This window comes from Rhinolophus sinicus, chromosome 15, assembly GCF_057876585.1.
Source record: "Rhinolophus sinicus isolate RSI-liver-muscle chromosome 15, RSI-T2T, whole genome shotgun sequence".
Classification (NCBI taxonomy): Eukaryota; Metazoa; Chordata; class Mammalia; order Chiroptera; family Rhinolophidae; genus Rhinolophus; species Rhinolophus sinicus.
This window is the reverse complement of record NC_142515.1, coordinates 48406554-48642850: the sequence shown is the minus strand read 5'-3', so window position 1 is coordinate 48642850 and position 236297 is coordinate 48406554. Positions and strand designations below refer to the sequence as shown.

The following is a 236297-nucleotide window of genomic DNA, read 5'->3' as shown; positions in this document are numbered from 1 at the left end:
CCATAGATTTAATTACCATTCTTGGTTTTGACACCTATCATCTTTCATCTGTGTCATTTAATTATTTTATTAATATAATGGACACCAAACCAAGAATTAGGATAACACCACTAACATATCTTAAGCGCTCCTCTCCCACCCTCTAGCCCCCCACCTCCCAGGGATTCTCACCTGCCCTCAGAAATACCCACTGGCTGAATTTTGTGTATAGATGTCCTTGCTTCTTTTTTTCATTTCATCACATTTATGATAATTTTACTTGCTTTTGAACTTTATTTTTAAAAAGGATCTCAGGCAATGTGGTCTTCTGCAACTTGCTTTCCTTGACTTAGCGTTATATTTATAAAATGTATCTATGTTGCTACATGTAGCTGTGGTTCATTGATTTTCATTGCAATCCAATGTTCAATTGTCTGAATGTGCTAGAACTTATTTATCCATTCTTCTGCCATTGGACATTTGGGTTGTCCCCAGGTTTTTGCTCATTTGAACCATGTCAATTTGAATATTCTTACAGATAGCCCAGCTGCACATCTGTAAGAGATGCTCTTGGGTATATATACCTGGGAGAGGAACTGCTGGGTGATAATGGCAGGCAAATGTTCAATTTTACAAAATATTTCCAATCTTTTCCTCCCAAAATGTCTGTTCCAGTTTATATTCCCACCACCAGTCTATGAAAAGGTCCTGATATCCAATTTCAACACCAGTATTAAGCACACTGGTATTTATTCTGTTAGAAACCCTACAATGGCTGCAGAGGTGAGGACCCAATTGGCTAAACATCCACGGATGAGGTGAGGCCCCAAATGCCTACCCTGCTGATGGAGGAGGTGGGGGCGGGGGCAGGGTAAAAGGCAAAGATGGTTTCAGGGAAACTCAACAGAATGGAGGTCCAATAAAAGCCGTCCTTCCTCAACTTGCACCGCCATCAGTCAGGCCCCCAATAGGTTCTCAGGCCTGAGGTAGCAGAGGTCACAGGCTGGTCCCCTCCCTGGGTGGGAAGAAGGTACAGGGGCAAGGGCCAGGAGCATGAACACAGAAGTTCCAGGGGTTTTCAGGGGGTGACTTCCTCTGTTAGTTGGGTCAGAGGAAGCCAGCTAACGTTGACTTTCAGAGAAAGTTTGCTTTATTTCTTTAAGTCCCAGATCCCTTAGAGACGAATCGAGGATGGAACAGGAAACTCGGGGGCCTGATCAGCGGAATCTTCAGAGGGTCCTGGGGCCGAACACCTTGCTTAGCATATCCAGAGCCCAACTATATTCCTCCAGAGGGACTCCCTCCAGCCAGGGCCACCAGGAGACGGGAAAGCAGACAGCGAGCAGGCACGTGGTCCCGCCAGGCACCAGGCAGAGAGCAGCCCATCTTTGGATCCTTGCTGGACCCACCTCGACATTTTCCTTCAAGGGCAGAGGCGCATCATCCTCACAGGAGGGCAAGGGTGCAGGGTAGAGGACATAGAACCTGAGACAGCTTGCTGCCAGTGAAGCGAAGCAAGAGCTTGAAGCTTTCCCGCAGCGTCCCAGCCCTGAGAGCTGCCCTATCAGCTCTGCATCTCCTGGGAGGGGGGCCCACAGGGAAAGGACTTGCTGATGTGTTCTGGCCTGGGAAGCCGGCTTCAGCCCCGACGCTTAGTCTAAGCCAAACCTGCCCTTGAAGGCATGGGGGGAGGATGACAGCCTATAGATGGCTTCTTCTGGGCTGCCAACTGTTTAGCTTAGGGAGAGGCCCATGCTGGGGTCAGCCCTCTGGCCCTGGAGGTGTATATAACGTGCATTTGCTCCGACTCAGGTATTTGGATGAGTAGGTGGGTCTATGGCTTCTTTCTCTGGCTTTTAGAGACAGTTTCTGGGAGAAAACTGAGGTCCTGGGAGATTCCATCTGAGTCCTCTCAAATGGATCCTAGCTCCCTGCTAGGGCATTTTAGGAAGATAGAAGGCTCACTGAGCCTGAATTGTCCCCACTGGGCAAGGACCCTGGGGGAGGCCCAGCACTGGGGGCAGGGGTGGTGGAGAAATCCTGGAAACCCCATTTCAGAATATCTCAGGAATGGACTCTGTAATCAGCACTGACTCAGGTGGGCATGGTTGCTAGGAGGCTCCATCAGCTTCCCCTTGATCCTCTCCTTCAGTCCAAGGGCTGAGCTGAAGCCTGAGAAGAAGTCAGGGCACAGGCCAAGAGGCCACGAGGACAACAGGCCACAGAAAGAACTGATGGTCCCAGGGATCGTGGATTTCGAGGTGATCAGAGAGGCACTGAGGACCCCCAAGGCCCCAGACCCTGGCACCTACCGCTTTGGCCGCCTCAGCCACCATTCCTTCTTCTCCCGGCACCACCCCCACCCCCAGCACGTGGCCCACATCCAAGGTAGGACTGGGGTCGGCCAGGACCTGGCTGGAGGTGTGGGGAGGTCTTGAACACCGGAAAGGGAGGATCCAGCCTTTGTTTGCAGTCTGAGGCCCAGAGAGGTTGGGGATTTGGCCAAGGTCACAGAACTGCTTGGCCACTTGCAAGCACTTCGCCCCAAGACGTGAGGGGCAGGCTACAAGAGCAGATTGCATATCCCTACAGGGTTTCCCTCATTGACAATTCTCCCATATTCTCAATCAGAGAAAGGGATAAATGTTCTGCCTCAGAGATGCGCTGTGTTCTCTAACTCAGATCATTTCATCCATCAGATAGTTACTAACTATGAACTATTTATGGGTTAGACACTTTTTCAGACCCTGAGAAGAGGAGAATGAACAAGACAGTCCCTGCCCTCATGGAGCTGACTCTCTGGTGGGGAAGGCTAGGAAATAGATAAGGTGTCAGAGTGCAGTAACTCCCAAGGTTATAAAGGGGAAACCTGGCCAAGAGCATGACATTTGAGCAAAGACATTAAGGAAGAGAGGGCATGAACCAACCAGGGGGGCAGGGGGGATGTCCCAGCAGAGGGAACAGCAAATACAAAGGCTCTGAGGCAAACATCCTAGCTCTGCTGGAGAAACAGCAAGCCGGCCAATGTGGCTGGAGCAGAGTAAGAAAGGAGATGCGGCAGAGAGGCAATGGGGGCCCTGGTCATGGGGACCTTGGAGGTCACTGCAGTCGCCAGCAAGCCACCTCACTGAGTCAGCTGGGAACCATCGGAGAGTTGAGAGCAAAGAAATGATAGAAGTGATCTATTGGCCTCTGTCTAGATGGTGGCTTGTACCAGGGAGGTAGCAGTGGAAGAGTGAGTGGCCCTGCTCTAGAGAGATACAGAAGGTAAAGCCAACAGGATTTGGGATTAAAAATGGAGTACGAGAGGAAGACGGGAATCGAGGCTGACTCCCAGGTTTTGGGCCTGAGTAACTGGGAAGCTGGAGTTGCATTGGCTGAGACAGAGAAGCATGCAAAAGGGGCCAGTGCAGGGTAGGGGAGGAGTCAGGAGTTTGGTCTGTGACCCAGTAGATAAAAATAAAAATGTAAGATGTCTTGTAGATATCCAGGCGGAGGTGCAGAGGAGGCAGGTGGGTGTGGAGTTCAGGGGAGAGAGGCAAACATGAGCACGAATCAAGTAGGGATGGTGTTTGAAGTGCTGTGTCTGAATGGGATCCCCCCGGAGACTGTGTAGATACAGGAGACAAGAACCTGGGGACTGAGTCCCAAGGACCCCAAGGCTAAGAGGTTGAGATGAGGAGAAAGCAGCAGAGGAAATGAGGAGTGGTTGGCAAGCGAGGAGGAATCAGGAGAAGGAGGGGTCCTGGCACCCAAGGAAAGTATTTTAGGAAGAGTGAGCAACCACGCTAAGTCCTTAAAGCCTAACTATCTAATGATATCACCTAGGCCAGAAGCATCGTCATGTGTAAAATGGCTGCCACCACCTGCAGGCTGCCCTGCCCTCAGCCCTGCACAGGCTGACAGACGGCAAGAAGTTTCATCCAGGAGGTCTAGCTAAATCTCACTCCCTGTGGTTTGAGCCCAGGTCCCTCTTGTCACTATGGCTTATTGCCAGCACCCCAGGTTCCCCTCTGAATGCTCACACCTGCAATCATTGCTCTGTCACAGAAAGCCAGAACACCTCAGGATTAGGGTCTTAGGAAGCCTGCCTGTCTGCGTGAGCCTGAGCGTGTCTTTCTGCTGCCCATTGTAAATGCCCACAGGGTAAAGACTGGGCGGTGGCAGAGGCCCTCCGGGAGGTAAGGATCGATAGACTGTGGGTACCAGAGGTGGGGCCAGCGCCCTCCCTGCCCACCAGCCTCCTCCTGGCCTCCTGGAGCTCTTGCTGTCCACCCAGACCCCCCTTCCCACAGCCTCTACCCCTTCACAGATCTCACTGGGAAGCCAGTCTGTGTTGTCAAGGACGAGTTCTCTCTGGCCGCCTTGCCTCAAGCCTCACTCTTATCTGGCTGTCTGAGGGGGATGCCCACCATCTCTATCCCCATCGGAGACCCGCAGTCCAATCGGGACCCCCGGCTTTCTTCTGGTGGGTATTTGGGCCACAGACCTTCTACCATGGGGTGACATCTCTCTCCAAAGGCTTCCCCGCTCGGGCAGGAAGGCCGATTGAGAAGGAATAGGCCTTTGGTCTTACTGTGTTTCCCCGAAAATAAGCCCTAACTGGAAAATAAGCCCTAGCATGATTTTTCAGGAGGACATCCCCTGAATATAAAAGCCCAAATGTGTCTTTTGGAGCAAAAATTAATAAAATACCCGGTCTCATTTTCGGGGAAACATGGTAGGTTGGTGGAATCCGGTGGGGTAACTAACTTTTTCCCTCTGGGCGTCTGCACGATTCCCTACCCCCCAGGTCCTCAGAAATGTACTCCTGCTTGGATTTGAGGTGTTTAAGGAGTAATAACAAGCAGAGGACATGCAGATTTGGGGAACAGTCACGTGACTCACAGCTATAGACAGGAATGATATTGGAAATATTTAGTACTTGTATGTTCAGGCACCAGCCATCAGAACCACTAGACATAGACAGCACTGCAGCCATGTTCTGGACACCTCTACTCTGCCAGGCCTTACCCTTTTCTTGGGGGGTCTCGGGGGTGGGGCTGGGACAGCCTGCAGGGCAGAGAGGTTTGGAAGGCTTGTTCAGTGCTCTTTACCAACCTCTCCAGGAGTAGTTCAATAGTTTAGTAACTGGTACCACATATCCATGGAATCGCAGTCCTGGCTTCAGTTTCTTAGAAGAGGCAAAGGTATGAGCACACATAGCCAAAGTCTCCCCAGCATCTCTCAGTAAAGCCACAGGCTAGGACATCAGCATTAGCCCCTCCACACCCACCAATGGTGTGATTCTTAATCCGCCCCCAAGGGGGCCGCCGCCTCCTTTCCTTTTAAGATGCCAGTGAAGGGCTGGGAGGAGAGGAGGCCCTTCTACCTACCACTCTCCCAACACCTAGTGCTACAGGGAGGGCCAGGAGGAGGGGCCCGGACGTCAGTCAGCGGGATCCGCTGCTCTCCTCCCAGAGGCCTGGAAGAAGGAGTTGAAGGACCTGGCTGCGCAGGTGGCCGTCTGCACCCAGGAGAATGAGCTGACGAACAAGGAGGTGGGTGCAGAACAAAGGAGGTGTGTGAGAGGAGCTGAAGTGGACCCATCCCTCTGTAAGGACATCCCGCCTCAGTCAGGTCAACCTGAGCAGCCGAAGAGCAAGCCTTCCTGGCGGCGCTGCTGTTGGCACTGGGGAGGAGGGGCCCACGGATACCAACCGAAGGGACAGGGCCACAGGGAGGGTTCAGAGGAGCAGAGAACCCATCCAGGGGGAGAAATCCAAGAAGCGTTCCTAGTTTACAAGTTGACTGGGGAGGCATCTAGTGGAGACCGGCAGCTCAAAAGCGCAGAGGCTGTGAGACGCAGGATATCTTCAGAGAGCAGAGGACTGAAGTTCAGGGCATAGTGGGCAGCCGAGAGGGAGAAGGCGGGAAGGGGCCGACTTAGAACGTGGGCAAGACCAGCTTGTTCTCATTTCTGAACTGAGAGTAGTGTCATCTCATAAGGAGTGGAGAATAACTGATGGTGTTTGAACACAAGAAGCGTGGCCTCACGGGTATTATTTGCTGGCAAACCAGCAAAGAAGGGTGGGAGGCAGCTTCTAGGTAGTTGGAAGTGGTCCCAGGACAGGCCTGGCTCTTCTTGGCCGAGTCTTGTCCTGCCCTTTTATTGGGCAGCAGAGTTCTCATCCCTGCTTTGCAGCTAACTCTCTGCGGTACTAAGGCAACTCAGCTAAAGTGTCTGGGGCTGTTTTCTTATCTTTGAAATGGGAAGAAAGACACTACCAGTCTTAACGGGAGTTGCAGGGGCTTGTGCCCACAGGCCTGGATTAGGAAGGTTTCCTAGGGTTAAGAAAGGATGCCACGCGTGGGGGACAGACGTGAGGGCAGCTGCCCTAGGAATGAAGGTAAGCTGTGGGGCCTTGGCACAGGGTACTGTTTTCAAATCTCTGATGGGCTGGGGGGAGGGGCAGCAGGGAGGGCCTGTCCAGGAGGAAGTACGGACCATCTGAGGACCATCAAGGGTGGCCAGCATTCAACAAAGTTCCAGGAGGAAGAGCTTTGGCTGTAATGGAAGGGCCCACACTGGGGAGAGGGGAGAGGGGTCTAGAAAAGGGTGGGGCTCGCCTGGTCAACATCCCAGCTCCCTGCCATGCTGTGATGCTAGTATTTCAGGAGAGGAAATCAAGAGGCAGGAGATGTGACCCAGCCTTCCTCTCCCCTCCCCTCCCCTCCCCTCCTCTCCTCTCCTTTCCCCTCCCCTCTTCTCCCTCCCTTTCTCATCCCCTCTGCCTTCTCCCTCCTCTCTCTCTCTCTCTCTCTCTCTCTCTCTCTCTCTCTCTCTCTCTCTCTCTCTCTCTCTCATCTCTCCCCTTCTCTCTCCCTTCCTGGCATCTCTGGCCACTTTTCTCTCAGCAGAAGGAGGAGCCTCAGCGGGAGCAGGGGGCAAAGTACTCGGCGGAGACTGGGAGGCTCATCCCTGCTTCCACCCGAGCGCTCGGCCGTCACCACTCCCGCCAGGGCCGATGGAACGACCCTTCAGGCAGAGATAGAGGAATCCAGACCTTCATTCTGCAGGACCAGGAGCTGCTGGTGAGACCCCGGGAAGGCTGGTGGCTGCAGCCCTGCAGAGGTGGGGGCAGACACAGGGAGGTACTGCTCCCAGGCTCGCAGCAATCCCAACCTTGACTCTTACAAACTGCTGTACAGTGCGGCCTCTCCCACAGATACTGGCATCTAAGACTGTAAGACTTGCAAACCCCAGACCTGGGAGTCAGGAGCCTGAATTCTAACCCCCTGCTTCCTCCAGGTTTGTGTGTAAGCCTTTCCCTCTCTGTTAAGTCCTTTCCCTTCTTGGGGCTTTAGTTCCATCATCTAGCCAAACTGGGAACATGAACGTGTAGTCACGAAGGTCTGTTCCAGCTGTGGCCCTTGGTGAGTTAATGAAGGGAGCTCCAGTGGTGGAATGAAAAGCAGGGAGACGAAGGTCTGCCTAGCGTGTCCTCAGACCACACACCAATATGCTGCACCTTGCAGCCTACAAGGCTGGTCCCAGCCTGGTCTCCCCACACTCTGAGAGGGGTCTGGTCTGTGCTACAAAAAAGCACAAAGCCCACCTCCTCTATGTTCAAGTTTCCTCAAGGCCTGAGATGGGTCCATGACTCATTCCAGTGGGTTAAGGCATTGCAAGTCCCTGTTAAAATGCACATATGTTCTCCAGGAAAGGCCAGACAACGAGCCAGCATCTTGACACTTTCCCTGTGACCAGTGCTTTCAAGCATGCAGTCCCTTTGGAGCCTTACAACAGTCCAGTCAAGTGAATAGAGCAGACAGAGCCCAGGATCCCCATTCCACAGATGGGCTAGGCTGACGCCCTGCCAGGTGCCATTCTGTGGCCCAGGTCCCGAGAGGGAGCAGCACAGCTGGGACTAGACCACAGTACTTTCTTCACCATAGGGCGGCCTCGCCTTGCCTGGAAGTAGGTTCTCGGGTTCCGTGGGGAGGGGGCACAGGGCAGGTAAGTTGGATTCAGGGAATGGAGAAGGACGCCGGGGCATAGCGGGTGGGATCACCACAGTGAGTGGGTACCTGGGGGCAATGCTGAGCGCCCTAGCAGGCAAAGGCCTGGGGAGAGGCTGGGCCCAGGTCCCCTCTGATCTCCACAGATTCCAGTGGAGTCTCCTGAAAGAGGCCTCCCCCTTTCCCAGGACGCCAGGTGCTCCACCTCCCATCAAGGGCTCCAGCTCCAGCCAACCATAGCCACCGCCACCATCGGCACCCCGGCCTAGGGAGCCCCCATAGCCCATCCAAGACAGAGCTGGATCTTTTCCCAACAATCCTTGACTGGAGAGCGCGGGGGGGAAAGGGCCTTGAAGCAGCAATGGCAGAGGCTGAGGATGCAGCTGGAAGCACAGCAGTCAGGCTGCTCGGTGGGAAGGAGCCCCACGCTGAGCGGTTTGCAGACACTGCCAGCCCCAGCCCTCAGGCGGCCCACTGGGATCATTCCACTGCTTTGCCTAATGTCTCCAGACTCTGAACTTGGGGACTTTAGGGTGGGGAGGCCCACGGGGTCCCTGAAATCCCCACACCAAGGACTTGGGCATTCGGGACTGGCCAGCTTTGACTTTCCTTCCCCGTGGGGGACTTTGGGGTACAACAAGCCCAGGCAGAGCTCGGGGATGAGGGGTCCACATATCGATTCTGAGGGTTAGTTCTGCTGCAATCTCCCTGCCAGGTGTCCTGCTCTCTCCAGGCCTCCTATTCCTCCGCTGTCCAGCGAGGAGGTTAAGAATCTTCTTGCAAGGCCACTGGGAGAGAAAGCCCTCTACACGTACTATGCCAAGTCCCACACAGAGAGAAGCCAGGGACCATTGTGGGGACCAGTTGAGCCAAGCATGTGGCACTGGGAGTCCCCTTTGGGGGGCAGGCACCTGTGCTGCTGGCTGGAACGTGCCGTCCAGCACACTGACCCAGGCCGGTCCTCCTGCCCACAGGTCTTGGAGCTCCTTTGTCAGATCCTGCAAACAGACTCCTTGAGCACCATCCAGTTCTGGCTACTCTACGCTTCCCCAAAGGGTGAGACACAGCCCCTGCTCGGATCGTCCTCTGAGTGGAGGCCGCTGAGGGCCCTGTCCTCTGGTTGTGCAGTACGCAGATGCCACTTGGCTCCCACCCCAGGGCCTTCTCCCTGGGCCTCTTCTCCTTTTGGAGCCCCCAAACTAACCTTTTCCAGCTGGATGACGTCACTACTCCCTCCTCCTAGTCCTTAGCCGGATTCCACGACCCCGTTCCTCAGAGGGGACCCCTCTTCCGGGCTAACCGCAGGTCTCAGCACCTGGGAGGGAGAAGCCCAAAGAGCAGCCTCAGCAGACACAGCCCCTCACTCACTACTGTGGGAAACGCAAACACACAGTCACACACAGATGTGAATATGCGCACATAGCACACAGGTCCATGAACACATGAATGGACATACATGTACACACTGGGACAGTGGGTAGAGGGGATGTCTAAGAGGGAGGGTGAGGAGTGATGAGAGCTGAGTGGAGAAGGTTTCCTGATGGAGAGGATGAAGGGGGAGAAAAAAGGGGTGGGTGTCCTCCAGGTTTCCCACAGAGCGCCTCGGGGTATGGTTGGCAGGTGGGCCAAGAACAAGGTCCACACGTGGGAGGTATGGAAGGGCTGGGCTCCCTGCACACACAGAGGCCAGGGGAGAAGTGGGATCTCCCCATGGGGCCCTGTGGGCAGAATGTGAGATGGTTAGAGAAAGCTGCCCTGGGCCAGCGTTTGGCCAAACAGCTGGAGGTCCTGCTTTCTGACTGTCCCATCTAAGGGGCTGGGGTCATGTCCCTGAGGGCCTTGCCCCCTGGCTATGCTTACAGAGAAAGACTTGGCACTGAGGCTCCTGCAGACAGCAGTGGATCAGCTCCTACCCCAGGCTCTAGTCTCCATCCCGACAGAACAACTGTTGAACCAGCTCCAGGAAATCCAAGAACCACCTCAAGAAAGGGAACAACCACCCTACAGGTAAGCATCGCACCCCTCCCTGCCCCTCTGTTCCCAGAACTGTTCCCTTGTGTTCAGCACCTGGCCTCCCAGATGAGACTCCTGGGGTCCAGAGAAGGGAGCCCGTTGTTGGCCAGAGCCTGAGCTGACTAAGCCTGTCCTGGACGCAGAGGTCGGCCCCTCCCCTGGGACCTTCCAGTGCTATTCATGCTGCTCGAAGGTCCACTCTGCCTGAGGGGGTGGCCTGTGTCAGCTGTAGCAAGACAGGGCTGGAGAAGCCACAGCTCGCCCTCCAGAAGCTCTTGGTGTCTGGGGAGACACAAATACCATAGAGAAGTGGTGCTAACACAAGGCAGGCAGCCGTACCTTATGCCAATATCAAGGGCCCTGGTGTCTAGAGAGAAAGAAATTCTTTTCAAATTGGGGAAAGGAAAGGTGAGGTGACGCCTCCTGAAGCAGGTGAGTAGGGCCTTACAGCCAACACTGGACCCTGCAGTAATGAGCGCCCACTATGTCTGCTTGATACTTCAGGGTGCTTTACGTAGTTCAAGTCCATTCAACCATCCACAGATTACCTCCATCTTACAGATGAGAAAACTGAGGCTCAGAAACAGTGGAATGACCCAAAGTCACCTGGCTGGTCAGCAGAAGAGCTGGGATCAGACTTGGGCCTGATTCATAAGCCCAGTGGTGCTCAGATTCACAGGGAGCTTGTTAAAAGTGCCAATTCCATGAGAGTCTATCACAGCAAGTGGGGTGGGTGGGGGCAGGCACAGAGGAGATACGTGTTTAACAATCACACAAGTATTTCTGATAGAGCTTGGGGAGCACTGCTGGGGAGGATAGGATTTGAATGAGCAAAGGAGAGCGTTGGGGAGTGTGATGAATGGAAGTCAGGAATGTGCACACTTTAGGGGATGTTAAGTTTTGGGGTGGTTGGAGCCTGGTGGGCTCGGTGGGAAGGGGGCAGAGTGCTTGTGCTTGCTTTGATTTGTTTCAGGCATGGGTGCGTGCTCTGGCCTTGTATTTGTTTTTTGTTTGTTTTTCCACTTCTGACGGCCAGAGGGGGCACAGGAGGGGGGCACGCTTCACTGCGACCTTGGTCAAGCCACCTCCATTTGTGAGCCTCAGTGTTACCTCTCAAAAGCTCCCCTCCCAGAGCTGTACGCAGGAAAAATTTACCTCTGGAGCATAAAAAGGCTTGCTGAAGCGTAAAGCCAATACAAAATCATGTAGGAGCATTACTCATGCCCGTAATTCATTAGGGAAGTAGGGTTCTTGTCTTCCCAGATCACAGGGGAAGGTTTCCGGTCTGAGAGGAAGCAGGAGGCCAAGAGAATGGCTGGGGGTAGGCCGGTGTAGTCACCTTCCTTACAGCGCCCGGGATAGGAGGGCCTTGGTTCCCTGTGGCCACAGCAGGCAATGGAGTCACAGTTGTTGAGGTCTTGCTGGGCGTGGTGCCAGCTGTGGACAGACGCTCGACCTTCTCTCCTCTGTGTTGGTTACAGCCGATCCCTGAAGAAAACAAAGACACCACCTCTACCGAAAAGCGAAAAACCAGGTAAGATTCCATTGAGCAGGTCACTGAGGGCTGGATTCCTCGGGGGATCCAAGGCTCCTTGGAGATGGGTTTCTGCCCAAGGAAGTTGCTCATGTCGTCCACTCATCCATTCACTCATTCAGTCGTTCAGCAGAAATTTATTTAGCACCTATGTGCCAGGCTGTGGGGAATCACTGTGGAACAATTCCAGCACGTTCTTGCTGTCATGGAGCTTGTGTGCTAGGAAGGAGGAGTGCAGACAACAGATAAAAACATCTGAGGAGGATGGATGCTGTAAGGAAAATAAAGCAGAGTGATGTCATAGACAGAAGAACTGGCAAGGAGGGGAGAGGACTCCTTGAGCTGAATGACAGGGAGCATGCAGCACTACGCAGGCTCCCACCGGCCTGTGGGCGAAAGAGCAAGCAGGCCAGGATGACCTGGGCCTGTGGGTTGGGACAGTGTTAAAAAATAAGATGAGACAGGTGGACAGGGCTGGCCTGTCAGGAAGGCCAGGTGTGTGGTTTCATGCAGAGTGCATGGGGGTGCCCTGGAGGGTTACAAGCAGGGTGTGGCAGGACCCCTCTGGCTGTTGTGTGGAGAATGGACTCTTGGGGGAGAGAGGGGATGAGGGAGATGAGGGAGGATGCTGCTGCAGTCATCCCGGTGCCTTAGACCAGGGCAAGGGGAAGAGGGGAGGTTGGAGGGGAGAGGAAGACGGGAATCCACCATGTACACTATTCTCCCCCCGCTGGACTGTAAAGGGTCCTGAGGGGCTGGCGGAGTGTTTCCATAGAGTAGGCACTTCATAGGTATTTGTTACCTGGATGTAGAAAGAGGGTGGTGGTGAGGCTCAGAGAAGGGAGTCAGCCCCTGCCAGTCACCAGAACCCAGAGCAGAAGCTGGGTTGACTCAGGCTCTCACACATCTCCCTCCGCTCTTGCACGTACACCTGGGGCCTTTCAGGGAGAGGGGTTCACCCAGGTCTCCTGGGCAGCTCCCAGGTAGCGGCCCGGCCCCTCCTCACCCTCTCCTGCCTGCTATGTGTCCCCTCCTCTCAGAGCACATTGGAAAGGCACAAGTCCTCCGGATGCATTCAAGCCAGAACACAGAAGAGAAAGTGCCAGAGCCAAAGGCAGAGTGCTGAGGCGTCAGCACCGCTCTGCCCACCTTGCTCAAGAGCCTGCCCGGAGCTCAGGCTTGTTTCCACCCCTACCACCTCAACAGCAATACGTACTTTCCTATCACAGAGAATCTATTAAAATACCGACTTCCCGTTAAGAGGACAGTTCCACTCTCCTGTCAACAGCAGTCTGTGCCTGGGTTGTTTATTGCTGGACGGGATGAGCTGCACCAAACCATCCACACTCCCTTGCAGCACACCTAAGTGTCACCACCCACTTGGGGCTTACCTGGTTCTTTTATGACCCAGGGAACTGAAGAGCAGATGGTGGTTGGGGTGGCCTGAGAAAGGGCTCTGCCCCTCCTTGAGCCAAGACACGCGGGGCTCTGGGTAGGTTAGGGCAGAGGTCAGGAACTCACAGGTCTCCTTAAAATCATCATGCATACCAATTATTGAGTTCTTACCAGGCACTGAGGCAGGGTTACAGCTAATGATGAACATTATTAATTGGCTCAAGAGAGTCAGGAAGCTTTGGCTAGAAATAAATGACAAGGATTTACTCAAGGGTCTTATGGTTTGCGAAGTGGAAACACAACTAAGCAATGCCCAGAATATTCCCAAGGAGAAAGAAAAGCTGAAGGTTCTTCTTATAGTGAGAAGCACTTTCATTTCTTCATTCTTAGTCCCTGGATTGGTCCAAGATGGTATTCTCCAGATGTCTGGTGGTCTAGACAATGGAACATTTTCTTTTGAGGTCACTCAGATGGTTAACTAAAGGCTTGATGTATGTTCAGGCATTAACACACAATGCATTGATGTGTATCCAAGTGTTGACACAGGACTAGAAAGTTCAAGTTCTCAGAGTCAATTAAACCAAGAATAATCATTTCCTCATGCCTCAGACTACTTAATTTTAATAATTTAGCAGCTTGACTATAATGTCTCCATTTTATTTCTTCTCTCTATTCTTCAAACATTGTGAATTTTTCTACATGTTTTTTATGTGGTACTATATTTGAGTCTCCCAAAAGCTCTATGAAGTAAAGTATTAATATTATAACTCCCATTTTATAAATCAATAAACAGGCTCAGAAAGGTGAAATAACTTGTCCAAAGCCACATAACAAGTGGCAGAGCCTGGATCCAAACCCCACATGTCTGGTTCTAGAATCCCCACTGTACTCTATTGTCCGTGGGCAGGGGGAGAAGTGCGTATTAGCAGTTCTTCCATCTCCATCTGAGATGCTCTTTGTCCCTAATGGGAGATAAATACCAGATGTTATAGTGCCCATTTGGGTACCTCCAAACCCACAATCCCTTTCCCAATAGATTGTGGGGAACCTGTGAGGTTTTTAGACTTCTCTTTGCCCAACTTCTGTCATTGTACCACTTTCAGGGAACAAAGCCCATGTTCATCCCTGGAGCCTTCATTCAGTTTGGCCTAAATTGTTGCATCTCTAGGTGAATGTTCCCGAGCCTTCCCAGGTTTCTATATTAGTGACCCATTCCTTGCTCTTTTTATTTCCTTTGGGCCATTGCGATATGCAAAAGGAAATAAAAATAACAACAAAGATGCTGTGGTAATAATTGTGTTTTAATTTTTGTTGACTTGGTTGTGAAGGAGTAAAGACCTGAACAGGATAAAAGCATGAAAATCAACCCAGATTTAAAAACTCATATGCAGCCCTGCCATTCATCTGCCTGGGGGACAGACACAGGCAAAGACAGCTGCAAAGTTAGCAGGACATGCTCTTTATCCCCAGGTCATCCAACAGTTATAAAATGCCATAATCACCCCCTCTTTGAGTGACAGTTGCTTTCTTACCAATGAGACCCCCACAGCCATGTTGCTTTTGATTTATTCCTCAGGATATCCAATAGCTAAGCCATCCTCGCCTCCTGACAGCACCTGATCTCTTCTTTATCCCCACTTCCCCTAATCCTGTCTCAGAAACAGTTGCCAATCCAGACTGACCCCTGCTTCCCTTGGGCCCTTCCAGAACCCTTCATTAGGAACCCAGACCTTAGAAAAGACACCCCCTTTTCCCCCCATCCACCAGCATTCTATGCCTCTGCACTACACCAAGTCAATAAATTTGATTTTGTTAGAAATCAAGGCTTATTCTCTGTGATCTTTGGCTGTTTAGCCTTTAAGAGCTGGTATGAAATTAATGCAGCCCTGCTCTATTTTTCCCATTCAGCTCAGCTTTTGTTTGCCATCAGAGATAGTTAATCCAGGGCAGTTATTCCTTGGGTGCTTTCTTCCAGCCAGCAGGAAAGGTGAAAAAATAGTGCCTGTTAGCAGCTCTCCCGGGTCTGCCCACCTCTTCTAAGATAGGGGTGGGCCCCCAAACATGGCTGCTCGTGCAGGAAGGTGGGCGATCGTCCAGTCCCAACCATGGACAGCACTTGGGTGAAGGGCCACTCATCAGTGTGCACATCCCACGGTCTCTCCCCAATCCCTGCCAGGGAACAGCCATGGTGGCATTTGGCCCTGCCCCCAGTGAGCTATCTGTCCCTGGGCAAGTGCCTGCTCTCTTCAGGTGTAGGGTCAGCTCTCAGCTCACTCAGACCCCTTCTCCCTACTTGGATAGTCTGCAAGTCTACGTTCAAACTATAGAACAGGTGGGCTTCCCAAAACAAAAATCACTATTGGTTAAATTGACATCGTAGGCATTATGCTTAGCACATCACACATATTCCATTTAGGTGAAGAAACTGAGGCGGAAAGAGGTTACCTTGTTACAGCTAGTAAGGGGCAACCCATGCATTTAATCAGCATCGCATACTTTCCCTAAGTATCGTGTAGAAGTCAGAAAGAGATTGAGACACCCAGAGAGAGGTGACTCCCCTCAGTCACACAGCCAGAACTCAGTTCCCCTGACTCCCAGGCCAGTACCCTCTCCTGGCCTCTCTTTCTGGAGCTCCTGACAGTGCCCCCTCAAAACTTGTCTAGCCAGGGCAAATGGAGGGCTCTCCTTGCAGGGCCCTAGCCTTTTAAAGTAACCTGACCTGGAACCGCACAGCCCAGACTTGAAGAGAAAGGGGAAGGAGGAGGAGAGAAAGAGCTCCAAGAAAGATGCTCGTGCTGGCGGCTCTGGGAGGGTCCAGAGCATCCCACTCTGGTCCAGCTCAGCAGACTAGCCATGGCATGCGGCCAGAGGACAAAACCCAGACCCTTGATAAATTTTATTTGAGCTTTGCCGTATTTATTTTTGTTAACATATAAAATTCAGGATTTCAGGTTTCTTTTGAAATATCAGAAGCTATGGAAACCCTGGATCCTGTTCTGCCTGGCGTAAGCTCACGTTCACCATAGTCTCCACCTTCATTTACAAGATTTGCTCGGAGTCTAGGAGCCCGACTCTGGACACACACGCTGTCCATTTGTGGCATGCCTCGCTTGCCCGTGTCCACTCCCTCAGCTCTCTAGCTCCCAAGCCCCTTAAGCTCTGCATCCACGTAACAAGGGCCTCAAGGCCCGGAGACAATCTGACTGGGCTCTTGGGTGGAACAATTGCCCAATGAGCAGTTCGCTCAGTTGCCTATTTAACAGAAGCTGAGCCCTGGAGAGGGGAAGGTTTTGTTCACAGTCACGGATCAGAGACAGTTCTGTGTGAAGTATATTTTATTGCATTCCAAATGACAGAAAGTTAGCAGTAGGTGATCCAATTCCATTCACTGTAAAAGGTGTTGATTGACAGTTTTATCTAGTAGCCAGGACTATTGTGTCCTGACCACAGTCTAATCTGAAGTTACTTGGCGGAGTAAATGGATAGACTTGTGGCTTTAGAACCAGGCTTGGCCACTCCCTGTGTGACCTTCTGTGGTGACTTCATTACTCTGAGCCTTGGCTTCTGCTTTTGTATGATAACTGTTCCCAGCTAGAGATTAGATTTAATCAGTCAGAGGATTACCTGGGCTGTTACTTCAATATTAGAACTTCAAGCACTTTTCTTTTTACAAACACTGTCACTTACTAGATAACAGAGGCTGTCCTATATACAGAATTCTAGGCACCGTGTTTCCCCGAAAATAAGACCTAGCCGGACAATCAGCTCTAATGCATCTTTTGGAGCAAAAATTAATATAAGACCCCGTCTTATTTAATATAATATAATACCGAGTCTTTTATTAATTTTTGCTCCAAAAGATGCATTAGTGCTGATTGTCCGGCTAGGTCTTATTTTGGGGGAAATGCGGTATGTGTTTTGTCAACTGCATAATCTCCTCTTAGCTGCCTAGAGATTGTCTCTGCCCTTTGCTAGCTGTGTGACCTCAGGCAAGTGACTCAATCTCTCTGAGCCTCCGTTTATCTGTGATTTGGGGATAATAATAGCACCAACTCCATGGGGTGGTTGTAAGGATTTAGTGAGATATTAGGTGAAGGGCATAACACAGTGCCTGACACATAGTATGTGATCAATAAAGGTCAGCAATATATTCTCTTACACTCAAGCACCCATTTCCAGAAATTAATCTGGAATGAAAGCCACATTACTATTACCACACCTACTTTCTTAACCCCTTTTTTACAAGGGACAGGCTAATACAAAGGGGTCTCATGACCTCTCTCCCTTACTATCTTCACAACTGCCTGCGCTGCCTCCCGGCCCCCGCCTCCCGCCACAAAAGGATCAGGCCAGAGGTGGTCTTCCCTATCTTGCAGGTGACAGGTAAGGTGAGGCACTAATAGTCAGACACGAAGACAGACGGGCAAAGTTGGGCCAGAAACTGGGTCTCCCACCTCCCAGACCGGTGCTCTATCCCCCAACACCCTGCTGACCACGTTAGAAGGGTGACCAACTGAGATGATGATTTAGAAGGCCCCTGGAATGTCCGAGGCTTTGGGGGACATCATTAAGAAGGCCAATTCTTGCCACACAGACAGCAAATTCAAAAAGTTCTGGTAATGTCTGTTTGGATGCCCAAGACTTCTTCTGTAAGTGTTTTGAGAGAAGATGAAAACCCAAGTTTTTAATATTTGACCTGTAATATTATCACACCACTGCAGAGACTAAAGTCTGAACAACTTTTCTGAAAGGCCATTGGGGAATATATATCAAGTGCCTTCAAAATGTGGTTTTGGTACATTTTTCACTCTGACTTCTGAAAAGGTCTCCTAAGAAAAATCAGGTAAGCATGAAAAGATTTACCTCACGTCATTGTTTATGATGTCAAATTTTAGAAACATGCTGAATTTATAGTGCAAGAGGATTTGGTAAAATAAATGACCATCTAGCCATATAATGTATACTACGTGCCATTAGAAATGAAGATGTAGCTGACAGGTTTCAGGGTGGAAAGATATCCTTATATTGTTGCCCCAGCAGTGGGGGATGGGAGCCATGGCATGTGTTTTCATGTGTTATCCCTGCCCCAAGCAATGTGCCAGGACTGCCGTTATAGCCGGTGTGCTGGGGCTCTTAGAGGTCGCATTCTGCCCATATGACCCACCCTGGCAAGGACTGCACTGCATTAAGGGCATGTGTCCACCTGTGGCCCACAATACCCGTCTTTCCAGACCACCCTCCGAGCACAGGGGTCCACAGAATTTCCTGCCTGCGCACTCCTGAGGGCTAGCATCTCCCTCGGTTAGTCCCCCTAAGGTGTGACTGGATTACTGTGTGTGCACCTGTAGGCCTAAGTGGTAGGTGTTTAAAAGGGGTAGTTCCCAAGGAGAAGCTCTTTGTAGAGGAATATAAATGGAGCTTGGATTCGAGGGCTAGATTGCCCTCACATCCATGTGAGGTCCCTGGAAGGGCTCTCTGTGCCCTTGTCCTGAGCCCCACAAATGTTAGACGGGGGCCTGTGATACACTAACTCATACGCTCGGTAGTAGATTAGTGATGGCTGACAGAGCAAGGGGTGAGGTGTGGATGCATGTTTTTAAATTACACAGCACATGTCAGCCCTCCCTCAGTAAGAAGCATCACATTCCTTCCACTGCCTGTCCCGCATCCACATTCCATTCAGACATTTCCAGGGAAGGAGTGCTCACCACCTTCCAAGGAAGTTACCCCTTGCATGTTCAAACAGCTTTGCTAATAAGAAAGGTTCTTTGCTATGCAGACCCCAAAACTATATCCCAGGCACTTCCAACCTTTGCACCAAATTCCGGATGGTGACTTGCCCAAGGCCCCAAAGCCACACAGCTACTTGGTGGTGAAGGCTGAGTGAGAGCCCCTAACCCTCCCAGCCCTGTCCTTACCTCTCCACCCTGAGATGCTGCTCAGAGGAGCCCTAGAACCAGTGCAGCGAAGGCAGGGAGACTGAGGGTCAAGTCCTCTTGTGGTTCCAGCCTCTCCCCGTCCACTCCCCACCCCCAATCATCTTGTGACAGCCCAGCCCAGCACCTTAGAGTTCGGCCTTCATTGTCCCTGTCCTCTAAAATAGAAAAGAAAAACACAACACAACATTTGGGGGTCCCAAACAAAGCACCAAGGACAATGTTAATAAATACATAAACATTTAAAGATCTGGATCTCAAAGGCACAGAGTTTACACCCCTTAACACAGGCAGTCTGGGTGTCAGGGGTGATTCAGTGTGTGCCCCAGCATCCGGGGAGGGGTGGGCAGCAGGTGGAGAGGGCACCTGGGAGCTCCCTCTAGGGCTCTCTTCTCCAGGTGCGTGCAGGCTGGCCCACTGCTCCTGCTCCTCTAGCCTGGCTCAGAACAGCCCCTGGCCCCTGGGAAGGAAGAACTGGCAAGCACCTATGTCACCTGCTGAGGACTCTGGGAGACCCTCCGCACGACTTGGAGCGAGGAGCCCTGGGAGGGATCTTGGGAACTCAGACGGCTTCCAGAGAGCCAGAGGGTCTAAGGAAATTCCCGGGCCTTGGAGCTAACGAGGAGGAAACCCACAGCGCTCTGAGTCCGTGTCTCCTCCCCACCCCAGAACGGGGCAGAGGCTCACATCCTGTCCTGGGGGGCCATTGTCATCTCCAGGGCCTGATTATACATGGACTCTGGTCCTCAGCCCTCGGGCCCGAACACCCCCACCCCCCCCCACCACCATCAGCACCACAGACCTCTGGCCCAACTCAAGTCACGTGTGGAAAGAAGACCCCTGACTCCAGCAGGAATGGTCTTTGATGGAGGGCAATGACTGACAGGGTACAACCTGAGAACTCACGTCTCCTGTGGCTCCCAAAGCCCCCTTCCAGTCTGTCTCCTTCCCTGCCCCCGAGTGGTGACAAAGTTGCCATGTCTGGTCCAGCGAGGGCTCTAGCACCAGTTGGGAAACCCCTGGATGAGGAGGATACATGTCCTAGAGTGTCCAGAGCTCCCTTCTTGGATGGGCTGGGGTGAAGCTGGGAGGCCCATATGTAATCTGGAGGCCCCAGAAGTAACAGCAAGTGCTGTCTGCAGGGGCCGAGGTGGCTACCAACACGGCCCTCCAGCCAGTGAAAGCGAGCTGGACTCTGCTCCTTGGCCTTGGCTGGCAGAGCTGCATGGAACTCTCGCTACGAAGAGCTGGGCCTGAGGTGAACTTGCCTCCTACTCACCTCTGCCCTGCAGCTGAAGCCTCAGGCCCACACTTCCCCCCAGCTCCCTTCCTCTTGGCCACTCTGTAGGCACCCCCCTCACCGTTCCTGGCTCTGCTTTACCTCTCTGGGCAGAGGAGCCAGGTAGACAAGGCCTCCACAGGGATCCCACAAGTTCTGGTGAAGGCAGACAGCCAGACAGATCTAGTGTGGGACTCAGTGGCTGTGAGCAGGGGTTGTTAGACAGACAGGAGCCCTGAGAGGTTCAGCTCGGTCTCCTTGCTGAGGTATCTTGGGTTAAGGCTTTCCCTGATCATTTTCTTCCTCGTACACCCACTTCACGGGTGAAAAGTATCACAGCCCCAAACTAGAACAACAAGAAGGCAAGTAATTTAGAAGGAAGTCTGTGCTTGCCCCTGCCCCACAGTGTGTCCTCTGAGCTGGGGGTCTTGAGGTGCACAGAGTGTAAACTTGACTGGCAGGATTGGCAAGGTGGGGCTCATGTCACCGGGGAGGTGGCAGGAAGGCTGGTGCCTGAATGTTGCAGGTCTTCCCTGAGCTGCCCTTTATCCTCTGAGGCTGGCATAGGTGCACCAGTGGTCCAGCCCCAAGGCAGCCACTGGGTGGTGCCAGCAGACGTGCTCTGGACAGCTCCAGGGCTGAGTTTCTGGGGAGCAAAACGGCGCTGGGTCACCGGGGGGCGGGAGCCCAGAGGTCCTGGGAGCTGTATGGGTCGGCCATGTGGATGGTTGGTTGAGCCCATTGGCCCTACAGTAGGTTCAACAGCACCTTTGGGGGCCTTGGAGCCTGGTAAGGGGCTCCCAGGAGTAGAGAAGGGTGATGGTGAGGCCAGACGGGGGTCCGGGCTGGCGTCGGGGCCTGAGGACTTCTTGGTGCAGGACTCACAGCACAGCCGGTGGTAGCCGGGGATGGAGCAGTAGCGGTCAAGCACTTCCATCTGGCAGAAGATGGACCTGTCCCCCACGCAGGGCTCGGCTGCACACACAGCACAAGGGCCAATGCTGGGAGGGTGGCACCAGGACACAGCCCCCACCTCCCACTCAGCCCACCAGTGGCAGGCCCTTCATCTCCTGCCCTGGCTGAACTCCCTATAAAGCTTTTTCCCAGAGGGAGCCACAGGGTTGCCTGACAGGAGAGACAGGACGAAGTAACAGCTGTTTTTATGTGGAAGAGGGATGAAAATCCCCCAGAGCAGTGATTCATGAGGCAGCGTCCTCACAGAGCAGCAGGGGCACCACCTGAAGCTTCTTGGCAATGCCAATTCTCAGGCCCCATGAGGCCTCCTGGATCAGAAACTCTGGGGTGGGCCCCAGCCCTGTGTTCTAACAAGACCTTCGAGGTGATGCCACTGCCGGGGAAACCCTGAGAACCATGGCTCTCCATCATTAGCCTTCAGACTGGGCTGCCAACTGGAATCACCTAGGGAGCGTTACGTAGTCACCTAGTAGCAGCTGCCTAGCTCCTATACCCAGGGAGACTGAGTGTGGCCTGGGTACGGGGTGATTCTGAGCTGCAGCAGAGTTTAAGAACCCTCGCCTGCTCCCAAGCAACCCAAAGCAGTCACTACACTCAGGGCCAGGCAAATGTCCAGGTAAGTCACACTTGTGACAAGCAGATCAAATATCCTGCCACAGGCTGCACACATTTGGAACACTAAGCCGTCCACCAATAAATTTGGAATCAATCAGATCTAGGTTACAATCAAGGCTCTACCACTTAAACATGAGGCATGTCAATCTCTCCAACCCTCCGTCAGTTTCTTCACCTGTAAAATGGGGATAATGCTGACATTTACCAATGAATAATAACATTATAAATAACATTGATAAAGTTCCTGGCATAGAGGGGTGCTCACTATACTAGTTTTGTTTGCTTTGGTTAAACTATCATCTAAAAATGTTTTTCTGTTTCTGGGCTAACTCCACGTAGGTCTCTCCAGACAGAACATGAAGGTAGGAGCTTTGTGGCCTCTAGATGGTGCCAGAATTCTAGGACCAGAATCAGAATGCCACTCTGCTCCTGGGAGGAAAAGGGAAGGGTTACTTGTATAGCCTGAGCCTCAGCACTAGAGCAGAGAAGCAGCAGAGTTAGAGCCAGAAAATGCTCTGAGGACATCTAGTTAGATCCCTTTATTTTACAGATGACGTTCCTGAGCTCAGAGGTTCAAGGATTTGCACAAGTTCACAAAGCCAATTCATTGGTCCTCTAACTAGAAATCAGAGCCTGCGATCTTTCTGCTCCTCATTTTGTCAGACCCTGGTCCTTGGGAAGGTGAGCAAGGGAACGAAAGAAGGAATCTAGAAAGGGCACATAGAACAGTGAGCCTGGTACATAGCAGGTGCTCAGTCAATATTGATGGGTAGGTGGATGGGCAGGTGGATGGATGGATGGGTGAGTGAGCGAGTGAATGGATGGGTAGATGGGTGGGTGGATGGATGGATGGATGGATGGATGGATGGATGGATGGGTGGATGGATGGGTTGGAGAGTGAACTGATGGGCTCCTAATCATGAGGCAGAGAGAAATAACTATTTTGGTTGTTGTTAGCTGACAGCTGGACAGAAGTGCATGCATTATCTCATTTAATTCTCTCAACAGCTCTATGAAGGCAGCTCAGATCTACAATTGCTTATCCAAAAATCTTGGAACCAGATATGATACATAATTCAGAATTTTTGAGGTTAAAAAAGTAATATTTGGTATATTCATATTATATAACATCCCCAGTAAGTGCTCATAACCAAATATAGCAATGTTTCTGCAGCGGACTGGCAGGATTGATCTCTAACTGATCTCTTATTAGTTCAGGTCAGATTTTTGCTGCCAAATGAGTCTGCACCAAATTTAGGGAAACACAGCTTTCAGCATTTTGGAATTGTCGACAAGGGGTCATGGACCAGTACAAGCATTATTCCCACCTCACAGCTGAGGAATCGGAGGCTCTGGGAGGCTAAGGTCACGTGGACAGACTAGACGCTGGATCTGCTTCACTGCATGGCCTGTGCTTCTTACAGCGTAAAGGTTTGGGGAGGGGGTGAGGGCCAGAGATACACTTACTTGATATTTTGTTAATAGGCTGTAGGGGCCCAGATTGTGGCATCCACGGCCCCTCTGAAGTCACGAGTTCCCGAACATCAGCCCTCACTGTAGAGTTCTGGAGACTTCCTGTGAACAGGGAGAAGCAGCTCCAGTACTTGGGGTTTCTAGGGGGCCAGGATGCGAGCCTGGCTGGGTCTCAGATCTAGGCCAGAGGACCTGGGCCTGACTGTTCTCCCTCCCCCTCATCCCATCCGGCTCACCTCCGCAGGCAGGCAGGCTGCAGACCTGGATGGTGTCTGGCTTGTCCCCCTCGCACTGCCGGAGACTGTTGGCATTGGTCCGGCACACCACCTGTCGCTGCTGGATGCCCTCTCCGCAGGTGGCAGAGCACTGCCATGGGAGGGTCAGGACCAGGTCAGGCCACAGCAGCCAGGGAGGGACAGGTAGAGAGAGGCAGGGGGCAGTGAGCTCTAACCCAGCCAATGCCCAGGACGGAAAGGGTACAGAAGAGAGTGCCAGGTCTCCACTTGACCAGAGGGAAGGGCAAGGCCTACTTCTAAATAGCTTCACTAGGACAGCACATCAGTTGTCAAAATACTCCCATCCTGGGTGGTAAATAGCCGCTGCCCTGAGCTTACAACCCCATGAACCCTTCCACCATCTACTACTGGCTCAGGACGCCACTCTGCACTACTTTCTATGTCCACTCTGGTCTGTGCCTGGGTCCTTAAATATTTTGTGTATCTCCCTAGCCAACTCCCCTGTTACGATCCACCAGCCCTTGGGACCTGGGGCAGGTCTGTTTACTTGCTGATGTCTCGGTAATGAGATGTAGGGAGCTGGATTGTGGCATCTGCTAAACAGAGAGCTGGGTGACACAGTCACCGTGCTCCCTTCTAGCTCTGACATTCAGTGATTTTGTGACTACATTGACCAAAACTCAGCTTGCAGAGACATGTTCAAAGTGCCTTCTTTCCCGAGAAGAAAAGGTGTACAAGGAGCAGAGGACAAATAGATGACAACTGTTTGCAAGGGCTGCCACACACAGCATCCCGGAACCTCACACACTTCTTCCCCTGATAAATGGGTGGTGGTGGGTGGGGGCTCCTGGAAAAGCAAGGCTGCCTAATGTGACCAGGTCCCTGGATTCTAGGCACTGACCACAGCCCTGCCAAGTGGAACAGGGAAGAACTTGCAGAGGTCCACTGCTCGGGCTGGCCATGCAATGACCCGCAGGAGACAGAGGGTCAAGGGTCACACAGAACCATGGGACAAAAAGGGCTCATCCTCTTGGGATGAGTAATTACAAACAATAGCTCTCGAGTGGTTGTCAGTCTTATAAGGGGCAACCGTCTCCCACCATCTGTCATTTCTCTGTTAGATTTATCTATGGGTCCTTTGTGGGACCAGCAATCTGTTTTATATTAAAAAAAATAAATCTTTATATTATGGAGAAGAACATAATATCCACATGAACTGTATGGGGATTTTGCTTATTTAAAAATACTCTTTATGATGCAATACTTCAAGCATACAGAAAAGTAGGAGGAAGTTGCTCAGGAAAACCTGTTTGAATGCCACCAGCAGCTTTAATAAACTCAGCATTCTGGCACATTTCCAAATATTATGTTGTGCCTTTTTAGGCTTTAAGTAAATGGTGTCTCATTGGAAGCGCTTTTCTCTTCATACTTCAGGGCTTTTTCTACCTGAATTTATTTTTCTGAGGTTTATCTATGCTGATGAGTACAGTTCGAGCTTGTTTGGTTTTCTTGTTATATAGTATTTTATTGTATGAACAGACCATGATTTTTTGCCCAATCTCTGATAGATGCACATTTTAAGATATTTCCTAATATTTTGCTTTTAATATTACGATAAGCATCACTGTGCTTATCTCCTTGATCAAATGAGGTTTTTAAAATTGTGGTAAAATATACATAACATAAAATTTACCATTTTAGTCATTTTTAAGTGTACAGTTCAGCGGCGTCAAGTTCATTCCCATTGTTGTGCAACCATCACCACCATCCATCTCCGCCCTGTCTCCATGAAACACTAACTCCCTATTCCTCCCTCCCCGAGCCCCTGGAAACCACCCTCCTACCTTCTTTATGAATTTAACTACTCCAGCACCTCATATACGTGGAATCACACAGTATTTGTCATGTTGTGTCTGGCTTATTTCACTGAGTATAATGTCCTCAAGGTTCATATCAAATGAATTTTTAAAAGAAAACCCAAGACATCGAAAACTGTCCCTGTGGCCACTTCCAGGGCTAAGCCACAGCCCCACAGGCTTCTGACTATGTTTCTTTTTCTACGCTGGCCTCCCAACAATGAACTTCCTACAGAGCTGCCAGATGACCCTTTAATCCTGAAATCAGAGCTTCTAACACCCATGTTAAAACCCTTCAGTATTTTCCCATTGTTCTGACATGTTCTAACTCCTTATAAAGCCCTGTCATCCTCTCCAATGCCCTGCCACAGCCTCTGCCCTTTCATTAAGCTCCAGTCTCATTGTCCTTTTGGCTTCTGGAACAAGGCAAGGTTGTTCCTGCCTCATCCCTCAGGTCTCAACTCAAAGGTCACCTCCTCAGAGAGGCCCTCCCTGATTCATTAAATCATTCACTTCCCACACAGCTCCAACTGCAACCTGTAAGTGCTTTTGTTACTGGTTTACTTTTCCCTTATGTCTTTCTCACTGGACGGTAAGCTCTACAAGCACAAGAATCAGCTCTGTCTGTGGCTGATGCTGGGTTCCTGACATTCCTCGTTCAGTGTGCCTGGCATGTAGTTGGCAGTCAGTAACTATATCGTGACTGGAAGAATGTGCTTCAATTTGCTCATCTGTAACATGGAGCTATCACCCACATCTCCTAGCACTGCGTGAAGGTCAACGCAAACGGTGAATGAATGTAAAGGCCCAGCCCAGAGCCATGGCCCAGTGTACATGGGACTTGTTCCACTTAGTTTTGAGAAAAACCAGATCCGATAAGGGGAGAAAAAGTCAGCCAGTAACTGTCTGCAGGGAGCACCAGAAGATCTCTCTACGGTTTCCCCATCCAAACCCACCTTCTACCTGACTCCCCAGAGTAGGTGCCCCATTGGCCCAGCCCCTCCCACCCTCTAAGGACAGCTCACCTGGGACCAGGCTCCCGTCCGCCACTGTGCTGGGCAGGGCACTCGGAGGCAGGGCCGCCGGGCCTCGGGCCGATCCCCAGGGCAGGCTTTGGCTGGCATGGTCTTGTGGGTACCATTGGAGAGAGGCAGCAGGCATTGTACCCCCCGAGTCTGCACCCCCAGTTTCCCGCAGCTCCGGCTGCAGGTACCCCACTCCTCCAACACCCACCTAAAGAAAGATAAGGCAGAAGGTGGAGGGGAGGTGGGACCATAGGGACACTTTCTCCCAGGGTCACTCACACCCACTGAACCACTGCAGGCAGGAGCCAGAGAATAGATTTGGGCTTCAGAATGCTTGGGGGCCAAGACAACCGTCTACCTGGCTCTGCAGCTAGCTGCCAGGCTGTGTGGCCTCAGGAAAGTCACTTAATGTCTCCTCTGTCTCTTCATCTGAAAAATGGGTCTAATGCATTTTTAAATCCTAGCACCCTGCATATCCTTGGGCTGGCTCTTAAACCCTGGAAGCCTCAGTGACCTCGACCTTACATCAGGAGTCTCTCTACACCTCATAGATATATATTTGAATGTCTACTGTGCGCAGGCACTGTCCTAGGTGCTGAGATATGGCAATGCACAAAAAGATGAGAGCCACAGCTTGTATAACAGAACCCCCTGCCATGGAGATCTGGGGGCAATTAAAGGACTTCATATACATAAAGCAATTGGCAGAGTGCATAGCATGAAGTAGGCATGTAATAAATGAAGGCACCCTTACGATCCCTGTCAGTACCTACATAGCATTGGGGCTGGTCAGCTAAGTAGGTGGTAAACCAGGGCTCTTTCAGCCGACCTCTTCCTTTAAAACACAAAACCAAACCACCCCCAAACTTCACTGGGCCATTTTACAGACAAGCCAGGGTGAGTGACCTCTTAGCCTTGCATGCTCTTTGATCATAGACATTTGCAGGGGACGTGGTCCGAATAACAGCGTAAGTAAGACATAAAAGGGAAGCATGGAGGGCCAAGGGGCTGGGGATTACGGCCTGCGCTGGGCACCGGGTGGCTGTGGTGGGCTCTAGAGCTGGTCATCAGTTCCTGTCCTGGCCCTGGAGCTACCCCAGCATGAGGGAGTAGGAGCTGCTGTGGGTCATCGAGGCCAGTCAACACCCGCCTCCCCCTCTGCCCCCACCCCGGGAGGACTCCTAGACAGACAGGAGGGTGGATCTGGCTCTCTGAGGTTTCCTACTGGCCAGTTACCCTGCCTGGGGGCTCAGGGACGAGCTCAGAGGCCTCCTGTTGAATCCTCCACAAGTCACAGCTTTTTCCTCTTCCCAAAGCCCCCTGTAAACAACCCCAAGAACATGACCCTGGGCTCAAAAGAGCCTGTATCCTCAGGCCAGGGAACTCCAATCAGGGGCTAGACCACCGCTGGGGGGGCCAGTAGGCCAGGCTGAGTCTGTAGCCCAGACGATCAGGCTGGAAAGAGCTGGTGGACAGCGCTCTGCCCTGGGGCCTGGAGCTTGGAAGCACTGAAATCTGCTTCACCTCCACGGACCCCACAAATCACTGAGGGAAAGCTGTGTCCCCAGATAGTTTCCCCATCTGTAAAAGAATGCTGGGAGTGACAGAACAAAGGAAGCATCTTCCTTCTGGGAGAAGAAGTTCATCCAGAAACCCAGAGGAACTGAATGGACAGGAGGGCAGCCCTGGCTGTGGGCAGAGCCTGGCATGGGCTACCCTCTGCTCAGGAAGCCCTGCCTGCAGGGGCTGTGTCTCTAGACTGCAGGCGGGAGGAAGCAGGCTCTGCAGGCCCTCCTCTGGGGCCAGGGCTGACAGAAGGTCTGCAACACCCAGTCTGCAACCCCCCGGGCATGGGATCAGGCTCCTTCTTCCTCCCCCAGGCACTCACTCTGGCTGGGGGCACTGGTGCTGGTTGCAGCGCCGGCGGATGGGCTTGGGCCTCTTCTTGTGATCACAGAGGTGCCGCTGTACCATGTGGTGGTCTCGTCGGCGCCGACAGCCATATTTTGTGAACTGGATACCTGTGGAGAAGGCAGGCTGCTGTGGCCTGGTCCTGCCAGACGCCCACTGCCCTGCCCAGGGCCTGGGGGGCACTAAGCTCTGGAGAGCCTGGAGGGCCAATGCCACCCCGTGTGCCTTTGCACTCCCTCCTGCCCAAGTCACTTCCTGAGGAAGCCTTCCTTGATCAGCCTATTTCATATGTCCCAGGTGTAGTGGCTGGGGATAGGCTCTGGATGGCTGATGAGCTTTTGTAGTGAATAGGCCCTGCCCTGGATATTGCTCTAGCACTTCAGCTCCACCCCAAAGGCCCTACCCGGACAGGCTTCCACACCCCAGAGTTCTTCCAGGAGAAACTGAGGCATGAGCTGGGGACACGTCCAATGGAGTCAATGTCAGCCCTCTGGCCACTCCTTCTGAGAGGCCCTGGGCGGCCCCCACAAGGCAGCTGCATGTTGGGGCAGCTCGTACCTCCTCCGCAGGCCTTGGTGCAGGGGGCCCAGCTCTTGAGCGCCCACTCGTAGGTGTCCGTCTCCTCCAGGAGCACGTTGTTGCTCCCGATAAGGGGCAGCAGGTCCTCATGGATGACGTACTTGTAGGCCAGACTGCCACGGGGGCCTCCCTCAGCGGACGGGAGCATCTGGGGGGAGATGGAGGAGATGGCACAGGACTGGGGAGCAGAGAAGCAAGGCCAGCTTCGGGGAGCCGGGGTGGCGGGTCAAAGGGAAGGATGTGGGGTCAGAAGCAGAACCAGTGAACACCAGGAGAAGGACAGCACCAAGTGTGACCTAGGGAGGTCTTTCAGACCAGCAGCCACAAGGCAAACTCAGGCGAAGCACCTACTGTGTGCCAGGCCCGAGCACAGCCTGTGTGCTCTCCCGTCCCACAGACCGAAGCTCTAACATGGGCAGGAACCACGTCTGTTGGTCTGTCCAGCTCACCAGAGTATCCACACTGCCTGACTCTAGAAGAGCAGACTGGATACTAGACTCTTACCAGATATGATTACAAATCTTTTCTCCCATTCTGTAGGGTGTCTTCTCACTCTTGATAATGTCCTTTGATGTATAAAAGTTTTCAATTTCCCTGAAGACCAATTTATCTATTTTTTCTTTTGTTGCTCATGCTTTTGGTGTCATATCTAAGAATTCCATGTCATGAGATTTATCCCTGTTTTCTCTCAGAGTTCTATGGTTTAAGCTCTTGTACTTAGGTCTTTGATCTATTTTGAGCTAATTTTTGTGTATGATGTCAGGTAAGGGTCCAACTCCACTCTTTTACATGTGGAGATCCCTTTGTCCCAGTACCACTAGTTTAAGAGATTAAATTTTTCCCATTGAATGGTCTTGGTAGCCTTGTTGAAAATCAATTGGCCATCGATGTATGGTGGTCAGTAACCATAGGTGCATAGAAAATACAGGTTGGATTGAAGAAATATGCTGGCACCAACAGGTCTTAGACCCTGCCCTCCAGAATCTCCCTAATTAGAGAGGGTAGCCTCAGGAACAAACTCTGTCCAAGGTCTCCTGCCACCAACCAGCACCAAGGGCACTAAAGACAGAGCCTCTTCTGGTCTGCTTTCCTGGGTTAACAATCCCTACTCCAGAAGCCTTGGCCTACGGTCTACAAAGAGGAGCTGGGCAGCAGTGGACCCCAGCCAGGACAGTGGCCCTGTACCCCTCTCAGGAAGCCAGCAGTGCCAGACAACACCCCGGCTTCCATTGCCGACTGACTTTTGGCAATGCTGATTCTGGATGATGCCAGGACAACACAGGGAACGAATGCCAGTCCCTCCCGCTCCTTCCAGGCCCCCTTCCTGAACCTACATTAAGGAGAACAGACTCCCTGTGTGTGGCATCTCTAGCCTGACAGCAAGACAACTTCCTTTTTCCTTCCTCACGTGCCATCCTGCCAGCCTGTAAAGCACAGATGAGGAGCTAGCCTGGGACGAGGACACCTTGGCTTTGCCCAGGCTTCTGAAGACAGTGGAACAGGAGAATTTCCATCAGGCTTGTGCTGGCTTGGCAGCAGAGTCGGTGAGCTAGGGTGACCAGGCTGGGCAGCAGGGGCATGAGCAGGAGACACGGTGCAGGCTGGGGACTCACCAGGACGGCAATGGCTTCGGGCAGGGGCCCACTGGTCTTGAGGCTTTCCTTGGCATCCTCTACTGCGAACTCCCACTCCAGGCCCATCGCCGTGAAGGTCCGGCTTGTAGCTTCCTTGCCCTTGGGGTTGAGGATGAAGCTGTCTGTGACCTGGTTCTTCACAGCTGGCCAGGGAGAGAGGGGCACACAGATTTCTGGTCCGCTCCACAGGAGCACGAGCCAGACTTCCTCGAGGATTTCAAGGCCTTCCCAGCGGGCGCCATGGGGCCCCCTATCTACCTGTCACTCCTTCCCACCTAAACGTCTCTCCAGTCAGACGGGCCACCACATGCCCCATACAGCATCCCTGCCTCTGGACCCTGGCTCATACCATTCCTCCTACCCTCACTGTTTTCCCTTCTTCCTGCCTGCCTAATATCCACCCATATTTAAGGCTCAGCATAATTCTCCCCTCCTCTAGGAAGCCCTTTTTGATTGCCCAGTCTTCAGGGATTTACTCTCCCTAAAACTTCTACAGCAGAGCATAGAAGTTAAGTGCACAGGTGCTGAAGTCAGATCTTGATCATGGGGAAGATCCTTAGCCTCCCTGTGCTGCCTCAGTTTCACCATCTGTAAAATGGGAATAATTGTACCTAGATAAGGATAATTGCAGTACTCCCCCCTAGGTGCTCTTGGGACATTTAAAGGAGTTCATATGTGTAAAAAACTAGGCAGAGAGCATAGTATGTAGTAGGTACTTAACAAATGGTAGGCACTATTACCATCATCAGAAGTGTCTGACTCTTAGCACTGTACCAATTATACAAGTCTCGTCTCTCCCACAGCCTGTCAACTCATCATCTTCTCAGCGTCCTTGGCCCAGCACAGAGCCTGGCATGAAGTGGGAGTTTGTTCAACATCTGTAAATTTCTACCCCCTAAAAGTCCCAGTTAGTGAGTAGCTAAAAGATGTCAGGTGGGAGTTTTGTAGGTGCAGACACCTGGCAAAGTCCTGAGTTGCAACCTTGGCTGCCCTGGAAGCAGCAGGGGTTGGGGAAGGGTTGCAGCCTGGGACCTGAGCCCCTCAGCCAGGTGGGGTGGGCAAGACTCCAAAGCCCTGGGGAGGCCCTTCCTGGTGCAGATAAAACCATCAGTGTAACTGTAATACAGGAGCCAATATCCAGAGCACTAACCATGGATTGGTCCCTTTGCTAACTGCCTCAGTGGAATCCTGACACACATCCTGAAGTTGGTGCTATTATTAATTCAGATGGGGAATGAGAGGCTCTAAGAGGGGCAGGGGTTTGTCCTGGACACACAGTGGGCTGGTGGCCCAGTTCTCTGGAGAACCAACGTCTCTGCTGAGTGGGAAGAGGAGAGCGGACCCCTCATCTCTGATGTCTCTCAACCCTCAAAGTTGCCAGACCCTCTAGGCTGCAGCTGGGCAGCTCCTCAGGCTGGGCCCAGCCTCAAATCTTCCCATCACCCTTGTCTGCTCCCATACCTCACAGGGAGCCATCATCCCCACCCCCTGCTGTACACCCCTCATTCCAAGGGGTGGCGGGCTGGACACAACATGGACTCTACCATCCAGGCCTAGCTCTGAGTCCTGGCACTACCACTGACCCACTCTGTACCGTAGGCAACTATCTTAACCTCCCAGCGCTTCTTTCCCCAACTACATAATGGGATATAACAAGAGCCTTCATGGATCGTCGTGAAGCTTCAATGAGATAATGTACAAAAAGTGCCAGCTCAAGGCCCAACACGTGGGAGACATGAACTGTGTGACTTCTCTTCCTTTTAAAGAGCCGATGTCCCCAAACGAGTTTGGATATGGCTTTGGCCTTCGTTGCCAAGACTGCCACCTGTCCTGGGCTTGCCCAGAACGTGTGTACGCGTGCATGCACACACACACACGGGTACATGTGCATACACGCACACACTCATACATACATAGTTCGCACGTTTTTACTGAGGTCCTGTATGTACCTGACATACAACCTGTGCAAATGTCGGGTTCCACTCCCTTCCCTGTCCCAGTTCCTGCAGAGCTCCAACCCTTTTAGGGAACTCACCCAGGAAACACACGGGCGAGTGTGCCCACACTGAGTCTACCCCAAGTGCTAGGAGCCAATGCCCGACCTCCACAGAAGCTACGTGAATCACTCCCTACCTGCTGAAGATCCAGGCCTAGACTTCTGGTGACAGGGAAATGGCAGGGGCTAGCCGAGGCCCACGGGCTGCTGATATTATGAAATCACCCACGGGGGTGCAGTAATAGCCTGTGAGCTCCATCCTCTTCTGGAATAAATGACGCTTCTCTCCTTGACCCCACCTCTCCCCGGCCCCTGTTCTGGTACAATCCCCAGAGCCAGATTGACTAGTGGGCAGGGAGTTGCCCAAGCCAAAGCCCTCCAAACTCATCCTCCTCATGCAGAAAGGCGTGGCGGAGAGGGCAAGAGACAGAAAACCGGGGCCCAGACTGGCTCACCTCATAGATGAATCGGGGCACACAGAGGGCCCCCATCTACTTTGGGCCTCAGTTTCCCCTTGTGCCCCATGCCTGCTTAGACTACACGCTCTCAGGTGCCTACCATATCAACAACAGCTGTGCTAAGATAGATCTATTTTCCAAGGCAGGACAAGTTCTCCAGGAGACTTCAAAAAAATGTTTGTATTATTTTGAGGATAATCTAACAATATAAATATCAGCATTCTTGTAATATATGAACCCTCCCAGAGATGATATATTTTGTGTTCATGTTTATGCCAAGCAGTGTGACTCAGTGGGCATAACAGGTAGGAGGGGCCTCTGTGACATGCCAAGGCTGGGTGACATTGTAGCCCCTGTGTACTCTGCAAGGGGTCTGAACACAGACAAGTATGAGAGAACGCAGCCATTGCCCAAAGTGCAGGCTCCAACCTGCTGCACTCCTGTCTGCCAGGATTCTGCTCCAAACCATGTTTATGTGCTTTAAATTCAGATACAATTCACACACCATACAATCCACCCTTTTAAAGTGTGCGCTTCAGTGATTTTTAGTGTATTCACAAAGTTGTGCAATCATCTCCACTATCTAATTCCATAACACTTTCATCATCCCCCAAAGAAATCTGAGACCCATTAGCAGTCACTCCCCCCTCTCCCCAGCCCCTGACAACAACTAATCTATTTTCTGTCTCTATGGATTTGCCTGTTCTGGACATGCTCATTTTTTGACTGTCAATTTAGTTTCAGCAAAAACAAAACAAAGCAAACGAACCAACAAAACACATCTCTCCCATTACATTAATGTTCTTCATTTGAATTTTATTGATTTACTTGGGGGTCCTAATTTTTCATCTGTCTGGGCTATACAGTAGTATATCTGTTGTAAGTATTAAGGGTGGGCATCTAGTTTGGTGCCTGTGTGTCTGTCTTTATAATGAGAATAATTTAAGCACCCACGTGGTAGGATGCAAAAATGGCTACCAATTCCTCCTATTCCTGTACCCACGCCCCACTGCACTGTGACTCTACCACGTTTCCCATCAAGACATGGTCTGTTTTTACCCCCATGCGTCTGGGTTTGGCCACAAGACGTGCTAGGGCCAGTTGGACCTTAAAAAGCTCGATGCAAGCACAGACTTGAAAAGTACTTGAACGCTGGGCTTGCCCGCTCTCACCACTCCTGAGGACCATGTGACAGACGTCACATATATAACCCTGGGCTAGCCGGCTGGGGACTGGCACTGTCACCCCCGTAACCCCAACAGACAGCCAGTACCAACCAGGTCACTACAGACCCATCAGCCGACTGCCCTTGCATGAGTGAGTCCAGGCCATCAGGGGGAAACAGCACCCACCTAAGCCCAGTCCAAACTGCTGAACCACAGAAAAATAAAAGAAAAAGGGCTTCTCTGCCATGATTCAAATTTATGCAATCCCCCTTGCATTAGAACCCTCTCCCCTGCTCTCCCAGCTCACTCAAACCTGGAGGCAGGTCCTGGGGCCTGACTGCCCCTCCCCCAGCAGCACCCTGGCACTCACCAATGTGGTGGGAGGCCTTCTCCAGCTCCTCAATCTGGATGTGCCTGGCACCCGCTGGGATCTGTACCAGCTTGAGAGCTCCTGCCACAGAGGATCCAGAAAAGCCGTGAGCACTGTGAACTGGCGATCCCACTGCCCAGCATCCCCCATTCCCCTCTAGCCCTGCAGGTACCCAGGAACCTCAGTTTCCTGATCTGTAAAAACGGTGTGGGCCCTTCCCCACAAAGTGCTAAAAGGATCAAATGAGCTGCTGTAACTGAAAATGCTCTGTGAATTCTAAGGGGCTCTCTGTGTGTGTGAGTTGCTATTATTTCCCACTTGCTTAACTCTCCTCTTCTCTACTGATTTTTCCCTCCCCACTTTCTTCTCACACCTTAAGCCATTGCAGGGATTTAGGTGAAACAGGCCATGAATATCTAACATGGCTGCCCTGGGCCGCCATGGCCCTGCCAACCCAAGACATGGAAACAAACCTCTCTCAGAGCCACCAATCCCCTACAACAAGGAGAGGTGAGGCAAAGCTGTAACATCCCCAGAGGAGAAACGAATCTAGTGTATACTAAAGTGTAAAGGACCGATATCTGGCCTTTTCAACAGCAACTTTGGCCAGATTGAAGGTGGGAAGGGAAGGGAAGGAACTCAAAGGTACCAGGAGTTTCAAAGCAGGAGGTACCACAGGTTTTGTTTTGTTTTGTTAAATGTGAGAGGAGAAAAGAAAAGCACATTGCCAGTTCAGACTGGGCCATACTTTTAAACGTGTATGAACCCTCACTCCCACCAATAGCCCCAGAGCCCAAGAGATGGCTGAGCTCCTGACACAACACATCGCCTCGTAGGAAAATGCTTCTGACCTGCTGACCCCAAAGACTGGCAGCACATCACCTAGAAAATGAGGTGACCAGGTGTAGCTTCCTGACTCACCAGCCCTGGGAAGCCAGGGAAGGTTTGGAGACAGGCTCTAAGGCCCCTCCTCCCCACTGTGCACTGTGGCCCAGCTCAAGGAGCGGGTGCCCACCTGAGGGATGGCTCCAGCTCTAGGAACCCTGGCTGGGCCACAACCCCAGTCAGTCCCCATCACCCCCTCCGCCCCAGCCTGCTCACCTGCTTGCTTAGAGGCCTTGCCCAGCGTCCCCTTCACAGTCCTGCAGTGGGAGTTGTCGCCGCCACAGACCCCGCACTTGTCATCTGCCTTCATGGAACCCACCTCCTTGTCACAGCCAACGGGCTGAGGCCAAAGGTGGGGTCAGTGGGAGGAGGCTCCCATGCCCCTATCGCCACCCTGGGGTCAGCAGCCTGTGGCTCCCTCCCTGGTCCCCAGGCCCAAGAACCAGAGGACCCTGTACCAAGCGGTCTTCCCAGATGGGCTCTGCCACAAACACGCATGCGACATGGGAAAGGTCTTAACACTGGCCCACTCCTCCCCTCGTGCATGGGGCTGAGCGCTACTTTCCAGCATCCCAGGGCTATGCTGAGGACCAAGGAGTGTCACGGGTGGGGACAGTGAGGCAATGCTTGTCTTCATAAGGGGCAGGCAGTGTAGCCCTCCAGGTTCCCGGGGATGGCAGAGGGTGGGTGGTCTGGAGGGGGGCACCTACCACACACTCGCCACGGGCACAGACGCTGTAGGGGTCCCGGTAACTGCATCGTGTCCCATCGTGTACCACCTGGTTCATGAAGACCACGTCCCCTGTGTCCTCCGACTGGCAAATCAGCTCACACTTCTGGGCGTCTGTAGGGAGAGGCACCATATGAGCCCCCAGCTGGGCTAGGAGAAAGTGAGCTGGCCCAGGACATCAGCACATGGCCCAAGCAGGAAGCTTCGGGGGCCAGCTCGGTGCAGTGCAGGGGGCACTGGGGCTGGGGCTTCAAATTCCTGTTTTGTCATTTATTAGCCATGTGACCTTGGGCACATTATCTGACCTTTCCAGGCCTCAGTTCCCTTTTTATTATCCTTGCTCAGTGAAGTGCCACATCAGGTTGTTGAGGAAAAAATCAAGTGATAAAATAATAATAGTAACAATAATCGCAAGCCAACATTCAGTGAATGTTCCCTATGTGCCAGATGCTCCCAAAACCTTTACACACTCTGCATGTATAACTTTAAGTGCTTTTCGTGAATTAACTCATTTAAAACTCTCAATAGCCCCAAGGGAGTTGTTCCTAACACTACAGAGGAGAGAACTGAGAACCAGAGAGGTTAAGGAATTTGCTCAAGGCCACACAGCGACATAAGCTGTGAGTGGAAGAGGCAGGATTCTAACCCAGGCAGTCTGCCTTGAGTCCTGCTCTCTATGTACATGTCACCAGTCACATGTATGAGGGTGTATCTTAACATGCGTATAAACATTAGAAGGCTGCTTGAAAGGCAGGCAGAACAGTGGTCTGTGTTTGGGTCTGTAAAATAGAGCAGCAGTCAGGGAGGAAAGGGGGTCCTTTCTAGGACTAACAATTAAATGTTCTCTTCTTTATCTTGGTTATTGATGTCCTCAAAAGGAGGTGTCAGAGAACGTATATTAACCCTCGCTGAGTTTCTTAGAAAAAGAAAGGTTGGGGCTTAGCTAACTTCCTGGAATTTGTCTAAAAGTCCTGGGAAAACTCAACGTCCAGCCACCCCATCAGCCTCACCACCCCTCACAGTCCCCCCCCATCCCACCCTCATCCCATGCTGCGGTGGCTTGTCTGGGTTCTGAATGGATCTGCGAGCCACTCCCTCAGCCACATTTCTAAGGAACCTGTCCTGGTCTGGCTCCTGTCCCGGGCTCCCCTCAATACCTAGTGACATCCTTCCCCAGCACTCAGGACTTGAGTCCGGAGCCACAACATCCCATACCTCTGTGGATTTCACACATGGGAGCCAGATTCCTGGTGGGACCTGGGCCTGGGCCGAGGGGTTGGGCTCCAACCACCCAAAGACAGGAAGGACCCTGACCACCAGGCCCCGGGGCAGGCGGGTCTTGGGGCAGCCACGGAAGCCAGCCCGCAGTGGCGAGGGGGTGGTAAGCTCCCCAGAGCAAAACGAATCCAAGCAGAGGGAAGAGGCTCCCTGTAAGCATGTTCCAGAGGGGTCTGTGCATTGGCCGGCAATGGACAGGCCTCCGAGGTCCCTTCTAACTCAAAGACTAACATTCTAAACATGAGCTGAAGAGCTGAGGGTACTACAATTGATCCTCTGCAACCAGGGCTAAAAAGAGGTGACCAGGGCTTAGGAGAGGAAAAGTGGTTCTAATTGGCCCTGGCTGTGTGGTAGGGTGAGCATCCATCTGTAGAAGGACCATGAAGAGACCAGCAGGGGGAGGTGGGCTCAGAGGGCTGTCAAGGCCCTTTCAGCCTGAGGGTTCGAAGGCACTGTGAATCCCTGCCCTTCGCTGGCTTCTCTCTACCACTACAAGAGCCGTCACTGGAAATGTGCCACAACAGACAGGCACTGGCACTGGCTTGGTCCCCTGTGTGGCTTGGTCCCAAGACCTGCGTCTTTCCCAGAGAAGCCTGGAGGGAGTCCCGTAGGCTCCCATCTGCTCACCTTTCATATTACTTTCATTAATTGCTAAAATGGTAGCACAATCATAAAATCTAAAACCATGGCATGTGACAGGACTGAGCTTTTCAGGACACTGGTTTTGCAAAGCGAGGGGAGACTACACCTGTACAGTGCCTTCCTCGACAGGTAAGAACATGTGTGAAAGGCACCAACCCCAATACCATATTTCCGCGAAAATAAGACCGTGTCTTATATTAATTTTTGCTCCAAAAGACGCATTAGGGTTTATGTTCAGGGGATGTCATCCTGAAAAATCATGCTAGGGCTTGTTTTCCAGTTAGGTCTTATTTTCGGCGAAACACAGTAGCCAGCACGGCCGCTGGTATCACAGCACCTCTGGGTGAAATGCCCTTGCTCCAGACGTGTCCTTGCATCTCCAGAAACAGTCGTTGTAAGTATAGAAACCAGGGCTGGCTTTGATGAGGACACCTCAGGCACACAATGGAAAGGCTTGCACAGACGACTGCAATGTCCCTTGGGTACCCTCACTGTCCCTCCACCCACACTGGTGGGCCCAGGCATGGGACGCCCTGCCTAGCAGATGCCCAAGGACACGTGGGGTCAGAGGAAGAGCAGGGCCTGCTCACCGTCATCAGGCTCGTAGGGCAGCCAGCTGTGCTTGGTGTTCTGATGGATGTAGTAGGAGTTGCGCTTGGCACACTGCTGGGCCCGGAAGTCCTCGTAGGGCCCCGGACACTCCTCGCTGTTGCAGACCTGGTACTGGAACATGGGTCCTGAGCACAGGCGGCCTCCGTAGGCTGGGCTGGGGCAGGCAAAGGGCAACTCAGTGACTTTGCTGGCTAGGAAGGCTGGGGAGGGCCAGGCCTCCCACACGGCCAGCAGGGGCAGCTCCGCTGTTTAGGATACCACTAACTTATAAACTAGAGAGGGACCCCAACTATGGGGCTGCTGAGCTCAGAGCCTGCTGAATCCCTCCGGTCCACCCTTCAGACATATGTCACCTATTCCACTGTGTGTGTGTGTGTGTGTGTGTGTGTGTGTGTGTGTGTGTGTGTGGTGTAGGAAGAGGAGGAGAAAGGGGTAAAAAGGGCTGGGCAAGAGACGGGGAAGATGGGAATGACTAACCATCCCAAGTGGGCTGAAGAGAAATCAGCCTTATTCATCTTCATTCTATATTCTTTCAATTGTTACACAGGGCCTGACAGACCACAGGCATTTAATAAATGACTCAACTATTCCTATTTGCATCCACTTCCATTTAATATCGTAACAGACAAAGGGGTGGTAGAGGAGACTTGGATTTGAAATCAGAAGGTCTGGTGAAATCTAACCCCAAGTCCTGACTGCAGTCTTGGGTAAGTCACTTAGTCTTGCTGTGCTTTAATTTCCCCTTTAAAGGAAGGAACATAATACCTCTTATTTTACCTACTTCCTGGTGCGTCTGTGAACAATAAGTAAACGGTATTTTAAAGCAACCTGTAGTCTCTTCTCCATGAAATTCAGAGGATAGGGAAGATTGTTGATACTACGTATCCAAGTGCAGGAGGTACTCTGCTCAGAGGTACTGCGAGAAGTAATGGGTTTGTGCAGGAAAGTGTTTAGTGCTCACTTGGCACAAAGAAAGTGCTTGATACACCATAACAAATGTAACAGCAGCTGTCATTTATTAGTGCTTCACCTGGGCCGGGCATAGTGCTGAGAGTACACATATTATTTCATTTAAGTCTCACAAAATAAAAACTTATTATTGCAGAGAAATTCAATAAGTGGTAACTTTGACCAAGGGGATAATCATCTGTCACGAGTGGAAGGTGGTTTGTTCAGAGTGGGTGTTAATGAGTTTCTCTAACCCCACCTTTCATACCCCTAACTGGTGGAAGTTACAAGGCAGTTCATTTTGGCTCAGATGTGTGAAAGGCCTGTATAGTCATCCAACATAGGAGCATAAGGTAGTGAGCTTCCCATCCCTGGAGGTAAACAACAGAGTATGAAGGACTTGTCCTGAGAATGCTAGAAGGGGGAAGACCACTACTGAGCCACTGCGATGCTAGGACTCTTGTCCTGCAGTCCTCCCCCCATCTGAGTGCATACGGGTGGGCCAGCCCCTGCCCCTCGGAGGTTCAGAGCCCCTGGTTCCTGGAGCCAGCAGGCCTACATGCTGGCCCTGGCCAGGCCCCATCTCTCATGAGCCTGCTCTAAGCATGCTGCTTCAGCTTGGGAGATAGAGTCAATGCAGAGCGACACTCAGAAGCTCCAAAACCATGGGAGGGGCCCCTACAGGCGGGATTAAAAAGGGGAAAATAGAATGCTCCCCCAGAATACTGAAAGTTGGGTGGGAGGGTGAAAGGGGGGATTTGATATTAGAAAGAGATAAGTTAAGAAAAATTAAAAAAAGGTTTGCTTCACGTGGTAGAAAACAAACTTGGGGAATTTATTCTCTCAAGACATGGCTGCGAAGCAATTTAGATCAGTGTTTCCTCAAAGGTGAGCAAGAGGATCGGGGTCACAAAAGGGCCTGTTAAACTGGCAGAGTCTTGAGCCCCCCAGACTCTCTGGGAAAACTTTGGCACACAAGTTTGAAAACCACTGGTTCAAACCCATTTGCCGATGTCAGACCCAATGGGAGATGTCAGACCCAGGTGGGAAAGATCTGCGTCCCACCCCTCACAATTTTGGGTACTCAGGCATTAGAATATGCAGCCACCTGCAAAGGTCCCTCGCTCTTGTGCCCTGCCCCCCAGGGCCTTCCCATTCAAGCCCTTGAGGCCTAAGGAGGGGGGCCCCCTGCCCTGCCGCCCCAGCCAAGCATACTCACAAGGGATTGTCACAGTTTCTGCTACGGGATCGCACTCCACCCCCGCACGACCGTGAACATGACCCGAAGTTGGTCCACGAACTCCAGCCTCCGTCCTGACCGTAAGTCTGCTCCGGTGACTTCCAGATGCAGTGACCTTTGAAGCACCACTGGGATGGAACAGAGGATGTGAGGTCACCCTGGGGCCACTGCTGCCTAGCACACAGGGTGCCTAACGAGGCAATGACACAGCTGGTAGGCACCACAGATGAACCCAAAGAAAGGGTCACAAGCCTCGGGTTACACATAAGCCCACTGTTGCCATGAATTGAGTGACCTTCAGCAAAGAGCTCCCCTCGGTGAGCCTATTCCTCAACTGTGCAACATGGATAATAGCAGAGGGCTAATAGCAATGAGCATTCAATGAGATAAGGCCTGGCCCGCGCAGCCCTCCGGAAATGCCAGATAGTATTACCAATGGTGGTGATAACTATGTAATTATTTGTTCCCCACCCTGGGAGAAATAAAGCGCTGATAAGGAAGAGAAGAACAATCTTCCCACGCTATCTAGAGTCAATCTTGGCTCCGTACCTTGAAATTACCATCTAGGGGCCACAAGCAGATGTGTTCATGGAAGGCAAGCCAGCCCCACGGGGAGGCCTATCCAGACACTCCAGGCACGGAGTCCGAGAGGCTTGGGTTTGAATCCCAGCTCAGTCATTACTAGCTGTGTGTGGCTTAGGCATAACTTAACTTTGCTGAGCCTCAGTTTACTCACCTGCTAAATGGGACTCTTCTAAGAACTGAAGGCAGTAACGCTTACAAAAGCCTTAGCACAGGGCCAGGGACAAAGGAGAGTTCAGCTAAAGTTAACTCCCTTTCTTTTTCCTATAGGGCAACAGGAAAGAAACACAGCATAGCTCTTCGGGTCTTTTTAGAGAGATAATGCAATGGTTGTCAGCCGTGGTGTCACCTGGGGAACTTCTAGAACTCCAGATGCCTTGGCTCCATCCCAGACCAACTGACTCAGCATCTCTAGGGGAAGGGATTTTTTTTAAAGAAGCTATAATGAGAGATATATTTTACATACCATAAAATTCACTCATTTCAAGTATATAATTCAATGCTGTTGTTTTTTTTCATAAGTTTATAGCGTTGTGCAACCATCACCACAATTCAATTTTAGAACATTTCTATCATCCCAAAGAGAGAGCTCATCTCTCTATGCAGTCACTCCCTGTTCTGGGGGTGGGGACTTTTGAAGCTCCCCAGATGGTTCCAATATGCAGCCCAAATTGAGAGCCACTTCTGAACTGTTATGTGAACTTGTGACAGGAGAGGGCCTGGAACTTTGATATATATGGAGTCGGCATATTCAGTCTCCACAATAGTAGCCTGCCAAGGTTGGAGCCCAGTCGGCCTATATAGGCCATGGGCAGCCCCATCTCTGTGAAGGACAGATGGTTCACCACTGCGAGTGGGAGGAGCCTAGGGAGGGCAGAGGACAGGCTGTGGGGGCAGGTCCCCTGCGGCTGGGCTCACAGCGGAGACTGAGTAATCATCAGCCTCTCTGAACACCCCGCCTCTTCCGAGCGCTCTCATTTGCTTTGACGTGACTCAGTGACTTCAGAACCACATGGGATGGGAAGGACACTTGGTCAGGGTCAGCAGGGCTAGAGAAGTTCAATGAATGGCCCAAGGTCACCACACAGTGATCGGAGCCGGGCCAGCAACAGAACAGAGGTAGGTTTCAGACCCCAGCGCAGGGCTCTCACACCTGACCACGAGTTCCCCCTGACAAAGGAACCCCTGCCCCCACACATGCACGAGGGAGCAAACACACACCAGGAAGATATGTGAAAAGTCAAGTTTGGGGGTGGTGGTGTGAGGGGTGAACATGTGTGTGGGAAAAACAGCATATGGGGGGCAGGCAGCAGGCAGGACACATGGAGTCCTCTCTTTATCCCTTCTCTGCTACTCACTGTCTGTGTGACCTCCACAAGTTCCTTAGCCTGACTAGGCCTCATTCTCCTCATCTGTGAAATGGGAGTAAGCATATGAGGTGATGCCAAACTCTGAAAACTACAGAAGCAAAGGCTATGGTGTGGGAGAGAAGAAAAGGTGTGAATGTGTGTGAGTCCATGTGAGGCCTCCATGCACACAGGGCTCACACCTGTACTTTAGCAGCCCCCCTCCCCTCACACACACATTCATTACACAGTTGGTGGGGAGGCAGGGGTTCCCCTGGAACCTACACCCAGGAGGGTAACTCCTGCTGTAGATGCCAGTCCTCAGGTACCTTGCCTGGTGCACACTCAGTCCCGTCCAGCGGGGGCCCCTTCTTGGTCTTGCAGAAGTATGGATTGTCAGGGTGGCTGCACCATAGCTGCTTGCAGGGCTCAAAGGTCGTGAACTGCATGGGAAGGGGAATGGAGTCACCAGGCTGGATTAGCTCTCCAGCTCTGACACAGGGTCCAGGGGGCAAAGAGCAGTGACAGAGAGAGGAGGGAGTGATGGAAGCTGGGCCCCAAACACTGCAAGGAAGGCGGGGGTGTGGGCATCCATCCAGAGCCCCATACACCCTCAAGCTTGATCCTAGCCACTTGCCTCCAGCGACCCCTCCTCTCTCCAACAGGGCACCACGAAAAAGGGGCCAGCCATAGCCCACACTCCCCTAGTCTCCTTTTCCAGGCCTCCCTCTCTGCCTTTGCAGAAGCCACTGGGTCACTGAGCAGGGACTAGGGTTTGAGACTGTATGCAGGCTGCAACCACTGATGCCCCTAAGCCCTGTGCACATGGCGAGCATCGAGGGGGTTGCTGGTCTAGCCCAGACCCCGCAGCACCCAGACAAGGTCAGGACTCCCATGTCCCTCTAATCTCACCCAGACATGCCAAAGGTTGGTAACTGTTATAGATTGTCTGGGAAGCCCTAATTTGCTTTTCTTTCCTATCATCCCCTGGCATCCAGACAACTATCCTTACAAATACAGCATTTGGGCATTGAAATCCCATAACCCAGGCTGTTTCTCCACACTCCAAAGCAGGCCACGTGTCCCATTGTGGCCTGGGCAGTGGGGAAGATGACTATGCACAGGGCTTCCTGGTCCTGCAGAGCTGGGTTTGGGGGGGGCTGCATTCCTGGATGGGGGGTTTGAAGCACTCAAGTCACCAAAGCCTGCCCCTTCAGAAAGTCCCCTGCTCTGGAATGACCCTTTCCTGAGCCTCTGCCTGGGCCCTGGTGAACAGCTGTTCCCATCTTTCCCAGGGCTAAAACATTCTCCAGCCACTGCACATGCCTGCCCCCATTGGAGGGACTTGGCAGGGCAGGTAGGTAGCAGAAAGTGGCAGGGCCTGGGCCCTGGTCACCCTGCATCCCCATAATGGCACCGAGCCTGTGGGCCCATCTCCTGACCACCAGCCTGGCTGGGCAGAAGGTGTTCTGTGAATGCCCAGCCTGGGTCACAGCAAGACATGGCTCTGGTGCCCTGGCTGGCAGAGACCAGCGGGAACTCACCGCAGAGCAGGTGTGGTACCCAGTGCCAAAGTCAAAGCGACACTGCTCATCCATTGAGTAATCGATGCCAGGCAGCTCCGGGGGCTGGGGCCAGGCGGGCGCGAAGGGGTCATCGAGGAGGCAGTCATAGGAGCTGCCAGTGGAGACAAGAGGTGAGCCAGGCTGAGGCTGGAATTCCCAAGGGTTAATGAGCAAGGAAGGTCTGCAGGAATCCACCCAGCTGCCCTCGGCTGTCTTTCAGGGAGGATACTGCCCTGAGCCCCCGTGACACAGGACTTCACATCCCCCAATGACCATGTCTGGAGGGCTCCAGGGAAAGGGCATCCAGGGCTGGGGTTAGCAGCTCAGCTTGTAGCTATCTGACAGGGTCCGTTTTGCCCATGTTAGAGAGACATGCTGTGGCCAAGATTAAAGGTTGGTTCATGGACAATTTGAGGGCTCACTGTACTGAGGGTAGAAGAAAGGTCAGCCTGCCATTCAGGACACAGGATGCTGGGCCATGGCCAGCTGCCATGTGAGGTTAGTGACAGTATCCCTACCTGTATCTGTGCCCATTGGGTGGGGCAGGTCCAGGCAGAGATACTGTGCCTTATGTTCTCAAGCCTAAAAGTTGACCTGGGCCTCCAGGGACACGGAGGCCCAGTTGCTAACCAGCAAAGCTTGGAATTGAGCATGGGTCAGCAGCAGGATGGTGTCAGGGGTGGAGATACTTAGAGGATATGGAATGGCAGGCCACATGCTCCCCCATCCTGGGACCCAGAGTCGGAGGTGACCTACGGCAGGTAGCGGCTGAGCTCCAGCTTGCTGCAGCGGGACCAGTGAAAGCGGTGGAAGGCAGCCTGCACCAGGGGTGCCATGACGCTGCCCAGGCTGGTCTCATCGGCACAGCTGTTCCCCTGACCGTCATGCTCCATGCCGAGCCTAAAGGGTGGGGGGAGGACAGAGGGGCACGCTGAGTCATGCCCAGGGAGCCCACCACTGGGAAGACAGGCAGGTGGGCCAGCAATGGGAGACCCTGCCCTGACCACGGTTCCGACTGCTTCCTGGCCACAGTTTCCCCACCATGCCATGCGGAGGACCACCCCTTTGGATGAAAGCTAAGTCCCCACTCTGCCCTCAATAGGGCCAGACTCATTCTTCCCTAAAAGCCTTTGCCCCTGCTGTTCTCCACTCCCAGAGGCCCTGCACCTCCTCAAACCCCACCCCCATCCTCACAGCTTCCAAGGCTAGCTCAAGCCCCATTCCTGCCCCAGGACACCCTTCCTGGCCGCCCGGCGCATGGGCTGACCTCCCATAGCAGGAGCCGCCTCTACTACCATTAACAACTCATATACCATGAGCTGTCTTCCCACCAGACGCAAGGCCTCCCAATGGAAGGCCAGGTATCATTCAGCTCAGTTCAACCTCATTTACTGGGCCAGCCTCTTAAGCTTCTCCAAGACCCCACGGGACTTAGCACAGAGCTTTGCATGTGGCATGCACCTACCATATTGTGAGTTTAAATTTTAAAGTTTGCTGTTTATACTTAATATTTAATGCCAAAGCCCAGAGGTTCTAAATGCTTCAATGCTTCCAGGTGGCTGCAACTAGACAGACACATGAGCCGCTAAGCTTGACTTTGTCTCTCCACAGAGAGGGGCCTCAGCTCAGTGAAGAGTAGACATCCCCTGCCCCCCACAAACAGGATGGCAGACTCCTGACTCCGAGTAGTAAGGGACCCGAAGGTGGAGGGCAGGAAGGGACCTCAGAGGGGGCCCTGATATCAGCTTTCATGTTGCAGATGAGGAAGCCAACAGCCAGAGAGGAAGTGTCACCTGCCCAGCGAGGGGCAGAGCTGGGATGAAATCCACACGGGCCTCTTGTGCTGACAGAGCTGATGTGGAGAGGGACACAGGGACCCATCCTCAGGGACCGGCCCACTGTGCTCCTTCCCATGTCCCGCACACTACAGAGAACAGCCCTCATTCTGTGTGTGGGCTGGCAAGCGTGTCCCTTAGCTCTGTCCCTATGGACAGACAAGGCGGGGATGTATGATGGTGGCATGTGTGCATCACCATCTGACACATCGAATGGAGGCTTATTGGCTTTCGCCCAGCACGTAGCTTTGCATGTGATTCTCTGTCCTGTTCTCCACCGCAGCCCCCTTCCTAGAACTGGGCATGGTGCATGGTCGGTGCTCAAGAAATACTGGTAGAACGAACGAATGAGTATGCTCTAAACAAAATCTAGGCCCGAGGATCGAGCCAGCCAGCCGCCAGCCTGGCGGGTGGCCTGAGTCTAAGTACGCCTGTTTATGACGAGCTCAGCTGCTGCGCCAGTGTGTGCTGGAACAAATCTCAAAGCTCCCCGAGTAGGACAGGACGGAGGGAGAGAGACCACCCAGACAGCCGACCACTGCCTATGATGGGACACTGCCACTGAACTGCTGAAAGGCAGGGTCATATTTGGTCCTCCTTGGCCCTGGGATATGGGGGCTGGGTCCAAGGCAGCCCCAGAATTGATGTCTGGCCCCTGGGCTCCCTCCCTGTCAGGGCAGGGCCTCACCATGTGGGCAGCTCCTCTGGCATCTCCTGAGACACTGGGACTGGAGCCTGGTCTGGGAGAACAAAGACCCCCACACCCACAGACTGCCTCAGAGCTCAGGGCACAGCCCCCCTTTCAGTGCCACTTACACGTGACCAGTCTCGTGGGCCACCACAAAGGCCGAGGAGAAGCCGTCCTCGTGGTTGAGGGCACAGCTTCTCAGGGGGTGGCACATGCCAGTGACAGGCGCATAACCTGTGGAGAGAGGGAGAGAAGGCAAAGAGAAGTCATGCACAGGTAGACATGACACAGTGAGGTCTGTGCCCAGCGGCCGCCCAGGGACATCCTGACCTGGTCACTGCTGGAGGATCCCTGGAGGAAGATGGATCCCTGCAGGGGAGCAACCTGGGCCAAGCTGCCCTACATCCTAAAGCCGTATGGTTTCCCTCTTGGCCTGCAGCCTCCCTGCAACTGTCGGCCTCTCCTCTAAACCAGGCAGTGGGTTTCCAGACAGACCCCGAGCCTGCGCACACTGCACTTCCAGCCAGCCCGCCAGTGGGTCAGTCAACAGACAAACATTTATTTATACGGAGGTAGGGGTGGCACTGTGTTAGAGACTATGGGGAGAATCGAAGAATCAGGTCCAAACCCCGACCCCCTCCCTGCCACACACCCACACATTAAGGAGCAGATGGCTTAGCAGGGAGACTTGGGGTTAGGAGGTTAGCTGAGGTGTGGCCTGCAGGGCCAGAGTTCAAGGAGCACAGAGGGGAACGCAGGGGTGATCTGAAAGAAGAGAATGGTTTCGGTTGAAGGGGTTGGGAGGACCAGGGAATGACTTACAGGGAGCACAGAGCTGGGCCTGGAGGACAGGTGAGACAAATCTCCAGAGGGAGGAGAGAAGGCAAAGGTGTAGACATGGCCGCGCAGGCCTGGGGAGCCATGGACAGTGCAGCAGGGCTGGCATGGACCAGCAACAACCAGGTCAACATTCACTAAGCAGCTATTGTGGCCGAGGCCTGTATTCTCAGGGCCCTGCTTCCAAGCCTCCCTCGGGCCCCAGTTGTGGGCTGGGGGGACAAACTGGACTGGGAAAGGCTTCTAAGGAAGGAGTGTCAGGAGAATGCTCCCTGCCTATAGAAGACCAGACAGCAAGGTCCTGTCTTCAGAACTGCTGAAGTGCTCTTTTATTTCAGATGGTTTTGGGGGGCGATGAGAGGCTGCTGTGGAGAGGTTCCAGGGACCTCTGTAATCCTGGAGGTCTGAGATGGGTTCTGTAAGGGGTGCACATACACACATGTACGTGTGTATATGTGTGTCTGTGTCTGTGTACGAGTCTGTATGTGTAGTGTGTGTGCCTGAGTGTACACATGGGGCAGTGTGCACATGTGTGTATGTGTCTGAGTATGCACGTATCTGTGTATATGTGTGTCTGTCTTGTTTGTGTATGTGTTTACACGTGTGCGTGTACATGTACCACATGTATGTGTACAAGCCCACATTTGGGTCTTCAGGGATTCATACAAAGAGCCATTTGGGTAGAGGCCTAGCTGGTTGACTCACTTCCAGCATCAAACCAGAAGAAACTAGAAAGCCCTTAACTCAAAGCGTGGAGATCCAGTCTGAGATTCAGATCTGTCTCCTCTCTGCTGTGGGACATGGGCAAGCCTCTTCACCACTCTGTGCCTCAGTTTCTCCATATGGAAAAATGGGGGTAGTCAAAGCTCCATGTGTTTGCAGAGCGTTTACAGTCATACTCTGTCACAAACACTTCATGTACCCCCTTGGCCCTTTTAGCAGCCCTGTAATGGAGAAAGGCAAGTACTATCATGCTCCCCATTCGACAGGCCAGAGAACCCCTGGGAAAAGTGAGTTGGCTCTGGGCTAGAGAAGCATGGAACTGTGGGTAGAATGGGGGACTTCGCAACGTCCATATGAGCTCCGCTAGGTGCCCCATGGCTTGTGGTGAGGACAGACGAATACTGTGAGGGAAGAAGCAGCTTGAAGATCACTGAAGGTCTTCAAGCAGCCGGGCTCTAAGACAGCAAGCAGAGAGCCACCTGCAGACCCAGCCAAGAAGGCAGGGACCAGAGTGGAGACCCCTTCACTTCTCCTGCTCCCCAAGAAATCTTTGCAAAGCTGCCCACCTATCCAGCCAGGTCTTGTCTCAAAAGTCCCGTGGACCTCTTTGCCAACAGGGACCCTGGCCCCTCCAGCCTCCCTGGGGTGGCCCCAGAGCTCCAGTCCTGAGCCTCAGCCTCTGCTCTGCAGCTATACATCGGGCCACAGCAAGTACAGTACCTTGCATACCTGAGGGCCCAAAGTCCTGCCGGGTGAGAAAGACGACGTGGTCGTGGTGCTCTGCATGGCTGGGGTCCTGGCGCTGCTGAGAGTGTGCCCAGCGGCACACCTGCTCCAGGCTGCGAGAGGGGTTCCCACGCTCGATCAGGCTCAGGGACTGCGGGACCGGAGAGCAGCAACAGCAGAGCGGTTGGTCGGAGCCGCCAGCCCACAGTGGGCACCCGGTGCTCCCCTCCCACTGGCAATGGAGAATATGGAGGCCCACGGGACTGGAGTGCGGGTCCCAAGGTCACCAGCTATCCCAAGGTCACTGACTCCAGCTGCTGCTGGCACATAGCCCTTCCGCTTTATGGAATGTTCACGTGTCAAGCCCTGTGCAGCGACACCTGTCTGCTGAGAACTCAACACACACTACCTCTAATCTCTCAACTAATCTACAAGGTAGGTGTGGTTCTGAGAATTTCCTCTATACTACATGTGCTGTCTTATTTACTCTTCACAATAGTCCCTGGAGGAAAGTTCTTTCGTTAGCCCCATCCTGGGGAGAATAAGTGACTGGTCTAAGATGGCAGAGCCCAGGGCCCCAGGGCCCCAGGGCCCAACCACAGATGGACTTGTGTTGGTCACTGCCCCTCTCTAAGCCCCCCTTCCCTATCGATTCCTGAGGAGAGGGATCTCCAGTGGTTAGGGTACAGGACCATCTGTGTATCAGATGGGAGAGAACCCAGAAGTCCCCGCTTACCATCCCCAAATGCCTCTGCCACGGAAGCCCTAATTCTAATGGTCTCCGAGTTCTGATTCTGGATGCTGTCCTACCCCCCCCACACCGCAGCTGGCTCCAATATGCTGGCCCCATACCCCTTCTGCCTCCCAACCCTGCCTGCTAACAAGGGGCGCTTACCTGTCGATAGCCCACCATGATTAAGCGGACAAGGGCAATGTTTATGTGGGTCCCCAGGGACTCGTCGTGGTAAATCTCATCCACCTGCCAGGAGAGACGCGCAGGCAGCGTTAAGAGAAGCAAACACTCATTAAAGGCCCACTATGTTCACAGGTACTGGGCCAGGTACCTGACATAGGTTATTCCATTTCATCCTCACCATGGCCTTACGGGGTCGGCATGCTTATCCCTACTTTACAGATAAAGAAACTGAGGCAGAGAGAGGCAAAATGACCCGACCAAGCCATGCAACTAATGAGCTGCGGAGCCAGGATTCAAATCCTGGCCCGCCTAATTCCAGCTCTGAGCTCTCTCCACAAAGGCAAGTTGTAAGGGGCCTGGTCCCAAACTCAGCCACTCTGATGAAGGCTCGCATCTTTCCTCATATCTGAAGAGCCCTTCAGAGATGTCACGTAGGTCAGGTCGCTCATCCTCCCATCCTGTGTACCTTTCCAATTGCCACTGGAATCGTCTGTCTGCCCTGTAGTGTCCGGGCCCTCCTCCGGGGCAAGTCCGGGAGACGTGCTCTAGGACCTTGGATCAGCAACATCACCATTGCCTGGGAGCTCATTAAAAATGCAGAGTCTCGGGCCGCCTCCCAAGTCAGAGTCTGCATTTGAACATGATCCCCAGTGCTTCTTAGGCACAGTGAGCTTTGAGGAGCACTGCCTTGGATAGGTCCCTTCTCCTACAGCCCAGGGACCTATGGGAGAGTCCTTGCACACAGTTCATCCAAGAATGCAGTCCCCTGTTCTCACTGCTTCCACCTCTCCATGCCGTTCAGCTCCTGGAAGTAACCAGCCTACAACCCACAAGGGACTGCTGTCCACCAAATGGAGTGCAACAGCGAGGCTAACTACATGTGTGAGTCTCTCAGGGCGGGGAAAGCTGGGAGGGGGACGGGAGCCTGCTCCGGCGCTGACAACCCCTTCTAGGCCAGCCCAGGACAGAGCCAGGCTGTGGGTGCAGAGGTACAGCAGCAGCAGCTGGTGAGCCACAGAGCCCCCCTCACAGCACCCCAACTGGCAGCTGCCCCAACCATCAGCATGCAGACTTGAAAGTAGCCAACGTCAGGCTTCCACCAGGGTCTGCCTGCCACCCATGTCTGGACCCAACTGAGACCGAAGACCAGCGCCCACTAGGGGACGGCGGTCCCCCCAAAATCCCACTATAGGGAATGACGGGAAGTCCGACGGGTGGTGGCGCTTCCTTCTACCCTCTTCTCCTCCCCAGCAGAAGCACAGACATCATGGGAGCAAAGTGCTCAAATGCATAAAGAGATGATGTCCTTCTCAACCCACATGCCCCGGATTTATCTTAGAACTGCCGGGTAGAGCGCGTGGGGGTGCAATGCAATCAGCCATACACACATTGTCTCCCTAACAGAATTCTAACCTAAGGATTCTTTGCTGATCTGCAGAAATGATCATCCATCTGCAATAGGATCTCTTAAATACCCTTGACCTCTCAGCCCCACCCACACCAGAACATAGCCTTCCTGCTACACGGGGTGGGGTCAGTCTTGGACCTCCCTGACATGCCCTGTGGGCATGCAGACCAAGGATGGGTCATGGACAACACACGCTGTACACAGCCACACCTGTGCCCCATGTATACACATGTAAACCCACCGGTTACTCAGAAGCAGGGGAAGCGAGTGCTCACTGGGATACCCTGGGGGGAGGTGGTTATCTGCAGGACCTCTGGCCTTTGGAAATACCCAGGACCACTGCCTTCCTGCCTTTGTTTCTCTCCAAAACAGACCAGGCAAATTGCTGCCAGAATCCTGCCATGTGACTTATTTCTGTCCCCATATTCAGCAGGCCGAACCCACCCATCAGACAGTCCAGTGACCTTGCTCCAGTGGTTGCCATCCCCACCCCAGGACACAAGGAGGTCCTCACAGTGGGATTGGGGAGGGGGCTGCTGCCCTCTGAGCAGGAGATAGAATAAGAACCCGAGTTTCCAAGACTGGTGGGGGGTGAGCGGGGCTTCCAGACGCCGCCTCCCACTGCCAGGTACCTGGCCTAAATGTAAATCCTGAGCAAGCAGAAAAGGATATACCGCCTGCAGAGACCACTGAGCACTCTGAAATAACCTAGAGACCAAAGGCTTTTGGTGACTGGTGTACTGAGCTCTGTGACACAGACCCACGTGCCACGCCCCAGGAGCTGGGGAAACAACATGGTGGTGCATGGCCAGCGGGGATCAGGTAGGTCTCGCTGGAGGAGCCAGAATGACCATGAATTGAGAAGGTAAGAGACCCTTCAGAGGAGATGGGCAGCGGCCTGGTACAGGGGAGAGGAAGGCAGAAGAGCCACTAAAGAGTCCTAGGGTCATTGGCCATCAAGGTAACTGAGGCCATTATGGGGAATTTCTCTCCAGCCTATGCTCACACAATTCCACTAATGGGGTGCCCTCTGTGCCGTGAACCCCATTCAGCCTTCCCGTCCACCTCCTCCACTGGCCTCCGTCTTCCTCTTGAAGTTTCATTGAAGTTTCATCTGCTCCATTCCTGCGGACAGAAGTTCCAGTCTCTCAGGAACTTCTCTCCACACTCACATTAGTCAAAGAGAAAATCTTACAAGCAGCAAGAGAGAAGACAGATCACTCACCGAGGGAGAACCATTGGGTGGGGAATAGGCTTTCAACAAGGGGAGACACTGAAGTAACACCACCAAAACCTCAGATAAAGAAACTGTCGACCTAGAATCCCGGATCCAGCAAAACATCTTTCAAGAACCGTGATGAAATGAAGGCATTATCAAATAAACAAAAACGGAGACAGTTACACAGACTCCACTAAAGGATCTGCAGGAAAGGAAGATAGAAAATTATCCCCCAAAGGAGGCCGAAGGCCTGAGAACAGATGAATAGTTTTGAGGCTGTTACAGGAGCAAGGCTCAGCAATGGATTTTTCTTATGCTAAATAAGGATAATAAAAATAAAGCAGTTCTATTTCACTCCCTTTCCCCGCCCCATTTACAAAAGGGTGGGGTTGGCTCTGCCATTCCAATCCCCTGGTCCGGTCTGTGTCTGGGGCCCTGGGACACTCAACTGCACACACCCCTCTCAGTGCTAGCCCTTGAGTAGGGACCTCAGGGCTTTGATTCAGCTGAAGCTGCCCTGAGGCTTTGCACGGGCCAAGGAGGAGGCTGGCCAGGGCTGCCATGTCTAGTTGAAACTGCAGAGACCGCCTGGCACAGGGGTTCCAACTGCAGGACCAAGCCAGTGTTGGAGCCACAGCCAAGAAGTGCGGCTACCTGAGAGGCCCAGGACCCCGGCCCTCTGGAACCTATACCCAGGCAGCACCCTGACAGGCTCCAGCCTGTCTATGCACCCAAGGCCTGGCTCTGTCAGCCTCTGTCCTCCACGGCTGCCTCCCACATGCCAGAGGTGAGGCCAGTGAGGTAGCCCAGGGGGAACAGGGATTGCTTCCCAGGGCAGTGGGCACAAGCATGACAGACGCGACACACCCGCCGAGCAGAAAAGAACAGTGTGTCTGGTCTCTCTGCGGCCACACCTCGGCCAAGTTCACAGTTGTCTGCCAAGGCCCCCAGGTTAGGGCTCAACATCATACACTGGCCTAGGTTGGCCACTGGGTGTGTACCAGAATAACAAGCAAAGGTCAGGACTCTGGTCAGGGGGAGACCAAACAGGAGAAGGAAGCGGGTGGCTAGAGAGCTCTGGGGTTGGAGGGACGAGCTGCTATTCACTGAACACCTATGTGCCAGGCTTTGCTGTGCTGAAGGCTTTGCATACAGTCTCCCGACAACCTTATGAAGAGAGGAATTATTCTCTTTCATAGGTGACAAATCCAAGGCTCAGAGAGGCTAAGCAATTTGCCCAAGGCCACCCAGTGGGAAAGTGGAAGGTCAGGAATTAAACTCAGGTCTCTGACAGCTACTACACACAGCTGCTCTCCAGAACCAGCTTCGCTGGCAGGTTGGCTGGTGTAGGCTTTCTCTGGTCTGGGAGAGAAGATGAAGGAATTTATAAGGCAGGCCTTCAGGCACCCTGGTCACCTGAGCCCATAAGCTAGGCTCAGCTCTGACCATGGCATCAGTGGGCAACAGACAGAAGCAGCGCCTGGGGGCTGTTTGCCAGGCAGCCCTAATCGTGGACACTCTGTCTCCATCAGCCTACGTGTGCCCTTCAATCCATATTTCCTCATCCTTACTTCAGAAAGTGCCATCTCCTTTGTTAGGGTGGGGAGATGGAAAGAGGCCTTGCCCTCAAATAATACAGTCTCACCAAGAAGATGTGAGCTGCACTGTGAGATTAGAAGAGGACGTGCAATGGAGGTGAGACGAGGGCAGGCCAAAGGAGCCAGGGTTGCTGAACCGTACGCTCCCAGGCCCTGAACTCGAGGCAGGCCATGGAAGGGCAGGAGGCAGGGGAGTACCTTCTAAGTCAGGGATGGAGAAGGAGAGAACCCGCCAGGGGCCAGGCGACAGCTCAGCGGGAGAACGGGCAGGAAAAGAGTGGGCCCATCTGATGCCTCAACCACATTCTCTGCACTTTCTAGAACCTACATACAAATATTCTCTCCTATGTGCACCCTAACTTCTCGATCACACAAAGGCTTTCTTGGGACCAAATGCGGGGTGGAGGTGGATTTCCACATCCTGTAAATAGCAATATAGCCAGCCAGAGAGTCGTTGCAAGAACCCCTTCCCTGTTCTCCTGTAACCCTGCGTGGCCAGCCCTCCTGAGGACCTTGTTTGGTCAAGCCCAGGGAGCAGGAAGAAGGAAAGGGGGGTCAATGGGGGTGTGAACTCCAAATTTGTTCTTCTGCCCCAAGGGGGTCAGACTCTGGGTACATAGCCTACACTCCAGGAATGGGGAGTAAAATCTATCTTCTGAAGGACAGAGTTCCTCCACCAATGATTTGGAATTCTGCACAAAAGATTTGTTTCTTCTCTCCCATCTACTTATTTATTCAGTATTTATTTATTGGTTTGTACCCATGGATATTTATTTTACACTCTGGGTTATAATTTGCTCCATTATTTCTTTTGTTGCTCAAATTGTCCCAGCTTTGGCCATTGAGATCTCTTTCAGTTGGCTCTTGTGTCCTTTTAACACACCCCATCATTTTGGGTTTGGGTTTTTTTGGGGGTTGTTGAGCACTTCCTTACTTTCTGGCACTACAAGATGCTCCTCTGGGACACGCCCCGCCCCAGTTCTAGAGTCAGTTGTTCCTCCAAGGAGCTCCAAGGAGTACAACCTGTGATCTCTATTCTCCTGGTGAGAAAAGTGGCCCAAAGTGATGCAGGAGCTCTGTAAGGACAGCCAACACTGTTCACGAGTTCAAGCCCAGCCTCTGCTCGTGCACCTTCCTCGGTCACCCCCTGCTTCTGGACCTGGACAGAACGGGCAGCACTGCCCGAAAGCAGGGAAGCAGCCACAGTAACTTTCTCTGCCCCTTTTCAGTCCCAGGCCCTGGGACCAGCCCTTTGTCTCTCCAGCCCTGACACTTCTAACAGGGCACATGGTGAATGCCCTCCGGGTGCCCACATACCTGAGACACATACTGCGTTTCATGAGCCTAAGGTGCCCTCCTCGTCTCTGTTTGCGATCACAGGGGACCAGGTGGCAGTTATGGTGTGCTGCTTCTCCCTGTGCAAGCAAGAACCTTCCCAGGACAACCGCCACCACTCGACATTTCAGGCAATGAGGGATTTAGGGACTATCTGAGGGAGAATGCGAGTCTAAAAACCTCCGTTGCCATTTTCCAGTAACATAAAAAAGGCACCCAGAGCAAAGCTTGCAGAATGGGTGTCCATGGTAAGGATGAAATCCCAGAGATAAGAGTGGACCATTACCCACGCTCTTGGTGGCACAGGAGACAATACTGTGCAGAAAAACACAGACTTTGATGGCTCTATGCTGAAAGTGACTTGGGCGAATTAATACTCTGAATATGAAGGAGTCATGGGAATACCTTCCTTTCTCATGTTGTCATAGGTATGTATGTACAAGAGTGGTAGCTGAGAAAAATCAAAGTTTAAATAAGGCAAAAAGGGCTCTTGTAATAAGTACAAATAAAAATGGAAGTGATAAGAAAACATCACATCAGAATTTAATTGGTAGCACTTTTTCTCAAGTACACATAAAGCAATAGAGCATCTGACAATCGATGGAGTCTTAGATTTGATGAAATATGGTTAAGTACGTGTTCACACATATGTGTGAACTCTGTGTACACACCTGATTTGGTGTGGTACATGGAGCTGTGTGTATCTACACACAAACATCTGTGTTACACATATGGGTGGCTAGATGTGTGTGCATGTTCACACACATGTACTATATATGGGTATGCATGCACTGTGTGGGGGGGTGCATATCAGCAATATACATCTGTCTGAAGCCTGGAATCCCTGCCTCCCCGGACCCTCAGAGGCTGACCTATGCAGTAGCCAGAGCTGAACCCTGGTTTCCTCTGGGTTGGGACAATGAGACGACGCTAGGGTACCACTCTCACACTCCACACTGTCAGGCCCTGCCTCTGAGGTCCCCAGCGAGATCCTGGAGACTGAGGCTGCTCTCTGGGTGGTGCAAGGAGGGTACTGAATCTCTTAATTCCTTTCTCAGTTGCCACAGGCTCAGCTGCTCCATTCTCTCCCCACAAGTTCACGATCATGGCCTCTTATTTCAAAGGGCTGGTGTGGGCTACTGGCAGGCTCTTCAAGCTGCCTTCTAACCAGCACACCTCTTCAAGGTGTGACTATCACCCAGGCTCCCTGGAGGCGGCAGGCTGGCCTGGGTGGTTCTGCTGGGCCCCAGCCACTCAGCCATCTAACTAACCCCCAGGCTGTTTGTGCAGGGTGGGTCCACAGTGCACAGTGACGGACCACCCAGCCCAACAGAGTGCCTTTCACGACTTCAAAATGCTCACGACCCACTTCCAAAATGCAGCGGCCTTGATATCCCAGGTCGGCCTGCTTGTGTGAAAAGAGAGGCAGTGTGGAGGCCTAGAAAGACTCGAGCTCTGCCATGTCACCGCACCCCCACCCCACTGAGCCCGACTCTCCTCTTCTGAGGGGGGGCACACAAACCTTGCAGAGGCCTGAGGGTAGAAGGTGAGCAAGTGTCAATCAATGGCATCTGTTCGTTTAGAACTTCTCCTTCCCACTTTGGGAGCTGAGAAACGGCCCCTCAGATCACCCCAGGGATAGCACTGAGAGTCTGACCAAAATGTCTAGTGAGCTGCTGGGTACAAAAGTGCTTTCTGAACTGTAAAGCGCTCTTCACATAGGAGGGGTACACATTATTATTATGTCTCTCCTGACAGAAATCCCAGCGTGCATCATTTTGTGTTTAGACATTGTTCTCTCCCAGTGGGCTTGCTCTGAAAATGTAAATACGGGCATCTGGCCACTGGGGCTAACACCTTAGGGCAGGGTTCTCAACCTGGCCCCAAGGGACACTGTTGTTAATTCTCTGCTATGGGGACTGACTGGTGCCCTGTAGGATGTTTAGCAGCACCCCTGGCCTCCCCCCACCCCGCACCCCATGAGATGAAAGTAACACTATACCTCCTCCAGCTGTGATAACCAGAAAATATCTCCAAACCTTCCCAAATGTCCCCTGGGGGGCAAACTTGCTCCTAGTTAAGAACCACTGCCTTAAAGTAAGTGAATTTTTGCTTGTAGTTTTGGGGTGGGGGGTCTCTGAGTGCCCTAAAAGCAGTGGAGAGCTTTTTAGGGGAATAAAAAAGAAGAAGAGAAAGGCCCAAAAAGAGAGGGAGGAGGAGGCTGCGTCCATCCAGTGAGCAGGGCGGATGCGCTGCGTGGAGACTCGCGTGGCCCCGAAAGGAAAAGGTGGCAAAGCAGCTCTGTCAGCAGGAAAGCAGTCGCAGTGGGATTCCAAGCAGCCTTTACCAGGAATATGTGACACACGCTATGTGCCAACAGAATGCCACTCACCCAGGCTGAGGCCACCAACACCCTTGTCTAACAGCCATCTGCACCCAAATCTCTGGGTCTAGAAGGGGCACCGTGCTTTTCCACGCAGGGCATCTGAGAGGCCTCAGTGCTTGGAAAGAGGCTCTGAGATGGGTCAGAGCTGGTAGGACCCTCGCAGAGGCAGCAGCCAATGTCTCCCCGACAACCAAGCCCAACACCTTTGTAGTGTCAGCCTGACTGAGTGGGGTGGGGAGCAGGGTGGGCAGGGAGCCCACCATCCAGACACCCAGGCTGCCAAGAGGGGTCCAGCTGCAGACTGGCTCTGAGGACTGCTGAAAGGGGCTCTTTGTCTCTTCTCACCCTCCCTCTGCTGCCACCACAGGCCCTAGGAGGATCCCCATATCCTCACATCCAAGGGACTCCTCGCCCCAGAGATTTGGTGCATTACCCCCAGGCTAAGTCCCTGAGAGTTCTCTGCAAGCGTCCATCACCTCCCCACACACCTCGCACACTTTCCGTTCCTGCTTCCACAACACTGCCATGCCGCCCCACCATCACCACACTCCCCCTGCCCGTTCTTCACCTTCCCAAATGCCCCTCCCCACAAGGGGGGCTCATCGGCAACCGCCACCAGAAAGCCTTCCTCTCTCCCCCAGTCCACAGGGATAGCCGTCTCTTCTGAGCTCCTTCAGCTCTGCTCTCAGTGGTTCCTGAATTATTCCATGGGACCGAAGCCTGTTTTTGCAGTCAGACCAAAGCTTCTAGAACAGGAGTCTGCCTTTCATACTAGGCACACACCAGGCACTCCCTGAATGCTGAACACAGCTGCCCTTATGTTTCAAAGTTCTCAAATGGTTCCCTAGTCCGGAGATTTGAAGAAGCCTTAAGGAAAGTGACCCAGATGGGTAAACTGAGGCACAGAGAAAGACAAGTCCATGCAGGGCCTACCAGCATGTGAGGGAGGGGTGAGGAGAGAGTCCTTGCCCACCCAGCATCTGGAGCTGCATGAATATTTATAGCACATTCCAAGGTTAATGCAAAAGAAAAAGGAGAGGCAGGACAGCCCTGAGAGCTGCAGAAATGAGGGCCTGATCAGATCGTTTTAAGTCTTTCACGAATGGCTTCTGCCCCCTTCTCCCCAGGTTAGCACAATGGGACCATCCATCTTGGGAACCAGATCTCTTCTCTCCGATCCCAGGCCAGCCCTGGTCCCAGAAATCAGAATCAGAAAAGGTCACAGGTAGGCAGGCAATGGAGGGGAGAGTAAAGGGACACGCTTTTTACTGGCTTCATGAAATCCCTAAGGATATTAGTGCTTTAAACATCTCAGCCAAACAAAAGTCCCCACACAATGCTCAGGATGAGCTGCTGGTCCCCTGAGAGGAAGTGGCTGTGGGCCACCCATCCGCTCATCTCCACGGGCCGGAACTCGGGCTGGGAAGTCAGAGCCCACCTGTCTGCTTCCCCCTGTGGCAACAACATGTTTGCCAGGCAACAGCTCCCTAAGCGCAGCCCATCTCAGTGCTGTGAGCCTCTCTCCCAGAGGAACAGGAACCTCTCATGGGAAGCTCTGCCTCAACTGTACCCCTCACACATCCAAGGCCCTTTCTGTTCCCACATTCACAGGGGTAAGCCAGCAATGAGCAGAAGACCAGCCTCAAAGAGACTTCCAGAACCTGAGAAGGCACTTACTCTCCTCCTTACCTACTTGCTGGTAGGTTGTGAGAAAGAAGGTGGAACCAAGACTACGGAAACAGCAGTCCCCAAGGCAGGCCCTCCTGGCACCGTGTTTGGGGAGGACGAAATGGAAGATCTCCCTGGCCAAGGCTGTGAGTCACAGGTTAGAGGTCAAGGTTCAGAAGTCAGAATGTGTTAATTTTCCTAAGAGAGCTGAATGGGTCACAGGCTTAACTGCCTCCAACGGTAAAGTTTCAGGGACCTGAGGAGACACAGCAGGGGGACCACTGGTGTCTGCATCACGAACCTCGAGAACTTAGTAGAAGTTCCCACCAGCTCCCCACCACCACCCACATGGTCTCTTCTAGCTCCAGATCTGAAGTTCATTTTCACCCCACGCAGTGACTTCAGGGACAGGGATAGTGTCACGGCCCCTCTAGGACACGCACACACACAATCACTCATTTCCTGGGTGGCTCCTGAGGTCTTGCTCCTGGCCTGCCTGGGAAATCACAGAGTTCGTATAAGGATTATTTTAAGCTGAAGTCATTTGAGATTCCACAGATGCAGAAAGAACTCTTCTCAGAAATTCCTTCATCTGACAAAGCAGCAACTTCTGGGAAATGAACTATCATAAATCCCCTCCCCTGGGGAATTTCATGGCCATACAAAATGACAGAAAGACTACTTGCACCTGCATACACAAATATTATCACAAACTTTCTTATTTTCCATTTGTTCTCCTAAAAACCCATTTGTCTTTCCTAAAGGAACTGATTTGTCCTTATCATAGAAACCTTTTCTCCCCCTCTTCTTCCCCTATCAAGTTAGATAAATGAGCCCCAAATTCTAACCACTCCTTTGAGTTACTCATCACTGATCATTCCCATGGGCATGTACATTACACATGTAAATAAACTCTTTTCTCTTGCTAATTTGTCTTTTGTCAGTTTAAATTGCAGGTCCCAGACATGGAACCTAAGAGGGTAGAGAAAAAGTAGTTTTTCTTCCCTCTCCCCTGAATCACCAGCCATGGACAGCACCACCACCTGGTGTAAGGTTACAGACCTCTGTGCAGAGGCTGTGGGAAGAGGGTGAAGCTGACAGCAGCACTCGGATCCCAGCACCATGGCTGACCACATGGGAGACCAGCATGTTACAGCCCCTCTCTGTGCCCCAGTTTCTGTGTAAGGATATTGGGATACTCAGACGTCTCACAGGATTATTGGGAAACTTGAGTAAATGAAGTCATGTCCAGAAAGAGAATGGCTTCCAATCATTGTTCACAAACAATTCTAACGATTTCTACAGTGATGTCATTTGCAATTGTCTGTGGACACACAGCAGTGCACGTGCTCAGAGGGCAGGGACTACTTTTTCTACTTCTTCTGAGCCCTTCACTGTGGATGCTATTCTTTTGTCTGCAAGCTTCACTGCCTGCTTTCCCGGAACAGATCCTACTCTACCTTGCCCCCACACATCAGTAGGCTCCACCTGGGGCCCCCAAGACAACCGTCCAATCACTGCAATTAGTCCAGGATGGCCACATGACCCAACCCAGGCCAATCCTCCACAGGAGGGCAGGAAGGATCCCTTGGCCTTTGAGTTCTGAGAGCAGAAATGTTGGAGCTTGGGGTTCCCAGTATCCCACTTCCTACCATAGAGAGAAAGCCTGGCTCCTGTCAGTTTATATCACCAAATAGAGACAAGTGCATGTATGGGGGGGGGGGGGGTTGGGGGTGTCCTGAAGGGCCTGAGTCCCCAGTCCCTGTGGTCCCTGGAGCTGCCCTGTCCTGCAGCTCTTGTACTAACTCTGTGGCCACTGTCAGAGCTTCCTTCCAATAGACTCCTTCTTTGGTTTAAGCGAACGTGAGCTGGGTCTCTGTCACTTGCATCCTCAGAGCCTTGCCTAACAATCACCCACCTCCTGCCCAATGCCTAGCACCAGGGAGGGCCCACTGAGGCAGCACAGTACCTGGCTCTGAACTCATGAATAAATAATAGCCAAGACTGGGGGTTGAGGCCAGCTGAGGAGTGGGGCTCAAGGAAGCTCGTTCCACTCTTCCAGAATGTGCAGACCTGCTCACACTTCAGTCCAACCAAGAGATATTAAAGGAGGAAGTAAGCAACAGAATGCTCAGTGGAGATGCTCAGACAGGAGGGTTTCTCTAAAAGAATGGAGCATATGGCCCAAGGGAATTTGGTTGTTCCTCAGACTGCCCACCCTCAAGCACCCAACCCTAGGTCTTCTCTCCACACCCCTACTCCCCAGGCAGAACCCAGAAAGAGAGAGGCAGTGGTGAGGCCAGCTCTTGGGAAGGGGAGGAAAGGTGGGGAGGTCCCACAACTTAGGACTATTACACAACTAGAATCCGGGGTGTGTCCTGAGTGAGGCTGCCACCCCTCCAGCTCCAGGAGCAAGATGGAGCCCATAAGTCAGATGGGCAGCCAGACGCCCTGCCATCCATGGAAAGGGCTCTCTATCGGGACCAAGTCCAGGCCTCACATTCAGAGAATAAAAATGTGTACTTTCCTGGGAACTATGCATTGTCCACCGCACACCTTTCAGCCTCATCTGGATCTGATTCTAGGAAGCCATTTACAACTGAGAACGTTGTAGGTAACTAATAGCAATGCGACATTCTTGTGTATAGATATGTACATTCTGTCTTTCCTTCCACCCTGGGCAAAAGCAATTATTGCCTCCATTTACACATTCATTTCAACATTTCTGGTCTATAAATGCTCCTGTTCTTCGGGTTTTATTTTGAACAGGTTATAATATCCACATGCTTCCTTCATTGATTAGCTGATGGGAAACTGACCTTAAAATGGTTCCCTGCCATGTGGAACTGAGCTAAAATGGTGGCCCCAGTGGAGAGAGAAGTCCCCAGCCTAAGCCCACTTCCGCATAACCCCCTCCAAGCCACACCTTGAGCCAATCACCAGATGACACCTACAACTTCCCCGACTCAAGGAAGTCCCCAACCCATAAAAACCTGCTCAAAACCTTGCTCAGGGCTCAGTCTTTTGGGAAGGATCCCGCCGAGCCCGCCAGCGTAATAAAGCTGTGTTCTCCCTGATCTCTGCGTGCCGCTTGAGTTTCTCGGTCCTTGCCATTTTTCTGCAACATAGCGAGTAGAGCAAAATCTTGAACACACACCCATTTTTATTTCTGTATGAGAGTCATGACTTTACCTTTTTGTGAAAATTATCTTTCAGCAAACTGAACGACTCTCGGGCTGTGAACCGGGCCCAGCTCACACTCTCAGGGTCTTCAGCCCCAGCTCTGGACCCAGGATCCAGGCTCCCAGCACCCAAGGGCCTCTTTACCCCCTTCCCCTCTCCTGCTTCTCCTTCTCCACCTGCTGGCTCCTGGGGCCAACCTGGCTTTCCCACTAATGGGATGAGTGCTCAGCTGTGTGGTCAGCTGTGCAGTCTTAGGCTGGGCCACTATTTATAGAGCCTGGGTGGGTGGTCAAGTGCTCCATGGAGGTGGGTGTGTTCATAGCACAGTTATCCTCTCTCAAACAGCCCCACATGGTAGCCTTTGCTCTTTGAGTCCGAAACCACATGCTACGTAAGAGATAAAGGAATTAATATCCAAACAAAGAGGTGGACGAGGGCAGACTATCTGGCAGCCCCTCCTGTCCCTATGGTTCCTGTAATTGGATCTGATTTCTACTCCTGCCCTCTTCTTCCTTTTGGCGTTGCAGACAGAAATCTGCTGCCTTCCCCTTTCCTGTCTCAGTGGATGCTGGCTCCCTGCTTCTCCCAAAGACATCATTCACTTCCATATTGGTCGATCACCTATCAGGTGTTGGGCAATGTGCTGTGTGCTGTCAGGGTTCAAAACAGTAGGAGATAAAGTCCCCACCTTCAAGGACCTGACCCTCAGAGACTCAGACAAAGAACCACTTATATACACATACTGAGACAAATAACATGGCCAGAAGAATCACAGAACACATCACTGAAATATTCACGATGTGCCAGGACTGTACTAAATACTGTATACATATTAAACCTTCACCACAAATCCAACTGCAGATACTATTATGAAAAAATAGAGGCTCTCAGGGGTTAAATATTATACCACACACAAACTGGGGTGTCAGGCCAGCTCAGAGCAATCTCTCCTGTGGCCGTGCCTGTGTCCAGCCCCTCTCTTCCTTTGGGAAACTCTACCTCCTTCTCTAACACATAGTGATTGGTCCAAATGGTAGTCATGTGACCCGAAGTTAGACCAATCAGAGTCCTGCCACAGGAATTTTTACCTGGGAACTGGAAGAGAAATGTCTTTTGTCTCTGGCCACAGAGCTATAGGGATAGGAGTCTGCCTCATGCTGCTAATGGCCCAAATCTGTCTTGTAGAAAAGTTGGTCAGAGAGAATTATAATAGGATGTCACAGAGAGAAGGGAACCTAAAAACAGAGTCCATTTTAGCCTCTAGTACCAATTGCACTTACAACCAGTTCCATCCTGTCCTTCCCAGTTTGGCCCATCAGCCTTTGGACGAAAAAGGGGTTCTACAGAAAGTAACCTCAGGGTGATCTGCTCATAAATTCCTAACTGGGCAGGTCATGGTGGGTAGTCACTCCCCAAGCACATAATTTTTTTAGTAAAAGGTTTATCTTAGTCTTAAGCAAGCTCTTCCATTGTTTCTTATGCATCTAGGTTAAAACACCTTTGAAATAAGTGCATCCACCCTGACACAGCACATAATCTTGTTAACGATCATATAATCCAATCCCCGCCTTGCTTTCTCCCACCTTCCTGTTATCTTCTTTAGGTCCTACCTTCATCTCAAATGCAGAAAAGAAACTTCAAAACTGTCGTTCTCTGGAGCATTTTAGATCTTGCTCCCTGGCAAGTGTCATCAGTTTGCCTCAAATAAAATCCTATAAAAATTATTTGCAAGTTTGGACATTTCTTGTGTCAAAAAGCCCATAAATTACCCCGTTTTTCTTAATCATCATTTATAAACCTACAGAGTCCTAAGCAACGCAGGCGCCTTGGATAAGGTCACACAGCTACCCAGGGGCTGGCTGCAGGCCCTCCTGGCAGCCCCCTGGCCGACCATGTGGCAGGATTATGGACCTCAGACAGCACAGGCAGCGTTGCTCTGTTTCATTATCCTGCAAATGTTTCCAGGGTGATTGGCATGATCGTGGGGTTGACACTTCTGCTCATCAGCTGTTGACTTCCCAGAAATGTATTACCAGTCCTCTCCTAAAAGTCATATCATTACTGCCACCGACGCCATACTGAGAGCTTATGCTATGCCAGGTACCATGCTATGTGCTAGTTAATCCTCCCTAGAACCTTGGTAAATATTGTTAACACTATTTTAAAAGTGGGGAAAAGGACACTTGAGACACTTTCGCCCAAGGTCAAAAAACAGGAAGTGCTAGAACCAGACAGTGCGACCCCAAAGCCACGCTCTTAGCCAATTCACTAATGTTTTCTCCGTGCAGTATTGTGATCAGCGGCATGTCCATCACAGCCTACGAGAGCTGTCCATGTTAGACTGAGTGTATGGTGATTCCATCCCAGTCCCAGCGCACCTACAGTTATCTTCCAGCCTGCATGAGAATTCAGCCAGTCCACTTCCTCCCAAGGCCTCGGGTCAGAGGACCCTAACCGTAAGGCCAGTGTAGGCCCATACAGGGGCTGGAAACTTTGGCCTTCAAAAGAGGCCCGATTCTTCAGGACACACCCTGTACATACACCTTCCTTCTCAGAGCTTGTGTCCCAGAGAAACATGTGTGATGAGCATTAAGCTGAGTCACTTGGAAACTCAGAGGCGAAGGCCCTGGCCTGTTGTCTCCTGTTGTTGTGGCATTTGCCCACATTCCACTCCCTGCCTCCTCCTGCCTGGACTCCACAGGGCCTCAGCATGCTAGGCCTGACCCCCATGTGTCACCCCCTCACCCAGCTTTGTGGGGGCATCCTGCCCACTTTCCCCAGCATCTGACTGTGGCCCGCACAATTTCCACTGTAGGTCCTACTTGCACCTCGACTGCTCCCCGTCCTTCCCAGAACCGCAGCCGCAGGCACCTGTGACAAAGGACTCATGCCAGAAGAGAAACAGTGCAGGGCCCACCTCTGACACGTTTACCCGCCTCCCCTTACTGGTCTCGTCGTGTCTGCCCCTTTATCTCAGAGGTGTCCTTGAAGCCCGCAGGCTAAATGTGGCACGTCAATATGCTCTGGTCAGCCTTCACCGTGGTTTAGCTTTTTTTATTTTAACATTTAAAAACTGGCAGTTTCACTTAGATAACTGGATGTAAATTTTCTATAAAAGGTTTTAAAAAAAAAACACACAAACAACTGCATTTCTGATTTTTCTTGAAATACTGACCTTTCTGTGACAAGAGCCTTATATCTCTATGTGAGAGTCACCAGTAGTAGCTGAATAGCCACCACACACTTTGGACAGACAGGGCATGGCTCTCTGCTTCACCAGTCTCAAATTTGCCTGTGACCCTCATTTTCCCTGCCTGTCAGGTTTCTATGAATACCTGAGGCCCACACTGGGGCCTGGGTCCGATGCCCCCCTCTCTCCCCGGCCCCACCACCACCACCACCACCAGCAGGCTGATAGCACTTAGCCAGGCTCTCAGCCTGGGACTGTGCATTTTCTCCACATGAGAAATCTCTTTCAAGTCCCAGCCATGCCTGACCCAGGCTCTGAATGTGTCCAAGCCCAGAACCCACTGTCCGAGGGCTCCAGCTTGCCAGGGGCTAATGCAGCTCGCCTGCAGGCACCCCAACACAGGCATATACAGCTGAGGTGAAGCTGCAGTCTGGGACGGAAGTCAGGCCAACTCAGGACCGTTTCACCACAGAACCCGCTATCCAACTGGACTAAAGAGCAAATAGAGATTCTCCTGAATCCACTAATAAAACACCAGGCCGAGAGAAACCGAGCCTTCAGACCAATCCCGGTGGTTCCAGCCCACCTCCTGCCCAGCACCCCCAGTCCCAGGATGCGGGGACACTCACAATATTCATGAGGGTGAGGACGTAGTTCTGCACGTGCTCCTTGCCGTGGAAGCGTACCACCGAGTCGTCCACCACCAGAAGCACCTCGATACTGTAGCTGCCCGGCTTGGCATGGCGCCGTTTCCGCTCTGCTTCGCCCAGCTGGTCTCCCACCAGGCCCAGCAGGTTGGGAAGGTCACCCAGGCCAAAGGCTGGAACCAGGATGGGAAGAGATGGAGATCAAATCCACATAACGGGCTGTCACTGTGACACTGCCAGTGAACCCACCCCTCCCCCTATCACATGTGCCCCTTTACCTGCCTCTGTAAGCCAAGGTAGCGTGAGGGTTTGTTCCATATCAGGTAATTCATGAGTAGGAGCCCTTTTCCTGGCACAAGGGCATGGCTAAGTCTTTGAGGCAATGGGTAGCAGAGAAGTGAGAACTGGACCGGGTTCCAGTTCTTACTTGGTCCTATCTCACTGTGCATCCTAGCCCAAGCCCCTTGACTTCTCTGAGCCTCCATCTCCCCTCCTGTGACATGAGGATGAATAATCCTTGATCTCTTGTCCTACAAACTTGTTGTAAAAACAAAGGGTGGCAGTGGGTGGAAACATCCCGATAAAGGAAAAAACTGTGATATTACTGTGACCTACGCAGGACATTTTAGGCACCTCTGGAGTACGTCCCATGCCTCCCTCCTGATCACTGCCATCGACCCAAAAGTTCACCATCACTGCTTTGGCCTTTCAGCTAAAAGCAAAATATTTACCTAACTAGAATTTATTAACTTACGTCATGTAGGAGTTGTCAAACTTGTTCTGTAAAGGACCAAATAGTGAATATTTTAGGCTATGTGGATTATATGGTCTCTGTCTTAGCTATTCAGTTTGGCTGTTGAAGCATAAAAGTAGCGACAAACAATATATAAACAAATAAGTGTATCTGTGTTCCAATAAAACTTTATTAACAAAAACAAGCGGTAGGCCATGTTTGGTACGTGGACCTTCATTTGCTGATTTCTAATCTAATCTAATCTAATCTAATCCAAGCCTTACAACAATTTATCAGGTTATTGTCCTCATTATACAGATGAACTGAGGTTCAAAGCAGCTTGTCCAGGTTTGTCTGAATCAAAAAAAAAAACAATACTTTGAAACAGACCATCTATACTGCTACTTAGAAAGGTAACACTATAAGCAGTGATCAGTCTTTTACACCATAGCATGAATGAAGATTGGAGCCACATGTGTTGGGGCAATGGAATGAGGGTACATGAGGACACTGAAAGGAAAGCTAAGAAAGCCAGATAGGAGGCTGGAGTCTCTCAAAAAAGTTTCAAAGCCTTAAATGACTTTCCTACCACTCTACCCTGAAGTTCTGATACTTGTAGCATTGATTCCTATGAATGTTACATTATTCACAGCTATTTGAGAACGACCCCCCACCCCAGAGAGTAGGCCAGGAGCTGAAGCTGTAAAGATGCTACCACTACAATCCAAGCACGGCTGCAGAAAGGGGTCCCATACTTATGAGTGGGTGGTGGGTGGGTGACTCAGGCGGGGCCCTGCCCTCAAGCCCACCACCTAGTGCAGGTGGCAGATAAAATACCAGACTGTAACAACACAGTAATGGAAAGGGCTAAGTAGACGGACTAGGAAAAGCTTCTGCACTGAGACCCAAACCAGGACCGAGGAGCTGGGGGAGGCTTCTGGAGGAGGGGACATCTAGGCTGGGCCAGACAGAGAGCAGGAGACAACGTGCTGGAGCATGGGGAACAAGGGGCCCCGAGCAGAGGGAACTGCACCTGCAAAAGCCACAGTGAGCGACTATGTGGAGGCCCCATCCACAGTGTGGGTGAGCTTCAGGGACGAATCCGTGGGCACCACGGCAGAGACCCACGTTCTGCCTCTAAGCTTCTATTGACATAGTACTTCAGGACAGGACAGCAGGGAACCATGGGACTCAGTGCTTTTTATTTTCCCTTTGGGTTAGTGGCATTATGGTGCAAAGGAAAAAAAAAAAGTGTGCTCACTGGCCTACTAGGGAAACCAGAAAGGGTGGCTGGCCCTCTGGTCCATCACAGCCAATGTGTCTCTCTCTGCAGGTCACGCTGTATAAGAGCTCTGGGCAGCCCTGGCTCCAGAGCCCAATAGTGAGTACAGCTGCCCACAGACAAGTTCTAGTAGAGAGGAGGTAAGACCCCCAGAAGGGGAGGAGAAGGGGCAAAGGCTCTCTCCATGGAATGGGGAGAACAAATAACAGTCACTCCCAACTCATGACGAGTACCCAGAGGTTTACATACTGCAAGTGAAATGTGGAATTTGACCCCTCACAGTTCTCCTTGCCAGGTCTGTCAAAGGAGGTCCAGAGAGGTTATGTGACCCATCCCAGGTCACACAGCAAGTTAATGGCAAAGTCCAAAATGCAAACCCACATCTTTCACTCTCCCATTATCACACCCTATCAGGGCCCACCCTGATTTCTCTCTCTGCTAAAACAGGGAAGGGAACTGGGGAGAGTCTGCTGACATTAGCTATAGACCCTGGAGATATTCCAACCACACCCTCTTCTATGTGCCTCTTATCCTTCAGGCCAGAAATAGGTAACCCTAAAAGCAGGGAGAGGTGGGGGCAGCAGGCCCCTGGGAAGTTCTCAATGAGCCCACCCAAGAAGCCCCAAGAAAATATAAAATGATGCAGCTGCTTTGAAAAACAGTTTGGCAGTTCCCCGAAAAAGTTAAACATAGAATTACCATAGGACCCAGAAATCCCACTCCTAGGTATAGACCCCAAAGAACTGAAAACATATGTTCCCACAAAAACATATACATGAATGTTCATAGCAGCACGATCGTAATAGCGAAAAATGGAAATGACCAAATGTCCATCAACAGATGCCTAGACAAACAAATATGGCATAGCCACACACTGGAATATTACCCTGCCGTGAAAAGGAGTGAAGCTGCGATACATGCTCCAACATGGATGAACCTTAAGTGCTGAGTGAAAGAAGCCAGTCACAGAAGGGGCCACATATTGTATGATTGCATTTATAGGAGATGTCCAGGCGAATCTACAGAGATAGAAGGTAGATTAATGATTGCCCGGGGGGTTGAGGAGGGGGAAAATGGGAGGGACCACTAATTAACGGGTACAGAGCATTTTATGGGAATGATGGAAATGTTCTGGAATTAGATGGTGGTGGTGGTTGCACAACATAGTGAATATAGCAAAAATCCACTGAATTGTATATTTTAAAATGGTGAATTTTATCTCAATTGAGAAAAACAAACAAAACAAAAAGCAGCAGCCCCAAGCCCCAGGCTGCTGGCGGCCCCTGAAGGGATGAGAGGCCCTGGCACCTAGCAGCCTGGCTCCCCGCCGAGGAGCCGGAACTCTGGCCACCGGCGCACATGGCCCATTGGCATCCCTCCTAAGGAGAGACTCAGAGGATAGGAAGGAAGTGACAGAGAACAGGAATGCAGGTTAGGAAAGGAAAGGGCAGCGTTAGGCGTATGGGAGTGTCCAGCGCAGCCTCGAAGGCCAAGGCAGGGTCCACAGGGGAGTCCCTGAGCAGATGTGATGAGGGCCAGTCTGCACCCGGAAATTCAGCCAAGGGAATTTTTATCCCCTGACTCGGAACGGTTTAGATGTCTCACCAGAGCCCTCGAGGAAAGAATCACTTAACTCTTCTTTGGGGGCAATCAAGGGTCTGTGTGTGGGGGGGGAATGAGTGTGTGAATGTGGGGTTTATGTGAGTGGGTGTCAGTATGTGAGGTGTGTGACTGTGTGTGGGTGTGTGAGTGGATGTTAGTGTGTGTAAATGAGTGTGACTATGTGAGTGTGTGATCTGTGTGACTATAAATTTGTGAGGTGTGTAACTGAGTGTGTGGGTGAATATGTGGGTATGTTATAGGTGAGTGAACAAATGTGTGTGAGTGTGTATGTGTGGTACGTGAATCAATGTTGTATGTACGTGAGGGTGTGATTATGTGTGGGTGCTTGTGTGCTCTCTTCAGAAAGTAGCAACGAAGGCCATTCCCTGAGAGCCAAGGGGAAGAGTCCCCTTCGCCCTCCAAGTTCACTGGTACACGTCAGATACCTCTACAGTGGAGCCGAGGTGGCAGGAAGCCCCTCCACAGGCAATAGTTCAGCTATAAAATCAGTCTGATGGCTCCTCTGATGCTTCTTTTCCTTCCTCGAGGAAAGCTAGACACATGCTACAGGACAGCACAACTCATGTGAGTGACAGAAACTCATTAAGACTTGGTATCTGTCCTCCAGGACCCCCTAGTCAACTTGGGAGAAAGGGACAGTCCCAGGAGAAATCCAGGGGGATGAGGGATCCAGGAGAGAGGACATCTGAGCTGAGCTGACACCTGGGCAGGACCGGGATGAACAGAGATGGGGAAAGTCCTCAAGCTGGGGGAGAGTCCTCAAAAGCCTATTTACTGTGGCTCAGCAGACACTGACCAGCTGGCCCAGGCCTCTCAGGCGTTTATTTCTCTGTGTGCCAAAGAGCATACCGAAAGACGTGAGGTAAAACCTTGTGTCTTCTTCAAGAATGTAAAATGGAGACAGGCGCTACAAGAACCGCTTCTCTACACACTGGGCTGGTCTTAAAATAACAGAGTGAGTCACAGGTTTCCAAGGAAGTCTTCCACTGCCCCTCATCTTTCTGGGGAAGGCCCCAGAATACGCCCAGGGCATGGCATCGCCCACCGGCCTGCAGGAGTTCCAGTGGCAGCGTGATGAGAGGAGTCGCGCCCACGTGCCCAGGCCTGAACTCACATTCCACCAACTCAGCAGTCTCGGCTTCCAAGCCATCATGGTGGCGGGTGGTGCGATTGGCTCCAGGCGCAGAGCCGGGAGCAGGACTTCCCCGGGTCTCTCCCCGAAAGGGGATTTATGGTCTTTTGACTCAGAAGCAGCCTCAAATCAAATGGAGCCTGGGGATCCTTGTTGTTCTTCCCAGCTGTGTTGGAGGGAATGGTGCTGGTCACCATCCTGCCCTGAATCCTCCCCAGTCTTCAAGGCTCCGCCCAGCTCCTTGCCCCCCACCCTACACCCCAGGCTTGCAGAGTCCTCTACCTCTCAGCTAGTCCTGGTGCTGCGGCGTGTCTTAGGAGCGCCATGGAGAGCAGCTGGAGCTTCAAAGGAGGCACTCACTGATGTGGGGACAACTGGCTTTCAGGCATTCCTTCACACTAAGCTCAACCCCACCAGGGCCCTGGCTGGAGGATGTGCTCACTCATGGCCAGATTCCACCCAGGACCCTCTCATGTGCTTTTGGCCAAAGGCTTCATGACAAGGCAAAGTTGGACTACGAAGCTGGCCACAGGCCCAGGATCAGCACACATCGCATCCACTGCTTCCTTCACTCACTCAGCCACGGGTCCTGAGTGCTGCTGGGGTACAGATTCCTGTGCTGGTCACCGGGGCACAGGGATGACCGTGCTCTCAGGGGCTCTCACCCTAACAGGTCAGTAGTCCACCTAACGACAATACTGGAATAAGAGCAACCCTTCATCAAGCACCTACTATGTGCCAAGTTCCATGTTAGGATTTTTATACACACTATCACTAATAAACACAACCTTAGAGGTGAACAACAGTCAATCCCACTTTACAGATTATAAAATGAGGCTCAGAGACATTAAGTAACTTGCCTAGGGTCACACAGTAGACAGTATTGGAGACAGGATTTTAAAATGGTCTAGTAGACACCATGCTGACCCCAACGTCCTGACACCAGGCAGTCTCCCTACAAGTGCTCTAAGAACTTCCTTCCTATTGCTCCCAGGGGTTGAGTTGATTTTTAGGTAGAAAGAGATTAACTGTAGCCATTCCACCTGTGGCCTTGGCAGAGAAATAGCCTCGCAAAGCAATGCTGAGCCCCTCGGAGACCTCCGGCGTCCCAAGGGCCACAATTCAGGGGGGCTCAAGTAACTCTTCTGACCCCCAACTACAGCCAGTTATAGTAGCCCCTAAAATCCATTGGGGTTTCTCTGCAGGTACAGTAGTTCTGCATGGCCCAGTCCCATTTTACAGATGAGAAGACTGAGGCCAGACATTGCGAGATTAAGGCCAGAAGTTACCTAAGAATACCTCAGAGGTATAGACAGAAGCAGAGCTTGAGGCCTTGCCCACAGCCTACCTTCATTGTAAAGGTCCCCGTCAGGCTCTGTCCACTTCTGCTGGATGACTTCCCGGCGGTACACCACGTGTGTCCTCCCGCTGGCCTCCTTCTCCTGCTGGCCCCGCTCCAGCGGCTCAATGAAGTAGTCAGTGCTCTCTGTACGGATGAGGCCCGCCTAAACCAGGGACACGGAGCAGGGGGAAAGAGGGAGAGAAAAGAGGCATGAATACACGGCCCAGCACAGGTAAGCATTTGTGAATGTACATGTGTGCGTCCACATGTATGTGACCACACATATGCAGTCTCTTCTTCCAGGATCTTAGGGAGTTCTGGGATCCAGCAGGCAACTGCGTGGGGGTGGTGTAAGGGGCCCCTGTCCATTTCACGCAAAGCAGATCCACTTTTACTGTGTTGTGCACTCATGGGGTCCCACATAACATTTCATGTAAACAAAGGGTTCCAGTGCTTAAAAGGGGGTGTGGGTGGGGGGAGCCACTGCCCTGAGGGCTATGCACACACACCAGGCCACCATATTCCACCCCAAAACACTACCACTATCACATGCATTTGCCTTTACCTGCAGGCAGACAAGAGGGGAAAGTCCAATCAGCAAAGTTTAATTGTTTCAAAGGTGGGAGCTGGTCCCCCCCCCCCCAGTACAGTGCTATTATTTCAGATTTAAAGCATGTGTATGTGCAAGCCAGAAAGAGCAGCTGTGTGCTGATGATAAACAAGGCAGAATAGTGCCCCAGGAGCATGTGCTCTGTTTTTAATCTAATTTTTGCCTGCATCAAAATATTCCCTTAAAAAAATCAGGTGTTGGCCTTGGAAATAAAAACATATAACCTTGGCCAAATCCAACCAAGACGTTATTAGGCCCCAATGAAGGTAGTAATCCCAGGGGCAATGAAACCTATAGCTAGATGTGTGTGAATGTATGTGTCTCTGCACAGCAAACCCCCACGCCCCCCAGACACACACGTCAGCTCTATAAAGTAGTAAGACCAGCCCACCTACCACAGTGCCTGGAAAATAGTAGGCAATCCTTAATAAATATACATTTGTTGAATTTCTTCAACAAATATCTATTAAGTGCCTACTGTTTACCAGCACCGTTCCAGACGCTGGCAATATAGCTGTGAACACAAGGCAGTGAATGAAGGAGCCATTTTTATAAATCCATTGGAATTTCCCCGTCCAAACAGAAGCCACTTCTTTTTAAAGCAGCCACTTGATGAAACTAAATCCCACCAATCTTCCCACCTCAGCCTGTTTTGAGATTGCTTAGGGAACCCCCTCCAAGACCTACTGAGTATTCACCAACGGTCCTCCTAGCAGCATTCAGTCTTTTTCGTGTCCCTTCCAGCTAGATGTGTTGATCAAATGTCAAACACCATTATGGACCAAAACCAAGATGGCTGGCTTCTGTGCCTCGTAAACAGACACAATCAGGAGGCCAGAAACATTCCAGGGAAAATTAGTAGCATTATACTGTAATAAGTTTGGGGCTTCCCAACGTGACCATTTTATGAAACAATACTCCATTGTCTGCAAAAGTTCAGGTCTGCTTATTAAAATGCCAATATCAGACCTTATGTTGTGCACAACACCTTTCGTTCAAAGCACTTTTACTTGTTATACTTTTGCACCTGCTATGTGCCCAGGGCAAGAAGAAACAGATAAATAAGGCCCAGCCTTTGGCTGTGAGTTGCTCATCATCTGGAAGGAGGGCCAGAGAGGAGCAGAGAGGGTGGCTACATGTTACGCCCAGTACCATGGTGGGTACCCCTGACGGATGGGTATCTATTGGGCTCTCAGTTGCAACGGACAAACACTCTAGGGCAATATACTGGCCACTGACAAACTATGGCAGGGGGAGTCACTGGAAGTGAGGAACTGTTACGGTGGCAGAAGAGACCCACCTGAGCCAGAAAGGGCACTGGGCAAGGATGTGGAAGCCTGAAGGGCAGTGCGAAGACCAGAAAGGCATTCAGGCTCACAGGCAGAGGCTGAACGTGAACCTAGATGGCCAAATCAAAGGGCCTCTGCCCCTACAGCCCAGCAGAGCCCACAAAGGAAAGCTGTCTTCCAGGGAACGCAAAGGCTGTGAGATGGGAGGGCCAGAGCATTTCCCCTGAAAACTATTGCAGCTCTGCTGCCATCAGAGCTTGCGAGGGGACTCTCAGCCAAGCTCCATGCCCATCCCATCCCTTTTTCTACACCCGTCTCCGATACCCAGGGGGACTGTCCCTGCCCCATTCAAGGCCAAGCAAAGCAAGAGACACTCACAGCACGAATCAGAAACCCTGTTCTTCATCATCCAGGCCAAAGTCACACAAGCTCAGGCTCACCACGGGCGGCATCCTTTGCTGTGTCTGCCCACCACACCTCTGGAAGCAGCCTGGCAGGATAATTCTCCAGACCAGGGGCAGAAGACCCCACTCAGCCATCCTCGCACCCTGAGCCACCTCACACAGCCCTCTCCCCTTCTGAGACTTGCTTAACCAACTGCACAAAGAGGATTCTTCAAAATCTGGCATTTTATGACTCATTGCCCAGTGACTTGATGTGGCCACCAGATTTCAGTGTCTCATATGAGGGATGCAGGTTCCAGAATGATCTGTACAACATAGGGCTGGGATGCAAGGTACTGTCTTCCAGCCCACCCACCCCTCCCTGCCCACAATCATGGACCACATAGACCTTTCAAGGTCACCATGTCTACCCCAGTTGGAGGCTTCACTACCTTGACAACAGCCCCAGTCAGGGGACCTCTAACTTTTGCTTGGATGCCTCCAATGACAGAGAGTTCCCTCCCTCAAGATATAACCTATTTTGCGTAGGGACATTCGTAATAATTTATTGACCTGAAACACACTTCCCTACATTCCACCCTTTATAAACAGTCTTATTATCACTGATATTAATAACAATATCTGCTACTTTCATATCTTATTTCATCTTTACAACAACTCTATGAGGTATCCACAAACATTAGACCTATTTCATGGATGAGGAAACAGAGGCTCAGAATGGTTAAGTAACTTGCTCAATGTCACCCAGCAGGTAAGTAACCACACTAGAACAAGAACCCTGCTCTGTATGGCTCTTAACCACTAGGCTACATTACCTCAGGCCATGCCTGGGCCCCCTTCTGCCCTTGGAGCCACTTGGAGCAAGGAAACTTTCCTTACATAGTCCCATTGCAAATCCCTGGGCCTATGGTCCGGTCTGACCTTGTAGACAGCAAGCAGGATGTTCGCTTCCCACCTCTGGGCAAAATGCCCCATGGAAGCCAGTCCACCTCCCACTATGGTGTGAAAAGGAGGAAACATTTCGGCACAGGGCCCTAAAATGAGCAGAGCCCACCCACTCCCCAGATGACCAGCCCCCAGCCTGAAAGGATTCTTACCCCACACACCATGCTTATCACACCCTTAGCCCTCCTCCACGTGGAAGTCCCAGGATTCTTGAGTCTGGTCCAGCCCCCACGCCCACAGGCCTCTCTCCAGGGATGTGTTAAAGAACCCTATTTCCCCACCCCAGTTAACTGTTTAGGGCAAAGATTCAAGCTCCGTCATATGTAACCTGACAAATAAGTTTCAAGCCTCTGTGACTGCAGGTCGCACCAGCCCCTACCCTGGGATCAAGGGCAGAACTTCCACAGTGATTTTCTTGTGCGTTTTGTGCATCATGTCCGGCCTTCACAGGCAGTGCTTGTCCAGGCTGGGGCACCCCCTCAGCCTCTGAGACCCTCCTCCTGGAGAAGGGATGGGAAGGCAGGCTCAGCCACCAGAGCAGGGAGCAAGCTGGACAGTCCCTCCCACATAGCCCTCGGTTACCCCATGTGCATCATGAGGGGTTTGGCCCATAATCCCCTCCAGCTCTACCCTGGCCAGGAAACCAGGCCCCCCACACAGGGCAGACTGACTGGCAACAGGAGATTTCTGGCTCTCCGCCTCCTCTCCAAATTACTCCCATCTCTCAGTTTATGAGATGTTTATGTTACTGAAAAGTGGTAGCTCATTTTAAAGCTCTAAAATCAAATCAGATTTCTGCATAAGAAATCAAGAAAAAGGTGGGAAATAAGTTCTGGTCAGCTGGAAAAGAAATGTTAGCCCTGTCTGTTTTTGCCCTAACTTTATTCTTTTGGAAACAATAAGTAAGTGGGAAATATATACTAGAAAGATTCTTCATGCAATAACAACAAGAAAAATAGCTGATCACATCCAACTGAGCCACATACTATATGGGCCCTCACGCAACTTCTCCAAGTGGAAACTCTCCAGTGGGCAGGCCTGGCCCCCCTCAGCCGAGCTCCAGACACTTTAAAACAACTGTTTTTGAGGGGCCTTTCCTGGGAAGTGAGCGGCTGATGGGGGAGCCTGTTTGACTTTTTCAACATGGCTGTGACATTGTTTGAGTTGCAAAGGTAAGACCTTCTGCTGCCTCTTCATGCAGAGGCCTCCAGGCCATGCTAACGGTTTTCCAGTCCTGCTTCTCCTCAGGGGAAGTCCCCAAATTCAGAGTGTAATTCCAAGGAAAATGAAGGAATCAGAGTCACATGGTGACAAGGAAGGAAAGTGCTGGCTTAGAAACCACCTTGTGTCCTGCCGTGGGTCATAACTGAGCAAGTTCAGTTGGTCACTGGTAACTATTATGAGGGTGAGGTCCCAAATATTTTAGCAGATACTTGAAGCCATATTTTTTTGGAATTAGTAAGTATGTGTGAGTATGTGCCTAAAAATGTTTATTCTAAAATTGCATGTACTTGCATGTAAATTGGGAGGTGAGGGTACAGTGAGTCAACAAGAGGAGATCCCCAAAGTCTGGAACATGTGTCCTCAAATAGTATAGACACCCAGGCTTGGACAAGGGCAGGGCTCCATCTGTCCTAAGTCAGATGCAGAGACAATGGGCAAGGACTCAGCCTGGGGTCCAGGCAGGAGCAAGTGGCTTGGCTCTGAGAAGACAGCTGCAGGCCCTCTGGGAAAGGGGGATCCTGAACCATGTTGCTGTGCCCTCAGATTCACCAACCTTTGTCAAATGCCCAGAAGGAAGGAGCATTTCAATATGGCGGCTCCAGTGGAACCAGATGAGGGGTAAGCCAGGTCTCCTCTTCCTTCTCCTTCCAAGGCCGGCCTATGTGGGGCCTCCCAGGGGAAAAAGAAGCAAAGCAAGCTGCCTCTAACCCAATCATCCTGCCACCTCCCAAGGAGAGTGCATTCTTGGGCCTGAATTTATTCTGGAAATTCCATTACGAGGGTGTTACTGCCAGCTGTGCTGTCTCCGGTTCTAGGCTTCCAAAAAATTCAGCTTAAAACTGTTCCACTGTTGGAAATGAAAGAAAACCCAGCAAACGGAGGCTGGGAAGATACATCCAACTGGGAGTGGCATGAGAATCAGAAATGGCTTCCACCAGGTTCACCTCAACCCAGCAACCTGCTTCTATCCCCAGCCATTGCCATCCACCCCCGCCCCCAGACTGAATTATCTGTTCCAACCTCAGAAACCCTGACTGCAGCCATCTCCTATCTTTCCATCACCATCCTACTCACCAACTCTATCATGCTGGCTCCAGCTATTATTCAACTTCATCAAGACCTCCAACGTGTGACTCCACCCTTTATAATCGTCAATCCCCACCCCAACAAGTCTTCATGTCCCTGCCCATCACCTTGCGTTTCCTGGTGTAGCTACATAACAATTCTCCTGCAAACACATATAACTGTATCCCCACCTTCCTCTCCATCCTACTTTCCCATAGAAGCCCCTGCCCCAGTTCAACCCAACCAGCCAACCACTCCATGTCCACACACTGATGGAGAAAACACACACGGTGCCCACTGGTCTAATTTGAAATCGCTCGCACGTGAGGGTAATGCTGGCTGGGGATTCTGTTGTACTTCTCTGTTACGTCTGTGTTCCAGTTCTCCCAACAGCTTAGATTCCCAATACTGCCCCCACCCCTCGCCCTTTCTCGTTTTCAAGGAGAAAACAGACACCATCGGGCAGGCTCTACCACCCCATGACCTCCCAGCTATGTCCTCCCACTCCTTCCACCACACCTGGTGCTCAGAATTACCTCCCTCTCACCTCCGCAAGGACTTAGCTCCAGCAAGTAGTACCCCTCTTTCCGGCCTCACCATGCTCTTTCTCCTAGACCAGGGGTGTCCAAACTTTTTTCAACGTTTTTCACCAAGGGCCACATGCGGTAAAATACACAAACAGCCGGGCCACTCACTCGAGGTGAAGTACGTATTGCCTCACCTGGTTTATTTAAGTAAACTAAATACATATTTGGACTTTGCTGCGGGCCAATTAAAAATGGATCGCGGGCCGCAGTTGGCCCGCAGGCCACAGTTTGGACACCCCTGTCCTAGACCATTCTTGTTGACACAAAAATATACTCAGGGACCACCTCCCATCTGTGAAACTCCCTCCCTGTCTCCCAGCCCAGGCAAGCTATTGCCAGGTCTCTGCTTCCCTCCACAGCAGAACGAGTTTCCATACTCACTGTCTCCACCTCTAAGCCTCATGCCTCTCCTCTCCCCACACAACAGGGGTTTCTAGAGCCACCACTTCCCAGGCGCTGCTCTCATCAGGGCCACCTGTGACCTCGTGTGGCCAGAGCCAGCGATCACTTCTGTCCTGGTCTCACTCAGCTCCTCCGGAGACATGTGCTCCCTGGGGATTTCCCCTGATCTCATGGCTTCAAATACAATGTATTTGCAGATGATTCCCAAATTATATCCCCAGCCCTGACCCCCAGACTTCCATGTAGGATTGTCCAACAGCCTCCTTGATAGAGACCCTGAGCCTTGGCGGGGCACCTCAACTTTAAAGTGGGCCTACTCCTGCCCTGCCCTCCCCATCCCAGCAAATGGCACCATCATGTTCCCAGTTGCTCAGGCCAAAAATCAAGGAGAGGGGTGGACCCAGGGATTGGGTTTTTCAAAACCCCTTCGCTCCCACTATGATTCTGTTGAAATCAGTTCAACTGGGTTATTGTTTCTGATTCATAACAAGTGTGAGGGGGCCAGCCCTCTACCCCCCACACACACACCCTGGGACCAACACTCCTGCCAAGACTCTTCGAGGTAGCCCAGATCCCTTATGTCTTCATGAAGCATCTACTGCAAGCCAGGCTTGATGGGGTTAGGGGTGTACAAAGAGACATGAGAGACCAGTGTCTGCTCTCCTGATAAGGGACTTGTATTTAGAATATATAAAGAACTCAACAATAAGAAGACAAACAACCCAATATTAACATGGGAAAAGAATCTGAGTAAACATTTTTTCAAGGAAGACATATGAATGGCCAATAAACACGTGACAAGATGCTCAAAATCATCCCTCCTTAGGGAAATGCAAATCAAAACCACAATGAGATAGATACCCCTTCACACCCCCTGGGATGGCTAGAATCAAAAAGTCAGATAATAACAAGTGTTGACAAGGATGTGGAGAAATGGGAACGCTTGTGCCCTGCTAGTAGGAATGTAAAGTGATGCAGCTTTGGAAAATGGCCTGGCAGTTCCTCAAAATATTAAACAGAGTTACCATATGACCTAGCAATTTCACTCCTTAGTATATACTCAAGAGAAATGAAAACCTACGTTCACACAAAAACTTTAACACAAATGTTCACTGCAGCACTACTCACAAAAGCCAAAAAGTGGAAACAACCCAAATGTCCATCGACCGCTAAATGGATAAACAAAATGGGGCATATCATACAATGAAATATGATTCAGCCATAAAAAGGATGAGTCTTGAAAACACTATGCTAAATGAAAGAAGCCAGTCACCAAAAGCCACGCCACATATTATATGATTCCATTTATATGAAATGTCCAGAATAGGGAAATCTATAAAGACAGAAAGTAGATTAGTGGTTGCTGAGGGATGGGGTAATAGATGGGGGGTGGTGATAGCTAACAGGTACAGGGCTTCTTTTTGAGATAGTTTAAATGTTATAAAATTGAATGTGGCAATAATTACACAGCTCTGTACATATGATAAAACTCCACTGAATCATATACGTTAAATGGGTGAATTGCATAGCGTACGAATTATATCTCAACAAAAAAAGATGAAAAGAAAAAGATGACACATATACATGGACATGTGATCTGCCTGCACCAAGGTGACACACACCTGAAGACAATACACACATATGCACTAAGACAACATGTGCACAGAAACAACACGTGTGCAGGCAGCTCACACACACACACTCACACACGGAGCACAGGCTGCCCATTACCAGGAAAGCATGAGTCAGCACGGCTGAGATGAACGTCTGTAGATGCCGAGATTCCATATAATCCAAACCTCATGTGGAAGCCCCAAGCCTCAGGAGCTGTGCTGGAGGCTGGCCTGCCCAGGCCTGGGTCCAAGCCAACAGAAGTCGCAAAGCTGATTCATCCCAAGCTGCAGCCCTGGGGACAGGCAGGAGGAAGAGCCCTCATAGTATGGAGCCGAGAACTGTCAGGCTTGTCCCCAACGGGCAGGCCCTGCCATGCCCCACACAGGCAGCATCAGAACTCCCTGAACAGGCCACAGACTCACAAGAAACACCAGCAGTGGAGAGCCTCCACCAGCTGGCGGAAGTTATCTGGGATGAGCACTCAGCCTCACTTTCCAGGGTCATGACCCACACGCTGGGAGGCGCTGTGTAAAAGGTTACTGAGGTCTTGCTGGGCCCTGTCCATTGGCAGCCAGACTCCTTCTCCAGGGAGATGCAATGTGGTGGACATGGTGGGTAAACACACACAGACCCTAGAGCCAGAATCTGGACTCTGCTGCTCTCACACCACGTCATCTTGGCAAGTTAACATCCCTTTGCTTCAGGATTCCAATACACCCAGCTCGTGGGGTTGCTCTGAGAAATATATTAATATAGAGAGCACTTAGGTCTGACCTGGCAGCGCATGTGTTCGCGTTTGCTGGCACGATTATTACGACCATTGTTCAAAGTGTGCCTGGGAGCCCCGGTGGCTCATGAAGGGAGCCTGTGGGCTGAGTGCTGAGATCAGCATCTGGGAGCCACAGGATGGTTTGTCTCTAACTCCTGACTCCACTGTGACCTGGCTTTGATCTGCTCAGATCCCCTGCCTGTAAACAGGAAGAAATCCCTAAGAAAAAATACCAGTGGTTGAACATCCCTTAAGGGGAAAAGTCCTCACCAAGAGAACAACCAAGAGAACAGGCTGGCTCGGGGTGATTTTCAAGGTGAGAAGGAACATGTGCAGACAAATATCCACCAACTGATGACAGCATAAACAAACTGTGGTCTATCATAGGATGGAATATTATTCAGTCGTCAAAAGGAATAAAGTGCTGATACATGCTCCAACATGGATGAGCCTTGAAAACATTACGTTAAATGAAAGAAGCCAGTCACCCAGCTGTTAAAGAGTTGTTGCTGGGGGGTGAAACTGTAGGCAATTCCTTCTCTTGAAACTTTCAGGTCTTGTCTAACTTGTCTCTAATTCTCCTATCTGAAAAGCAAAGCCAGTCCTGCACAGAATGTCTGCCTGCTGCAACGAGCAAGTCATAATTGTATAACAACTATTTTTAAGCAAAGTTTAAAAAAAGGAAACAAACAACATGTAACTCCTTTTCTGTCGTCCAACCTCTCCACAAAGTGGTACAGAGGCTATTTAGGCTCCACCCCAGTCCAGGCCTTCTCACCTGGCACCACAGACCCTCTCCAGGCCTCATTTTCCACATCTGAAGCCAAAGGGTTTGTCTTGTGGGAGACCCTGCTCGCTGCGCCATTTGTCGTGCAGGGCGGCCTGCGGGGCATCAGCTCCGGCTCTCCACATAAGAACGCAGGATATGGCTAGCCCAAAAAGGAACACCCAGGGAGCCATAGGTAGGGGAGTCATACCACTATAGTCTCACTGGAGGCTGGATCCACACAACCTGCAACCTGCCGTCGGCTTCTCTGCCTGCCAACCAACCAACTGACCAACCAACGCAGCTGCAGCAGTTATATCAGTGGCTAATTGGCTAACTGGTAACAGCTGATGGCCAACTACTACCCGAGCCAACACCTTTCCACGTGAGGCCGAGAGCCTGGAAACTGCTCTCTGGGACTCTGTCCCCACAGGGTTGTTGGGAGGATGGAATGAAACGATGAAGGGGAAGGCCTCCACTGAGGCCCAGCCCATAGCAGGGTGGAGGCCTTTTCCTTTCTTTCCTTCTTCGACCTGCCTCTCCTTGTCTCCCATGACATAACCCCAACTTTTCCGTCCAACTCAAAATAGGCTTTTCGAGGAGGCTACAGCAGTGGGTCTCACCTCTAGATGCCCGTTAGGATCACCAGGGGCATTTGCAGAACAACTGGCACTCAGGCCAAAGAATCAAATTTCCATGAGTGGAGCCCAAGCATCAGGATTTTCTCAAAGCTGCCCAGGTGATTCTAAAGTCCATCCAAAGCAGGGAACTGATGATTTAGACTCTTGAAGCGTCCAAACAATGGAATGGTACTCAAAGGAAGTGACCATCCATTTTCACAGACAGTAGTAGAGTGTCGGACCAGAATGAGTTTGTCCTAATGCAGGAAATGGGCAAGAAAGACAGAGGGGGAATGAGAGCACAGTGAGTGTGTTCCCTGACCGAGGTGGGAGGTGTCGGACAGGCCCGTTACTGTGTACCTCTTCCGACGTGAAGATCTCCCCAGGCTGAGCAGGACCAAGAAGCATCTGGACTATACGTGATCTGTGCCTTAGGTGCTGCCTTAGAACCTAACTACCTCCTCCCTTCAAGGAGTGACTCCACTGTGAGTGAAAAATAATTCAGCAAAATAGCCCTGAACAGGGTCGGAGTTTAGGAGTTGGGGAAGGGTGGTTGTGATCTGCTTATTGGTCAGTGTCAAGTCACTGATGTCACGGCCACTCTAGCTGGGGAGTCCCCAGGTCAGTACCTCTCTGATGACGCTGACGATGAAGAAGATGAAGGCAGTGATTGATTCTGTCCTGTGGCCCATGGAGAATACAGTTGCTTAGGTCTTCAAGCACTTGGTAAATGTTATTAAAGGAAAAGTGCTCACATTTTATGACAACCCCCCCACCCACCCACCCATGGGCGACAGGGATGCTGGCCCAGGGGCAGGGCCTCACACCGCACGTGTCAGAGATTCCTCTTCTGCTGCAAACCCCCACCCTGGAGCCCAACCAAAGTCAAAGGCAAGCCTTGCCGGGTTGGCAGCCAGCCCCACTTTCCATTCCCTATGCCCAGCAGCCACGTGGCTCTGAGGCTTCCCCCTCTGTCACCACCACAGCCCACCAAGCTTGGGCTGGGAGCTCTGCCTGGCCCCCTGCTTGGCCGGGAATCCTGGCTACTTCAGAACAAGGAGACAGGAAGCAGTTCTCCCACGCTAGAAGGTGGGGTGTCTGCCAGGCTCTGAGCTGAGAAGCGGCCCCCTGCATCGAGGCCCTGCAGTCTGAACCCTATGGCTCAGAAACAAGACAGCTGGTGGTGGGGCAGCTCTAGAGAAAAGATGCAGCCAGTCCCTCCCACAGCGGAGGGAAGGCCCCTAGCAGGTCACTCATCCCAGCCAGGTCTCCCCTCAGATCCATTCCCTACATCAGCCTGGCCCGGGGGGGGGGGGGTACTGACTTGGTTTTAAACCATGCCTCCCCCACACGAGATCATGCATGCAAACTGTTTCCCACTGAGTCTGACACCTGGCAGAGTGATAAATGAGGAATGCGGTGGTGGCAGGGGGAAGGTTCCCTATAGCGGGTGGGTGAGCATGGGAGGATGGAAAAGAGTGGACCTGGCCCCCTGAATTCCTGTGCCATGCCCAGCTGACAACACATCCCCTCCAGGCATCTCTGCCTCCTCTGTGCAGCACGGAAGAGCCCACCAATATCTAGAAAGCACCAACAAATGAGGTCTAGACTGTCCTTAATCCTGCTCAGGGCCCAGGACCATTAGCATGTTTTCCAGATTTCTTAGAACTCAGATACATCACCAAACCTGTGTGTACTAAGCCCTGTCCGTTACCAACAATGCCCACATCCCAGCCATTCCGGCCATTCACCAGGTCCCCAACTCACTTTTCGTGTTTACATGCATCTCTGCTAAACCCCTGTCCTAAACCTATGTCTGCGATACTATTCGTCTTCCCATTCATTCATTCAGCAGCTAGTTACTGAGCAGGCCCTGTTCTAGCTGCTGGGGACACAGCCCAAAATTCTTCCTCACCTAGAGCTAACATTCTACGGGGGGATGCGACAGGAGTCAATTAGTAAAAATAGGGCATACCAAATGGAAATAGCCATGGAGAAAAGTTAAGCAGAAGAGAGCACTGGGTGTTGACATTTTAAACAAGGGAGGCAGGGACGATGTTACTAAGAAATGACATCTGAGCTAAGGCCTGAGATGGGGGGGCTGCTGGCAGTATCTGGGAAGGGGTGACTCTGCAAGGAGGGCATCAGGAGGAGCTGGGGGGGGGCAGAGGAAGTCCCAGGAGGACCAAGAGGAGGGACGATGCCCAGTGCCTGCGTGGCTGCTCCCCGAGGAACATTATGGGAGGACTATGAGTAAGACTACTGTGGCTGCGGTTGGGGAAGAGATGGTAGAGGGCAAGGAAGGAAGCAGGGAGACCAGTTAGGAAGGCTAGAACCATCACCCCAGAGAGAGAGGAGGCCACCCCAGCATTTGCTTTTCTCGTCAAGTTCTGTTTTCCTTTTGGAATTATTAACAACAACCAAAAACCCAACATGGCCACATGGGACCTGTTCCGTGCCTGGTACTGCAGGTGATAACACAGCCCCCCAGGCCTTTGCCCCTGCTGTGAGCTCTGCCAGGAATGCCCTTCCAGCCCAGCTCAAAGGACACCCCATCATTACTCCCTCTTCCGTGCCCTCAGGGACTCTTCGCAGGTGATCTATCCCCATCCAGAAATGTCTGTCTGTCCCTGTTCTAGACATGAGCTTTAGGAGGACAATTAGTGAGCCACAACACATGACCAACTTCAGAACAAAACCACATTAAATAAGCATCCTTGGGGCCAAGCCTCCGAAACAAACTCCCTTGAGCATATGGTCCTTCATGAGAGATGTGCTTTCCCACAAAATGTGGCCAGGGCTTAGTGGACGGCATGTTTTACCTAGAGCCTCCCCATGCAGGGACTGTGAATTATGAGGTGACAAAGTATCAAGCACTCAACGCAGCCAGGCCAGCAGACTGCTGGGCTACAAAGCACAAGGCCTCTTTGGGCTGTAGGAACTAATTCGCAGTGTGGGCTCCTGCCAGCCTCAAGGGGCGGAAATGAACCTCTGCTGTGGGCCAGGGGTGGCTTGAGGGTACGGTGTTTTCTGGACAGATCAAAGGTAAAAATGTTTGGTTGGCTTAAAAGCAAAGGCTGACAAAGGCTTCAAGCAGCCCATTGGGAACAGGGTTTGCATTCAGACAACCGTGTCCTGACAAACGCTCCCACCTTCAGAGGTTTCTCTAAAAGGGGCCTGTTCAGCTGTGTTCCAGAAAGCAGAAGAAAAGGAGACTGCGGGGTTTTTAATGTCCCATGACAAGTAATGTGTACATAACAGTAGCCCAGTGCCCTGCAATATTTTGAAAATGGATAAAACAGCAGCAATGCTAACTCAGCACTAAGCAACATTAGAAGGTTCCTTTTGAGCTTCGAATCCCACTAACTGGGCTGTTGACATTTGTTTCTTCTTAGTTGGCTTTCCTGTTTCAGGAAAACAATGACTCCCATAGTGGGAGCCTCGTAAACACCTCTACCTGGGACCCAGGCCCAAGGACTCCCAGGATACCCCCACAGGACAACCACTGGACCAATCGCTTCAGCATTAGTGCTTTGAAGCTGTTGCCAGACCATCACCCGCTTTATGACCTGGGTCACTGTTCATATTTACTCGGTCCTCTTCCATTGGGATGGTGGGGGGAGCAGTGGACTGGGAGTCAGGCACGGGGAGCCCATCGGCCCCGACATTCACCCACTGCACGACCCTGGGTGAGGCTCTTCCCTTCCCTGAGCCTCACCTTCCTTTTCTGGACAGTGAAGAGGGGACAGAGAGGCCTCCCCAGCCTCTTCCGGCCAGCGCTATGCACACACAGGCCAAAGTCAAGGCAAACCGTGGAAATGACGCCGAGCTGAGATTTACCACTGGAGGTTACGATAACACGATGATCTTCTATGCTGACGAGGAGCTCCTTGCCTTGGAGCTGCCAGGGATGCGATGGCCTGCAAGTGTTATTATCATTGTTGTTACTGTGGTTGTTTCTAAAGCTTTGAAGGCAGAGCAAGACACACATGCTAAAAGCGGAGTGCTGGGACTGGCAGATGATGGGGAACTTCCCCCTGCATGGTCGGAGGAATGCAGAAATTCCCTGAGTCCTCACCAAGGGCCCACCCTGCAGCTGGAAGGCAGACGGAAGGAAGTGCAGCCCCTACCATACTCACCAGCCCTCCAGCTAGCCTGAAGAGGCCAGGGAAGAAAAATAAAACGTGCTCCCAGACGAGCCCTCACTAGAATGGGAGGCCTGCTCTGCTCGGGAGGATTGGCAATGAGGTGATATCTGGCTTTTATTCCATATCACAAATAAGTTATTCATGCAGAGCAGTGAAACACAGCCATGGGGAGATTAAAGAGGTCAAACTCAGAAGGATCAGACCACCCTGAGGACTGGAAAAACCACCAGGAAGAAAACCAGGAAGTCTGCTCAGACAGAGGCCCAGACAGGGATGGGACCTTCTGAGAAGCAAGAAAAGCACTGGACTGGGTGACCAGGGGTCTGGAAATGGACCTACTTGGGTCCTGCCTCGGTTTCCATATTTATCCTACGAGATCAACAATAATAAAAGCTACCACTTACGATGTTATTCTAGGTACTGTGGCAGCACGTTAAGTGCTTGATTTCTGATCAATAAAACTACAAGATAGCGACACTCACTTTACAGATTCCAAAACTGAGGCTCAGAGACGTCAAGTCACTTGCCTAGAGTCAGTATGGAAGGACAATCGCAAAGATGGTTGCAACACTCCTGGCCCTGTCCAGGCGACTCTTTGCAGTGAGACTGTGCCACCCCTCCCCTCAACAGGTGGAGTCCATTTCCCCACTCTTGGAAAATCCAGCCTGACTTGCGGCTCCCTTTCACTACCGTGTTTCCCCGAAAATAAGACCCAGCCGGACAATCAGTTCTAATGCGTCTTTTGGAGCAAAAATTAATATAAGACCGGGTCTTATTTTACTGTAATATAAAATTATTTTACCATTATATAAAATAATACAAAAATTAATACAAGACCCAGTCTTATTTTACTATAAAATTATTTTACCATAATATAAAATAATAAAAAATTAATATAAGACCCAGTCTTATATTAATTTTTGCTCCAAAAGACGCATTAGAGCTGATTGTCCAGCTGGGTCTTATTTTCGGGGAAACACGGTAATAGAATGCACAGAAGCAACATTATTCAACTTCCAAGGCTAGGCCTTCAGAGGTATTAGAGTTTTTGTCTTTGTCCTCTTGGAATGCTACCCTGAGACTACGTGAACGAAGCAGCCTTGCCTACTAGAGAATAAGAGGCCACTTATTCTCTAGGAGCATTGCGGCTGCCCAGCCAGCAGCCAGAAGCCAGTACCAACATTGGACATGTGAATGAGGCCAGCTTGGACCAGTGAGCCCAGCCCACCCTCTGGCTACACACAGCTACATGACAGCCCAGGAGGAACCAGCAGAAGAACCAACTAGCCCACCGACAAATGTGAGAAAGACGTTTTAAGTACTTCAGTTTTAGGCTGGTTTGTTACACAGCAGTGGATAACTGGTACAGTCACTCAGTTTCCCTACAGCTGCCCATCTCCCAGGAAAACCTGTGCTGCCTGCCTCCCAGGATTTGGCTAGGCTCAAGACACCTCATGCTGACCAACCACTGTCCCAGCCTGCAGCCCCCAGGCCCTCACGCCTCCCCTCACACAATTAGAAGGGGTCACAGAGGAAGCACTTTACAAAGAATGAGAAGGGCTGCAGGCCATTTTCCACCTGAAGAACGATGGTCACCCTGCTGGAATGGATCATAAGAAGTTCCCTTTCTCTCCAAAGAGACAGTTTGTTGTTTTTGTTATACAAATATCAATTCTAAAAAGCAGACCCAGAGTTTCTCAGGGAGCTGGGTTATGTGAACAGCAAACATGATAAACCAGATTGTACCCTCAGAAAGGGTATGAGCCCTGGAGATAGAAACTCACTGGTGAAGGGAGTGCCAAGGGCAGGAAAGCAAACCGGTTTCACCTCACACGCCCACTCAGGCCGACAGGACGTGGCTGCATGGAACATAGGCTGGGGACACATACTCGGGGGACAGCGTGCCACAGCTGACCTGCAATGTCTGCCAGGGATGCAGGAGGGCAAATGGCAGGGCGTGTGCCGCATTTCTCACTGCTGGCCTAGGGAAAGATGGGCAGTCAGCCACATAGATAATGAGACTTGTGATCCCTTAGCTAAGTGGAGTGAGAAGAGGCAAATGTGAGCTTTATGCCACCTCTGTAACCTTTGTGCCACCGGCACATTCTTTCACCCAGTTAGCTCACCCAGCATCCACTGAGAGCCTGCCCTGTGGCAGGCCCTGCACTACGGTCTTAGGAACACAGTGGTGACTAAGTTCAGACCTGCCCTTCAGGAACCCGGTGGGAATGTTCTGGCTGAGAATGCAAACTGGGGCAAGGAGCAAGTTGCACCCTGAGAAAAATTAATAGGCCTGGGGGACGTTGGGATCGGATGGGCTCTGCCTACCCAGCTAAAGCCCCAGAGGCATCTCTGGGGGTGTCAAACAAACAAATGGGGTGCTCTTGACTCTTCTTCTTTCCTGCCACCCGTCCCCTCAGACCCAGTGGACTCAAACAATAAATCCACACGATTTAATGGCAATAGCTGAAGCTGTTGTATCAATCAAGGACTGAGCTTAGTTAGCCCTTTGCATGTGACAATTCTATGAAATGACTACTATTACAATCCTCTCTTTATAAATGAGGAAACTGAGGCACAGAGAGGTTTGGAAATTGTCCAAGGCCACACAGCATGTAAAAGTCAGAGCTGGGATTTCAACCCAGGTGGTCTGGTTCCAGAGATCATGCTATCATCCCCTGCACATACTGGAAATCCATGGCCTGCAGCTAACAACCCTGCTGTGTTAAGGCCACACACACTGTCTTAAAAACAGAACACTTTGCTTAAAAATCCATGTTTCTGATTTCACCTTAAAATACTCAAAAATCTTGCAACGCCAATTCGGCACTCCCTTTTGACAGGGCATGTCCTCTCCAGTTTGCACAATCCCACCTCTCCCTGCTAGTACTTGACCCACTTCTCTTTCCCCTATTACTCCCTACTCCTGGAGGTACCTGAAAATCATAACCTCCTGTGTACCATGAGCCCAGCCCTGTGCTCAGTACTCAGGGAAATGCAAAAGTTTAAGACACGGTCTCTGATTTGGAGGAAGCAGATGGCCAAGATGGGGGTGCATCAAGTGGAGAGAAGGGGAAGGCCCTTGGGAGGTACAACAGCATGACAAAGGCAGAGAGGGTCTGCAAAGTGAGGTGTGAACACGGCACCTGCCTGGGGTAGGGGCGGGTGTCTGCAGAACAGGAGTCACCATCGAGGCTGGAGAAGCAGGTGGAGGAAGGAGGTGAGGCCTCCACGTACCTCCCAGGGTTCTCCACACAGACATGTGAGAGAGGAGGCCCTCAGTCCAAGCTGTATGTGGACAGGCCAGCTGGGAGGTTGGGTGAGGGCACTGCCTAAACTCTAGGCTTCACACTCCACAGCCCCAGGGCAGGGGTGGGCAGTGGGGCAGGGCAGAGCTGGGCTATTCAAGGAGTTTCTAGGACAGCCCGCTCACCATCCAGCCAGCAGGAAGTAGCTCCCAGAGCGAGGACAGGTGTTGGCCCAGGGACACCAATAAGCCACAGCAAATCTGCTGCACCAGCACTGTACCAGCACTCAGCAGGAAAGATACTTCCCCAAATGCTAATGTGACCTGCTTACAGACCGCCCGAGGCTCCTTCTGGCCACTGGGACAAGGCTAAACTCCATGGTGAGGCAGAGATTTTCCAAACTATCTTTTTACCACTTGCCCTCTCCCGTGGACAGCTGGGATGGCTTGCCATTTCCTGAATCCCGTGAAGACACAGGATTTCCTTCACTGCAGAATGCCTATAATGCCTACCTCTTGGCTTTAAAAACTCCTACTGATGCTTAAAATCCCTGGCCCAAATGCCCCCACCCTTAGGAAGCCTTCCTGCTCAGGAAGCATCTCTCCTCACTATTCGTCTCCAGGCCACCCACTGAGCTCATTATGCTTCCCTGCAGGACACAAGACACTGAAGCTTAGAGTTGTCTGTCTCATTTCCCACTGTCTACTGCACATGTGGGCCTTGTTTTTAAACTGTGGGCTTCTGGAGTACAGAGGGAGAGGGCTGAGTTTAATCCTGCACTCCCAGGACCTGGGCAAAGGCCTGCTCCTGGGCTGGGGCTCACAGATCGTTAATGGAAGGCTCCACTTAGCACCTCTCAGTATCCCCTGTCCTGGAAAGCATCTGGGGTATTACAGACCAATCGTAAAATTCACACTCCCCTGCACTGCACAAGTGCTACTTGACTCATTCTGCAGAGAAAGCTGCTGCAGCTGAGAAGAAACAGGCCTCGGACAACCTGGGAACCAGAAGTGGCCTCAGACTCGTATCAAGAACACTGATATGGTTCTCAACTTTTTCTGTCTGACTTATTTCACCCAGCATAATAATCTCAAGATCCATCCATATTGTCGCAAATGGCACTATTTCATCTTTTCTTATGGCCGAGTAATATTCCATTGTGTATATATACACCACATCTTCTTTATCCGTTCATCTATCGAAGGACACTTTGGTTGCTTCCATATCTTAGCCACTGTAAATAAAGCTGCAACAGATGATGTATTATAGAATTGTACTCTAGAAACCTATGTAACTTTATTAACAATTGTCATCCCAATAACCTTTAATTTAAAAAAGTCACTAAGGGGTGGCCAGTTAGCTCAGTTGGTTAGAGCGTGGTGCTGGTAGCACCAAGGTTGCCAGTTCAATCCCTGCATGGGCCACTGTGAGCTGCACCCTCCTTAAAATAAATAAATAAATAAATAAATAAATAAATAAATAAATAAATAAATTTTTAAAAAAACACCAATAATCTATGTACTGTTGCAATGCAAGAGACTAACAATATTTATAATTTTAACAATATTTATAATTTGTAATTTTTTACTATTGACAATAACTGTAATTACTGTAAAAAATAATATTACTATTAATAATCACAGAAATAATCCCCATTTTTAAGGCTCCACAATATACCAGACCCCTCGTTTTTTTATATATATTATCTTATTTAATCCTCTGAACAACCCTATAGATGGTTGCTCTTCTCCACTCCTTAAAGATGAGGAATGTAAGCATAGAGAGATTTAGACTCTTAGTCAAGGTCACACAGCTCATCTGTATCAGAGCAAAGAGACCCCACACTTTCCACCACCTCAGACTGTCTCCTCATAATTACTACTAACAATTATTGTCACAGGCCTTTCTATGGGTCAGGCACTTTTTAATAACAGTTTTATGGAGATATAATTCCCATAACATACAATTCAGCCATTTACAGTATAGAATTCAATGGCTTTTTGTTATATGTGTAGAGTTGTGCAACCATTACCACAATCAATTTTAGAAAATTTCATCACCCCATAAAGACACCCCAGACTTTTTATCCATCAACCCCGAACCCCACCCCCGGCCCCCGGCCATTGTAATCCCATTTTAAAGACAAAAGGACTGAGGCTCAGAGAGATTCTGTGAGTTGTACAGCACTGGGCAGAGGTAAGAAGCGGGGCTGAGATTCAGTCTTCCCTGGCCCCTCCCCATGCCGCCTGTCAGGGGGTCTACTCAGTGTAACTTGTTAAAAATGCACCACTGGCAGAGGGTGGAAAATGGAACCAGATGGTCACAAACCTACACGTGCAGCTGCTTCTGTGCCAGGCCCATGACTCACAGAGATGGCACCGCCAAGCCCCCATCACCAGCACAGGGCAGTAAAGCCCAGGACCCAGGCAGGCAGAGAAGCAGCCCTTTAGGAGGCTGGCAGTCTGGGTTCTAGGTGGGCACAAGGAGCACACAGCCCCAGCAAGAAGCAGGAACCCCACTCTACTAACTGCATTCCTGCACTCCACATCCCCTCCAGGACCCACAAAGAACCGGCCCCACCCCAGGCCTCTATGTTCCTTCCAGGAATTTAGAGGCACAATCGCTAGCAGAGGGTCTATTCTGTCCCCAGCCAGGAGTCCTCCCCAGGGCCTCTCTGCCCACAGGCCCTCAGTGGATGGGCGTCATGGAAGCATTGGGAGAACTGCCAGGGTCCCCCAGGGAGGCTCTGAAGAGTGCTCCATTGGGTTGCTACTGCTGCCTGGGCACATTCTCAATCTGGAACCCTAGGGTCTGACAGTCACCCCCAAACCCAGAAGAAACACTGCAGGTAGGACAGAACCTGCCCACGTCCCTTATTTCCCTCTCCCAAACTTCTTCAAGCCTGCCTGAGGCAGTCATTCGCTCTGTTGGGCAGTGGCTCAGCATTTTCTTTCTTGTTTATAATGTTTGAGCAGTCTGGAGCCAATGCCACCGCCTCCAGGGAGCCCTCCTGAATGCCCTAAACAAAATAAATGGGTCCTTCTGCTGCTGCCTCACACAGGATTTTAATATGTCGGCTTTTATGTGTGGGTCCCCATTAGTCTACAAACTCATCCAAAGCAGGGGCCCTGGATTCCTCAATCCTGAGTCCCTCCCGACCCTCTCCCAAGCTGTGACACACGAGGCCCTCCAGAAGAGCATGTGGGAAGCGAGGTAAAATGCCCATTTCTCAGTTTTAGGCATGTATTAACCCCAATGCATAGAACCCTTCCAGTGTTTGTCCCAGGTGCCCAATGGTGAGTAACTCTGGATAGCAGGAGAATTGGAAAAGGGTGACAGTCAATGCCCCCATTGAGGGTTCCAACTAGGAATGAGGATTGAGCCACCAGTTTAGACATGGGACTTCTCACCAGAGCGGCTAAGATGCCAAATGGCTGCAAGGCTGGGTCTACACAGAGGGGGTTTTGTTCAGACCGTCTTACAACTGGCAGGTTTGTTCAGCCATGAGGGCCAAACTCAGGACTGGTGTCTTTCCTCTCTGCACCTGCAGCCCAGCCCAGGCCTGGCACGGAGCAGGCCCCGGGACCCACCAGGAAGGGAAGAGTCAACTATGGGTTTACAGGGGCCTGGCTTCAAATTTCTCCAGCAAGGCCTGTCCTGTGTCACAAAGTGCCGGTGAGAGAACTGGAAGGGGCTCTGAGCTCATCCATTTCAGCCTCTGCAATACACCAAGGAGGCAAGTGAGGTCCTGAGAATGAACCGCTCACTCAGGGTCACACAGCCATATCTCCCAACACCCAGCCCAGATTCTTTTCAGATAGCAGGCTGCCATGTCCCTGCCCTGGGCCCCCTCTCCAATCCTGCCCTTCCTTCAAAGTCAGACGAGGCCTGTCCAGTGCCACCTTCTCAGACCCCCTCCCCAGCTGCCCCATCAGGCATGATGCTCCCTCACTCAATTTCTCAGCTCTTCCCTCTCCCCAGAATGCCTGCCCCACCCTTTGGCCCTAGCAAACTTCTACTCATCCTTCAAGGCCCAATTCAAATATCATCTTCTCTGACACCACAGATAATCATCACTCCTGTTTACTGAGTACTCATCCCCACTGTGTTCTAGAAAACCAACAAGGTAATGTTAAAACTACTTGTGGGGTCCCCTCAAGGTCCTAGGGGTCAGGGACCTGACTCTCTGCAAAGCAGAGTAATAACAATATCTGCCTACACAGAGCACATGACTGAAGGGCTTTGCAAACTATCATAGAAAGTCTTGTGCTACTAGAAACGATCTGCATTATCTTCAGATCTATTCTCCAAGACTCGGTTTCCTCACCTACACAATGGGCAAAGTTAATGAATGCATACGACTGTGTGCGCGCTGTGTCCGTGTGCGCACTGTGACTGTGCGTGCTGTGGCAGTGTGTGTGCTGTGACAGTGTGCGCGCTGTGACTGTGTGCGCGCTGTGGCTGTGTGCGCGCTGTGTCCGTGTGCGCGCTGTGACCATGTGCGCGCTGTGACTCTGTGCGTGATGTGTCTGTGTGCGCGCTGTGACTGTGTGCGCGCTGTCTGTGTGCGCGCTGTGACTGTGTGCGTGATGTGTCTGTGTGCGCGCTGTGTCTGTGTGCGTGCTGTGACTGTGTGCGCGTTGTGACTGTGTGCGCGCTGTGACGGTGTGCGCGCTGTGACGGTGTGTGTGATGTGTCTGTGTGCGCGCTGTGACTGTGTGTGTGCTGTGACTGTGTGTGTGCTGTGACAGTGTGCGTGCTGTGACTGTGTGCGCACTGTGACAGTGTGCGTGCTGTGACTGTGTGTGTGCTGTGACAGTGTACACACTGTGACAGTGTGCGTGCTGTGACAGTGTGCGTGCTGTGACTGTGTGCGTGCTGTGACAGTGTGCATGCTGTGACAGTGTGCGTGTTGTGACTGTGTGCATGCTGTGACAGTGTGCGTGCTGTGACAGTGTGCGTGCTGTGACAGTGTGCGTGTTGTGACTGTGTGCGTGCTGTGACAGTGTGCGTGCTGTGACAGTGTGCGTGTTGTGACTGTGTGCGTGCTGTGACTGTGTGCGTGCTGTGACAGTGTGCGCGCTGTGACTGTGTGCGCGTTGTGACTGTGTGCGCGCTGTGACAGTGTGCGCGCTGTGACAGTGTGTGTGCTGTGACAGTGTGCGTGCTGTGACTGTGTGCATGCTGTGACAGTGTGCGTGCTGTGACTGTGTGCGTGCTGTGGCAGTGTGCGTGCTGTGACAGTGTGCGTGCTGTGACTGTGTGCGTGCTGTGGCAGTATGCGTGTTGTGCCTGGGCTGTGGGAAGTGCTCATTCCTGTTGCTGTTATAACTTGTGTCATTTTCATTTTCTTACATCTCCCTGTGGACCTTGCTTATTTATATATACACCAGGGGTGCCAAAAACATATATACAAGTGGACACTTTCATCAACGTTGCTCAAGCAGTAGTTCGTCATCATCAGAAGGGTACAAAGTGCGGGGATAATTACTTATTAATGGTAACGATCACCCACTGACACCTTTGGTTAGGTCCGTGGTGTACATTTATGGAGGCAGTCGAAGTGGGAGGCCCAGCCCTGCTGCTGCACAGCTGACAGTCTACCTGGCTGATGACTTTAAAAGGAGTTTACCATGTCATTCAGCCACGCCACCGGTTTGCACCAGCACTTCCTATCTCTCCATCAGCACAGACGCTGCATCCCTGGGTGATTCCAAATATCACCTTGGATTTTCAACCAAAACTTGTGGTCACAGCACAGTGTCAGCAGGAGACTGACGGAGGCTCCTGCTGCGGAGAACTGCTGAGCCAGGGTGGGCTGGCAGCCAAGGCTCACCCTGGCATCAGGACAAGGTCTTAGCCTTCTCCAGCTGTCCTTACAATCGGGGTTTCTCAAAGTCTGCTCCACAGAACCTTGCATTTCAGGGGATTCCAGTGCGCTCTCCACTTTGAGAACCAACCACTGCCTAGACCACGCCTCTCAGTGGGGGCCCTGTCACCTCCAATGGGGCAAAAACTGGTTCTTTGGAAGGCAAAATAATTAGTATTTTTTATATATAAAGCACTGATATACATACAGTTTATAAACAGATATTCAATAGATCTGTGGTATTAAAATTTCATGGGAGGTAGCGATTAGGGGTAAAAATGTTTAAATAGTGGGGATGATAATGAAAAAAAAGATTGAGAAACACCAGCCTAGACAAATGTAGCCACGGCATTCAGCAGGAAGACAGTGAGAAGTGCTCTCAGCCCTGCCAGTGAGGAAAGTCCCTCCCCTTTCCATGCCCTCACCTGACTCACCGCCCTCTTATAGCTGAAGGGCAGAGGGGCAAGTGGGTCCTCTAACGAAACACATCAGCTCATACCTGACAGAGCAGAGACCACAGAAGAGCGCCCGTCATGTTTCCGGGGCTGTCACGCAGGTTCCCGAGGGCCTGACACACCGAGGATAGAGTCGTGAGGGTACAGAGTGTGGGAAAGAGAGGAGCCAATCAAGGCTTTCTGCTTTGCAACTTGGTGCCTGGGAGAAGAGCAGAGCACCGGGAAAGAGCAGGCTGGCTTCGGGACTAGAGACAATAGCGGATGTAACCGTAAAAAATAACAATGGCTAACACCAACAGCGCCTTGACTATGTGCCAGGCAGGTACCAACCACCACCCGTGCTGCCAGGTGAGGTAGGTCATATGAGGACAGCTCCATGAGGACAAGGGTTGTGTCTGCCTCAGGTGCTGCGGTAGCCCCCGGAGCCAGAACAGTGCTAGGCATACGGGACACACACAGTAAATATGTGCAGAATGAATGTGGTCTCACTTCACGCCTACAGGAAAGAACCACAGGGAGGGTAAGTAACTTGTCCAAAGCCTCATGGCGGGTGAGCTGCACAGCCAGGATTCAATCCCAGCAGAACCCGCTTCCTTACCCCTGCATGTATCTGGGCTTAGAGATCCCTGCCAGGTAAGTTGTGGTCCTGGTGTGTCCACAGATGGTGAGGAAATGCCCAAGCAATCCTAACTTGGTCGCTTTGCACCTGACAGAGCAGGGCAGCAGAATGGGGTTCTCTATTGAAAGCAGCACAGCCCCTGACTTGGGCCAGACCCCACAACGTGCCCACAGGAGTCCCAAACACGGGGGAGCCAAGGAGAAAAACAGGTCGGCCTAGCTCAAGTAGCCAGGGACTGGGGCAAGGGGCAAAACACGGCTTGAGGAAGGGCTTGTCCCTTACCAATCCGTCACAGTTGCTGATGGCGACAGCTGCTCCTGGCATGCCTGTGACACCCCCAGTGTAGACACACTCCCGCTGCAAGGGCTGTCGGAAGACCTCCTCAAAGTCCTCCTGCCACTCTGCAGAGGCTCCTGGCACCACCAGCCGCCGGTTGGGCTGCAGGCGCAAGTGTAGTTCCTCCCCAAACACAGTAATGTTGAAGTAGAGGGAGTAGCGCCCTGCGCGGCCAGGCGGCCGGGTCGCTCCTTCTGGGCGCAGGGGGCTGCGGGCCACCCGGAGGTGACCAGGGTGTGATGGTGGTGCAGGTGGCCTGGCCACTGCCACATTCCCCGCAGAGGCTGCTGCTGGGCCAGACACAACATGGGAGAGGAAGCGTCCCCGAAAGTCTGTACTGCAGGGCACTGTCACACCGTAGTCACCGAGCTTTCTGGAGAAGTGCAGCTCTGCTAGAGGTAAACAAAGAGTTACTTTAGTACAGGCTGTGCGGAGGTGAGAGGGACCCAGAAATCCCGTGGGGGCAGAGAGGTATGTGCAACCCTGAGGGTCACCTTGGAGGGACCCTTTAGCCCAAGTTCATCCATTTCCCATCCATTGCTTCCTGAGCCCCTGGATTTCTGTACTCGGACTGAACAGGGTTCAAGTACTTTGTGGACATAAATTGTTCCCTGGAGTTCTCGGGTCCTTTTAAACTTAGCAGAGAAAAACAAATGATGCCAAACAGTTCTGTCACTCTAGCAACAAGCTTTCTAACCTTGGGCACTGCCGAGGAAAGGATTGAAATTCCCCAAAAGCCCCCAGGGTAAATAGAGGGAAGGCTGGATTCTGCCCACATGTCCCCAATGCACTGAAGTCACCAGCCCAGCCTGGGGTAGGGCCCTCCTCACCAAGCTCCCAGAGCACAGCTGGCAAAACAAACACACCTAGAAACCCAGGGGATCCTGGGCATGTGTCAAGGAGAAAGGAGGAGCTGGAGAGGGAAGGGAGGGAATACAGGTTCTATATTTTCCCAAGTTTAGAAAGAAAACTTTTTTAAGCAGCACAGTGGCTACTGAGATTTCTACATGTCCCAGCCCCAAGCCAGGTAAATATAGATCTTCAAAAATAAAAAAATTAAAAGACCCACGGGGTGACCTGCCCACTCTGACTGAATTAAGTGTGAGGTCATGGCCCCATGCTCCAGGCTGCATGCCAGAGGCCCAGTCCTCAAGCCAGACTAGGCAGGAATGACAGCTCCCTGGCCTCCAGGCCTGGTGATTCATAGATATGAGTTTGGGAGGAATTTTCATTTCCACAAGGCTCTATCTCTTGCCTCACCAGGCCCCTTCACAGCACTGATAAAACCTGGAAAACGATGTGTCCTGAAAATCCCCCTTGCCCAAGGCAGTTATGGGTGGAAGAGTACTAACTCTCCTCTGGTTTACCCATAACGCAGAGGAACCCCAAGATTTCAGCTAGAGGGATCCGTTTTAGTACATGTACAGAGCTCACAGACAAGCAGCCACCCTAACTAGAAATGACTGGAGCCCCCTCCCCACGCTCAGAGCCAGCAGGAGAGCACCCCACACTGCAAAGTGAGGGTACAGTATGTCTGGTCTGTGTGTGACGGGGGTGTCTGCACAGAGCGCGGGAAAGGGATGTAAGTGTGTTTCTGTGCTGGAATGTGACTGCCCGGTGTTTGCTGGGGTGTGAGGAAACCACCTGCCGCCTCATTCTGTGTGTCACAGTCAGAGACATACACACACATACACACATGCATACAAGTTGGAGACAGAGAAGACACTGAAAGAGAAAAACACAGGGGAGAGAGAGAGAGAGAGAGAGAGAGAGAGAGAGAGGACACAGACAAAGAGACAGATGAACAGCTCCTAAGAGGAGGCTCTGTATCCCCAGATCCTCTCCTGGGACCTCTCTGTACATCTTGTGCCAGAAAGAGAAAGAAAACGAGGGACAGCTTCGGTGGCACAAGGGGAAGAAAAGAGAGCTCAGCCCCAGTGTTGCACTGCCTCCCACCCGCTCGAACGCTGCCCGGCTCCTAGGGCACCTTTAGCCCACTCTGACCCGCGGGCACCCGGGACCCCATGCGTCCCCGACCCGCACGCACCTGGGGTCCGGGGGCTGCCCGCGGCGGCGCAGAGCGCACAGTGCAGGGGCAGCAAGCAAGACAGCAGCGCGCGGAGCGGAGCCATGTGGCCAGGCGGGGGTGCGAGCCGGGCGGGCGCCCGAGCCCCGAGCTCCGGGCTGCGGGAGAGGCTGGGGCGCGCCCGGGGCTGCCCAAGCGCTGGCCAGTCGGGAGCCGCCGCCTCCTCCCGCCCTCCCGTTCCCGGTCCCCCGCGTGGCGCCGCCGCCTGCACCGCAGGCTCCAGGCACCGGAGGCTGCCGGCGGCGGGAGAGTGGCGAAGCCGACGTGCCATCGTCCCCCGTGCCAACTGTCGGCGGGTCGGTTCTCCTGAGCGGTGACGCTCCGAGAGGCGCGGGAGCCGGGCGAGGGGGCGGTGGGACGGGCCGGGGGTGGGCACACTGGCGGGGCGGGGCCCGGCACGGGTAGGAGCTGGGGGCGCAGCGTGCTCGGGGGCGGGGCGCGGGGCTGGGGAGTGCAGCAGCGTGCTGCCGGGCGGGATCGGAAGTGCCACGCGGAGCCACAGCTGGGGCTCGGAACGCCCTGGGCCAGGGTACCCCCAGTCGCCTGGGCTGCCCGAGAGTGACAGCTCTTAGCCGCTTTCCTTGGCTCCTCCACTCCCCTTGCCTGACCTCAGGGTGCCTCTCCACAGCTACTGGGCAGAGGGATGTCTGACTGCATTTGAGGGGGGAGACGGGGAGCACCCCCTCTACCCCCCCACACACACACAGCGTGTCTCCTTTCTCTCATTAACAGACGTGATGCCCCCACTAACCTTCGGGCTCCTTGGATCTACCCATTTTGCAGACTACAGCTCCCTGGGCTCCAAGTGCAGTGACTGGCCTGTGTCCCGGTCAAGAGCAGGGCTGGGCAAGGTGAGCAGAGAACCCTGGCTTTACAGTCAGACAGCCCTGATTGAAACCCTAGCTCTGTGCCTCATTTCCTGAAATGTGAAATGGGTGTTCATTATAGCACATAGTAGGTGTTCAGTAAATGGTAACTGTCCTCTATGTTCACCCCTGGCACCAATAGCACTTGCCACATAGCCCAAGGTGGGAAAAACCAAGAGTCTGAGCAATGAGTGTAGATGCTGGTTTGGCAATGTTGCCAAGACTAGTAGTCAGGCAAACAGCCCAACTCCTGCTCTGCTCTCCTGCTTTACTCTATAAATATGTTCCTAATGATTTGCAAATGAACTCTATTTCAAGCAATCCAGAGGTGGGAATTGGAGAAAGACTTTTTTTTTTTTTTTTTAAGAACTGTGGAATAAAGAATCTTTGTGTCAAGTGTATAAGGAGCCCTAATCTTTCTGCTTTTGAGTTCAGACGTGTTGCAGGGCTTTCTTAAAGAGAGGCCAACTTGTGGATGGAAATTCTCTGATCAGACTTCTCTTGGGAATCGCTGGGTCACCTGAGAGAAGAGTTGGGTTCTTGCCCTCTTCTCCCCATGAGAGGTGCCCAGTCCATACCCCTGCTGGGCTCCGCATATGCTCCTGCCTGTGGGCAGAGAGCGGCAGCCCTCACCGTCGTGGCCCCAGAAGCTGGTGCAAGGCCTCCTGAGAGGCAGTGCTTGTGGAATGAACGAAATGACCCTAAGGGTTTGGAGGCCAGTGCACGTATGAACCAGGGTCAGAGAGCTAACGTGAGGTGGGCCACGCCAAGCAGCTCATTCATAGCAGAGCTGGGATCAGAGCCCATGGTCTAGTACTGAGTGTGAGAAAGAGACAAGATCAAGAGTCAGGTGACTGTTCTAGCTGGACTTTGCCAAGTACAGGCCACGTGAACCAAGGGCAAATCACTTCCCTCTTTGGGCTGCAGTACCTCATCTGTCAGAGGGGAAATCATGAGGATCACAGAGGTAACATCTAGAGTCCTGTGGAAATGCGGACTGTATTCTGTGCCAAGCAACATCAGAGCGTCCAGCTACAGTCTTCCCTCTGTATCCTCAGGGGCTGGTTCCAGGACCCTCACAGACACCAACATCGTGGCTGCTCAGGTCCCTTATATAAAATGGCGTAGTATTTGCATATAACCTATAGGCTATATGCATATAGGCTACCGCAGGTATGCCTACACATCACTTCATTGCCATTCAACATCGTGCTTGGTATGTGGCAAGTTCAGGGTTTGCTTTTTGGAACTTTCTGGGATTTTTTCCCCAAAATATTTTCAATCTGCAGTTGGTTGAATCCTCAAATGTGAAACCTGCAGATACAAAAAGCCAACTGTATTGGGAAATGGCACCACCAAACCGATCTGTATTAAGCTCAGGAAGAATAGAGTTCCCCTTTTCCTCTTTCTGTCCCTTTAAGATCTGTGAAGTCAAGAGCCAGACTGTGGTTTTGTGTGTGAAGGCTGATGGCGCAAGCATGTGAGGGGTATGTGTGTGTCAGTGGGAACGTGGACGAGAGGCTGTGAGATGACCAGGCTGGAAATACCACCATTCTGGCCCTCCAGGAACCCACTAAATGAGCTCAGGATAAAATGGCCGCCATGCTCAGGGTCTCAATTTTCCCAGCTGCAGAGTGGAGGCCCTGTAGGGATAGTAGGGAAAAGTCATGGTATGTGATTGCTAATTTCCTCCCTATGGCAGGGCCATCCCAGAGAAGTTTGCCTAGAAAACTCAGAGGCCTGAGCCCCCTCCACAGACTCCACCCCATTCTTCCTACCTTCGACTTGATAAGTCAAGGGGGACAGATCACAGCTGGGACCCCAGCAGCCTGACTCATGAGCGGCAGACTGGGGCCTTCCCTGGAGCCAGTCTTGGCAAGCAAAGAGCAAAACCTCACCCTGGTTCTCTACCCCAACCCCCTTGCCTGGGGCTACAATGGCTGCTTTTGTTGGCAAGTATTGTATGTTGGCAAGTATACTCTTTTCTACTGAGGAAGGCTTTGTTAGGAAGAGGGGACATGGGAGCATAGTTCAGAGTCTGGGCCAGAAGGTGGGGGAAACGGCTGGGTGGCCGGCCCATTTCTGCAGAGGAACAGGGCCAAAGCAAAGAAATCTATGGGCATCAGCACCCTTCTAGGAAGACAAGTTCTGAGTCCCAGTGTCTCGCCTTGGGATTTTGCACAGGGGAGAATGGTTTGGTGTTTCTCTTGCTGACGGTTCTCCAACACTTATCCAACACTCTTTCAGTCCACAGCCCTGGCAGGAGAGGGAGAGATGCAGTTTGCACTTCAGAGAGTCAGCAACCAATCGGACGTCATGACAGGTGCATGAGAAAGCCTGAAAACCAGGTAAGGCAGGGAGAGAAAAGCGTGCTCTAGATGAAGGCACAGAGTCACCAGTAAGGGCTATGGGGATTCGGAAGGAGAGGGGCTCAGGGGAAAGTTCCATAGAAGACATGAATCTGAGCTGAGCCTTCCACAGGAGAGGTGGAGAGAGGAAGTACTCCTGCTGCAGGGACTGGCTTGAGCATAGGTATGGAGGTGGGAAAAGTCCACGGTGAGTGAGGGCCCCCTTGATGAGGAAGGCTGTCCTGGCCTCTGGCCCATTCTCCTTTGAGTACCAGCAAAACCCCAGAGTTGGAACCAAAGATGCTGTGAAACAATCTCCAATCTGATGCCCACCCCCATTTTACAAGTTAGGTAAACTGAGGTCTAGAGAGGGAAAGGGACTTGCCCATGGTCGCACCACTGGTTTAGAGCAGGGCCAGAACCCTTGGCTTCAAAACCCAGGCACCTGCCCTTCACTGGCAGAAGCACGGCCTCTCCCCAAGCACCAGCTCTTTTTCTCCCTTGCTCCCTATGGCTTCCAAGGAGGACGTGGTTTGAGGTTGAGACAATAAAATCTCCCCACAGGGGGAGGCACAGATGCTCCCAAGGAGATAAGAATGTCAGCGTGAGACAGGTCTCTGCAGCAAGGGGCACATGGGTGACACAGTAGGAGGTAGTGTTGTCATAGCTCAGGGGACCCAGCAGGTGGCTGTCATTTGTTGAGTGCCAGCTGCTGTGCTAAGCTCTTTATGTATCACCCTGAAACACACACAGAGGGTCCCTTTCTTATAACCTCTGGTGTGACCAGTGACCAGCTGGGTTCCGACATACTAAGGAAATAGAAGCCACCACCATCCACACGGTTAGGAACCCAGACAGCCAGAGCCACCCTCGTCACCTCTCTCACCAGCCAATCACCTCCAAGCCCTATGGCATCAACTCCAAAGGATCCCCCAAATACGGCTACTTCCTTCCGTCTCAAATGCACTCCCCGCCCCATCCAGGCCCCAGCATCCCTTCTCTAGACACTGCCATAAGTTTGTCCTAACAGATCTCCCGCTCCTTTCCGGCCTGACAGCTCCTCTCCAACTACATGTGGTAGGAGAGATCGGAAACACACCTCAGATCATGAACCCACTTCCACTATAAAATCTATAAAGGTTCTGTTGCCCGAACTCAGCCTCCGAGGCTCGCACAGGGTAGTCCTGCCTCCACAGCCCTCCAGCTAGCTGCTTGTAAGCACGTATTCACAGTGCCTCAGGGCCTTTGAACAGGCTGGTCCTCTGCCCTGAAGCCTCTGTCCTCTCTCCTTACCCAGTCAATCCCTGCTCACCTTTTGGATGTCCTTCCAGGCGTCACTTCCTAAAGCCTGCCCTGCCACACCAAGTCGGTCAAATCCCCCTCTTGTTGCACCATTTCCGTCTCCTTCACAGTACTTCTCCTTGTTGAGTTTCACCTGATTCTGTCCGATTCACAAATTAACATCTGCTTCCCCTCCCAGACCATGAGTTCCACAGGGAGCAGGATGCTTGTCTGGTTTTCATCCTCCTTGTATCCCCAGTGCCTGTCCTGTGTTTGGCACCTAGTGGGCCCTCTATCAATATTAAATTAATAATCCAAGGAATGGGCATTGGCAAAGGATGAGTTCATGGGAAATGTGGGGAGTTAACCATTTCCCAGAATCATCATTCCAGGGGAAAACTTGAGACACACACTTGCAAGTTTGATTCTACCAACAACATAAAGGTCAGCAGCCTCCACAGTCAGGCAGGATGTGTGCCCCCCAAGCCTTGACAAGGTATTCAAAACAGCAAAACCAATCATCATAGCCACCACTTGTTGGCCATGCCCTTTACATATTTACCTCAGTTCTCCCAACAGCCTCGCAAGTTGGTCGCCTTATCCTGTTTACAGGCACTGCGAGGTGAGGCCATTCGCCTCAGGACCCACAGCTGGTTAATATCCTATTGACACCCACGTCGGATTCCAACCTACAGGTTTCAGAGGACAGCACGGTACCCGCACAAGGTCCTCCCGCCCTCACCCCCTTGGAGGTCGAGTAGTTCATCTTCTCTTCCTTTTGTATTTTAAAAAACCTTCTGGTTGTGAAACCTGTAACGCATACCGAAAAGGGCCCATTTTACAAAGGGATAAACTGAAGCCCAGAGAGCAGGGGTGAGTTCCTTGAGGCCACTCAGTGCGAGTGTTCAGGGGCAGGATAACACCCCAAGGCCCGGTTCCTGGGCAGATGACCTTAGAGCATCACCACTCGTGGTCCCTCCAACCCAGGACCACAGGCCCTTTGGCCATTCATCGTTGGTTCCCACCTCAGCCCAAAGAGGAGAAGAACTTTGCATCTCTTCCTCCTGACATGTGAGAACCACAGTCCTGCTAAGAAGTTCTAGGCTAGGAGTCCTCAAATCAGCGTCCACCAGATTAACAGAATCAGCACTACGCGGGTGTCGGTTAAACTTGTACATTCTCAGGCCCCACACCTACTCAATCAGAAACTCAGGGCGTGGGGCCCAGCAATCTGTGTTTTAAACCCTCCAGGGGATTCTCATGCATCCTCATATTTACGAATCGTTGTTCTGAACAAAGCCTTCAAAGTCAGGGCCAAATTAGGACTGAGAACAAACTCACTGAGGACCCGCAACCTGTTCCAAATTAAAGGCTGCCACCCTCACCTCCTATCCCAGTCTCCTCAGCCTGGGCTCGAGCTGTATCTGAACTCCAGGTCTAGGCAGAGCTCCAGGAACGTCCAGAGGAACCAGAGCCCATGCCTTGTGGTCCGTCTCCACAGCACCCTTCTTTCCCACCCCGCCGCCCCCACCCCCACCCCCCAGCATTCCCTCTGCACATTTTTTGGCAAGTGCCTAATGACCATATCTAGGCGACTGGGACTGGTTAAGTTAACCACAGTGATTTGTCATGCATTACAGAACAGCCGATAGCCCTGAGACCAGCTGAACCATGAGATCAGTGAGAAACAATGCTATTTGTGCCCTGTGTGTAGACATTGTATGGTTGTGGTTATGGTTCAGGGAGAGGAGGTCTCCTTGTCCTCCTAAGGAGGGACGCCAGAAAGGTCAGCTGTCCTTCGGGAACTCTGTTTCTGCCATTTCCTCTTCCAAAACTGTAAGTCCGTGATTGCAACATCAGCATCTTTCTAACCAAAGTCCAATAGAGCCTCTGACATTGGCCCTGCGGGGTTCAACAGAAGTAGGCAGAAAGCAGAGACCTCTCCCATTTCCTCAAGCCCCTGGGGTGTGATAGAAGGACTCAGAGAGATTTGGGAAGGACCCATTTCTCACAAGCCTTTCTTCTAATCCTGGTGTCCTCTTAGATGCCATGGGTGGCATCCTGCAGCAAAGGGGGACCAGGCTTCCATTCTGTCAGTTGGGTTACATGTAACCAAAAAAAAAAAAGTATATATATATATATATATATATATATATATATATATATATGGCTTAATTTATTACCCACATAACACAGAATACTGAAGCAGGCCTGTTCCAGCCTGGTTAATTTGGCAACCCAACAGAATCATTCAGCACCCCAGTTTCTTCCTTGTTCCACTCTGCCATGTTTGGTGGTTAGTCTCATCCTTAAGCCTGTCCCCTCTTAGTCAAAAAATGGCTGCATTCGCGCCAGGCCACATATGTTCACCAGATGCAACGGTGACCAGAGGCAATGGAAAAGGAATTCTTTCTGGTCCCCTTGTTTTGAAAATTTTATAATGCAAATTTATAAACGTACACAAAAGAAGACAGAACAGTATGAAGACCCCCATGTACCCACAGCCCGTTATCAGCACACAACCAGTCTCATTCCCTTTTTATTCCCTCCCTTCCGCAACCTGGGTTATTTTCAAGCAAATCTCAGACATCATTTCCCATTTAGTATCAGTAGCTAATAAAGCCTCTCTTCTTTAACACAAAAACAAAACCACATCAACAACAAAAACCACACATTTTTGTCACAGCTAACAAAATTAACCATAATCCTTAAAGTCATTTTACATCCAATCGTTGTTCAAATTTCCCCAGCTGTCACAAACATTTTTGTTTAGTTTTGTTTTGAAGACATGGTTTGTTCAAATCAGGGTCCAAACAAAGTCCATACATTGCACTCAGCTGACGTGTCTCAGACTGTTTTCATCTAAGCCATGGGTGGGCAAACCCACTCCTAGGGCTGAGTTCAGTCCACCGCCTGCTTTTGTCCACACACCCAGCCACTTCCCCTTGTTTACATATTCTTTGGCTCATTTTGTGCTACACAGGCAGAGTGGAGTGGTTTCTGCAAAGCCAGGATGGCCCACAAAAACGAAAATATTTATTACTTGGTCTTTACAGAAAAGGTTTGCCAACCCCCAACCTAAACAATTTCCACCACCACCCCTTTTTTTTCTGGTTGGGAAACCAGAACATTTATCCTACAGAATTCTGCATTTTCTTGGGCCCCTTTTGAAGAACATGACAGAGGCTTCCAGAGGCCCTCTGGCAGCAATTCGCCCTCAAGCCTCAGTATCCAGAATTGCCCTCAGCCCCTTTTTTAGCCAGTCTCCGACAGGGCGGAGGCCTCCTCGGAAGCACATGGCTGCTCAGAAGATGAACCATATCGGGTTTCTGTCAGAAAAGATGGAGGAGAGGGAATGGTGACTAGGTGGGAAACCAAGGATTATTTCAACCTTCCAAAATGGGCCAGGCCAGCAAAATTCTGGAGGTTGTCACATCTCCCTCTGCTGGCTTTAACCAGTCAAGTGCCCCCCGCACCCCCAGGACACAGATTTTCCCTGTTCCATCTTCCAACTTGTGGTCAATATCCAACAAACCCTTGGCATGCCCCCTTTCCCAGCTCTGTGCTGGACACCAGGCGTCCAGTAGTGGCCATGGCAGACCAGCCTGCATGTTCTGAGCTCAGCGCCTAGTGAGGGCCACACACAAGGGGTTAGCCTTCCAGGGTGGAGGTATCCTGCTGGGGTGGGGGTAGGCGCAAGTGCAGTGAGAGCACAAAGCAGGGATGCTAAACCCGCGTTTGAGCAGTTGGGAAATGCTTCCTAGAGGAAGTGTCCAGGGTGTAGAGGAAAGAGCTGAACAGGGATTTGACCCCTAAGGTCACCTTCTTCTCGTAGGGCCTGGAAGGCTGTGTTAGGGGCTCCCGGCAGTGACTGGAACGTTCTATGAGGGGCAGGAGCAGCATTAGGATTTAGAAAGCTAGTGAGACGTAAAACCTCCTCTCAAATTTCTCACTCACACCACAGAATTAGAGTCAATCATGGCTGTGTACTGGGGTCTGCAGAGCCAAAAGTGATGAGAACGTTAAGATATAGTGGGAGGGGTGCTGATAATAATATTCTCTGCCTTTTTGAAATACGTCAAACATGTATATGGTAAGCAATGTGTATCTTTGTTATAGTTTGTATTAAAATATATAACTTATATAACATATACTATAAAATGTATATTATATATTATGATATATAAAATGAATAACTTATATTTAATATATAATATAAAATATAATTCAATAACTATATAATATATTGCATAATTATATATAAATAAAAATTATATAGCAACATAAACTATAATATAAAGATATATATCTTAATATATATATTTGACATATTTCAGAAAGACAGAGCATACTACATATTTTCAACGTAATGGAGCAGCAGTCTTATGGTGGAATTGAGTCTCTAAAACACTACACAGGTGGTGACTTTTCCCTCTCCGCCCAAGGCCAACTTTGCTCCAATAGGTTACCCTGGGCTACGAGCCCTCTCTGAGCCTCAGTTTTCTAAATCTGGAAAACGAGAATAGAAATAACTATTTCCCATGACGAATGGACACACAACATTGGTTGTATATATCTGGAAGCTCTTTAAGAACCAGGTGCAGAGAAGGCATATTATTGGCATTTCTGCTTCCTTCTTAGCCCCTTGAACTTGAATGCTCTGAATGACTGAGAAGGCCTCACTCTCTGCGCCCACTCACAGGGCAGAGTGGATAGAAGTGAATCCACGCCTACTCATTTTCAGGATAACCTGCCCCCTTTCAAACTGGGGGCAACACAGGTCCCCATTCTGTGCCTGGGCAATTCCTGCCTTCCATTTGTGCAGAGCGTTCACAAGTCCCAGCTTCAAACAGTCATTGGAAATTGTCGCCCATCTATCCTCCAAAAGAGGGAGCGGCCTTTCCCCACCACCCAGCCGTGGAGAAGGCTGCAAATATCTATTGAACACCAGCTATGTACCTGGCACTATGGCAAGCACGGCACAGACACCAGTGAGCTTCAGCCTCTCCAGTTCCGCTCTCCACCAACTAACTTCAAAATCAATTCAGATGACTTGACTGTATACCTGCTTGTGACTCAAGTGATGAAGATGATGTTTTGTATGATGCGGAGCATTTGCCAGCATGAGAAGAGTCTCAGCTGGGAAGTTAGGAGGCCAGGGCTCCTGTCAAAACTCTGCTGGTAACTGGCTGGGCAGCTGGAGCCAGTCGCTCCCGCCCTCTGCACCATGAGTGGGTGGGTGTGATCACTTCTGCGGTCCCTCTGAGCCCCGACTGTCCATGACTCAGCCCTCAGGCCTTTGCACAGTCTGTGTCCTCAGCCTGGGATGTCTTTCCCCCACGTCTCCACCTGGCAAACGATGACTCTTCCTTCAAATCCTTTTTCAGTGGTCGTCTTCTTGAAACACTCCCAGATGTCGAACTACCCCCACTGTCCCACCAGCAAATCATTCAATCCTTCCCTCTTCTGCTCCACATCTGTATCTTGGAAGAAAACCTGCATCATTCCCTGTGCTGAAATTATTTATTGGCTTAATAACTGAACTACTGTCTAGCATACAGCCTGGAACATAGTAGATGCTTTATAAATGTTTGATGAATCAATGAATGAAGGCACGAATTAGTTGTTTGTGCTTTCTTACATCTGATGCAGTATTAGGAGATTGCTATTATGGTCTGTAGAAAGACACATACTTCTTGTTGAAGCATTTCTTATAAATTTCTTAAGGGCGGGCCATTCTTTGCTCATTCTTTGTCTCTCTGAGGTTTGGCACCTGGTAGGTGTCTAAAAAAAGTGTGTTGCATTAAATAGCATTAAGGTCCCCTCCCTGCAGCCCTCCACACTGGGTGAACAGCTCTCTCCAGGGAGCTAAACGATTCCTCTAAGATTTTCAACATATTGCCATAAAGGGTGTGGGTTAGGGATGTGGTTAGGATAGAAAATATCTACACTGGCACCAGTGAGGGAGCTGCAGGGCTTTGCAAAGAAAACCCCGATGGCTTCAATAGCACACCCAAAAGGACCATCACCATGGTTTATGGGCCCAGATTTAAGTCAAAAGGTCCCCCAGGAGAGAACCTCTCCGATCAACATAATAATAGTAACAATGATATGTTTGTGGAGCAAAGTGTGGGTCTTGCAAGCTGCTGTTAAGAGCTGGGCTGGATCAGCTCAGCCTTCAGCCAGGGGGTCTGGACCTTCTGAGTGTGACCACCACTCCTCCTTCCCTTAGGACCCAATGTCAGGTTAAAACTGATTTTACTATCTTTATCCATGTAACCCCTATGGGGTAGGTATTGTCCCCATTTACAGAAGAGACTCCAACTGAGGTCCAGAGAAGTTAAGTAACCAGCCCAAAGTCACACAGCTATTAAGTGGCAGAGTTGGGACTTGGAGTCAGCTTTTCTGACCCCAAAGTCCATGCTTCCCATGCTCCTCTAGAGTCGGTAAGCATGTCATGTCTCACCAAATAACTAGCTTCATAATGGTTCCTCATAGTACATGGCTCCCTAGGATGGCCAGAACCAGGACGGACCCCACAGCTACCTGTCAGTAGACTGTGGGCAGCTGATTAAGTCCTGCGTCCTGTGTTTCTGGTAGAGTTGGCCCCTGCAGCCCCAACTAGAAGGTGACAAAGGAGACCAGCCTGCAGACTCTCAGGCCTTGGGAACTGAATGAGGCTTGATATAATCATCTCACCCACCAAGTGAGGATGATACCTCAGTGGTCACTGTTCGTCACACACCCACCACAGGCTCTACTGATCTTTTCATGGCTCCAAGCAGCTGCCGCTGGGCCCTAGAGCCGCCTCACATTGAAGCTCCACAGGCCTCCAAGACATACTTTTTGGCAAGGCCTCCAGATCAATTAGCCAAGTCAGTGCTGGGAAGTTTGTGGGACGGGAACCAGATCAGAAATCCCTCCCCGGGCCCCTGACTCAGTCACCGGATGGCTACTTAGGGCAAGTGGAGCTGAGCCTTGGGCTGAGGAGTACAGAGAGCCACCGAAGACAAGGTCACAGAGAGAGCAAAGCGCGCAAAGAACTAAAGTACAGTGTGAAGACCCAAATCCGGAATGAGCTAAAAAAAGGACTCTAGATTGCATGTTGCAAGCTGCAAAACCAGAGCTCCTGAGCTGCGTGCTTCCCGAAGTCCACTCCAGCTGGCCAGGGAAGTGTCCTTCCTCTCAGAAGTGACTGACCTTTACCAAATGTTCAAACTATGTCCGCATACCGCTGCAGCTCCACAGTCCTGAGAACAGCTGAGAGGAGATGAGCCCTCTCTGGAGGCAGCCACACCCAGTGACCTAACTGCCTTTCTGAAGGGTGAACACCAGGGGGAAGCAGCGAGGCAGGGTCTCCATCAGTCCCTGGGGAATGGCTTTTGGCAGATTCAGCGCTGTCAAAGTGCAAATGCCTGACAACCAAACACAAGACACCGATTAGCATCCAGGGCCATGTGAGTTTATCAGTCAATAGCTGGGGTCCATCCTCTGCTTTGGGTTTCAAGCAGCTGTTTAGCAGCCTGGGCTCAGACTGGATCTACCCAGAGCTGTCTATCAGCTTTGGGGACTCCTGGATGCAGGAGCTCGTGAACAACAGCCAAAGTGACAGGCAGGCAGCTTGTTTCCCTCCTCCCTCCTGCCCCACAGCCTCATTAACAGAAAGGAGAGAGAGGGTCCCTTACTTCTCACCGCTTGGGTGGGAGCATTTGTTATCACATCCATGGGGTCTTCTTATATTCCCACTATGGAGGGCCTCCACTGACTCTTGTCCCTTCCTCTTCCAGAAAGCCATGTCTCCATCAGCACCCATCCTTATCGCAAAACTGAATTGCTACGAAGGGTCTGAGATGTTACCTACTTGCCAGCGAATCCCGTTTCCTGGCAGAAGGCGCAAAACTCCGTGTGGCACAGCAGGCAGCATGAACTTCACGTTTCCTTGCTCAAGTCCCATGGGGCCAAGTTGGAGACAGGCCTGGGTGGATGCTCTGCCCACAGTGGGTTTATGTCACAGCTGAGGAACCCTGAGTTGAGGAAATTTCAATCCTATAAGGGGGCTGCTAGCAAACCTGCCCCATCATTTCCCTTGGGGGACAGCAAATAAATCTGCTCTCTGCTCTGGAGAAAGACAAGCTCTTTATCTTTCACGGCCATTTGCTATGCAAAAATCCTCAAAAAGATAGTCCAGAACAAAAGCTACAAGGAGACATCCAGAGACCCACAGGAATGATCTCCCAGCAGATACTGGGGGAGCCATGCAAGCCTGTGAGATGAATGGCGAGAGGCCACCTGTACAAGGACGAGTGGTGAGCCACACCTTTCCTTGCCTTGGTGAGCCCTGCCTTGGAATAGAACATCTGGAATTAGGGTCTGGGATAATCTAGGTGAGGGCTGGTGGGGAGAACCAGGTACATGGCGTCCAGGAGAGGGAAGGAGGCTGGGAAAGGGGTGGGCACTTCCAGAACCATATCAAACTGGTAAGGGGGTCCCCTGGGGTGCAGCCCCTGACTCCATGGGAAGTGCTAAGCTAACACGACGTAGCAGCATGATGAATGATGACCACTAGTCTCCCAACAATTTTTCTCGTGGGAAAACTGAAGGCAGAAAATGCTGGTGAATTGGCCAAGGTCACACTGCGGGACGACATAAGCTCTCACATTCCAGCCCAGTTTCCACAACATCCTGTCCAGGGCACACACACCAAATGGGAGAGCTCTATCAGCCAACTCCAGCTCCTTCTTTCCATCATCTCCAGAGCCTCAGCAGCCTAGTACACCCCCCTCTCCCTAATTGGGGCACTGGATACCTTGGCAGGAGGGCTCCATGCACTGCCCTGCTTTGTCCCTGTGAGATGCAGGATCCAGAAGGGCTTAAGGAGAGTAAGCAATGCTGGTCACCACTAAGCAGCTGTGTGACTTAGGGAACATTTCTTTTTTGGGAGAGCGGGGAAGGGGAACAGGACTTTATTGGGGAACAGTGTGTACTTCCAGGCCTTTTTTCCAAGTCAAGTTGTTGTCCTTTCAGTCTTAATTGTGGAGGGTGCCATTCAGCTTCAAGTTGCTATCTTTTCAGTCTTAGTTGTGTCGGGCGCAGCTCAGCTCCAGGTCCAGTTGCTGTTTTCTAGTTGCAGGGGGCACAGCCCACCATCCCTTGCGGGAGTCAAGCTGGCAACCTTGTGGTTGAGAGGATGCACTCCAACCAACTGAGCCATCCAGGAGCTCAGCGGCAGCTCAGCTCAAGATGCCATGTTCAATCTTAGTTGCAGGGGGCACAGCCCACCATCCCTTGCGGGACTCGAGGAATTGAACTGGCAACCTTGTTGTTGAGAGCCCACTGGCCCATGTAGGAATCGAACCGGCAGCCTTCGGAGTTAGGAGCATGGAGCTCTTAACCGCCTGAGCCACCGGGCCGGCCCTAGGGAACATATCTTAACCTCCCTGAGCTATGGCTTCCCCATCTGTAAAACAAGAAAGCCACAGAGCTAGTTTATCGAACTGTGGCGAGGGTTACTGCATACAAGGTACTTAGCAGAATGCCTGGCATATTGTAAGGACGCAGCAAATGCCAGCTGTTATTCTGATTACATGTAGTATTATTGCTCTAAGTGAAGATTATAAGATACTCAGATATCCAGGTCTAGGGGGTTTGGTAGATTCTGTGCTCTGTAAATGAGAAATTGTGAAGTAACCAAATAAGATCATGGGTCACGGTGAGAGACCTTTGTAAATCGTACAAAGCTATTCAGGTGAGCGAGGTAATGCTGACCATGAATAACTGGCCACAAATGCGCTCCTGTAAGAATGGCCTGGAAGCAGAGCACACAAATAGAGCTGGAACAGAGTAAGGACATGGTAACTACAGGCTGGAGTGAGAATAAGGTGAATAGGACCATAATGCCAGCAGCCACCTGTCTTAGGTTCTTTTATAGCAACAGTGACCCTGTGTGATTTGCTGAGCAGCTGGATATTAATTCTCCTGCTTATAGATGTGGAAACGGAAATGGGAGTGGAGGCTCAGGCCCGTGGTCACAGAGCCAGAACTGGAACTCATTCAGCAGAACCCCCCAAGTCCCAGACAGGTAGGGGCCACACGGCCAGAGCCAGGTGGGTCTGCAGCATCTAGAGGACCTCTGTCTTACTTCTCACAGATCAGATTAAGCAGTGGTTGGGTGTGTGACTGGGGTGACCAACTTGTCCTGGTTTGCCCAGGACTTTTCTGGTTTTAGCATTACGATTCCCTGTCCTGAGCAAACTGGGATAATTGCTCATGCACCGTGACCAATACCCACTGGCTTCAGAATGGGGCCTATTTCCTTCCAGAGGGCCCCAGAGTACCTCCAGTTGAGCCAGTCTCAGCTCCTGCTCTGTACTCCACACTAGCTCCACTGTTGCCAGGGAGACCTGCCCCGTGCAGGAGATAGAGGTACTACCGTGTTTCCCTGCAAATAAAACCTAACTGGAAAATAAGCCCTAGCATGATTTTTCAGGATGACATCCCCTGAACATAAGCTGTAATGCGTCTTTTGGAGCAAAAATTAATATAAGACCTGGTTTTATTTTCAGGGAAACACGGTAGTAAAGGGGCTGCATGTGGCTGTGTCTGCAGTGGAGGGGTCGAGAAGAGGGAAGGAGGTGAGATGCTGTAGAGCCATCTCTCACACTCCCTTCTCAGGCTCAGCTCCACATGAGCCAGTGTCCATCTCTGCTACTCCCTGGTGACGCACGTGCTCCTCCCGGGCATCCTCCTCCTGCTGCTGCCTCTGCCCACCACGGTCCCTAGCCATACAGCTATGCTTCAAGTGCCACTGCATCTGCCAGTTGTATGCAGCCCGTAGCTGGCAGGGGAGGGCAGATATGTGACCAGCCTCCTGCACTTGGGCTCCTTCCCAGTGACACCCAGTGCTGTGGCCTCTGCACCTGCACCCTCTGCCACAATGCCCTGCACCCCCCAGCACCTGCCCCGGTGCTCATTGACTGGCTAGCCCAGGGTTCTGGCTGCCAGCATTACCTCACCCCTAATCCTTCTTCACAAAATAACCTCTATTCTGACCTCTGTCACCATTGATTAGTGTTGCCTATTTGGAACTTCATACACATGGAATCACGGATGGTTTCCTTCACTCAACATTTTACATGTGAGACTCATGCATAATGGTTCTTGTATCGGTTGTTCACCATTTTTTGTTGCTGTGTAGAATTCCATCGCGTGAATATACTACTGTTTATTCACCCATCCTATTGTTAATGCACGTTTGGGTTGTACTCCTCAGTGGGGAGAATGGTCAGCGATTTCTTGGCCAAGATTCATAACCCCAGGGCTCCCTCTCCTGTTGTACTAATAAACGTCTCTAAGTGTGGCTTCAGAGGAGTTTGAGACATGTTTCTTCTGTTAACCCTCCCCAACCTTTAGCTGGATCTTCTCTTGGCTCCTCACTGTCCTGTTCAGTTTGGATTCTACTCCAAGTCATTTCTCCTCAGTGTGGGGCTTTGTCCTCGAAGGATATTTGGCTGGTGAATTTCAACATTGCATGGTGAGATTTTATGTGCTATTGGGAGGATTAATTTGCATCATAATTTCTCAACGTGCCTGGCAGATAGTGAATGTTAAATATGGGATATTTATAATAATTATAATTATTAATGCCTACCCATTTGTACCCTACGTACTAGTCCTACCCATAAACACAAGCCATTTCCTTGATGTGGGTCCCTCTTTCTTGCCTCCCTGCCTTTGCTCCTGCTATTCCTCTCCCTGAAACCCTCTGCACAAACTCTGCCACCTGCCAATCCTTCCAGAGCATCCCATTCTGGTGACCAAACCCAAAACCACCATGATGGACCCCTGTACCCCTTCATTTCTAAGCCATACACCCCAAACCTCCTTTAAGATTAGCTGGTGGAAGGTAGACAGGCAAACAGGCCAGAACATCATGAGGAGACAGAAGGAGAAAGGAAAACCAGATAAGAGGAACGCCATGGTTTTTTTCCCCAAGGAATAACATGGAAAAACGTGTGGACACAAGAACTCAGATTCAAGGGAGAACTGGAAGAAAGATTAGCATGCTTCATTTCTAGAATGTTTCTGCAATGATTCAGGATGATTCTGCAATGTAAGGATACAGACTGTTATATGTCTCATCTTAAAGGCAGAGAACAGGGCATATAGTGATTTCAGGGCAGGGAGAAAAGGAGAGCCAAGCAAAAGATGACATGTAAAAAAAAAAAAAAAAAAAAGGCTGCACTAAAAATAAAGCACCTACTCTCTATTGGGTTCATTCTAAAATGCCTCTTCAAGAGATCCAAGATGGCAGAGTAGATAAACACTGTGCCTGCCTCCTTCCATGAACATGTTAAAATTACAACTAAATCACAGAACAATCAACCAGGAGAACCATCTGAAGTCTAGCCAAACAGAAATCCTATAACTGAAAATATAAAGAAGCCACGACAAGACTAGTAGGAGGGGCAGAGACGCAGAACGGGTCCCAAAACTTCCTGTGACGGTTGAGAATCAGGAGTGATACCTCGGCCACGTAGATTTCCCCCCAGAGGAGCAAGGGATCCCAGCCTCCCACACCAGGCTACCCAGCCCGGAATACTGGTGCCAGGAAAGGTGCCCCCACAACATCTGGCTGTGAAAAACAGTGGTGACTCTGACCATCTGAGTGGGACGGAAGGCTGTGGGAAACCCAGCTGTCCTCTTAAAACAGCCCACGCACAGCCTCACTCACTCACAGGCACTCACCTTGGGCTCCAGCAGAAGCACAGTGACTTGGGGGGCCTTGGAGATATACAGGGGGCAGACTGAGGTGTGTGGCTTCAGGAGGAGGACTGGAGAACAGTCAGCATTTTCCCAGAGAGGAGTCCTCCTCCTCCCATGCAGCCAGCAGGCAGGAGCCATTTTTTCTATGTTGAGCACCGCCCCCTCCCCCAGGCCAAATCTGAATCTGATTGTCCTCATGAGCTCTGATGCTCCACCCTGCTGACTCAGCTGGGACCCTGCCCCACTCAACTCTCACACCTGAAGGCACTTTCTCTGTGAGCAGTCAGCACAGCCTGAACTGCACTCTTTCTTGGAAAACAATTGGAGTCCATGGGCCCCAGGTGGGCAGCAACTGGCCTGCGTGTACTCTGAGACTTTTGCTGGATTGCTACAGACTCAGCACTGGCACCAAACCAGAACCTACATTAATTTAGTGACCACAACTCTTCCTACTCTAGTGACTTCCTGAGGCCCTGCCTCACCCAACTCTCATACCACACAAGGCTTTATCAGTGGTGGAACCTTAAGGGGGCCAGCAGGTGGCGGCAGTCTCCCGGGTGTCCTGGCTTTTTGCAGAGTTACCCCAGGCCTGGTACTGATGGAGCTGTCCTCCGTTTGCAACATGGGCTCTCTCACGTGCCTCCGGGTTTAGCACAGGCAGCAAAACAACCATGGATCACTTTGTAGCTCCTGCCAGGTAGCCACCAGTCAGTCACAGGCAGTGGTTGACCTGGGCCTGTACCGGAGCCCCTCACAAGAGTCCCCAGAACCACTATACTTGGAGGTTGGCTTCAGACCACAGCAGAGCACCACCCCATCAGCCCCACAAGTGGCACACACAAAGAGTGGTCTCAACAGGCACCAGAGCCCACTGGAGCGAATCCCACTCAGTGGGGTAAGCCTCCTGCATAGCAGCCAATAAGCTCTGGACATGGCCAAACCCCATAGCCAGTAAACCTGAGGGTCAATCCCACCCACTGATATGCCAATAGCAATCAAACCTCAACTATAACAGGAGGGCACATGCAACCCACACAAGGGACACTCCTGGAGCACCCAGAGTAGGTGACCAGGGAGACTGTCCCTCTGGGCCCCACAGGACACCTACTACATAAAGCTACCTGGCTAAGACTGAAAGATACAGCAGATCTGCCAAATACATAGAGACAAACATAGAGAGGCAGCCAAATGATGAAACAAAGAAATGTGTCCCAAATGAAAGAACAGGAGAAAGATCCATAAAAAGAACTAAATGAAATGGAAGCAAGCAACCTATGAGATAGAGTTCAAAACAGTGGTTCTAAGGATGCTCACTAAGGACCTCAGTGAGAACTTCAACAAAGAGATAGCAATCATAAAAAACGACATAGAAACCATAAAAAAGAACCAGTCAAAAGTGAAGAATACAATAAACAAAATGAAGAATGCACTAGAAGGAATCACCAGCAGACTAGATAAAGCAGAGGATCGAATCTGCGATTTGGAAGACAAGGTAGCAGAAAATACCCAATTGGAACAGCAAAAAGAAAAAATAATCCAAAAGAATGAGGATAGTTTAAGAGACCTCTAGGACTACATCAAGCATAACAACATTTGCATCATAGGGGTGCCAGAACAGAAAAGAGAAAGCTAGAGATTGAGACCCTATTTGAAGAAATGACTGAAAACTTTTCTAACCTGGTGAAGAAATAGATATACAAGTCCAGGAAGCACAGAGAGTCCCAAACAGGATGAACCCAAACAGGCCCATACCTAGACGCATTATAATTAAAATGGCAAAGTTTAAAGACAAGAGAGAATCCTAAAAGCAGTAAGAGAAAGGCAACTAGTAACTTATAAGGGAGCTCCCATAAGATGGTCAGCTGATTTCTCAACAGAAACATTGCAGGACAGAAGGGATTGGCAAGAAATATTCAAAGTGATGAAAAGTAAGGACATACAACTAAGATTACTGTACCCAGCAAGGCTATAATTTAAATTTGAAGGACTGATAAAGAGCTTCCTAGACAAGAAAAAGCTAAAGGAGTTCATCACCACCAAACCAGTATTACAAGGAATGTTACAGGGACTTCTTTAAGACAGAACAAAACAAAAAAATATGAATAATAAAATAGCGATAGCTACATATCTATCAACAATTACTGTCAATGTAAATGGATTAAATTCTCCAATCAAAAGACATAGGGTGGCTGAATTGATAAGAAAACAAAACCCTTACATATGATGCCTATAAGAGACTCACTTTAGATTGAAAGACACACACAGACAGAAAGTAAAGGGATGGAAAAAGATATTTCATGAAAATGGAAATGAAAAAACAAAAAAGCTGGGATAGGAATCCCATCCCAACCAAATAGACTTTAAAACAAAGACTATAAGAGGAGACAATGAAGGACCCAGTAATCCCACTTCAGAGTATTTATCTGAAGAAACCCAAAATGCTACTTCGAGGGGACGTGTGCTTGTAGCATTGTTTACAGAGGCGAAGATGTGGAGGCAGCCTGGGTGTCTGTTGATGAAAGAATGGATAAAGAGGAGGTGGTACATATATACAATGGAATATTTCTCGGCCATGGAAGAGAATTGGTTCCTGCCATCTGCGGCGGCATGGATGCACCTAGAGGGTGCTGTGCTGAGTGGAAAATGTCAGACACAGAAAGACAGATGCAATGAGATTTCACTTATATGTGGAATCTAAGAACAAAATTAACAAACAAAACAGAAATAAACTCATAGATACAGAGAACATTTTGATGGTTGGCAGATGGGAGGGGGTTTGGGGGTGTGGGTGAAAGATGGGTAAGGGATTAAGAAACACAAATTGGTTGTTACAAAGTAGTTATGGGGATGTAGGGTATAGCATAAGGGATATAGTCAATAACATTGTAATACTGTGTGGCATCAGATCGGTACTAGATTTGTTGGGGTGATAGGTGGGAGCGGGGTTGGGGACAGGGTGAAAAACGTAAAGGGATTAAGAAGTACAAAGTGGTAGTTACAAAATAGTCATGGGGATGTGAATTAAAGCACAGGGAATATAGGCAATGATATGGTAATAACTATGCATAGTGCCAGGTGGGTACTAGACTAGTCAGGGGGATCACTTCTTAAACTACATAAAAGTCTAACCATTAGTCTAACCTGAAATTAATATAAAATAATATTGAATATCAACTGTAATTGATAAATTTAAAAGGGGGGGAGGGGAATAAGAGGTCCAAATTTCCAGGTATAAAACAAATAAGCCATGGGGATGTAATGTACAGCATAGGGAATATAGTCAATAATATTGTGATAACGTGGTACGGTGTCAGAAGGTTGCTGGACTTATCATGGTGATCACTTCTTTAGCTATATAAACATTGAATAACTATGGTGTAGGCCTGAAACTAATATAATATTGTATGTTAGCTATATTTTTAATAAAGAACACTGAGGCGTAAAGAGATGAGACACTTACCCAAGGTTGATTGTTAGTTGTGATACAGCTAGGATTTTGAGCAGGCAGCTTAGCTCCCAAGACTATAAGATCAGCCATGGTACTAAAACTCCTCTACATTGCAGTCCTGTTAAGGATAGGATACTGTCTTGTGTACTTCTGTAACTCCCTCGACAATCACCAGTACCCACCAGCACCTGGTACGTGGTAAGTGTTCATCAAAGACTTCATCAATGAGTTACAAAATGGATGAATGTGCACAGTGCATTGTGCTGGTCAAATGCATGGGGCGGAGGGCTTCTGGAAGAAAATTTTCTAGCCGAAAGGCAGATGGGAAAGTCTCAGACACTGCTCAATTTCTTCCAAAGAGTCATTAGTCAGACTCTTACTCAGAACTCTTTTTTTTTTTTCCCATTCAGGTTTGAGCTCAGTGAGACATTTATGTTTTCACAAGCCCTTGGCGACTAGTAACCAATCACAAAACTCCCAGACATGACCAAGCATGGCCTTCGGGACATTCACAAAACCAACACCAATTTTTTTTTTTTTAACTCTAGAATCCAAGCCACCACTCTCACAGAGAAACCCCAGACCTACTTTATAGAAACATCAGAAAATTGGGAGCTCATTGATTACTTCAAAATCCAATTTTTCCAGACATTGGAATTCCACCTGGATGTGACTCCAGTAGGCAGTTTTATGTGAGCTGACCTCATGAGAAAGCGCTGGTTTCGAGCCAGAAAATCTGGGTTTAGTCCCTGCTCTGCCACTGGTTGGCTGTATTATGTTGGGCACATACTTCTTGCTGGATCTCAGTTTTTTCATTAAAAATATAATTAGGGATAACAACATTCTGCTTATGTCATAACATTGTTAGACATAAATGAAATAATGTGTGTGGAGGTCTTTGTAAACTTTAAAGTTTTTGCTCTGCAAAATCAGGAGAGTGAGCCCTGGGAGCCAGTTGGGAAGGGTGGGCTGCCATCTTTCAATAGCCACGATGGGACCATAGAAGCAGATCAGTGAGCTCTGAAGGTGGCCCAGTGAAAGCGAAGAATGGAGCAGAGAAAGAAGAGGAGATGAAAGACTATGAAGTCTGAAAGAAAAATGCAGAGGGACAAGAGAGAGTGAGGAGTCTGATGTCTTTCTAGTTTCTATAAGTATAAGCATTCTGGGAGATTCCCACAGTAAGTTATCCTTATAGCAACTCTCATTATTGAAAATGATTTTTTAAAAAGCAAGTGATTCTACTGCTACTGCTCATTTTCATGATATGCACATTAGAAATCTAGATTCCTGTTTTATTAATCAGTCAAGATTAATGTGTGTGGGGGCAGGTGGTGAGCCTCAAATCAAGGGTATTACAAATGCCCTCTCAGTGCTACTTATGTTGGGTCGATCTCATAAAAATGTTGTCAGTGTGGATTTGTAACCACAATAAACCTGTTCACAGCCATCATCCACCAGGGGCTTAGATCGCTTTGTTAAAACCAGAAACAAATTTCCTTCATCTAATACTGTGTGAATTAACTGGTGGTTGCTATACTTATCAGAGTCTTTGAATCTTTTGGAATAAAATAGAAGGAATAAAATGGACTAGTCTGGCTCATGGCAGGCAATCAATAAATATTTATTTCATTCCATATTTATTAAATGAGTATTTATTGAAAGAATAATATTTGTGAGTTCACATAGTACAGATGAATTATCCTTAAAATCTCTCCTGCTGCAAAACACCTAAAAAGCTTGGATTAAATATAATAATACGTATCAGGAAGCATAGATGAAACTGAAAATAAGTAAGAGCAATACCAAGGAGCCAAAAACCAAAGAAGTAAGAACTAGAAAGCAAAACAGACTGACTAGCCATGGATGCCCTGAGGACATTTGCCTCAGGAAAACCAGAACCCAAGTTATAATGACCACAGAAGTAAAAGGCAATGATATCAGGGGGTTGGGGAGGGGCGTAGGGAGGTGGGAGTAGGCGAATTAAAACTGAGATCATCCCACATAAAACCTAAATAAATTCTCAAAGGGCTAATAATGTCAACGAAAGGGTAGACTAGAAAAAGGACCTATTTACTGCGAAAGGGAGTCAAGAAAGACACTTGTTTGTCTCAGTCTCAAATCTGAAAGGAAAGACAGAGTGTCTCCTAAAACATCATAACCACAGACCTACCTTCCTTATATTTGAGGCTCAAATTTACACTACTTGTATGGGTCAGAATATGCCAAGTCAAAAAATAAACATAAATAGATGGGTGAGTAAAACTGGGAGGTGCCTCACAAAAGCAAATGCAAACCTGTTTCGGAGGAATATTCTCAACCAAGCCTTTGTTGGATTCCCACAGATAAGAGCAGCCAAGCCTGAGCTCACAATCTAAACTTACAAGCAAAACCCTCAAGGATACAAATCACCAAGAGGGGCGATTCAGCTGGTATAACAAGATAAAGAATTAGATGTACCAAATGCTTCAGATATTGGCACCACGAGATGTAAAATTTTGAGTAAAAAATGAGTATGTGTGAATGTTTTCTTTTTAATTTTAAAGAAATAGAAAACATGATCATGAAATATGAAACAGAATGAAACAAAGAGTATATAAATAAAAATATAAATCATTAAAAGTAAAAATTAAATGAACAAAAATGTGAAGACCACTCACGCTGTAGGTGACTGAGGGAAATAGGCCCACTCATTCATCTCTGATAAGAGTGAAAACTGATGCCAACCCTATGGATGGCATACACACACATACACACACAGACGCACACGCACACAAACACGTATGTATATATACATACGAGGTCAGACAATTAAGTTCGCAAACATCCTAGAGAAAGTGCTACATATCTCATTTCTGAACATCACTATAGTCACCTTCAATGTACTCCCCTTGGGAAGCTATGCACCAATGCCAGCGCCTAGTCCACCCTTCAAAGCAATTTTGGAACTCTTTTTCTGGAATGGCCATCAGAGCTGTCATCATATTACACTTGATGTCCTGAATGTCATCAAAATGTCTTCCTTTCAATATTTCCTTTATCTTCAGGTAAAGAAAGAAGTCACTGGGGGCCAGATCAGGTGAGTAGGGAGGGTGTTCCAATAGTTATTTGTTTACTGGCTAAAAACTCCCTCACAGACAGCGCCGTGTAAGCTGGTGCTTTGTCGTGATGCAAGAGCCATGAATTGTTGGTGAAAAGTTCAGCTCATCTAACTTTTTCACGCAGTCTTTTCAGCACTTCTAAATAGGAAACTTGGTTAACTGTTTGTTCTGTTGGTACAAATTCATAATGAATAATCCCTCTGATATCAAAAAAGTTTAGCAACATTGCTACAATAATTTTGCAAACTTAATTGTCAGACTTCGTACATTACACATATACATACGTATATATATGTAATTTATAACAAAATTGAACATGCATAAGATTCTGATCTAGCAAATGAGTTACGTACAAGATTATTCAATTGCAAATTTTTTGTGAGAGCAAAACAATATAAATAACTCAAATGTCCATCAATAAAAGGGAGACCAAGAAAAAGTAGAAAATAAAATAAAGAGTATAACTGACATGGAGTGAACAGGTCTATTATATTTCTAATTGGCATTCCAAAAAGCAAAACTAGAGAGAATAAGGGAGACAGAATACATGAAGGGATAATGGCCAAGATGTTTTCTAGAATGATGAGAGATGTGAATACACAGACTCAGAAAGAACAAATCCCAAAAAGGATACATTAAAAAGAAATTCATATCTAGATACACTGCTTATAGTAAAATTTCAGAAAATCAAAAATGAAAAGATCGTAAAAAAAAAACAACGGTCCCTCCCCGCAGAAGAAGACAAATTCTCTATAAAGGAATGACAAACAACAGCAACAATGGAAGCTAGAAACAGTAAACTAACTTCAAAGTTACTTTAAAAGGTATCAACTAGCAATAACTTCAAAGTGTCAACCCGCTAAAATTATGACTCAGAAACAAAGATGAAAACCTCTTGCGTACCGGACTGTGGCTGAGTCACCCCCAAGAGCCGGGGACCCCAAGTGTTTTGGGAAACCGGCCCTCCAGGAAGCGGTGGCTGGTGATGGGCTTAGAGAACCCTGGACTGCCCAGCACACAGTCTAGCGTGGGCATGGCGGTGATGGGGCAACTGGGGCACCACCTCAGCTGCACCGCCGCCCTCGTCCGGGCCTCACCTGGGTGTGCCCAGCTGGTCCTGCTCTGGCTGAGGCAGCTCACGAATGCCAATGGGCACAGTATGGCCAGGCCGGTGGAGCTGTTCCGGCTGACTACTGAGAAGGTCTACCGGGTGCATGATGAGCTGGACGAGGCCCTGGGGAAACTGGCTCTGAAGCTGTGGGGAAGTGCGAAGGACCACAATGGAGTCCATTCCTGCATTACCTGCCTCATTGCAATGCAATGTCGCAGCTGCAGGTGGGCATAGGACACCCTTCTCACCCTGAGGCAGCGAAAGTGCACGTGCTGGGATGCTTCTCCTCCACAGAGCAGGAGCTGCTGCCCCCATTGCTGGAGCAAGCCACTGACCTGCTCCTGGACCACACCCGTGAGCAAGGCCAAGGGTCCTGGTCGGGCACCTGACACCAGTGGCACGGCTGCCTGCTTGCTGCCATGCCCACACACCCAGCCACAGAGGTGCCACACCAACCTGTGGCATTCACTTTTTATATAACTCTTCTCTGGGCTTCTCCAGGCTTCCTATAGATTAAAGGGGATAGCTGGATAGGCCAGTTTCTGGGATAGGGAGTTGGTCTTCTCTCTGTGTCTTGGAAAGTAGGGAAATTTCAAGACTAAACTTTTTGAACTTTAAAAAAAGAGGGGTAAAATAAAAATGTTTCAGGCAAACAGAAACTGAGAGTGTGTGCTACCAGAGCACTTCTAATGGGTATACTTGAAGAAACAGGAAAATTATCCCCTAAGGCAACTCAGAGATGAAAGAATGAGCAAAGAAATTGAAAAACACATAGGTAAATATAAATGAATGTTGACTATATTAAGTAATAGTACCAATGACTAATTTAGTAGAGGAAAAGGAAGATAGAAGTAAAATATTGGACAAAAATAACACTAAGAATGTCAAAAGGTGATGTCAGGTAACAAAATTTTCAATATCCCTGGAAAGGAGAATAATAGTAAGCAACTTTAGATCTTGCTAAGAATGCATTTTGGCATTTTTATGAGTAATCACTAAAGAATCAGAAAGATTTTTAAGACCAAAACCATTAGAGAGAAAAAAACAGTTTTTAAAAACTTCAATCTATACAGGCAACAGTATGGTGGTTATCAGAGGGGAAGCAGGGTGAGTGGAGGTTGAAGAGGGTAAAGGGGTCAAATATATGATGACAGAAGGAGACTAGACTCTTTGAAGGTTTGGTATTGAGCACACAATGCAATATACATATGATGTATTATAGAATTGTACACTTGAAACTTATATCAGTAAACATTCTCAAGGATAGACCATATATTGGGACATAACACTAGCCTCAGCAAATTTAAGAAGATTGAAATCATATCAAGCATATTCTCTGATCACAAGGCTTTGAAATTGGATACCAACTGCAAAAAGAAAGCAGGATAAAACACAAATATGTGGAGATTTAACAACATACTTTTAAAGAACGACCCTGATCAAAGAAGAAATAAGAGGAGAGATCAAAAGATACATAGAAACAAATGAGAATAAAAATACATCCTATCAAAATTTTGGGGATGCAGCAAAAGCAGTTTTAAGAGGGAAATTTATATCATTACAGGCCTATCTCAAAAAACAAGAAAAATAACCTCATGTTACACCTTAAAGAACTATAAAAACAAATGAAACCCAACATCAGCAGAAGAAAGGAAATAACAAAAATCAGAGCAGAACTAAATGAAATAGAGAACAAAAAGACAATAGAAAAAAATAATGTGACAAATAGCGGCTTCTTTGAAAAGATTAACAAAATTGACAAATCCTTCTCTAGACTCACTAAGATAAAACGAGAAAAGACACTAATAAACAAAATCAGAAATGAAAGAGGGGAAGTTATCACGGATGCCACAGAAATACAAAGGATCATCCAAGAATACTATGAAGGACTATATGCCACCAAATTCAATAACCTAGAAGAAATGGGCAAGTTCTTAGAAACATATAGCCTTTCTGGGCTGAATCATGAAGAACTGAAAAATCTAAACAGACTGATCACCAGTAAGGAAATTGAATCAGTCATCTAAAACCTTCCCAAAAGCAAAAGTCTGGGACCAGATGGCTTCACTAGTGAATTCTACCAAACCTTCAAAGAGTAATACCTGTCCTACTCAAACGCTTCCAAAATTGAAGTGACAGTACTCCCTAACTCATTTTGTGAGGCCAACATACCCTGATACAAAAACCTAGTAAGGATAACACAAAAAAGAAAACTACAGACCAATCTCTGATGAATACCGATGCAAAAATCCTAAACAAAATTCTAGCAAATCGAATACAACAATGCATTAAAAAGATTATTCATCACGACCAAGTGGGGTTCATCGGAGGGGCACAAGAATGGTTCAACATCCACAAATCCATCAATGTGATACATCACATAAACAAAATAAAGGATAAAAGTCTTATGATTATATCAATTAATGCAGAAAAAGCATTTGACAAGATGCAACATCATTTATGATTAAAACACTTAATAAAATAGATATAGAAGGAAAGTAACTTAAAATAATAAAGGCTATATATGACAAGCCCTCAGCTAAGCTCATAATTAATGGTGAAAAACTGAAGCCCTTTGCTCTATGTTCAGGAACAGGACAGGGCTGTCCCCTATCACCTCTGCTTTTCAATATAGTGTTGGAAGTCCTTGCCAGAGCAATCAGGCAAGAGAAAGAAATATAAGGCATCCAAATTGGGAAAGAAGAAGCTAAATTGTCACTCTTTGCAGATGACATGATGCTATATATAGAAAATCCTAGAGATTCCACCAAAAGCTATTAGAAACAATAAACAAAAATGGGTATAAAATCAACATGCAAAAGTCCATGACATTCCTATATACTAACAATGAAATCTCAGAAAAAGAAATTTAAAAATTCCTTTTGCAATTGCAACAAAAAGAGTAAAATACTTAGAAATAAACTTAACCAAGGACGTTGAAAGACCTATACGCTGAAAATTATAAGACATTTTTAAAAGAAATTGAAGAAGACACAAAGAAATGGAAAGACATTCCGTGCTCATGGATTGGAAGAATCAACATAGTTAAAATGGCCATATTACCAAAAGCAATATACAGATTTAATGCAATCCCCGTCAAAATCCCAATGGCATTTTTTAAAGAAATAGAACAAAAAATCATCAGATTTGTATAGAACCACAAAAGGCCCTGAATAACCAAAGCAATCTTAAGAAAAAAGAACAATAATGGAGGTATCACACTCCCTGACTTTAGCTTGTACTACAGGGAAACAATAATCAAAACAGCATGGTATTGGCAGAAAAACAAACACACAGACCAATGGAATGGAATAGAATTGAGCCCAGAAATAAACCCACATAAATACGGACAGATAATTTTGGACAAAGAAGCAAAAAATATACAATGGAGAAAAGAAGCCTCTTCAATAAATGGTTCTGGGAGAATTGGAAAGCCACGTGCAAAAGAATGAAACTGGACTGCTATCTGTCACCATGCACCAAAATTAATTCAAAATGGATCAAAGACTTAAACATAAGACCCAAAACAATAAACTGCATAGAAGAAAACATAGGTACTAAACTTATGGACCTTGGGTTCAAAGAGCATTTTATGAATTTGACTCCAAAGGCAAGAGAAGTAACAGCTAAAATAAATAAATGGGACTCTATCAAACTTAAAAGCTTCTGCACAGCAAAAGAAACCATCGACAAAATAAAGAGGCAACCAACTGAATGGGAGAAGATTTTTGCAAAGAGCGCCTCCGATAAGGGGCTAATATGCAAAATATACAAGGAACTCATTCAACTCAATAACAAAAAAACAAACAACCCGATTGAAAAATGGGCAGAGGATCTGAAGAGACATTTCTCCAAAGAAGACATACAAATGACAAATAGACATATGAAAAAATGTTCAACATCACTAATCATCAGAGAAATGCAAATAAAAACCACAATGAGATATCACCTCATCCCAGTTAGAATGGCTATCATCAACAAGACAAATAGTAACAAGTGTTGGAGAGGCTGTGGAGAAAAAGGAACCCTCATACACTGTTGGTGGGAATGCAGACTGGTGCAGCCATTATGGAAGGCAGTGTGGAGGTTCCTCAAAAAATTAAGAATAGGGCCACCCTGGTGGCTTAGGCAGTTAAAGCTCCATGCTCCTAACTCCGAAGGCTGCTGGTTCGATTCCCACATGGGCCAGTGGGCTCTCAACCACAAGGTTGCCAGTTCGATTCCTCGACTCCCACAAAGGATGGTGGGCAGCGCCCCCTGCAACTAAGATTGAACACAGCACCTTGAGCTGAGCTGCCACTGAGCTCCCGGATGGCTCAGTTGGTTGGAGCGTGTCCTCTCAACCACAGGGTTGCCGGTTCGACTCCCGCAAGGGATGGTGGGCTGTGCCCCCTGCAACTATAAACGGTAACTGGACCTGGAGCTGAGCTGCACCCTCCACAACTAAGATTGAAAGGACAACAACTTGACTTGGAAAAAAAAAAAAAGAGGCCTGGAACTACACACTGTTCCCCAATAAAGTCTTGTTTCCCTTCCTCGATAAAATCTTTAAAAAAAAAAAATTAAGAATAGAATTACCATATAATCAAGCAATCCCTCTCCTGGGTATCTATCAAAAAAATCTGAAAACATTTATCCATAAAGACACATGTGCTCCAATGTTCTTTGCAGCTTTATTCATGGTGGCCAAGACATGGAAAAAACCCAAATGTCCTTTGATAGATGAATGGATAAGGAAGTTGTGGTATATATACACAATGGAATACTATTCGGCAGTAAGAAAAGATGAAATAATACCATTTGTGACAACATGGATGGATCTTGAGATTATAATGCTAAGCGAAATAAGTCAGACAGAAAGAAGTAGAGAACCATATGATTTCACTGATATGTGGTATATAAAACTGAAAACAACAAAAGAACAAGACAAACAAATGAAGAAAAAAAACCTCATAGACACAGACAATAGTTTAGGGGTTACCAGCGGGTAATGGGGGAGGGGGCACCAGAAGAGGGTAAATGGGGTCTAATATATGGTGATGGTAAGAAAACTGACTCTGGGCAGTGAACACACAATTGTGAAATATAGATAATGTATTACAGAATTGTACATCTGATATCTATGTAACGTTACTAACAATTGTCACTGCAATGAACTAAAAAAAAAATGTGAATAGGCAATGCACGGTTATATAAATAGATTGGATGACAAAACAAAATCTAACTAATTATGTTTAACAGAGGCCCACCTAAAACATAAAAACAGAGAGTTTGAAAGTAAGATAGAAGATCACCAAGGTATACTAATCAAAAGAAAGTCCATACATTTAAAAACGATTAAGATGGTAAATTTTATGGTATGTGTATTTTACCACAATTAAAAAATAATAGTAACAATAAGAAAAAGTTGGGATAGCTCTACTAATATGAGACAAAATTGCATTATTTTGGATTAAAAGTGTTACTACATAGAGTTCAATTCACCAGGAAGACAAAACAATATTAAACTTAATAAAACAGCCTCAAAATATAAAGCAAAAGTTGACAGAACTCTAGCTGTAGGAAGAAATCTATAGATCTTCAATAATCTATCTTCACAATGGGAGATTTTAACATCATTCTCTCAGTAATTAATATATTAAGAAACCATAGATTTGACCATAGAAAAATGCACCCAAAATTTAGCAAATTAGATATTCTTCTCAAGTACACAGGAACATTTACAAAACAAACATTTAGTAAATCATAGAGAAAATTTCGGCATACATCAAAGAATGGTTGTCACACAGACAGCATGTTCTGACTACAATGCAGCTATGGTAGAAAATCAATAACCAACAGATAGTATTTAAAACTCCATTTCCTATGTAAAAACCATACTTAAAAAGATAACTCACAGGTTAAAGAAAAATCATAAGGAAATTTAGAAAATACTAAGAAACTAAGCAACAATGAACTACTTTATACCAAAACTTTAGAGATGCAGTTTATAATATTTAGAAAAATGTAGAGTCTTAAATATTCACATTAAAAAAGAAAGACTGATCCAGCAATTCTACTTCTGAGTATTTAGTGAAAGAAAATGAAAACATTAACTCGAAAAGATATATACACCCCCATGTTCACTGCAGCATTACTTATAAGAGTCAAGATATGGAAACAACCTAAGTGTCCACCAATGGATGAATACATAAAGAAAATGTGAACACACACACACACACACACACACACACACACACACACATTATTCAGCCATAGAAAAGGAAATCTTGCTATTTGTGACAACATACATGGGACTTGAGGGCACTATGCTAAGTGAAATAACTCAGACAGAAAAAAACAAATACTGTATGATTTCCATTATATGTGAAATCTTAAAACAAAAAAACAGAAGATAAAAAAAAAAAACAAGCTCATTGATACAGAGAACAGATTGGTGGTTGCCAGAGGTGGGAAATAGGGGTGGGTGAAATGGGTGAAGGAATTCAAAAGACACAATTATAAATCAATTAAAAAAACTAAAAGAATGAATGACTGAAAATTACTTGAGCTAAGGATTCAACTCAAGAAGTTAGAAAAACAATAGAAGAAACCCAAAGAACACAAAAAGAAGGAAATGAAAAGATAAGAATGAAATTAATAAAATGGAAAATAATGATACAATAAAGAGGATCAATAAAGCCAAGAGCATGTTTCTTGAGAAAATTAATAAAATATACAAAATTTTTTAGCAAGACTGATCTAGAATAAAGAGAAAAGCATAATTTAAAAGTCTGTAAAGAAGGGGATTTCACTACCGATTGATTCAGAAAGATTATTTTTAAAAGAGAAAGAGAGAGACTGTTACAAATAACTTCATGCCGACATGTGTGAAATTTTAGACAGACTGGAAGACTCCCTAGAAAAATATAATTTGCCAAAAACTGATACCAGAAAACAAGCCAGAAAACCTGCATAGAGCTATAACATGGACTCAGTAGTTAAAAATCTACCCAACTACAAAAACTGACTGCCAACTTTCTACAAACTCTGCCACAAAATGGAAAAAGAGGGAAAACTCTTCAACTCATTTCATGAGACTAAATGTGAAAACTCAAGCATAACGCTGGGTAACACATTGGAGGGGTGAAGAACTCCAAAGATTCACAAATCTGTAAAGAATGGGGACAAAGAATGATCACAGGATGAAGGGGACAACAGCTGTGACTGCATTTTGGCTCTCTAAAATATACACGATAATTACAATCTAAACACTTGTTTTGTTAAAGGACCTCTGATTACAGTTCATGTCTGCAGTTTATGTAGTAGGTATAGAGTGTACTAAGTGGATGCAGTCAGGATTTTCCTCATGTATTCTACATAGGGTATCCATGGAGCTTTTCTGTCAAGAGTAAAGATTTCACAACCTTAAATGTATATATATATATATATATATATATATATATATATATATATATATATAAATGAGTGTGTGTGTATGTGTGTATATATATATATAAATTACTCACATACAAAAGAATTAAGTTGGATCCCTTTCCATACACAAAAGTAAACTTCAAGTGGATGATAGACCTAAATGTAAGAGCTAAAACTATTAATACCCTTAGAAGAAATTATAGGAGTAAATCTTCATGATCTTAGGTTAGGTAAAGACTTTTTAGAAAAGCAAAAACAATAAAAGAAAAAATAGATAAATTGGACTTCTTCAAAATTAAAAACTTTTGTGCTTCAAAGGATACCATCAAGAGAGTAAAAGACAACTCACCGGATAGGAGAAAATATGTGCAATTGTATATCTGATAAGGGTGTAGAATCCAAAATATATAAAGATCTATTATAAATCAACAATAAAAAGACAAATAACACAATTCAAAAATAGGCAAAGGACTTGAATAGACATTTCTCCAAAGAAGATACACAAATGACTGATATACAATGACAAGAAGCTCACCATGATTAGCCACTAAGGAAATCCAAATCAAAACCACAATGAGATAGTACTTCACACACACACGAGAATGGCTATAATCAAAAAGTCAGGTAATATGTAGGATATGGGGAAACTGGAACCCTCATATACTGCTAGTGGGCATGTAAAATGGTGCAGCCACATAGGAAAGCAGTTCCTAAAAATGTTACCATATGACCTAGTACTTCCACTCTTTAGTATATACCCAAGACAAATAATAGCCAGAAAGTGAAAACAACTGAAAAGTACATCAACTGATAAATAGATAAATAAAATGTGGTGTATCCATACAATGGAACATTATTCAGTCACGAAAAGGAATGAAGTACTGATACATGCTCCAATGTGGATGAACCTTGAAAATATTTACGTTATGTGGAATAAGCCAGACATAAAACGTCACATCTTGTATGATTCAATTAATATGAAATGTCCAAAATAGGAAAACCCATAGAGACAGAGAATAGATTAGTGTTGGGAGAAATGAGCAGTGACTGCTAATGAGTACAGGGTTTCTTTGGTGAGTGATGCAATTGTTTTAAAATTGGTTGTGGTGATGGGTGCATAACTCTGAATATACTAAAAACCACTGAATTGTACACGTTAAATGTATGAATTGCATTTCAACAAAGTTGTTAGTAATAAACCATATAGATGGTATCTGGCAATTGAAACTATGTCTCTGAGGAAAAACTGTGTTTAAAGTACATTTCAAGCTCTAAGTTTCAACTAGAGAAGACAGCTGTCATCGGTTACAGAGGCCAAAAACTGTCCTTGCAAACCTCGATATCATCACAGCTCCTTAAGGACCACTCTCCAGCAGCGTCCCCTGGACACTAGCCAGGAGCGTCTCACTTCACACATCCCACAAAACCTGCTAACTGCATTTTTCATCATTCAGAATCTAAGGATTCTTAGAAATCCTAAAGTCCTCCCTTCGATTTCACAGAGGAGGAAACTCACTTAGAAAGGGGTTTAAACTCGACTGCCAAGAGTCACACAACTTCCCAGGAAAGCTGGCATTAGAACCTGCTCCCGCTACCTCACCTTTCTCTTCCTACAGATTTTTCGCAGTTTCCAAGCACCTTACACGGGTCTTCTGAGTACGGTCAGAACTAAACTCTCACGGCCTGGGCTTATGAGTCAAGCCACGAGCAGGAGCTAGAAGAGGGTCAGGAAGCTGCAATTTCTGGGAGAGAACGGGGACTCTGCGGGGAGGAGTTGGGGTCAGTTCTGAGAAGGCAATGTAAGCCCCTCTTCCCGTAAGAGCAGGGGATACAAGAGGGGACATAAACTCAAGAGATGAGCCATCCCATGGTGTCACACGTGGTCTAGGGTCTGCGGCTATTTGTTCCCGTCACCTAGCCAGTAGGAGGGTAACATCATGAAAACAGTGACCCACTTACCCAGCTCTCTCCACCTCAGCCCAGTGTGACCCCACTTCAGACAAGTGTGACCCCACCTCAGACCAGAGTTTGCCGTGTGAGTCAATCAACCCATGGAAAACTCACCTACCCTGACCTCAGTAAGACAAAGGGTGAAGACCCTGGGCCTCTGGTCCCACCCAAATCTCTCTCCCCAGCAGGGTCCCATAGATGCCCACCCTCCCACCCTGTGGCTGCAAACACAGGCCAGGGCCGAGGAGGAGACGGGACCAACGTGACCACTGGTTCTCCTCACAAAGGGGGGAGCAGGAGACCCTGTCCTGGGGTACGTTTGGGGTTCAGAGCCTGGGCTTGGCTGGGATATAGGTGTGGGCACAGAGGTTTGAACAACATTGATTTTCCCCCCACTGCTCGAGGAGGTATTAACACTGGCTGAGGGCCAAGAATGTCACACATAGTAACTCCCCAAATCTTCACAACCTATGGGATCTACACTATTGTTATCCTCATTTTTAGTTGAGGAAACTGAGGCACAGCGAGGCTGAAGAAGGTTCGGGGCCACACAGCCAGTATACAAGCAAGGTGGCCCAAACCCAGACCGCCTGGCTCCCAAGCCTGTGCTGGAAGCTCCTCCTCTGTGCGGCTCTTCTGTCTCACAAATGTGATGCTGTGGGTCAGAAGTAAGGAAATTGCCCCTGCTGGTGTGTTTATCATACCAAAGGTGAATCTCAAAGTTTTCAGGACCCTGTGCCTTGTCCGCATTAAGCCTCACTGTTTGCCTCAGGCCTCCACAGCTCAGTCTACTCTACTTGAAGGGTGAGCTGCTGGCCCTCGCGGTTTGTTTCCTGAGGGCTGTCAGCAGGGCCGGATGAAGAGGTGAGGACAGGGTGGGTGCTAGGGGAGGAGGGAGGGTGAAGGGGACCTGTGACCACAATTTGGGGGCAGGGCAGGAAACAGAAGTGACATGAACGGTGGCCTGGTAATAAGCTGTGTGGTGAGCCTGCCTGGAGGGCTCACACCACCATTTCAGGAGCCTTCCATGGGGAGAGAGGGTGTCTGTATAGGAGCATCTCAACATAGGACTTCAGGTACGGAGGAAACAGGGGTCAGGGAGGGTGTCAGGGAGGCTGGGAGTGCCTGGGCGGGAGTGCCGCTGCTCCTTCGGAAGAAGAGACTGACAGAGCAGGAAGTGCTGTGACCCGAAAGACAAGCGACTTAGGTCCCACACTGTGCTCCGTCACTAACTCGCTGGGCCACCTCAGGCTGACTCCGAGCTTAAGTTTCCTCATATGCAGAATGAAGAGGTTAGAATACAGCCCTGAGCCCCCTTCAAACACTGACAGTGAAAGCCTCTAAGAAAGCTGGAAACAGGCTTCCAGAGAGATAACAGGCTGAGGGCCACGATGAAGGCTGAGCTCCTTAGATTAAGGATATAAACTGTGCTGGCCTCCTACGTGGGATCATCTGACGGCCTTTGAAAGACTCCCTTTCTCCTATTTACCTCCCTGGGGCCTGCCCTCTTGCCTGGAACTCCACCACTCAAGTCACTCCTGTGGGTAGAGCACGGAAGGCTCCCGCAGGGGAAGTTCCTGCTCCCATAATCCCCTGTGTCTCAGAGAAGCTGCGGGCCCTGGCAGGAGGGGAAAGGCCTCCAAGAAGCTCAGTTTGGATAAGGGTAGAGAGGAGATTCCAGATCATAAGCAGGCCAGGTGAGACTCCAGAGCCACCTCAGAATGAGGAAGACCCTTCTAATTGTTGTCCAATAGTAGGCAATAGGTAGCTTGCAGTCATGCCAGAATTCCACAGAGCATGGCAGAGGATGCCATAGAGGAGAGTTGGGCATCAGGGGACCTGGAGAGCAAACTCAAAGGCCCCTCCCACACAGGATCTAAGGACATAAGCATGTGGACAGCTTTTACTCTAGAATTCAGGCTGATGTTCTTCCCTGAGGCTCACAAAGAGGGCCCCAAAGGGAAAATGGGGAGAATAAGGGTGCTGCACAGCCTCATTTCTTTTCCATTTCTCTTAACTGCTTAGTGGGCGGGGGAAGAGGGACAAGAGAAAGAATGAGAGAGGTAGGGAGGGGAAAGCTTGTGCTGGGGTCACGAATGGCACTTCTATAGAATCCAGCCTTCTCTAGAGTCCCGAGTTCCCTTCCCAAATCTATGGCTACTCCCCCTTCCCCTCCTCTGTGCACAGAGTCCCCTCCCCACCAGCAGCCACTGTGGTCCCAGGATTGATCCTCGATCTCCATTAGGCCTTAAATAGCAAAATCCTAGCAAGGGGCTCCTCGTGGCTGTGTGACCTGAGGCTATGTCACTTCCCCTCTCTAGGTCCATCTGTACAATGTGGAGGGAGTGGATCAGGTTTGTAGGCGCCATTTCATCTCTAATATTCAATGACAAGAGCTGTCTCATTTCTCCCTATTCTATGCCCTGATCATCCACAGCTGGGGGAGGGGTCGGCCACCCTCCGCCTCTGCCCCCTGCTTCCCAGAGCCCACACGCCGGTTGTCTCCACAGCTCCATGGCCACTCGTGTGCTCCTCTTCGGCATCCTCCTCCTGCTGTTACCCACGCCCGCCCCTGCCCCCTGCTACACTGCTGCACGCTCCGAGTGCCGACGTGTTCGCAAGTTCGTGCCGGGCTCAGGGTTGGCAGGGGAAGGTGTGGATGTGACCAGTCTCAAGCGCTCAGGCTATTTCCTAGTGGACACACTGCGCTACCTGAGGCCGGACGGCACCTGCACCCTCTGCCGCAATGCCCTGCAAGGGGGTGCCCCCCAGCGCTTACCCCTGGCACTTACTGACTGGCGTGCCCAGGGCTCAGGCTGCCAGCGTCATGTGGCCAGTGCCAAGGCCAGCTCCACAGAGGCCGTGGCTGGGCAGGCGGCCAGCAGCATCCGCAATGACTGGCGTGTGGGACTGGAAGTAAATCCCCATCCCAGCACCAGTCAGCGTGTAGCAGTGGCCGGCTCGCACTCCAAGGTAGCCAACTTTGCAGCCGATAAAACCCACCAGGACAAATACAGCTTCAATACTGACGTGGTGGAGTGTCGTTTCTACCGGTAAGCACTGGGGGCGGGGGCAGAGGGATATTGAAAAAGGGGGTCTTGAACTCAGGGTGGTCTGGAAGCTGTGGAATGGCAGGATGGGGATGCAGAGGCTGCTTCGATCCAAGGAAACTTCAGTCCTGGTTCTCACACACCAGGAGGTCCAGTGCCCTATGGCCGATCTCGAGCCCATAGAGCGAACAGGTGGAGGGGAAGCGAGCAAGGGCATGCTGAGAGACCGTCATGGTACTTTCAAGCTTACTGATTGCCCAATCCCCTCTTTCCTGGGCATTGCCAGTCTTCTGTGGGCAGGAGACCTGGCTGCATCCTTCCCATCCCTGGGCCTCTTTCATCCACTCAGCCACTATTTGTGCCTGCCTTGACAAGCTCTGTGCGGGGAATTAGTCCTACAGTGTGGAGCAGGAGTCGTCACGCCCCCAGCTCTCAAGGATCTAGGTCGCCCACCTGAGAAATGCGTGGTCTCCATGACCTGCCCTGATTTCTCACACTGGGAGGCCACGTTGCCTCTATAGGGAGACAGGGCGCTTCCTGCCTGCGTGACCAGAGCTGTCAGGGGCCCACATATATAGGTCCAATCCAGGAGACAGACAGACGAAAGCCACAGGACTAGGTTCCAAAGCTAGAGGGATACCACCAGTTCAGAATCATCGCTTTTATCATTATAAAGCGAAAAAGAGAGAAAAAACTTTTATTTTGAAAAGGAAAAGCAAAAATGCCTATCCAAAGTAGCTAGGTCACTGAGGGGCTACAGATAGAGTGGGTTTCCTGGGTTTAGCTTCTAGTTCTGCCGGTTACATGTGACGTTGGGCAATCTTGAGGGAGTTATGGAGTGAGGGAAAGATCACCCACTGCTGGGCCCACTGATGTTTTTACTTTCCCCCACAGTTTTCACCTGATACACTCTCCCCCACTGAACCCCGATTTCAAGAGGGCCATCAGGGCCCTGCCCCCCCACTTCAACACCTCCACAGAGCCCAGCTACCTCAGGCTCATCAGCCACTACGGCACTCACTTTATCCGCTCCATGGAGCTTGGCGGCCGGATCTCGGTCCTCACCGCCCTGCGCACCTGTGAGCTGGCCTTGGAAGGGCTCACAACGGATGAAGTAGCAGACTGCCTGGAGGTCGAGGCTGAGGTCAGCATAGGCAGCCATGCCAGCATCTCAGCTCAACGCAAGGCCTGTGAGGAGAAGATGAAGCAGCACAAGTTGGGGACTTCCTTCCACCAGGCCTACAGGGAACGCTATTCTGAAGTAGTAGGCGGCCACCACACCTCCACGCACGACCTGCTGTTTGGGAACCACGCTGGGCCCGAGCAGTTCTCAACCTGGGTAGCCTCACTGCAGGACAGCCCCGACCTGGTGGACTATACCCTGGAGCCTCTGCATGTGCTCTTGGAGAGCCAGGACCCACGGCAGGAGGCACTGAGGCTGGCCGTGAGCAAGTATGTGACACACAGGGCACGCTGGAGGGACTGCAGCCGACCCTGCCCCCCGGGGCAGCAGAAGAGCCCCCGTGACCCCTGTCGGTGTATGTGCCACAGCTCAGCGGTCACCAACCAGGACTGCTGTCCCCGGCAGAGGGGCCTGGCCCATCTGGAGGTTATGAACTTCCAGGCAAAAGGTCTGTGGGGAGACGTAATCACTTCCACAGATGCCTATTTGAAGATCTTCTTTGCAGGCCGGGAGCGGAGCACAGGTACAGTGTGGAACAATAACAATCCCCAGTGGATGACACGACTGGATTTTGGGGATGTGCTTCTGCCCACAGCGAGGCCCCTGAGAGTGCAGGTCTGGGATGCAGACAATGGTCAGGACGATGACCTCCTCGGCACCTGTGACGAGACTGTAATATCTGGCTTCCATCAGGTGACGTACTGTCCGCTGAATCATGGTCACCTTAACTTCTCCTACCATGCTAAATGTTTGCCTCACCTGACTGGGAAAACCTGTCTGGAGTACGCCCCCCAAGGGCTTCTGGGGGAGCCTCCAGGAAACCGGAGTGGAGCAGTGTGGTGAAAACAGTGGGCCTTGAGAGGACCAGTATGTCCACACTGAAGGAGTTCTCACAGAGGTAGCCAGGGCCTATCTATCTTCACATCCCCATTAGACAGATGGAAAACTGAGGCTTTTTTTTTCCAATGAGGCAGGCTGAATTTATAGGCCAGCCCTGAATCTCTTCATCCAAACTGCCTTGGTTCTCAGCTATTCTTGAGCCCAGGAAATGAGCTGGAACTGAGTCATGATGTACAGTCACTGCTACACAGGCCTCAGCTTAGCTCAGGAGCTGGGCAGAAGGCCAGGAGGCCGTTCCCAGCCTCCTGGGATACTTGGTGTCATTTAAGACCCTCCCTTGCAGCCCTTTCTAGCATGGTGAATTCATCGTATTAGATATTTCTGCCCCCAGCTGCTCTGTTTGCTCTGTCTTCTTTGCCCAAGTTGTGCCCCTCAGATAAACTAAGGGCTATCTTGCGTCTCTCACTGTGTACACAACCGGACAGAGGACCAATAAATGTGATGTGATGGTAACTACGATGGTGGTTGTTGTGGCAGAGGAGAGGCTGGGACCAAATACAGCCCTGGAAATAAACTGCTACTCTAGCAACCCTATACAACAGGACAGGTGGTTCACCCCAGGGACAGGCAGGCAATAGAAATAAACCACTTTTGTTGGAAATGGGGGGACCCAAAATATTTTACTTTGCTCATAACCCTCTGATTCAAGAACCATAAATTCGGTGATAAATGGCAACGGACATTCAGCTCCCAGCTAGGGGACAATGGAGAGTGGGGACAATGGTGGACTGAAGGCCGCATGTCTTACCTACAGGGTCTGTAGCTGTGCACCAGCCAAACATTTCCAGGCAAGACTGTGAGCCCAGGGCTGCCAGGTCTCCCAGATTCTTAAAGTAACCAGAAATCCAAGCTTGACTTCTAGCAATTCATTTCACCTTGTAAAAATAAACCGATGTGGGAAGACATGGTACAAGCTGAAGAGAAAACGTATGTGGGCCATAATCTGAAGCAATCAGTTTGGAAACTAACTTCAACAGACCTATTTGGCAGGCGGAACAGCTCTCCCCGGTCCCGCAATTTAAGGGAAGAGGGCAGTGGTTCCAACAAGTGGTGACGGAGGGTCTCCTAGCCTTGGTGTGCAGTAAACCCCAGAGCCTTGGGGTCTGATATAAAATGAAATGGTTTTTGTTTCACGTGCCTCAGATACAGACCTCAAAGCAGTCCCACTGAGTGGGTGGCAGATTCAGGGCGGCCTCCGATGTCATGGGTTTTGGATGTGCAGGACTATTGTCAGGGGCTCAGCATAGCCCTCCTGACTCAAATTAAGCCCCATGAGGTTTGTGTGGACCTCTAGGCTCAAAAGTCCTGAAGTAATATTACATGGACCTTGACTCCCCAAGTGGGGCGAAAGCACCAGCTGAACCCTAAAAGCCAGCTTGAAACCACCATTCTTACATGTTTCCGTTCACAGCCACACACACAAACAAGAGCACAAGAGAAATCATGAAACTTCACCCTGGCTGCTGCACTAACTGGAAATAAACATGGGTGGGGGCTATACCATCCGGGGAAAGCAGGGGCAGTGCAGGCTTGGCTAAGAGGACAGCTCCGGCAAGAGGTGGGACGGAGACTTGATCAAGTAGCCACATGGTCAGGGTCCAGCAAGTCCCTTTGCTCCGTGGGCCTTGGTTTCTCCAAAAGGACAATTTTTTATTATTATTATTATTTTTTACGCCCTTCTCAGAACTGTTTGGAAGGAGGCCATGAGCCTTTCTACAACGTCCGTGCTATGGAAGGGGTGCTGAAAGGTCATCTCCTTTCCAGATGACTGAAAGTAAAACCTTTCCAGTTTTACTTATAGGAAAAGTGAGGCCCTTTGGGGGAAGGAATTTAAGTGTGGTTACAGCAGTCGATGGCAGAGCCAGGTCTCTTCAAGTCCTGGGCACTCAACTCCAAGCACAGCTTTGGAGAGGCCAGTAGGTCTCCAAAAGTGGGCTCTTAGGAGAAAAGATGGGCTATGACCAAGGAGAAGGAATGGCCCACACTTGATGAGGGGCCGCTATGGAGCCCCCAGCCCAAACTCAAGACCCAACATGACGTTCTTCTTGTCACTCCATGTGGACATTGGGGTACTTTGTCACACGTGAGGCCCCTGGTTTGTTTGGGAAATTCCACACTTTATCAGATATCTGCCATTGGCCCTCCAGGGCTTGCCTTCACTCTGCTGGCCCTGCACTGGCCCAGGACGCTGATCTGTCTGAGCATGTCCGTCAGTGGGCAGGAGATTCGTGGGGGGTGGGGAGGGGAGAGAGCAGAGATTAGGCATTTCCTCCCCTCTGTGTCTCTCAGTGAGGTGACCGTGGGCTGGCTGTGTCCCTGTTCCTCTCCCGGCGAATTCTGTGTGGCTCTTTCTTTCTTTCTGGATTCCAGCAACTGCCCCCTCCCCTCATCCCTTCAGACCTAAGGGTGGCAACAGCTCTGCCATTGTTCATTTTGAGTTATTTCACTCCCCCTGGTGCCACCCTACAGACCCTACTCCTTTGTAAATAAGCCCTTCATAGACACGCCCCCTCAAATTGTTATAATTTGAATACGCCATTGGCTTCTGCTATGGTTTGATGGTTGGTATCCCCCCAAAATTCCTATGTTGAAATCATAGTCCCCAAGAGGGTGGTGGTAGGAGTTGTGGCCTTTGAGAAGTGACTGTGGGATTACTGCCCCTATGAAAGAGGCCCTGGAGAGACCCGTCACCCCTTCCACCATGGAGGACACAGCAAGAAGGCACCATCTATGAACCAGAAAGTAGGCCCACTGAATATGTTGGTACCTTCACCTTGGACTTCCAGCCTCGACATAGGAGGAATAACTGTCTGTTTTCTATAAGCCACCCCGTCCTCTACAGTTTATAGCAGCCTGAATGGACTGAGGCAGCTTCCTACTGGGACCCTGGAAACACCTCATCTATGAGTCCTGGTGGGAAGCAGACCAACCTCCCCAACCCAGCAGCTGAAAATGCCCAATTCTTGCTTCCCCAACCTCTCCTGTAACTAGGAAAGCACATATGGCCAGGTCTGCTTGCTGGTCGGATGCACCTGCCGCAGGTGTGGGGTCCCTTCAGAAGCAGACACTGAGCAGGAGCTGAGTGCACGTAATTTATGTGGGAGGTGATCCCAGGAAACTCGAGTAGGGAAGAGGGGAAGGGAGCCAGGGAAGGGAGGGTGTCCCATGAAAGACCCATTATCTGGAGAGTCACCACTGTGGGCAGCCAGAGCCCACGAAGGACTCGGACCTCAGAGTGCTTGAAGCTGGGCATGGAAGGATCTGGGGATCAATACACAATCTGCCATTGTTCATTGGTTTCGTTTTCTACTCATTTCATTCAGACTTGGCTTCTATTGCTGACAACTACACACGCTGGTTGATGACACCATTCCGTTTTCATTTCCTTCACTGCTTCAACAACACCATGCCCTTTTCCAGCAATTCTCCCACCCCACCCTTGTGGGCCCATGTAGTTAGAACCACCACTCAACTACCCCCAGCGCCTCTCTTGTCCTCCCTAAGGACAAGGAGCACAGAATAGCAGGGAGCAGTCATGGCTCCATTGTGCCACAGACTGAGCACCCTTGGCTCCCTCCAAACACACTTCATGCTGTGAGCCAGTTGGGGCGGGCGGTGAACAGGCCTGCAGAGCCTCTGTCCTCACAAGGCCCGTGTGTGACAGGAGACAGATGCGGGCATGGCGGAATACATGAGGAGTGAGGTGACATTCAGGGTAGGGGTAGGGTAGGGGGTTCGACTGGATTGCTTTTCTCTCATTTTCACACACCCACACACTTGGGGCTGGGGCTAACGGCAGCCTGGTGTGTTTTTTTTAAGCGGTTGCCCCAGTATCTTCATCTCCCTCCAAACATACTTCGTGGTCTGTGGGGTGTGCCCCCAAGCTGCCCCGGGGGCTGTGTCAGTGTCTTTGACCTATGTAAGCCGAGGAGGACCTGAGAAAGGACAGCAGTATGGGGATGAGGCAGGGCCCTAGGGAGGTGCAGGAGCCCCTTGCAGCTTTGAGAGTCTGTGAGTCCTCTACAGTGTTCTTCATTCCCTCATATCTGTCACCAGGCCAGCCATGTCTGCATCCTGACATTGTCCCCTTCTGCCCATAACCCCACCCTGTCCAGCCGGAGTCGCAAACATCTCTTGCTTGGACCAGTCTCCTGTGCCTCCTCACTGATCTCCAGGCTCCTGTCTGCCCCTCCCTGCCTCTCCACCCCACAGCCACAGTGGTGCTAACCTGTGTCCCCTTGGGCCCTGCTCCAAGCCAGCCCCAGCATCTCTGCCCGAGGGCCACGATGCAGCCCACTCTATCTGCCCCATTGAAAGACCACAGAGTTGGGGAAGTGTCTATGCCCCACCCAGCCCAGAAAAGCCTTCAGTGGCCAACGGAGGGGGTGTGTAAATACTCCAGCTCCCTCCCCTCAGGGGGAGTAACTCTAAAGGATACTACTATCCTGGCTCCCAGAGTTCTGGCTAAGCTCCAGTACTCACCGTGTGTACTTGCTTCACAGCACAAGCTTCTTGGCTGTCTCCCTTCCCTGTCTCAATTCCCCACTCCCCTACTGGTATTTTCTGGAATCACCTCCCACATAAACTACCTGCGCAGGAATCCCTGTCTCCAGGTCTGCCTCTGGGGAAACCCGCTGAGAAGCACATTTCACCACATGGTTGCCTTGATTAAATCCTTCATTAATTCCTTGTGGCTCTTAGGCTAAAGCTCAAACCTCCTAATGCGACACACATGCTGGTCTGCTCTCAACTCTGTCACCACTCAGTAAACCCCGTCTCACCGAGCTTATTGGTTCCTCTGTTAGCCATGCTCTCTCTAGCCCTTCACACGCGCTGCCTCCTCTTTCTGGAACTTTTCTCCTCTATCCTAAGTCCTCCTCAGGTTTCAGGCTTCAGCTTCACATACGGCTTTCTCCAGGAAGCCTTCACTGACTTCCAGGTCTAGGGCATGGCCTCCTGTGCCCTGTTGCTATAGTTCTCATTATTTCCCAAGGGCCAAGGCCATTTCTATCTTATTCATAGTTAAATCAATTAGTCCAGCACCTGGCATAAGTGTGATACTTGAAAAATATCGGATGGATGATTAGACGGGTGGATGAATGCATGAAATCCACCAAAGAATCTTCCAGCCTCTGTTCAAACGCTCTTAGAGGCAGAGTCCATTACCTCCAGAGGTACTTGCTCTACATATGGAAGATTCTAACCATGAGACGTTGGTTACACAGAAAACTGCCTCTTTCTATAACGTCCAGCCCTGGCTGTGGCTCAGGTATTCTGTGTATGTAAATCTCTGGTCCCATCTCCGACTTGGTTGGGCAGAGGAACCCCTGGGCGGATTCCAGCCCAGGCAGCCACTGCCCCTCACTCCTCCTGTGTAAGGGCCACACAGGGGCCACACACTGCCCTGGTGGAGGTGGAAGTGGGACTGGGCCGGCCCCCTCCTCTCCATTACTGACCACAGAAACAAGACCCTCTCGTGGAAGGTGAGGAATGCCTCTTTACTCTTTCCTACCCAGACCTCTTATTTCTCAATGGACCCACTCACGCACTGAGTCAGTCCAGCTGGGGCAGCTTTCTCTGGCCACAGCTGATGCTCACTTGGCCTCGGCAGGTTGTGGCCCCAGAAGCACCAGACCCACCATCTTAACCTGCTCATGGACTTCTGCCCCCACCCTCCTCTTCTGCCTGATGAGGTCCTTTCCTGTCAAGACTTCCACAGCCCAGGCAGCCACACACACAGGCAGGGCAGACAGGGTCTGCCTCGCTTTCCACTATTCAGGATGGGGGGTAGGTCTGGTGCAGCTGAGACCAGGTCACAGGTGAGATTCTCATGGGGTGGTTAAGGTTAGTATTGCACAGAGAGAGATCAATACCCCTCCCACACAGAACCCTCAAGAGCAGCCAAGGACGGATGTCCAACCCACAAATGAAATGACCCAACCACACCTTTACCCCAGGCTAGCCATGGAGACCTATCATGTGAAACTTGACTTTGATGTGAGACTGAGCCCCAACCTCAATCAGTTCTCTTAGCACGTTGTAATCACATAAAATTCCCCGTGCAGACCCTAGGGTCCCCAGCTGTGAAACGAGGGGCTAGAACAATGATTTCTGCATCACCTTCCAGCTCAGAGGGGCTGGGCCCGGATTCCACAAGTTGTCAAGTCCCTGGCACTCAGTGGGCATGACCAAATGGACCCGACAGTTCCATCACCCAGAATCTGCTCAGTGGGCGTATCCCAGGAACACCATTTTCCTGATGCTTGAAGAAGCCCCTCTCCATTTGCCTTTCTCTTCCCAAAGGCCCAGATACGCAATCCTGGAGGCCAGAACCAGAACAGCTATTGTTGTTTTGCAGGGTATAATCGGAATTTGTTTACTGTGGGGCTCCAACTGCACTTCTGGGCTCACAGTTCATCTCCACAACAGCTGGTTCCTGGTTTCATTTCAAAAAGGCAGTGACATCAGCTTGCTGGCAGGACACCGACTATTCCCCCTGGGAAATCCAAATTCCCAGTGAGACTCACCAGTCGTGCACTGAGGCTGGCTTCCAGGCGAATGTCTTTGTCTCCCATTCCTCTTTATTCACAGGAATCGTCACCTTTACGACTGGGACTTTCACCCAACGTCCTCTACCCATGGAAGGCAGTAATTAAGTTAGGACATCGTTTCTACCCACCCCGCTCCCTCTCAGGGGTAACGTGGGACTTCACGTGATTTCATTTGGTAAAGCATTTTTCCAAGTGGGAGTAATTGAGAGAGACCTTCCTCCCTTTCCTTGTCTCTTCACTTCCATTGTTTCCTCTCACTAACACCACAAATGAAGTACTCAGAAATAACATTTCTTGAGCGCTTACTGCAGTGTTTTAAGGACGGCACCTGTACGAGTGCATTTCATCTTCCCAGCAACCCTGTGCAGTGGAGGCACTCATGCCCATTTCAGAAATGAGGTATAGCAGACAACTGAGGGTCTTCCCACCTTGGTTCTGAACCTTGTCCACCAGCCCCGCTGTCTGACCCCTGAAGGTCGAGGGTGTACTGTGCACTGTCTCTCCACCATAGGCCTCGCAATCATCTTCAACACAATCCCTACGGTGGCTGACAAGGCCCCACTGTGGGGGGATGCTCTCGGGGGAGCCTCCCCATTGCCCCCTGCCACTCGCTTTAAAAAGGCGATAAAATATACATGGCATAGGACTATCGTTGTAACCACCTGTGAGTGTACCGTTCAGTGTTGTGTAATTACAATACGTTCGCGGTGTGTAATCATCATCCCTGAGATTTTTTCATCACCTCCAACAAAACCTCTGTATCTTTTAAACCACAACTTCCCTGCCATCAGCCTCTGGTAAGGTCTACTCTATTTTCCATCCTTACAAAGTTGCCTATTCTAGATACCTCATATAAGTGGAATCAGATAATATTTATCTTTGGGGTCTGGCTTCTTTCACATAGCATAATGTTTTCAAGGTCCATCCAAGCTGTAGAATGTGTCAGGACTTCATTCCTTTTGTGGCTGCATTGTATTCTGTGGTAAGTATATACCATTTTGCTTACCCGTTCGTTCATCCATTGATAGACATTTGGGTTGTTTCCACCTTTTGGCTATTGTGAATAATGCTGCTATGAACATTGGGGTATCTGGTTGAGTCCCTGCTTTCACTTTTTTTAGATACATACCTAGGAGTGGAATTGCGCGGTTATGTGATAGTTCTGTTTAACCCTTTGAGAAATCATCACACTGTTTGCACAGCCTGCCCTGGCTTCTTAGCTAGCTTCTCTGCCTTGACCTTCCTGTACCCACCTTCCCACTTATCAAATCAGGATTTCAACATGGATCCAGCTCAGCCTTTCAGCATTGGAGAGACCATCTTCACACTCATGGTGACTCCAAGCCTTCCAGGCACCGAGGACCCAGCCCTACCCACCCCTCTGCCCTCCCCTTAGAGATACCCCCCAGCAGTGATCACCAGCCAGTGGGGACATGGAATGGGAAGAAAGCTTAATGGGTGGGCACCTGTTACTGGGCCTCAGGGGTTCTCTTGCCTGGTACACTATCTCATTCTACCTTACTCATCACTGTCTCCATAGTCTCTAGTACAGGCTGAGCCTGGCACATACCCTGTTTCCCCGAAAATAAGACCTAGCCGGACAATCAGCTCGAATGCGTCTTTTGGAGTAAAAATATAAGACCCGGGATTATATTATATTATGTTATACTACATTACATTATATTATACCCGGTCTTATATTAGAGTAAAATAAGACCAGAGCTTATATTAATTTTTGCTCCAAAAGACACTTTAGTGCTGATTGTCTGGACGGCTAGGTCTTATTTTGGGGGGAACATGGTAGTAGGTGCTAATAAACATTGTTGAATGAATGAATGAATGTTAACATGTATTACACACACACACACACACACACACACACACACACACATAGGACTTTGAGTTCATTGAGGGTAGGGGGCCATGGCCTGAATAATGTTCCCACCCAGCCTGCTCTAAAAGGGAAATCACAAACAAGAAAACATTTGTTGGACCAAAGTGAACTAACAATTCGCTTGAGGGGGTGGGGCGGGCAATGAGACGGAGGGGGGGAGAGAATGAGCACTGGAGCCAGGCTCCTGAGAAAGGTGGCTAAGAATTGCTGAGGCTGAGCTGGAGGGAAAGCTCCTGGCTCTTCCCTCCTCACTTTCCTCTTGCCCAGGCGCAGCCCCCCACGACTCCTCGCCCTACCCCAGAGAGGCCAACTGCACCCCAACTCTTCCCCTTTTACCTCGAAACAATTTGAGACCCACAGCACAGGAGCCCGTATGTTCAGAGGAAGGGACTTCTGCCCAGAGCCAGCCTCAGTACCCCTTCTCTCAGGCACAGGTGCAGAAGAGGCACAAACTCATAAGTGTCAAGGTGAAGATGGGACTTCGCTTTATGAACCATTTCTTAAGTGCCGACTGTGGGATAGGCCCTGTATAAATACGCATTCTTTCATTTAATCCTCCTAAGAGCCCCACTTTACAGATGAGGGACCAGGCTAAGAAAGGTTTGAGAACTTGCCCAAAGTACCCCAGCTGCTTAGTGCTGGGAAAGGTGAGATGTGAACCAGGGGTTCTGCTGCCAATGTCCCGGGTGTGTGTCCTCCTCCTGCTTCCTGCCCACACCCTCCTCCCCAGTCTGTCTTCCCTGTTGTCCATCCTTCAGCTACCGCAGGCCTGAGGTGGTGCCCAAGTGCCCAAGTCACTCCTCTCCTTCCAGCCAGGGCAGAGGGCTCTCCTTAGGGCCCTTCCTTCTCTCTGGCTCCCCACTCCCTCCACCCTGGTCCAGTTTGCACTGTACATTCTTAGCCTACGCTGGGCATGCCCCTTTGTTCTCGTCCGCATTTGGAAATGACTCCCACAAGTTGCACATAGCTTTCCAGAGGCTAAAATGAGGAGTACACTTGGTTCCCCTCTCTGAGGCACTCACTGAACCACACCCGAGCTCCTATGCCCATCCTCTGAACCAGAAGAAGGTGGGGAAAGCTGGATTGGGAATTCCAGGGAACGTGAAGGAAAAGGAGGGTGCATGAGTTTACTGAGCCCCGTTCTGTGTCAGGCTGCGGGCTGAGCACACTGACCCTCCTCTCTGTCATTCTAACCCATCAGCTGGCAGGTACGGAGCCCACAGGCACAGCAGGAGAGGAGCTTGCTCAGACTGGCCCAGAAGGCCCTAACACTTAGCAGAGCAGCCCCTCCTTTCCGTTCCCAAGGGCCCTGGCCTCCCCTAGGAGGCCAACAGCTGGTGGAGACAGCTCAGGGGAGGGGCCCCCGCCCGGCCCTTACACAGCAAGCTAGGCAGAGGGGAAATAGAAAAGCCTGTGTTTAAGCTGGAGCCACTGCCTAAACATAAGCATCTGTTTATGATTTCAAAAACAAAACAAAAATACGGTTTGCTGAGCCAATTCCCAGGGCACACGAGATGGCAGGGAATTCTATAACTTTGTTAAGAACACAAACGGCTTCCAAGCCCTTTGGAAACCATTGAAATGTGCTTATTAAGCAAACTGTGCAAATTAGTTTGTAAACCATGAGTAACCCCTCCGCGATTCTTATCTGCTCCTTTCAGCAGGTGCCACAGAGACCTCAGCTGGGTCCTCCAGTAGCTTATTCTTGGCTATCATCTGTAGTGTATGTGAAAATAACACTAGGGCTTTCCTTAAAAAAGGTCAATGATTTAGCTGTTCTGGTCATTTCTTCCCTAATTATGTCCCCCAACTATTTCTAAAAAGCATTTGTTTATTGTCTTTGTTGCATCAACAAAACTGGGCAAAAGGGCCCTAATTGGTACCATCTGGAGTGAACAGCACCCCAGGGCTTTCCCAGAAAACATGTGTGTGGTGGGTTACGCCCTGACGTGCTAAGTGACCTCGAGCAAATGGCTTCCCCTGGAAGTCCCCAGTCTTTCATGTGTTACTTGGCCCTTCCAGGTCTGACAATTAAGTTCGAGAACTTGTTGCAACAATGTTATAACTTTTTTGATATCAGGGGGATTATTCGTTATGAATTTGTACCAACTGGACAAACAGTTAACCAAGTTTACTATTTGGAAGTGCTGAAAAGGCTGCATGAAAAAGTTAGACGACCTGGACTTTTCGCCAACAATTCATGGCTCTTGCATCACGACAATGTACCAGCTCACACAGCACTGTCTGTGAGGGAGTTTTTAGCCAGTAAACAAATAACTATTGGAACACCCTCCCTACTCACCTGATCAGGTCCCCAATGACTTCTTTCTTTAGCTGAAGATAAAGGAAATATTGAAAGGAAGACATTTGATGACATTCAGGACATCAAGGGTAATACAATGACAGCTCTGATGGCCATTCCAGAAAAAGTTCCAAAATTGCTTTGAAGGGTGGACTAGGTGTTGGCATCAGTGCATAGTTTCCCAAGGGGAGTACTTCAAAGGTGACCTTAGTGATATTCAGCAATGAGGTCTGTAGCACTTTTTCTAGGATGAGTTCGTGAACTGAATTGTCTGACCTCGTACTAAGTCAGGGGTTCAGATCACATGTGCACCCACGTGTGGGACAGGACCTAACGTGGAAGCACCTACAAACATGTTGGCTCAGCAGCACTGAAAAGGGGCCCTGCCCCTGGGTGGACTCCTCTCCTGACATGTTTTGAGAACATGATATAAAATCTGTATCCTCCCCTGAGAGAAGTATATAAACCGCTGGGGAATTCTGCCCATTCTCAAACAGGGTGTTCAGGGCAGGAGAACATCATCAACTCCATTTTTGAGATGAAGAAACGGAGGCTGGGAGGGCTGAAGGAATTTGTCAGGCACATATTAGATGCACAATAGTATCTGTTCATTCAAGAAATACGGAGACTCTCCTGTGAGTGGAGTCCCAGGGATACAAGAAAAACCCCCTCCGCAGCCTGTGGCTCTGGTCTGCTGCTCTCACCTCCCCACCAGGAGATGTGCTTCTGCAGTGACGAACTTTCTTCCTTGGCAAACCTTCCCTGGAAAGTGTCTATATACAGCGGGGATCCTGCCTGTCCTCAGCTGAGCAGAGAGTGGGCCCAGCAGGGAGAATGTCAGCCAGTACACTGATGGGGGAACCCCAGGCAGGAGGGACATAGGTCTGTCGGAATGCAACCGCCTAGGGCAGAAGGGAGGGGTGGAGGGACCCAGGCCACCCAAAAGGAATGGGGTCATCTTGCACGGCCACAGGCCCTCCACCGGTGTTTTCATAGACCCCACAACCCTCCCTCCCCCACAATCTGAGACCCACTGCACGGGTCATATCCCCCACCCAGGTCTGCCCTCACACACACACACACACACACACACACACACACACACACACACAGGCCTTCCCTTCCAACTGGGTAGGAGGCAGCAGGTGACTTTGGCCATTCAGAGTCTACATTCTTCAGATTCTCTCCCAAAACGCTTAGGAGAAAATTTAGCCAACAGACATTGACATTTCCTCCCCTCGTGAAACACATAAACACACCTGAGTTTATTTCCATCTTGCAAGCCCAGGAAGTGACCACTGACCACCCCCCCCAGCCCCGCATTTGCCTTGGTGGAAATGCCACACAGGGATCCAACAAAACCCACACCAGGCCACCCAGCAGGCGCCTTTAGGGAGAACTCTGCAAGTTCCTGACACGAGCCCGAAGCAGCTGCTTCTCCAGGTAGCGCAAGACTTCCAAAGACAGGTCCACATGGACATTTTCAGTCGCAGGCAAAGTGAGCAAAATAAGAACAAGTGTGGCATGTGTTGGAGGGACTTCATCTGATTTGAAGGCCTATCACTTTTTCCCCCCAGAGAATTTGTCCTTCTTGATTTGCAGGGCTTAAACCGTCCTTTTATGATATGATAGTGTTAGGATGGTGGTTAATTTCTTTTTAATGGTCTTACTTTGCAAAAATTTGCATCCTAATATTCTTTTGAAAATTCTGTTTATCTCTGCAATCAAAATGTTTGGGGAACCACTAGAGAACACAAAAGGGAGGCTCCCCACCCACTTTGAGGGGGTCACAGCTTTTGTATTTGTTTTGAGAACATGATATAAACTCTGTATCCTCTCCTGAGAGAAGTATATAAACACAATTTCACATGCAACTTCAAGCCTCTGATGCCCATGGACCCCTCAGCTAGGAAGAAAAAAGAAGGGCTCCATTAACACATGCCTGAGAGGCACCCACAGGCCCAGAGAGGTTCTTAGGAAATGTGGTTTCTCTGGGTTAGTGGGTGGTACCAATCCAGATGCTTAGATGCATCTGGAGAGGGAGAGGAAAGAAAGAGCACTGAACAGGGAGTCAGCACGCTGGCTCCGCCCTTGGCCCCTCCAGTCTCAGATCCCCCATCAGCTAAGGGAAGAGGTTGGGTGAGGTGAAGTACAAGCTCCCTTTAGGGATCGTATTCCAGTAGTGAATGAATTTCCAGTAATGAATACCATATTCCAGTAGTAAAATCCATTAGTAAGAAAAGATTTGCCAAAGGCGCATTCATTCATTCTTTCAAAAAATATTTCTTATACCTGCTGGTTGCCAGGTCCTGGGACACTCAGAAATGCATAAAACTCAGTCCCCCATAGACTGGAGAAATGCATAGTCTCTAGTCCACGGAGAAGGCCCAGGTGCAACGTCAGCTGCGGGGACTTGGTTTAGAGGGCAGTTTGAGGATGTGACTCCCAGCCCCCTTAGGGATACAGCGTGACCTTGAACACTCCAGGCTGTAAAACAGAGCCAGAAATCCCTGCCTCACCTGTTTGTGAGGCTTTGGTGAAATAATGGATAAAAATGCCCTGACACAATGACTGGAAACCACCATAGGCATTCCATAAATAAAAATCCGCTTCCTCCTTTCCTAGGAAACACCAAATACTTTGTGGTTATCCATCCGCCAGACACTTGCTGACCACCTGCTGTGCCAGGTCCTTACAGACCCTGGAGGCAAAAAGACAAATCACACACAGCCCTCCCCTTTAAGGAATTCACAAGCTACGGAGAATTCCAGATAAGGAAACAAAACAAGAATGTGGAAAGTGCCTTTGAGAAAAGGGCACAGGAGCCCATGGGTGTTCTCTACACAATGCTTTCGACTTTCCTGTAAGTTTGAAAGTTTCCATAATGGAGCTGTGGGGACAGCATGCTAAGAGAAGTCAGAACCCTTTTTGTGGGCACCTTTCCAGTCCAGGGGCCGCACACTTTTACAGTCCTTAGATGAGGAGACCTGAATCAAGCCAAACCCGGAAGCATGAGGAGGAGGGAGCTAGAGAAAGTAGGGCAGGCACCCCAGGCAGAGGGAAGAAGAGGGGTAAGTTCCGGAAATGTGAGAGAATAGAAGCAGGGCTTCCTGCTTTGTAAAATGAGGATAATAATACGCCTCCCTCCTTGGGCTGTCGTGGGTCTGCTGGAGGTGACGACATATGTGAAGTGCTGGAGAGGGCTATGCTGGTGATTCTGTCTCTCCCTGTCCCTCCCAGCTCCGGAGGCTGGCCCCCGAGACTACATCCCTAGGGTGCCCGTCAGTCAAAGGAAGGTACTGACAGTAGATCAGAGGATGAGGGCAGAGAAATCGGGGTATTTCCACCACCTCCACCAGCCCTGCACCCAGCGATGCTACCTCCACAACTCAGTTCCTGTTGGATGGACCCCCAAGTCCCCTGAAGACACCTGTGGCAGGCTAAGGTAACACTGTGCCATCTCCTTCAGTTCCAGGGGCAGTTACCACTTGCCCCTGAAACTAGCTTCTGGGCACCTCACCATTCCCAGCTGCTTCCCTGAAACCTACCCACACCTCTATAAATGGTCATTTCATTCAAGTCTCTTCACAATCTGAGCTAAGGTCACTGTCCATTCTTTTCCAGGACCCTAATTGCTACAGTGCCTGGCACAGAATGTGAGCTATTTTTATTTTAAAATTATGATTAAACATGTGCTCTAGTTTCCTTTTCCCTACCTAGCCTCCTCAAAATGTCATAAAAAGTATCTATTTTAAAAATTCTATGCCAGTGCTGGAATACGAAAAGGTCAGAAATTGTGAGGAATCCCTGAAAGACAGAAGGCCAATGGGATGCGAGGGGTAGGGGAGATCACGACCCCCACGCCATGCAGGTAAATGCGTGTGTGAAAGGAGGGACCAGCTTCAAGAAGCTTCCAGCTCGGAGATGCCAAGCCTGGGCCACCACCAGGCTAGGTCGGAACACTCCAGCAGAGGCAGGTGGAGAGTTTGGCTCTCCCAGCGCTCCCTCAGTAGCCCAGGCCAAGTCAGGTTAGCAGTAGAGTCTGCCACAGGTGGGACACTTAGGGCAGCAACCCAGGGCTGATACATACCTAGCAGCGGGGGTGGGGGGGGGTGGGGGGGGGGTGAACCATTGTCCAGAGGGGCAGCCACTCGCACACATGGCCAGCATGTCTCTTACTTCCCCCACAGTTGCCAGTTAAGGCTGCACTAAACCGACACAGCTTACAAACAGCATCACCTGAAATCTCAAGACAAAGATAAGCACACAACCAAACATCACCAACCACTGAGAAAAACAACATGGAAACAGCACCAAACTCAATAAAAAGAACTAACATCTGGGGTGGCCGGTTAGCTCAGTTGGTGAGAGCATAGAACTAATAACACCAAGGTTGCCAACTCAATCCCTGCATGGGCCATGTGAGCTGTGCCCTCCTTAAAAAAAAAAGAAAGAAAGAAATTTAAAAAAAAAAAGAACTAACATCTAAGGAAACAGAGCTAACTGAACAAGCCTTCACGTAAGAATAATTAATATCTTCGGAGAGATGAGGCATATTCAACCCTTTAAAAATGAATTGGAAATCTTAAAAATTAAAAATATGACCTGTTTTGTGAGGATGGGGGGGGGGGGGTCCTGTACCCTCCTATTAGAATGGCAAAAGTTCAAAAGACTGATAACACCAAGCATTGGTAAAGATGTGGCGGCACCAGAACATTCCTACACTGCCGGTGGGGATGAAACAATTTGGAAAACAGTTTGCCAGTTTCTTAAAAAGTTAAACATGCACCTGCTATATGAGTCAGCCATCTCCTCCTAGAGAAATGAAAGTATCTGTCTATACAAAGACTCACAATAGTTTTATTCGTAACAGCCAAAAACTGGAAACCACCCAAATATCCAACCACAATTTGGGTTAACCAACTAAGGTGCATCTACAAATGGAATATTACTCAGCAATAAAAAGGAATGGAACAATTGATGTACATTAAACACAGATGATTTTAAAATAATTCTGCTGAATGAAAGAAGCCAGACAAAAAGGAGTACATACTGATGATTCCATTTCTATAAAACCCTAGAAAATGCAAGCCACTCTCTGGTGACAGAAAGCAGATTAATCGTTGTCTAGTGAGAGAGATGGCACAGGGAAGCCCAGGAAGGAGGAATGACAAAGGGACAGGATGAAACATCTGGAGTTGATGGATATGTTCATTATCTTATCTATTAGAATTTCACAGGTTTATATACATATGTCAAGCTTATCAAAGTATATACTTTCATTATGTGCAGTTTATTGTATATCAATTATACCTCATTAAATTTGTTTTTAAAAACCTCATGGAACTGTATAAAAGGTTTGTATTGGAAAAGAAGTGTTAAAATAAACAGTATTTTTCTCATCCAGTTTTTCAGTATGTTGGGTTATATAGAGTACCTCCAAGTGAAAGAGGAAGAGATCATGAGGTGTGATCAAAAAATACGGTGAATGTTTAAATTTCTTTAAAAAATGTATTACAGTAAAAGACGCATTGCCATTAATCCCCCTCAACATACTCCCCCTCACTTCAAACACACTTATACCATGTTTTTGCCACTTTCTGAAGCAGTTCTAGAAGTCCTCTTTCATGAGTGTCTTTAGTTGTGCTTTCGTGGCTGCCACGATGTCCTGAATTGATTGAAAACCTTTTCCTTTTATGGTCATTTTGACTTTGGGGAAGAGCCAGAAGTTGCACGGTGCCAGATCCGGTGAATAGGTGAAGAATGACGACACACTGTAATGTTTTTGACAGATATTGCCGTACTGGAAGCGATGTGTGACACAGAGCATTGTCATGATGGAGGATGAAGTAAAGACACTCACAGAAGAGAACTTCTAGAACTGCTTCCGAAAGTGGCAAGAACGATGGGATAAGTGTGTTTGAAGTGAGAGGAGTATTTTGAGGGGGACTAATGGGCAATGTGTCCTTTATTGTAATAAACTTTTTTATTTAAACACTCACCATATCTTTTGATCACACCTCATAATTAGTAGTCATTTGACAAATCTTAGTAAATTTGGAGAGACGTCTTTTTCAAAAAATGAGAGAGTTAATGACTCCATTACCCAGGTAATAAATCTTTTTGCAATTCAGGCGTTTTCCAATTCTCTGCTTATAACAAAATTGCAGGAGTACCTAATTAAATTGGCATTAAATTTTAATGTCGTAATGAGAGATCATGATGTGATTTTTGGCATATTACTCAGAAGAGTTTCATAGAATCAAGTGACATTACTCTAGCAAAACTTTACCCCCCATCTACTAGTTTATCTGAATACAAATTCTCGATGTCCACATTTATAAGAATGAAAATGTATTACTTGAAAATAACAATAAAATAGAAAAACTTGTAAATGTCACCAAGAAAAATATGTAAGATATTCATAAACATTAAAATTGAGAAAGGAGACAATTACTGATGAAGACAAGGCTTTTAAATATTTAGGAGAATAATACAAATGATTTTACATTAATATGTTTGACATTAATATGTGTGTTATTCTGGGAAAATGTTGGTATTTTACCAAAATTGACCCAAGGAAAACAACGAATCCAGAAAAGACTAATAAACATAGAATAAACAAGAAAATGCACGCAAGATTCATCTCTAAAAAATACCAGCCCAATTTTAAGAGGTCTATAAAACCTTCAAGGAACAGATAATACAGGAATTATATGAACTGTTCCAAAATGTTGAAAAAAATAGAAAGCTACCTAACACATTTATAAGGCTATCACCACTTGTTAACAAGAACACTAAATGGATAATATAAGAAAAAACAACAACACTTATAAACATAGATGCAAAAATCCTTTTAAAATATTAAGAATTCAAACTCAGCAAAAATAAAACACCACGACCAACTAACATTTACTTAGGAATACAGGATTATTCAACATTGAAAGATCTGTTAATGTACTTTTCAATGTTAACATTTTTTAAAATCTGACTGTCTCAATAGATGCCAAGAAAACATTTTAAAATTTAAAATCTATTCAAGACTTTAAAATTAGCAAACCAGGAATAAAAGAAAATTTCTTCAACATGATAAAGTGTTTCTATTTGGAACCTAGATCAAGAATTACATTAGTGAAATATTAGAAATAGTCCCATTAAATTCAGAAAGCAGCACAGATTATCATTATTCCAAACATTATACAGGAGAATCTTATTGTATAAGACAAGAAAAATACTAATTATAAATATCAAAAGGAAATTAAACAGTTATTATTTTCAGATAATATGATCATCTACACCCCAAATCTGAGAAAATTAAAAAAAAAAAAGCTATTAGAAATTTTAAGTTTAGGAATGTAACCAAGTTTAAGCAAAAAAAAATTATTTTCTACATTGGCAATAATCAATCAGAAACTGTAATAGAAAAAAATTCATAATTGTAAACACTTAAAAAGCCATTAATAAACTCAATGAGAAATAGGCAAGGCTTATTAGAAGAGTATTAATAATTTTTATTGAAAGACACAAAAGGAACCTATTCCTTAATAGGAAAACAATATTGTAAAAGAGTCAATTCTCCCTGTGTCAGCCAATAAATTAAATGTAATCCCAATCAAAATATCAATGGAATTTTAAAATAAAACTTGACATGTTGACTCAAATTCATTTGGAAATAAAAGTAGGAAATGAAAGAAGGGAGGGTGGAAGGAAGGAAGGAAGGAAGGAAGGAAGGAAGGAAGGAAATGAGAGAACTTGAAAAGATGAATGGAAGAGAATAAAGAATACAGATATAGATTATGATGCCTATGCAGTGAGAGAAAACACAATCCAACTCACTTAAGCACAAGGGGAATTAATTGGCTTGTTAATTAAAAGTTCATGGGGATTAGGGCTCCTTGGCTCTCAGCATGTGACGCAGGAACTCAGTCAACCTCTCTCAGCTCAATTCCATTGGCCTTCACGTTTGTTTTCTCCTCCAAACTGTGTGATAACTATAGCCACTTCCAGCCTCTCCCTTTAAGTTCAACAAGAGTAGTTAAGACTTCTGGTCACTCAGGCAAGTGCCCAGGATGAGGTCTGATTGGGCCTAATTAGCCAGCTGAGTCCCATGCCCAGCCCTGAGTCAATTGCAGTACTTAGGACAATGAGATGGGCACTTTGGCTCAAGCCGTTGTCCCTGTTCCTCCACAGGATGGAAAGCCAGAGATGGTTACTGGAAGAGGAACGGATGCTAGGAGCAGTGACAACCACATGTCCACTCTATGGACCCATGTATACATGGGGACCTAATGTACAAAGAAGTCTGTAGTTAAGGAGTTCGATAAATAATGTGGGGCCAACTGGATCCTCACTGGGAAAGAAAAAATGAATTATATTCTCTACCGCATGTCATTCACACACAAAAAAATATTCCAGGTGAATTAAAGCACTAAACATAAAAGTCAAGATTGCACAGATATTCAAAGAAAACACAGGAAAAAGGTATGTAAGCTTGGGTAGGGAAGATCTGCTTACACAAGACATAAAAATAGAAAATGCATCAATTTGACTTCGTAACTTACAACTTCACGATGACAAAATACACTCTAAAAAAGTGACGAGATAAACTGGGAGAAAGAATTGGCTATATAGCTGTCTATCTGTACCTATAAATGAAACAGATTGTATTAAAAATGTATGCTTATTAATTAAAGACAACCCAGTAGAAAAATAAGCAAATACATGAGAGAAAACCCAAATGGCCAAAAAAACATGAAAAGATGTTCCATCTCCTTAGTAATAGGGAAAGTCATATTAAGATAAAAATAAAAGTTTTTTGTTTCTTTTTATCAGATTGGCAAAAATTAAAGACTGGTGACCTCAAACATTGGGGTGGGAATGGGGAAATGGGTGTTTTCATAAACTAGTGCTGTTTAATTACGCCCAGAAGATGGCCTCATTTAGTTCAAAGAAAGAATGAAAATTACTTTTCGCCAGCTTAGACCCACTGTCACATAGGGTTTGTTGATGGGTGAGGTGGGTGGATGGTAGGAAAAGGAAAGAATAAACTAAGAGGAACTGCAAAGTGAAACTTAAAAGGCCCATGTCATAGATAATCTATCAGCATGACTCATAGGAAACAAGCATTTCTTGTGGGTGTTGAGGGGAACCTCTTTAAAGAGCATGAGGGTTTGAACAGCAAGTCCGAGAACCACAAGACCTTGAGGGATGATGTTCAAAGTAGTCATGCTTTCCCCTCACCCCCTCCCCAGCTAGGGCACTTTTCCAGAAGAACTGACATTTCTCTCCCCCCTCATGGAAAATGTTAGAGAGGATTCCAGTACTCAAAGCTGGCTCCAGCATCCACCTCTGAAATGAGCAATGGCTTGGAATCACTCTCTGGGCCTCAGTGTCCCCATCTGTAAATGGGAATCATAATACTTTGTAGTATTGTTAGAGTTTTGGATGCGATGATGACTGTAAAACAAAGCCAAGTCTGACAAAGTAAGTACTCTAATAAAGAACATAATAAAATAAGCAAAGGTCATTGATCTGGTAAGGGAACAGCTGCAGTGTAGACTGATGTCGCAGAGGAACGGAGAGGACAGGCTCTCAGGGAACGTGTGTCTGATATTTTAAAGCGAACAGTAATGCAACATATGAAAAATAAAATGTTACCATATTTGCAAATCAATAAAGAAAAGACAAACACCCCAAAGAAAAAGTCATACAATCATAAAAGAGAAAATATAAATGGCCAATAAACAAAAAAATTGCAGCCCTCACTGTTACTCTGTTTCCTCGAAAATAAGACCTAGCCGGACAATCAGCTCTAATGTGTCTTTTGGAGCAAAAATTAATATAAGACCAGGTATTATATTATATTATATTATATTATATTATATTATATTATATTATATTATATTACACCCAGTCTTATACTATTTATATAAACCTGGTCTTATATTATAGTAAAATAATACCGGGTCTTATATTAATTTTTGCTCCAAAAGACGTATTAGAGCTGATTGTCCAGCTAGGTCTTATTTTCAGGGAAACACAGCAGTCTAAAAGAAATATCAAATTAAACAAGTATGAGATTCTATTATATTTTGAACCACCAAACTGGCAAGAATTTTTTAAAAAATATAATAGGCAGTCTGGCAGCAGTTGGGAAACAGTGTACTCATTAATTGTTTGAGACTGTGAAATAGGACATGTCTGCAGAACAAATAAAGGTGCATCTCAAAAATCTTTAAAATGGGCATTCTCTTTATTTAGGAAATAATCTGGGGTTTGCACCACCAAACGCAGATGTGAAGGCATCGCCCCAGCTCACTATAAACTTCCCTCCACTGTCCGCCGCATTTCCTACCCTCATGTCCACAGGGAAGGTTGAGAAACAATTTCCTGCCCCTCTGGCCACAGTCCACAGGATCAATGGCCCCTGCACGTGAGACAGGTCAGGGAAGTGCAGGAGACAGAAAGACGACTTCCTCTGGCTAGAACTGGAACACAGGAAGTTGGAAACCGGGGTGGTTCTTTTCCCCAAGCAGTGTCGGAGAAGGTTGACCTTCACCAGAAAAAAGGACACGACAGCTGCCCAGAGAGACAGATGCAAAAATGAGGGTGTGTCGTGCAGGTCCTCAGAACGGCAGACAAGATGGCATTAGAGGTGCAGATTTATTTGGGGAGCCTTCTGTGAAGGGTAAACGAGGAAGCAGGAGGCAGGAAGGGCCTTTGGGCCATGGTATGAGTTGACTCCGGGAAAGGAGAGCAGGAAGAGGCCCACACGGCCTGCGGCTCTGAGGAACTCTTGGCAGACCAACAGCAAAGCCCATGCAAGACTGCTGGATGGAGGAGCACTGGGTGGGCGGAAACCACCAGGCTCTCATGGCCCTAGGAGCCTCACCGAGCTCAGTCCTTGTGTGGGAGCAGCCTGAGTGAGGAGAGTGCGGGAGGGAAGCAAGGCCTTGGCAGGTGTTGGATCGGAAGGCAGCAGCTGGAGGTTGTGCTACTTGCTCTCCGCAGCAGGTTCTCCTGAAGGGAGAGCAGAGCCGTGCACCCCCATGGATGCCACAGAGGGCTTCTGGGTTCCCTGGACAGTCTTCCAGGTCCCAATTCTGGTCTTCCCCAGGCCCTGCTGCATGCCTGCCAAGGCTCCCAAGACATCCTGCCACTGACTCTAGTTTTACAATCCCCTTATTCGCTTACGGTAGCTGGGGCTGTTTTCAGGAATATGTAATCCCAGGAGTTCCATTCCCTGCACAAAGATTTGTGTTTGATGATGTCCTCTGAGGTAATGTTGATAAATTTTAACATTAAAAATAACCCACACGTAAGGTTGTATATCTTGACAGGGTTTTAGGTGACACAGATGTATGCATTTGTAAAAATTCATCAAATGGTACACTTAAGATTTGTGTGTTTTTTGGACAAGATGTGTGGGTGAGTGGGGTACTATCCCCACGCGCTTGGAGACACTTTGCAAAGTTGGTTAAAACTGATGGTGTGCTTACTACGTGGCAGGTGCTGTTCTAAAGTTTGACACATAATCACTCACTAATCAGAGGTTTCCGGTGCCGTAGACCACAGGAGCTACTGAAATGTGAGCCAGTACTGACCATGTCACTGCTACCTGCCCTCCACAGGCTGGAGCAGGCTGGGGAGCTTGGGGGACATACCTGTGAACTTACACCCATTCCTGCGTAGCCCATCTCAGACCCCCTCACCCCAGACAGAGAAGTGAGAACCGCCATAGCCACTCACACACACAGCCTGGTGCACACACTTCCTCACTTGAATTAAGAAACCACGGGAAGCATTCTAGGACTCGGCTGTGCTGAGAAATAACCCGGAGAGGCCTTCCCTCCCAGTCTGGGGAGATAACCAACTCTAGTGCAGTGGAGGCTCTGGAGTCTATTCTGACCATCCCTAGCTGACCTCCTAACTACATCCCACAGGGCCTTGTTCTTCTAATCCTGGAAGCGCTTGGTAGAAGCCTGAGGCCAGTGGTCTCTCGGTCTCCCTCTCCCCACTGCCTTTTTTCATACCAATCTCAATACAAGAGTGTTCAAACATCTAGGGGCCTGACGGGGCCAAAGGTGCCTGTGGGGCGGGGAGGGATGAGAGGAGGAAACAGAGACTGAGGTCCCTTCATAGCTACTGAAATTCCACATTGTTTCATTTCCCTAGATATAGCAGTCCTTCACATGTTAGTGTGAATTAGCCTGTTATGATGCTTTCTTTCAGGAGGGGCTCAGTATAACAGCCCTGAGAATCCTGAGTTGCAGATGTGAGGAAGAAGAGAGATGTCTGGAAAAAGCCACCTTCTCTAAGAACAGAGAGTGCTAAGGAGAGGTGTTCTGGACTCACCCTTCCCACCTACACTTACTCTGAAGGAATAGGGATCCCAGCTTGCATCTATTAATGCCTGCCCCACACTAAAGACAATCAGCAGCCAGGTGCACTTTACATTTAGCTGTTTTTAATGCTCAAAAGCTCTGTACAAAAAAAAAGAAAGATCACAAATGAATCCTCACAACACCCCTGCGAGGTAGGTAGGCAAGTATTATTCTCCCATTTTACAGATGGTAAAACTGAGGCAGAGAGGTGACGTGACTGGCCAGTGATTCCAGCACAGTTGAAAGTCGGGGTTGACTTTCAACACAAAGTCTACCTCCAGTTCAGCCCCGATCTCTGACCCCTCACCTAGACTTCGTCTGCAAAGAAATTAAAACTTTTTAACACATGCAAAAATAATAAAAATGAGAACAACAAATGTGAAAAGGTAGTGAGCAGACATACAGTAGTTTTGCAAAAGAATTTAGCCAAGATAGTCAAATCGTTTCCAATACTAGGTAGCTATGAACAACTTTAGCCTCTTCTCCCCTCTTCAAATATGACCACGGACACATCCACCTGTTTTTCCATAGAAGTGCATGCGCCAGGGAGCCAAAGAGAAGCCTCCCTGGCCCCAACGGGCCAACCCAGGTGGACTGCCTCCCCACTGTTCAGCCCCTGGGTTTCAGCAGACCCCAGTCCCCAGAGGAAGAGCTGCAAGGCTCAACTCAACACCGCCTGCTTCTTCTGCCTCTTCCAAGCAGCTTTCCCACTGTCTGGACAGAGCAGAGCCTGGAGGCCTCTAACTCAGCAGCATGTAACCCCTTCTGTTCCCACTGGTGGGCAGCTCAATGGTCCTCAGTAAGGATGGTCTGGAATCCAGGTGACCCTCACGCCATCCTTAGCCCACTTTCACACACTCCACTGTTCACTCAGGCCCAGGGCCATCTTGGGCTGGTGGGCAGGGAGGAGGTACAGAGGGACCCCCAGCTGGGAGCTTTGCCTTCCTCAGCACCCCCCACCTGGGCTCCCAGGCAAATGGAGCTGGCCTCTTCCACAGGGATGCATCCACCTTCTGGGAGCTGTTTCTTCCCCTGAGAGGGGCTCCCTGATTTTTCCAGCTCCTTAGAAAACTCCAGTCCCACCAGCCCCAGAGGAGAGGCGAGGGGAAAGGAAGGCGAGTTAGAGCCTCCGTGGGACCTACCAGACCATGTGGTCATCCTTCTTGAAGTCTCCAGGCTGGAGATGGGGCATGAAAGGCAAAGAAACTGGGTACAGATGACTTTAAAGTAACAAAGCCACCCAGAGTGCTGTCCACCCCCCAGGGAGGCAGAAGCCCTAGGTACTAGTCAGGTCACTAAGGTAGAAAAGCCAAGAGGGAGAGCAGAGACAGAAAGAAAGAGAAGGAAACCAAAATGGGCTGGTTGCTGGGCACCAGGGACTTGCCAGGCTGCTCTGAGAGGGGATCAGAAGGAGAGGATGGAAGCAGAAGTGGCAAGTAGCTTTGCCGGCAACTTGGGAAATGAGCTCCTTGGAGGGCTGATGCCAGCGCTGTCTGCAAGGCGTACATACCCGGCCTTCTTGGAGGCTGGCCACATGCCTGTCATTTACAAGGTACGACTGTGTATGAATCGTCCTATAAAAAGCTCTCTCAAAAATGGGGTCTCCATCCAACCCCAAGTTTCTCTGGGAAGCTGGGGGACCATTTCCTCAGAGCCACTTCAGTGAAGAGCACCTTGGGTGCCCCCAGCCTTCGTGGCGCCCTGCGGCAAGGGGCAGGGGCAGGGCGAGTACATCCTACAGGAAGTCCCCAGCCGTGAAGGGCTCCAGGCTGTGGCTCTGCTCCTGCCACCGGCAGCGCAGCCTTGAGAAGGGCTTGTCCTCCACACTCTCGAGCTCGGGGAAGCCCAGCTGGTTGAGGATCTCATAGACTCCAGCCTTTGATGCCACCTGCGGAGGACAGCAGAGATGGGGGCAGCATTCCAGGGGAGGGAGGGTGTCATTTGGGTCACCCTGCCCCCCCTCATGCCATCATCTTTCCCTCACTGGGCTCCAAAGCGCTCAGCACTGCCTCCTACCAGCTCAGCAACCTGAACAAGTTTGCATTTTAACTGCTGTGAACTGCTCTGAGCTTCAGTGTCCTTACACGGGGTTACCAGTCTCTCCCGCCCAGGACCACACTAGAGGGCTACACAAGCAGCGAAAGCCCTCAGCAGATGGAGAGCTGCACGGAAGGCCAAGCACACCCTGTGCTGTGTAGCCCTGACACTCCTACAGGGACCCTCAGGAGCGCAGGGAAGGGCATTATAGCTGGGGCCCGCAGGGAGGGCTGAGGCAGGCAGTGGGGACCCCGGAGCCAGCCAGAGCCCTTTGGCTGTGAGTTCCAGCTATGGGCCTCCCCTCCACAGGTCAGCGGGGGCCTCCGTGGACACCCTCCAGGAAGCCCTGTTGTTGCCCAGTGGCCTGGGCTCTGCCGCTAGACGCAAACCGTTCAACAAGCAGCCCCCTTCTCACCTCGCCATCCTGTGGGGGGGGGGGAGGACACAGGATCCACTCAGAACAAAAGTCCCGGGGCAACCCTCACCAGCACATGCCACTCATCGCCAGGAGAGAGGGGCCCTGAGGCTGGAGCCCACACCCCTAAATGGACCAGCAGTTCTCCCCTTTCTTGACCTCCCCCAACACCCACCACCCAGGTTCAGCTCCCCCCCAGCCCGTGGCTCCCGAATTCCACTCTCCAAGCACAACTGCAGCAGGAAAGTCCTCAGTCCCACCACCTCCACCCTACCAGGGGCTCAAAGAGGAAGCGAAGGCCAGGCCTGCTCAGAGGGTAGCCTTGATGTAGCCTTGGTGTGACCCACCTCCACCAGGTCTCCGGACTCAAAGCTCACCCATAAGAGGGCCACGCTCGAGGCTTGTCCTCAGCACAACCACACAGCAGCCACCATTCCTGCCACGGGGCAACTGCAGTGGCCTGCCAGCCTCCATTCCCTCGCAGCTCTGGGCCCATCCACACACCTGCCTAAGCCCAGACCTTTCCCTCACCTACTCTGGCTGGGGTCTCTATTGGTTCCCCACACGCCTCGTCTCCTCCCTCCTGCTCATTCACCTAGCGCAGACACTGCAATGGGGACCCAAGGTCAAACGACAAAAATGTCGGTCAAATGGAAGAGAGCATGTTTCCCGCTCAACAGGGAGCCTGTTACCACCGGGGTCCCTGCAGCCGCTGCTCAGGGCAGCCTCAGCCGCCTGCCTCTCACCTCCCGCATCCAGGTGCTGAAGCGCCTCTGCCAGGAGTCGGCCTTCTCCAGGTGGAGGTAAGCGTTGAAGAGCACCAGGTATACGTAGCGCTCCAGGTACTGCAGGCTCCGCAGCTGCAGCCTCTGGGCCTCGTCCTCCGACTTGGCTGCCTTCGCCTGGAGGATGGCGCAGCACAGGTGTCAGTGTGGGGCTTGTCCCCAGCCAACACACGTACATACACACCCCATGCTGCACACAAACACACACACACACACATCACACGCTACATACACACCCCACTCCACACAGATACACATACATACACCACATGCACGCACACCATACACACTCACACACCACACAAACCACCATTCCACACAGATAGACTCATACCACACTCACACACACCACACACACACACACACACACACACACACACACACACACACACACACACACACACACTAGCCCCCTATTGCCCTCACCACCAAGGTGGGGACAGCAGGAAGGGATTCCGATGGCAAAGCCAAGGGCATCGCTCTTGCCCAAGAGTCAGAAACCCACTTCCTACCTGGGACACGTGGACAGGTTACCTGGCCTCCTTCAACCCCTGCTTTCTCATTGTGAAATTACAACCATCATCCTGTTCTGAGGGACAACCAGACGAGGACAGGCTGCCACAGGAAAGCTCTATGCAGGCACCCTCCAGTAAGCCTAAGGTGTGAGAGGCCCTACCAAGTGGCAGGCCCCCAGCCCTGAAACTGGACACAGCTCTAACCACTAGACGGGACCCTTACTGCCAATCCTGTCAGCCCCAGTGCGACATCTCCCTGGCCCCCAACCCTCCTAGAACTAGAGGAAAGACTCCTGCTCCCCCTCTGCCAAGCCCTTGGGCCTCCCTCAGAGAGGGGTGGGTATGAAGTCTCTCATCAGTGGCCTGGGAAGAGGGGAGCAGCAGTGGTCAGCAAGGCTAAGCTCTCTGACTTCTGGATACAGCTTGGACCCTCTCGCCTCCCTCAGCCTGGGCTCTGTGGCCTCCAGCTGTTCCTAAGGGTGAGTTCATCTCAGCCTGGGAATAGGGAGAAACCCCAGCTTGGCGCCTGACCCTGACTGGTCCCTGAGTTTGTTTTGCATGTTTCTCAGATGGCTCAGGATCAGAGGCAGCAGGGCGTGCCTATGGCGCTCGGACCCCAGTTCTCTCCCTCTCCAAGGCAGGAAGGCCACCGGGGCCAAGGGCCGGCAAGAGATGCAGCAGCTCAGGGAAGGGAGAGCAGGGACAGCCGAGCAATTAAAGGGTTCCCAGAGAGCATGGGGTTCAGCTGGGCCGTGAGGGCCTGGCTGGATCTGGATGGAAGAGTGGGCACCAGGTGGAGCGGCGGAGGTGAGGACGGTGCCCAGCAGGTGGGGACCAGAAAGGGGCTGGCCTGGCTGGAACGAGGATGTGGAGGGCGAGGAGGGGGAACAGGGCTGGCACCCGGTGATGGAAGCTACCTCACACCTAGGAAGTCGACCTTCCAGGCCAGCTTCCCCACCCTGACCAATCACACGGGACTCTCCAAAGGGTGGGCCTAGGCATCGCGATTGGGAAAGCTCCTGGATGGTCTCTGTAGCCAGGGTGGAGCGCCGTGGGACTCATGCTGGGAGCCATAGAGGGTTTAGGGGCAGGAGTGACCTGTTCACAGAAGACTCATGGGAAATGAATGCTCAGGAGCAGGGGACGGAAGGGGGTCCTCCCAAGGTTGTCCTTAGTGTAAGGGTCAGAGGCGGGTAGGGGACAGGCCCAGGATAGACAGAGACAGCTCTCCCCCTTCAGGTCTCTCGGCCCCACACCTGACCGTGCTCCCCACCCACTGCCCACCCTGAGGACACCATACCTCACCTCATACCCTTACCCCAGGCCTCCACCCAGGGCCACAGCAGCTGTCTCTGCTCCAGGAAGAGGATGTGGTGTAGGGGCCATTCCCTCAGACACCAGGAACACCCGTGGGAGGGCACAGCCAGCCTGGGCCCTCCAGGAGCCAGGAAGGGCGGTCTCCCAACAGCTGGGCCACAGCTGGAGGCCTTTCCTTGCAGGCACACAATGTCAGCCTCTGGTCACTGTGGGAAGGCTCCCAGGTGGGCCCCCCTCTGCCCCAGACATGAACACGGCCACAATCCCACAAACTGGAAGTTATAGTGGGCCTGCTTTGGGGGCCTGTGGTCCCACCCCTCACTTCTGCCTCAGATAACTCAGCCTTCGGCACGTCTGCCATCTTTGCTCCTCGGGCTGCATCAGTGGCCGATAACTTGCATGGCCAGCCCACCCACCCCATGCATAAGGAGCTCTGGGGGCTTGGGGCGAGTGCAAGGGGGGAAAGGAGGCAGGGACAGGGCCCAGGAGGGCGCAGGGGCCCACAGCCAGTGCTCTGACTCTCTCGGAGACAGGAGTTGGGTTCTGGTCCTGGTTCCGCCATTTAAACTCTCAGACTCCCCTCCCCGTTTCTGGAAGTAGAGTTGCTCAGGAAGGAATGAGGATGCACTTGGAAACTACGAGGAGCCACACAAGTCCATTCATTCATGGAACAGGAGGGAGGGTTATGACACACACACACAGGGCCTGCCCGAGACGCTGGTGATGGTGGTGGTTGGGGGTGGGGGTAGAAGACAGATGCAAAGCACCCAGAGTGGCCGGGTCATGGGATCAAGGCAGGGTGGGTAGCTGAATTTGGGAGGGTATCCAAGAGGTGATATTTGAGGTGGTTTAGGAGGAAGGGAGACAGAAAGGTGCCCTGAGGGTGGGGAGGAAAGGGGTTAAAGAATGAGGTGTCTCTGAGGTAGCCAGAAAGGGAGGAGCTTATAGAAGCAGGAAAAGGGGTGATGGTGGAGCCAACACCCAGAGGCCAAGCCAAGCCCTGACTCTACAGACAAAGGGGCCAGTGAAGGCTTCTGCTGAATTGGAGGTTAGGAATGGCCCCACTGCGGCTGCAAGAAGAAGACTTGAAGGGTGGGGGGGACAGGATGCCTATTGCTTTAATGATCAACTGAATGCAACAGGTACATGCAATTTTGTTTAGAATTGAACAAAAAAAAAAAAAAAAGGTTTTACCTAATACAAATTGTGGCCAATACAGTGCAGCTCTGGTACCTCTATGGATGGGGATTTCACACTTCACTGTGCTAGGCATTCACCATCCCATCCCTTCTGCTGCTTCCCCAACTCCATCCAAAGGCCTGGGGCCCATTTAAAACCATTTTCTTAGAAAGAAGGAGAGGAAATCACCCACAGGCCCACCAGGCAAGAGCCATTTTAAAGTACTTTCAATTAAAGAGCTCAGGAGAAACGTCCTGAGGGCATGGAAAGCCCTCTGCTCAGGGCTGGCCTGTGGACACAGCCACAGCAGCCCTGCCCTCTCCGTGCCCCTGATCCTGTGGGGCCAGGCCTGCTGCCCCCAGAGACACCAGTGTGGATTGGGTCTGAGCAACATTCGGGGTGGAGAGGCTAAGTGATTCCTTCTGAGCCCTACTGGCAAGGTAAGGTAGAATTATCTCCAAATTCAGACCACTGACTGGGTAAAGGTGACGCCTGACACTCCCCGGAAGGTTCCGTGGGCACATCCCGCCCGATGGAAGTCTGTGATTTGAGACAATGTCCTATCTTCCTATCAAGGCCCCGGTTTCCTTAAAATCACCCATGTTGGCACTGTCTGGGGAGGAGGACAGGCCAGCCACCTCCTCCCGATAAAAATAGTGGAGCTGTTTTTAAAAGGCTTGGCAGGCCAGGCTGTCATTAGCTGTGGTGCAGCAGGCAAGGCTTCCTCGTCCACTGGGACGGAGCCCTAAAATAGAAGGGGCCTGGGAAAGGTGGCCAGGGTGCTGGGCATTTCAGGCCTCTCAAACCTGTGGTCTGTCCAGCATCAACGCGGGCCCAGCGTGGCCAGCAGTGGCTCTCTTGAAGCTCCACTCTTTGCTGGGCCACCTGGGAGAGATCCACTGAGGCAAGGCCGGGAGCCTCCCCAGGTGTGTCCAGGGCCCACTAGATGCCATGTGCGGGGCTGAGCGTATCACATCCAGATCTGATCATCAGATTCTACTCTGCTCTCCCAGCAACCCCAAGAAGGAAGAGAGACATCCCATTTTGCAGATGAGGCTCTTCAAGGTTAAGTGACTGCCCAAGGACACAGTTCCAAACTGGGACACAAACTCTAAACTCCCAGCTCACCTACCACCTAGCCCCTTTCACCACAGTCATCCACTCCATGCCTCGCTCTTGCCTCGGTACATTTACCCTTCTCCTCTCCTGCCTGGAAGGCCCTGCCCTCTCGGGCCTAGCTGTGCTCGGCTTGTTCCCTAGGACCAGGACAAGCCTGCTCTGATACCTGTCACCCCTCAGCCCGACCTCGTCAGCCTCCTCTGCTCTCCAAGACATGACTGGCCTTGACAGTGGCAAACCAGGGACAGGCACCGGATTATAAGCAGGTGTGTACTTCCCTCCTCCCCTAGGGTTGGCACACAGCAGGTGCCTGGTTGGGCTAAGAGCACTGACCTCCTGGGTCATCTCATCCTGTCCCATGCTTCCACTGTCATCTAGAACTAGATTCTAGATCAGAACTGGGACTCCAGATGCAGACATGCCACTGTCTGATCAGGGCTTCCCAAATATGTCCCAAACAGGCCTGCCCAGCTCTGCCAAACCTGCCCCACCCACACGTATGCCCATCTTAGTGGTAATTCCGCTTTCCTGCTGCTCAGGCCCAAACCTGACACATCGGACTTCTCCCTTCCTCAACTCCACACCAACCAATCAGGGAATCTGGTCGACTATTAAAACTGCCCACCTCCCCCATCCTAATCCAAGCCACCTCATCTCAGTGACAGCACCTGACAGGTCTCCCTGCCACGCCCGTCACCCCCACTCCTGCTGTCTATTCTCCACACAGCACCAGAGTGAGAGGGATTCTGCTGGAACATTTAGTTGGCTCCTCTGTCCAACACCCTGCACTGGCCCCCCACCAGCACTCAGCATAGAAGCTAAAGTCCCTATACTTCCGGACAAGGCACCTTCTGGGCTGCTCCCACCCCCCTGTACCCTCTGACCTCCTCTCCTGCCCCTCCCTGCTCCTCAAATATAGCTCTCGCCTCAGAGCCTTTGCACTTGCCATATCTGCTACCTGTCGCCATAGCTCCCTCCCTCCCCTCCTTCAAGTCTGTGTTCAAATGCCACCTCCTCCTCAAGCCTCTTCCTGACCCCCTCCCCCCACAGACCTATCACCACTCAACACACCATGACTGTCACCGGTGTGTTGTTCCTCATGTGTCTGCCTCACTGGAGTGTGGGTTCCATGAGGGCAGGGACTTCCGTGTCCTGTTCATGAGGCCTGGTCAGCACCAGCCCAGTGCCTGGTACTTAGGCGGTGACAGTGTGTTTGCTGAATCAATGAATGACGAATGCAGGCATCTTGCATCAGACTGCCTGGGGCCACCTAGCTCAACCCCTTTGCTTTCCAGAAAGGGAGACCAAGGTTAAAGAGGGGAACTGACCTGCCAGGGTCACATGGAGAGCTGGACATAGCATAGGCTCTAGGAAAAGAGAGCCCCCAAAGAAAAACAAAAGGAGTAAGAGAGGCGTCAATCCAAGCCACACAACATCCCACTACTGGAGACTCCCTGCTGCCCTCCCTCCCATCCACTCAGCAGGAACAAGCACGGCCAGGTGACCTCTGCCCTCCAGCTGAGGCAGGGGCCAAGCTGAGCAGGCAGCCAAAGACAGTCCTCAAAGATGTCATTAAGGAGCAGGGCCCCAGAGCTCAGACCCCACTCTTCTTGACAGACATTGGCCCCAAAGCAGTTAGCGCCAGCTGCTTCTGGAGGCTTTCCATGAGTCCCTGCAAACTCTGTCCTCAGGCCTATGTGGCAGCGGGGTCTGGAACACAAGGACGCTTTCCGTATGTTGTCCCCAGGAGAGAGAAAAGGGGTGGGTAACTGGTTTCCCAAAGATGTCATTTTTTATTAAGCGCTTTCCAAGCATGAAGGTGCTAAACCTGGCGCATAGCTTCTCTGTGTGCCATTCATTCAACAAACATTGTGCACCTGTAGGTCAGGCTCTGGGGTTCAGCGCCAACATGACCTGGTCCTGGCCCTCAGGAGCCCGCTGTCTTTGGACCTAACCCAGTGAGACAATCTGGCGTCCCAACCCGCTTGCCACCACACCCTACACACCCACTGTCACCTCACACCACACCCAGGCTGGTGTTTCCACCACCCTTCAGGGCAGGCAGAGCAGCGACAGTGACCCCAGGTGACAACAAAGCTAAGGCCCATGCAGGCCAAAGTGATCTTCCCGAGGTTGCATGGGGACACTGGTTCTGGCGCTGGCTCTCTGCAAGGAAGTCCCTTCCTTGCAGAGAGCCAGCGCCAGAACCAGTTTCCCCGGACCCCAAGGCTCTTTCAGTTGCTGGAGAAGAGCGCCCTCTCTTGGAAGATCAACAGTGTGGACGAAGACCCAAAAGATACAAAGAAGGTAGGGGTCAGGTTTCCTATCTGATCATACAATGACTTAGTCAACCTTCCACCAATCCATCGGCTCACTAAACAGATATTTGTGGAGCCCTACTTGTGCCAGGTGAGGTGTGGAAGTCGGATTTCAGAGATGAGCCCTTGCACAGCGGACAGAGATAAGCCCCAGAAGGAGACACCTCTGGTGACAACCACAACCTGACAATATACTAGGGTACGCTCGGGTTGACATTTACACTCTTCCCAAACCACTGAAAATTTCCAGCCTGACAGTGCACACTCAGAAACCAAGCCAGGCAGGGACACTCTAGGTATTCAATGGATATTTGCTATTGAATAAACCAGGAAAGTACTCCATCCCCAGGCAAAAATGGTTCCATCTCAGCTACACAATGGGAAGGAAAAGAAAGCAAAAGAGGTCTCAGCTACTGAGAGCATCTTTCTCTGTCTCTCTCTCTCTCTCTCCCCTCCCCTCCGCCTCGTTTTTGGCAACCACTCACCGACCCACTGGCTCTATTTTGGGCTGGGTGTGAAAGAGCCTTGGGAAGAAACCCTTTCCTTCTGTCCTATTTTATGTGACAGCTCACAGCATTCCAGGGCTGCTCTAATTGCTCGGCCCAGGCCCTGGAGACACATTACCTACTGGAATGAGGTCTCCAGGGAATGACTTTGGCCAAGCCAGAGTCTTGAAGAGACTGTGAGAGACCCCACCTGGGGCTCAAAGCCAGAGCTGTCTCACTTTGTATGTTTCTTAGGATCATAGCCTTAGTCCTTGGGACACTGAACTGGATCTCTTTGACCTCTTAGCAACTCTGCACGAATCCAGGGCAGTATATGCAGTTAGGGGCTGGTGGCTTCCTTGCCGACCCTTCCTTTTTCCACCACAACGAAACTGCCCCCTGGGTCGTGGCCATCACAGTGGAGGGAAAGAAATGCAGGCGGAGGAGTTGAGAGACAGGTCCTGGCTCTGTCTCTGGCTGGTCACAAGACTTCATGAGGCCTCAGTGTCTCCTTCAGCAAAATGGGTCTAAAATATAAGTTCTTAGAAAACTCAGAAAGTACTGCTCAAAGTTAAAGCATGCCTGTCTTTATAAAAGAAATCTCAGTTGGAGAACAAAGGACAGTTTACTTCTCTCCGTGTGGCTACCTTAACCTCAACAGACATTTGTGGAGCCCTTCAAACTCTTTCTGTCAGGACAGACGGGAGATACATTAGACTGTTTTAAATAAAGAACACAAATGTCACCAGCCAAGGCTAAGGAAAAGTGCCCCTGACATTAATGATTCTAACGGGGCTTCCTCTAGGAGCCCTGACCTGGTTTCTGTCACAAATATTTTCCCTGTCCAGGCCCAGCAAGAAACAACTAATCCAGCAGATGACGGCCATCTTGGATTCTCCTCAGCGAGGGGCCCAGCCTTCTCTATCCCAACTTCATGGAGTGACTTAGTTCAAAGGGATTTCTCTTTCTTTTTTCCCTTTGAGGCTGTTTTTTTAAATGCCCTGAGTGTTTGGCCCTCTTCTACACACTGAGGGATCAGGCCCTGATCCCATCTCACCAACACTCTAAAGAATGGAAGAGGCGTCACTAGGCTACAGCCCCCAGAGGCTGGGCAGCTTGAGAGAGGCCTCGGCAGAAAGAGGGGCCAAGACTATCGCACCAGGAAGGTCAGTCTCTATGGAAACTGTGTGTGTGGGTTTGGTCCCATAACCCCTCCACAAAAAGCCCTCTCCAAGCTGGACCCATCACACACATATGAAATGTGTCTTGACCTCTGGCCCTCTCTCCCGTTTTGGCTGGAAATACAAGGGCAAGTATCATGGCTTCTAGTTCTTATTTTAACCCCCAGTGAAGCTGGAGGTGGGCAGAAAGGTGAAACTGTGCCTCCTCCTCCTTGGGAGGCAGGGTGGCCCAGTGAAGAGGGCCTGATCTAAGAGTCGGGGTCTCACCCTCCGCCTGCCATCTCCAGCTGTGTGTTCTTGGGCAAGCCCAGTGCCTCCTTTCCTCAAATGCAAAACTGGAGGGAACCTTACATCCCGCCCTTGCTCAGGCACAGGCACAGAGTGAGGGTTGAGCTGGACTGTGCATGTGAGAATATCTAGTCAGCACCTTTCGGGCGGGTTCTGAGGTAGCCGAGGAGATATTAGGACATGTCAGGGCTGGACTCTGGCCTCCAACCACTTTCAGCCTCCCCTCATGAGCCCCTCTGTCTTCCTTTCCCAGCCTAGACCTTCATCTAATCTGGTCTGGTTCCTTGTCTGCAGGAGCATTGGGGCTCACTGAATCCAACATCCTTCCCCCCAACTTTAGAGAGGCACCTCCCAACCCTCTAACGTTGGGTAAATCAAGGGAAAAGCCAGCACTAGACCTACCTCCGGCTCCACTACACCTCCTGGGTCTCTCTTCCTGGAAGTATTGTACTTAATTAATGCAGAGGGAATGACAGAGTCAGTATATCACCACTTTGCAAATCCCCAATGAAATAAGGAATCCAGGGGACGAGCACCAGCGTCTGACAGGTGACAAGAGAGACCACAGGACCTTCCATGTCCCCAGGGAGCACACAGCACCACCATGACTGTTCAGAAAAAAACGGAGCTGCATCTGACCAAGCCTCGGGCTCAAGAAGCACAGGGACAGCAACACAGGCTGAGCTACACCAGGGTGCGGTTAGCAAGGTCCAGCTGCAGAAGGCCCAGCGCGACAATGCAGTTACCTCAGCAAACACACTGCCAGGGAAGAAAGGAGAAGTGTTCTAGTTTCAACGCAACTTAAGGGCCACATCAACCAAATGCGACTGGTGGATCTTCTCTGGATCCTGAACCAACTGCAAACAGACATTACGAGACCAGTGACAACATCTAAACACTGACGAGGTATTGGATGATGATGAGAAATTACTGATGTTTTAAGTATGACAACGGTATTATGATGATCTTTTTAAAAAGACTCCCCCCTCTTGCAGGTGTGTGCTGAAAATGTTTATAGAAGAAATAATGAGGTGCTGGGACTTGCTTCAAAATAATCCAGTGGGGCAGGGGACAGTGGGGGCGGTGGAGGGGGCTTTAGATGAAGTAAGACTGGCCCTGATTGGTAAGTCCTGAAGTTGGGAGGTGGGCAAACAGGGGTTCGTGAAAATATTCTCCCTACTTTGAAATTTTCCAAAATCATTTTTAAAAACAAACAGTAAGTGCCGACCTTTCAACTCAGTCACTAATACGACTTGGAAGAATCAGCCTACAGACATAATCCACACGGGTGCAAGAGCAACACGCACCAGGACAATCTCTGCATCCTCCCCCACCCAGAGAGCAGGCAGATCTGAGGGGCCACATCCACAGCAGCCGCAGGGGACACTGGGCCACTTCCGCTCGACTGCGTGTAAGGCCCACATTAAACGCAATAATGTGAAAAGCTCTTCAGCAAACAGGACAAAACATCATGAGCTGAAACTACTGATTAATTTGCCTCTCCTCCTTCTAGTAGAACATAAGCTCAGTGACGCTTCCTCCACGGGCCCACCCCCAGACACAGGCCAGGCGCCCAGTAAGCGTGTGTTGGCTGAACACACGTTTACATGCGTGAACGTCCTCCAAGCAGGCCAGCCTGTGCGTGCACCGTGATTGCACCTCTGAGGGAAAGTGTGTGCAAGTGCACAGAGGCCAGAGAGGAAAACAGCAAACATGAAAGGATCACCGGGCTGGCAAGAGTCTGGGACACTGGGTGGCCTCACATCGTCTCTATAACAACGAGCCAGCTCACAGTCCTCCCCACTGGGTGCAACCCCACCACGCCCATGAGATTTATGCACATTCTGAGCCCTCCTTTCTGATCTACAACAGAGATGTGACCTCCGAATTCTCCCACTTCTTTTTGCCGAGGGCCCTGAAACACTGTTATTGCTGGAAGAAGTAGAAACGCCAAGCTCCAGGAGCTGTTTTCTTAATTGCTTATTATTAAAGTGGAAGTTGAGTGCTGAACCTGGCAGGGGCCAGGAAAGGGAAATTCACTGTTTGGGGGTTTTGGGGGGTCATGGCAGGAAACCGAGGAGCCACGTGTAGTTGAGGGTTTCAGAATCGCAAGGCTGAGGACTCCCGGGAGGAAAACTTCAGATAGATGGGCAGAATGTGGACTGGACCTGGAATGTTCACAGGCAAACGGAGCTGGTGTAGGTGATAAACCCTGCCCGAGCCCGGGCTCAGGTCCATTTCCATTCAAAGGTTCCGGAGCCCCAGCCAGGCCAATGAGTGTCACCTGCACACCCTGCACTCGGGCCTGCTCTGAGCTGCAGGCTCCACCGGAGACCCCTGGGACTTTTGGTTTAAAACCAGAAGGCAGGGGTTTAACAAATAAACAGCCACATACCAGGGGTAAGACACAGCTGCCAACTTCCAGAAGGGTCAGTCCATCAGAGGGAAAGGGTAGAAGCAGCAGCTTTCTTCTGGAGCCTCAGCAAGCCCCCACAGCCCACCTTGGGTCAAGAGTGACGTGGTCAGGGGAGGGGCTCAGGGCTGGGAGTAAGGTGTTTGCCTCTCATCCCAGCTCTGCTATTAACTCACGAGAGACGTAGGCAAGCTACTCTCTTGCTCATCGGTAAACAGAGGGGTCAAATGCCCTTTCAGTCCTTTTAGAACTAAAATCTGAGGGTTGATACAGGGGTTTGGAAGCGCAGAGGAACATCACGGGGCACTCTGGCCCTACAATGATCCTAAAAGCCCTCCCACGTGTTGAGCACCTACTGTGCGTCAGCCAAGCCCTATGCTTCCAGTCCTTGCGTCCTTCCCACACACAGCCCGGCCAGGAAAGCAGCATTAGGCCAGCCTAGAGGTAGGGACATAGCATTCAGAGAGGATGCAGATAGCCCCGTTGCAACCCAGTTCCTTCCATCTCCCACATCCATGTTCCTTCTACCAATCAGCCATCAGCCTAGAACCACCTAACCTGCTTCCTTTCCATCTACACAGGGATTGACACTGGGCCGTGTCGGCCATAATAAAGTCCAGTCCAGTGTCCACACACACACATGCCAAGTTGGCCAGATGCCCTTTCTAATCTAGAGGCAGCTGGGACAGCTCAGAGCACCCTGACCTTTGGCAGGACACAGGCTCTGGATCCAGCCAGGCCGGGGTGAGTGCACGGTGACCATGGAGGAGGGATTCTGCTTTCTGATTAAAGGAGTGAGTGGCCTAGTCGCCCAAAGCTGCAATTCCCAAATCCCGGTCCACGACCAGTTTCACAAGTCCATAGGATCTAGAAATACACATTTTTTTTTTCAGAGATTGTCCTCTAGTCTGAGATAATACCCACTCTACTTTTCTGATACTAAAATTTCTTTTGGGAAACACCAACCATATTAGATGGTAGGTGGGTTTTTACATTGCTGCTTCTTTCTTTCTTGCTTTCTTTAAAATGGACACATTTAACAAGGCTACCCATTGGCAACCCTAGAAAGGTCCTTCCCTTTTTTGAAACTGGCCTGTGAAATGCCAACTGGGATTGAAGCCGCTTTTAGTTCTTTCTTTGTTCTCTAACAGCACTTCTAGGAGTCCATGATTAGATGACCTCCAAGATTAGTTTCCTTATGAGAAGAGATACGGGGGAGCTCCTCCCTCCCTCCCGCCCTCCTTCCCGCCCTCCCTCCTTCAGCCTCTCTCTGTCCACACACATGCAATGGGGAAAGGCCATGTGAGGACATGGGGAAGAGGCAGCTGTACGTGAGCCAGCATGAGTCCTCACTAAAAATCGAATCAGCCAGAACCTTGATCTTGGACGTTCCAGCCTCCAGAACTGTGAGAAAATAAATTGCTGTTGTTTAAGCCATGCAGTCTGTGGTAATTTGTTATGCCAGCCCAAACCGACTAATATACTTGTGATCCCCTCTCTTTCTTTCTATGCGTCAGTCTCTGCATCTGTAAAAGCGAGAGAGGGTAGCATCTTATGAGGCCAATATTACCCTAATACCAACCAAAGACATCATTTAAAAAAAAGAAAAGCTACAGCTCAATATCTCTTGTGAGACTGATGCAAAAATCCTCAACGAACCAAATGCAGAAATATATGAAGATCATTCATCATGACCAAATAGGATTTATTCCTAAAATGCAAGACTAGTTTAAAATCCAAACATTAATTAACATAATATATTATACCTTTAAAGGGCAAAACCCATTTCATCATCCCAATAGACACAGAAAAAGCATTTAACAATATTTAACATCTACTCATGAAAAACAAACAAACCACTCAATAAACTAGGAATGGAAGGGAACTTCCCCAACCTGATAAAGGGTATCTATGAAAACCCCACAGCTAGCGTCATACTGAATAGTGAAAGATTGAAAGCTTCCCCTCTAAGATCAGGAAAAAGACCAAGATGTCTGCTGTTGCCACTTCCATTCAACACTGTACTGGAAGATCTTGCCAGGGCAATTAGACAAGAAAATGAAATAAAAGGCATCCAGCTTGGAAAGGAAGAAGTAAAACTATCTCAATTTGCAGATGACATTATCTTGCCTGTAGAAAATTCTGAGGAATCGACTAAAACAAAAACGTATTAAAACTAACAAACAAATTCAGCAAAGTTGCAAGACAGACGATCAATATATAAATAGCAATCGTATTTCTATACAGTAGCAATGAACAGGCTAAAAAGTGGCATAAGGAAATCAATTCCATTTATAATAGCATACCTATAATAAAACAGGAATAAATTTAACAAAAGAAGGGCAAAACTTACACTCTGGAAACTACAAAACATCGTGTAAGACACTAAAGAAGCCCTAAATGAATGGAAAGACCCATGACGTACATCGATCAGAAGAATGACTATGGTTAGGAAGTATTGTTAAGGCAATACCCCCCCCCCCCAGTTTATTTACACAAAGGAATCCCCCACAAAATCTCAGCGGGCTTCTCTGCAGAAATTGACAAGTGTGGTGCCCGACAGAGAGCATTAGCGTCGTCTAGGAGACCCAGACACATCCAGAATCAAAACCTCAGGGGTGGGGCCCAGCAACATGCATTGTAACACACCTCCAGGAGATCCTGCAGCTCACTAATGTAGGGGACCCTGCTTACAAGATGTGCTTCTCCACCTGACTGGCCATTGGAGTCACCTAGGGAACTTGAAAAAAAAAAGACCCATGCTCTAGCCCCCCAGCAGACCAACTAAATCAGACTCTCTGGGGATCAGTCATGAGTATGTTTTAAAGCTGCCAGGTGAATCTATGGGGGAGAAGGACTGGCTTAGAGGGTGTCTCAGGCCCCTCTGCTCTTCAGCCCCCTTGAGAGTTTGGCCTCAGCCCCGCTCACTGGGGCCACCTGGTGGCCATCCTGGCGAATGACTCTACATCTTGCTGCCAGGACACCACCAGGGATCTCCATTCTCCCACTGCAAAGGACAGCACCATTCAGGACTTTGGAATGGGGGTCGGTGGGCACGGTGGGGAGAGGGTGAGAGCTCTTCACTGGCTCTGCTTCCTCCCTCCTCATTAAAACACTCCACACCCCAAAGGCAGCCGGAACAACCACTGCTAAACATAGCCCCAACCACACCACCCTTCCGGCCCCATTGCCAATAGAGTAGAGTCAACCTACCCATCCGACCTCATCTCTGACAGTTCCCAATACAACTGTGTTTGTGGGCACCGAAGCACCTTCACCACCTCTAGCTCACTTTACACTTTTCAGCCTCCTGGCCTTTGCCCATGCAGTGCCCTGCCTGAAGTGCCCTCCCCAGCTCTCATTATATTGGGATTGTTCAAGGTCAGCTCTGTGGGACCTCTCCTCTCTTCCTACAGCTCATGCCCCCTTAGTGCTCTCTGCTCACCCTCTGTGTGCCTCACAATGGACATCCAGGGCTGCAGAGCTCAGAGGAGAGGAGGGCCTATCAGCTGTGAGGGTGGGGTAGGGTAGAATACACGGAATGCCTGAAGGCACTTAAGGGACAGCAGGGCTGGAAGGAAGGGAACGTGGGGAGGACTCTGACACTGTGTCCAGTGTGGGATGGGGGACCGATGATTCTTTGAAGTAAGGCTAGGCGCCCCTTTTCAACTACTTGGGCTTCAGGCTACAAAGAGAACTGGACGCCTCAGTTCTCTGCCCTCTGTAGTCTCTAAAAGTGGGAGGAGCTCAGTCTCGTAGTTCATTGCTGCCATCTGGTGGCAGCATACGAGGCCACTGTGAGTGGATACTCAAAGGGGATACAATATAGCTGTTGGCCCTGGGGAAAACTAGCCCATCTTCCAAAGTTCAGCAAAGTCCATTTTCTGAAACTCCTTAACCACCTTCCCCACCCCACATTTGGCAGCCCTTCCATATGACCTCTGACCCTGGTCATAGCCTGACCTCAGATGCCCTGCCTCCAGCCAAGCACCCACCCTTTGCCCTAATCAGGTCTGATCCATCACCCTGAGCAAAGGTTGGCCTGGACCAGCCATTTCACCAAGATGTGCCTGGTGCAGGCTGAGCATGGGACAGGCTTGGGGCAGCCCCCTTCTCTGCAGGGGCCACAGGCAGAAGCTGTCTTCGGGCGTGACTGGCCAGCAACAGAAAAAACAAGGTTGGCACCCATGGAGGTAACTCACTCACTTCAGGCACAGCCTTCTTGAAGCCCCCCGCTCCCCCCACAGCTGCAGCACCCTCTTCCCACTCCAGCACCCTCCTCTGCCCCAGCAGCCAACCAAATTCACCAGACCAGAGAAGAACAAAATTATGCAGGTCAGTGTGTTCCACACAAAGCCCAGAGGCCACAGAGTCCAATGCCCAGGCTGCCTGGCAGATTACATGACTGGGCGAGGAGGGCCGTGCGTAACAGAGTGCTGGAGACTATGGCCAATTGCAGGAGCAGAGTGCACATTTTTCCTCGATAGGCTGAAAATCTGGACTTTTACATAAGATCTGGACGTTTGTGGAAACCTCTGATTTTTATCACGCCCAGGGCCTCAGCAGCATCAGTGTTAAACCACAGGACTGCTGCCCTGCTGATAAGGAAACAGCCCCTCTCCAGAACCACAGAGCAGGCCATGTTCGCTGCCTCCTGCCCAGGGCCCCCGTGAAAGACACTGGAGGGTCAACACCTGGCACCACAGGGATCGTTCTGATTGTCGCATCCTTGATGGGTTCCAGGGCCGAAGCCGCTGTCGGATTTTCTGAACCTCACAGCTGCACACACCCCACCTTACCCTCCAGAATCCAGGCAGGGCCAGTTGGGGCTGGGCATGTTTCCATTTCAGGGATCACCTCCACTTCCAGAAGGTGGAGAAGTGCCTGCGAGCCCTGGAGGGCCCATGGGACGCCAGCAACCTCCCAGCCTCGGCAGCCACACCCTGGCTGTGCCCGGGGCAGGGGGACTCACCTGGCGGTAGGTGCAGACGATGATTTCCCGCAGGTGGTAATGCATGGGCGTCATGGTCTCACTGACCGTGTCCAGCGCTGCATCCACCTCTCTCTTCATGCGGTGCCCATCGGGCAGCAGCTGCACCACCTTCATCACCACCTGGGGCCAGAGGAGAGGGGCTGAGCGGAGGGAAAACTAAGGTAGGCAGGTGAGGCCTCCTGCCCCAGCAACAGGCTCACCCCACACCCAGGGGCACCCCAGCCTAAAGGCCCAGCCCTGACCTGCCTGCCCTCAGTTCTCAGATGAGTGTGGGGAGCAAGGGGGTTCCTGGATATCCTAAGGGGTTTAGTTTTCTAAGCAGCAGAAACCTTGCTTCAAACAAAACCTTATCAAGAACTCTAATCTACAAAACAGGTGTGGAACTGGGGCTGGTGGGGTGAGGTAGGGAATATGATGAACCTATGTGGGGGGCCTGCTGGCTCCGCTTGCACCCTGTAGCAGCCTCAAGCTCTTCAGGACACCTGGCTATGGGAATGCAGTGTGGACACCACTCATCTGACGTAAGTCCCCCTTGACTCCTGGGGAAACTGAGGCCAGGGACGGTCACTCGGTAGTGCTGGGCTCTTCCCCACCGCTCAGCCACTCCCCTGTGGATCCCCCCTGTGAATCCGTCTACTCTGTACCCCCACAGCCAGCACCAACCCAGGCCCCCATCACCTCTCATCCCCAGTGTAGCAGCTCCACCTCTCCCTGGGAGCCAGAGAGGGTTTCTGAGAAATGTGAGCCTGTCCCATGTCCCCAGCTTCAATCTCTTCATGACTCCCTTCCACTTGAAATAAAACTGAGAGCTTCCCTAGGTCTGACCGCCTGCATCCTGCCTCAGTCATAACTGTCCCTACAGCACCAAGCTTTCCTGGAGCCCTTTAATGCACCACCACCCCCCCCCAACACCCTGTAAAGTCCTTTCAGAGTCCCACAGTGCACCTGCTCGTCCATCTATGTGCGCACTTGTTTCACACCCGCTCCCCACTAGACAAAAAGCTCCCTGACCCCTAAGTGCCCTGTGGACAGCTGCTAAATGAACAAAAGGACAGAAACGTGACCTCACTCTTCTCTCCATGTGGCCGCCACCTGCACACATGGCCTATCGTCCTCATCTCCACGACTGGTCAATAGCAGGACCAGCGTAACCACCGTAGGGGGGGCTCTCCCCCACTCCAGCATTTCTCAGCAAGGCCCAGCCCAGGGCTGGCACCCCGGCAGAGAGGGAGTCACAGCCAAGTGGGAGGAGAGGTCCCCATAGCCTGGGAGAACTCAGCTAATGTGGCTCAGGCCTCCGAGAGGCTGCTGCTCAGCGACACCCTGGTCCCAGGCTCTGGGTCCACACCTTGCTGGAGAGGAGTGCAGACCACAGGCTGGTTCCCAGGAAGGCACAAGGTCAGAAACTGTCGCACAGGGAACGCCCCCGGCAGAAAACTGCAGCTTTTTCAAACTAAATGAAGTGAATATCTAGCCTCTCCCCTAAATTCCTCCTCCCGTGAATTCTTCAGCTCCTTAGCTGTCACAACCACCAGCCAGAGGTCATCCTGGGTGCCCTCTTAGCCAGTGGTCCCCAAGACCTACCAATGGGAACTGGCCTTCTCCTGTTTGCCAGGTGGCACCCTCCTCACTCAGGCCCCGCCTCTCCTCCCCACTCCCTCCTCCACACAACTGGCCCCCCAGAATGAGAGTCTGATTACAACCTCTTCCGCCTCCCTACTGGCCTCAAGGTGTAGGTCAAACACATAGTGTGGCTCGCCAAGGTCTTCACAATCTAGGTCCCCCCACCTCAGCCCCACTTCCTTTCATTCTGGCCAATCACAGCCTTAAATAGCTCCTGCCCTTTCCAGACTCCCACCTTTGCACACTTGACTTCCTCTGCACACTTCTCCTTCTCACCCAGCGAACTCACTCATCTTTCCAAACAATGCACTCAAATGTCACCTCCTCCATGAAGCCCTCCTGGGCTCCCTCAGCTGTACCCTCGGCCCTCAGAACTGATGTCTATTCCAGCACTCTTCACACTCTGTTGGATGCTCCCCACTGGGCTATGGGCTCAATAGGCCCAAACTAATTAGAAAGGAAGCTGATCTAAACTGGAGAATGTCTTGGGGTGGGTGAGGACAGGGGTACAGGGGCATCTTCAGGTCAAATAATGTAACTTTGGAACACAGGCTCTGAGATCCACTACCTGGCTTGTACCCCAAGACCATCACCTCACTAATGTGGCTCTAGGGTGAGCCACATTAGCTTATTAGCTTATTAGCTCCCTGTGCCTCAGTTTTCTCATCTGTCCACTGGGATTGCAAGGGCACCTAACTCTTGGGGGCTGCGAAGAGTAAAGAAGGGAATGCATGCAGCGCTCCTAGCGCAGGGCTGGCAGGGAACAAAGAGAGTTCTAACTATCACATCTGAGGGGCTGACATAAAGATGAAGAATGCGGCTTGGAAATAAACCCTTGCATATATGGTCAAATGATTTTTGACAAAGATGCAAGACCATTCCATGAGGGAAAGGACATTCTTTTCAGCAAACAGTGCTGGGAAAACTGGATGTCCACATGCAAAAAAATGAATTTGGACCCTTACCTTACACTATATACACAAATTAACTCACAATGGATCAAAGACCTAAATGTTAAGAGCTTAAACTATAAAACTCTTAGAAGAAAACACCGGGAAACCTTCATGACATTGGACTTGGCAATGACTTCAGAGATGTCACCATAAGCATAAGCAACACAAGAAAAGATAGACAACTTGAACATTAAAATTTAAAACTTCTGCATTAAAGGACATTCTCAATAGTGTAAAATGTCAACCCACAGACAGGGAAAAAATATTTGCAAATCACGTATCTGATAGGGATTGGTATCTAGAACACAGAAAGAATTCCTACAACTTAACAACAACCAAACAACCCAAATCAAAAATGGGCAAAGAACTTGACAGACATTTCTCCAAGAAGATATACAAATGGCTAAACAGCACATGAAAAGATGCTCAACGTCATTAGTCATTAGGGAAATGCAAATCAAATCAAAACCACAATGAGATAGCACTTCATACCCACTAGGATGGCTAGTATCAAAAAAATAAAAAATAAAAAAAACCCCAGAAAACTACAAGTGTCAGCAAGGATGTAGAGAAACTGAAACCCTTGAGTTTTACTGATAGAAATGTACAATGATGCAGCTACTATGGAAAAACATATGGCAGTTCCTCAAAAATTAAAGTTACCATATGATCCAGCAATTCCACTTCTGGAATTGAAAGCAGAGACTCGAACAGATACTTGTTTGCCTGTGTTCATAGTAGCATTATCCGAAATAGACAAAAGGTGAAAAGAACTCAAGTGTCCATTAACAAATGAATGGATAAACAGAATGTGGTATATACATACAATGGAATATTATTCAGCCTTAAAAAGGAGTGGAATTCTAATACATGCTTAACATGGATGAATCTTTAAGAGATTATCCTAAGTGAAATATGCCAGACACAGAAGGACAAATATTCATTATATGTACTATATTATAAGTGATTCTACTTATATGCAGTAGGTAGCATAGTCAAATTCATAGAGATAGAAAATAGAACAGTGGTTACTAGGGGTAAGAGACTTATTGTTTAATGGGTATAGTTAATTTGGGATGATGAAAAAGGTCTGGAGATGGATGGTGGTGATGGTTGTACAACAATGAAAATGAACTTAATGCCACAGAACTGTACACTTAAAAATGGTTTAAATGGTTATTTCTGTAATGGACATTTTATCACAATAAAAAGAATAAAAATAAAAGAATCAGCAAATCAACCAAGGAGAAAGAAGAGAGAAGAGGTGCAGGGTGAGGAAACAGCATATGCAAAGGCCCAGAAGCTGAGAGCTTGGCGAGTTTGAGGGCATGCATAGAAGCCAGGGTAGCAGCTCAGCAGGGAAGGGCAAATGGTGAGACTGGCCAGGTAGGCGGGAGCCAACTACAACACCCACACCAGGCAGCCACGTGCCTACTCTGAGCTCCACATTCCCCACCTGTAAGAGGAAGACACTGCCACCCACCTGCAAGGTGTCTGGGAGACGACATGTGGCAGGTGCATAATACATGGGTGACTAAATCGGAAATGTTAGTGGCTGTCCATCCAGTGCCCTGGACTGTAATGGGGGTGGGGTAGGGCAGGCCAGGGCCCTGCTCCAAAGTCACCAACCACAGCTGGGTCCTAGGTGCCTACGAGGAGGTTGTCAATGCTACCCAGACGAGACGGTGGTCAGTGGCCTCCCCCAGGCCACACAGTAGCTAGCCTAACAGTAGGGTTAGGCAGGGTGAGGAGGGTCCAGTCCCCCCATCTCCAATGGTCAGCTGTCAGGGTCCCAGAGCCAAGCTGCCCCATGCCTTGGTTTGCTCATCTGTGAAATGGGTACACAGAAGCACTAATGGGATGAGGTGGAAGAAGGCAACAGCACTGAGAAGAGCTTTGAAGATCCCCACCAGACCTGCCAGCAAGACTCGCCCTCTCCCCTCCCCCATGTGTCCCCTGGGGACCCCACGGGGCATGCTCACCTCAAACTCCCCCATGGTGAATTTGGCATCAGGCACACTCACGAGCTCCTCCTCGCCCACCTCTGGGAAGCCCTGAGGGAGAACAGCTGCTGGGATGGGGCGCACTCCTACCCAAACTGTACCTCTCCCTCATGCCAGGAGCCCCTGGCCAGGGGTCTGCCAGCCCCACCTGTCCTCTGCCCAGGACTGATGGGAGGGGGCTCGGAGACCACACCTGGCATCACCTCCGCCCCCCACACCCTGCTGGCATAGTGTTCCCAGGGACTGAGTGCCCAGCCTGCCTGGGCAGACCCCTGTCCTCACACAAGAGGCCTCACATACTCGGATGTGCCAGAAGGCGAGCACAGCCACCACCATGGCGGTCGTGGTCCGGCCCTGGCCACTGAGGCAGCTGAACACGAAGCCGGTGCCCGTGTCCTTGGCGAGGGCAGCCCGTAGGACCTCCAGCAGTTGATCAAAATCCTGCGTGGAGAGACCAAGGTCTAAGTCAGTGGGTGCCCCTGGCTGCACAGACTCCAGAGGTGGCTCACCTGAAAAGGTCGTGTGCGCCCTGGGCTAGGCTCTGTGTCGGGCTCACAACCTGCATACACACTCACCTCACTGCAGTTCACACAAGACCATGTTCATGTAAACAGCCCCACCCCTGTGCAAGCGTAACCTCCACCCCAGGACGGACCGGGACTGGACATTGGAGCAGACACACACACACACACACACACACACACACCTGGGGTTCCTGTCTCCCACAGTCTACCAGGCAGAACATACACACGTGTACACACTCCCGTGTGCTGCACCCCCAGACATGCATGGAGCCCCTGCTCTAATGCCCTCCTGATGGGGACCCAACTCAGGTCCCCCAGCCTAAGGGCAGTCTTGACCGCCCGCAGCGGATCACTGCCATGTGTGGCCACCAGGGGACGACAAACTATGGGCAACCAGACCCACAGAGCAAAGTGAGGCAGGAAATCCAAGTCTGATCACCACCTATCACAGAAAGCACATTACTGGCCCTGCACGTACCCAGCACACACCCACACAGACACGTCACCCAAACAACAGACATATCACACAGGCCCACAGTGACTCACACACAATACCTGCCAGGCACACACACCACACACATGTATCTGCATACCTTAAAGACACCCACTACACACACATCCACAGACACGTACGTCACAAACCTACAGATATGACACACACACAAACACCTTCGTCACACACAGCATCCCATAACACCCTCCTCCACAAACCCCATACATGTACCACACCACATGACTCCCCAAAAGGCACACTGTCCACACTTAAACCCTAGTGAAGATATCCATCACAGATGCCATAAAAATACACACACCGCACATATATACACCCTGCACAATGATTGCCACAGCCACTCAAAACAGTCCCCCAACAGACACATATACCACAAACACCATGGACATGCTCACCTCCCCATATACACCTGACCACGTAACAAATGCACGTGCATGTGTGTGTGTGCAAACACCAGGCTCGGAAGGGATGTAAAGAAACCACCAAATCTGAACCCTCATAGAACAAGCTCCCAGTCCCTCAGCAGAGCTATGCCCACAGCCAAGGCCCAGGCCAGAGGGGAGGCGGGAGGGCCTCCTCTCCCTCGGAAGAGGCCTCGCCTACCTGGCCCCCTCACCTCCTCGCGGGGGGCACAGAAGTCAGGCATGGGGACGCGGTGGTAGGTGAGGCCAGGGCAGGCCCTGCGGTGCTGGCTGAAGACCTCCTTCACGGTGAGGCACGTCTGGAACCTGTGGGTCTGTGGGCCCTCCACACCTGCGCGAGGCATGCTCAGGTGGGCCTTCAGCTGGGTCTCCAGATTCTAGGGAAGGGGGGACAGAGCGCACAGGCCGCTGAGGCCGCCTCTAGGTCAGTCCTAAAAGACCAGAGCATGCTATGGCCAGGACCCTGCCTGCCCCTTCCTGAGCCTCAGCGGTCATAACCAGACCAGGAGCCAGGCAGGTGGCCACAGTGGGAGTCCTGCATCAGCCACTCCCTGAGATGGATTCTCCTGGGGCCTCAGTCTCTCCATCTGTAGAATAGGAGAGCATGGGACCTTCTACAGACCCTCCCAGGCCAAGTCCAAGGTACGGGCGTGTAGAAGGCAGAAGGGCCTCACCTCCAGTTGGTCAGCTGTCATGGGGGGCCCAGGCGACCGCAGGCTGTGGCTGTGCCCATCGCACTCCAGCACAGCCTCCTCTCTCAGGTTGACCCAAACAACCTGCCGCAGCTTCCTCTTGGCATCAGTCAGGTAGGCCAGGATACTCCCCAGGGCCTGGGGACACAGGAGTGAGGTCAGTGAAAGGGCTCAACCTCCCCCCCCACCCCACCACCCCACAAGCGGACCCAGGTCACCTTGGCACTGGGCTGGGCTGTGCCATAGATGGGCATTCGGGACACCCGCCGGAAGTTGGCCACATCCATCTCTCTGACGGTGCTCAGTGCATCTGGGGAGATGAGGTCATCCGCCACCTGTGGGGAGACAGCAAGGCTGGGTGGGACCCAGGGCAGCCACTGAGAGGTTTAGAGCCAGCCCGAGGGGAGCCAAGGAGGGCAGGACCAGCACTTCACAGCTTACAAAGCGTGTCTGCACACTCAGAGCTTCACTACAGCCCTGGCAAGAAGGGGGACGGTCCCCACTCTCCGGATGAGGAAGCTGAGGCTCGAAGATGAGAAACTGGTAGCAAAGACTCTAGAACCAGTTGTCCAGACTCCCTGCCCAGAGCACTTGGGTTTGAGACTGAGCAGAGGGGACTAGAACGAGGCTGCAGCTGCACCTGTTCCTTGAGGCCTGCGAGTGACCCCATTATGCTCACAAGAAGATTCCGCCACCCCCACAGGCTGTCACCCCTTTGCCTCCTGGGAAGGCAATGCTTTACCCAACCCCACAGGAATCAAGGGCCAGCCCCCACACATTGCCACTTCCCCAGACAGACAGCCACACTCACCAGGGAGCCCTTGGCGATGAGATCCCCAGGGGCCACAGGCCCCGCTGAGCTCAGTGTCACAGGCAGGCGATACAGCTCGGGGTGGGCACACAGCCAGCGGCTGAAACTGAGGGCAAAGGCCAGCGGGTACTGCAGCCCGAGGCAGAGAGAGATGGGAGTTCAGGGGCACAGGGCCATTCTGAATTCTCCCTGCCTGCGCTGTGGTTGGGGGGCCCCAAGAGACATCCATGATGGCCCCAGACGGGGATGAGGGGGTGAGGAGCAAGGACCAGACAACTGAAGCAAGATCCTTCTGGGCCCAGATGCCCTGGCCAAGCATAGAGAGACCGGGCTCAGGGGAGAGAGGTGGGGTGTCCTTTCCCAGTACTGCCCAGGGGGAGAGGTGGGAACCCCTTTTCCCAGTACTGCTCAGGGAGCAGCCCTCCCTCTATCTGGGTGTCTCTTCACCTCCCCTACACCTTTCTTCCTCTAGAACCAACACACATGCCCTACTCTCCTTCCCAGCTCCACAGGGATCCCTGATGACCCCATGTCTGTCACTGTGGTGGGGAGGCTGGAGGGATCCCACGGGGCCCACCCATCCGCAGGCCCCACCTGCTCATGGAGATAGTAGTTAAACACAATCAGGTAGAAGTATCGCTCCAGACTCCGCAGCGCCCTCTGCCGAACACCGTGCTGGCTGTTGCTTCCCTGAAAGGAGGGGACCAGGAGGGAGAGTGGGGAGGTAAAGACGGCGCTGCCGGAGCCACCCAGTCCCCACCCCAGGAAGGGCAGGAGTTAAGCCTCAGAAATCCCCAGAAGACAATCTGTTCCTCCGTTCATCACACAGTTCTGCCAGGCTGGAAGTTCTTCCAAGCATCTAACCCTACCCCATTTGCAGCAGATAACCGGTAGTTCAGGGACAGCTGTGGTGACTACAGCAGGCTTTACAGTTCTGCCCCTGAGCCCAGAGACAGGCTGGGGCTCCCCGCTTTGCTCCAACGCCACACACCATGCAGGGCAGTGTACCCCTCTGTGTTGAAGCAGCAAGTGCATCAACACTCTTCCCTGAGCCAGTGACCCTCCCTACAAGAAAACAAAAAGACCCTCATGACAGCACTCCAAGGGGCCATAATCATGACTGAGGTCATAAACTGAGGTTCAGAATGATGAAGTGACTTGTTCAAAGTCACACAGCTGATGGGTCCCCAAACAAGTACCCTAACCCCAGCCCAGCACCCTCTGGGTGGGGCCTTGTCAAAGAAGGGATTAATCCCTCAAGCCCCTCCCTCTTTCAGCCTTCAGATCTCAGGGTTCTCTGGCTGGGTCCATACCACCTTCCGGAGGGCAAGGCAGATCGGGATAGGCCCAAAAGAAAGGTCACGGCCTTTGATGAAGTTGAATTCCATCTTTGGGAATCTAGGCCAGCAAACTATTATGTCTATAAAAGGCCAAACAGTAAGTACTCTAGGTTTGCAGGCTACATGGTCTGTTTCAACTATTCAACTCTGCCCCCACAGAGTAAGAGAACCATAGACAGCACAGAAATGAATGGGCAAGACCATGTCTCAATAAAACGTATTTACAAAAACAAGTGATGGGCTGGATCTGGCCCGTGGGCGGCAGTGTGCCAGGCCCTCACCCAGACTAAGGGGAAAAAACTCTAAACGCACAAAAACTCATCTTCATGAAGCTACTCGATGTAAAAGTGTTCACAGTGATGAGAAACTGAAGGTGACTCAACTGCCCAAGAAGAAGGGGCCCGTTTAGGAAATCATGGCTGGTGACATGCCAGGGACACCTGGTCTGGGTCAGGCCCCCTTCCAAGTGCTTCATGGATCTTATCTGACCTACTGCTCACAACAACCCTAGGGGATTGTTATCATTCGTGGCCCATTTTACAAGTGGGGCAACTTGAGCCGTTCAGCAGGTTGCCCACATCCGTACACCTGTAGGGGGCAGAGCCTGTGACCAGAAACCAGGCGGTCAGGCCAGAACCCGCACTCGTAACCTATCGGGTCAATGACGGCTGAACCACATCATGGGCGTCAGTTATACAACCAGGAAAATCTCAGTGACAACAACCAGGTGGGGACATGGGAAAGACAAAACAAGTAGGATACAAACTGCATACTGGGGTAACCTACACGAGAACATCATAAATAGAAAAATGAAGGAAGCCATCCTCACGTGCTCCCAGCAGGCAACTACAGGTGATTTTTTTCCCTTCTCTAATTTCTCACGTTTCCATATATGATATTGCTTTTAGAAGATGTTCTTTTAAAGGGTTAAAGGAGAAAATGGCTCTGCAGGCTTTAGATTCTTTCCATGCATTGTGTGCAAACACTGTCAAGCCGACCTCCTCTCCCCAGAGTGTGGGGAAAGGCCGGCTGAGAGCCCAAGAGCCCATCACTCTTCCAGAAGCAGTGGGCTGGACCAAACCTCCCCAAAGAAACACCAAGGGTTCTGTTTGCAGGGGGAGCCCTGAGCAGTCTGGGAAGTATTTGGATCCAGAGGTCCCCAGCACCCCGCCGGCAGCCCCTTCCTCCATCCTGTTTATTCTGCAGCGAGGGGACCTGGCAGGAAAAGTAAACTTCCCCTCCTCCCCGTCTGTCCTTCCTGCAGGCCCAGCTCTCCTATCTACCCCTTCCTCTGAAAGCTACTCCTCTTGTGGGAGGAGAAACACCCAGGAAAAGTCAATCCAGGCTGCAGGGTTTATGCAAAAGCAGAAGCTCTCCAAGCCTCACCTGGGCTGGGCTATCCGGCCGGATGCCTTCCAGCTTCCTCTGGTTTTCCAAAACTATTTCCTTCAGGTCATGCAATTCAGCACAGGCAGTGATGGCTCTGTCCACCTGACTCCGGGGACCAAGGAAGAGAAGAGCGAAGAGCAGTGGGAAAGGAGGAGAGCCAAGGAAAGATAAGATGGTGAGAGATAGGAAAAGAGAGAGAAAGAGAGAGAGAGAGAGAGAACATGATTGGCCAAGGAGAAAGACTTCACCAGTGTGGAGTGAATGCCCCTCCGCTGCCCCCACCCAAGCCCCTTGCTCACCTCCTCCACCATCTTCCTTCCCTGGGGCACAGTGTGGAGGAAGCTCTGGATCACCTGGAGCTGTTCCATGGGCAGTGGCTTGCTCTTCGAGGGGACGGGCCTGAGAAGGAAGGAGGCAGTAGCACAATCAGCATTCCCAGAGGCCTCCAGGATGGCCCCACTCTTAACACTCCCCCATTCATACGGCTGCTGGAGGCACCAGGTTACAGGCTCCAAGTCTGCCTTTTGAAATCACGATGGGGGACACAACGGGCATTTCCGCTATGGGGGAAACTGAGGCCCAGAAAGGTCAAGTGACTTTCTCCAGGTCACCGAGCAAGTCTATGGCAAACCAGAAAAGGAACCCCAACTGCCTGGTTTCTAGCTCTGACTCTGAGCTCCTGGTATGTCCCCAGCATATTGGGGCAGCCCCTTGGGGCACTGGGCCCCATGCCACTTACTCCAGCCTGGAGGCAGTCCCACTGTGGTGAAACAGGATGAGGGTACCCAGGACCATGCCCAGGTTGGTCCTGCCCACGCCCGTCTGGCAGCTGAAGAGGAGAGCAGGGGGCGGGCCGTGGGCATCTCGGAGCAGCAGCAGACTGGGGGTCTCCTAGGGAAGGACCATGCATATCACACAAGAGCAGGACCCAGAAACCCCTCGGCTGAGGACCAAGTGGGCGGGGGGGGGGGTTCATGGCATAGGCTCACCCCCACCCTACAACTGCGGCAAGGCAAGGCCAAACAGCCACTCAGCCTCTTTTGCCTAACCCCACAACCTGATCTGCTCCACCTGCCCCCTTGGTGCACAGGCCCTGCCGCCTTCCCAGACCCTGGCGGAGACCAAGGAACTCGCTCTGGAAGTGAGAACTCATCAGAAGGGACAAGGCCACATCTAACACCCAGTGAGACACTAACTAAATAAGGGGTTGGGATAGAAACACCACCAGGACGCAGGAAGTATCAGTAGAAGAGTCCACAGGGTAAGAATTTTAGCTCCAGTAAAGAAATGAACTTGAGGTCTAGAGGTTCAAATATTGTCCAAGATTACACAGCAAGTTACCAGCCCGGTCGGCCAAAGTCCAGGACTGGGCTCTCTCATTAGAGAATATACAAATACGTAGCCACACACACACGTATACACATCCCACACACAGACACAGATGTGTACACACACAACCCCCATATACACGTTTACATACCCAACACATTTGACACCATACGTAACACAGAATGAGCACTTCTTCTGAGGAAATCCCGAGGCCACACCCACCCTGAGCATCTCCATGGAGACAGAGCCTAGACACAGACCCACTCTCCAGGCCCTTGCACCCCCTCTGTGCTCCCACCATCACTCCCACCCACACTTACCCGGATGACACTGACAAAGGCATCAAACTGGGCTTCCAGGGGGGCCCCTTGCTCTGGCAGGGGCAGGCGGTGGTACCTGCCAGGTGAGGGGAGCAGCCCATCAGGCAGGCCACACACTCTGGGCACCCCCTACCCTTGCATTCCCACGGGACAGACAGGTGTGGGCAATGTAGCCCCACCTCCAGCTGGTGAGAGGGAGGCCACAGCGGAGAGCGGGCCCACAGCCTGAGGTCGGGCTGCACAGGACGGGCCGTCGGTACCTGTAGGTGGGCTGCAGGAAGAGGGGCCGCTTGTACACCTCCTCGGTCACGTGCACGTCATCCTCGCCCCGGATGGCCACGGCGTGGGGCTCACCCCGCAGGTCCTCGGGGTTGTGGTACACGTGGTATGTGTTCCCGCTCAGCCGGGCAAAGTCGTGGACCTAGATGGAGGTGTGGGGGTCAGAGGGCCTTCCTGGCTAAGCTCTGGAGTGACTGGGCCACACCAAGGCCACAGACAGGCTGCTTTTCCCCCAGGGGAACTACATGGCCAGGGTTGCTCTATATGCCCTGGTAATCCTGAGGGCAGCCCCCTAGGCTAGGCTCACATGGCCCACACTGGGGCCAGGTAGGAAGGGCTCTGCCCAGTGGGCAGCAGGAATTAGCTGCCAGACGGAAGGCCAGGGTAAGGCTCGGTCAGCTGGGAGCTCGAGAGGAGGCCTGAAAGGAAGATGGGGAGACTACCGATGGTCAGTGCAGCCTGGTTCCTGCCCGTGGAAGCATGGGCGGGGAGGCAGCATGACCCCCTCACTCCATTTACATAACTCTGTGGTGCAGCTACAGCCTCACAGATCTTGACAAACCTTGCGGAGGAGGAAGACAGAGGAACCTCAGACACAGACAGAGGCCCACAAGAGAAGGGGTTCACCCCAGGCCTCTCAGCTCACGGAAGACTGAACTTCAGTCTTGGGCTCCTAGTCTAGTGCTGTTTTCACTCCACCAGACCCCTTTCTAAATAAGGATGTGGAGTATGGAATAGAAAGCAGGGTGCACAAGGGACAGAAGCAAGCAGAGTCAAGAATAGCAAGTCCTTCCTCCGCTGCCCGTGACCGTGAAAGGGCTTTGCAGTCAGCCACTCACCCAAACAGGGCAGATACTTAAGTGGGTGAGTACGGGCCAGTGACAGCAACGCTGAGCTGTGGGCTGGGGTCTCAACTCAGCTGTCGGAGGCCCCCCAGGGAGGGGGGCCTCCCACCCATACCAGGGGCCCTCACCTCTTTCCGGATGGCCAGCTCTAAGCTCTCTGCCTGGACCCCAGGTCCAAGGCCCTGCAGGTTCTCGTGAAGGTTCTGCTTGTCTCGAGGGGTGCAGGGCACAAAGTCCTCCTCAGCACGCAGAAACAGCACAGGCTCCTCCCGCACACAGAAGACGACGCACTCCTGCCGGGAGCCCGAGGAGGACGGAAGCCATGACCACTACGGGCGTGGGCTCCCACTCCACTACCCCCCTCTGGGCCTTGGAGCAGGCCATTGGCCCTCCTCAAGGGCCTATCACCCCACCCTGACCCTGCAGCCTGACTCCCCCAAGAAGCAGAGCTCAGCCCGAATGCCACCTGCTCCTCACCCTCCCTCCTCTCAGGGCCAACGTCCGTCATCTGAATCTTGCGGTGTTAATTCCCGCTTTGTAGTAACATTATCAATACATCTTTTCTCCCTTCATGGACTAGAGGTTCCTCACAGGTAGAATCATATCCTGGTCATTGTTATAGCCCCATAATTCCTAGCACGGAGCCCTGGATAAATCAAGTGCTTGAAAAACATCAGCTGAAGAGATGAATGCCCACTGCCACGATGTAATCAATCATTCATTCACTGTGTACCATCCAGAGGGAGATAAGTAGACAGACCCCACGCTGGAGGAACCTGCAGTCAAGCTGGGAAAATGGGATCTCCACACAGCTAACACCCCCACCCCACTCTGGTTCATTCAAAGACTCTCCCTCTTAACCCCAGGTCAAATCGGATACTGGGAGCCCGCAATGAGTCTGACATCACAGTGGACCCTTAGCCTCTGTCCTGGAGACACTCAAAACCCCACTGCCATAGCAGGCAGGAGAGAAGCATCACTAAAAGCAGGCAGTTGGAGTCCAGGTGTCTGGGTTTGGGTCCTGGGACACCACTCATGAGCTGTGTCACTTATCCTCTCTGGGCCTCGGTTTCCTCCTCTATAAAATGGGAAAATAACTGCCCCACCGTCATAGGGTGGGTATGAGGCTAGTTACATTAGTTGTGATCATCAGCCTGAGACTCTCGTTATGACCTGGCCCCTCTTCTCACCCAGTCACCCTCCCCACTTCCTCTGAGGTTGTGAGTAGGGTGTATGAAGGACTTCTGATCTTGGGGCTCCCTGTCTACACAGGACAATGCAATAAACATTCGCCCAGAATTCCCCAACCATGCTGACCACAATGACCACCATGGGATTCAAGGCCTGGTGGGGCCTGGTTGCCAGCCGCCCTCCCTGTCACACAGCCAGACGCCTCCAGAGCCTCTGAAGTCATCCCTCCTGGGACCCCCTGCCCCCAGATCTAAGGGTCTCGCCCCTGCCTCAGAAGTGACCGTGCTTACCTTGTGTCCGTCCTTCTGGAGTTTTTGGAGGACTTGCCTGAAACCCGAGAGGCTGGGCTGCCCCATGCCAAACACGGTGAGCCCACCCCGCACCTGCCGGAAGTTGGGGGCCCCACAGCTCCGCACAGTTCCCAGCACGTCCATCTTCTCAGCAACATCCCGTACCAGGAAGTAGCGTCCCTGGCAGTGGGAAAGCCACAGAGGGTCACTCAGAGGACTCAGGTGGGGCTCTGTCCCAGGTCCCAGGGAACAGGGAGCAGGGAGATGGGGTGGGAGCAGGAAGATGAGACATGGTCCTCAAGTTCTCTGTAGGCTCACAGAAAAAAAATAGATAAAATACGTGACCATCTGTGATCTTGGGAATGGTGTCACAGAATGCAGGAAAAGGAAAGACAACTCCTCCCGAGTGGGAATCTGAGAAGGCTTCATGTAGGAGGTGGCATCTGAGCCAGGCCTTGAAGAAGAAGAGCAGGGAGAGGCACTCCAGGGACAGGAAACTGAAGCTGGCTGTGGGGTGGATTCACAGCTCTCTGGGGGAAGGACAAAGGTCCCTCACCCCCAGAGGAAGTGCATGGAGAACAGGCCCGAATCGGGAGTTATAGCTAGGCCAGCAGGAATCAACTAGAGAAGACTGTGCTACCCCTTCTTAGGGCCCTACAGACGAGTAGGTCTCTTCTGTCTCCAGCCGGGGTGAACGGATGCCATGACTACAGAGAGAGAAAAACACTATTCGGGGATCAGGAGAGAGCCGGGGAACCAAAGGTGTTCACTCTTGGGGAAAAAAGAACCCTGAAGTCATCTTGTCCACCCCGCTGCCTCCGTTGGGACCACACAGACATTGCTGGCAGACAAATGGGACCAGTTCTTCCAGATGCCAGAAATTCCCAGCTATTCTTTCAGCAAATACAGGTTAATCGTCAATTATTCATTCATCGTTCATTCATTTACTATTTCCTGAGCACCTACATTGCACCCAAGCACTGCTCTGGAGCCTAGGGCTACAGCAGTGAGCAACATAGATGAAAAGTCATCTGTCCTTGTGGACTTTACTTTCTAGGGGATATTTAAGGTAATAAATAAATAAAATAGGGATGGGGTGTAGGTAGGCTGGGGCCAGACAGGGGATGGACGGAGAGAGAAGAGCAGGAGCTCCACAGGGCAGGAGGAAAGGGCCCCAGGAAACCGGGGGTGAGAGTAAGTGGGACGAGGACACCAAAGGTTGGGGTGAGACCGTGAAACAAAGGCTACGGAGAGTAGGGAAAGCCAGAAGAGGTAAGGGGGAGAACTGTGATGAAGGAGGACAGGAGGGGAGAGGTCTGACCTCACCTGCACCAGGTAGTGCTCAGGGGTGGTGTCCGAGAGCCGGCCCAGCGTGTAATGGGCCTTGAGCAGCTCATCGTGGATCTGAAACTCCTCTTTGCAGTTGTACCTGCCAGGGGCAGAAAGAGACCAAGTCAGGCACCCTCCAGACCAGACCCCACATCAGGGCCACCCACTCCCACCCGTGTGGCTACCGATTTGTGGCAGAGACTGCCCCTTGTACCCCAATATCCACTCTCCCCTTCGTCAGCAACAGAACCCTGGAATTGGGACTGAGCCATTCAACTGAAGATTACATTTCCCAGCCTCCCTTTTCACTAGTATGGTCATGGGATTCCGTTCTGGCCAAGGGGATGTGAGGAAGAGTGATGTGTGCAACTTCTTGGCTATTCCCTGTAAAGGAAGGTGTGTGCCTTCTACTCTTCCTTCTCTCCCTGGCTGACATCCAGAAGTGATGGCAGGAAGTAGATGTTGATGATGGTGGGGTAACAAGAGAAGAGGAGCCTGGCTGATGACCACGGAGCAGCCACTCCAAACTGGTGCACTTCCTGAACTTTTAGGGGAGAGAAGCTTCTGTCTTGTGTAAGGTCTTCCATGTAGGGGTTACTTTGGTCCTGGATGGTCCCTCCATCAGATTGTCTCTGAGAGCAACCTCCGCACGGACAATCGCACAGCAGAGTGAGGTGGCGCAGACACAGGCTTTGGGACTGTGTGACCTGGCCATGGCCCACCTCCCCTTGGTAACTCCACGCTGTTGGAGTTACTCTCTCTATATATAGCCCTGTGTCCAGGGATTCCCACCTCCTAGGGCTGCCGTGAGAGTCCAATGCATTAATGAATGTAAGCACTTAACCCAGTGTCTTGGGCAAAGTTAGCGCTTACCAATAAAATTATTACTAGGAGTAGTCTTACCTCCATACAAAACCTTTTCAAACAAAACCCACGGGTACAAATCCAGGTTTCTGCAGATGCTACACCAGGGGGAGGTCTGTGCACTCAAGACACAAAAGCTTCTGTGCTGATTTTAACAATGAGTAAGACACAGCCTCCCAGAGCTTATGATCTGGTGTCTGATCCTCTTTGCAAAAGAACTGCCTCTAGGAAAGGCAGGGTGGTGGGATGGGTGGGGCAGGGAGCAGTCGCTGAGGAGACAAGAGACCTGGGTTCCCACTGCCAGATCTGCCTCCATCTCACTGCATGGTGAGGGAATCTCTCTACCTCCCCAAAACTCAGTTTCTGTATTTAGGTCAGCTTTTGCCTCTGATCAGGAGTCAGGAAACCTTTTATGTCAAGGACCAGACAGTAAATATTTGAGGCTTTGTGGGTCATACCGTCTGTTACAACTACTCGACTCTGCAGTTTAAGTGTTACGCACCCACAGATAATATGTAAGTGAATGGGACTGGCAGTGTTCCAATAAAACTTTATTGCCAAAAACAGAGGCCGGGCTGGATTTGCCCCACAGGATACAGTTTGCCAACCCCTGTGTTGGATGCTCTTTAAGGTCCCTTCCACCTCAAACATGCTACCACCCAAGGGGAACTGCACTCACGGTGGCTCCAGGAGGCAAGCACAGTACCTTAATGGTGGATTTTTACAGCAAGCCATGACTTTCCTGAGCCACACCACTTAGTTAACTATTCTGAACATCATCCCCACATGTCCTGAGAAGGAAACTGAGGCCCAGAGAGGGAAGAGACTTGCCCAAGGTCCCAGAGCAAGGCCCAGGACACCTGTCTCCAATACTGCCCTCAAGGCCCAAACCTAGTTTTATCATCCCTAATAGAGAGACTACATATCAAGTCTCTTTTATATAACATCTCCTTTCCTCCCCTCATCATGAACCCAGGAATGTATTATGATTATAATTTTCCTGTCAGGTCCCAAAGCCAACAGGCTGGATTTATCATTCCCACCCTCAGGTTTCCTTACGCAGAAGGCCCCATCTGCTAGTTCTCTGCCAAACTTCTATGCGTGGAATATATTTCATGCTTAACTCATTGTGTCCTATTTCCTGTGTCCTGAAGGGGCCCAGCGGCAGGGGGGCAGGGGAGCAGGGGAGCACGGTCGACAGATTCAATGTAAGACAAGGCTTCCCGACTCCCCAGGAGACGGATCCAATGCCCCTTCCATCTTCCCGGCCTCAGGCTCCCCAGTATCCGCTCCTTCACTGGGCCCCACAGGACAGACAGGGTTACAGGGACCCTTCCTGACCCTCTTCTTCTGGACGCACACAGTGTGTCCAGGTCTCTCTCAAAATACGGTGCCAAAACAAACCCCCAGTCTCCTCCGGAAATGTCCCTGAAGGACCTAATTAGGACAGTTGACCACCAGCTTCTAGCTTTTTCAGCCCAAGGCCCTTTAATGGCCTGGTGTTAACCTCAGTTTCCAACCATGATTACTAGTTGTAGAAAAAAAAATGAGTCTAAATTTTATGCATCTAAGTATATAAACTCTCTTTGAAAATGTTCAGCCAAAAATTATTTTCCAAAGAGTGTCTCCGCAGCCACTCCTCCCTCTCCACGCTCCCTGGCACTATGGACACAGTCAGTAACATAAGCTAAGAGACCCACGACAGAGTCTCTGCCACCCGCTTGCTGTGTGACTCCAGAAAAACAGCCTCTCTGGGCCTCAGTGTCTTCTCATCTATGAAAACGGTTTGTAGGGTTACATTCAGTGCTGTACGCCACCACCCCTGCAGGCAGCTCCCCCAACCATGTCTTCCAGGGACATGGTCACGTTACCCTGACACTCACGTGATCACAACGGGAGCCACCTTGTTGGGGATGATGGACTTGGCCTTACTGTTGTGCAAGCCCGTGGTCTGGAAGGAATGGACGCTGAGCGAGTGCCGCCCGTCCATCGTGCCGCCGCTCTGGAGTCCCTCGAAGGGGGCACTGGCTGAGACCGTCTGCTGGGCTGTGCTGGCCGTTGTACCCATAGTCAGCCAGCAGCCTCACGATCAAAGACCTGTTGGGTGACAGGGTGTGTGGTCAGGGGAGGGGTGAGGAAAGCCAGGGCAGGAAGGGACCTAGTCCACCCCTCTCACCCACCGTATGTACAGACACAAAGTCAGAGGCCCAGAGAGGGCCAGCTCACCCTGTAGCTGGAGACAGAGGGTAGGGGTGCCACCTACCAAATGTTTGCCAAGTGCTTGCTGTGTGCTTGGCCCTCTCCAGGAGCTTTGGGGGTTATGGACATAGAGAGACATAAAGATGCACCCCCAACCCCACAGAGTACTCTTCTGGCAAAAATAAGACAGTGAGGAAGGGGTTACTGAGGGCTCCTGGTGACTGGGTCGGGCCACATGGAGGCCAGGTCTTCCAGACTAGAAGTGGGAGACCTGCGGGAGAACCAGGGGCAGGTGCAGAGAGAAGTCAGGCTTGGACATAGAGGGTCTGGATGGGAACGGGATGCAGGAGGACATTCTAGCGATGAATGTCACAAAATTAGGCCAGGGAAGTCCAGACTGGGTGAGCTCTCAGCAAATCAAGGGTCCCCTGAAAGCACCAGGCCCCTGAACTTGACAATCAACAATATCAACGTCAACGTCATCAATCAACAGGCAAAGCTTCTGCTCCACATGAGGCCTGTCGGGCATCCTTACGGAGAGTTCTCTCCTAGGGAGACACGGAAGGATATGTGCAAAAATGGGCTACAAGGGGCCGGCCCGGTGGCTCAGGCGGTTAGAGCTCCATGCTCCTAACTCCGAAGGCTGCTGGTTCGATTCCCACATGGGCCAGTGGGCTCTCAACCACAAGGTTGCCAGTTCAATTCCTCAACTCCCGCAAGGGATGGTGGGCAGCGCCTCCTGCAACTAAGATTGAACACGGCACCTTGAGCTGAGCTGCCGCTGAGCTGCCACTGAGCTCCCGGATGGCTCAGTTGGTTGGAGTGCGTCCTCTCAACCACAAGGTTGCCGGTTCGACTCCCGCAAGGAATGGCGGGCTGTGCCCCCTGCAACTAGCAACGGCAACTGGACCTGAAGCTGAGCTGCGCCCTCCACAACTAAGACTGAAAGGACAAAAACTTGAAGCTGAACAGAACCCTCCACAACTAAGATCGAAAGGACAACAACTTGACTTGGAAAAAAAAGTCCTGAAGTACACACTGTTCCCTAATAAAGTCCTGTTCCCCTTCCCCAATAAAATCTTTAAAAAAAAAAAAATGGGCTACAAGGGCAGTGTTGTTTCTAATAAAACACTGGAAACAACCTCCAGCCAATAACGGGGGATTTGTTGACTAAATTATAGGACCTATCTAAGGTGGAATGTTAAATGGCCATTAAAAATGTCATATTGACCGATGTGGACCAACATCTCGGAAACAGGTCTGGAAAGAGCAGGTAGCCAGGCAAGTTCAGGCCCCAGTACCATTTCAATTCCTGAAATCGCATCAGGAGAAAAGTCTGGCAGCACTCCAAGATGCTAACATGAGTTATCTCCAAGTGATGAGCTTACAGGTAACTTCACTTTCTCCTTTGTGCTTCTCTGCATTTTCTGATTTTTCTTCTCTGAACATTGAGTTAAAGCTTATTTAAAACAAATAAAAGAATGGCTGGGGGAGCGGGCTGGGAGACCTGGTAAGAGCTCCTACAGAACGTGGGGAGGATTGGCTCTGGGGTCCAGACATGGGAGACAGAACTTTCTGAGAGCCCAGCAACCGCTGGATCCCCATGGCAGGATCAGGAAGGGGACGGACCAACGTGCCCTGCCAACCCCCCACCCCGCCTGCACCCTGCGATGCGTCCACCTGCAGAAGTCCAGGGACAAGCACAGCAGTCCTTAGACCACAGCAACTCCCCTGGCTGCCTTCAGCTAGTACGGGCTGCTCTGCGTGCACGCACGGGGCCGATCTGCTCCAACCATCCACTCTCCCCACGCAGCGGCGGCCCTCTCATAACCCGCAGCAACACCTCAGGAAGTGGATGGAGTCAGGGGCTCAGCAGGTCAGTCTGAAGGCTGAGCTCACTGTGCCTTCTCCCCCCAGACCCCAAGTCAACCTTCCTGGTCCCAAGTCGGGAGCTCCCCAGGCCCCACCCCCATGGCTGTGTACTCGGGCTCCCCTCCCCAGAGCCACCTAGACAGAATGAGGAACGTCATGCTGTGCCTCCCAGAACCTTCCCAAGCCACCAGCCGTCCCTCTCTCACTCCAGCCTGGAAAGGGCCCCCTTCTCTCCCTCCCGCCCAGACTTGTCATTCTTGAAAACTCCCAGAAGCTGCATGACAGTTTTGTTAACAAGCACACCTTGTGTTTATAAGCCTCTCCACACCCTGTCCAATTTCTCTCTCTCACTTTTTTTTGGGGGGAGGAGGAGGGGCGGGGTGTCAAAGGTGGAGGGAATGAGCCTCTGTTCCTAAAAACAGAAACACAGGTGGCTCACAGAGGGTGAAGGGCTCCAGAGGAGACCCTCAGCTGGCCGACAGCAGAGCCAGGACCTTCTCTCCAGTTCTCGCCACTTCTCCTGCCATGGCAGACCCCCAATATAGTTCACCAAAGTCTCCCAGACCCCTCTCAGCAGTCTGGGCCAAGGAGGCACGGGTGAGAACAGCCTCCTCCAAGAACACGGGTGCCTGTCTCGAAGGAGGGCAAGACAGAGGACACAGCTGGCTACCACCGCCTGCTCCCACTGGGCTGGGCTGAGCCCCACACCTCTATCCCTCCCCCCCTGCCTCCCCCACAGCTCCAACTGTGGCCCTCATCCCCCACAGGTCCACAGCTCCACAGGCAATGACAGGCCGCAGCCAGTCTCTCTAAGGGCAGCCGGGAGACAACACAAACGTGCACGGCTGCTGTTCACAGGAGTGGGGGAAGCACCGTGTCTCTTGAAAGCTGACCTGCCTCCATAATGTCTAGAGGAGGGTGAAACCCTAGGCTTCTCACTCGGCAATTCTCCCCCTGAAACCTCTCCCGACCCTACCTAGCACAGGTGCCTTCCTCCTGCTGGCCATATGCTGTGGGGCCTTAGGTAACTTCCTTCCCCTCTCTGGGTCTCAGTGTCCCCAACCATAACATGACAGTGATGGATGGGATGGTCTGAAAGCCCCTTCCAACTTCAAATGTATCCAGCTCTTAAGACTGGCAGTCCTAGTGGTCACCCCACTGCTGTCCTACGACCAGGGACAGTGGTTAGCAAGGGCAGGGGTGTTGGTGGGGGCCCTAGTGCTCGAACCTCTGCCGGGGGGAGAGTGGGGAGGGTGGATTAGGATGAGACCAGACTAAGGGGTCTCATGAGCCTGGGTGGTTTGTAAACAATTACACCTATAGTTTCCTAACTTCTAACTAAAAGCAAGCCTTTCCTTCCATCACAAGTGGAGCACAGCTCATGAAGTTGCAGAGCCTAAGACGTGGTCACCACAGAGCTCACAGCTGTTTCACATGCCACCTCAGTGGTGTAGGTATCTGGAACGTGGCCTGTACCCATCACGCCTTTCAAATCACAGCTATTATCAGACCCAGGTTCCCTGCCCACAGACCTGGGGTGAAATGACTGGCCAACTTACAGCAATTCTGTGCCTGGTGGTCTCGGGCCCCCCACAGCGGGATCCCAGGTTCTCACAACTGAGTTTAACTCAAAAAGCACAGAGAATGTTGGTCATCCTGGAGAGAAGCGCACCCTCACCTTAAGAAAAGCACCCTCACCTTAAGAAAAGCGGGGTTCTCAGCATGTGGGACCATCAAAGCAAGCACAGTCGCCTGGGCATGTGCCAGCTTAATGTCCCCCTCCAAGCTGAGCAACAGCAGCCTCGTTTTCAAAAAATAAAATTAAACTTTAATTTACCTACTGGATTATCGTGTTAATGCAATGACAACGAAGGATGTGTGTTACTACATCACCAATTTGTTGTTAGTATTTTGATAGCTCTCTCAATAAAATTGACTTCCTCTGTAATCCCACATATTTTATTTTATGCATTTAAAAACGTGTTGAGAAGAGGACCATGAGTGTCTGCCACATTGCTAGAGAGGCTCTTGACAAATTTAAAACAAAAAAAGAGGAACCCCTACTTTAAGGGAAGAATATTGCCCACCAAACACAGGCCCTCCTCCACTTTCTCCTTGGCATCTGTTTATTAACATTTCAAAGCACCTACTAAGCACCAGGTACCACACAGGGCGCTTTCCCTTACATGGTCCCCCAACAACCCTGTAAGGCTGAGGTTTTACATTGTCCATTTTCAGATGAGGACAGCCGACCGTCAGTAAGTGGCAACCGCTGATTACTCCTCCTCGCTTTCCCTGCTCGCTTCCTGCACTCAACACTCCTTTCAAACCTCTTCATGCTGACCCTGGCAGCAGCGGCGCCCCCCACACACACACTTTCCCCTCCCCCCAGCATCTGTACGACCCCCATTCAGGGTCCTTAGGGACCCTCTCCGCTCCACTCTCTGCCAAAACACCCCAGACCTAAAGAGGCAGAGAGACACATTGTTTCTCATGGAGAGATGGAGAACTCCCGGCTCCATTTCACCCTCGGTGCCAGCCACAGCCTCCTGTGGGCTGCAGCAATAATGGCACATGAGAAAGTCTCACACACATACGTGCTATCCTCCCACCTCTGGGAAAACACATGGCAGTCAGTTCTGAGAGAAAATAAACTGCCCTGGGGAATCCTTGACAGATAGGTAACCTTGTTTCCCCAAGAAGAATCCAACTCTCGTTTAATCCTGACCAAAAAAAAGAGGTGCCAACTCTTACAACTCAATATCAACTCAATATCAAGTTTACAAAGGAAACAAATTTTTTTTAAATGGGCAAAAGATGTGAAGGTACATCTGGCTACCAAATAAGCATATAAAAAGATATTCAGCATCACTGGTCAACAGGGAAATGCACTAGAACGACAAATTTTCAAAGACTGACAAGCCCAGGCATTGGTGAGAACGTGGGAGAACTGAAACTCGGTGGCATGGCTGCTGCAATGCAAGACGGCACAGCCCTTTGGAACGCAGCTTTGCCATTTCTTAAAACTTTAAGCATACACTTACCACATGACCTAGCAATTCCACTCTCAGGTCACTGCCAAAGAGAAAATATGTCCAGAGGAAGGCTTGTATACAGCGCCATTATCCATAATCGCCAACAACTGAAATCAACTCATATGTCCATCACAGGTGACAGGTGAACAAATGTGACACGTCCATACGATAAAAAGGAATAACTACTGATACACACAATGACATGGATGAACCTTAACAATATCACACTAAGAGAAACAGCCAGGCCCCAAAGACTTCAAATTGTATAGCCCCCTTTCTATGACATCTTAGAAAAGACAAAACTACAGGGGCAGACAGCAGCTCAGTGGTTGTCAGGGGCCAGGGGGGAGGCAGCATCGACCACACCAGGGCTCAAGGACATCTTCTAGGGGTTGGAACTGCTCCATATAGTGAATGTGGTGGTTACACAACTTTATACACTTGCCAACACTGACCAAACTGTACACTTAAAATGGGTCAATTTTACTGTATGAAATCTGCCTCAATAAATCTGTTAAAAACAAGAGATGTTCCCCTGTCCCGTGTCCCACAGTGTGCTTGCCCCTCTAGTCACACCTTCATACCCAGCTCCACAACTCACCCGCAGTGTGACCTCGGCCCAACTACCTCTCTGGGTCTCAGTTGCCTCATCTGTGAAATGGGGCCAGGAGTCGTAACTCCCTCGTGCGGCTGTTGTGAAAAGTTAAATCATATAATGTATGTCAAGTCCTCAGAATAGGGCCTGATCAGTGAGTGCTCAGTGAAAGTCGGCTGTTGCTGGATGGCTCGGTTGGTTACAGCGTGAGCTCTGAGAAATAGAGTTGCCGATTCGATTCCCACATGGGATGGGGGGGGCTGCGCCCCCTGCAACTAAGACTGAAAAACAGCGACTAGACTTGGAGCTGAGCTGCACCCTCCACAACTAGATTGAAGGACAACGACTTAGAGCTGATGGACCCTGGAGAAACACACTGTTCCCCAATATTGCCCCCCCCAAAAAAAGTCGGCTGTTGCTAGGCTGTGGCAGTGGTGGGGGCACTGATCTGACAGTGGAGCTGGGCTGGGAAATGCACTCATCACCAACCACACGTGGCTATGGAGCCCTTGAGGTGCACCTGGTCCATATTGGGATGTGCTGCATAAAATACACCCTGGATTTCAAAGACTTAGCACCAACGAAGTCAAATATCTCATTAACATTTCACTATGTGGATGATACATGTCAAAACAATATCTTGATAAATTGGGTTAAATACTATGTATTAAAATTAAGTTCATCTATTTGTTTTTAATGTGGCTATTTAAAATGACACCTGTGGCTCATGTTATATTTCTACTGGACAGCGTTGCTGAGTCTCAAGCCCTCCATGGTCCTCGAGTGCAGCCCTCAATCAGCTCGGGGTCCTCAGAATTGAGCCCAGTGCCTGCTGTAGGTAAGAACCTAATAACTATCTGTCCGAGGCATGAGGAAACCCGGGAAGCCAGTGCCAGCATGCCCATTTAACAGACAGAAAAGTGGGGACTCCCACGTCCTCGCACCTATCAGGGGACACAGTGGTTCCGACTCTCTGTGAAACATACTGGCTGGTTCCCATCTCAACCACGAACTAGTGGCGTGATTTTGGGTGCATGGCTTAATTTCTCTGAGTCTCAGTTTCCCCAACTATTGACTGGGGACCATAAGCGGACCTCCCTAATTGGTCTGCATGATAATGAAATAAGTGACTGTGTGTGTAAAGCAACACCAGCCCAAGCTGACACACAGTGAGACCAGGACCAGGGGTCTCGCCCCAACACCGCCCATAAAGGAACAGCCTTACGGATAATGGACTGTTTCCCTGGCTCTCATCCCGGGAAAACGGCAGGGCAGACGGGGCTTGGCCACAGCAGCTGCCTGGCTCTGATAACACACAATTACAAGTCTCCCCGTTTCGCTCTGTCCAGTGATCCACTTAAGGCTTCCATCTGCCCCTGGCCTTAATCAAGAACAAGGAATGAGCAAATCCCCTCCACAACCTGCCCATTGGAGAACAGGTCTGCACTGACCACGGGCCACCAGCCCCTGACTGCACAAACTCCAGTTGTTTCTCTCCGTCCCTCGTCCCCCACATAATCTACCCTTCACAGCACAGCCAGAAGGATCTTTTAAAACCCTAAATCACACCATTGGCCCTGCTTCCTTGTCTCCTCTTCTGTAAAGTAGGGCTCATTAACCCTGTTCGCCTCCCCTCAGGATTGCTGTCAATAGCAAAGACAGAAACACCACAAAGACACCAAAAAAACCAGGCTGTAAGAATAGAATGATCATGGGAACACGATGGCAGTAGGCAGAGGGCACTCGGGCAGAGGACAGGTCGTTCCTTCCCTCGCCCTGTAACAGGCAAACCCCTCGCCCTAGAGCAGCCCCCCCATCTCTGCCTCACCCCCTGCCCTTGCCATGGCGCTCCAGCCACTGGCCATGTCCTCCGCCCCCTTCCAACACCCCAGGCCCACGCCTCTCACGAAGGCTCCAAATTCACCACCCTTGAGTGCCTGGGACATGTTCTGCTTGCCCACGTGACCCTTCTCAGAGAGGCCCCTCCGAGCCCCTCCACGCCGACTCTTATGAGCCCCTTTTCTTTCTTAATCAACTCATTGATGGGATTATGTGTGTAGCATCCATCTTCCCAACTCCCTAAGAGCAGGACGGTGCCTGACTTGTCCACACAGGAACCCCTGCCCCAGAACAACACCTAGTGGCCAGTAGATGCTCAGGAAATATTCATGGGATGAACAGATGACCAACCTGAGGGCATCTGCAGTTTTCAGGACTCACAGAGGAGCGAGTGTCCTACACCAAGGAACAGGTCTCAGCCCTCCGGAGGAGGATATGGGGAAAGCTGCTCCCACCTCACACTCCTCTCACCCGGACTGCCCTCCTCCCCTACCCTCCTACATTCTACCCACCCTTGGAGGTTAAAGCCCAGTTCCTCCAGGAAGCCCTCCCTGACTACACCCCCACCCCACCCCCACCTCTCAACTCCCATGGCCCATTGTGCATCACAAAATGGGACACTCCATTCCTTTCCACTGCACGCTGTTCCCGGCAGGGGCCACCCTGTATCCTTCCTGGCTGTCAGCTGCCTGGCTCAGAGGAGGAGCTACACACATAACTGCTGATGGAACCCACCGGCTCCATCGCTTTACCTCCCCACCCTGCCTGACTCCTTGTTGACTGGACCAAGGACAGCATGCAATAAGTAGGCACAAAAGATGGGAAAATGTTTAAACAGGGACTTATTCCTGAGGGGGTGACTGAGTGTTGTATGTAGTTTCTTTTTTGCTTATCCATCGCTTCTAAATTCCCTACCATGAACACGATTACTTTGGGAATGTTTAAAACAAAAAGTTATTTGTAATCGTTTCAAAGTTGGACAAAGGTGGCAGCTCCTCACCCAGGGAATCCCTATGCCCTCACCCCAAAAGCCCCGTGCCTCTCCATCTCTGTGCCTTTGTCCCCAGCCCTCCGCCTGAGTGCCCTCTGCCTAGGGTCACTCTGTTCCCGTGATAAGCACTCCATTCATACAGCTTGATGGGAGTTTTTGTATCTTTGGGCTTTTTCTGTCTTTGCTACTGACAACCACCCTCGAGGGAGGTGAGACAGGGTTTATGATGCCCCACTTCACAGAAGAGGAAACAGCTAGCCAATGATGTGAATTTGCCCAGGCTACGTGGCTCAGGAGAGGCACAGTCCTGCTTTCTGCCAAGTGATCCATCACCTCATGTGTCCTGAGGACACCCAGAACTGCCCCTTCCCAACCTCTGCCCCTCAGCCTCTTTCTCTTTCAAACTGGGATGAGATCAATTTAAAACAATAAAGCCGTCTGGAGTCTGGGATTGCAGGCAACCTTCACCTGCTAAATTATATGTTTCTGAAATGTTTTTATTTTTTCTAAATGGAAAAAAAAAGTTTGAGTTAAAAACAGAAGGTGGAGGAATGTTTGGAAATGCTGCCACATGTTTAGCAGTGAGGCTGCCACTGGGGGTTGACCTTGAGTCCCGGGTCTCAGCCCACAAACAATGGGGAGACTTTGAAGGTCCGAGTTCTGACAGGGCATGTATGTCATCATTGTCACACATTGAGATGACACCTCAAGGTGGACTTGGAGCCGGGAGTAGACAAAGGCGGGCAGGGTAACTGGGTGGCCAGCTGAGGAGCCATGGTAATTGGGGGCCAGCACATGGTAGCAGCAGGGTGGGAGGGGGATCACACAGCAGATGGGACCCCTGAGCTGAGAGGAGCTGCAGATGCAGGGGCCAGCCCTGCCCTTGGTGAGGGGTCAACAAACCTCCTCTCAGCTCCCCTGACAGGTGGAGGGCAGCCAGCAAAGACCTCAGCACTTGTCACCATATGCTCTGCCATGGGCCTGGAAGCACCTGGTATTTGGGACCCTAAGGAAGGAAAAGGGCACCCCCAGTTGCCTGCGTCCAGGCCTGGAGAGCCCTCCACCTCTGGAGCTCTCCACGTGGGTCAGTTCTGCCTGATAGAAAGCTCTGTCTATATGGGAACTTGGGTTGGGGAGGGGAGAAAAGTCTATAACAAACATTTTGAGAACAAGTGGGAAAATCTGACTATGGATTGTCAGTTGGATAAATAAGTTAACTTCCTTGAGGATGATGACATTGTGGGTATGGGGAGAATTTCCTTATTCTTGAGGCTGAAGTGTTTAGAGGCAAAGCATCTTGCTGTCTATGACTTTCATATGGGAGAGAGAGAGAGAGAGAGAGAGAGAGAGAGAGAGAGAGAGAGAGAGAGAGAGAGAGAGAGGTTGGGGGAGGCAAATGGAACAAATTTAGCAACTGGTAAGAACTGACACGCGTTCACTGTACTCTTGTTGCAACTTTTCTGCAGGCTTGATATTTTTCAAAATAAAAAACTGGGGCTAAAAACATTTTTAAAATAAAAATTTTAAAAACTGTTTGAAGCTTTCTTAGGAGAAGCTAGTGTTCCACATATTTCCCTGGTCTCTGCCTTAAAGGAAGACTCAGAGAATGCACCTCATCTGGAGGAAGAAACTCTGTAAGCCACAGGCCAGAAGGGGTCACTATGCGAGTGGCTTGATCCTTGTAATTTTTATCTTTTCCAACCTAATTAGCCGCCAGGACTTAAAAATCAGGTGGTGATGCCCCTGGGGGGGTCCCAGCCGTTCTCGGGGGCCCTCCCTACCTCAGGAGGGTGCTCCTACTTTAATCCTTGTCTTGGGGCACTCTGTCCACGTGTCCTCCATGTCATAGCACCTGTGGTCCTTCATTTTCCCAAGTCTTTGAGTCCCCCAGCCTCCTGGCCACTCTCCTGTGAGTGAACTTGTCCTGTCTGTCGTCAGGCCCCAGCAGTCCAGACACAGGCCACATGTTCTGACCCTGAGGGAGGTTGGCCTGCCTCCCTTATTCTGATCACGGCCATTGGGCTGACTCTTAACCCCTCGAAAGCCTTACTGCTCCCTATTCTTGTGCTGAGACACGGCTTTCTGGTCCTAAGGCAGGACTGACCTCCCGGCCCCGCCCCGCCCCGCCCCAGAAATCTCCCTGGGTCAGGACCTACAGTCCCTGAAGCGCGGGCCCGTGGCTCATCCTGGGAGCATCCTCAGGTTTGGGCAAAATGCCCAGCATGCTTCATCCCCCCTCCCTCCGTGCCATCTGTATTAAACAAACCAGGTGAGGAACAGGGACAGCTGGCTGAGCTCATGGCTGCCCAGGTCCAAGACTACACTCCCCGTCTTCCTTGCAGCTACCTGGGGCCGTGTGACTAATTCTAGCTAATGGAATATATGGGCAGTGTCACATGGCAAGTGCAGAACCCTTGCTATGAGCCGCCTCTCCTCCCTTCCTCCAGCCTGCTGCCTGGGACAGAGTCATGACTGAATGTTTGCCTGCGTCTTGAACCAAGAGCACGTGAAGCCACACCACACCCCAGGAATGGTACAGCTCAAGCTCCCCCAGGAATCCATGGAGCAGACCCACCAACCAGGCACAGACTACAAAGCTCTCGACTTGGACAGGACGTACCGTGTTGCCCCGAAAATAAGACCTCGCTGGACCATCAGCTCTAATACGTCTTTTAGAGCAAAAATTAATATAAGTCCCGGTATTATATTGTACTGTATTATATTATATTATATTATATTATATTATATTATATTATATTATATTATATTACATTACATTACATTATATTATATTGTATTATATATTATATAAGACCGGGTCTTATATTAAAATAAGACCAGTCTTATATTAATTTTTGCTCCAAAAGACGCATTAGCGCTGATGGTCTGGCTAGGTCTTATTTTTGGGGAAACACGGTAGAAATAAACTTCCATCTTATGTAAACCACTGTTGCTTGGCTTTTCCTATTACCCGCAGCCAAATCTAATCCTGACTAATGTGCGCTGTTATTTTTAGGTTTGACCCTCAATGAACACGTGCCACATGGCAACAGGACAGAACTTACTTCTTTCCTCTCTGGTGGGAGAATGTCGAGCTTCCCTGCTGGTGAAAGTCAGGTTGCACTGTCGGCTGGCGGTTCCATGCTCAGGCCAAGCAACCCCAGAGCCCGCGAGCCCAGCCATGCTGGGCCATGGGGGTTCACAGAATGCAGAAAACATGGCCTCCAGCTACCAGGGCCTGCGGGGTAGCTGAGGAGGCGCACACGGGTGACAATCAGAGCACCATCAATTGTAGACGGTGTGATGCCACAGCTTTCCCCGAGTCAGCTGCAGAGATTTAGAAAGTTCCAAGTTGCTAAATGTTTACTTCATGCAATAGACAGAGGCTTGGCCTCCACAGCTTCAAAAAGGCAGACAGAGACTATAAGAGTCTCTCCATCTAGAGTTTCTGTGTCCCTCTCGGGACCTTTCTGAGCAGGAGAACTCCCTAGAACACAAGAAGGTATCATCTGGGTAGGAGGTGCTCTGGTTCTATCAGGGGAAGAGCAGGAAGAGGGGAGGGTAAAAATCCCCAGGGAAGGCACCCGTTAACTCTGGGAAGGGCAGCCATTCCGTTCCTCAAAAAGCCTGAAGCTCCTGTCCTCCACCAGGTTCCAGGCAGCCTGGGCTTGAGGGTAGAGGGAGGACGGAATGCTCGGGGAGGACCCCGGGGAGAACAGAGTTAAGAGCACCTGGACAGGCTCACCTGCTCAGCTCCTTGGGCATCTCAAGGTCAGCAGTATCCTAGTCTCTTGAGACCCCACTCTCTGGCACTCTCAGGGCCCTGGCACTCTCCTGACTGCTTCCAAGGACTTTGCCCCAAAGGGCCAGTGGGATCTTATGTTTGAACCCACTTCCTCCTCTAGCAATTTCACAGGGACCTGAAGCATCATTTGAAGGATCTGGGAAGAACCATGACCTAATTCTGGGGTCTGTCCTCATCCCTTTCAGGCCTGTGGCTTCCAGTCGAGAGTCCCTTCCCATCCTCATCATCCCTCAATCTTTTATGAAAGCACAATGCGTAAAACAGCCAGAAGCAGAGCTGCTGTGCTGGCTGCCAGCTCCGGAAGGGGGTTGCAGAGCCTCCTGCCCCCAGACCTCTCCTAGGGAGGAGGAGCTCCATCCAGAGCGGCTGGCCAGAGCCCCGTACGGCTTGGCCCTTCCGGGATATATCCAGCCCTTCCCTGCCCCCATGCCTCTGTCCTCCCTGCCCACAACCAGGAATGCCATGCCCACCTTCACCCCTTCACCTCATCCATAACACCCAGTGGAAATGCTTCCTCCCCCTCCAAGCCTTCCAGCACGCAGGCTGTGCCCCTCATGACCCTGGTCTTGAGCCTGCTGGCCTGGCATTGGGTAAGCACACGCCTCACCTCCTCCGGACCCACACAGGGTTGACCCCACAATAATTATAGGTTCCCAATGTCATTTTGCTAAATGATTTTCACATTCACTAACTCATTTCAGTTTCAGAAAAAGCCTATGAGAAAGGCAGAGGCACAGGCTATTATACCATTTAGCAGATGAAAAAACTGAGGCTCAGAGAGTTCACTATATGACATAACGACAGAGCCAGGTCTCTGGTTTCACAACCCAGGCTCTTTCTATTGCATCATCCAGCCATCATTCTGCCATTTCTCCTGAAGCCACCCTCACTTTCCCAATAGACACTGGGAAGCTTAAGCCAGGGACCTGGCAGAAGGCAGAGAACAAACCGGACCCAGAGAAGAGTGGCCCTTCCAGGGCCACAGCCTCTCACACACCCCTGGCAGCCAGATGCCTGGGGTAGGTAACAATGGAGTTAAAAATAGGGCAGGAGGCTGAGTGACCAGCTGCAGGAAACATCTGCTTTGGCTGCAGAACAAACACGGAGGAAGTCACCATGCTGCAGGATTCCCTACTTATGGGGCCAGGGGAGATCTGGGGATTAGGGGATGTGTTCATACAATTTTCAGGTCTATACCCAGGGCAGGGGCTCAGACCAGCCCCCCATCTGCCCTGGGCCTTGTTCTCTAACTCCCAACACACACACACACACACACACACACACACACACACACACACACTCACACACACAGTACAGAGTCTAAGTCCCCCTTGGGTACCAACAAGTATCTTAGAGTTAGAATCAGAGGTACCTTTGAAACCCTAGTATGTTCCTCTCATTCTATAGAAGAGGAAACTGAGGTCCAGAGTAGGCCAGAGACCTGCCGACAGTCACAGAGACCATGGACAGCAGGGTCAGGACCAGGGGTCTCCCACCCTTCTCCCCTATACCTCCCTGCTCATCTGCTTCACTGAGCATGTCCACCCAGGGCCAAGGAGGACCCTGACCAGGAAGAGCTCTCCTGCTCCAGAGAATGAGGCACACCAAGCAGAGGAGACAGATTTTAGCATAAAAGACTTCATTTAGACTCCAGGAATAACCACACAGCAGTCCATACCTCCCCCCGGCGCCGGCCCAGCCCCCTCTCCAGCCTGCTGGTCCCCATCTCCCACCCTGTGCTCTGAACTCCAGCCAAAGTGAACACCTTATAGTCCCTGGGACAGGCGACATCTCAACAGGCCTTTGCAAATAATTAACAATAACAAAACTAATAATAACGAAGCAGAGGTGCGTCTTACAGGGTCAGGGGTTGAGGGTGGGTGTTCTACAGTCTATACAACACCGAAATCATGCCTTTGAAAATCCTTTCAATGGCCCAAAAGGACAAGGCTGGGTCATCTCTCAGGTGATCCATCTTCATCAGTTTTCCACCAGCAATGAACAGAGGCCGCTCTTCTCCTGCCGAGCAACCGATGAATCTGGGACACACAGACGCCTCATGCTCATCCACCACCACCCCCCACCACCCCCACCCCGCTCACTCCCATCCCCTGCACCAGGAAGCCTTACTTAACCTCCGCCCACACCCGCCACCTCCCACCAAGGATGTTCCACCCGTAAGGCCCCCCAGGCAGGCTGGGGCTGGCCTTCACTGGCATCCCAGCGCTTGGCACACAGTAGCCACCTGAATGAACAAAACTAGAAAGGTGTTTAAAGAACAACAACAACAAAAAGGTCAACTCTGCAGGTGTCGGTGTTATGAGCATAAATGAGACCATATACGGGGGTCAGAGCCCAGGGCCCAGGACACAACACACACTCCATAAATGCAGCCCTGTTTTGACTGCCTTATAGAAAATGGGGTGGGGGAAGGACACTGACCTCTGGGTCCCACACAGCAGAGGCGGTTAATGAGGAAAGGCCACGGAAGACAGAAGCTGCAGAGGCCCCTTTGGGCCAGGAAGGGGAGAGGGTGACTCCTGTTTGGGAAGCAGGTCCCACCCATGAGGGAGAGTTCCCGGACTGAGACCCCCCCGGGTCTCTCCCATTGAGTGGTGTCCTCCTTGTCACCAAGAGAGGCAAGAAAATCGGGGTACCTATAAAGTCCCCTGAATTCCTCCATTACTCCTGACCAAACACATGAGCCTGATGAATTTTCAACCCCAACTGGCTTGTCTCTACTCCCTCATGTTGTGCTAAGGTTTGAGGAGCGGGGCAGCGAGCAGAAATAATGGCAGCGAGTAAACTGTCCTGGACCTGGCAGGGGCCCAGGCACTGTGCTAAGAACATTTACCTGTCAGGTAACGCTTAGTTCTGACAGCATGCGCCGCAAAGCCCAGGGGTCCACAAGGTCAAAACTATTCTCAGGACAGTAATAAAACATCACTGCCTCTCTCACCATGAGGACATTTGATGGAGCAAAAGCCATGAGGGTGACACCACTAGTGGCTCATCAGGAGTCACAGCACTGGCCCCAACCTGGGCTGGTGATCACCCACAGAGGCTAAATATGTCAGTGTCACTTAAGAATGTCCTTGATCCATCAGTGAAACTAATTAATGTCCCCGAGTCTCAGCCCCTGAGTACACATCTGTTAAATATTCTGTGTGATGACGGGGAGTGCACTTGGGCTGGTCACTGGAGTAAGACAAGTGTCTGGAGGAAAAGCACTTGCGACCTGTGTGAGCTGTAGCTCAGCTAGTCTCTCTGTCCAGGCAACACCACTTCAACTTGAAAGAGCGGACGGCAAGTGATGGGTACTCAGAATTGAGTGCTTGGTAGACATTTTCTCAAAAATGAACAAGGCGAGCTTGTCCCTTCATGGAAAACAACTGACAGCATTTGTTGCCAATGATAAAGTCTGAGCTTTCAAGAGAAAAATTAGAATTTTGGAAAAGTTGCATCAGCCACTGTGAGTTTGGCAGCCTCTCAAAACATAAAGATTTTGCAATATGTTAACATCATCCTAATGAAATGTGTCTACATTTGAAAGAGCTGTATGTGAACAATATGTCCCCAATGACCAATATTTGATGTTACAAAATCACTCCAATTTAACTTCAATTTAAAAGTTTCAAAAGAAAGAAAGAGCAGGTCAAAGATCCATTCACAGTGCAAGACAGTCCAATGAATTTTAATGTAACAAAATATGCAAAGTGCATTAACATGTTTTCAGATTCTACAATTCAACTAAACTTTAAGAAACTATCACCTGTAGAATTTTTATGTAGCATCAAAGGAAAATAGCCAGAGACAAATAAAATCTCCATTTACCAACAAACCATGTGTGTGAACCTGGATTGTCTTCAGATACTTTAATCAAAACCACATATCCCAACAGACCGAATGCATGAGCAGATACGGGAACCTGTCTTTTATTAAACCAGATGCTAAAGAGATTTGCAAAACTGCAAAGCCATGCCCCGCTTCCCACTATATTTTGTGTTTTGGAAAAGTTATTTTTTCAGAAAAAAAAATATTTTATTTATGTTAACATAGGAGTTTGCAATCGTTATTTTAAAAAGGAATGTATAAATATTTGTTTTTAAATATACTCAGTTTTAATTTCTAATATGGTAAATATCAATTTATGTATATAACCCATGTAAACAAAAGCTCTTTGGGATCTCTAATTTTTAAGAGTGTAAAGGAAGGAGTTCTGAGACGAAAAAGTGTGCAAGGATTCTGTTCCTGGACCTGGGTGAGGCTCCAAGGACGGTGCTTACATTGTACGGTCATCAGGCTGTGTATTTGTGACGTGTATACTTTTCTGTGCGTGTTGAACTGCAAGTTAAAAGTTTCAAAAGAAAGAAATAGCAGTGTATTTACTGATCTAAGAAAATACCTACTGTACGGTTACTTAAAAAAAAACAAAAAAAAAAACAAAACAAAAAAACACCAAACAGTATTTCAGAGTTTTGTCCCATTACAAAGGAGGGAGGGCTCTTGTAACACACACACACACACACACACACACACACACACAATGTCTGGAAAGCTAAATCTCAAAACATTATAATGGTGAACTGTGGTTATTGCTGGGAAGTGAGATCACAGATGATTTTTCTAATCTTCCTGAATATCTACATTTTTCTGATTTTCTTATAATGAACCTTATACCATTTATAGAAAAAAGGTGGGGGAAGACCTATACAGTTATGGCCTCCGATACCAGCAACTGTGGTTCTGTATCAGTCTTATAACCCAAAGACCCCACAGGAAAAGGTCAGAGGACTGAGATGTTTGAGTTGTCACTGATGGAAAGCTAATAACCTCTCGGGGAAGGAACTAGGATATTGGGGTCAGACAGACCTGGGTACCCCCAGTGCTGTCCCCCACCAGAGGCCCAGACCAGCTCCTGAGCCTCTCTGAGCCTCAGTTTCCCAACAGCGGAGTGAGGGTTAAACGAGGTCGTGGATGTCCCGGCCAAACCAGGTCAGTGCTCAAGGCAGATCTGACAGGCAGGGTCCCCCAGGCTCCACAGAAGAAGAAATGGCGGCCCAGGGTAGCTGAGCACCAACCTCACACCACCAGCCTGCAACTCCAGGAAAGCCTCCACTGTCCCCACAACCGGCCTGCCTCCTGGTCCTGACCTCAGGAAGTGCCCTGCCCTCTCTGGACCTCAGTGCCCCCAGAGTGAAAAGCAGGCTAGGCGTTGAACTTGACCTCAAACCCCACTCCTCCCTCAAACCCCACTCCTATCATTCCCATGAAACCCCCACGTGGAAGGCGGTGGCAGGAAAGGTGGACCACAGATCCAGACAGGAAGTGACCTCATAGGATGAACGACAGGCCAACATTCCATCAGGAGCCCCACCTGCTGGTGACCTTCAGGGTCATGGGAGCCAGGAGTGGGTGGGCATGCAGAGGCCAAGGAGGAAACAGGATTTGCTGCGGAAGGCCAGGCACATGGCAGCCCCCCAGGCAGGGAAGTGACTTCATGTCACACTCTGTCCTCCTCGCTTCCGTCCCTGGCATGGCAGGGAGTTAACCCTGAGAGGGCCACACTTCACTGGGCCCTGGCCAACCCCACACAGGCCAGGGCAACAGAACCCAGGCTCTCTCCTCCCTCAGCTCTCCTATTATGGCCAAGCCACAGATGGGGAAACTGAGGCTCAAGGAGTCCGACAACAGTATAGAGACTGCAAGATGTTTCCCATGGAGTTGCACAGAGGAGGGAGATGGGAACTCAAGGTCGGGAACTCCGAGATGGCTTCCTGGAAGAGGAGGCCAATGAGCTGGGCCTTGAAGGATGAGCAACATTTGGCAGACAAGAAAGGCACCGTGGCAAAGAAACCGTGACGCCAAGATTCAAACTCAGGACTGTCTGGCCCCCATGCTCAGGCTTAATCCAGTGCATCAGGCAAAATAAAACCTAAAATCTGCCATTGCAGCTCTCCAAGCCCCTGGGTAGTTTCTGGCAGGGAAAGAGCTCCACTACCACAAACTTCCAGTGGCAGAGGAAAGAGCAGGAAGCAAACACCAGGGCATAGGAGGGGAAGGAAAATATTTTTATATTTCTCCCTCTTCCTGTTTATCTATCCTCTTGATCCCAAAGCTCCTGGTAGCTGTTTGCTCAGGGAAAGTTCTGCCAAGAGTGACATCCTGCCGTTGGCCACCCTGCACCAGGCAGCCACTGCCAGCGTTGTGCTGGGGACACTGAGGCCCACATCCCCACAGACCCCTGCCCAGCCCAGGCAGGCTGCTTCATAAAGGAGCTTTCAACCGAAGCTGGGCCCCAGGAAGGAGGACCCAGGCCAAGGAGGTACGGCCGCTGCCATCACCTACTCAGCGCCAGCTGGCAATGGTCAGCTCCACACTCGGCTCCAATCAGCTGCGGAGAAGTGATGAGAAGGATTCGAGGAAATGACTCTCAGCCTGGCCGGAGCACGGTGCCGGGGGTGGGAACTCAGCATGGGCTGTGCAGTCAGGAAGACCTGGCAGCCCATCTTGGATGTCCAATGACTTCCTGTGTGACCTTGGCCAAGTTACTGAAATTCTCTGAGCCTAGTTCCCTTACCTGTAAAACGACTGCTGGAACCTACTCATAAAGACGTGGTGAGCGTTGCATGGACAACATAGGGGAAGAGCTGGCACCTATTAAATGTGCATAATGTTATTTATTCCCACTCCCACCATTAAGCTGACCCATCACTCAATCCTGATGATCTGACGTACCTTTAAAACGTACTCAGAACAACTACAGCCTTAAAAAGGAATGAAATCTGACATGTGCCACAATATGGACGAACTTTGAAAACACGCTAAGTGTTTAAATAAGCCGCACACAAAAGGACAAGTACTGTACGATTCCACTCATATGAGGTACCTAGAAGAGTCAAATTCAGAAACAGAAAGGAGAATGGTGGTTGCCGGGGGTGGGGGCAGTGAGCATTTCATGGGCACAGAATTTCAGTTTTGGAAGATTAAAAAGTTCTGGAGATGGTGATGATGGTTGCACAACAATGTGAATGAACTTAATGCCACTGAACTGTACAATTAAAATGGTTAAAAGGATACATTTTGTGGTATGTATATTTACCTCAATAAAAAAATAATTAGGGGCTGATTCAAAGAAGGAATTTTTGATGTCCATATTCGTTTCTGTCCCTGCCCTTGGAGAGTTCAGGGTCCGGAGGTGAGGCAGGCATGGAAAGAGCTACAGGCACCACCTCCTAGGCAGTTGGTACCATCAGAGAACCAAGAGGTGGGAGCTGGGAAAAGACACACAAGATGCCTCCGAGCCTGGAGGGCTGCAAGAGGAGCTGGCCCCTGAGCCAGGCATGTACAAGCCCGAGACTGAGTCACTCAGCCAGGCTCCTTCCAGTAGGAGCGGGTCAGAGCTAGACGGCTCCTGCACTTACCAGTGCACAATGAGTGTGAGCTGTGCAGGGGCCCTCTCACTCCTCGCACACTCGTGCACACTGTGCCAGGCCAACGAGATCAGTGCAGCCCCCACATGCCAATCCTAGCCCCTGCCTCGCCAGCCCAGGCACCAATATCCAACAAATAACATCTCCTCATCTCTCCCAGCGCCCACCTCCAAGGAAGGCAAACTGTGGCCTGCCCACCATCTCTAGGGCCCAGGATGAGGAAGGAGGTAAGTGACCAAGAAGTACTCAGAGGGCATGCCCAGTGCAAGGAGACCTGGAAATATGATCATGCAGAGGCTCCCTGACCCCATCCTGACCACCTTCCCCACAGGCTGGGGTGAGAAGCAGCAGGCCACATGCAGCTTGGGGGAGGGAGGGAGGGCAGACCAGGGGTGAGAGGGCCTGGGGGTGGGCACAGATAGGCTGAGCCACACCACGAGTCACAGTGTGACCCTGAGCAAGTCACTTTCCCTTCCAGGTCTACTGAAGCCCCCTTAGTTTCCTTCCTGGGAAAACAAGGGTTCTGTCCCATCACCCAGCAAGCACCCCTGGGTATAGATCCTAGAGAAGTACGTGCGTCAGTTCACCAAAAGACAGGCAAGAGTGAGGGTTCAGAAGCTTTTTTCAGAAGTGTCAAAACTGGAAACGAGGCAAAAGTCCATTCACAGGGAAAAAACAAACACATTATGGTATGCCCATACGATGGAATACAACACAGCAATGTAAGGGACAAACTGCTGGTACCTGCGATGTCACAGATGAATCTCACAGAGTTTATGTTGAGAAAAGGAAGCCAGAAGAAGCAGCCAGATTAAAAACAGCTCCTACTGGGGCCGGCCCGGTGGCTCAGGCGGTTGGAGCTCCATGCTCCTAACTCCAAAGGCTGCCGGTTCGATTCCCACATGGGCCAGTGGGCTCTCAACCACAAGGTTGCCGGTTCAACTCCTCGAGTCCCGAAAGGGATGGTGGGCTCCGCCCCCTGCAACTAAGACTGAACACGGCACCTTGAGCTGAGCTGCCTCCCGGATGGCTCAGTTGGTTGGAGCACATCCTCTCAACCACAAGGTTGCTGGTTCGACTCCCACAAGGGATGGTGGGCTGTGCCCCCTGTAACTAGCAACGGCAACTGGACCTGGAGCTGAGCTGCGCCCTCCACAACTAAGACTGAAAGGCCAACAACTTGAAGCTGAACGGCACCCTCCACAACTAAGATTGAAATGACAACAACTTGACTTGGAAAAAAGGCCTAGAAGTACTCACTGTTCCCCAATAAAGTCCTGTTCCCCTTCCCCAATAAAATCTTAAAAAAAAAAAAAAGAAAGAAAGAACAGCTCCTACTGTATGGTTTTACTTGCATAAAGCCTAAGAACAAGCAAGACTGGTCCTTGGGAAGTCACTCAGAAGCACGGCCACTTGAGTGTGGGGGGGTCAGATAAGTGACTAGGAAGGGGCCCCAGGGAATCTCCCAGGCCACCATAAATGTCCTATATGTTCATCCGGGACGGGGGTCATACAGGTGAATCATGTGTAAAAATTCATCAAACTACATCCTGATTTATTGTCTATAAATTATAACTCGATTTACAAAACACAGTACTAACAGGAAATAACATACTCTGTCTTCCCGAGGACCGCAGTGAGGCGGTCCTGAGAGGATGTGTATAGACAGACCACAGAGTGGGGGTGATGGGTAAGAATGTGGGCTGGGGGTTAGAAGGACCAGGGTTCAAATCCTGATGCTTCTGACTGGATACATTTTTTTCCTGTTTTGGTTTTTTTGTTGCTGACCAGACTTTTTCATTACATACACAATTTGTCCTTACTGTCAGAAGTCTGACAAAGATGCATAAAGAAAAAGTTTATTTCCTTCCCATTCCCCCGCAAGCCCATCTCTTAAGCTTCCTTCTACAACAAGCTTTTTTCCCTTAACACCAACACCCCTCCCAGGTGACACCTATAACGCCAATCCTGTCTGTTTAATCGTGGCAAGCCACTGCATTGTATCACTACTCATTCAACAAACAGCTACTAAGTGTCAATCATGTCAACCAGACAGACACAGGCCTGGCTTTTCACGGAACAGACATTCCAACGAGAGAGAGAAAAAGAGAGGGAGAGGAGTCAACAAGGAATACAATAGAAACACATTGTATACATTGTGATGTGGGCTGCAAAAGGCTGAGATACTGATACCAAAAACATGAGGAAGGTAGGAAAAGGACACGTTTTAGGTACGATAGTCACAGAAGGCCTGTGCTGCTATCAAAGAACAGGCAGGTTTCGGTCATGTGAAGAATTATGCCAGGCAGAGGGAACAGCACGTGCAAATGCCCTGAGGTAGGGAAGAATACAGAACTGAAAGGAGACAGTGTACAGTGTGGTGTCCAGCGCACTGCCCCCAAATCCTTGTGTATATACAGCCTTACATCCTGACAGTTTTACTCTTTAGGATGGGATTCCAAAATTTGGACTGCTTGGACTAAAAGGCATGTGCTTTTTAAAAACTATACTTTTCCAAAAGGTTGTAGCATTTCACACAGCAACCAAAATTGCTTAAGAGGGCCCTTTTCTCCACATCTTCACTGATTTGGGAAGTTACCAATCTTTTTCATTTTGCCCATTATGACATCTCTCCACTTCCTTGTCTGCAGAGTGGGGTAAATGACAGTTCCTCTTCCTCAGGATGCTGTGAGGTTTAAAGGAAAATGAAATCCATCCTAACCCGCTGAGCTTTGCGTCTAGCACGGCATAAGTGCTCAAAGAGTGGGGCAGGCTGTTACCCTCATTTCTGTACAAATGCCAGGAGGTAAGTGCCAATTCCATAACCACCAGGCTAACAGAGGGGAGTCCCCAAGGGGAGCTTTGAAGGCGCCCACCCACAGGTGCAGGAGGGCAGTTCCTATAGCTCAGCAAGGGCACCGGGCTGGGAGTCAAGAGACTACGTTCAAGTCAACCTTTCTGAGACTCAGTTTCCTCATCCATAACAGGGCTAATTCATTCCCTCTTCATGCAGCCATTCCACAAACGTGTCTGGGGCACCTACTGTGTGTGAGGCACTGTTCTAGGAGCTGACAATACAGAACAAAAAATCCTGCCTCGTACATGCTAGCTGGTGGCACAGAAACAAACTATAAAAATTAGTCAAATATAGAATAGAACCGATCGGGAGGTGATGAGCGGTGAGAAAGAAGAGGGTTATGGAGATGAGGCATGACATGTTAGACAGGGTGTCCAAGGGAGGCTTCACATTAAAGACCTGAAGGCAGTGACACAGCAAACTATGTGGCTCTCGGGGTAACAGCACCCAGGGCAAGGGGACAACCTGTGTACAGGGCCTGGCGTGGGGTGTTCCCAGTGCACTGAAGGAGCCACAGCCTTTTGGCGCAGAGCAAAGTGAGCAAGGGGATGGCATTACATGGGGGTGTCCTAGAGGCCACGGTAAGGACCATGGCTTCCACTGTGAGTAAATGGGGAGCCAGCGGAGGGCCTGGGGCAGAGAGGGCCTTGATCTGACTTTTACAAGGTCCCCCTGGCTGCTGTGTTAGAAGCATCTGTTGGGGAAAGAGGGCGGAGGCCAACAGACCTGTTAGGAGTCTACTGCACTAGTACAAGCGATGTGAGGCCTGGGCCAGCGGTGCGGGGAAGGAGAATGGGTTCATCCGAGATCCATCCACGCTGAGGTGAAGCCAGCAGGACTTAGCATGTCGTTTCTGAAGAGGGAGAGAAACAGAGGAACCATGGCTGACGTTTGGGTGTTTGGCCTAAACAACGAGAGAGATGGGGGTGCCACTAACTGAGATGGGACAGCCTGAGGGGAAAGCAAGTGTGCCGTGAGGACAGCCACGGTCTCTGCTCTGGCTACAGTCTCAGAAGGAAGCAGCAGGCCCTGGAGACCTGCAAAGAACGAGGAACGGGTCCTGAGGCCATGTGGGTCACTGTGGAAAGTAATGTGAAACACGGAGGGGGGAAAAGTGGATCCCGAGGGGACGTCTGTGTAGCGTGTCTGACCTGCTACAGACTTCACTGTCCACAGAGCCTGGGTCATGGCCAAGGCTGGCTGCTCACGGGCCCATGACACAGATGGGGAAGTTGAGGAAACTGAGTTCTACAGTGAGCACCTCTTGTTTAGAAGCCAGAAAGGGTCAGGATGAGCTAAGAGGATGAGCGGGGAAGCCAGCCAGCTGGCCCATTTGGTTCCTACAGCTGCTACCTACCACCCCAAACACGGACCAGGGAGCTGGGGTCCAGCGTCCCCACCACCCAGGAAGTCTACAGGATCCCAAGAGACAATGCAGGACTCGGGGTTTTCCAAAGCTAAGAACGTCACTTAATACAGACTCCATGGATACCTTTGGGATCTGTGAGCTCTCTCTTTTTTTCAACTGGGATTTAATTCACATACGATAAAAGTCACCCTTTTAAAGTATATAATTCAGTGGCCTTTAGTACATTCACGATGTTATGCAACCGTCACACCACTATATAATTGCAGGGCAGCAAACCCAACAAGTTAAACATAGAATTACCGTATGACCCAGCAATGGCACTCCTAGATACATATCCAAGAGAATCGAAAACAACTATCCAAACAAATACTTGTCCGCCCATGTTCACAGCAGCCCTAGTCACAATAGCCAAAGGGTAGAAACAACCCAAATGTCCATCGACTGATAAAAGGCTAAACAAACTGTAGTACAGACCCACACAATGGATTATTATTCAGCTATAAAAAGAAATGAAGCACAGGCTACAACACGGATGAACCTTGAGGACATTATTCCAAGTAAAAAAATGCCAGACAAAAAAATGTCACGTAGGGCCGGCCCGGTGGCTCAAGCGGTTAGAGTTCCATGCTCCTAACTCCGAAGGCTGCCGGTTCGATTCCCACATGGGCCAGTGGGCTCTCAACCACAAGGTTGCCGGTTCGATTCCTTGAGTCCCACAGGGGATGGTGGGCTCCGCCCCCTGCAACTAAGGTTGAACACGGCACCTTGAGCTGAGCTGCCGCTGAGCTCCCAGATGGCTCAGTTGGTTGGAGCGCGGGCTCTCAACCACAAGGTTGCCAGTTCGATTCCTCGACTCCGACAAGGGATGGTGGGCTGCGCCCCCTGCAACTAGAAAACGGCAACTGGACCTGGAGCTGAGCTGCGCCCTCCACAACTAAGACTGAAAGGGTAACAACTTGAAGCTGAATGGCACCCTCCACAACTAAGATTGAAAGGACAACAACCTGACTTGGGAAAAAAAAAGGCCTGGAAGTACACACTGTTCCCCAATAAAGTCCTGTTCCCCTTAAAAAAAAAAGTCACATATTGTATAATTCCATGTATATGAAATATCCAGAATAGGCAGATAGGTAAATCCACAGAGACAGAATGCAGATTAGCGGTTATGAGAAGCTGGGAAGCTGGGAAGGGGGAGATCAGGAGTGACTGCTTAATAGATACAGGGTTTCCTTTTCAGGTGATGAAAATGTTTTGTATGTTACCATCACTAATCAAAGAAACACAAATCAAAACTACAAAGTGGTATTACCTCACGCCTGTCATGGCGATTCACCAAACAAAAGAAGAAAAAGACAAGTGTTGGCAAGATGTAGAGAACCTGGAACGCTTCCACACTGTTGGCCGGAATGTAAAATGGTGTGGCCACTATAGAAAACAGTATGGAGGTTCCTCAAAGCATTTAAAATAGAACTGCCACATGATCCAGCAACCCCAGTTTTGGGTATGTAATTGAAATTGTGTATGTAAAAACATTGAAATCAGGGTCTCAAGGAGCTATTAGCACCCTTACGTTCACTGCAGCATTATCCACAGTAGCCAAGAGGTGAAGGCATCCACTGATGGTGAATGGATGAAAAAAATGTCACACACACACACACACACACACACTGGAATGTTATTCAGCCCTGAGAAAGCAGGAAAGTCTGACACATGCTACAACATGGATGAACGTTGAGGACACCATGCAAAGTGAAATAAGCTGGTCACGGAAAGACATATACTGCAATACTCCATTTATCTGAGGACTCTAAAGGAGTCACACTCATCTAGACTAAAAGCTGGAGTGGGAGTTGCCAGGAGTTGGAGGGAGGGGGAAATGGGGGGTTTGTAATCAGCAAGCATCTAAGTTTCCGTTCAGCAAGAGGAGTAGGTTCTACAGATCTGCTGAGCGGCACTGTCGCCACAGCCAACAACCGTGTATTGGACAGTCAGAATGTGTTAATAAGGTGATCTCACGGTAAGTGCTACCACAAGGAAATAAAGATCTTTGTAATGTTTTAGAAGTAGATAGAGGTGATGGCTGGTTGTTCAATATTGTGAATATACTAACTACCACTGATTGCACACTTTAAAATCGTTTATTTTATGTTATGTGAATTATACCTCAATTAAAAACAAAAAGTAACAAGCGCAAACCCTGGGTCATCTGCACGCTGCACTGCCATGCAACTTGGGGCTCAAGTCGACTCCTGTGCTTACGATCCAATTCCTTCTCCATGAAGGCCAAAAGACATCACAGCACACAGCACAAACAAAGGTTGTGGCTCAAACAGAAGAGGCGGTGGGGTGGAGAATGGAGTCACACACAGCCCGTGCAGCCCGGATGTACCCAATTCAAAAGCCAAGGCTCTTAGCAGTCGGGACCATGTTCCCGGCGAAAGCATCTGTGTGAATTGAGCAAAGCCCATCTCTAGGCCAAATTCCTGTTTCCCACAAGCAGCGGGTTTAAGAGCTACTAGATGCAGATTTCAGTAAGGCCACTATTCTGCCCTTATCTTCAATCAAACTAGCCAGCTTTCCAGGTATCAAGCAGTGCACCACTAACATAGACACTTGGGGGTTACTCAGTGGCAGGCAGTTGAGGATTAAATGTGAATAATCAGAATTACCCCAAAACTATCCAACCCGCCCAGTATTACTGTCACTCTGTAGAGCAGGCTCGAGTGACAGACATGTTAACAGGAAAGGACAGAGAGCACAGCCCCCAGTCAACCCAGCATTGGCAATTTAGTTGCTATTTACATCCTTCCAATCTATTAACATTATTCATTTGAAATGGGTCGGCTTTCTGGTTTTACTAGTATTTCATGTTTGTTTTATAGTTATGTAAAAACTATGTTAAGTCTAAGGCATTTTACCTAGTTTTGTATTTATACACATTTAAGTTATATTCCAATAAGAAAACTTAAATAAATGAGGCTTTTTCTTTCCTTTAAAAGGGAGTCCACACAAAAAACAAACAAACAAACAAACAAAAACCCCACACACTATATGATTCCATGTGTATGAAATGTCCAGAAGAAGCAAATCTATAGAGACAGAAAGCGGCTAAGTGGGCTGGGAGTGGGGAGTGACAACTAACGGGCACTGGGTATCTTTTTGGGTTGATGAAAATGTTGCAAAATTAGATTGTGGTGATAAATGCTCAACTCTGTGAATAGCTAAAAGCTACTGAATTGTACGCTTCAAACGGGTGGATTGTATGGCATGTGAATTATAGCTCAATAAAGCTATTTCACAAACGGGGAGGGTCAACATATTGCCCAGGTTTGAGCAGCACTAAGCTGGAGAAATCACAGGGAAATCAACAACCCCACCTATTGAGAGCTTCCCTGCCAGGCGCCCCCCCTCCCTGCCCTCACACCATCCCCAAGGGCCCAGACAAGGAGGCCACTAGGAAACCCTAAGTCACCAGACAAGCCCATCCTGGGTGAGCAGGTGCCTGCCCTGGGACACCCTACACAGGCTTCCTGTTTCCTGGAACTCACTTCATACAACAGTAGTAAGATGACTTGAGTTATTAAACTAGGAAAAAACTTAAAGATGATGAAAACAACCAATGTTAGCTAGTATGCAGGCATCGTGAATCATTTCTACTTTGACGGCAGTGTCAAGGAAAGGAGCACGATAAGACTCAGAGCCTCCATGACCCAACTGGCGGGGGTCAGGGGAGAGCCAGGAGCATGCAAATTTGAGCACAGGAAACCCCTTCCTCAGGAGGCTGGAGATATCCCCACCCTCCACCCACACACACAGGGCAAAGCGCACCCTTCAAGACCGGGTCTTATCAGAGGGACCCCAAGCAGCTGCATACAAGTCTGTCTCGGCAGGTGGCAGCTCCACTGGAACAAGAAGGTGGCCTCAAGGGTCCGTCTTTTGTCAACCCAACAAATCGCCCCCGCCTTGGGCCTATTCCTTCCAGAGACACTTCCCAGACACAGGAAGAGGAAGCCCCTGCTGCTGGCTGCTGGGCGGGAATGCACGTCCAACTCATTTGCCCCAGGACAGATTGATCCCTTTGATTCCAAAGGCTCCTTCCTCCAGAAACCTGCTCTGAAAGAACCACCCCCAGAAAGCCTTCATTCTGTCTCCCTAAAGCCTCGCTGAGCCCCAGCTTGGAGCCAGGGGAACATAGATGTCCCCCATCTCCTGGACCTCAGCTCAGGGAGACGGTTCCCAGGAAATGTGCTCAGAACTCCGGTGGCAGCGGCCAGGACCAACGGCCAAGAGAAAAAGCGGGTCCCAGAGCCACGGACTAAGTGTGACCCCACTTATATCCCCAAATCAAAAACTACACAAAGTCACGTGGAGACACAGGAAAAAAAGACCAAGAGATATTCAGCAAACACTGACAGTGTTACCTCTGGAGAAGAAGTAAGGAGAGGAAAAGGGGACTTTTTACATTTTACTCTTCTCTCTATGCGGCTACTTGACTCTTTCGTGAAGATCATTGCTTTATATTACTTTTTAATTGAAAACATTTTCGAAAGCAGGGTGGACATCTGTCAACTGGGAACTTGATAAATAAGCTCCCTCCACACCCTGGAATACGAGTCAGCCCTGAAAAAGGAACGTACTGCTGCGACACACAGCAACATGGACACATCTCAAGGAATCACAACGAGTAAAGAAGCCAGACATAAGCCTAGTATGAATCCATGTATGTGCAAATCTAGAAAAAACAAAACCACAGTGACAGAAAGGAGAGCAGTGGGCCTGGGACCAGGGGTGGGAGTGGCGACTGACCGCAATGGACCACGAGGAAGCTTCTGGGTGACGGAAGTGTCCTCTCACTAGACTGAGGTGGTGGCAGCAAGTCCGAGACGTTCCCCAACACTCATCCAGCTGCACGCTTCGCACTTTAAGGCAGACACCCCTCAGTAAGACTTCTTTAAAGAGTAAGGGAGAGGAGAGAACGAGGGGTAGCTACTTAATGGGTTCGGGTTTTCCTTTGGGGTGAGGAACATGTTTTGGAAGTTGATAGAGTAGCGGTCGCATAACATTGTGAATGTCCTCGATGCCACTGCATTGTGCACTTGAAAATGATTAGTTTTATGTCAAGTGAATACCACCTCCATTAAAAAGGTAGATAAGGAAAAAATTACTATGCCCATTTTGCAGATGAGAAAATTGGGCTCAAAGAAAGCAGCCAACTGTCAGCCCAAGGCTTACCTACCTGTGTCTCAGCCTGGTTCAGAGCTCAAGAGAGAAGAGACCTGCACCCCACCACCCCCAAGGGCTCGGCAACGCTGGGGCCCAATCTCCATAGAGGGCCCTTGTCTCTGGGGCACTTGGAAACCAGAGCTTCCCAACAGGCCTTAGAGTGAGCCAGCAGAGTAGCACCTGCAGGAAATTCCCAAGTCCATGAGCTCCATTGACAGACAGGGCTGTGTGGGGGCAGGAAGGGAGCTCCTATTAAGAAGGTGGTCAAACTCAGGCTAACGCACCATGGGGCAAGGATGTGCGTGGGGAGGCCCCCCCATCAGGTCCAGGCTAGTGAGGCCTTCTGGGCCCTGCCAACCGGGCCCTGGGACTCTGACGGAGGGCTGCCCTTGGAGCCTTAACGGGTCAGCACCAATTTCAGAGACCCCAGGAGGAAGAACTCAGTAACCACAGGGCAGCAGTCCAGGGGAACATGTCCACCAGCCACTTTGTGACCAGCAGCAGAGGGGTTAACTCTTTCATGGGGTATACAATTCCAGGAAAAGGAAAAGGGGAGGAGAAACTCCCTCTGTGCTTTCTAAACAGAATCTTCAAAACACCCAGTGTCCCTGTCCTCCACTCTGGGGAGGGCCAGGACAGAGGCCACACACCTGCAGGCAGGCAGGCCCTGGGGCTCAGCAGGCTGCGGAGGCTGGCAAAGTCCAAGGTCATCTGAGGGCACCCACCCGTCTCCCCCTGCGGGGCCTGACGCGGCCTCTGGGCAGTGGGGCTGTTTCTCATGGGCGGGAAGCCCAGCAGTGGACCCACAGCCCTCCCAGCACCACACCCTCCCTCCTCCTGGAATTTCCCAAAGCCCTAGCTCCCAGGGAGCCCAAAGGGTCACCAGGGACACACCCAGCTCCCAGATGCTCCCCACTGCCTGCCACAGGCTTGTAGGTAACCCTAAATGCCCCCCATGTCTCTCATTAGAGCACCCCACAGCTAAGACCATTTCTTAGGTCCAAGAACTCCACTGTTAGAGAGATTCACTCCCTAGTGAAAGCTTAGGTGTTTTCAAAGACTTCAGTTCATTGACAGGAAGGGGAAGAGGACCTATTAACCCATAGGTGTCCTAACTAAGAGCAAAAATAGCCATGTTGATCTTGGGACAGGAGAAGTCTCGAGCCCCAGCTCAAAAAATGAGGGGCCCCAGGTTGAGCTGGCAGGCATTGATAAGAGGGCAGGGTGGTCTCTGGAGAATGGGGCAACAGAGAATGCGATTCTTAAAAGGAAAGTAATTGACCATGAATTCCAGTGGGCCTCCAACTTGTATCCTAACAGGGAAATCAGGGCTGTATCAGAGCCCAGACGGGGAGGGACAGAAGGTCCCAGCACGTAGGGTCTTTCCTAACAGGCCAGGAGTGCTGAGGGTGGGACCCCTCCCTGGATCATGTATCTGCTCACGTCCTCTAACTCACCAAGCTGTCACATCTGTGCACGGGCTGCTCTTTCTGCTTGGGAAGCTTTCACTCACCCATGCAAACTATTAGCCATCGTTCAAAACCCACCTGAAGCATCACCCCGTCCCCAGGCCAGCCATTCCCTCCCTCCACCTCCAACCACAGCCAGCACAGACCCTGGAAAGGAACCAGTGGGGTATGGTGTAAGTACAGCCGAGCCTCTCTCACCTGGCAGGGGCCGTCTCACTCACCTCTGGTCCCCTGCCCCTCATAGTGAACCCCGGGCCAGGAACCCGAATCAAAGGCAACCTAGTGCCTTCCCACCATGAGGCCCTGTGCAAGAACCCCAGCTTCTCTGGCCTCACAGATCTCTCCCTCTGCTGAGAGAATGGTAGTAACAGAAGCACCTAAAGTTTATTGAGCACTTACTATGAGCCATAAGGTACCATGAGGGCTCTCCAAGCACTACCTCCTTTCATCCTTGAGACATTCTTATAAGGGACTATCATTAACCCAGCTGCACAATGGAATCAGGCACAGAAAGGTTAAGTGAGTTGCCCAGGGACACACAGCTAGTGAGGGAAGGAGGGGAAATTCAGACCCTAGTGGTGTAGTTCCAGAGCCAGTGTTCTTTATCAATACACATCCACTGGGGGGCTAGGAAGATGATGGGGGGCTACTGTCAAGACAAGCTCTGAGTAGAAGAGGAACCTTCTCTTTCCCCAGGTCCCAGCCAAAGACCTAGAAAGACACAGACCCAGCCTGCTGCTGCTCCCAGGCCCATCCCAATTCTGAGTGCCAGTTACAGAAAAAACAAAAGGCCCATCTGCAAGGGCCTTGGCTCAGGAGCAGGGAGGTGCACGCTGCCCACTGACAGGCAGAGCCATGATTTGGGGCTATTCTTAGCAAACCACTGGCTCCCCTCCCAGAGGCCTGGCAGGCGGCGGGCCCAAGCTTCCATATGCCCTGCCTGCCGTTTCCTGACCCTGCCTGGAGGTCTCACAGGGCTCAGGAGTGGCTGGTGAGCAGGAATGAGGACAAAGCCCTGCAGCTTTCAAAGGAGAGGTGCCTGCCTGCCCAGCCTTCCCAGGACCAGGCACCTGGCTGCCGGAGCCGCGCTGCGGCGTCCTGGCCACAGGCTCGCAATCCAAGCTCCACTGACTGAGTGCTCACTCGGTGCCAGACCCTGGGCCACATGCTTTCCATAGATGATCTGCCACTTAACCCTCACAACACCGCCAAGGGCTAGGGATTACTGGCCCCATTTTAAAGATAAGGAGTTTCATTTTAAGTGAATTAGTTAAGACATTAAGTAACTTGCCCAGGGTCATCAGTGAGTTGGTGTCAAGTCATACCTAGACTCTGGGCTGGCTCCCAGTCTCCAGGTTCGGCAGAAGTTGGTGACTCGCCAGAAGGTAGGAGGCCCACTTCCCAGCCCAGGGTTTGGGGGGGGCGCAGTCCACACCAGAACAATGGTCTCATCAAAAACTCCACAGCATGGCTGCTTTTTCGGCTACTTTTTCTCGCTCCCAGGGATGATCCCTTCCCAGCCAGAGACCCTCAGGCTTGAGCTCAGGAGAGTCCCCGACCGGATTCCACCCCCACCCAGGCCACACAGCCTCACTTCAGCAAACTTCTGGTGACTCAGGGAAGGTGAGACTCAAAGGTTCAAGGAGACCCTGCTAGCGCTAAAGGCGTGCACCCAGCCCCGCCACTAGTGAGTAGGGAGGTCAAACAACTCTCGGAGCGAAACAAAGTTCTGAGCCTTTGGGGTCTTCAAACCCCAAAGTGGGGGTCTAGAAAAGAAGCCACACTACAGAGCACCTGCACCGTCACCCCAAACAGGACCACTTCCAGGCACGGCTGCGATATGGAGTCCCAGGGACAACTGGGCGTGCACGCCTCACACTGCATCCTGCATCCCAGTACCCACCTCTGCCCGTGTCCTGGCCTCTGCTGCCAGGTGACTCAGCAGGCATCTGTGTCTGCATCCTCGGGGAGCCCACAGCCAACTCCCTGTCTGCCCAGGTCCTCGAGCCCCTTGCATGTGGCTCCATGTCTTGTGCCTGTGAACGTCAGCTCACATCCATGTCTGTAGCCCATATGTCAGCTCATTTACCCGTCTGCCTCCCACGTGGGAAGGTTCAAATCCCTATAAAGGTGTAGCTCTGCCTGTGCAGCGTGCGTGGCCCCTGTGTGGTCCACAGTTCCGTGTCCACGATGTCTGCCCACACAGGTCTGCCCACCTCCATCGCCTTGTGTATGTATCTTCATCCTGTCTCCATCCAGTTCCCGTCTCTGCCCACGCACCGTAACCCTGAGTACGCGTGCGTCTCTGCCCATGCCAGCATCCTCCACCTGGGCCGGGTTGACCCTGTGTGTGCCCACCTGTTTGGAAGTGAGTGGGAGTGTTCACCTAAGTGCTCATCTCATAGTGGGGGCCAAGGGCTGTGGGGTGAGCTCAGCAACTCCTCCTCCCAGAACAGCGCCCAAGGCTATGGACGCAAGTACATTGCCACCTCCACAGTGTTCCAGAAAAGCAGAAACCTGCCAGGGATGATGGAGGAGGAGGCAGAGTCCCCAGACACAGCAGCACTTCAGAGGCGAGGTCAGTGCCACGCCAGGTCCCACCCACCTCCAACACCCCAACTCCAATATCAGCAGCATCTGTCTGCACTCACAGGAAGCAGTGTCTGGCTGAAGGCCTTCAGCCTCCCAACCTCATCCCCAGCCCCCAGCCATAGAGGCTCTTCAGAAGGAAGTGAGGACTTCCTCCCTGCTGGCCTCTGAACCTCCTATAAGGCTGGATCTAGACCCCAAACCTCAGAGGCCCTGCAGCTGGGAGTCCTGTGCTCAATCTGACCCCAGAAATTAAATGGGTTTCTTCAGCATCTCCCAGCAGGACCAAAAAAAAAAAAAAAAAAAACTACCTGGGAGTGGGGCTGGGGGCACATATATACAAGAGGATTTCCTGAGCCCTCCTGCTGCTCCCTGTCCCTGGAGGTGGTGAGAGGGTAATTAGGAAGGATGGCTACAGAGCCAGAACATTTTAAACGTATTTGCATAATTGCATGAGAACTGGAGCCCAGACCCCCTCCCCCATCACAGCCTACATCACTCATTCAGCAATTAATCATGTGTAGCCTCTTGGCATTTCCACCATTATTACTAGTCCAGGACTGGTATGGAAACCCCGTATCAGCAAACTTTCTGAGTGTTTCTGTCAGTGTTCTAATGGGGCTGAGCCACCAGAAGACAGAACCCTCCAACTCCTCCCACCATTGCCACCCTCCCAGGCAGAGCCCAGTGCCTGGCATTGAAGAGGCACTCAGTCACTGGGTCTGGTGACTCTGCATAAAAGCCAAGGGGTTGGTCCCTGGACCTCTGGCTGGGAATGTAAAGAATCCCACAAGCTTCCTGAAGTCAGCTTTCTTCCATCTCTGACTCCTCAAGACATAACGAACATGTTCCAACCATCCTGGTCACTTTAAAGAGCTGGCTGCCGCAGGTATCCCACACACGGCACTCCACTTTCAGGGAAAACCTCTGAAGATGAGAAGGGTGCTCTCCTGGGAGATCCAGGCCTACGGAGGAAGCTGGCCAGAGGGGCCCAGAATCAAAGCTTGTGCCCACTGGGACCCCTGGCCTCTTCCCCTTCCATGGGCCTCAAGCCCCCTAAAGATGAGCCCAAGGGAACCCCAAGTGTGGATCATGAGACAGCTTCCCTTTTGCCAACTGCGCAAGAAGCCGGGCTCGGGGGCCACCAGGCCACTTCTACCTCAGTGCAAGGGAAACCTCGGGGAAGGGGGTAGCACAGAGGGCGACAAACAGAACGACCCAGTAACTGCTCACTGTTTACTACTTGACGTCCCGCTTCTCTCCCAGTCACCAATCCCGTGCGGGTTTGGGTGGAGGCCCAGAACCTCTCCTCTCCAGGGAGCCCAGGGAGGCAGGCGTGCGCTCCGGGGGACGGGGAGAGGGTGGTCGGAGCAGCCCAGGCTGGGGAGGTGGGTAGCAGAGAACTCCCTTCCCTCGCCACCCCCAAATCTGGACGCATAGGTACCTGCCGGCCCGCGGCTCCGGGGGACATCCGCGCTTCTGCGGCCGGCGCGCTGCGCCCGTATTGCGGGCGCCAAATCAGGCAGCGGCAGGGCGCACCCCGCGCGGGCTCCGGCTCGCTCCTCCCAACTTCCCCAGCCCATCCGTGAGCAGAGAGAGCTCCGGAGGCGAGCAGGCCCGGCCCGACCAAGTGAGGCCACCAGAGCAGGAGCCCGCGATCGCCAGCGGTGGAAGCTGCGCGCCCCAACCCCAACGCGCGGTTCGGATCTCGGCGTCCCGCGCCCCCAAACGGCGAGGGGCGGGCCCGGACGGGCCGCCAATCACCGCTCCCGCCACCCGCCAGCTAGAGCCCCGGCCCCAGCCACCCAAGGGGCGGGGGGCTCGGATTTAAAGACACACTCACCCTAGCCGTGTCGAGTTAGGCATCCTGAGCCGCGGCTCTCGGGCGGGGAGGGAACGGCTGGCCCCTCCTTCCCCGGCCCAGCTTCCTCCTTCCGCCCGCCCACCCTGCACCGGGAGGAAAAGTTTGGGGCGGGGGGACTGCCTGGGAAGCCAGTTCCTGTTCCCTTGTCTTTAGTTCGATTAGTTCTGGATGATGCCCAAACTCTACATCCAGCCTCCCCAGCTGGAGAAAGAAGCAAATCCTCTCCGCGCCACACCCCCTCCCAGACTCCAACTCCCTGGGAGATCAGCGGGCCTGGAATTCCCTCGCCCCTCTCTGCTTGTTAAAGCCAGGCCGAGCCTCGGCAGGACCGAGTCAAACATTGGGGCGCCGGAAAAAAACCTCACAGTGCTGTGCAACCTGAGCTAAGCGACTGCCTTCTCTGGGCCTCAGCTATCCCAGGTGTCAGCGGGCGAGCCATTAAATAGCAGACTGTCCGCTCAATCTGGGTTTCTCCCAAGACCTGGACACCCAGGAAAACAAGCCCCTCAACCCCCGCAGGAGAAAAGGGAAGAGCAGGAGAGAAATTTCGGAAGGGGAGGGCGTCCCTCTGTCACCACTCCTTGGCTCCAGTCTGTAACACACACACAATCCCAGGTGCCCCCCTCCCCCAGAGGAACCTACTCCCGTCCTCCGGCCCGGCTTGGGGCTGGCACTGCGCTGCAGCCCAGCTAGGCACACCGCGACGCCTCAGCAGCCCACTCCCGCCCTTGGCTCTCACGCCCCCGTGGACATCCACGTTCCTTCACAGGCTACCGCTGCTTCCTCTCCAGGAGACAGGGCTTTGTTGAGGTTGGTGAGTCACTCACTTCCTCTCTCTGCTCCACACTCAGAAATCCTTACTCCTCACCTGTCACTACCTGCCTTGCCCCCTTTCAGCGCTGGAGCAGGTGTGGGTGGAACCCAGGTATCCTATGATGAGGGCAGCTCAGGTCTCACATCTGTGCAAAGTCTGGCCAGAGGAAGCAGGGCTGGGAGCCCCGCATTCAGGCCCAGGAGCCCAGGAATAAACAGACAAGTGGAATGGCTGTCATTTGTGATGCTCCTACC

At 50.5% G+C, this 236297-nt stretch overlaps 4 protein-coding genes, 1 long non-coding RNA gene and 1 pseudogene across 14 annotated transcripts; 4 read left to right on the top strand and 2 right to left on the bottom strand.

Annotated features, from left to right (window-relative positions):
* Nucleotides 1–750: 750 nt before the first annotated feature.
* On the top strand, nucleotides 751–13519 carry TBATA (thymus, brain and testes associated). The gene is made up of 10 exons (XM_019712418.3): nucleotides 751–797; nucleotides 2132–2367; nucleotides 4292–4447; nucleotides 5440–5519; nucleotides 6040–6048; nucleotides 6877–7053; nucleotides 8955–9036; nucleotides 9843–9987; nucleotides 11475–11527; nucleotides 12568–13519. Exons 1-10 carry the CDS (start codon nucleotides 751–753, stop codon nucleotides 12651–12653), a joined length of 1071 nt encoding a protein of 356 aa, XP_019567977.3. The 3' UTR covers nucleotides 12654–13519.
* Nucleotides 13520–16757: 3238 nt separating this feature from the next.
* On the bottom strand, nucleotides 16758–100128 carry ADAMTS14 (ADAM metallopeptidase with thrombospondin type 1 motif 14). 4 transcript variants are annotated; one of them, XM_074339551.2, is made up of 22 exons: nucleotides 99748–100128; nucleotides 97647–98092; nucleotides 72737–72893; nucleotides 66601–66791; nucleotides 49964–50047; nucleotides 49063–49219; nucleotides 46911–47016; nucleotides 45016–45159; nucleotides 44239–44371; nucleotides 43024–43137; nucleotides 40746–40894; nucleotides 38557–38732; nucleotides 36027–36160; nucleotides 35533–35656; nucleotides 34432–34512; nucleotides 30421–30584; nucleotides 28787–28955; nucleotides 28206–28338; nucleotides 26318–26525; nucleotides 23437–23566; nucleotides 23195–23302; nucleotides 16758–21112 (listed from the first exon to the last, which is right to left on the bottom strand). In XM_074339551.2, exons 1-22 carry the CDS (start codon nucleotides 100055–100057, stop codon nucleotides 20616–20618), a joined length of 3915 nt encoding a protein of 1304 aa, XP_074195652.1. In that variant the 5' UTR covers nucleotides 100058–100128; the 3' UTR covers nucleotides 16758–20615. The 4 variants fall into 4 exon arrangements, with proteins under 4 accessions (XP_074195652.1, XP_074195654.1, XP_074195653.1 ...); XM_074339553.2 differs by having other exon boundaries at nucleotides 49072–49219; XM_074339552.2 differs by having other exon boundaries at nucleotides 97647–98089.
* LOC141572940 (uncharacterized) lies at nucleotides 99945–112413 on the top strand. Its single transcript, XR_012498521.2, has 4 exons — nucleotides 99945–100082; nucleotides 100519–100637; nucleotides 102900–103000; nucleotides 112069–112413. It is a non-coding gene; the product is annotated as an uncharacterized LOC141572940 (long non-coding RNA).
* A 142-nt stretch (nucleotides 112414–112555) lies between these two features.
* Nucleotides 112556–125089, top strand: LOC109434947 (peptidyl-tRNA hydrolase pseudogene; annotated as a pseudogene).
* A 9918-nt stretch (nucleotides 125090–135007) lies between these two features.
* On the top strand, nucleotides 135008–139655 carry PRF1 (perforin 1). Of its 3 annotated transcripts, XM_074339550.1 has the most exons (4): nucleotides 135021–135142; nucleotides 136388–136420; nucleotides 136577–137119; nucleotides 138011–139655. In XM_074339550.1, exons 2-4 carry the CDS (start codon nucleotides 136401–136403, stop codon nucleotides 139140–139142), a joined length of 1695 nt encoding a protein of 564 aa, XP_074195651.1. In that variant the 5' UTR covers nucleotides 135021–135142; nucleotides 136388–136400; the 3' UTR covers nucleotides 139143–139655. The 3 variants fall into 3 exon arrangements, with proteins under 3 accessions (XP_019567976.2, XP_074195650.1, XP_074195651.1); XM_019712417.2 differs by lacking the exon at nucleotides 136388–136420 and having other exon boundaries at nucleotides 135008–135142; XM_074339549.1 differs by lacking the exon at nucleotides 136388–136420 and having other exon boundaries at nucleotides 135020–135142; nucleotides 136504–137119.
* A 22737-nt stretch (nucleotides 139656–162392) lies between these two features.
* On the bottom strand, nucleotides 162393–235341 carry PALD1 (phosphatase domain containing paladin 1). Of its 5 annotated transcripts, XM_074339545.2 has the most exons (21): nucleotides 235209–235245; nucleotides 223442–223568; nucleotides 199973–200186; nucleotides 197223–197325; nucleotides 195897–196076; nucleotides 194544–194708; nucleotides 193552–193712; nucleotides 193292–193367; nucleotides 192382–192533; nucleotides 191942–192041; nucleotides 191641–191744; nucleotides 189508–189619; nucleotides 188914–189042; nucleotides 188321–188437; nucleotides 188085–188240; nucleotides 187605–187787; nucleotides 186254–186394; nucleotides 185933–186004; nucleotides 181354–181494; nucleotides 165528–165683; nucleotides 162393–164217 (listed from the first exon to the last, which is right to left on the bottom strand). In XM_074339545.2, exons 3-21 carry the CDS (start codon nucleotides 200155–200157, stop codon nucleotides 164065–164067), a joined length of 2586 nt encoding a protein of 861 aa, XP_074195646.2. In that variant the 5' UTR covers nucleotides 200158–200186; nucleotides 223442–223568; nucleotides 235209–235245; the 3' UTR covers nucleotides 162393–164064. The 5 variants fall into 5 exon arrangements, with proteins under 5 accessions (XP_074195646.2, XP_074195649.2, XP_074195647.2 ...); XM_074339548.2 differs by lacking the exon at nucleotides 223442–223568 and having other exon boundaries at nucleotides 189508–189603; nucleotides 191640–191744; nucleotides 235209–235341; XM_074339546.2 differs by lacking the exon at nucleotides 223442–223568 and having other exon boundaries at nucleotides 235209–235341.
* Nucleotides 235342–236297: the final 956 nt, after the last annotated feature.

Bases quoted from the DNA above. Each gene is read 5' to 3' on its own strand.
- ADAMTS14 (XM_074339551.2), bottom strand. From the start codon at position 100,057: ATGGCACGTCGGCTTCGCCACTCTCCCGCCGCCGGCAGCCTCCGGTGC. The intron at 36,161-38,556 runs GTGAGCAGGCCC...CTCTCCCTACAG, and splicing joins GCCCTACGAGCCTGATGACG to ACGCCCAGAAGTGTGAGCTG. The intron at 34,513-35,532 runs GTGAGCAGGCTG...CCTCTGTGGCAG, and splicing joins CAAGGCCTCTAAGCAAGCAG to GAGCTCTCAAGCTGGTACAG.
- PRF1 (XM_074339549.1), top strand. From the start codon at position 135,094: ATGGGGAGAGAGGGTGTCTGTATAGGAGCATCTCAACATAGGACTTCA. The intron at 135,143-136,503 runs GTACGGAGGAAA...GATCATCCACAG, and splicing joins ATCTCAACATAGGACTTCAG to CTGGGGGAGGGGTCGGCCAC. The intron at 137,120-138,010 runs GTAAGCACTGGG...TTTCCCCCACAG, and splicing joins GTGGAGTGTCGTTTCTACCG to TTTTCACCTGATACACTCTC.
- PALD1 (XM_074339546.2), bottom strand. From the start codon at position 200,157: ATGGGTACAACGGCCAGCACAGCCCAGCAGACGGTCTCAGCCAGTGCC. The intron at 188,241-188,320 runs GTGACCTGGGTC...CTGTGTCCCCAG, and splicing joins CAGCCCAGCCCAGTGCCAAG to GCCCTGGGGAGTATCCTGGC. The intron at 186,395-187,604 runs GTGAGGGGGCCA...CTCTCCACGCAG, and splicing joins TCTGTGCCCCCCGCGAGGAG to GATTTTGATCAACTGCTGGA.
- TBATA (XM_019712418.3), top strand. From the start codon at position 751: ATGGCTGCAGAGGTGAGGACCCAATTGGCTAAACATCCACGGATGAG. The intron at 7,054-8,954 runs GTGAGACCCCGG...TCCTGCCCACAG, and splicing joins TGCAGGACCAGGAGCTGCTG to GTCTTGGAGCTCCTTTGTCA. The intron at 9,988-11,474 runs GTAAGCATCGCA...TGTTGGTTACAG, and splicing joins AGGGAACAACCACCCTACAG to CCGATCCCTGAAGAAAACAA.